At 45.6% G+C, this 210,000-nt stretch overlaps 1 protein-coding gene across 1 annotated transcript; it reads right to left on the minus strand.

The window, feature by feature from the left end:
* Nucleotides 1-2,749: 2,749 nt before the first annotated feature.
* LOC130128460 (glutamate receptor ionotropic, NMDA 2D-like) lies at nt 2,750-183,392 on the minus strand. Its single transcript, XM_056298067.1, has 11 exons — nt 183,384-183,392; nt 182,819-182,956; nt 169,359-169,601; nt 148,655-148,842; nt 146,480-146,617; nt 99,844-99,958; nt 64,062-64,267; nt 54,262-54,430; nt 34,201-34,354; nt 5,541-5,666; nt 2,750-2,871 (listed from the first exon to the last, which is right to left on the minus strand). The coding sequence occupies exons 1-11, from the start codon at nt 183,390-183,392 to the stop codon at nt 2,750-2,752; spliced, it is 1,608 nt and encodes a 535-aa protein (XP_056154042.1).
* Nucleotides 183,393-210,000: the final 26,608 nt, after the last annotated feature.

Raw genomic sequence — 210,000 nt, forward strand, 5'->3', positions numbered from 1 at the left:
GCTAAGGGTGCTTTTGTAAGATCCAGGAAGAGGTGGTCGGAGGAGGGCGAGCAGAATTCATCCTATTTATTCAGACTGGAGAAATACCACTCAGACATAATACTATACACCAGCTGAATTTAGATGTTCTGTTACTGATAATCCAAGAACAATTTCAGACTATTGCTATAGCTTTTACGCTAATTTATATGGGTCCAGATATACCACAGAATCTGAGGCAGTTTTCTTAAATTCCCCTACAAACGTGAAAACGATTAGTATGGATGAGAGTGTTTTGTGTGATGACTCTTCTTATTGACAGTACTGATGCTATAAAACTTCTTAAATGTAATTGTTCTCCAGCGACTGATGGCATCACAGCAGAGTTTTACAGAGCAATTGGCTCCTTTTTTGTTGGAGTTATTCCCTGAATGCATTCAGAAGCAATCTCTTACAGCAAGCATGACTCAAGGGTTAATCACGTTAATCCCAAATCCAAAAAACGGGTTCACTTCTCAATGATAATTGGTGTCCAATCAGTCTTCTAAATAAGGAACACAAAATACTTGCTTTAATTTTTGCCAGAAGACTAAGGAAGGTTTTGGATTCAGTAGTTGATGAGACTCAATATGGCTTTATGTGTAATAGGCACATCTCAAATAATGTTTGGCTTGTCTTAGATTTAACTGATTACTCTGAGCTTAGATCTGATGATAGCTTCCTTCTGTTCTTGGATTTTTATAAAGCTTTTTACACTATAGAACAATTTCATTTTTCACTGTGGATTTGGAGAGTTTTTCTGTAATGTGATTAAAACGTTATATAATAATGGAAACAATTCTATCAAAGTGACGTGTGGTACCTCTGCAAGATTTGATTTAAAAAGAGGAATTTGAAAAGGATGTCTTATCTCTCCTTATCTTTTCATACTTTCTACACAACTCCTTGTAGATTATATAAAACTGAATGATATACATGGGGATTCATATTGTGGAGAGAAATTATTATTAGTCAGCTAGCAGATGACGTTGTCCTGTTTTTAAAAGATATTTTTCAGATTCCGTTTGCTATGCCCTCTATCAGTGGTGTCCCTGTTACAGAACAGGTCACATATCTAGGGATCATTATAACAAAAAACCAACAACTGAGCTGTTCCTTGAACTTTAATCCTATTACTGAGAAGACCAGGAATAAACTGAATCAATTCTCTGTCTTTCTTTGAAAGGCAGAGAGTGTTACTTGCTAAGGTGGAGGGCATCTCCTGACCCTCCTATGCAGCTTTATCTCTTCACCTTGACAATAGGATTTATGAGGCTGTTGAGCAGATGTTTTTTTTAACTTTTGTCTGGAAGAACCATACTCATTACATCAGGAAATCAGTAATCATAAATATTTATGAAAATAGTGGCCTTAATTTTTTTTAGACTTTGTATGTATTTGTTTTACAGTGTTTGTATTACACACATGCATTTAGCACCCACACACACACACACACACACACACACACACACATGTGCACGCACCTGAAGGGAAAGGTAAAACATGAAATTTGCTGCTGTTGTTCCCCAACAGCAATGAAAGGTGGTTCAGCCAAACAAATCTTTCAGAGAGCGACAGAGAGAAAGAAAGAGCAACAAAAATAAGCGACTCTTCTTCTCTTATGACCCTGTTTTTGGAGAGCCTGTTGAGCAGCTAACAAGTACTTCAGATGATTGGAGACAGGCTGAAAAGCTCTCCGGCAGAAGTAAGAGACCAAGCATTTTCCCCCTGAAGCTCTTCACAACCCAACAACAGGAACAGCAGTGTGTGTGTGTGTGTGTGTGGGGGGGGGGGGGCTTGCCTTGGAATTGTTCTTCTTTCTTCTCTGTCAGGTGATTACAGATTGAGAACAGGTGTTTTATAAACCATCACAACCCAGCATTTGTGCGCACATTTTGTCAGAGCGTGTGCCAACGTGAACAAGTTTACTTATTTATTTTTTGCTTGTTTCTGTTTTTATGTGGGAAATGCAGGAATATTTTATCCCGAAATGCAGCAGATATCAAAAGAATTGCTCGAGATTTCAAGGATCAATCACCCAACTCATTACATCAACTGTCAATCATTCAATATTTCGGTCACAAAATCTATCAACCTCCATAGGTCAACTACCAACCAACGAATCAATGAATCAGTCAAGTCAGTGAATTCACCATTTAATTAATACGTCTGTAATGCTGCATTTACATTATGACACCAAACATGGAAAAACATCCGGTTTGCCGGATAAGTAAAGTAAACGGAAGTTCCATGTTTTTCAGTGGGCTGTAAACTGCCAAGCCTGGTGGAAAGTTCCATCAAAAGTTCAATTTTCCCGACTTTTGCCATCACGTGGAGCGGATTTATCCAGTAAATATGGATGCTAATCAACTTGATGTAGGCGCACCTAGAAAAAACTGAGTAGCGCAATGTTAATGAGAGTCATGGTGCTTGGACAGTTATCAGCACCGAACCTATAACTTCCTCCTGCCCTTTTTTATCTCAAGTGTATTAGCACGACTGGCATAGCTCTGCTTTGATCGTCATCCAACTCCGAAGACGAGGTGGTCGCCATGGCAACTTTTACATGGCTGCATGTCACCATCTGCCAAATACTGTCACTGTTGACACCAGTTCCACAATAACGCATGGCATAACGGTTTTTCAATGCCAACATGTAAAACGGGACACATTTGCTCATCATTGACTTCATTTATCAATCAATCACTTCTTCATCCAGTCATTCAGTCACTCAGATCACCATAATCTTGCTGGTGGTTCCTCTGGGGTTCTCCACAGGCACAGAGTTGTTGAAGACCAGCGCCCACAGCAGCCAAATAGACTTCCCAATTGTGAACTTTGAACCTCCCGACTCTGAGAGAGAAAAAGAGAGAGAGCGAGAGAGAGAGAGAGAGAGAGAGTTAATGAGAAAGTGCTCGTATAAAGGCTGAAGAAATAAAAGGTCAGAACTTGAAGCTAGAGTGCAGGACTTCTACATGTAAATAACGTCCGTTACATTCAAGCCCTCGTCAAATGACTTCACACAGTGCGGATTAAGCCTCACCGCCCGGTAAATATCTCCGGTGTACTCCGTACACCGGAGTTTTTACATCTGGTGTCTGTGGCGACATTCCCGCACTGGAGCATCGGTAGTGATGCGTTTTATGTCAACCAGCAAACTCTGTCTCTGATTGGTTAAGGTTAGGGTTCGGGGGGGGGCTAGGGTTAGAGTTAGCCAATCAGAGGCATGCGAACGCTTTAATCACAAACACGTTGAGTCTAAAGTTGTCTGGGAAAACGACAGACGTGATTGCTTTGCCCGAGCTGAAGTAGCAGCAGAGCAGTTTCTGATGCTCCAGAGAACAGCTCTCTTCCAGTGTCCCAAGTCAACAGGATATGTTCAACATGTCCATTAAATATCCAGACAGCCCATTGCCTACCAACACGGGAATCACTGGTTCGAATCCCCCTGTTGCCTCCGGCTTGGTCGGGCGTCCCTACAGACACAATTGGCCGTGTCTGCGGGTGGGAAGCCGAATGTTGGTATGTGTCCTGGTCGCTGCACTAGCGCCTCCTCTGGTCGGTCAGGGCACCTGTTCGGGTGGGAGGGGGACAGGGGAATCGCGTGATCCTCCCACGTGCGCTACGTCCCCCTGGTGAAACTCCTCACTGTCAGATGAAAAGAAGCGGCTGGTGACTCCACATGTATGGGAGGAGGCATGTGGTAGCCTGCAGCCCTCCCCCGGATCAGCAGAGGGGGTGGAGCAGCGACCAGGACGGCTCGGAAGAGTGGGGTGATTGGCCGGACACAATCGGTGAGAAAAAGAAGGGGCAAAAATACCCAGACAGCCTGACTTGGACAACTATGAAGCGTTAGCTTATCTGATGCTAATGTTAACACACAGCAAACACCGTCTTCTCCAGCTGCACACTGAACACCAGTGTGCAGATTAACACACACCAGCAAAACATAATTCCCCACCTAGAAAGCTTGCTAGCAGTGTTTACTAATGCTGCTATTTAAAATGTTTCCTGTTATCAAGTTATTAATGCTGTTTTTGTAGTGTTACAAAGTGTTGATGGACAACTGTTACTAGTTAAGCTAGTTTACAGGCCAGTATGTGCAGCATTTGTTTCCTATTTCTTTTAATGTAACATTGTTAGTACGCTGCAAAAACAATGAAATGAAGAGATGGAAATGGATGATCCGCTGTGGCGACCCCTACCGGGAATAACCAAAATGAGTAGTAGTAGTAGTAGATTGTTAGTACGCTGCAAAGCAACAAGCCACTTGTGTTGGGAACTATTTTTGGTGGGGGTAACTGTAAATATTGAAAGCATATATTTTAAATAATGATTCTGGGTTGCGGCGGCACGGTGGCGCAGTGGTTAGTGCAGTGGCCTCCCAGCAGGAAGGTCCTGGGTTCGAGCCCTGGGGTAGTCCCATCTTGGGGTTTGTCCCGGGTTGTCCTCTGTGTGGAGTTTGCGTGTTCTCCCCGTGTCTGTGTGGGTTTCCTCTGGGTGCTCCGGTCTCCTCCCACAGTCCAAAGACAAGTAGGTCAGGTGACTCGGCCGTACTAAACTGTCCCCAGGTGTGAGTGTGTGTTTGTGTGTGTGTGTTTGTGTGTGTGTGGGCCCTGTGTGATGGCCTGGTGGCCTGTCCAGGGTGTCTCCCTGCCTATTACCTAACGACTGCTGTGATAGGCTCCAGCATCCCCGCGACCCTGAGAGCAGGATAAGCGGTTTGGATAATGGATGGATGGCTGGGTGGATGGATTTTGGGCTGAAAATAACATCATGGCTGTGATGTTACTCATGATAATAGTTTGATTTCTGTGGAGAAATTACAGAAACTAAAATAAACAAAGAAAACAAATTCTCACCCCAAAAATGAAATGACCTGACCCCTGGCCGAGGCCCGCCTGCTTATCGGGTCTGTCCGTTTATCTTACTGACATCTGGCCAAACAGACAAACAAGCGTAGAAACACCAAGTCCTTGGCAGAGGTGAAAAAAAGAAAGGATGTGGGAGAGATGAGATACAGACGGGGGGACGAAAGATGTATGAGGACCGACAGTGAGAGACAGACAGCTGTCCTCCCTAACACCACCCAAATGTATTTCTACCTGTGTCAGTCTGGCAGGAAGTAACACCGCCTCCCAGTAATCATTCAAATGAATGGAGCGGTGCAGAGGTACGGCCGAGTAAACACTTCAGGTAATCACTGGACTGCCTCTGGCAATAGTGTCAGAATGAACAACCCGGGTGCCATCCATGCATGAATCACTGGCTATAACAGCGAGGATTATGGGTAGGGCTCGTGATTGATTTGATAGTTTATAGCTCCCCAAAACATTAAGTTACTTAAAAAGCAGGACGCCTTTGCATAATGAGAGCCCACACCCTCCGCAAATCAGGCGCCCCGCTTATGCAACTGACGAAATGACAAGTCGGTAATGATGCCGTTAAATGAGCGGTTGCGGCGGGTTGATTGGCGGGCTGATGATGGCGGGGGGGCGGCTGGTGGGGGGTATGTGACTTACTCTTGGCGCTCTGCAGGCTGCGGTTATATCCCACGGGGCTGAAGAACTCAAAGATGAAGACGGTGACAGCCACCACCGACAGGCACATCACAAACATCATCACCCACACCGCCGGGCTGTACGGCTCTGCAAAACAAACACACAGCATAACACAGTACAATACAACACATGTCGTTTGCCATTGTTTTGTTGTAACTTTATGTATTCATGTGGTGGGTATTGTACATGTGTTAACTGCTTGTCAACTCCACTGCACGTCTGTCCATCCTGGAGAACAGATCGCTCCTCCGATGCTCTTCCTGAGGTTTCTCCCGTTTCCTTTTCTCAATGTTTGGTTCCCCCCCCCCCCCCCCCCGTGGGGTTTCTGTGACAATCCGTAATGAAATGCACCACCACGGCTATGCGGACGACTGCGACAACACCAGCGCCCTACTGACAAGGAGCGTGACGGATCTCGACATCGGGTCAACAACACTGGGTATTTGTTTGAGAAATGGGGACGCATGAAAGCCTTGAAAGGAATTGTTTTTATTCCCAAGTCGTAAGGCGAGCAGCGTTCCCGACGTGTGACCCAACAGTCAGCAGAAGAGGGGCGGACGGCCGCTGGGTACATCTGTTGCAGATTGTACCCTTTTTTTTGGACCCCCCCCCCCCACCTTTTTCTTCCTATTGTACTTGGCCAATCACCCCACTCTTCCGAGCCGTCCCGGTCGCTGCTCCGCCCCCTCTGCTGATCCGGGGAGGGCTGCAGACTACCACAAGCCTCCTCCCATACATGTGGAGTCACCAGCCGCTTCTTCTCACCTGACAGTGAAGAGTTTCACCAGGGGGACGTAGCACGTGGGAGGATCACACTACCCCCCCCCTCGAACAGGCGCCCCGACTGACCAGAAGAGGCGCTAGTGCAGCGACCAGGACACATAATCACATCCGGCTTCCCACTTGCAGACACAGCCAATTATGTCTGTAGGGATGCCCGACTGAGCCGGAGGCAACACAGGGATTCGAACTGGCGATCCCCGTGTTGGGAGGCAACGGAATACACCGCTACGTTACCCGGACGCCCCTGCAGATTGTACCTTTAACTCAACAGCGTGTCTTCTGGACAGAGGGTGTCGTACGTTGTCATTCATTCTATCTAGCTTTGCTGGAGAACACTGTGATGGTAGAGCCCTCTCACAGGTAACGGTGACTGGCGCTCTACACATACGTACAGCTGACCTGACCTGATGCGACCTGCCACTCACATGTTCAGGGCACATGGGATGTGACCAGCCACTCACATGTTCAGGGCACATGGGATGTGACCAGCCACTCACATGTTCAGGGCACATGGGATGTGACCAGCCACACACAGGGCACATGGGATGTGACCAGCCACTCACATGTTCAGGGCACATGGGATGTGACCAGCCACTCACATGTTCAGGGCACATGGGATGTGACCAGCCACACACAGGGCACATGGGATGTGACCAGCCACTCACATGTTCAGGGCACATGGGATGTGACCAGCCACACACAGGGCACATGGGATGTGACCTGCCACTCACATGTTCAGGGCACATGGGATGCAACCTGCCACTCACATGTTCAGGGCACATGGGATGTGACCTGCCACTCACATGTTCAGGGCAAATGGGATGTGACCTGCCACTCACATGTTCAGGGCACATGGGATGCAACCTGCCACTCACACGTTCAGGGCACATGGGAATTGACCTGCCACTCACATGTTCAGGGCACATGGGATGTGACCAGCCACTCACATGTTCAGGGTACATGGGATGCAACCTGCCACTCACATGTTCAGGGCACATGGGATGTGACCAGCCACACACATGTTCAGGGTACATGGGATGCAACCTGCCACTCACATGTTCAGGGCACATGGGATGTGACCAGCCACTCACATGTTCAGGGCACATGGGATGTGACCTGCCACTCACATGTTCAGGGTACATGGGATGCAACCTGCCACTCACATGTTCAGGGCACATGGGATGTGACCAGCCACACACAGGGCACATGGGATGTGACCAGCCACTCACATGTTCAGGGCACATGGGATGTGACCTGCCACTCACATGTTCAGGGCACATGGGATGTGACCTGCCACTCACATGTTCAGGGCACATGGGATGTGACCTGCCACTCACATGTTCAGGGCACATGGGATGTGACCAGCCACTCACATGTTCAGGGCACATGGGATGTGACCTGCCACTCACATGTTCAGGGCACATGGGATGTGACCTGCCACTCACATGTTCAGGGCACATGGGATGTGACCTGCCACCCCCATGTTCAGGGCACATGGGATGTGACCAGCCACACACATGTTCAGGGCACATGGGGTGGATGTGTTTATTAGGATCAGAGTCTGTTTTATCGGCCGTTTTTAGCTTCTTCTTTTCTTTTATTAGCATTTTTATTGGCATCCCCCTCATCATATTCTTCATAAATTTTACAAGTCCATTATAATTCTGTCATCCTCTTCCAATGTTGTATTGTGTAAATTGGGTAAACACGACATCATTGCACGTTGTGCGTCTTGGGAGAGATCCTCCTCTGCTGCTCTCCCTGAGGTGTCTTCCTGTTTTTTCTCCGTTAAAGGGTTTTAGGGAGTTGTTCCTTATCTGATGCGAGGGTCTCAGGACAGGATGTTGTGTTGCTGTAAAGCCCCTTGAGGCACATTTGCAATTTGTGATATTGGGCTACACAAATAAAACTGATTTGGTTTGATGTACAAGTAAAGGCAGTTTGACTTGAGTTGCTCACTGTAACACTCAAGATATAACACGTAGAGAAGTAATATACTATAAGTAAGAAGTAATATACTATAAGTAAGAAGTAATACAAAAAGTAAGAAGTAATATACTATAAGTAAGAAGTAATATAATATAAGTAAGAAGTAATATACTATAAGTAAAAAGTAATATACTATAAGTATGAAGTAATATACTATAAGTAAGAAGTAATATACTATCAATAAGAAGTAATATAATATAAGTAAGAAGCAATATACTATAAGTAAGAAGTAATATACTATAAGTAAAAAGTAATATACTATAAGTAAGAAGTAATATACTATAAGTAAAAAGTAATATACTATAAGTAAAAAGTAATATACTATAAGTAAGAAGTAATATACTATAAGTAAGAAGTAATACAAAAAGTAAGAAGTAATATACTATAAGTAAGAAGTAATATACTATAAGTAAGAAGTAATATATACTATAAGTAAGAAGTAATACAAAAAGTAATAAGTAATATACTATAAGTAAGAAATAATACAAAAAGTAAGAAGTAATACAAAAAGTAAGAAGTAATATATGCAAACAAGTCGTACAAAAAATCACCAACACACACAAACAAAAATATCAGCTTTATCTTTGTGAGGACCCCACGTTGACAACATTCCTTCCCCAGCCCTCAACCCTAACCATCAGAACTACATGTCTAACCCAAACCTTTACCTCAACCTCATTCCAACCTTCACCCCAAACCCACGTCCCAACCCTAAAATAGACCCTTAAAGAAGTGAGGACCGGGTGTCCAGGTAGCGTGGCGGTCTATCATGTTACCTCCGGCTTGGTCGGGGGGGGGGGGATAATAGCATGATCCTTCCCCATGCGCTATGCCCCCCTGGTGAAACTCCTCACTGTCAGGTGAAAAGAAGCGGCTGGTGACTCCATATGTATGGGAGGAGGCATGTGGTGGTCTGCAGCCCTACCCGGATCAGCAGAGGGGGTGGAGCAGAGACCGGGGCAGCTCGGATGAGTGGGGTAATTGACCAAGTACAATTTGGAGGGAAAGGGGGTGGGGGGTGGGGTGGGGGTGAGGACTAGTCAAAATGTCCTCTCATAGCACAGAATACGTCACCTTCCCCACAAATGTAGGAATGCAAAGTGTACACACACACACACACACACTACATAAATACACCAGATAAAGTTTCAAGCTGTGGCCGAATCAGAGGTGTGATGAAGTCAGAAGTGCTCCTCCTCCACTCAAACCCACTGGACACTCAGTCGACTGGACCAAGAGCCGCCCGGCCCTGCCGGCTGTTGTTCGTGCTGCGGTAGTGCACTATAGGTAGGCTGTTATGTGTACCACTGCATGGTACCGGCTTGACTCAATTCAACTCTACTCGCCTTTTTTGGTTTTCCATTGGGCAAAAGTTAGGGATAGTACCTGTACTTTTGTTGGTACCACCTCTGTCGAGGTTCCAAGTGAGCTGAGCTGATACTAAAAGGTGACATGAAAATACCACTGTGAATAGATAAATAAAATAAAATCTAAACACAAATATATGTATATTTATTTATATTTATTTAAATATAAATAAAATAAAATAAAAACAAAAACAAACAAAAAACTAGTCAACGTGCCCATAAATGACCAGTGAGGCTTCATCGAGAGGGGATACTATCTGCAGTGGAAAACCAAATCCCAAAAAGTAAAGCGAGTAGAGTCAAACAGAGTAAAGTCAAGTAGAGCCAGCACCATGCAGTGGAAAAGGGGCAACACCCACATCCGGCTTCCCACCCACAGACACAGCCAATTGTGTCTGTAGGGACGCCTGACCAAGCCGGAGGTAACACGGGGATTCAAACCAGCGATCCCCGTGTTGGTAGGCAACGGAATAGACCTCTAGGCTACTCAGACACCCCCACAAGACCTCACCGCTAACCACCAGGCCAGCGTGTAGTAATATCACCATCCACTATGTGGCTGGCACCATTTTCATTGATAACAGAGAAGTGAAGAGGTCCGTACATGAACAACGTCGCCATCAGTTACCCATGACCCAAACACACCCACGGTACTCCCTGGTACTGCTTAGAGCAGGAACCAAGATGCTTTTCCGACAAAGAACACTAAAATGCCCGCGTAACCCACCATGTGTTTTTGAAGAATCTGTCTCATAGAAGTATAAATGAAAAGTTCTTTGGGACTTGATTAACGCTGACATTTTGTTCGATTTCCCTTTTCAGACGATATCGAGACTTGCAACGCTGCATGGAAAACAATGTCGTCAGCACAATCTTGCAGGAAAAGCTGAGGAAAATTAACAACAACAAAACAGACAGCGGAAATGATCTCTCCTCATCCCTTCCTCCCACCCCATCTTTCAGAAACGGGTGAGAACGTACCGGTGGCTGAGGAAGCGAGCAAGCGGGGCTTTGGAGATTTACCAAATTGGTGAGGGATTTGCCGTTGACTCCGGTGAAGGGGAGCGGCAGCAGCTGCAGCACTAATCAGACACCGGTGGAGACACCAGCTATCAAACAACTCTGCACTGCAACACCAGCCTGAGGAGTTAAATGAACCTCAACTCTGTGCTGACTTCACCCAAAAAAACAAAAATACAAAAAAACCACCAGTCCTCTCTTCATTATTAGGCTACCCATATACTCAGTGCCCAGGTAGGTATCCAGTATTACCTTGTGTATAAGTACTTCGTGATAAATGAGTCCTGGTCTCTGCTCCACCCCCTCTGCTGATCCGGGGAGGGCTGCAGACTACCACATGCCTCCTCCCATACATGTGGAGTCACCAGCCACTTCTTTTCACCTGATAGTGAGGAGTTTCACCAGGGGTGGGTAGCACATGGGAGGATCATGCTATTCCCCCCAGTTCCCCCTCCCCCCTGAACAGGTGCCCCGACCGACCAGAGGAGGCGCTAGTGCAGCGACCAGGACACATACCCACATCTGGCTTCCCACCCGTAGACACAGCCAATTGTGTCTGTAGGGACGCCCGACCAAGCTGGTGCTAACATTGGGATTCGAACCAGAGATCCCGGTGTTGGTAGGCAACAGAACAGACCACTACGCTACCCGGACACCCTTAAATTGTTTTCTCAAGTACGACTCCAACCCATTAAAGAGGGCCCTTGGTTTCTGAGCCCAAAGCCAAACGTTATGAAAATGGCGGCAGCTCTTGAACACTTTAAGATATGAATAAACATGGTCTCTCTGGAAAGGTAACTCTGCAGTTTGTTCCTGAGGTACCAGAATTATCCTAAATATTACTGAAATTGTGTTGTTGTGGCTCAAAACCCAGTGTAAGTTGAGTTTTATCTTTGTTTATAACAGAAATTGTGATTTGAGTGGGAAAAAAAGCTTCTTTTGGCTTTGTCTCTCGAGCTTATGACTCAGTGGCGCTATTGCTGTAAGTCTTACTAGTTGCCACATCAAATTTGTTTATATGGTACCAAAATATGAGCTTTTCACATTGTGTTTAATATTGCGATGTCGAGGCAGATGTCCAGAATACAAATTTGTGTTCTCCAAATGGCCACTTTGTGTTGAATGATGTTATGAGCCTTTTGCATCATGCAAGGCAACATAGTTTTTACCTTTCATCTATACGGCCTCATAGTGAACCGGTGTGTGTGAGAAGGCTGAAGAGCTGGTAGTCATATTTCAAGTCTCTACGTACGTGTTTCTATGTTTTAACCGAAGTTATGCTGAGATGCAGTTGTACATAATGAAGCAACACACTGGCTGAAAGTTTCTGGTTCAGCTGGTTGGGTCTGAATCCCTTGGGCAGAGCGGGGTTAATTAACACAGATGTAGTGTTCTCCCATCACTGAAGGTTGTATTTCTTTTACTTACATTTTCTTTTGTTGTTTTTGGGGTCCATGTTAAATTGGTGGGGCAGCTGAAGTTTGTAGCATAATGGTGTGTTGTTCAGAAAACGCTGCCGGCGTTGACTGCAGATCTGAAGAGTTTCTGCCGTTCTATTATGCATGTGCTGTCAGTAAAGCTCTTGAGCACCGCAGCAGCTCTTCCACCACGGATTTCAAAGCACCACTTAAAACCTGAAGGGTTTGATCACGGCCCACTGTACATGCAAATTTCACACAATAACAAGTACGATGATAATTCAATACCTTCGCAGCAGTTGTCTCCAATCATGTGCCATCCACGTCCGAGCTGCCTTCTAAATGAAACTCAATATAAAGAATGGAAACAGAACCTAAACGGAATTGAATGATGGCCATTCCACACCGCAGCCCCGCAGAACTACGACCCACCACTAGTATTTATTACTATTTACCCATCATAATGCAATATAGAGAACAATGCTAGTGCAATATACAGTGCAATAGTGAAATATAGGAACTTTTTAATCTTTGTGGCTGGACCGGACCAGTGGGGCAGCCCTACAAACGCACATTTCGCTGACTGGCTGAGTGACTGATTGACTGAGTGACTGATTGAGTGACTGATTGACACGGTTGGGCCGCTTGATCAGGTGACCAACGACATCACTGAAGTTACACGATTGGTCAGCTGAGCACTGAGAGGCACGAGGGAGAGTGCACAGTTAAAACACCCCAAATAACAATCACTGACAAAACACTCACTGGCGAATTCACAAAAGGACCGAGTGGCTTTTGCGGCGACTCAACCTGAACAACCCCTTAACCCCAAACAACCACTTAAACCGTTAACCCTTGGGGTTAGGGGTTAAGTATAGAAGTAGTACCTTTCCTAGATGGCCTTTCGTGGCGTCCTAGACTGGTCTCCATACACCCCAGCATCATGTGAAGTGCAAAATATAGCCTCTCCGTGATGAATGACCATTCGTGCGTGGTGAAGAGCCACACCCTGCTTGTGGTAATCCTGTTAACGTTGTCAGGAGACAATAGAGCAGAACACGGTGGATCTAGAGGAGTAAACCTCAATAATAAATCCCACTGTTCCTATGGGAATAGCTCAGAGTTGGACATTGAAGAAAGCGATGGTAAACAGGATTGAGCTTGCAGAGATATGGCTTTATCGTAGGATGCGTCGAATAAGTTGAACAGAGAAACAAACGAATGTGAGCATCCTTAATGAATTAGGAACAAAAAGAGGGCTAATAGCACATACAATGAAAAGAAAGCTATCATTCTTTGGGCATACCTGTTGTCCAGGTGGAAGTAAATTAAGACAGCGATTTTGGGGACTACATCAGCAAGGCGCAAGAGAGGCCGACCAAAAAGGCAGTATCATGATGACGTCAAAGAATGGCTTAGTCTGAAAATATCGCAGGCAACAAGACCAGCTCAGGACAGAAAGAACTGGAGCAGACTTGTTTGGCAAGCATGTCACCCCGATGGTGCTGGCAACCCTTGCTAACCACGAAGCCTTGAAGAAGAAGATTTCTATGGGTAGCAGTAGTCCTGGTGCATTCATCGGTAGACTGATTTTATGGACTGGGGGACATCGTGGCTTTGCAGATGATCAATGTATCTTGACAATGGAGAGGCACAAAATCTCCAGTTAGCGGAGAACCATAGAACCGCATGTGGAGTAGCGCCCCATGCTTTAAACAAACATGTGCAACCAAAACCCTATAGAGGCGTCCTGATGGACGGCCTAGGTGAGGTGAGGTGAGGTCAACCTGAACAAATAAGACAAAATGAAACCGTGCAATTCTCCAAGCACCTGCAAAGACTGAAATGCACCCCTAACTTTGCTGCCAAGCAAATAGTGTCTCGGTACTCTACTGCTATTTGCCTGTATTTACATGAGGTAATATGCATAAATTTGGAACAAAACTGGCCCCTTTTTATGCAAATGAGCCTCACTGCAAAACACCAGTGCTAATATAAACACGTAGTTACAGTGAAAATTATTGACATCTTGAGCGAATTGGTGGTAACTGATGCCCCGAATTTCCAGCAATCATGGCAGCAGTGATTGCAGCCAGGTGAAGGCCTCGTCATGCCAGAGGTGCTCGTGAGCGGGTATTTCACAGGAGAATATCACTACTTGGGTTAACTGACTCCAAAATCATTCGCAGATACAGGCTGCCAGGTCAAACAATTCTTGCTATACTTGGTTACGTCAAGAGTGACACCGAGCTGTGTTCTTGGTGCAAAGCCACCATTTATACTTCGCCACACGGATAATCGAAATCAGATGCAAAACAAGGGCAAATTGCACTCGGCCGCAAAACTTTATATCGGTGTGTTTGCACTGCAGTATCATTAGCGGAACATGTTTTGTGAACTGGACCTTGAGACGGGGCAGATCGCGGTTGGAAGTGATGCACAATGCATGGTGGTATCAGCGGCCGCAATCCATTCTTTGTGAATTAACCTGTCAGTACGGAGTGAGAATGGAAAAACGAGAGACATCCGCAGATAGAAACAGATGAAAGGAAGAGGAGTTATCAGATAATTAGAGTAGGTATACCTAAAATTAAATTAAGTTCTCTTTCAATATTTTAATATTTTTCTCTGCAACCACCCCCCCCCCCGTTTTCTCCCCAATTGTATCCGGCCAATCACCCCACTCTTCCGAACCGTCCCAGTCGCTGCTCCACCCCTTCTGCTGATCCGGAGCGGGCTGCAGACTACCACGTCTCCTCTGATACATGTGGAGTCACCAGCCGCTTCTTTTCATGTGAAAGTGAGGGGTTTCACCAGGGGGACGTAGCGCGTGGGAGGATCACACTATTCCCCCCAGTTCCCCCTCCCCCCTGAACAGGCGTCCCAACCAACCAGAGGCGGCGCTAGTGCAGTGACTACAACACATACCCACATCCGGCTTCCCACCCACAGACATGGCCAATTGTCTCTTTAGGGCCACCCTACCAAGCCGGAGGTAACACAGGGATTCGTACCACCTTCCCCCGTGTTGGTAGGCAATGGAATAGACCGCTACGCTACCTGCCCCAAATTAAGTTCTCTTCCAAATCGAACATCCCAAGATATGAGTGGAGAGTATTGTTCTTGCATCTGCATTTATAGCGCCTTTTTTATTCTTTTTTATTCGAACGTAGCTTAACCAGGTCATGTGACATGCTATTTCAGTACACTTTTAACAACAAATATTACTGGGACCACTACAGAAAACTGCAGATGAACATTTAACATCCTGGAATTTACATGATAGACACTACCACTGACTATCTCTGTAACAAACTGGCCACAATTTCGAACATTGACCATATACGGTCCAGACAGATACTAGGTTTTGACCTAATCTTGGTTTTATTTTTACCCATTGTCTCTATTTTGTCATTCTGTATGTATTAATGTATTTTCTTTTATATTGTCTCTTTTCATCCTTTGTCTTTTAACAATGCACACTAGCAACCGCTAAACCAAATTCCTCACATGTGCAAATGTACTTGGCCAATAAAAGGATTCTGATTCTCACTGACTCCAGCCAAACGCAACACCATCTACCCGTTTATTGTCTGCTCACTAATCAAAGGTATGCTAATTCATTGAAACAGGCAGGCTTGATCTTTTGTTGGAGTGAGAGGCTGCAGGCTCATGGCCCTTGATGGATCTTGGATGACTGAGTTGAATTTTGTGGACTGCATCTAAAATGTTACACCCTTTTTTCTCAAGGGAGATTCATTTCCTACTGCCATAGATGAATAATACAACCAGAGTCCCACAATCTGAAAGGATTGACTTTCTGGTAGTTTATCAGTTTTTAAGCCTCTTTTCTGAGAAAAGCAAGAGTTAAAGGGAAGGTTTACAAGATGGTTGTGAGACCAGCTATGTTATATGGTTTGGAGACAGTGGCACTGATGAAAAGACAGGAGGTGGAGCTGGAGGTGGCAGAGTTGACGATGCTAAGATTTTCACTGGGAGTAACGAAGAAGGACAGGATTAGGAACGATTATATTAGAGGGAGCGCTCACGTTGGACGGTTTGGAGACAAAGCAAGAGAGGCAAGATTGAGATTGTTTGGACATGTGTGGAGGAGAGATGCTGGGTATATTGGGAGAAGGATGCTGAATATGGAGCTGCCAGGGAAGAGATGAAGAGGAAGGCCAAAGAGGAGGTTTATGGATGTGACTGGTGTGACAGAGGAAGATGTAGAGGACAGGAAGAGATGGAAACAGATGATCCCCTGTGGCGACCCCTAACGGGAGCAGCCGAACGTAGTAGTAGTAGTTCCGAGAAAAGATTCAGAATCAGAAATGTTCTAGATCAACCTCATGAAATGAAAATATCATCAAATCAAATTTTCATAATCAAATGAAAATAAGATGAGAGTTAAACCAGTAAAAGTAGTCGAAAGTAACGGTGCTTAAATAAGTCCAAAGGAGTTGAATCAGGTCGAGCAAGTTGCACTTGATTCAACTCCTTTGGATAACCATGACCTGGATGAATGAGAACATTCACAGACATGCTTAAATAAGTCTTCGTAAGTCTTCTTCTTCTTTCGGCTTGTTCCCTGTTTCCCAGGGGTCGCCACAGCGGATTTGATAGTTTCCATCGGTGGGCTTGTCAATCCGCATAATGATTTGGCAAAACTGTATGTCGGATGCCCTGCCTGACACTACCACAAACCCTATGGACTGGGATACAGGTAAAGCACTGGATGCCACCCCATTATTCATGGACTTGCACCCATGTCTGTCTCCATGAAATGGTGCTTACATACGTATGGGTACAATAATAGCTGCAGCCTGCTCCAATACAATTCTAAAACATCATAGACGGTCAAGGCTCAAGTATGACTGTCCTCCTTCGGGGTCGCCAGTTGTGGATCCTGAGGTGGCTGTGGAAGCCGCCGATCCTCAATCCACAAACTTTGGTGCAGTGTGGGCAGGGGTTGTGTTTGAGCATTTTGCCTCTGTGGCAGGGCGGAATTCAAGTTCATGCTGTGCAGCTCCCTCCTCCATGAACATTTTCCAGGACTGTCTGTCCAGTGCGGTGTCTTCCCAATTGCTGTATGTTATGTGAAACGTCTTGAGACTGGTCTTAATGTTGTCTTTGAAGCACTTCTTTTGCACACCAGGAGCGCGCTGACCCTCCTTCAGCCGTGTGTACAGGAGTTGAATGGGAAGGCGTGTAACATTTGAATGACACAGCCTGTCCATCAATGTTGGTGCTTCATTATTATGTTGGTGGTTCTGTCAAGGTCAGCTTCCTCTAGAATGCTGCAGTTGGTGCGTCTATCTTCCCAGCTAATCCTCAGAATCCTCCATAGGGCTATTTGGTGGTATAGCTCCAGAGTCCTAAGGTGCCTGCTGTAGGTGGCCCATGAGTCGGCACCATAACGCAGGGTGGTGAGAACAACAGCACTGTAGACCAAGAGTTTAACTGGGTCTGTAGATATCAGTCTTCAAAGACTCTTTTATTCTGAGTCTGGTGTAGGCTCCACATGCACAACTCAAGCGATGGTTTATCTCAGAGTCAATGTCAGCCTTTGAGGAGAGAAGACTGCTGAGGTCAGCGAAGTGGTCAACATTTTCCAGGATGGAAAAAGGACCTGGATCTTCTTCATGGACCTGGTCTTCCATACAGTAAATGCAACGATTATAACAGCGATATGATAAATGAATGCTGTTCCTCCTGTAGAAAAACTTGCAGATACAAACCCACAGGCTTGCACACACAGCCTATGGTACAGCATGATTATGATTGCTATCTCTCTCTCTCTAAGACACACACAAACACACACATACACACACACACACACACACACACACACACACACACACACACACTGAATACATGCAGCATTGAAGGCCATGCAACACCCTGCATTATCTATTAGAGATTCTGTGTAGTATCTAGTGAGGAGGTTTTTGATAAATGTGAACTGAGGTTAAAGCTGAGTGGCGCTACCGCATCAGTCTTCCCCGAGGTTCACAAGAGACTACAGTGAGCGCATCATACTTCCCCACACACACACACACACACACACACACACACACACACACACACACATCCAAGATCCAGTCGTACCAGCCCCCTGGCCCCGCAGTCTTCAGCTAAAACGGCCTTGAGAGCCGCAAACTCCATCCAACCATGACATGTTTCAGATTGTCTCTTAAATCTCTGTTGACAGAAAGATAGATGTACTGCTGCAGCCACGTAAGTATGAAATAGATCCCTTAAGAAAGAGGGCGAGAGAGGGGTCGGGTCTGGGGAGGGAGTTTCACATCATGAACGTGGGAGAAAAAAAAACAAAAAAAACCCCACAGAAAGCTCTGTTTTGAATTCTTTCAGGCTATGCTCCTGGTTATCAGGACGGCTATACCTCTCTCTGTGTGTGTGTAGCGTAAACTAAAACTAAAACCTGGCTAAAACTTGGAGAACAGTTACAGCAAACCCAAGTCGTCTCCATAACAGCATGACAGATGTCTAAGATGCTGAAATATTCACCCACGATGACAAACTGTCTGCCGTTTACAGGACAAATCTCCACATCCCACCGATAATTCAGAGTCCTGCACAACAGCATCTGCTCAGAATGTTTAATTTCTAATGTGTAATTCATACTTATAACTTGTGACTCGTAAAATTTGAATGATTTGTAATTGAACTATTCCCAAACGAAATGATCCTGTAAAAGAGCGGAACTTCATATAAAACAAACATTACGAACCACTGACTGTCATCCATTCAATGGGGGGTGGGGGGGCAGAAAACACAGCGACACTCGGCCGTGAAGGAAAGGGATTCGTTTAAATGAACTTTGTTGATTTACAGATTTATTGGTCGCCAGCACCAAATCTGGGCCTTCGCGGTTGCAAAGAGTGGATCTGAGATTAAAAAATCTTCTTCTTTCGGCTTGTTCCTGGTTTCTCAGAGGTTGCCCGGACTAATCTGGTATGGTCTTGTCAATCTGCATACTACTACTACTACTACTACTACTTCCGGCGGCTGCTGTTAGGGGGCGCCACAGCGGATCATCCATTTCCCTGTCTTCCTGTCCTCTGCATCTTCCTCTGTCACACCAGCCACCTGCATGTCCTCCCTCACCACCTCCATAAACCTCCTCTTTGGCCTTCCTCTTCTCCTCTTCCCTGGCAGCTCCATATTCAGCATCCTTCTCCCAGTATACCCAGCATCTCTCCTCCACACATGTCCAAACCATCTCAATCTTGTCTCTCTTACTTTGTCTCCACACCGTCCAACCTGTGCTGTCCCTCTAACTCTTCGTCACTCCTAACGAAAATCTTAACATCTTCAACTCTGCCACCTCCAGCTCTACTTCCTGTCTTTTCGTCAGTGCCACTGTCTCCAGACCATGTAACATAGCTGGTCTCACAACCATCTTGTAAACATTTTATGAGTAACAGCAGCTTGTAATACGGATTATGAGATTTAGAACAAGATAAAATAACTTGATTGGCTTGTCATTTTTTACAGCGTGTGAATCTTGGCTGTTCATGGAAAAGCTGAAGTGAAAGTGTGCATGGTGAGTCGTCTCTGTTGCTAGGGTCGCAGATGGAGGGCTTTGGGGAGGGAGTTGCTCATCGCTAGCTAAAACGGGCTTGTGTGAATTCTGGAGAAAAGAAGGAAAAGAAAAGAAGAGAAAGTCTCTCAGCGCTAACGATGTCAGACACTCCACATTTCACCATTTTATTCTGGGGTTATCGTCTCATCTGGCCCGCAGGATATAGACACAGTGTCGATTCCTCGGATTAAGCCGTCGCAAAAGGTCTGAAAGTATCTGGTACAGAAACTCTCTCACTCGCCCCATCACCCCCCCCCCCATCTGTCATGATGGTGTTCTCTATCCGCTCATTTTCACCTTTTCTTTGTCTTCCTTGCTCCCCCCCCTCCTCACTCTAACTTACTGTCTCTCTCTCTCTCTCTATCTGTCTCTTCCTCTTTATTCAGCACTGGCTCCTTTCTCCTCTCTCTCCTTCACTCCATCCTGTCTTTCTTTTTTTTAACCAACCCCCCCCCCCCACACACACACACACACGCTTCATTTCTTCATCGTTCCATCTGATCAGGGTTGCATTAAGGTTTGTGAAATGAAGAGGTGCTTCCTCCCACAGGGGCCACGTTCGACTCAAAAGTGTACTAGAGGAAAAAGGGAAGAAAGTGAAATATCTTCCCCTGTGGCTGCAGAGGGCTCATTTGAATACTGAGAGCAGATTTTATTTTTTATGGGCAAAAATATGAAAAAAATAAATCTAAGTAAAAGAAAAAAAAACTAGAGGCTAACTGACGAGGTATGAATGTGAATCAAGTGAAGCATCTTTGATTGAGACAAAAGCAAGTGTGTGTGTGTGTATCCAAAGGAATTGAATCGAGTGCAACTGGACTTGGTATATATCCGTGAAGACGTTTCGCCTCTCATCCAAGAGGCTTCTTCAGTTCGTGCCTTTCTGACTAGACCAAGCTAGTCTGACTGGCTGCTGATGAGACTCAGTATTTATCCTTTAGGAGTCGTTGTCAGAGCTATTGATGTCCATGGCTCTTCGTGTTCCAATGTTTAGCAACGCCCGTCGTTATTAGAGGTATTGATATGCGTGCCTCTTTTGTGTTCTGATGTTAAGCCACGCCCGTTGTTATCAGAGCTATGAAATTGCATGGCTCTTTGTGATCCGATGTTCAGCAGCGACGGTGGTTGGGGGTGTTAGTCTCGACGTCATTGTTCAGTGGTCATGAGAGTGGCTGGAGCCGTTAGTGACCGACTGTTGTTCTTGGAGGCTTGGCTTCTTGAGTCTCCTGGGTGGAGATGGAAGGACGGCATTGTAAGTGGGAGATAGGTGGTGTAGCAGACCTCCTCCTCTGTTGAGGGATGGTTTTTCCAGTTTTGCATAGATGGCTTCCTTCACCCCTCTTTCAAACCATCTATCTTCCCTGTCCAAAACGTGTAGGTTGCTGTCCTGGAAGGAGTGTGTCTCCTCCTTGAGGTGGAGACAGACTGCTGAGTCTTGTCCTGAGGAGTGTGGCCTTCTGTGTTGGACCATCCGTTTGTGTAGTGGTTGTTTGGTGTCTCCTATGTATAGGTCAGTGCAGTCCTCATTGCATTGTATGGCATACACCAGATTGCTTTTCCGGGTGTGTGGTACACGGTCTTTGGGATGAACCAGTCTTTGTGGGAGTGTGTTGCTGGGTTTGAAGTATACCGGGATGCGGTGTTTGTTGAAAATTCTCCTGAGTTTCTCGGAGACCCCAGAAACATACGGGATGACTATGTTATTCCTTCTGTTCCTCTTCTCCTCGTCACTCACCTGGTTGGTCTTTTTGGAACGTGTTGCAGTTTTCACAAAGGTCCAACTGGGGTAGCCGCAGGTTTTTAAAGCTCCCCTCAGGTGTTTGTGTTCTTCCCGTTGGGCCTGAGTGCTGCTGGGCACATTGTCAGCTCTGTGTTGCAGAGTTCTGATGATGCTCAGTTTGTGTTCCAGCGGGTGGTGTGAGTCGAAAAGTAGATATTGGTCTGTGTGTGTAGGTTCCCTGTAAACCCCAATGTGGAGGCTCCTGTCTTCCCCCAATGTGGACATCACAGTCCAAGAAGGGCAAACTGTTGTTCTTTACGTCTTCCCTTGTGAACTTAATGTTCTTGTCCACTGAGTTGATGTGTTTGGTAAACGCTTGCGCCTCTTGTGTTTGGATTTTGACCCATGTGTCGTCCACATATCTGAACCAGTGGCTCGGAGGTGTTCCTCTGAAGGAGTTCAGGGCCCTGTGTTCTACCTCTTCCATATATAAGTTGGCCACAATGGGAGATACTGGTGAGCCCATTGCACAGCCGTGTTTCTGTCTGTAAAACTGGCCCCTGAATTGGAAATATGTAGTGTTCAAGCAAAGGTCCAGTAGTTGGCAAATCTGGTCTGGGCTGAGGTTGGTCCTATCATGGAGGGTGTCGTCCCGTAGCAAACGTTGCCTCACAGTTTCCAAAGCCTCCATGGTTGGGATGCAGGTGAATAACAAGGTCACGTCGTAGGATACCATGGTTTCATTCGGTTCCAGTTTTACGCCTTGGACCTTGTTCACAAAGTCAATGGAGTTTTGAATATGGTGAGGTGTTTCGCCCACTAAAGGGGTCAAGATGTTGGCTATATGTTTGGCAATGTTGTACGTGACCGAGTTTATGCTGCTGACGATGGGCCTGAGGGGGGTTCCATCTTTATGGATCTTAGGGAGTCCATATATGCATGGAATGTTATCTTGTGGGTAGAGACGGTGGTAGCTTGGTCTAGTCAGAAAGGCACGAACTGATGAAGCCTCTTGGATGAGAGGCGAAACGTCTTCACGGATATATAACAAGTCCAGTTGCACTCAATTCAGTTCCTTTGGATAACCATGACCTGGATGAATGATAACATTCACAGACTGTGTGTGTGTGTGTGTGTGTTTTTTTGGTGTGTGTGTGTGTGCAACAAGATCTCTACGGCAGAACTGATGGAAGATGTCGCCAGGTCATAACAGCAGTGAAGGTGGATGAAGGCTGCAACAGAGGGTGGTCCCCAATCATCTTGGTCCTCCATGCCATTGGACTCTGACCACCTCCTGCCAAGGACCGTGTGGTGGCTGAAGGTGCATCAACCACTCCACATAAAACGCTGTCATGTGGGATCACTGGATCGAGTCCCCATGTTACCTCTGGCTTGGTCGGGCGTCCCTACAGACACAGTTGGCCGTGTCTGCGGGTGGGAAACCAGATGTGGGTATGTGTCCTGTCGCTGCACTAGCGCCTCCTCTGGTCGGTCGGGGTGCCTGTTCGGGGGGGAGGGGGAACTGAGGGGAAGAGCATGATCCTTCCACGCGCTACGTCCCCCTGGTAAAACTCCTCACTGTCAGGTGAAAAGAAGTGGCTGGTGACTCCACATGTATCGGAGGAGGTATGTGGTAGTCTGCAGCCCTCCCCGGATCAGCAGAGGGGATGGAGCAGAGACCAGGACGGCTTGGAAGAGTGGGGTAATTGGCCAAGTACAATCGGCTCTATGCATAACTGTAGTCCACTGACTTCCGCTTTCTACTGCAGTGGTCATACCAGTTTACTGTTTGTTGGTGTGTGCTATTGACAATGGCATATTTTTCGCGATGCCTGCAAGATTTACCATGGATAAATGTTAATGTTGTCAACGTCAATGTTACGTCCACAGTTATGAGGATGAGGATCCTCATAACTGTGGACCTAACTTGATATGTACAACTTGAAACTTCACCCGTTTGCTGGTAGGTGCAGGTGAAAGTCTGTCGTAAATCTTGCAGGCATCGCGAAAAATATGCCATTGTCAATAGCACACACCAACAAACAGGAAATTGGTATGACTGCTGCAGTAGAAAACGGAAGTCAGGGGATTACAGTTATGCAGAGTTGACTGGAGAGGAAAGGGGGGGAACCCCCCCCCCAAAAAAGCCGTCACATGCACGCGTCCTCCCGCAAGGACACCCACAAGGACCTAGAAGGAGGACAGTCATACACAACCCCGATTGACCACCGTGGGTGTGTCGCGATAGAGAATCCTCTGCCATTGTCCAGCACAGTGAACAGGTTTTCTCAAGTCATCCGAGTTGACGAGCTGCTTCAAAGACGCCCTGGTTTTCTTTCTGATTCATTTAGGTTTTTTATTTAATTTTCTGACGTGACCGTCCTTTGTTGCTCCATAGAGCTCTTTGTGACAAACCTTGTTAAAAATAAAATTCAATTAAAAATGTCTCCACAAATTAATTTGGCCTCAAAAACGATCAATAGCTCCACTTCAAATGGTTCTGGACTCTGACATAATTGATTCCTTGATAGTTCTGTTCTTTTACATATTTACTTGTAATTCTTTGGTTTACTTAAACTTCTCATACAACCCACATTCTGTTTTTTCAAGAGTGACTTCCTGTCAGTGACAATTACGTTTTTTTTAAAAATTTTTTTATTTGTTTTGCTTTTTTAGGTGGAAGGGAGGTTCAGTATCATCACACAGGTTTTTCTCCATAACAAATATGTTTATTACACAAATCTGTTTATTTGTTTAGTTTTATATTCATCAAACAAAGCTCCTTACACTCATTCTAAAGGGACTTTATTGTAGTTGTCCCGATTTCATAGTCAAAACCTTAAGTAAGTGGGATGCACTCTTACATTTTTTTGGGGATGTACATATGTACATACATAGCTTGCATGCATGTATGTATACATTATGTATTGTTCTGTGTGGAGTTTGCATGTTCTCCCAATGTCTGCGTGGGTTTCCTCTGGGTGATACGGTTTCCTCCCATAGTCCAAAGACATGTAATTGGCGATACTAAATTGTCCCTAGGTCAGCCCTGTGATGGCTTGGCAGCCTGTCCAGAGTGTTTCCCCGCCTGCTGCCAAATGACTGCTGGGATAGGCTCCAGCATCCCGTGACCCTAATTAGGATAAGCAACTTGGATAATAGATGGATATATATATATTGTAGTGGACACTTAATCGATTTATGGACATAATTCACCATAGCCTGTTGTCATATTAAGTTGACATGCTCACTTTAAGAGCTCAATGGGTAACCATGGTAATGCAGCGCCATGTTGGTTCAGGGCGGGGTATGATAATGAAATAAATAAATGACACGTGTTGAGTTTTTTGACTCTGTTTTCTCGCAACTTCCACACTGGTGGCTCCCCATCAGGGAATTGAACCCTTGTCTCCCGCGTGACAGGCGGGGATACTCACCACTATACCACATTGGTCATGTCAGCGTCATGGGTGTGCAACAGTGAACTTCAGGAGGAGTCTCCCTTTGGCAACCTGATGAGAAATTGGCTACTGGAACAAGACTTTCATGGACAAGGACCGAGAACCTGGAACTTATGGAATGCTACTATAACAGCAGACCTCTGGAGAGGGGCTATATGAAGCGAATATGGGAACTGTGGACCAGTTGGAGACCTACTTCCACATTGACTCAGAAGCAGCTACTGGCTCACCGTTCGAACATCAACAGAGGGAAGCTACTGTCACCACTTCAGATGGCGCGGCTCCAAAAGGATGTCTATACAGTTCAGCACCCTGAATGGACACTCAGTACACTGGACATATATGAGGACAGACTCAAGCCAGCTGAAAGAATCCCATCATTACATCACATTACATTACAGTCATTTAGCCGACGCTTTTATCCAAAGCAACTAACAATAAGTGCATTTAACGTAGGAAATCAGGAGAACTACTAGTCATCAGAGGTCATAAGTGCATCTTCTCTCTAAACAAGCATCTAAGAGCAAAACCAGTACTAAAGTAAAAGTGCAAGAAAGAGGTTTTTTTTTAAATGAGTGAATACAATAAGTGCTAAGAGCAAGTAACAGGGTAGCAGTTCTTGAAGAAGTGAGTTTTCAACCTGCGCCGAAAGATGGGCAGCGACTCCACTGTCCTGACATCAGTGGGGAGTTCATTCCACCACTATGGGGCCAGGACAGAAAAGAGCTGTGACCGGGTCGATCGGCAGCAGGGGCCTCTGAGCAACGGGGCAACCAGGCGTCCCGAGGCAGCAGAGTGAAGTGGTTGGGCGGGGGTGTAGGGTTTGACCATGGCCTGCAGATAGGAAGGAGCTGTTCCTTTCACTGCCCTGTAGGCTAGCACCAGAGTCTTAAACCAGATGCGAGCAGCTACTGGGAGCCAGTGTAGGGACAGGAGAAGGGGAGTTGTGTGGGAGAACTTAGGGCGGTTGAACACCAGACGAGCTGCAGCTCTCTGAACAAGCTCCAGAGGTCTGATGGCCGACACCGGGGCACCAGCAAGGAGGGAGTTGCCGTAGTTCAGCCGGGAGATGACCAGAGCCTGGATGAGCACCTGTGCCCTCTCGTTGGTGAGGAATGGGCGAATCCCCCTGATATTATAGAGGGGAAATCTGCAGGAGCGAGCAACCGACGCAACGTTTGCAGCAAACGACAGTTGGTCGTCCAGGATCACACCCAGATTCCTGGCCTCACCACGGTGTTGTCAATGGTGATGGCCTGGTCTCGGTGCGGGCAACCTTTCCCCATGAGGAACATCAGCTCTGTCTTGTCCAGACTGAGCTTCAGGTGGTGTGTCGCCATCCACTCCGAGATGCCAGTCAAGCATGCAGCAATGCGTGTCTCTACTTGTGTGTCAGAGGGAGGGAAGGTCAAGATCAGCTGGGTTTCATCGGTATAACAATGGTAAGAGAAGTCATGCGAGCGAATAACAAAACCCAGGGAAGTCATGTACAGGGAGAACAGAAGAGGACCCAGAACCAAACCTTGTGGAACGCTTGTAGTCAGTCTGCGAGGCTCCGACACAGATCCCCTCCATGTCACCTGGTAGGAGTGACCCGTCAGGTAGGATGCAAACACTAAGAGTGGAGAGCCTGTGACATCAGCCCCTCGAGGGTAGAAAGGAGGATCTGGTGGTTCACTGTGTCGAACGGAGCTGACAGGTCCAGGAGTATCAGGACAGAGGAGAGAGAGTTTGCTCTCGCAGAGTTCAGCAATTCTGTCACTGCAAGGAGGGCTGTCTCTGTCGAGTGACCCACCCTGAACCCAGACTGATTGGGGTCCAGGAGGTTGTTCTGGTGGAGGTACAAACAAAGTTGGTTAAAGACAGCACGTTCGAGAATTTCGGATAGGAAGGGTAAAAGGGAAACCGGTCTGTAGTTTTTGACGTCAGAGGGGTTAAGTGATGGTTTCTTGAGAAGGGGGGTGACTCTAGCAGTCTTGAAGGCAGATGGAAAGCATCCTGCCTGGAGGGAGGTGTTGATGAGGTGGGTTAGAAAGGGAAGGAGTTCAGGTGCTATAGACTGAAGAAGAGGGGAGGGGATCGGGTCAAGGGAGCATGTGGTGGGGCAACTGGATGAGATGAGGTTGAGAACCTCGTCAGGGGAAAGGGGAGCGAGGTGGGATAGGGTGGGACGTGGAGAGGTGAGGGAGGGTGCAGAGGGTGGGCAAGTGCAAGGAACGCTAACCGAGGGGTGAGAAAAGGAGGATCTGATGTCGTTTACCTTCTTGTCAAAGAAGTTAGTGAAGTCATCAGGGAGAAGGGAGGAAGTAGGAGGAGGAGGTGGGGGTTGAAGACGTGTAGAGACAGTCATGAAGCTATTGAGGTTCAAATGAGAGTCCTGGCCAGGCTAAAGGCAGCCATCCCCCGGACATGGCTTCCACGACTCAGTGACAGCATCATCACAAAGCCTCTTGCAGATGTGAACATAGCCCTGTGTAACATCTCAACTGCCACCATAACAGAGACCAATGAGCTTGTATATGCCACTGCAACCATAATCCTGGAGATGCTTGGGTACAGGATTAAGAACACAGGTCATCAACAGTACCCTCCATGGAAGGAAACGCTGGAAGCCAAGATCAAAGCAGCATGGAGAGAAGTTAGCCAGTTAACAGAGGTGCAGAAAGGTATGATAAAAGAGAGGCCCTGGTTGAAGAAGTACAGCAAGCTATCCATAAGTGAGGCCCTGGAAATTGCCAAATAAATGCTCACAGCACTGGCTGCCAGGCTGAAGAGATATGCTAGAGAAGTAGAAGCCAAAAGAGTAAATTGTTGTTCCTCAAAGAACCATCTAAAGCATACGCCTTGCTGCAGAGTAACAAGGGAAAAAATTCAGACCCACCCAAAGCAGAGACTGAGCAATACTGGAAGGACACAACACCAATGCCCAGTGGCTGGTGAGCCTAAGAGCACATCACAGCAATTTCCCAGAACAAGAACCAGTTATCATCACAGTGGCCGACATCCAATGATGAGTCTCAAACATGAAGCGCTGGATTGGACCAGGCCCTGACATGATTAACACCTACTGGTTGAAGAAGCTAATGGCACTCCATGAACGTCTGGTGACACAAATGAACCAGCTGCTAACATCAGGCAGGCTCTCACCCTGATTGTCTAACACAGGGGAGAACAATGCTGATCATGAAGGATTCCCACAAGGGTACAATACCTTCAAACTACTGGCTGATAACCTGCCTCTCCACAACATGGAAGATCCTGTCAGGCATCATAGCAGCTAGGCTGAATAGGCACATGAATCAATACATGAGTGAAACTCAGAAAGGAATCGGGAACAACAACAGAGGGCCAGAGCATCAGCTACTGGTTGATAGAGCGGTCACCCAAGATTCTAAGACCAGACAGACCAACCTGAGCACAGCCTGGATTGACATTTGGACTGGACAAGTGCAGTCAAATGGTGGGGAAAAAAGGAAAGGTGGTGAGCAGTGAAGGAGATTAATTGCCAGATGGCAGGATAACAGATATACAGGACAGTTACAGGTTAGCTACAGCCAAACACCTCCAGAGAGTGAGGCAGGTCCTGAAGACCCAGCTCAACGGGAAGAATAAGATCCAAGCCATCAACAAATATGCCCTAACAGTCATCAGATACCCAGCTGGAATATTAAGCTGGCCAAAGGAGGAGATAAAGGCCACAGATACCAGGACATTGAAACTCCTCACAATGCATAGAGGGTTCCACCCAAAGTCTAGCAGCCTGGGACTGTACCATAAGACTGTACCATAAGTGACCACGGCCCCTGCCTGGAGCTGTGCCTGAGGAGGAAACATTTGAGGGTGGTCTGACAGGACAGGCTAAACTAACTGCTAGACCAAGCAGACCAGCAGTTCCGACAGTCATCCTGGCTTGTGTTTGTTCCCTTTGACAGGGATTTTTTTTGTTTAGTTTGGATATATGTGTTAGTTTGGATATTTACGTTAGTTTGGATATGTGTGTTCTTGTAGTTCTTCTTGTAGCTTTTGGATGTGTTTTTGTCTTTGTGTTGCACTGATGTGGCCTGGGGGAAATGGCATGTATGACAAATAAAGAGTTCCTAATTCCTGAAGTGAAAGGATGGGAGCCGAGGGTTAGTGAGTGTCAGGGCCACTGTCCAGGATGAAACGAGGGACATCCATGAGTACATCAGAAAGAGTGCACCCCAGCGTGACCTGCTGAGATAGTACCTCAGGCAGCAGAAGAAAGAGTGCAGAAGAAGAAAAAAAGAAGGTATCAGGGAAGATCAAGCCCTCCGACTGGATGTACCTTTGGCAGATATAAGATGTAGCTGATATCGAGAAATCCTACCAATGGCTAGAAAAGGCTGGACTGAAGAACAGCACAGAGTCTCTAATCTTAGCAGCACGAGAAGAGGCACTCAGGACCAGATAGGCTGAGGCAGAGGTCTACCACACCAGACAAGATCCAAGACGCAGGCTGTCCAAAGATGCCCCTGAGACAGTCCAGAATTTAGTAGCAGGGTGTAAAATGCTAGCTGGGAAAGCATACACTGAAAGGCATAAACAAGTGGCTAGGATAGTGCACAGGAACATCCGTACTGAATACAGACTGGAAGTCCCTAAGTCCAAATGGGAGACATCACCAAAGGTGGTAGAGAATGGCAGAGCTAAGATCCTGTGGGACTTCAAGTTCCAGACTGACAAGCAGGTGTTGGCTAACCAACCAGACATTGTGGTGGTCTACAAGGAACAGAGGACAGCAGTAGTGATCGATGTAGCAATCCTGAGCTACAGCAACATCAGGAAAAAAAGAACATGAGAAGCTAGAGAAATACCAAGGGCTGAGGGAAGAACTAGACTGGATGTGGAAGGTGAAATCCACAGTTGTCCCAGTGGTAATAGGAGCACCAGGGGCTGTGACCCCCAAACTGGGAGAGTGACTCCAGCAGATTACAGGAACAACATCTGAGATCTCTGTCCAGAAGAGTGCAGCCCTAGGAACCGCTAAGATACTGTGCAGAACCCTCAAACTCCCAGACCTCTGGGAGAAGAACCAAGCTTAAGGAAGACACACACCACCTGGAAAAGGGTGAGCGGGAGTTTTTTTTTTTAATTTACACACACACACACACATATATATATACACATACATACATATATATATATATATATACACACACACATATATATATACAAACACATATACACACATATACACACACACACACACACACACATATATATATATATATATATATATATATATATATATATATATATATATAATTCTAATGGTTGTCTTTCACTGTGTACGTGTTGATGTATCTGTGTATATGCCTTCCATGCATAAAGTTCCTAATGGAAAAATAAAATAAAATCTGAATCCGAACCTAATCTCTGTTCCTGCCCATTACTACATCTGATGTCTATTACATGTCTATTACATCAGCCCTCATTGTCGGTGGATACACGGAAATGGATCAGAAAAAGAATAATGCTGCTGTCAATTATTAAAAGCCTTGCTGTCTTCAAAAGCTCATATTTTTCCCCACTGGGGAAAAATACAAAAAAATCACTGATTCACGATATTCAAAAATAAGAATAAAACATTTGGTCAATTTTTGCTACAATAACAGGGATTCGAAACAGCTAATTCAATAAAAACTAGCAAGAACTCTCAGGTACAAAGGCAGTAGAAGTCAATTAATCAACCATTTAACCAAAGTCTTTTAAACATCCCTAATACTAACTCTAAAGCAGGGGAAGCTGCCTTTTGTATGTACACCCCAAGTAGATGGAACGCCCTACCTGAGGACGTGAGAGAGGTCCCCACACTGGACATTTTTAAAAGCAGGTTAAAACCTTACTTTTCACAAAAGCCTATGGCTAAGTTCTTGGTGTGTGTGTGTGTGTGTGTGTGTGTGTGCGCGCGCGCGTGTTGGGATCCCTCATGGCAGCTCTTCACCAATGAGGTGGAGTATGGCAGTAATAAAGATGGCACACAGGGTGGGTGCGATGATGCATCCCTCTTTGAACCGTTTCCACAGTGAACGGCTCTGACTCAGAGCTGCTGTTGCTGAGCACTGTGAGTGACATGCCGTCATGTAGAAGCCTCAATATTCTGATGTATTTGTCAGGGCAGCCATATTTTGATAGCATGCTCCACAGAGTCTGGCAGTCTGTTGAGTTAAAGGCCTTTGAGAGGTCTATGAAAGCCATGTACAAAGACTGTCTTTGTTCACATAATTTTTCCTGGAGTTGGCGTGCTGTGAATATCATGTCTGCTGTACCTCTGGATGGGTGGAAGCCACACTGAGATTTTGGGAATACTTCCTCAACCACTGGTAGCAGTCGGTTTGCGAGGATATAAGCGAGGACTTTGCCTGTTGTTGACAGGAGTGAGATGAACCTTTAGTTTCCACATTCTGCCTTGTCCCCTTTCTTGAATATGGCCACTATTAGAGCATCCCTGAGCTCTGAGGGAAGTTCTTTTTCTCAGACCTTGAGGAGGAGGGCATGGCTGTGGTACAGGAGCTCTGGTCCACCTTCCTTTAAGATCTCAGCTGGGATCCTATCTGGACTGGCGGCCTTGTTGTTCTTAAGGCTCCTGATGGCATCTTGAACCTCTGTCATGGTGGGAGGTTCCCCAATGTCTTCTCTGATGGGACTCTAGGGAATGTGGCTGGCAATATCTGGTTCAGCTGTGCTGTTGTGGTTGAGGAATTCCTGGAAGTGCTGGCGTTAATCAGAATCAGAATACTTTATTCATCCCTGAGGAGAAACTGGGTTCTATTACAGACACCCAAGCTCTAGTAAGAAAAAACTAAAAACTAACAAGATACAAGATAACAAGAAAATAGAAACAATTAGAAACAAGAAAAACAAACACAAACAGAAAGAAAAGATAAAATATGGACTCATTAATGGACTCACTGTCCTTCAGCAGTTCCTGCCTGTCCTTTGAGCGCAGGGGGTTTAAGCCGCAGTTGCTTGGAGCATAGATGGCGTTAGTAGCACTGAAAAAGCCTCTGGTGTCACCCGAGTCTGTCAGTCGCTGGCTTTCCAGAGCCTTTTCTCTTCACCAACAGTTCTTAAGCTCCCTCAACCATCTCTGGACTTCCGCCTTGGTTGTGGAGTGAGCCACTCTTTCAGCCTTGTAGGTTACATCATTTTGCAAGGCACAAAAGGCGTTCCTTTTCTTGGAGATGTGCTGTTCCATTTCTGTAATTCTCATCAAACCAGTCCTTGGTGTTTTCTGGACTTGTACCCAAGGGTAGTTTTGTAGGTGTTGAGGATAGTGGATTTGAGCAGGCTCCAGTGCTTCTCAATGTCATTAGGATATTCTTGTTGGAGGGTTTCCCTAAGAGAGGCCTGAAGTTCTGCTGGGTGGCAGTTTAATTCAGGCTTTCAAAGTTCAGTCTTGGCCAGATCTGCTTCTTTGGAACCCTCCTCTTCTTCTTGAGTTTGATGGACATTGTGGAGCAGATGAGGTGATGACCTGTCCAGCAGTCATCTGCATCGATCATGGCTTTCGTGATGTTCATGTCACAGTGGTCCCTGGTTCGTACAAGGACATAGTCAAGGAGATGCCACTGTTGGGAGCAGGGTTGTCTCCAAGATGCCTTAAATTTGTTTTTCTGGAGAAACAGTGTTAGTGATGGTGGGTGATGGTGAGGTCGTACTGAACACATTTGCTAAGAAGCAGAACTCCATTGGAATTGATGTTCCTGATGCCTTCCTTTCCTATAGTGCCCTTCCAGAGGTGTTGATCCTGGCTGACCCTGGCGTTGGAAGTCACCTAGGAGAATAAGCTTATCTTCCTTGAGGATTCCTGACAGTGTCTCATCTAAGCAGATGTAGAATGTCTCTTTTACTTCCTCTTCAGTGTCTAAAGTTGGGGCATGGGCACTCACAACTGTTTCCATCTGGTTGTTGGCAAGCACCAGACGGATGGTCATGAGATGCTCACTGATCCCCACAGGCTGTTCAGACAGGTGGCTGACGATCTGGTTCCTGATGGCAAATTTAACGCCATGGATCCTGGGCTCATCAGCAGCTTTTCCTCCTTCAGCTGTCCTTTGTCTGCCCGTTGGGTTACAGAAAGTGCAGCTATGTCAATTCAGCATCTCTTCAGTTCTCTAGCGATGATCATGGTTCTCCTCTCCGGTCTGTCACTGGTTGCACTTTCCATCAGTGTGCGCACATTCCAAGCTCCAAAGTTCATGTTTCTATGTTTCTGACTGCATGTGGCGATCCCTCTGGATGCGGTAATCCAGTCAGGAGGTTTGAGACAGGCTATTTTTAGGGCACCTTTTCTAGCCCTTCCCCAATTGGGATGAGCAGAGTGGATCCTAAAGAGGGCTGTTCAGTCATGGGTGCAGCTTCTGAAGGGCTCTTTCTACCTCGTTCCAAGAGCCCGGCGATTGACTCTAGCACCCACCGCCTGATGTGCCGACTCATGACTAGGGACTTCCAGATCTCACAATCCTGCTCCCTTCGCCACTTGCCAGTTGCCATAAGACTTAATCCGGGATGTTAGGGTGGATTCTCCTTGTGGAGGACGCCTGTGCATGACTTTATTTATTGTGGGGAGACTGGTGCACAGACAGCTACCACACGGTCCTTGACAGATCTGGGTCAGGATCCAGTGGCATGGAGTCCAAGATGGGGGCCCATTCTGCTGCAGCTTTCCTTCGCCTTCCCAGCTGTTGGTGATGCTCCCTAAAGTCAGCTATCATCCTCTGCCTGTTCCACCATTGAGGTCTTGGTTGGGTTTCTCTTTGTCAGGGACCTCCCCCTTGACTTTACCACCATGGGTGAGCCTACCAGGAGCACAGCCCCAGATGGCATTGCTTTCGGGATCTCAGGATCATGCAAACTTCTTCACCACGACAAGGTGACAATCCACAGAGAAGTTGATGGTGATGATGTGTGTGTGTGTGTATATTTTGATATTTGTATATTCTGCTCCGATTCCTGTATAACTGCACTAACACCTGTTGATATGCACATTTATTTTCTACATCTGCACTTTTATGTTGTGTTGCGATTGTATTGTCACTTTATGTAAAGCACATTGTGTTGCCCTGTGTATGAAATGTGCTATATAAATAAAGTTTGACTTGACTTAACTATGTGACTTGCTATGACATAAAATACCTCTACGCTGTTTGAGATTGCCCTAGTTTCGCTTCACCAGGGAATACCAAATGGCACAGGGGATACCAAGTGACAGGTAAATTCAACCTGAAGCTCACCAAGGAAAGCAGAGGGTGAGACGGTTCCGTTACTACGGGACACCATGACGCTGATACCGGTCTCCACAAACGGAACTGAAAACTCCACGACCTCCGACCGCTCTTCATTGATGGTGAGAGAGCCGATGGCCATGTCTGCCCTGCTGGACACCACCTGGAAACAGGAAAGACGGGGGTTATTATGTGTATGTGTGCATGTGTTTGCATTTAAGGGAATGTAGGCATGTCCGTTCATTTGTGCATGTTTGCGTTTCTAAAAAATGCATTTGAAGTTGGTTTGTGTTTGTATTTGCATATGTTAGGTGTCTGTGTTTATACAAACAAGTGTACATATACAAGCCCGCTCATGTCCAGATGGTGTGACCATACAGAATTCGCACGAGTAGAACTTAAACGTTACACAAAGCCAAATAAATAAACTAAAATAAACATATGGCAGGAAAATTCATCCAATGAGCACATGTTTGTTTTTTTGTTCCGCTCCCCCATTAAAGAAGCACCAAATATTAAACCTTTCCTGAATAAAGGACACCAGATGATACAGCAGTGATGGTGGTCTTTGAAAAACAAGATTCAAGGCTCTGTTCACGAATACTGTTTAAAAGAGAGAAAGAAAAAAATCATTTTAGTCTTCGGGTTTAATTCGTTGAAATGAATGAAAAGTTAAATGTTTTTTTTAGGGGTCAGTCTTTGTCCGAGAGTGTGATGTATGAAACTGCACAAACTGTGGCAGGTACTTTGTAGAATATAACATAACAGGAGGTCCGTCAGTTATGGACGTCTGTCAACACCAGCTGGTCAGCAGTTCAGTCAAAGGAGGAATGCTCAGCTGTCTGTTAAAGTTGATAAAATTCAGAATAGGGGATCAGGGAAGCTGAATCAAACCTTCTTCATTCTCTATGAGGAGAACTGGGTCGTTACAGTGGCAGACAATCTAGTCTTGAAAGTGCTAAAATCAGGAGGGAAGTTGTCATCTTTTCGGGCCACGGGTTCTCTTTGGCTCTTTCTGTAATGGCAAAAATGAACCTGAGCGGTGTTGAGGAATGTTTTTCATTAAGCGGCACAATGTCTGTGGTGAGTTCAGCCTGACAAGACATTCTGCTGGCTAAGTAATCTCTAATATAAAACATCCAGTCAACTTTCAAGCATTTATGTGGGACAGAAAAGCAGGTTGCAAACAAATGGCTGCCAAACATAAGCAGTCGACCAGTGTTTGCCATATCTAGAGTGTGTGTGTGTGTGTGTGTGTGCAGCTGGACAAAGAGCATGCTTGCTTAGTCAACTGTCCCTGAATAAATAAAGAGCAAATTAAAAAAACCCAAAACAAAACATGACCTTTGCATTTCTGAACTAATGGTTTGCACACGGCACACATAGTTGGACATAATCCTGTCCCGTCCATGTGCTGTGACACAGACAGAGACCACCTCTCTGGACAGGTGCGTAGTCCTTTAAAGTGCACCGATGTACCGGGTCCTACGCTTCTTTTGAGCGAAACCTTCGGTTCCATTTCCTTTGGCAGGGACAATCAAACCCATCCGATAAGTGTGTCCATTCAGCTTGATCCATTCATTTCTCAGACTGGCCTGACGTGGCCCACATCTGAGGACAGCGCCCCAGACCCTCACAAACCAGAAACGCATGACCAGGCCCAGAACCCACGCCAGCAATTTAAAAAAACGTGGCATTAAGACTGACAACAAGGACAAAGACCGAGCAGCTTTCAGCGGGAAGCCTAAAGCGACGGTCTGACGAAGCTCTCAGGCGAGGAGGAGGAGGAGGAAGGACGACGTGAGCGAGGAAAGAAGAATGTGCTGTCTCACCATGTGTTATACTCAGAGGACACATGACAGAAAGAAAGAAAGGGGAGAAGAAAAGTGAAGAGGACCGAGGACGGAGGAGGAGATGGGGAAGACGGATGAAGGTGGTGGGGGGGGGTTTAATTGGGACGGACGTTGTCTGTGTGATCATGAAATGTGCTCTGAACAAAAGAGAGGGGTGTGAACGGAGTTTGGACCTCAGTACTGACTACCCAGGGTTAAGGCAAAATGACTGAGGACATGACTGTAAAATTAAACATATCGGTTTTTCCTACAGACACCGCCGTCCCAGTGTGTGTGTGTGTGTGTGTGTACATGCCAGCGTGTGTCTGTGGCCATAATTAACCAACTTAATGAGTCACTGACAGAAGCTGGGCAGGAGGCAGCTGGGGAAAGAGGAGTGGGGGAGAGGGAGAGGGAGAGAGAGAGAGAGAGAGAGAGAGAGAGAGAGAGAGAGAGAGACCACCTGCATCTTGAAGGCGTTTTTGGGACGATAGCTTTGTAAACAACAGCATCGGTTCCCTTGGGCCATAGCAATGCTGTCACTGTAAGCTTGACACCACACACACACACACACACAAACCCAGACACACAAACCCACAAAATCAAACACACAAACAAGGACACTTTTATTCAATTGCACAGACACATTTCAATGGACACAGACATACAAACGGTTCACACACAACCACACAAACCAACGTTTGTGCAACTGCAAACAAAAGTAGACACACACACACACCCACACGTTAACACACAGAAACAATTGTGCACAAAAACACACATTCACACACATACACACACCCATCTCTGGGCACGTGTGCAGAAGCGAGCACATGCGTACACATAGCAGCACTTGTGATCACAGACCCTGCTGTCTAACTCCATGTTAAACAGAATTCATTAATCTGCCCACCAGAGGGGCACTGGCATCATGCAGACAGAGGAGCATCTGCCAAGGACACACACACACACACACACACACACACACACACACACACACACACACACACACACACACACACACACACACACACACGCTAACCAAATACTTAAACACACATTTACAAGCATAGTTTTCTGTCTATAGAGCCTCTCTCCCTCTCTCTCTCTCTCTCTCTCTGTCTCCCTCTCTCTCTCTCTCTCTCTCTCTCTCTCTCTCTCTCTCTCTCTCTCTCTCTCTGTCTCCCTCTCTCTCTCTCTCTCTCTCTCTCTCTCTCTCTCTCTCTCTCTCTCCCTCTGTCTCTGTCTCTCTCTCTCTCTCCCTCTCTCTCTCTCTCTCTCTCTCTCCCTCTCTCTCTCTCTCTCTCTCTCTCTCTCTCTCTCTCTCTCTCTCTCTCTCTCTCTCTCTCTCTCTCTCTCTCTCTCTCTCTCTCTCAGAGATACTTTATTGATCCCTGTAGGGAAATTCTGCTCTGCATTCAACCCATCCTAGCTGTGTAGCTAGGAGCAGTGGGCAGCCGCCATGCAGCTCCAGTTGGTCTTGCCATGCCTTGCTCAGGGGCACAGACAGGAGTATTAACCCTAACATGCATGTCTTTTTGATGGTGGGGGAAACCGGAGCACCCGGAGAAAACCCACCGCAGGACGACCTGGGACGACCCCCAAGGTTGGACTACCCCAAGGTTCGAACCCAGGACCTTCCTGCTGTGAGGTGACCGCGCTAACCACTGGCCCACCGTGCCGCCGTCTATCTATCTGGATATAACATACAGATCTTCCTAACAGCTTCCTTTCCTGTTTTCCTCTCTCACCCTGTTGCCTTTAAGTGGATGTCAGGAAGGACAGAAGGAATTTCCTGGGAGCCCTCAAATCACACCCTCTCTGTTAATACCAAAAGAGTTGGAACCAGAAGGGACAGGAAAAGAAATGAGTAGAGAAAAGAAAGATCGTTATCCGACTGAAACACAGAAAGGAGACGGTATATCGGCGGTCCGCAGCGCTAACCCCCTGAACGAGTTGCCAGATGTGATGTCTTGAGCAAGCCGGGCCTTTTCTTCCCAGTTATAATGGACGTGTCCCTTGTTTTATATGAACTTGGGGTCAACAGTTCACTAGTTTTCATCCTCATTATGACATGATAGGACTGCTTATGTGTGTGGTCCACTTCCGGTGGGGAAGATGGCTGCACGAATTCGCGTTTGCAGCAGCCTCACCCAGTACCGGTGTTGGAAGATGGCGGCGTAAATTCACATTTGCGGCGGCCTCACCCAGTACCGTCCATGCAGTGTCTTTGTCCATGTCTGCATCTATGTTTTGTCTTCTGGGAGAGCTGGCGCTGGATCGGCTGGTAGGGCGGGGCAGGCTAAGCTAACTGCTAGCCCACGCAGACCGGCAGTTCCGATAACACCGAGGGCGGTCTGGCGGCGGCCTCACCTGGCGTTGACTGTGGTGTTTTTGTGTCGTCGTGAGGCGTGCGGGGAGGTGTGTCGAGGGTGTCTGGCTGGGAGAGCTGGTGCTGGATCAGCTGGGAGAGCTTGGTCTGCTGTGTCCGGTGGGCCCGAGGACCACGGCCCCTGCCTGGAGCTCCACCCGAGGAGGAAATACAGAGGGCGGTCTGACAGGACGCGGCCCATGCAGACCGGCAGTTTCGACAGTCATCCTGGGACAGTTGTTCCCTTGGACAGTGATTTTTGTTTTTTGTTTGGTTTGCATATATGTCTTAGTTTGGGTATGTGTGTTCTTGTAGTTTTTGGATGTGTTTTTGTCTTTGTGATGCACTGCTGTGGGCTGGGGGAAACAGCCTTTTGTTTTATTTCCCAAATTAAGTGTTCCTGATTCCTGATTTTTTGTTTCTTGGGAGTTCAGAACGGTTTCTGAAATTTTGCTCCGAGGCCTTAACCAGCCCTCAAGTCAGTGTAACCAGGTTAAAATTAATGTTTTTATTTTATTTTGTTTGAGTATGAAATATCACCAAATCCTGTCTGTGTGCTGTTATTTGTGTTTACTACATTTTATTTTATGTCATTATTTACTTTTATGTATGTTTTACAACGACCGTCATATACGTGTACTGTCGCTTTAAGAGAGAGGTCTTGTAGGTACACGGAAGAGGGAACGCGGGAGAGGCCATTTTTGTTTTGTGGGAGGAGTCTCAAGCAGCAATCAAGCCGAGCCACACGTGTTTCTTACAGTAGGACAGTTTTGCTGGTTGAGGAGAACGTAACCTTGAGTATCCCTGTAAGAAGATACTGCAAGCTGTGGGATAAAATACTTGTTTATCCTTTCTTACATCGGAGTCCCGTGGACGGTTTCTACTTCTAACGCACACGAGTGGAGTCCGGACGGTGGTTGAACTTCGACCCCCACGTCCGTAAGAAACACCGCTCCCGCTGGAGGACTGGACGGTTGTCGAAGGGTTTGAAACCAAAATAAATGGCAAGGTGGGCCAAATAGAGTCCTGTGTGTCCCCCCTCCTTCCTTGATCATGATGATGATGATGATGATGAGAGACTGAGGGCCCCCCACAACACCTGGGGCCCCACACAACTAGAACACAACGCAGAGCTACTGATGAGAGTGACGGGCATGCAGCAGGCTGACCAGCATAGAACAGCATAGGACTGCCCCCGTTACATCAGACACACAAATCTTCCTTTTAGTTCAGCCGACTGTTTACTGATTTGCTGCTTGTTTCAGCACTTTGTACCTGTGAAGAAAAGTGCTATGAAAATAGTTATTATAGATAGACAGATAGATTATTTTATTAGCCACACGACCAAGGCCAGTGGAATTTGTTTTTGGTACACTTTACACTCTGCAGCACAATACATACATAGACAACAACAGACACTCCACATATTATCACGAACAATACAGTTACACAATAGGAGAAATAAACACAGCAGGCATAACAGGTGAATGGTGTTATTTGGGCCAATGGTGTGTGAGGAGGGGACTATAGGGAGGAATTCAGAGTCCTTATGGCGAGGGGAAAAAACTGTTTGTGAAGCGTTTAGTTTTAGTTGACAGTGACCTGTAGCGCCTCCCTGAGGGAAGGAGCTGGAAGAGGTGATGAGCAGGATGTGAGGGGTCGGAGGTGATCTTCTTTGCTCGCTTCACAGTCCGGTTAGTACGTAGAGATTCAACTGAGAGGTGTGGGTTGCCTATGATTTTGGATGCCTTGTTGACAATCCGCTGCAGTTTTTTCCATGTCTGACTGTCTGTGCCGCCGTACCATATTGTAATACTGTAATACTATAATACTTTAATACTGTAATACTATAATAATTTAATACTGCAATACTATAATATTGTAATAGTGTAATATTATAATACTGTACTACTTTAATACTGTAATACTGTAATACTATAAAACTAATACTGTAATACTATAATACTGTAATACTATAATATTGTAATAGTGCAATACTATAATACTGTAATACTTTAACACTGTAATACTGTGATACTATAAAACTGTAATACTGTAATACTATAATACTGTAATACTTTAATACTGTAATACTATAATATTGTAATAGTGTAATATTATAATACTGTAATACTATAATATTGTAATATTATAATACTGCAATACTATAATATTGTAATAGTGTAATATTATAATACTGTAATACTTTAATACTGTAATACTATAAAACTGTAATACTGTAATACTATAATACTGTAATACTTTAATACTGTAATACTATAATATTGTAATAGTGTAATATTATAATACTGTAATAGTATAATATTGTAATAGTGTAATATTATAATACTGTAATACTATAATATCGTAATATTATAATACTGTAATACTATAATATTGTAATAGTGTAATATTATAATACTGTAATACTTTAATACTGTAATACTATAATATTGTAATAGTGTAATATTATAATACTGTAATACTGTAATAGAAGATGTTATGATGGACTCGATAATGGCTGAGTAAAGCAGAACGAGCAGTTGATGTTTGATTCGGTATTTTTTAAGCTGCTTAAGAAAGTAAAGTTGTTGTTGAGCTTTTGCAGTGATGTGTTCAGTGTTAGTTTTCCACTTCAGGTTATTGCAGATGTTTGTTCCAAGGAATTCAAAAGAGTGGGTGGTGGTGATGAAGTCTCCGTTCATTTGCATGGGTGTTTTAGGATTCGGCATGCATCAGAAGTCAGTAATGAGTTCTTGGGTTTTGGCTGTATTAAGCAGAAGGTCGTTGTTTGTGCACCAAGTGACAGCTTGGTCTATTTCAGTGCGGTACTGGGTTTCATCAGTGTTGGAGATGAGGCCTATATGATGATTATGTATGCTGTTTAAAGTCACACACAACTATTAGCAGCTTTCTAAACCTGGTAACTATGTGAGAGACTCTTACTGAAAAGAAATTTCCGGAAATCGTTAAAAAATCATGAAAGGCCTCACGTTACGGTCCTCTTAAATCAATCAATTCACAGCAAACACTTCAGAAGAAAGTTATACGGTCAGAGATGTTACAGCTACAGCTACATTCAGCGTTATTTTTGACAAATACAGCTGAATCAAATGACTCCCTGTCATAATGTCGACTCTCAAGATGATTTTCAACTCTCCGGTTGCCTCCGGCTTCATCGATAACTGCTGTTTACTGTCTTACTCTCCTGTTCTATACTCTGCTCTGACCTCTTCACTTGTCCCAATGACGACAGTATTTTCTGTGCTTACGTCACTTGTTGCCGGATGCGCTACTTTTCTTTCTTAAACGACTTGTGCTGATGAGCAGCCTTTTGTTCCTAGTCTGTTTACTAGCTTCAAGCTTAGCCTAGCTTAGCAGTTAGTGTTGTGCAATTGCAGTCAAAGCAGCCTCGTTAAAACAATGGTGTGGAGTATCTGGGTAGCATAGTGCTCTCTTCCGTTGCCTTACAACATGGGGATCGCCTGTTCAAATCCCTGTGTTACCTCCGGCTTGGTCGAGTGTCCCTACAGATGCAATTGGAAGTGTCGGCGAGTGGAAACCAGATGTGGGTATGTGTCTTGGTTGTTGCACTAGCGTCTCCTCTGGTCGGTCGGGGTGCCTGTTTGTGGGGGATGGGGAACTGGTGGGAATACCACGAGCCTCCCATGCGCTACGTCCCCCTGGTAAAACTCCTCACTGTCAGGTGAAAAGAAGTGGCTGGCGACTCCACATGTATCGGAGGAGGCATGTGGTAGTCTGCAGCCCTCCCCGGATCAGCAAAGGGGGCCTGGGTGGAGCAGCGACCGGGACGGCTCGGAGAGCGAGGTGAATGGCCAGGTACAATTGGGGGAGAAAAGGGGGGAGGGGGGGGCCCAAAAAAACAAAAACAAAACAATGGTGTGGCGACTTCTGCAGTCACTAGGGGTGTCACAATTTTGATTCTAAACTGAAGAGTGATCAAAATGAGCTTCTGTTATCAAACTTTGAAATCAAAAGCAGGATCTGCGATTCTTCCAATATTTTCTTCTCTTCACCCCTGCCTACTTGCACATGTCCGGCACGTATCCAAATAAGAAAAAAAACAACCCTTTAAAGACGCCACAACATAGCTTACCGGTGGCCTGCAGCTGCACTTCGAGACACCACGTCCACTGCCGGATACTGCAAAATCCTCCTGCTTCCCCGAAGTCACAGGTGGGCAACAGTTTGCATTCCCCACAAGGCATGTCAACAAGGAAGGCATCGCTGACAGAGGAAGTACAGCTTGAAGGCTATGCTACACGCGGGATCCATATGACACCTCAGGGAACACGACCAATATGTCCATGAAATAAGTTAGTTATTACATTTTAAATTACTTAAATTTGACCATATGGCCTTAGTCTTCTTCTTCTTCTTTCAGTTTGTTTCTTGTTTCCCAGAGGGCGCCACAGCAGATTCGACAGTTTCCATTGGTACCCTGTGAGGGCACAGCACTGATGGCGGTCTTGTCAAGCCGCATACTGATTTGGCAAAATTTTACGCTGGATGCCCTTCCTGACACAACCGCTAACCCTGTGGACGGGGGCAGAGGTAAAGCGCTGCACGCAATCCCGGTGTTCATGCCTGTCGACCAAATGGCCTTAGTCTGGTACATAAAAAATGACGGTCATATCACACTTGACAGCATGTAGCCTATCTTTTTAAAGAAGAACTTGAAAATGTAAATGACAGTTGTCAGGGCATAAAACCAATGATCCGCTGATCTTTACAAATCAAGACTCATTAGTGTAGAAGTGGCATCGCTGTCGGTGCTGAAAAAATCTTTTCAATTAAAAATCAGATCGAAACATTAAAATTCGGAGGACTAAGGGAGTAGTGGATTTGGAGAATTGTGATACCCCTAGTAGTTACAGATAAGTTGTCTCTACCAGAGAGACGTGCAGCTTCTTACTGGGAGCTGTTCTGCGCTGCTCTGCCAACGAGATTACAGCGTATAGATTATTGACTATTGCAAACTGTTCTCCTCTCTCACGTGTCTTTTCTCTCTCTCTGAATAACGTCTTCTCCTTTCTCGTCTTGTGGGTGTGAATGGTGTCATGCGAGTCTCCCTTGTGTGCACATGCAGTTGGTCCTCCTCCCAGGTCTCCGTGGTGATGGTGGCCGCCACCTGGATGCTGCCTGGCATCCCCCTCATCACATTTTCTTTTTATATATCATATAAATCCGTATAATCTTGTTATCCTGTTTCAATGTCATATCCTTCTCTGACTAAGATGTGTGACTAATCTTTTTTTTTCTTTAAACATGGTGATGGTGGTTGCTTGGCTCGGGTCCTGGGCTGTCCCGGTGGCATCTGGACACTGCTTGGCATCCTGCTTATCATACATTTTACAATTCCATTGTAATTCTGTTATTGTCTTTCAACGTTGTATTGTGTAAATTGCGTAAACACAACATCATTGCACGTTGTCTGTCTTGGGAGAGAGATCCATCCTCTGTTGCTCTCCCTGAGCTTTCTTCCTATTTTTTTCTACCTGTAAAAGGTTTTTTCTTTTTTCGGGGGGGGGGGGGTTGTTCGTTATCTGATGCGAGGTTCTAAGGACAGGATATTGTGTTGCTGTAAAGCCCCTTGAGGCAAATTTGTAATTTGTGATATTGGGCTATACAAATAAAATTGACTTGACTTGACTTCTTTCGGCTAGGATTACGTTAGACGTGATGGGCACTCCAGATAGCCCTAGCCCCGGGCCTGACAGCGGACCTGCTATTATTAGCACTAGCTCAGCCTCGACGGCAGATACGGTGGTGTTTGTCTCCGTTTACCGGCGTGGGAAGGCTCGCAGGAGCAAGCCACGCCAGCAAATGGACATGTCGCGCCTGTCAACAGAGTAAAGCAATGCACGCTATTGATGGAGACTCCATTACCCACAATATTAGATTAGCTTCGCCAACCTTGGTTCACGTTTACCTGGGGCCAGAGTCTCTGACATAGAGGATAATCACAGGGTGCTGGAATCATGGAGGGAAAATCTGGGAACCCAGGCACACAGCACCACTACTTTCAGCAACATTGATATTCAGATCGGCACCAACAATGCTAGGATGAGGCAATCAGAGATCACAAAAGCCAGCCTAGTCAGGATGCCTGAGGTTGTCAGAAAGATGTGTCAGCATCGATTGTCTCTGGTCCCTTACCCGTGAGGGGTAATGATGAGATGTACAGTAAGCTCACTTCAATGAACGGCCGGCTGGCTTGTTACTGTAATGAGCAGGGATTCAGTTTTTTTGAAACTGGCCTTCTTTCTGGGGTCGCCCTTACCTGCAGGTTGATGATGATTAGAGAGCCTGCTAGGTTTACATCTAGTGCAGATGTGGAGTCAACTAGTTTGACTTAATATGTCTAGTCAGGGAATTTCTCAGTATCAGACTGACAGCTTGGTCTATAATACTGAGACCGTCTCCCTTCCCTGCTGTATTGCTCCCAAGCTCTCCTTTCCAAAATTTCTCCTCTCCAAAAGCTCTCTAACACCTCTCTTCCGGTTCGGGAAGATGGCCGCGCGAACTTACATTTGCAGCAGCCTCACCCAGTACCATCCATGCAGTGTCTTTGTCCACGTCTGCATCTAAGTTTTTTGTGTCTTTGTTTGATTGTGTCTTCGTTTGATGGCTGGGAGAGCTGGCACTGGATCGGCTGGGAGAGCTTGGTGTGCTGGATCCTGTGGGCCCAAGGACAGTAGCCCTGCCCGGAGCTGTGCCTGAAGAGGAAACACCAAGGGCAGTCTGCTAGGACATGGAAACAGGGCAGGCTAAGCTAACTGGTAGCCCATGCAGACCAGCAGTTCCGATAACATTGAGGGCAGTCTATTATCATCCATCCATCCATTATCCAAACCACTTATCCTGCTCTCAGGGTCGCAGGGATGCTGGAGCCTATCCCAGCAGTCATTTGGCGGCAGGTGGGGACACACCCTGGACAGGTCGCCAGTCCATCACAGGGTAGGCTATTCTTATTATTATTATTTTTAACATTATCAATAGTGTTATTATTAGTAATTGCAGATTAAGCTGATTTAGATGAGACATGACTAAACATATGCCCTCACCTTACTGTCACTTAAAAACCTCTGATATTTTTGGGCTTTTTGGCTCCACAGTCTGGATAAAAATGACACAAGCGCACACCCTCTCCAACGCACAGCCCTTGCTCAGCCAGCAAACATCATTATGCAGCAAAAGATCCTTGTGTTCCGCTGACATTTCCTCCAGCAAGGCTCTGAAAAGGCGATGCTGCGGGCTAGAACGCTCACAAACGAAATGTACCAGTCTCGTCACAGTATCCATCGCCTCCTTCATTTCACCACACACTTTAGTGCACAACACTGACTTGTGAATAATGCAATGAAATGCTAAGAGATCTGGGTTAACAGCGGCAAGCCTGCCTACCAAGCCCTTGAGTTGTCCCACCACGGACGGAGCCCCATCGGTGACAATGGACACAATTTTGCCCACATTCCAGCCCTTCTTCTCCAAGAACTGTTAATTCATTAAAGAGGATTTTCTCAGCTGTGCACCCAGAAAGAGGAAGCAAACAAAGCAGCTCTCCCCCAAAGGTCTTCTCGTCAAAAAAATCTAGCAAACACAGATGGCATATCTGTTCGGTCACAGGATGAGTCTATGGCTAGTGATACAGTGGCTTCGGCTTTCTTCAAATCAGTGAGTAGATTGGAAAAACACTCCTCTGCTCAAAGTTCTACTCTTCTTGATGCCGTGTTAGCCGACAATGGCACCTACTTTAACAGCTCCGCAACTGTTTTCTTGTTTTTCTCATCATGACTTAAAACTTCACCAGCCATATATCAGTTGCACACGTTTTAATCAACTCAGCATCAGTGAATGGCTTCTTAGCTTTAGCAAGGCTCCATGAAACATGCGATGGTGCAGCTGTTGCACTCTCTTGTGCCGATGTTGACTTACAGATAGTAGAAACGCAGTGCTTGTCCGATGTTATCATATTTGCTATTTTTTGTTTGCGGTGATCTGATTTTGTAGGGTAGTTGGCATTAAAACTGGCAGCATGCATTGCGCTGAAGTGCTGCTTGAGATGATCTGCTTGCAGACAGCTATGGTCTGCGTGCATATCAAGCATGTCGGTTTGGCATCGGCGTGGTCCGGTAAAATAAAAACAAAAAACAATAAGTCCAGTCAGATTTGAACCAACAGTTTTCCTGGTCGACTTTGCACTTTTTCATGCAGGCCATATTCTTGGTTTAGGACAGTTATTGATTATCTGTGACTTAGCTGGTGAGTGGCTCTGTCTCGTCAAGGACTGCAGGAAGTGCAGAGTACGTGTTACGTCTACACGCGCTCTACGGCATAGGTCAAGTGCTTGGTGTGGGGTGAGGTCCTCCTCTCCAAAAGCTCTCTCACAGCTCTCTTCCAGTTTGGGAAGATGGCAGTGCGAATTCAAGTTTGCAGCGGCCTCACTCAGTACTGGTGTGGGAAGATGGCTGCGCGAACTTACATTTGCAGCAGCCTCACCCAGTACCGTCCATGCAGTGTCTTTGTCCACGTCTGTGTCTAAGTTTTTTGTGCCTTTGATTGTGTCTTCGTTTGATGGCTGGGAGAGCTGGCGCTGGATCGGCTGGGAGAGCTTGGTCTGCTGGATCCTGTGGGCCCAAGGACCATGGCCCTGCCCGGAGCTGTGCCTGAAGAGGAAACACCGAGGGCAGTCTGCTAGGACATGGAAACAGGGCAGGCTAAGCTAACTGGTAGCCCATGCAGACCAGCAGTTCCGATAACATTGAGGGCAGTCTGGCGGCAGCCTCACCTAGTGTTGACCATGTTTTTTGTGTCATTGTGTGGAGTGCGGGGAGGTGTGTCAAAGGCGTCTGGCTGGGAGAGCTGGTGCTGGATCGGCTGGGCTAGCCTAGTGTGCCGCGTCCAGTGGGCCCAGGGACCACGGCTCTACTTAAAGCTTTGCCCAAGGAGGAAACACCAAGGGCGGTCTGACAGGACATGGAAGCGGGGCAGGCTAAGCTAATTGCTAGCCCATGCAGACCGGCAGTTCTGACAGTCATCCTGGCCTTCATTCTCTTGGACAGGGATTTTTTTTTGTACCTTGATAAATGTGTTCTTGTAGTTTTTAGATATGTGTTTTTGTCTTTGTTGCACTGCTGTGGGCTGTTCCTGATTCCCGAAAATGTGTTAATCACAATATTTAATAATAATTCCTAACACTGGTGGTGGTGAAATGTGCAACAAAGCACTTAATAATCTACAGAACCAAACATCCAATGTTATTAAAAGTATGACCACACATCGTCCAAAGCGAGGCGGGTCTTCAAAATTGTCCACTAATAATACAAGGTGTCTAATTCCAATTGATATCTCATCTATTGGTAGCTCTAAAGTTCTGCCTACTACCAATCACTTCAATAAGACGCTTCAACTTTGTTTCATAAATATCAGATCACTGTCTACCAAAGCCTTATTAATAAATGATCCAATTCTTGAACATAGTTTCGATACGAATGGGTTATGTGAAGCATGGCGGAAACCAAATATTTTCCTCCCCTCAAATGAAGCTTCCCCACCTGACTATACTTATGCCCATATAGCTCGAGCAAACAAACAAGGCGGGGGTGTCGCCTTAACATTTAAGTCTATTTTCAATTTAAATTCTAAACTTGACACTGAATTTAAATTTTTTGAGGCTCTTACTCTAAGTCCATCTCCCTCAGCCACAAACAGACTCTGCTTAGTCCAGATTGTGAGACTGTATCGACCTCCTGGCCCTTACTAAGTATTTCTTGAAGAATTTATCTCAGTTCTTGTTACTCATTGTGATGAAATTCTGATTCTTGGTGATTTCAATATTCATCTGAATAAGGCTGGTGATCCTCTAAGTAAAGCCTCTCTGGCGCTTGTTGGGTTCACTCAGTTTGGTCAAGAGTTGACTCATTGCAGTGGTAACACATTTGATTTAGTTTTATACAAAGGAATAGCTGTTTGTGATCTGACTGTCTTGCCAGCCACGTCCACTATGTCAGAACATTTTCTCATTAAAATTGAAGCATCATTGGTCTGTCCTGTTCGCGTTCATTCTTCGTGGACTAGGATGTTTGCGGATGACATTGTGATCTGTCGTGAAACTAGGGTGCAGGCTGAGGAGAGCCTGGAGAGGTGGAGGTATGCAGTGGAGAGAAGAGGAATGGGTGGAGAAGAGTGATTTGCAACAGAAGAGTACCAATAAGAATTAAAGGGAAGGTTTCAAGATGGTAGTGAGACCATCTATGTCATATGGTTTGGAGACAGTGGCACTGACGCAAAGACAGGAGGTGGAGCTGCAGGTGCCAGAGTTGAAAATGATAAGATTTTCATTGGGAGTGATGAAGAAGGACAGGATTAGGAATGAGTAAATTAGAGGGACCGCTCAGGTTGGACGGTTTGGAAACAAAGCAAGAGAGGCAAGATTGAGATGGTTTGGATATGTGTGGAGGAGAGATGCTGGGTATATTGGGAGAAGGATGCTAAATATGGAGCTATCAGGCAAGAGGAAAAGAGGAGGGTCAATGAGGAGGTTTATGGTTGTGGTGAGGGAGGACATGCAGGTGGCTGGTGTGAGAGAGTAAGATGCAGAGGACAGGAAGCGATGGAAACGAATGATCCGCTGAGGCAACCCCTAAAGGGAACAACCGTAAGAAGAGGTAGATGTTAGCAGGCAACTGCATAGCTACACATCCAGAAGAAATACAACAACATCGTATTAACATTTGTATCCTCTGTAAACACTAATCATTTGAAGTAATGGATGGCCATCGTAGACACAGGAAGGGAGGGGTGGGCAGGGATTAAAATTCTCTGTCACTACAATGGATTTCTGCCATTTGGAGTCCATAGAGGTGCCACTCATGAGATCAGTGCCGACCCGAGGTGGGAAAAAAAAACCCAAGTGATGGTGGGGTGGGAGGTGGGGGTTGAGAGAGAGAGAGAGGATGGTAACTCCCCATTCATTTTCTATCTTGTTTGATGGTATAAAAAAAGTAAGCGCTGCATCCAACCAGATGTCGTTCTTGAGTTTCTCACACTCACTAGCCAATGGGATTGTTTACAGCACGCATGTGACACAGACCAGCATGGACTATCTAAAAACAGAGCATCACTCAACTTTAATAGTTCCGAGTGACGGATCAAACATCGGAATTCAACATGACAGATAACGGCAAGATTCGTATTATTGATGTTGAATGTTCAATCAGTAAAAAACTAGTTAAACTATGGACAGATAGATAATGATTTGCTATAGGTGGTAGCTGTCCAGCTAAAGTTAGCTTTGCACTTGGCAAGTTCGCATTTAGCGTACCAACACCAATCGCAAACTAGAAGAGTGCACTAAGTAGAGTGCACAGCCCCGCCAGGTGTACCTCCCCTTCTCTGGTGCTCGGACTTGGCTACAAACCACCCCGTTTTTCACCTATCGGGAGAAGGGACAACAGAGAGGCACTGCCTGTGTATCTCCCCTTCTCCAGGCAAAAAACAGGCTGAGGAGTTAGCATTCAATTGCAGTATGAAACAGGTTTTGCAAAGGTTTTGAATCCTTGCAACCATGAAAGGTCCTTGATCACACAGTCATAACTGTGCACAAAAATTATTATGCTGACAGGTCCAGTAGTACGCAAGATTCACAGCGGACAGATACACGTACATACGGACAGAAAAAACACTTTTTCCTGTCCGTTATAAGACTATTTGTGCAGCACTCAACTCGATTGAACGGGAAATATGGAGGGGGGAAAAAGCTAAAGAAAAATCTACATAATAAAAATGTTTTGCCTGTCAGTCTTTGGATGCGCAGTCTCCTAGGAGGAGCCTCACACGAATGTGACTAAGTTCAGTAGAAACTCGCACTTTCCTTTTCTTTCTTTTTTTTGGGGGGGGGGATTTCCCCCACCTTTTCTCCCCGATTGTACCCTGCCAATTACCCCACTCTTCCAAGCTTTCCTGCTTGCTGCTCCACCCCCTCTGCCAATCCGGGGAGGGCTGCAGGCTACCACATGCCTCCTCTGATACATGTGGCGTCGCCAGCCGCTTCTTTTCACCTGACAGTGAGGAGTTTCGCCAGGGGGACACAGCGCGTGGGAGGATCATGCTAGCCCCCCCCCCCCCCCCCGTGAACAGGTGCCCTGACCGACTAGAGGAGGCGCCAGTGCAGCAACCAGGACACATACCCACATCCAGCTTGCCGTACGGACGCCAGACCAAGCCGGAGGTAACACGGGGATTAGAACCGGCGATCCCCATGTTGGTAGGCGATGGAATAGACTGCTACACTACCTGGACGTAGTTTCCAAAAAGAAAAGGTTTGCTATGCGACCATTTTGGTCTAAACCTAACCCTGTCTTTATTTGCATAATATAATAAAGCTGGGTTAACAGCTTACGCTCACGCATGTGCGACTCACATCTACAGTGCACTCAGATCAGGGGGCGACAAGAATATCAACACTTCCTGTTTTGACTTCAACTGAAAGGAAGTTGTTGCTTTATAATTAATGCATTTTTGGATTGTCAAAATTCTTTCAATAACTTTTGATCATGTCGGCCGATCTGACTCAACCGTAGATGTGAGTCGCACATGACTTAGATCGGGCAGTGACAGACAGCAGCAGCTTTGGTCGAGCGAGCTAGAGAGTGAATGAGGAGAGGGAGCGGCGATAGCGAGAACAAACATTTTTCAAAGGTTTTGAATCCCCACCAGTCATCACCAAGATGTTGTATCATGTTTCAAAATGTCTTAAAAGGCTGTAGTCTCAACTTATTTTAACTACTTCCAGCAGGGGCCCTGCAGGCTCTAGCAGAATGCCCAACCTTGCTGAAATAGCTTTTCTTGTATGTTGTCCTTGAGATTTAAGTACTTTTTTCACACCATGGGCAGTATGAGCATTTAATCATCCCTCTTTCTGGTTTGGTTCATCACATTCTAGTTGTGTACAGTTGGTAAATGATAGAACATCTGTCAGAGCCTGACTTTTGGAGCTGTTTGATGCATAGTGTTTATTAAGTTTATTAGCTTCAGCATTAGACATGGCTGTTGACAACTGTGTGCCAAGGACTCTAGGATGCTAACTAATGTCTTCCTGAATGGCGGGGCATACAGAAACAGCCGTGGTCACTTTGGTTTCATTACACTACAGCTGACTTCTGAAATACATTCAGTAAGGATTTCTTTTTTTCCTGTTGTGAGGCTCATGCTGTTAACGTTGTTTTGTGTCAGTTTGGAGTTATAATAATATAAATACAAATGTATATGTTGAAAAGTTGTGTAACTGTTAGATTATGCAAGGGGTTGATGATGGGAGGGTCTAAGGACAGGATGTCGTATTGCTGTAAAGCCCACTGAGGCAAATTAATTTGTGATAATGGGCTATACAAATAAAACTGACTTGACTTGATATTTGAAAGGGTAAAACTGACACAAGCTTTGCAAAAAAGAAAGTATCAGTTTCACTTCATACATTGAAAACGGCATTGAAATGACAAAAAAGAAAACTGGCAATACACAGTTGATGAAAAGAATCTTCTTAAAAAAAAATTTGTTTTGTTTTTTCATTATTTCTATGTTTGTATATTTTATTGTATTCTTTTTGTGTTGATGTTGTTGTACTGTTCTGTTTATATCTTTCTGAAAACTTAATAAAAACTTAAGTGAGAAAAAAAGAATCTTCTTTACTTAAAAGGTCTTGAGCAGCGTTCCCCAACTAGTTTTCCTCAAGGGCCATGCCAAGGGCAAAAAGGTCTTTTTTTGCCACTGCGCCAGCAAAAGTGGTTTTATGGGCAGATGCTGCTATTATTATCCATCCATCCATTATCCAAACCACTTATCCTGCTCTCAGGGTCACGGGGATGCTGGAGCCTATCCCAGCAGTCATTGCGCAGCAGGCGGGGAGACACCCTGGACAGGTCGCCAGTCCATCACAGGGTAGGCTATTCTTATTCTTATTATTTTTAATATTATCAATAGTATTATTATTAGTAATTGCAGATTAAGGTGATTTAGATGAGACACGATGTCACACCAAAAAAAACAAACATATGCCATCACCTTATTGTCACTTAAAAACCTCTGATATTTTTGAGCTTTTCGGCTCCACAGTCTGGATACAAGCTCATGATGCAGGTTGCACACCCTCTCCAGCACACGGCCCTTGCTCAGCCAGCAAACATCATTATGCAGCAAAAGATCCTTGTGTTCCGCTGACATTTCCTCCAGCAAGGCTCTGAAAAGGCGATGCTGCGGGCTAGAACGCTCACAAACGAAATGTACCAGTCTCGTCACAGTATCCATCGCCTCCTTCATTTCACCACACACTTTAGTGCACAACACTGACTTGTGCATAATGCAATGAAATGCTAAGAGAGCTGGGTTAACAGCGGCAAGCCTGCCTACCAAGCCCTTGAGTTGTCCCACCACGGACGGAGCCCCATCGGTGACAATGGACACAATTTTGCCCACATTCCAGCCCTTCTTCTCCAAGAACTGTTAATTCATTAAAGAGGATTTTCTCAGCTGTGCACCCAGAAAGAGGAAGCAAACAAAGCAGCTCTCCCCCAAAGGTCTTCTCGTCAAAAAAAATCTAGCAAACACAGATGGCATATCTGTTCGGTCACAGGATGAGTCTATGGCTAGTGATACAGTGGCTTCGGCTTTCTTCAAATCAGTGAGTAGATTGGAAAAACACTCCTCTGCTAAAAGTTCTACTCTTCTTGATGCCGTGTTAGCCGACAATGGCACCTACTTTAACAGCTCCGCAACTGTTTTCTTGTTTTTCTCATCATGACTTAAAACTTCACCAGCCATATATCAGTTGCACACGTTTTAATCAACTCAGCATCAGTGAATGGCTTCTTAGCTTTAGCAAGGCTCCATGAAACATGCGATGGTGCAGCTGTTGCACTCTCTTGTGCCGATGTTGATTTACAGATAGTAGAAACGCAGTGCTTGTCCGATGTTATCGTATTTGCTATTTTTTGTTTGCGGTGATCTGATTTTGTAGGGTAGTTGGCATTAAAACTGGCAGCATGCATTGTGCTGAAGTGCTGCTTGAGATGATCTGCTTGCAGACAGCTACGGTCTGCGTGCATATCAAGCATGTCGGTTTGGCATCGGCGTGGTCCGGTAAAATAAAAACAAAAAATGATCAGTCCAGTCAGATTTGAACCAACGGTTTTCCTGGTCGACTTTGCACTTTTTCATGCAGGCCATATTCTTGGTTTAGGACAGTTATTGATTATCTGTGACTTAGCTGGTGAGTGGCTCTGTCTCGTCAAGGACTGCAGGAAGTGCAGAGTACGTGTTACATCTACACGGGCTCTACGGCATAGGTCAAGTGTACGTACGGTGTGGGGTGAGGTCAAAATAAAGTAGAGCTGCACGCACTTTAGTTCACATGTTATGACAGGTGTGTTAGTGCCAATGGGTCAGCGTGGGCCAGACATTTGGCTCTCATGGGCTAGATCTGGCCCGTGGGCCGCTTATTGGGGTTCAGGGGTCTAGTGTATTTAAACTTGATGGCTGGATTAGAGAACAGCAGCAATGCTTATGTGTGGAGTGGTGCTGAAATCTCACAATTTTACATAATTTGTTATTTGTTTAGCAGGCGTCAAATAATACAATCTGTAACATGTTTTACACATTGCATATGGGGAATGTGACTTCGCTGCGGCTTGAAAAAATATTTCAGTCAAGATTTTTTTTTTTGCTTTAATCCCTGGGCGAGGAACGACCGAGCTGTGAGTGTGTGTTTTGAATCTCCGTAGCGCCTCCGTCAGACATCTAGCGGTCAGAAGATCACTTAATGAAGCTTTAATGAGACATGGCCCTTACCTCTCCGACCATGCCGTTCCATTCCCCATCAATGTTCTTCCCATGTCTGCCGTTGGTCACCAGGTAGAGGTCATAGGTGAAGCCTACTATTTTGGCTAGCCGCTTGAGGACGTCGATACAGAAGCCTTTGCAGCAGTGTTTCATTGGTCCAGCACCATCCACGACCAAACTGTGGAGGAGGAGAGAGAGACAAAGGGGTGGTATAATTTTCATATTTAAATCAAATTTCATGAAGCATTTTTAAAATCCAAAACTGCAACATTAATATCTTCTAACATCACTTATTATTTTCATCATCAAGCATTTTGCACTCTTTCTACAGAAGAAACATAAAAAGAAGAAAGCCATTTTATTTGAAATTGTATTTTTTCAACGAATTTGTTCTCTGCACGTAACCCATCCTGTTGTATAGGAGCAGTGGGCAGCTGCAGCACCCGGGGACCAACTCCAGTTCTTCCTTCCATTGCCTTGCTCAGGGGCACAGACAGGAGTATTAACCCTATAACATGCATGTTTTTTTGATGGTGGGAGGAAACTGGAGCACCCGGAGGAAACCCACACAGACATGGGGAGAACATGCAAACTCCAAACGGAAAGGACCTGGGATGGCCCTGGGGTTCGAACCCAGGACCTTCTAGCTGTGAGGCAACAGTGGTAACCACTGGGCCACCGTGCTGTCCCAGTAATAAAAGGCAAAATTCAGTTTTTCTATTTGTCTCTTTTTAACAGAGCTCCCCCAGTTCACCTTCTCTCAGCAGATCTTTTTTGCTGGTACTCATGATGTCATCACACTCATTTACATACAGCCAATCAGAACAAATCATCAAAGTATGAAGCTCACCTCAACTTTATCAACAACCGTTTCTTGTACCTGTCACTCAAAGGTCAGCTCATGAGTATTAACAAGGGCTAGCCCACTGCCTCACAGTTCTTTGGGCTATTAAGAGCAGTTATGGATACAGCTATAAAATAATACACAATATTAGTCATTTACAAATAAAATACTGTTGTTGAGTGCTTTATTTTGCCATTTCAATGATCTTAGACATGAAGTTATTTCTGATTACTGAATTTGGTCCAAACTGACAGACAGTCACGTTAAGTTTGAGTAGGAATTTGAAGAGGAGTTGGTTTGAAGAATCATTCAGGCTTTTAGCATCTTTATTAAATATACTTTAACAAGCAGCGGCCTATGCTACGGGTCCACATTTCACACAAATCGTAAGCAAACTTTTGAAAAGTCAGAAAATTTTTGAAAAGCAATTCGGACGCAGTTCCTGCTGCTCGTTTTAGAAAATAAAACAGTCTTACTCTGCAGAAGGCAAAAACATCATAAAATCCAGAAAAAAAAAGATTTGACCTTGGAGAAATTTAGAAAATCTTGTTTCTATTGGCCTCTATTGAAAAATGTCTTCATTAACAAGTCTGTTTAGGCCAGCTTCTGGCAAACTTGAAAGTATTTTTACAAAATCTTGGAGTTTTATGTATTTACAACATACTGTAGAGATCACAGATGACAAGACTCGCTAGCCCGTTGGCTAACGGGTTGGATCCTTTAGTTGACTGGTTAGCGCAGCTATTCGTGGAGCGGGCAACCCGGGTTCGCTTCCCGGCTGCCCCCTGAATTCACTACAATACTATATACAGTTTAACTCGGAAATACCAGACAATCAGAGATCTCCGCCTACCAATGTCTGGGGACTTCTAAATGCAAGATAGTCCTACAATGGTGGTGAGAACAGCCGCTAACAAACCTTCCCCTACTGCTTTGGGAATACTGGACGCACCTTACTGGAAATGACGCCTTCCCCATCCTCCTCTGTAGTGAAACAAACTGGACATAGAGCAAAACACTTCGTTTGTTTGGAAAGTACTTTTTAAAACACTGAAAATTGATGTCCCGAGCTATGTTAGATCATTTGATGGTGTTTGTTTTTAACCAATTAATATATTTTGCCACAAATGTGACAAACAACAAACTTCGAAGGAGTTTTCTTCGCTGACTGCGGCTAAGCCACGTGTTGATGGTACGACAGTCTACAAGCACAAGACTTCTGCACGTCACCGCCCCAATATGAAAGGCTGGCCTGAAGACTCTGGATTGGTTTTGCAATGTAGTTTTTTTTGTTTGTTTACACATATGAAGAAAAAAAATGATCCATCCATCCATCCATCCATTATCCAAACCGATTATCCTGCTCTCAGGGTCGTGGGGATGCTGGAGCCTATATAAATCGAAAGGGAATGTGAAGGAGAATTGCCCCATTAACCCTCCAAGGGCTCAAAAAGTGGTTTTCTCCAGGCATCAAACTACAGGCAACAACTATAGCAATGCAGTATGCACAATTTGTATGTATCTATCAATAATTCCAGACATAGCAAAAGCTGGAGGCACAGTTCAGCACAGCACCTGACAACACTGCATCCCGTAAACACCCATGTTACACAAGTACAGTGGTGCTTGAAAGTTTGTGAACCCTTTAGAATTTTCTATATTTCTGCATAAATATGACCTAAAACATAATCAGATTTTCACACAAGTCCTAAAAGTATATAAAGAGAACCCAATCAAACAAATGAGGCAAAAATATTATACCTCGTCATTTATTTATTGAGGAAAATGATCCAATATTACATATCTGTGAGTGGCAAAAGTATGTGAACCTGTAGGATTAGCAGTTAATTTGAAGGTGAAATTAGAGTCTGGTGTTTTCAATCAGTGGGATGACAATCAGGTGTGAGTGGGCACCGTGTTTTATTTAAAGAACAGGGATCTGGGGTCCGCGGTGGTGTAGCGGTCGAAGCATCGGCTTTGTGTCGATGCAGTTGCCCACTGGGGACCGGGGTTCGCGCCCTGGGCTCGTCAGATCCGACTATGAGGGGACTCAATGAAGCAGCAATAATTGGCAACGCTGTCTTCGGGAGGGGGCGGAGTCGGCTTGTGTTCGTCACATGAATGTGTCTGTGTTTGTCGGAAAAAGCAGTGGTTCGGCCAGGAGTCGCCTTGTCATGGAAGTGGCGAGGCGACTCCTTCCAGACTGCCGGCCGGAGAGATGCAGTTGGCGAACACATACAGTACGAGGATGGGTGTTTGAATTAAAATAGGGATCCACTGGCCACTAAATTGGGAGAAAAAGGGAAAAATCAGAAATGAATTTACAAAGAAAAAAAAAGAAAAAAGAACGGGGATCTATCGAAGTCTGATCTTCACAACACATGTTTGTGGAAGTGTATCATGGCAAGAACAAAGGAGATTTCTGAGGACCTCAGAAAAAGCGTTGTTGATGCTCATCAGGCTGGAAAGGGTTACAGAACCATCTCTAAAGAGTTTGGACTCCACCAATCCAGTCAGACAGATTGTGTACAAATGGAGGAAATTCAAGACCACTGTTACCCTCCGCAGGAGTGGTCGACCATCAAAGATCACTCCAAGAGCGAGGCGTGTAATAGTCGGCCAAGTCACAAAGGAACCCAGGGTAACTTATAAGCAGCTAAAGGCCTCTCTCACATTGGCTAATGGTAATGTTCATGAGTCCACCATCAGGAGAACACTGCACAACAATGGTGTGCATGGCAGGGTTGCAAGAAGAAAGCCACTGCTCTGCAAAAAGAACATTGCTGCCCGTCTGCAGTTTGCTAAAGATCACGTGGACAAGCCAGAAGGCTACTGGAAACATGTTTAGTGGACAGATGAGACCAAAATAGAGCTTTTTGGTTTAAATGAGAAGCGTTGTGTTTGGAGGAAGGAAAACACTGCATTCCAGCATAAGAACCTTATCCCATCTGTGAAACATGGTGGTGGTAGTGTCATGGTTTGGGCCTGTTTTGCTGCATCTGGGCCAGGACGGCTTGCCATTATTGATGGAAAAATGAATTTTGAATTACACCAGCGAATTCTTAAGGAAAATGCCGGGACATCTGCCCGTGAACTGAATCTCAAGAGAACGTGGGTCATGCAGCAAGACAACGACCCTAAGCACACAAGTCGTTCTAGGACCTGAAGCGAGCAGTTCATGTGAGGAAACCCACCAACATCCCAGAGTTGAAGCTGTTCTGTACGGAGGAATGGGCTAAAATTCCTCCAAGCTGATGTGCAGGACGGGGGGGACCAGATACTGAAAGCAAAGGTTCACATACTTTTGCTACTCACAGATATGTAATATTGGATAATTTTCCTCAATAAATAAATGACTGCGGATAATATTTTTGGCTCATTTGTTTAATTGGGTTCTCTTTTCCCTACTTTTAGAACTTGTGTGAAAATCTGATGATGTTTTAGATCATATTTATGCAGAAATATAGAAAATTCTGAAGGGTTCACAAACTTTCAAGCACCACGGTACAATGAATCAATCAGTCACAAGAAACACACAAACACACATCAAGAACACTCATTCATGATACATGCAAGTATATAGAAACACTACCATTAACAGACTAAGAACATACACTCGTGTGATATGGTTTAAAGTTTTCATAAGACAAGAAAGATAGAGAAAATAAACACAAAAAATATATATCCATCCATCCATCCATTATCCAAGCCACTTATCCTGCTCTCAGGGTTGTGGGAATGCTGGAGTCTATCCCAGCAGTCATTGGGTTGCAGGCGAGGAGACACTCTGGACAGGCCACCAGGCCATCACAGGGCCAACACACACACATTCACACCTAGGGACAATTTAGTATGGCCGATTCACCTGACCTACTGTCAGGTGAATTCACCTTTGGACTGTGGGAGGAAACCGGGGCATATATTACTAAAAAAAATCATATATATATATATATATAGTATATACACTACCGTTCAAAAGTTTGGGATCACCCAAACAATTTCGTGTTTTCCATGAAAAGTCACACTTATTTACCACCATATGTTGTGAAATGAATAGAAAATAGAGTCAAGACATTGACAAGGTTAGAAATAATGATTTGTATTTGAAATAAGATTTTTTTTACATCAAACTTTGCTTTCGTCAAAGAATCCTCCATTTGCAGCAATTACAGCATTGCAGACCTTTGGCATTCTAGCTGTTAATTTGTTAAGGTAATCTGGAGAAATTGCACCCCACGCTTCCAGAAGCAGCTCCCACAAGTTGGATTGGTTGGATGGGCACTTCTTTGAGCAGATTGAGTTTCTGGAGCATCACATTTGTGGGGTCAATTAAACGCTCAAAATGGCCAGAAAAAGAGAACTTTCATCTGAAACTCGACAGTCTATTCTTGTTCTTAGAAATGAAGGCTATTCCATGCGAGAAATTGCTAAGAAATTGAAGATTTCCTACACCGGTGTGTACTACTCCCTTCAGAGGACAGCACAAACAGGCTCTAACAGGTACTATTTAATGAAGATGCCAGTTGGGGACCTGTGAGGCGTCTGTTTCTCAAACTAGAGACTCTAATGTACTTATCTTCTTGCTCAGTTGTGCAACGCGGCCTCCCACTTCTTTTTCTACTCTGGTTAGAGCCTGTTTGTGCTGTCCTCTGAAGGGAGTAGTACACACCGGTGTAGGAAATCTTCAATTTCTTAGCAATTTCTCGCATGGAATAGCCTTCATTTCTAAGAACAAGAATAGACTGTCGAGTTTCAGATGAAAGTTCTCTTTTTCTGGCCATTTTGAGCGTTTAATTGACCCCACAAATGTGATGCTCCAGAAACTCAATCTGCTCAAAGAAGTGCCCATCCAACCAATCCAACTTGTGGGAGCTGCTTCTGGAAGCGTGGGGTGCAATTTCTCCAGATTACCTCAACAAATTAACAGCTAGAATGCCAAAGGTCTGCAATGCTGTAATTGCTGCAAATGGAGGATTCTTTGACGAAAGCAAAGTTTGATGTAAAAAAAATCTTATTTCAAATACAAATCATTATTTCTAACCTTGTCAATGTCTTGACTCTATTTTCTATTCATTTCACAACATATGGTGGTGAATAAGTGTGACTTTTCATGGAAAACACAAAATTGTTTGGGTGATCCCAAACTTTTGAACGGTAGTGTATATACTAAAAAAAATCATATATATATATATATATGATTTTTTTTAGTATATATATATATATATATATATATATATATATATATATATATATATATATATATATATATATATCTCCATCCATCCATCCATCCATCCATCATCTGAACCGCTTATCCTGCTCTCAGGGTATATCAAAAGAAAAACAAGCAATATTTGTAATAGGCCTTTAGACTTATGACAAAGGAAAATGTTGTTTGGACTCAGCTTATATAGGCAGACCATATGGAAAATATTGGTTGGTTAGGAGCCTATCCCAATGACTGCTGGGATAGGCTCCAGCATCCGCGTGACCCTGAGAGCAGGATAAGCGGCTTGGATCATGGATGGAATGGAATGGATGGTTGGTTAGGAGAAGTTATTTCAGGGCTCTTAAACTGCTGTGAAGAAAAAATTCAAAAAATATAAAGCCAGAGAAGTCCATATTTTGGACCCTCGATAGAATATACTAAACTGGGACTGGGAAGAATGGGAATGGGGGGGGGGACTAAGGGGAGAAGAACTGTGTGGAGTAAGTATGAAATCGATAACTGTATGCAAATATATCATGAAAAAAAGGGGGGGGGGTTCTTTTGAAGGAACTAAGTACAAAAAAGCCAATGTGGAGATGGTCCACTTGATAAACTTGATGATCACTTTTTAAACTGTCTGACTGTTTCCAGTCGGTTTTAGCAACAAAAGCTGGGAGATCGTCCTCAGGCTCTCGTTCACCGAAGCGTTTAGAGACGGACTTGTGGGTCTAACAGTTTACAGACAGTTATATACAGAAATATCAGGATGGAGATGTAGGTATCTTTCTTTTTTGATGGCATCTCTTTCCCTTGAATCACAACTCAATCCTACCAGTGGATGACAAACAAATCTGTTTTCCCCTCAAACAATTTATTCAAACGGCTGTCTGGGATAACAGGTAGATATCAGTACAGTAAGAAATACAGTATTCAGGGTTGTGGTTAAAAGTTCACCCACCTCTGGATTTGTCAGATGTTAACCTGCCTAAATATTATTTAATTTAGTTTGATTTGATTTAATTACTGTGGTATAAATGGGAAAAGGTGTGCCTGGAAAAGAAGGAGGCGTTTTCCATTAAATCAAACAGGAAGTTGTGAACATGCAAATGTGTTTTGTGTTGGCGTTTGTTTGTCTCTTGATGACTGATGAGTTTGGAGTGGAGCGAGGTTGCTCGTGTACTGCTGAGCCGCAGGAGAGTAAGACGAGGAGTTGAAAGGTGGGTTTAGGAAGAGCGAGCGAGAGGAGTGAGCTTAGAAAGTAAGCAAGGAGACGCGAGGGAGGGTGAGAATAGAGAGGGAGAGAGAGCAAGTTAACAGAGACTGTGAACAACAGAGAAGACAGACAGACAGAGAGACAGAGACAGAGACAGACATAGATAGATAGCTGGATAGCTGGATAGCTACACAGTGCAATACATGGAAAACTGCGCTTGGACACTTACTATAAGTGTGCAAGTGTGTGTGTGTGTGTGTGTGTGCGTATGCTGTGTGTACATGTGAGTGTGAGTTTGACAGAGAAGGAGAAGACACGGGACAGGGAAGGGCGAGGAGTGTATGAATTATTGGCGAGGGGTTGGCTGCTGGATCGATACTGACAGTCGGTTTGGTCTGTTGTGTTTGGACACGAGAGGGGAGGTTTGGTCTGTTGTGTTTGGACACGAGAGGGGAGGTTTGGCAGGTCAGACAGCAGAGGACGGCAGATGGAAATAAACTCCCATTTGTTATTTCAGGAAAAAGGGGAGCGAGCGTCCCACTCACCTATTGACATTATCTGGACAAGATGAAGGCGGGGAGGGGGATGCAGGAAAGAGATGAGTTACTTGCCGGGTCCGATTCTTTACAAGCAAGATTTGATTCTTAAAAGACGGGGAGGGGGGGGGAAGGGGGATGTCATGTGACAACGGAGGCCAAAATCCCATTTCTGTGCTTTCAGAACTTATCTGTGGTGTGACACGAAACATCTGGACTGCCCCCCCCCCACCCCCCCGAGGTTTTTACATCCCTTTAATGCTTCCACTTCACAACGCCATCGTCGGCGTTCCCGTCGCACGAGGAGCTGCGGGTGGATCCGGCGGCCCGCTTTGCAGAAGACCGCCAGGGGCCACACAGTCGCAGGCTGGGCCCTCTCATCAGCTGCGGTTTCCTGGGGCCGATTCGATGGCCTCTTCATCGCTTCGCTAGCAACCTCTCGGCTCTGTTACCTAGCAACGGTACGTTTGAGAGCCACTTTTTTTCTTTTTGTTTAGTGAGTGACGCATGCAGTTTTTTGCATCTGCATGGGTGACAGTGAGAAATGGGAGTGAGTTGACTCTCCTCTGTAACATGCATACGTATACGTATATATACATTATGCGTTACTGTAGTACTGTGTGACATCTGATTTACTAGTTTATGTCTCTCTTCTTTCATATGGATTTCTGTAGTACAATTTAATGTAACTTACTAGGTGTCTGTCTATTTGTATGTATTATTGTCGTACTTGCACCAATTAGAAAAAGCATTTCCTGTCTGGGGACAATAAACTATCGATTTTTGTTATCATGTATATATATCATTAGGTATTCATACATCATATATAGGTTTCAGTGCTTAAATAAGTGCTATGTTAAGATGCCATTTTGGATTCTGAGTATGTCCTTGTCTTGCAGTTTATATCGTATTACAAGCTAAACATTATGTAAATCATTCATAGGCTACAGAGTACAGTACATGGTCCTGCACCAACAGTTAAATAGCCAACATTTTATTTTCCTACATGTCTGATAGAAACCTGAGTATAGACAAAAATGGAAAAAGCCCGCGCACAATGTCCGACCAAAAGGTGCTGGCAAATGGCAAAAATGTAAACATAAATAGAGAAAATACCACACACTTCAGACTCAGGACAAGGATACTTACTGAGGAAAGTTCTCACTACTTATTTCACTGTCAAAGCTCCATCATGAGCCTGATGATTTTGTGAAAGCGAAATGCTAAGCTCAGTGATGGACACAGTGTGATGGTGGTCATTTTGAAAATTAATTTTCTATGAGGACGATATTAAGGATTAAAAAAGTGGCGGGGCGTCGGCGGTCTACTCCGTTGCCTACCAACACGGAGATCACCAATTTGAATCCCCGTATTATCTCCAGCTTGGTCGGGCGTCCCTACAGACACAATTGACTATGTCTGCGGGTGGGAAGCTGGATGTGGGTATGTGTCCTGGTCGCTGCACTAGCGCTTCCCCTGGTTAGTCGGGGCACCTGTTCGGGGGGAGGGGGAACTGGGGGGAACAGCGTGATTCTCCTGCGCGCTAGGTCCCCCTGGTGAAACTCCTCACTGTCAGGTGAAAAAAAGTGGCTGGTGACGTCACATGGATCGGAGGAGGCATGTGGTAGTCTGCAGCCCTCCCCGGATCGGCAGAGGGGCTGGAGCAACGAGGCAGGACGGCTCAGAAGAGTGGGGAGATCGACCAAGTACAATGGGGGGGGGGGTCCAAAAGAAAAAGGTGGCACGTTGAGGGTATGTCTGGCTTGATTGACAGGTCTGTCAACCTGTCTGTCACCACTGTGGTTCCACCCCAGCTCCACCCATGCTTCGCCTCGATGCACAAATTTAGTTTTTCAGGCTCCAGTAATTGACAAGATAGTGGTGAGCATAAAGCCAAACTCCAGCCTTCAAACTGCCTCTTCAGAAACCAGTGGGTGACATCACAGGCCCTACGCCCACAGCGAATACCAGCAGGAGAAATAGCCATGCCTCACAAAAGCTTATTACCTGGTGTTGATGGGCATGCGGCAGGGGACGGAGTCACGGATGCAGGAGCTGGTGCCAGGGTCGGCGGGCTCCACGATGACAAAGGGCCGCTCCTCCAGGGTGACCACCCTCAGATGTTGGGTGTCATCCAGCGGCTTCAGGAAGGATCCATAGCGTGACCACGGGTGGTAACGCAGCCTCAGCTGGCCGTTCTCCCACCAGCCCACCTGGTAGGGAGGGGTGAAGAGACACACACACACACAGACACAAGGCAAATCTGTCAGTTGTGATAATGGGCAATACAGAAATAAATAAATACGTTGACTTGACATACACATGTAGAGAGAGAAAGATGTTGCCTGGGAATCCATCCGAGGGTTTATGCAAATTCAGATAAATCAGATTAGAAAAGCTGAGCAAGAGAGTCAACGATGATGCCAGCTCCCCAATTAGACAAAAATATTTTTACAGAAAAGGTTTTTAGTCAATAAGGAAATTAGGCACCATGGAGCAAGAACAACACATTTCTTGAACAACTAATTTAAGGACTTTGTGTTTGAGATACGAGTGCAATATTCATCATCGCCAGACTCTAGAAAACAGGATACGCACTGCAGCTTTCCCGTGTAAGACACCTGATGGTGTTTATTTGGTAATTTACCTTGGAATACTCCCATGACTCAGACTTCTGCCCACATGACACGTGTTGTTTTAGTTTAAGGATTGTGTAATAATTAGTCCAGGTCCTTTGTCAAGGTGAGTTAAACTTAACTGATGTGTTTCCTAAGAGTAAATGTGTCATTTTGCTGCTCGGTGCCTTGCCCAAGGACACAATGAACAACTGACATGACTGGTTGTCTTACTCAGCTACTACTACTACTACTACTACTTTCGGCTGCTCCCGTTAGGGGGCGCCACAGCGGATCATCCGTTTCCATCCCTTCCTATCCTCTGCATCTTCCTCTGTCACACCAGCCACCTGCATGTCTTCCCTCACCACATCCATGAACCTCCTCTTTGGCCTTCCTCTTCTCTTCCCTGGCAGCTCCATCTTCAATACTGGAATTCACACCAGTGACTTTTTCAGCTACCTGCTAGCTTCTCTGACCGCTAGGTTATCTGCCGACAGTCTGTTGTACTCCCACCCCTCTCTTTCTACACGTTGTTTTTCCTTTTTCTCTCTCCAATCCTATCTGACAACAGGAAAACTACCCGAAAAAGAATATGTTCAGGTAAATTCCTTTGTTTGTTTGTTGTCCTTCGGACAGCATTAGTTATGGTCAATATGAGCATGATATAGAAGATAACAGCACGCCAAACATGGTTTCTAATACAGATCCTTTTCAAATACTGCAAGCGAGTTTATTTACTTTTGACCGACCTGATGCAAATACACCTGATTTGAATTTTGTTTTTGTTTTTTGGCAACCCTTTGGAAGCAAATTGCCGCTTGTAGGTCAACATAGCTAAATAGAAATTCAGATGGGCACAAAACACGACTTGTTATTCATACATACCGAAACATGCACACACACACACACACACAAATATCAACTTCCGCCTTCGTGAGATTCAGCTTGGTGAAATCGATAACTGCTGTTTATTCTCTTACTCACTCTTTTCCTCTGTGTATTCTCTTACTCTTCTCCTCTATATTCTGCTCTAACCTCTTCATTTGTCCTACTGATTTCTCTATTTTCTGTGCTTAGTTCACTTATCGCTACAATGGCTAGCTTCCTTTCGCTAACGACTTGTGTTAGTGGGCCGCCTTTCATTCCTAGTCTGTTTACTAGCGTCGAGCTTAGCCTAACTTAGCAGTTAGCTTTATTGCATTTGCAGTCAAAGAAGCCTCGTTAAAATGATGGTGTGTGGGGCATCCGGATAGCGTAGGGGTCTATTCCGTTGCTTTCCAACATGAGAACTGCCAGTTTGAATCCCCGTGTTGGTAGGATGCCCGACCAAGCCACATCCCTACAGACACAACTGGCTGCGTCTGCGGGTGGGAAGCCGTATGTAGGTATGTGTCTTGGTCGCTGCACTAGCGCCTCCTTTGGTCGGTCAGGGCCTCTGTTTGGGGGAAGGGGGGGAATAGTGTGATCCTCCCACGCACTACGTCTCCTTGGTGAAACTCCTCACTGTCAGGTGAAAAGAAGTGGCTGGCGACTCCACATGTATCGGAGGAGGCATGTGGAAGTCTGCAGCCCTCCCCGGCTTGGCAGAGGGGGAGGAGCAGAGACCAGGACGGCTCGGAAGAGTGGGGTAATTGGGCAAGTACAATTTGAGAGAAAAAAGGGGAAAATAAAAAAAAAATGGTATGTGGTGACTTTGCAGTTATAGATAGGTTGTCTCTACTTGAAAGACGTGTCCATGAGTTAGAGCAGCTTTCATTGGCTAGGATTACGTTAGACGTGATGGGCACTCCAGATCGTCTTGGGCTTGACAGCAGACCTGTTATTGTTAGCACTAGCTCAGCTTCATTGGCAGATGTGGCAGCGTTTGTCTCTGTTTACCGGCGTGGGAAGGCCCACAAGACCAAGCGACTGGTCGTGTGGCCTGGTCTGTAGTCACCTCTCCACACTACAAACCGGTTTTCGCCCCTCACACCCCTGTTGGTAGTCCTACCAACCAGCATGCCTCTCCCACTACTGTCGAAAGAATAAAGCAATGCATGCTAGTGATAGGAAGACTCCATTACCCGCAGTATCAGATTCGCTTCACCAGCCTTGGTTGGTGACAACGTCTCCGACATAGAGGATAATCTTAGGGTGCCGGCATTAGGCAGGGAGAATCAAGGAACTCAGACACACAACACCACTACTTTCAGCAACACTGTTATTCATGTCGGCACCAATAATGCTAGGTTACGGCAATGAGAGATCAAAAACACTAGCCTAGCCAGGACACTTAATTGTCTCTGGTCTCTTACCCGTGAGGGGTAATGATGAGATGTACAGTAGGCTTACCTCAATGAACCCCTGGCTGGCTAATTACTGTAATGAGCAGGGAATCAGTTTTGTTGATAAATGGCCTTTTTTCTGGGGCCACCCTTCCCTGCTGAAAGCAGATGGCATTCACCCTACTGGGCACGGTGCCACTCTTTTGTCTAGCAATATAGATAGCTGTCTACGTCTAGTTTGACACAATGGACTTATCATTCAGCTATCGCAGGTGATAAGAGAGCCTGCTAGGTTTAAATCTAGTACAGATGTGGAGTCAACTGGTTTAGTTAATATGTCTAGTCAGGGAATTTCTCATAGTATAGATTATCAGACTGACAGCTTGGTCTATAACAGTGATACCGTCTCCCTTCCCAGCTGTATTGCTCACAAGCTCCCCTCTCCTAAATGTGTGAATCACAATCTAATAACCATTCCTACCACTGGTTGTGGTGAACTGTGCAACAGAGCACATAATAATCTACAGAACCAAACATAATGTTATCACAAGTATGACCACACGGTGTCCGGGTAGCGTAGCGGTCTATTCCGTTGCCTACCAACACGGGGATAGCTGGTTCAAATCCCCGTGTTACTTCCGGCTTGGTGGGGCGTCCCTACAGACACAATTGGCCGTGACTGCAGGTGGGAAGCCAGACGTGGGTATGTGTCCTGGTCGCTGCACTAACGCCTCCTCTGGTCGGTTGGGGTGCCTGTTCGGGGGGGAGGGGGAACTGGGGGGAATAGCGTGATCCTCCCACACACTACGTCCCTCTGGTGAAACTCCTCACTGTCAGGTGAAAAGAAGCAGCTGGTGACTTCACATATATCGGAGGAGGCGTGTGGTAGTGTGCAGCCTGCTCCGGATCAGCAGAAGGGGTGGAGCAGCGACTGGGACGGATCGGAAAGTAGGGTAATTAGTCAAGGACAATTAGGGACAAAAAGTATGACCACACACCGTATACAGCGTAGGTCTTCAAAATTGTCAATAACGCAAGGTGTCTAATTCCAATTAATCTTTCATGTAGTGGTAGCTCTAACTGTTCTGCCCACCACTGACAACTTCAACATGACACGTAAACTCGGATTCATAAATATCAGATCACTGTCTGCCAAAGACTTATTAATAAATGATTTGACTTATGCCCATGTAGCTCGGGCAAATAAACAAGGTGAGGTGTTGCCTTAATATTTGAGTCTATTTTCAATTTAACTTCTAAACTTGGAACTAAATTCAAATCTTTATTCTAAGTCCATCTCCCACAGTCACAAACAGACTCTACATTGTGATACTCTATCAACCTCTTGGCCCTTACTCAGTATTTCTTGAAGAGTTTGTCTCAGGCCTTGTTACTCATTGTGAGGAGATTCTAATTCTTGGTAATTTCAATATTCATCTGAGTAAGGCTGCTGATGCTCTAAGTAAAGCCTCTCTGGTGCTTGTTGATACTTTTTGATTCGCTCAGTTTGTTCAAGAGTCGACTCATTGATTTGGTTTTATCTGAAGGGATAGCCGTTTCGGATCTGAATGTCTTGTGAGCCACATCTGCTGTGTCAGATCATTTTCTCATTAAATTTGAAGCATTATTGGCCTGTCCTCTTTATGTACACACAGATGTATTTGCCACTCGCCACATTGGTCCGTCCACTGCAGCTGCATTTGGCCAGCAGCTGCCTGAAGCATTGGCTTCTTTCACTGTAGAGACTGATTGTGTTGAAAATCTCATTAGTGACTTAAATATGGACCTCTCCAGTCTGCTCGATTCAGTTGCACCTCTCACTACCAGAGCTAGGCGATTTAAGAGCTCTATACCTTGATGCAATGATGATACACTTGGTCTTAAGGGGCCTTCAGGAGCCTGGAACATAAATGGCGAAAATCAACATTGGAAGTTTTTTTTTTTTAACCTATCTTGGCATGAGTATTCATTGAAATACAAGGGTGCGTGAGTCATTGATAGCCTCTTTTGAGACTAAATTTGGACTTTCTCACTCACAGACCACAAAATGTCAGGATAGGTAACCATACATCTTCAACCTTCTACTCTGAGCTCCTTCCAGATGTCCGAGCTCCTCACCCTATCTCTAAGGCTGAGCCCAGACACCCTATGGAGGAAACTAATTTCAGCTGCTTGTATCCGCGGTCTCACCCTTTTGGTCACTACCCAAAGCTCATGACCATAGGTGAGGGTTGGAACGAAGATTGACTGGTAAATTGAGAGCTTTGCCTTCCGGCTCAGCTCCCTCTTCACCACAATGGCCCAGTACAACGTCCACATTACTGCTGATGCTGCACCAATCTGCCTGTCAATCTCCCGCTCCATCCTACCCTCACTCATGAACAAGACCCTGAGATACTGGAACTCCTTCACTTGAGACAACAACTTGTCCCCAACCCGGAGGGAGCAATCCACCATTTTCTGGTATGGAACCATGGCCTCAGACTTGGAGGTGCTGACTCATCCCAGCCAATTCACAATCAGCTGCAAACTGTCCCATTGCGCGTTGGGGGTCGCATTCTGATGAAGCCAACAAAACTACATCATCTGCAAAGAGCAGAGATGCAATTCTGAGGTTCCTAAAATGGACACACCCTTCACCTTGGCTACGCCTTGAGATCCTGTCCATGAATATCACAAACAGAATCAGAGACGAGGGACAACCTTGGCGGAATCCAACACCCACCGAAAACATGTTTGATTTTGTACTGAGAATGCGGACACAGCTCTTTGGTTATACAATGACTGGATGGCTTGTAGCAACTATCCCGGTACCCCATACTCCTGCAGTACCTCCCAGAGTGCCCCGGGGTACACGGTCGTAAGCCTTCTCCAAGTCCACAAAACACATGTAGACTGGCTGGTCAAACTCCCATGCCTCCCTCAGCACTTCCGCAAGGGTAAAGAGTTGGTCCGTTGTTCCACGGCCAGGACGGAATCCGCATTGTTCCTCCTGGATCGGAGGTTCGACAGTCGGCCAGAGCCTCCTTTCAAGCACCCTAGAGTAGACTTTCCCAGGGAGGCTGAGCAGTGTGATGCCCCGATAATTGGAGCACACCCTTCGGTCCCCTTTTGATTTTGACCATTTTAAAAATGTACCAAATTTGACCATATTACACCAATTTTTGCCTCCCTTCATTGGCTTCCTATCCATGTTAGACCAGACTTCAAGGTGCTTCTGCTGACTTATAAAATCTTAAATGGGCTTCGCTCCTGTATCTGTCTTATCTCCTTAACCCATTCATTCCATCTCAAGCTTGTCAATCTCAAAATACAGGACTCCCGTGTTTACCCAAAGTTAAAAAGAAGTCAGCAGGTGTCAGGGCCTTTTCTTATCGGGGCCTGTTCTTGTCAAATAACCTGCCTGCTGCCGTCAGACAATCAGACTCTGTTGAGTCATTTGAATCCAAAACTCAAAACTCGTCTTGTTGGAGGAAAATACATTCCATGGAAAAACTGACCCATTACCTAAGGCTTAAGGCACGGACCCACAACAGCGCTGGGGAAAACGGAGGGTGTACAATGGAATAGATAGGTTGAGTTCCCAGCTGGTATGAACAGTCTGGACCAAAGGTTGTATATTGAGAGTCGTACCCCCCCCACTCCCCTCCGTGCTTTTGTGTGTTTTTTTTTAAAATATTTTTGTTTACATTTACTTTGTTGTACATGTGTTATGTTACTGAAAAATAATTAAATAATAAAATCATCTTTTTGCCTTAACCAAGAATTAGTTGCCTTTAAAAAAAATAAATTGAGTAGTTCATGACCTGCACTATATGGCGGGTCGGTTTCCATCTCAATGAATTTACCAAGCACTGTTCTGCCGATGAGATGATAGGGAATAGATTATTGACTATTGCAACTGCTCTCTCTTCGCTCACATCTTTTCTCTCTCTCTGAATGATGTCTTCTCCTTACTCTTCTCCTGTGTACGTGAATGGTATCATGTTAGTCTGTCCTCTTCCAATGTCTCCATGGTGATAGTGGTCGCCATCTGGATGCTGCTTGCATCCTCATCACATTTTTTATAGATCTGTTTCAATGTTACATCCTTCTCTCACTAAGATGGGTGACAAATGTCCTTTTTTGTCTTTTCTCCCCTGTACGTGAATGGTGCGATGTGACTCTCCCGTGTCCTTATGTAGTCTATCCTCCTGCTAGGTAACGGTGGTCATGTGGCTCAGGTCCCACAGGTTCAAGTGGCATCTGGACACTGCTTTGCGTCCTCCTCACTGTGTTCTTCATATATCTTATAATTCCATTGTAATTCTCTTATCCTCTTTCAATGCTGCATTCTGTAAATTGTGTTTTAGTCTGTACAAACCACATCCATCCGTCCGTCCATCTCAGAGGAGCGATCTCTCCTCTGTTGCTCTCCCTGAGATTTCTTCCTGTTTTTTCTCCCTGTTAAAGGGTTTTTTAGGGAGTTGTTCCTTATCCATGTTGAATGTTGCCCATTTCTGCTGCAGCATTCATCCGCTTTCCCAGCCGTTGTGATGCTTCCCTGAAGTCAGCCATCATCCTCTGCCTGTTCCACCACTGAGGTCTTGGTTGGATTGTTTTTTTTCAGGGACCTCCCCCTTGACCTTACCACTATGGGTGACCCCACCAGCAGCAGAGCTCCAGATGACATTGCTCTCGGGATCTCAGGACCATGCAAGCTTCTCCAACACAACAAGGTGACAATCCACGGAGAACAGACACACACACACACACTTGGGATTTCACAGAATAGTCGACCAGTCTTGTTAGTTTTTTCTTACTAGAGTGTGAGTGTCTGTAATATAACCCAATTTCCCCCCGGCATGAATAAAATATTCTGATTCTGATTCAGGCTATCAAAACCACTAGACAACACTGAGCTTAGTTGTAGACTAATGGTTCATCTGTGGTTTTAGCACTATGCATTAATAAAGCAGTGGCAATGTATTTACAGCAAATATGGAGCTGGGGGCGCTGTGGTTTCAATATAGATTTGTTGGAACAATCATTTTCTATGTTATGCCATGTTAGATAAACAGAATTTAAGGTATTTAGAGAAGGAAAGACTCCCGCTATCCCTGTGTTTCGGTTTACCATGTTAACTGAGGACTTTAGTGATGGCAGCTGTTGAAAGCACGAACAGAACACGTGGTGTCCTCCTAAAAGCCTTTAATTTAATTTAATCATTTTTAAATAACACACTTATCCGTGTTTAATATCTGCATTAACCATTCACGTAAGTTAAATTGTGCTTGGCAGGAATCATCCACCTCTCGTAACATTTCTTATAATGTGGGAAACGAACCACAGCTGGCAGTGCAGCTGTATTTTATACCATTATCCTCAATCAGAAAGTGGCCCGGGCTAACAAAGACCGCCATTGGTGCTGCGCCCTCACTGGTGGAAACTACAAAACCCGCTGTGGCGCCCCCTGAGAAACAGGGAACAAGCCAAAAGAAGAAGATCCTCAATCAGTACGTGACCCATATTCACTCATTTAACCTGTAACGTAAGTCCTCATTAGACGCTAGCTGCTCTGCTAATCGGGTTTTCCCCACACTGAAAAGTAACTTCAAGACATGTGTGTGCTCATTGTTGGCGACACCGTTTAATTTACATAATGCAGGACAAAAAGGACCAGATGACTATATACTGTACTGAACATGCAAGTTAAGAGCATTTAAGGCTTGTCAACAGCTGCTGTCACCACAACAACCACGGACCCACTCGGCTGAGAGTCACCAGTTAACACGGTCACTGGTTAAACTGCAACACCTGCACCAAAGCAGCCGTGTCGCGTCGCTACTGCAGGCAAACGGCGGTATCCCCAGCTCAGACCAACCTGCTGGGGTTAGTCCAATCAGACCGACCTGCTGGGGTTAGTCCACTCAGACCGACCTGCTGGGGTTAGTCCACTCAGACCGACCTGCTGGGGTTAGTCCACTCAGACCGACCTGCTGGGGTTAGTCCACTCAGATCAACCTGCTGGGGTTAGTCCACTCAGATCAACCTGCTGGGGTTAGTCCACTCAGACCGACCTGCTGGGGTTAGTCCACTCAGACCAACCTGCTGGGGTTAGTCCACTCAGACCAACCTGCTGGGGTTAGTCCACTCAGACCGAGGCTCATTTGTAAACAGTCTCTCAGAGCCAACCGAGGACTCTGCTATCTCATCTACACCCAGGCTGGTCCCACCTACATGCGTTAACCCTTTACTGGTTGTGTCTGAGAGCTTGTTGACGAGAAGCGAGCTTTGTTACTGGGTGAAAGAAACACATCTCCTGTGATTAACGGCCTACTCGGCCACTTTTTGGGAGTAGTTGATGACTACTAAAATGCAGTAGTTGTTAATGCCCTGACACACACACACACACACACACATACACATACACACACAGCAACACACACAAAAAAATACAAACACATTGTCAGTTTAAATAGACAGATAAAACACACACACACTCTTTCAGATCATCAGTCATTGTTGCTCACAGCCTCATTAAGAAAGACAGAAACAACAAAGACACTGATGTAAATACAAACTTCACAACACCCGACAGTTACAACACTCATTCTGTCTAACATCATTTTACTACCCCTGCCAATCTCTGTCTCTCTCTCTTTGTCTCTGTCTCTCTATCTCACTCTGTCTCGCTCTCTATAGCCTTCTCTCTCTATGTAAATGTAACTAAAACATGTAAATGTGACTAAAATGTGTAAATGTAACTAAAACACGTAAATGTAACTAAAACATGTAAATGTAACTAAAACATGTAAATGTTGACTAAAACATGTAACTGTAACTAAAACAGGTAAATGTAACTAAAACGTATAAATGTGACTAAAACATGTAACTAAAACATGTAAATGTGACTAAAACATGTAACTAAAACATGTAAATGTGAATAAAACAGATAAATGTAACTAAAACGTGTAAATGTGACTAAAACATGTAACTAAAACATGTAAATGTGACTAAAACATTTAAATGTGACTACAAAATTTAAATGTGACTAAAACGTGTAAATGTAACTAAAACAGGTAAATGTAACTAAAACGTGTAAATGTGACTACAATGTGACTACAATGTAACTTAAACATGTAAATGTGACAAAAACATGTAAATGTGACTAAAACGTAAATGTAACTAAAACATGTAAATGTAACTAAAATGTGTAAATGTGACTAAAACATGTAACTACAACATGTAAATGTGACTAAAACATGTAAATGTAACTAAAACATGTAAATGTAACTACAACATGTTAATGTAACTAAAACATGTAAATGTAACTAAAAAAGGTAAATGTGAGTCATTTACATGTTCTCACTGAGCTCATGTTTTTATCTAAAAATACTTAAAACCAAATCCAAGTGTGAAAAGATGTTGGCACTTTTCCACAAAGCAAAATTAACACGGACATATTCATACCATCATCCTCACATTTGACAACGGCACATAAACGTGAGTAATACTACAGGTCATCAGATGAGAGCTGCCCGGTAAGGTGTGCTGCGTGGAGAACACCTGCTGTTGGCCCCCGGCTACGACACGCCGACACCTACTGGCAGTAATACTGGCACATCTTCCTTTGTACTTGAAGGTATGAATGTGTTTAATCTGTGATGAGTGTCTAAAAGATCTTACATACTGACTGAAATACATTTTGGCAGGGAGGTCCGGGTGGCGTGGCAGTCTATTTCATTGCCTACCAACACAGGGCTCGTTGGTTCGAATCCCCGTGTTGCCTCCGGCTTGGTCGGACGTCCCTACAGGCACAATTGGCCGTGTCTGCGGATGGGAAACTGGATGTGGGTGTGTGTCCTGGTCACTGCACTAGCGCCTCCTCTGGTTGGTTGGGGCACCTGATCAAGGGGGAGGGGGGAATTGGGGGGAATGGCGTGATCCTCCCACACGCTACGTCCCCCTGGTGAAAAGAAGCGGCTGGTGACTCCACAGGTATGGGAGGAGTAATGTGGTAGTCTGCAGCCCTCCCCGGATCAGCAGAGGGGGTGGAGCAGAGACCGGGACAGCTCAGAGAGCAGGGTGATTGGTCAGGTACAATTAAGGAGAAAATTTGGGGTGAAATTTTGGCAAATTTCTCTCACTCATAAACTGTTCATAGCTGCTCTCTCTCTCGCTCTCCGTCTCTCTCTGTCTCTTGCTCGCTCTCTTCTTCATATGCAATAGTTCTTCATATGCAATAGTTGCAGCCATTAATTTATTCAGAAGAAGAACAAACAAAGAATTTAAGGCGCTGCTGTGAGTTAATTCATCCTTCAACCATAATTTACCTTAACCCAGAAAAATGCTTTCAGCAACACTTAATGAATGCACACAAATACACAACCAAACACACACCAGTGTGGACACTTTAATCTTCCTGTCATAAACACACACACACACACACACACACACACACACACACACACACACACACACACACACACACACACACAGTCTTTTCTGTCTGCCTTCACACACACAAACACAGACAAACACACACACAATCAGCAGGCACACACACTCCTACAAACACCATGCGGCCCCTACAGTCATTTTTCTACATCAGTGGTTCTCAATCAGGTCCTCAGGTACCACCAGTACTGCTGGTTTCCACCAGGTAGGTCAATACATCCACCTGCTGTTCGGGGATGTGAATAAAGCTGGAATAACTGGAACAACTGGTGAATGTAACGCACTAACTGGTAGAAACCAGCAGTACTCGGCGGTACCTGAGGACCTGATTGAGAACCACCAGCTCTCCTTCTCCATCTATACAGTGATGAGGATTCTGCAGCGTAGACGTGAAGGTGTGAAGAGGAATGAGATGTTTTCTGGTAGAGGAGAGGAAAAAGGTCAGATCTCAGCAAAACAACATCTCTGGGGACGCCTGGGTAGCGTAGCGGTCTATTCTGCTGCCTACCGACACGGAGATCGGCGGTTCGAATCCCCATGGTACCTCCGGCTTGGTCAGGCATCCCTACAGACACAACTGGCTGTGTCTATAGGTGGGAAGCTGATGTGGGTATGTGTCCTGGTCGCTGCACTAGCATCTCCTCTGGTTAGGCAGGACGCCTGTTGGGGGGGGGGGGACTGGGGGGAATAGTGTGATCCTCCCACACGCTACGTCCCCCTGGTGAAACTCCTCACTGTCAGGTGAAAAGAAGTGGCTGGTGACTCCACAGGTATGGGAGGAGGCAGGTGGTAGTCTGCAGCCCTCCCCGGATCAGCAGAGGGGGTGGAGCAGAGACCGGGACGGCTTGGAAGAGTGGGGCAATTGGCCGGATACAATTGGGGAGAAAAAGGGGGGAACAAATAAAAAAACAAAAAACAAAACACGTCTGTCATCCTGGATCGCACTGTCACGGGGAAAAAAAGTTCATAAACTACATGACAAAGGCGCCATGAAGGAAAACCGGCTCAGTAAAATCTGTAAAATGACGAGGCAATGAAAAAGGCCCTGCTTCCAGTAATCCACGACGTCTTGAACAAGTGCTGAAATGAATGTGAAACACAACGGAGAGCAGGAAACACACATTTTAGATGCACGACGTTCGTCGTTAATCGCCAAGCTCTCGGTATCAGCGGCCTTCCTCGGAGAAGACGTGGCGGAAAATAAAAACCGTGCCGATGCAGTTCCATATCACCCCCCGTTTCTGCTGTTTGGGTCTTTTCCGGAAACCTCCTGGCATCTGCCTTTGACGAGTCTGTCACAATCCATCATTTGGAGAGCGCTGCTTCCATAAATCTTTAATCTGACACGCGCCGCTCCGAGGAATCGAGGATCCGCCGGTGAAGAAGCCCGCGGCCATCACTCCGGTAAGGTCAACACTTCTGAGACCACTTGTTACGAAGGCACCAACAACTTGGTGAACTGCAGATTAGAAACGCCACCAAATTTAAATCTAACCACCTCTAATCCAAAACCTAAACATAATTACCAAGTTAGCAGCTTCACAGTGTATTCTGGGCCCTACGTACAGCTTTATGTTCAGTCAGCCTACACACGACTGCGGGTTACTGCCTGACCATCTAACTGCACTTTCTGTATTACTTTCTGTCTGTTGTGTGATGATGTTAGAGAGAGCAGGCTGCTCAACATCTGTTCTGCTGGTTTCTACTGGATCAGGAATCAGGAACACTCTATTTGTCCGTTCCCCCAACCCCCAGCAGGACAACACAAAGACAAGAACACATCCAAAAACTACAGGAACACACATATCCTAACTAACACATCCACACTAAACAAAAACAAATCACCGTCCAATGGAACGAACGCCGGCCAGGGTGACTGTCGGAACCGCCGGTCTGCATGGGCTAGCAGTTAGCTTAGCCCGCCCCGCTTCCATGCCCTGTCAGACCGCCCTCGACATTTCCTCCTCGGGTGCAGCTCCATGCAGGGGCCGTGGTCCCCGGGCCCACCGGACAAAACAGACCAAGCTCTCCCAGCCGATCCAGCACCAGCTCTCCCAGCCAGACACCCTCAACACGCCTCCCCGCACTCCTCACGACGACATCAAAAACACCACAGTCAACGCCAGGTGAAGCCGCCGCCGGATCGCCCTCGGTGTTATCGGACTCACCGGACTGCACGGGTTAGCCGTTACCTTAGCATACCCCGCCCTCCCAGCCGATCCAGCGCCAGCTCTCCCAGCCATCGAATGAAGACAAAAATTAGACGCAGATGTGGACAAAGACACCGCATGGACGGTACTGGGTGAGGCCGCCGCAAATGTGAATTCACACCGCCATGTTCCGACACCATTACCGGGTGAGGCCGCTGCAAATGCGAATTCGCACCACCGTCTTCCCCACCGGAAGCTGACGCCCATGTGTGTTGTGTTCCATTGGGTCTGCTCTTACGACTGTTCCCATGACTTCTTACTCCTTTCTGTACTGATGTGTCATGTTCCATCTGCTTCTCTTCTATTTAGTTCTGTTCTGTTCTGTCACAGGTACATAACGCTTTTCAGTGCAGCACACTAACACACTGCCACTGTTTTATTTTCAAGCCTTTTCTTTAATTGCTGTTGTTTTATGTTGTTGTTTGACATGTTTATGCATCTTACTGCTGTTAGTACGAGCCTGAGAGCGGGATGTGGGGAAACAGACGCCGTCCATATACCATGTGTGTTCTCACCGAGATGACTAAGTTTCGTTCTCTTTTGTTCGGCTTTTCTCTTCCGTTCAAAGCCAACTGATGTCTGACCTCAGCTGGATGCCCAAAAAATGAACGTAAAAAGTGAACACACTCAGCTCTGATATTCAAATCTCAAAGTCGAAACTGGTGCCGCGGCTGAAAAACCAGCCCGGCAGAAAGAAAAGAAAAGAAAAGGAAACTCGCCGTTGCACACCAGTAAAAATGATCCCTCTACTGGCAGCCATTTTGTGGACGGCCAAGCTTCAGCGGGCATTCACTCATCCATGAGTTTCCTGCAAGCGCTGGGATTTATCATCACTTTCGAATGATTTCTCCCCCTGTTGTCACGCTTTGAGGGGGAACAGCGGCTCTAAATTACAGCGAACAACTGAAGTGCTAACTTGGACTGGAAGAGATATAGTTCAATTTGTGATATCAAGCTAAATCCATAAAACCATGAAAACGAATAGAAAATAAAAATAAAAAGCTTGACAAACGACGCAGCGAACGGATTCATTTCGGGATGTAGTACATATACATGCATCATATATAAATGCTGATTCCAAAAACTTAATTCTCTATCACGTCTATTTAGGAAGTGTTTTTCAGACTCGAACAAAAACACAAATGGGGGCATCCGGGTGGCGTAGCGGTCTATTCCATTGCCTACCAGAATGGGGATCGCTGGTTTGAATCCCCGTGTTACCTCCGGCTTGGTCAGGTGTTCCTACAGACACAACTGGCCGTGTCTGCAGGTGGGGAGGAACCCCCCCCCCCTCCCAAAAAAAAAAATACCCAAACTTACAGAAAACACAAACAAAAACATGAACTAAAAGAGTAAACAGCATGTAGCTTACAGCAAAGGCAGAATAAAAACAAGCGGCAGCCACTGGGGCTGAAAGCTGAAACCAATTCAGAAGTGTCTTAAATTGCAGTTCCACCATGGCCACTAGTTGGCTGGCTCCGAAAAAATCCCAGTCCATTATCTTTACGCATGCTCAATAATCCAGGTAAGAAAATCTAAGAAAGTTGAATCAGTTCACCCGGACACATTTATTGAGAGAAGCGTTTCATCATCATCTCAGTGACCTCTTCAGTCTCAGCTGACTGCAGGTTCCCATATTATCCCACATTAAACAGGCCCTGGTTAAGTGTGGTTATCCTAACAGGGTGTTTGTCAAGCCAGGTAGACGCACAAACAGTGCACCAGCCCATCGAAGAGAGGAGAAGGACAACAGCTGCCTAAGCGTAAACCAGTGGTGATTCTGTATGTGGTGGGAGTGTTGGGACAGTTGAGACACGTATTTTCCAAATACCGTGTCTCAGTTGCTTTCACACCCCAAAACACGCTGTGCCAGAAACTGGTCCGCCCCAAGGATCGGGTCCCCTGCCAGAGCAATATGGTGTACGCTGTTAAATGCCAAGAGGTTTGCCGTGACTTGTACATCAGAGAAAGCTAACAGATGCTGGCCAAGAGAATAGCACAACACAGGAGAGCTAAAGGCCGTGACACACCAAACCGACTAGTGGTGACGAAGGCCGACTGTTGCATCGCCTCACGTCGCCAACTGCCTGGGCGAAAAAGTAGCACTTGAACACGCCGCAAAGACTAGACCACCCCTTCAACAAAGTGGTCTCAGTCTGGTTGTTTTGGTCTCCACCAGAGTGTGATTGCTGTGTGCACACAGGCCCAAATGAACCGCACCAAGGGGGTAAATGCTCAATTAAAACGGACCAAACACCTTAGGTGTGAAAGCACCCTTAGTTTTCCATTAAGAAGATATTAAGGATAAAAAACAGAGACATGTTGAGGGTGTGTCTGCCTTGATTGACAGGTCTGTCAACCTGTCTGGCACCGAGGTCCCACCAACCTCCATCCAAGGTCCACCCTGTTGCACAAATTTGGATTTTCTTGCTCCAACAACTGGCAAGATGGCGGTTAGCATAAAGCCAAACTACAGGCTGACGTCTCAGGCACTACGTCCGTCTTTTTTACAGAGTTTATGAGTCCCAAAATCCCCCATTTTAAGTTTGCAGGGGACCCCATCCTCCACCCCACCCCCAACCCCAGCTGGACACACAGCCCACAACACAAGTTTACTGTCAGGTGTATTTGACTACAATGAAATTCTTATGCTCTGGCTCTCTCTGCCTTAACACAAGGACACCCCCCTGCCCAAAAAAAACAAACAAAACACTACAAACCTACATAGACTATGCACAGAATAATTATATTATATGCACACTACAGAAAAGTACATTATAACACAACAATGTGAGGTGCATATGGGTGTCAGGCTGTTCAGCAACCTGACTGCCTGTGGAAAGAAACTATTACTGAGACGGGTGGTGTGTGATCTGATGCTCCGTAAATGTTTTTAGATGGAAGGAGCGAGAATAGAACATGAGCGGGGTGGCTGGTGTCCTTGATGATGTTTTGTGCTTTCTGTTTGCAGCGAGTGGTATAAATATTATGAAGTTGTGGTTGTTCCATGCCAGTGATTTTTGCTGCTGTCTTTGCAGTCCTTTGCAGCAGTCTGCAGTTCTGAGCAGTACAGTTGCCAGACCACACTGTGATATAGCCTGTCAAGACACTCTCCATGGTACTGCAATAAAAATTCATAAGCGTTTTGGTGCCCATTCTCACTATTGGCCTCTGTCACCTGTAGATCGACTTCATCAGGTGTGCACTATGCTACTGTCACTGGGTCCAAGTTGTGAGCTTAATAGCGGGCATAAAAGTTGTTAAGCTCACCCGGGAGAGAGGCAGAGGTGTTGGTAGCCACACTGGATTTAGATGTATAGTCTATAATCACCTGCAGCCCCCTCCACATGCACCGTGAGTCACAGCCACTGCAGCCATTTTCCAGTTTGCCCCTACATTCTCTTTTAGCAACTTCGATGGCTCTCCTTAAGTCATAGCTGGATTTTTTGTAGCATTCCTTGCCCCCAATTTAAAAGCAGTGGTATGCCCCCTCAACCTTAGGCAAATGCCGCTGTTAATCCAGGGCCTCTGCCCTGGGGTGGGAGCGAACAGTCTGTACTGGGATCCAGTTATCCACACAGAATAACAGAGCCAGTGACTGATTCAGCATACTCATCCAAATTCGAAGCTGAATCCTTTACGATTGACCAGTCTGTTGATTCAAATCATCCCTGAAGTTTGGATTCGTGTTCTGTAGTCCAGCACTGTACTGTCCTCACAGTGGGCTGCACGCACTTCACTTTCTGCTTGTAGGCAGGAAGCAAGAGCACTGACAGGTGGTCAAATTTCCCAAAGTGAGGTCGTGGGATAGACCTGTGAGCTGCCTTGACTGTGGAGTAACGGCGGTCGAGTCTTATTGCCTCAGGTTGGGCAGGTGACATGTTGGTAAAATTTTGGTAGCAGAGTTAAGGTTACAGTGGTTTAAGTCCACCACCACAATTGAAATGGCCTCAGGGCGCAGGTCCTCTTGCCTGCTAATGGCTTCATACAGTTTAACCGGTGCTGCTGCAGCAGCAGCTTGCGGTGGTATGTAGACAGCAATTAACAACATGCAGGGAAATTCTCTTGGGGGATAGAATGGTCTGCACCTTATTGTTACTTGTTCCAACACAAGCGAACAGGACTGAGGCTATTTCCACATCAGTGCACCATGAATTGTTAACAAAGAAGCATACAACACCTCCCTTTACCTTGCCAGTAATGATGATGGAACGGCCCATGCAGTGCACAGGAAAACCCTCTGGTTGTATAGCCCTATCGAGTGTATTAGGACCCAGCCAGTCTCTGTAAACCAGAACACACAACAATCCTTCATTTCCCCTTGAGAGCTGATTCTGCAGTGAAGATCATCCAGCTTGTTGTCAAGGGACTGAAAGTTAGAAAGCAGTATGCTGGGAATCAGGGCCAGGTAGGACACGGTCGTAGCCTCACCAGGGCGCTGCCTCATTTACCTCGTCTGTGGCCATTACTCCATGGTGGTACCTGTTTATTGTAGGTAATCTCTCTCAGCAAGTCCTGTGGCTTCCAACTGTTGGGAATGTCTAATCTTATGTCCGGTAAAGTCTGGCGATCATAGGTAACCATGCAAGTGACATAACATGAAAACAAACAACAAGCTGAGCACAGCTTGTAGCGAGTCACCATAACGCGGCGCCATCTTTGATCTCATCACGTGCCACAATGCATTCAACCACTCCAACACCGTTCATTGTTATGGAAATTTACAGTTTCCATTTGACCAAGCATCCATGTCTCTGGACTATGGGAGGACATCGGAGTACCTGGAGGAAACCCACATTAATGCAGAGACAACATGCAAACTCCACTAAGATGGTTTTGGGAGGAAACTCAGAGTTCTCCAACAACTGAGCCAAATGTAGTTTTTATTTCGTTCAAGTTGACGTAGACCAATGAAATCTTGTTCTAACAGGAGATATTTCTGCACTTCGAGGGGGAACAGTAGTTGGTTTAGGGGAGAAGGATAAAAGCTTTTTTGTTTATTCTGTAGTACATTTTGAAAACACGAGATAATTTTTGATAGCTCAGGAGAACCATGAGAATGAGACTGAACTTCTATATAGGAAAGTTGATGATTGATCCACCAGATGCTTTACTTCCACGACTAGAGGAGTGTAGTGTCTGCACTCCCCTTTTAAGCAGCTGAAAACAAAATGTGTGCCAACTGTAACATGAAGCCTTCGGGTAAACATCATACTGACAGTGATATATAATATAAATACACAACTGAAAATTAACAATGAGCAACTCTAAAAGTAGTGGCATATAGCCCTTCAATAGTTAAAGGTACAATCCATAATGTCATGCGCCACCACAGCTATGTGGCGTACTGCGACAACATGACTGCTCTACTGAAAACAAGAAACATGATGTGTATCTCACTATCAGCTCAACATTGTGACATTTATTTGAAAAATGGAAACAACTGAAAGCCTCAAAAGGAACTGAAAGTGATGCGGCATTGGCTGGTTTTCTCATTCAAAAGTAATAAGCCAAATAACTTTTATGAAGTCTGACCAAAACAACGGCATAAGTGGAGCAGGCAGATGCTGCATGCGGCGTGAATCAACTTCCTTTTCGCAAAGATTGACATTCAACCTCTGTGGTGGTTTTGAAAAATCTACAGCAGCCGGTCATATCACATTTTGCGTTTGCAGCAGCCTCACTCAGTGCCGGTGTCGAAAGATGGCGGCGCGAATTCCCATTCGCGGCGGCCTCACCCAGTACCGTCCATGCAGTGTCTTTGTCCACGTCTAAGTTTTGTCTTCGTTTGATGGCTGGAAGAGCTGGCGCTGGATTGGCTGGGGCAGGCTAAGCTAAATGCTAGTCCATGCAGACCGGCAGTTCCAATAACACCGAGGGCGGTCTGGCGACGGCCTCACCTGGCGTTGACTGTGGTGTTTTTGATGTCGTCGTGAGGAGTACAGGGAGGTGTGTCGAGGGTGTCTGGCTGGGAGCGCTGGCGCTGGATCAACTGGGAGAGCATGATCTGCTTCTTCCGGTGGGCCCAGGGACCATGGCCCCTGCTTGGAGCAGCGCCCGAGAAGGAAACACCGAGGGCGGTCCGACAGGATGCAGAAGTGGGGCAGGTTGAGCTAACTGCTAGCCCATGCAGACCGGCAGTTCTGACCGTCATCCTGGCTGGTGTTCATTCCCTTGGACAGTGATTTTTTTTGTTTAGTTTGGATATATGTGTTAGTTAGTTTGGGTATTGTGTTCTTGTAGTTTTTGGATGTGTTTTTGTCTTTGTGTTGTGCTGCTGTGGGACACGGCATTTCGTTTCATTTCATGTACACAAGTACATGAAGCGAAATGACAAACAAAGTGTTCCTGATTCCTGGTATAGAGGCAGTTCAAGATAAATTGAGACTTGAAGCACGTTTGAGTAAATAATGAATAAAAATAATTGAGTCAAACATATATTAGACTGCCACTAACATAAATTACACCAAGAACACCATCTTTAAAGTATAATGCAGACTCTGCCTTCTGCATTCAGACCACAACAGCCTAACTAACAGGGCTATAACTCCCATGACTTGGTGGGTACTGCAGAGTAATGGACATAAAGGTGTCTGCAGACCTGTTGGTCCTTAGATCTGCTGCGTGGACATAAAACGGCTTTTCTCTGAGTTGCCAGGTTAAGATTTCCCATGTTTCAGTGTAGCATTTGTGGATCTCTCGGTTAAGTGAAATAATTTCAGGGGTTGCTGATACCTGGGATTCAAGTGCTCATGCATTTGCCCGAAACCATGTTTTTCAACAGCACATACAGGAACTAGACTAATGCAGATAGATTCTGGTACTGCCCTGTCCGGTGTCCTTGCTTTATTGGACCTTCTCATTTTTCCTTTTGCTTCTGCAAAGTTGTTATGTCAGCCAGCTGTGTCTGCTCCGAGGCCTGCTGCCCCTCTCTAATACCACGAGAGATAAACATGAGGAGATTTTAGGAGTGCAACACAACACTTTTTTCCCCTTTTCTATAATGACTATAACTCAGACTGTAAGGAAACAAAAAGGAGGCTTTCACACTAGCCTCCAACACAAACACCTTACTGAGCTACTTACAGTAAAGCGGTAAACTGAAGTCCGCAATTATCTTGAATAACTTCTGCTCAATTGATATAAACTGAGGGTTATTTTTGAGCAAAGATCCTCTCACAATTAACAGCATGCAGATGAATGATAGCAGGACAGCCAATCACACAGCTAATGAGTTGTGCGACTTAAAGAGAAATGTGGCTGCTAATAATCTGTATGTCCAAGAAGTGCTGGTGGTTTATCTGCTCTTTATAAAACTTTAACTGCTTCCACACAATTCTTTCCTTTTTTTGTGTGGATTTTCTCCCCATTTATATGCGGCCAATTACCCGACTCTTCCGAGCCATCCCAATCTCTGGTCCACTCCCTCTGCCGATCCGGGGAGGGCTGCAGACTACCACATGCCTTCTCCGGTACATCCGGAGTCGCCACCAGCTTCTTTTCACCTGACAGTGAGGAGTTTCACCAAGGGGACGTAGTGAGTGGGAGGATCACGTCATTCCCCCCAGTTCCCCCTCCCCCCTGAACAGGCACCCCAACCGACCAGAGGAGGCGCTGGTGCAGCGACCAGGACACATATCCACATCCGACTTCCCACCCGCAGACGGGGCAAATTGTGTCTGTAGGGATGCCCGACCAAGCCAGAGGTAACACGGGGATTCGAACCAGCAATTCCCGTGTTGGTAGGCAACGGAATAGACCACTACACTACCTGGACACCTGACACAATTCATTTTGACAGGGAGTCGACATTCTCCTGCCAAGACAGCTGTTCTACACTGCCTACATGTACCAGAATGCAGTGCGCTTGAGGTTCACAGTGGCAGAGATGAGAAGCCAGTGGATGAGTGAAGTTAGCCAGCTGACTATAGCATGCCATAGCAAACACAGACAACATTGGCAGTACCATGAAGTATCGTGTGTGTTACAGAGATGCCACCGCAATGATTAACACATGGACGCAAGGGTGAAAATTGGGTGAAATTTCCATCTAAATGTAAAATCCTCAATTTAAATGTAAACCAAAGAGTTGTCCCATGACCAAATTACAAAACACAGGATCGGAAGCTGCTGTCACTCCCAAATTTATTGGAAGGTCTCTCAATACAACAGCTAAATCTGAGTTTCTAGTGTTTTCTGATGCAGTAAAAGGTTTGCCCACATCAGTAGTAGATGCCATCAACGGAGTAAAACAGCCCCATATTTTTAATTAAGATCAGTTGAGAAAGACACAAAATTCTAATTTTCCAAATATAATTCAAACTTTCCAATTATGTAACTAAATATTCCTCAATTACACACACGCACACACACACACACACATTATAAATATATGAATGATCAAATAAACAACAGATTGGGCCTTTAATGTAAGACGCCTCATTTCGGAGTGCATCTGGGTGCCTAGGGGCACAGGGGTTTGCATCTGGGTGCCTAGGGGCACAGGGGTTCGGGGAGGACTGTTAAAGAGTTCATCAGCTGCTGATTATACACTTTAAACTTTTATTTTCAGAATTAGCCTTCTGCAAACTCGGCAGGCTTTGTGTTTGGGCCTCGGTGCTCAGATCATCTGCGGAGTTTCGACTAAGCAGGTGAAAGCAGAGCAGCGCTCATGCCCTGGCTTTCTTGCTCTGGGTATTTGGGACCATGGTTATTGTAGTTGAAAGCCACTTCATTTGACATTGCGTTCTTACAACGGCTGTGTTGTGTGCCTGTAAACCACCCCGTTGTGCAGGAGCAGCGGACAGGCTGCAGTTGAAGCACGCCGCCCACTACACGTTTCTCGGGTGCATCATTTTGGCTTCTCTCCACATCTCTTCCAGAAGGGGAATGAGCTCAGTCACATCAGGTGTAGTGTTGTCAGCACAGTACGGGAGCTTTAAGAGACATTTTATCTCGCTGGTCATCTGACAGAGACACGAACAGTGCTGCACGAGTCATCTAATCCCAGGCGCCATGTCAGCCTGTGCAGTTGTGTAACCGCGAAAGCCTGCAATTTAACTAAATAGTAAACGTGTGTGTTTAACGTCTGTGTGTGTGCAGTCTGCATATCTGTGTGTGTGTGTGTACATACACACAGGGTGTTGTGATGCGTCTAGTGCAGCAGTGTGTAGTTGGAGGGAAGGTGCATGTGTTCTTCCAACCCGCTTGTGTCCTTCCTGCCCTTAGCTTGCTGCCGCTGGCTAGCCTTTGTGGCGAATAGGGCAGCATCCTAGCGTGTAAGCCTTCCCTTGCCAGTACATAGCCTCCCCTTCACCAAGACTCCTGCCAGGCCTCCCCGTGGCCACACGTGGTAACTGGGGTCTTGCGGCCCCAGGCTAACTGGGCAGGGGATCTCGGAGCATCAGTGGGCCCCAGAGATATGGTGTGCAGGCCCACCCTGGTGGACACGCCCTGGCACCTATCAACCACTGCCCCGCTGCCTTGTGGGTGAGTCTGGGAAGACATAAGGCTAAGGGAGCTTACCCCAACAGAAAAGCTTTGAGGCGGTTTCCGAAAAACAGGATTTCCGGCAGCCCCCTGCAGTTGTGTGGAGGTGCCAGTCGTCTAGGGATCCCCCTTGCCACCGGAACCATCTGCTCTACAATCAAGTCATGTGGCATTGGGAGAAGCGCCCCACCCCCCATGCCACTTTAAAAACCATCTCTGCTGCGCAGGTATCTTCTGCTATCTGAGTCCTCAAAGGACCCACAAATAGAAGAAGATGGTCATCATCGGGCACCATGGACAACCAGCAAGCTGCATATCTACGCCCATGATTAAGAGACGACCGGCCGGTGTCGATTTAGGCAGTGAAGCGTGTGCAGTCTACGGTCACATGACTATCCGCTGTGTTGTTTGCAGACCAGAAAGAAGGAAAAAAGGATACCGATGACAACGAGCAGGTTAACGCTGATGAACTGGTGGCAAAAAAAAAATTTGATTCAATGGATTCAAGCTCAGCGATGTTGCGCAGGAAGAGGTGCTGTGTAAAACATGCAGAATAAAAGTCACTACATGTCACGGCAACATGACACATTTGTATTATTTGTATATGTATACATGTTTATTATATCGCCATCATGTTATTGTCCACAACGATCGCAATGTGACTTTTTCACCAAATCGTGCAGCGCTACTAGCTAAGCTAACGATCGGTAGCTTACCCGAGACAAAATGCTGGTCTCATACATACATAGCTGTGTGTCTCCATCGTGCCTCCATCTCTCCTTTGGCCTTACTCCACATCTTCCCTTGTTGTCACTGCAAGCACTAGAACGTTTAATTCCGGCTCTTAACATTTATTGGGTGTTCGCGGCACAACAGCACACATTTGTGGACGGTCAAATAGGTCCAGGTTGTGAATTCAGTCATGCCAAGTAAACAGAAGTCTGTGTTTTCTTCCTCAACGCGAGTGGCTTTCAAAGTGAAACAGCCTCCGCAGTGACGTAATAAACATCACTTCCTGTTCGACCATTCAGCAGGAAGAAACACATCCACAGGTTGCTGGTCCAATTTAAACAAAAAGTTGTTGGCTGCTTTTAAGATTAAATTTAAGATTGAGACGTCCCAGGTAGCATAGTGGTCTATTCTGTTGCCTACCAACACGGGGATCGCCGGTTCGAATCCCCGTGTTGGTCCGGATTGGTCGGGCGTCCCTACAGACACAATTGGCCGTGTCTGCAGGTGGGAAGCCAGATGTGGGTGTGTGTCCTGGTCGCTGCACGAGCGCCTCCTCTGGTCGGTCAGGGCACCTGTTCGGGGGGGGGACTGGGGGGAATAGCATGATCCTCCCACGTGCTACGTCCCCCTGGTGAAACTCCTCACTGTCAGGTGAAAAGAAGCGGCTGGTGACTCCACATGTATGGGAGGAGGCATGTGGTAGTCTGCAGCCCTCCCCGGATCAGCAGAGGGGGTGGAGCAGAAACCGGGACGGCTCGGAAGAGTGGGGTAATTGGCCGGGTGCAAATAGGGATAAAAAATCCCCCCCCCCCCCAAAAAAAAAGAAGACTGAGATTAAGACAGATTATTTTTCTTAGGGAAATTCATCTTGGACACACAGTGCTGCTTAAAAACACACAACAATACCAAACACACATGCAGCACACATACATAAACCCCCTGGACATACTACACAATACATGAACCCCCTGGACATACTACACAATACATAAACCCCCTGGACATACTACACAATACATAAACCCCCTGGACATACTACACAATACATACACCCCCTGGACATACTACACAATACATAAACCCTCTGGACATACTACACAATACATAAACCCCCTGGACATACTACACAATACATAACCCCCCTGGACATACTACACAATACATGAACCCTCTGGACATACTACACAATCTGTCCAAATAACCAAATACCAAGTCGGACGCTGCGTGCAGTTTGCTTTGAGACTTGAACAAAAAGAAGGAACAGAATTTTTGAAGCACTTTGTGCCTTTGAAACTGCATCACACACACACACACACACACACACACACACACACACACACACACACACACACACACACACACACATACAGCTCAATGAAGGTTTTCTGCCACCACGGAGGAAGCGTTTGGAAGCAGGGTGAGTGGGCAGGCCGAAGCAGAAGTCAAACGCAGACAGACAGCATCCTCGTCACATCCAGTACGACATCTTGAGGGATGACGCACACATACATGCATCAACAACACACTCTTATACACCACAACACTTCCCTAGTTGGACAACTACAAGGGACCTCTGACACTACGTAAACGAGACCAAACTCGCGATGTTTCACCTACGACTGATGCTGGAGCCCTGCTGTGTTGGTCTGTTGGTGTTTGTTGGTCTGTTGGTGTTGGTGGTCAGAGGCGGCTCCGCATGCCGGCGTCTCGGGGGGACTGATCTCTACTTCCACCACAGAGTCTGAGACACACAACACCAGTCCACGTACCGAGCCGGGACGTCTTCAGCTGTCTCAGTGGCTATTCAGCTCTGCAGCTCAAGAGATTCAGACACCTACAACTTCCACCTGTCAACCAAACACAGCTCGGGCGGGGCGTACCATCTGATGTCTGTTAGATGCTGAGTCAATGGTAAGTTGCATCCTGGGTAAATAAGAGTATTGTACTCTGAAGCTTATCAGTGAGATGTCATTTACGAGTCAAAACATTTATACTGCATACAATCCAACAGACGGACCACACTCTGAATGTACACTAAAGAAACAATATTAAAAGCACTACTGTACAGGGCGTCCAGGTCTATTCCGCTGCCTACCAACACGGGGATCGCCAGTTCGAATCCCTGTGTTACCTCCAGCTTGGTCAAGCGTCCCTACAGACACAACTGGTCGTGTCTGCGGGTGGGAAGCCAGATGTGGGTATGTGTCCTGGTCGCTTCACTAGCGCCTCCTCTGGTCGGTCGGGGCGCCTGTTCAAGGGGGAAGGGGAACTGGGGGGAATAGCTTGATCCTCCCACGCGCTACGTCCCCCTGGTGAAACTCCTCACTGTCAGGTGAAAAGAAGTGACTGGTGGCTCCACATGTATGGGAGGAGGCATGTGGTAGTCTGCAGCCCTCCCCGGATCAGCAGGGGGGGTGGAGCAGAGACCGGGATGGCTCGGAAGAGTCGGGTAATTGGACGAGTACAATAGGGGAGAAAAAGGAGGGAAAAAAAGGCATATTGTACATGATCTTTCTTCCAGGGACCCCAGTCTCCTACCACACTCTCATCAAACATGACTGATGGCTCAACTGGAGACTCTTAATCGTCCATGATCAAGAATAACTGTGCATGTGTCCCCTGAAATGGACTGGTGACCTTCATAATGTGAGCTCATGAACATAGCAGGGATGGACAATGAACAAATGGTGATGTGACTTTTGGAAAAGAAAAGGTCATCTTGTGGCGGACACGAGGGGCTATGTCTCTCACCCAGCAGGGCTGTGAGCTGGGGGCGTGGTTTACATTCCTGGGCTTGCTGGTGCAGGGTTGGTCCTGTTTCAGTTTGGTTTTGGAGCTGAGGAATAAAGTTCAAACTCGCCTTCGTCTCCTGTCTTTTTCCTCATCCTGCCACATTGGTGACCCCGAATTGAACATGTTTGGAGCAGAAGAAGAGTGCGAATCCACTTGGGCCACGCCGCCCCAACTCTCACAGCCGGCCGTCCTCGACGCGGCTGTGAAGCTCCCAGAGTTCTGGCAGAGCGACCCGGCTTCATGGTTCCAGCATGTTGAGGCGCTGTTCCACCTGCGGGGAATCTCCGCGGACGACTCCAGATACTATTTGGTCGTCGCTGTGCTGGACCAGCAGTCCAAACGCCGGGCCATGCAGCTGTTGCCCCCCCACCCCGCAACACGGTACATACTTCGCCCTCAAACATCTTCTGCTCCGGAGGTACAGCCTATCTGCCGCAGAGAGGGCAGATAGGATCATTTCCCTATCTGGTTTGGGTGACGGGACGGCTGTGGATCTCATGGACAATATGCTGTCGCTGCTAGGCTCGGACGAAGGTGGGTTCCTTTTCCCGCACGTTTTTCTGCGCCAGCTCCCGTCTGCTGTGCGCGCAGCTTTGGCTAACTCCCCGTGTCTGGCCGCTGGTGACTGCCGAGGTTTGGCTGAGGAGGCCGATCGGGTACTGCTGGCTACCAGACGGTTCTCTGTGCAGAGTGTAGCATCGGAGCCTCTGCAGCCGGCGTCGGAGGACGCGGACCCGGCAGTGGTGGCTGGCTTGACTGCCCGGAGACGGCGCGGGAGCGGCCTCTGTTTCTTCCACCAGCGGTTCGGCGGCAAGGCTAGGCGCTGTGTCCCTCCGTGCACGTTTGAGATCGGACCACCAGGTGGCCAGAGGCTGTCCCTCTGTCCTCCACAACATCCTCGGACGTTGCACGCACGTTTCTTTCCTCCTGGGTTGCCCGTTTCAGCACTCCATCAGATATCACCTCAGACAGGGGCCCCCAGTTCGTGTCAGAGCTCTGGTCGGCACTTGCGCGATCCTTGGGTGTGCAGGTACACCGCACTACCGCGTACCACCCTCAGGCTAACGGCTTGTGTGAACGTTTTCACTGGTCGCTCAAGGCAGCGCTGCGCTCTCTTATGGTAACTGGGTGGACCGTTTACCTTGGGTTATGCTCGGGTTGCGTTCGGCTCCTAAGGAGGACCTCGACGCTTCGCCCGCTGAGCTGGTGCTCGGTCAGCCGCTCCGTGTCCCTGGGGAGTTTTTGCCTGGGAGTTCTGCTCCTCGACCCCGTCCGGCCGTTTATCCTTTTTTGTCCGACAGCACTCGGGTTCCAGGCCCCGTTCACCACTGTTTTCCGCGGTCGTTCGTGCCTGCGGAGCTCATGTCGGCTCGTTTTGTTTTTGGACGGCATGATGCTCACCGCTCGCCCCTCCAACCCCCATACGATGGCCCATTTCGGGTTCTTGAGACGGGCACTAAGGGTTTTGTGCTGGATATGGGTGGGCGTAGGGAGCGTGTCATGCTTGATAGGCTTAAACCGGCGCACAGGGTGGCAGGTGAAGTTGTGTTTCCGACCCAGGTTCCCCGTCGGGGTCGCCCTCCTTCCAGGACCCCGGCAGTGTCTTCACAGGTTCAGCGTTCTGCTTCTCAGCCGGCTTTGGACTGTGTTTCACCTACTGTTTCGGCTGAGGGACGGCGCAGCCGTTATGGCAGGCTGCTTAAGCCTCCAGTGAGAAACTGTTTTTGTTTCCAGGAGTCCCTCCTGGGTGTTCGGGGGGAGGCTGTGTGGCAGACACCAGGGGCTATGTCTCTCACCCAGCAGGGCTGTGAGCTGGGGACGTGGTTTACGTTCCCGGGCTCTCTGGTGCAGGGTTGTTCCTGTTTAAGTTTGGTTTTGGAGCTGAGAAACAAAGTTCAAACTCACCTTTGTCTCCTGTGTTTTTCCTCATCCTGCCACAATCTGAAAAGGTGAAACTGGAACATGTGTGATGGTAAACTGCTAAGTTCAGCACAAACCTCTATGACACACCTACAGAATGTAGCCAACGCTACTGTTAATGCTAACACTTAATGAAAGGGTAATGTTAATGCTAACGCTTAATGAAAGGCTAATGCTAAAGCTTAATGAAAGGCTCATGTTAATGCTAACACTTAATGAAAGACAAATGTTAATGCTAACGCTTAATGAAAGGCTCATGTTAATGCTAACACTTAATGAAAAGCTAATGTTAATGCCAACGCTTACTGAAAGGCTCATGTTAATGCTAATGCTTTATGAAAGGCTAACACTTAATGAAAGGCTAATGTTAATGCTAACATTTATTGAAAGGCTAATGTTAATGCTAACACTTAATGAAAGGCTAATGGTAATGCTAACACGTAATGCTTATGCATAATGGAAGGCCTTTGCTCACAGGGAACATGTCAAACTCTTCCTGAATTGAGACTTACCCCCCCCCCTTTTTTAATCCGTAGTTGTACTTGGCCAATTACCCCTCTCTTCTGAGCCGAGACTACCATGTCTCCTCCGATACATGTGGAGTAACAAGCCGCTTCTTTTCACCTGACTGTGAGGAGTCTCACCAGGGGGACGGAGCACATGAGACGATCATGCTATTCTCCCCCAGTTCCCCCTCCCCCCTGAACAGGTGCCCCAACTGACCAGAGGAGGCGCTAGTGCAGCGACCAGGACACATACCCACATCCGACTTCCCACCCGCCGACACGGCCAAATGTGTCTGTAGGGACGCCCGACCAAGCCGGAGGCAACACGGGGATTCAAACCTCTGATCCTCGTGTTGGTAGGCAAAGGAACAGAGCACCTCACCACCTGGACAACCCCCTGATTTGAGACTTAGCTGAATCTATTTTCATTTAAAAAACACCAATCACTAAAGCAGAGGGATCTTTCTCCTGAAAAATAACATGGCTGCCAATTCATCTGGTACCGGGCAAAAGAACAGAGTGTCCAGCAGATAAAAAAAAAGAGAAGGTGCGTGAGCAGGACACTTGCACACATCTGTCAGTCTTGATGTGCCGTGGTCTTTTCATTTTATCTATCTTTGCCAACACCACTATGCACGCGAGTGGCCCCCGAACTTATCGATCAGTGTCTATAGCCGCTTTCCATCAGCTGAAAAATCAATACAGGAAGTAGAGAGCGGACGAGGCTATAGCCATTTTCCAGTGATGGAATACTGGTTTACTGTTCTGCCTTTAGCACCATGAAGTAGGTGTTCCCAAAGGTCAAAGGTTGACTTATTAACATTAAAGCTGAAAGTGCATCAGAATCTAATGGTCATTTCTGAGGTTCAGACCATTGTGAAATAAAGATGTTAGGATGACTGGAAGCAAGAAATAACAGACACTATGAGTAACAGACGAGGAAGACATTTGGCAGCGGGCCAGCTGACACCGAGCCCTTCAAAGGAAACAGGTTTCTATGATTATTCTGTCTGACTTTCTACTGATTATGACTAAACATAAGGTGTGTCAGCCCTGTGATGGCCTGGCGGCCTGTCCAGGGTGTCTCCCCGCCTGCCGCCCAATGACTGCTGGGATAGGCTCCAGCATCCCCGTGACCCTGAGAGCAGGATAAGCGGTTTGGATAATGGATGGATGGAATTACTGGAGTAAAGTGTTGCCAATCCTTCTTCATTACGTCCCAACGGTGGTAAACGTCCTGCCTTGTAATGAAGATCAGCTCCATGACCTTTATTTTAAAAGGGGAATTCAAGAACTGAGATCATTTCAGAATCTCGGGCCTGTATGTCCACAGAAATGTGGGACATTTTTTTTGGTTTTTTTACTTTTATGGATTCTTTATTTCCATCAAACAGTCATTGTCATACCCCTTCAGTTCTGAATCCTGACCCATGTGACCACTTAAGAGAGAATAGAGACGTTGGCTGTGCTCAGATGAACACACATTTACTGTGGGTTTGATGAATCATAGGAAATCACCAAAACAAAAGGAAAAAGAAGACTCAAAAGAGAGCTACTGTAAAGTTCAAAAATAAAAAGCTATTTATTCCATAGAGCGCAACTGAAACTTGGAGGTCAGAGAGAAGAAAAAAAAAAAAACTATTTCAAAAATGGACCAGAGACCAATGATTTCAGCCAGACTATGGCTGCATCTGAAATCACATACGAGCATGCTGCTTCGTTAACCAAAATAGTTTACGCAGTGTTTTTGTCCTAAACTATAGTATGAATCAAATAGTAGAAGAAAGAAAAGAAAGCCACTTTATTTGTCATTGTGTTCTTACGACGACTGTTCTCTGCATGTAACCCATCCTGTGGGCAGCTGCAGCGCCCGGGGACCACCTCCGGTTCTTCTTTCCACTGCCTGTTTTCCATGTGTGAAAACTACCCAGCCATCACACTACATCCAGAGAAATACCATAGTATGCAAACACTGGACACTACGCTGTCATGAGTATCCCACAATGCATCGCAATGCACATGACGATGACAATGGGTGACACAAAACCTAACTGGCAGAATGGCACTTTTCACGAGTTAAAACGATTTTTTATTTTTACGTTTAAAAAAAAAGACGTGGGTCACCACACTGGTACAAGTTCATACGCAGCGTGTCATCATTAACCCACAGAGAGCTGAAAGAGTGGCGCGGCTCTGTGATGAAGTAGTACACCTGTAGTCATTATACTTTTTACTCACATACTAATCAGAATCATATTTATTGCCAAGTACAAGAAAATACAAGGAATTTATCTTGGTATGTTGGTGCACAATGGAAAAAAATTAACTGTTAATAGTGAAGATAAAAGTCATAATCAAGAATAAGGGTGATGTGCAGAACTGTAGTAGCTAGAGGTATAAAGTTGATCAGCCACAGCATGAAGATACGGGAAAGAGTAATAGAAGCTAGGTTAAGAGGAGGAGAGGTGATGATCAGCAGCAGCAGTATGGTTACGTGCCATGAAAGAGCACCACAGATGTGATGTTTGCTTTGGGAATGTTGATGGAGAAGTATAGAGAAGGTCAGAAGGAGTTACATTGTGTCTTTGTGGATTTAGAGAAAGCATACGACAGGGTGCCGAGAGAGGAGGTGTGGTATTGTATGAGGAAGTCGGGATTGGCAGAGAAGTATGTAGGAGTGGTGCAGGATATGTATGAGGGAAGTGTGACACTGGTGAAGCGTGCGGTTGGAATGACGGATGGGTTCAAGGTGGATGTGGGATTACATCAAGGATCGGCTCTGAGCCTTGTTTGTAATGGTGATGGACAGGTTGACGGACGAGATCAGGCAGGAGTCTCCGTGGACTATGATGTTCATGGATGACATTGTCATCTGTAGCGAGAGTAGGTTGTAGGTTGAGGAGAGCCTGGAGAGGTGGAGGTATGCACTGGAGAGAAGAGGAATGAAAGTCAGTAGGAGCAAGATGGAATACATATGCAGGTACCAACAAGAAGGATATCAGCAAGAGTTAAAGAAGTTTTCCAAGGTGGTAGTGAGACCAGCTATGTTGTATGGTTTGGAGACAGTGGCACTGACGGAAAGACAGGAGGCGGAGCTGGAGGTGGCAGAGTTGAAGACGCTAAGATTTTCATTGGGAGTGACGAAGAAGGACAGGATTAGGAAGGAGTATATTAGAGGGACAGCTCAGGTTGGACGGTTTGGAGACAAAGCAAGAGAGGCAAGATTGAGATGGCTTGGACATGTGTGGAGGAGAGATGCTGGGTATATTGGGAGAAGGATGCTGAATATGGAGCTGCCAGGGAAGAGAAGAGGAAGGCCAAAGAGGAGGTTTAGAGCAGGTGGCTGGCGTGCCAGAAGAAGATGCAGAGGACAGGCAGAGATGGAAACGGAGGATCCGCTGTGGCGCCCCCTAACGGGAGCAGCTGAAAGTTGTAGTAGTAGTAAAGATAAAAGTCAAAAAGAATAATAAATAAAATATATACATGATCAAATACAAATAAAAGTAAGGTGCAATGAAGTGCAATCAACAGTGGTTCAGAGTTGAACATGAGATCACGTGGCAGCCCCTGATGCCCGGCACTGGATGGCAGGAGCTGTATTTACAAAACGCTTAATAAGAATTTTAAGAAGCTATTTACAGAATAAGAGATACTTACAGGGTAGTGCATGTCACAGAAAGTTAAATCACTTCATCTGGACACAATGTTCATTGAGAGAGAAAAAGTAAGGTAGTGCATGTTTTATGCAAGGTGTCCATATACAGAGAGCACAGTGGGGAAGATAAAAGGGGTGGGAGTTTGTGGGTGTCTGGGGGCTTGTTAGGAAGGTCTACTGTTGTAGGGAAGAAGCTGTTCTTGTGGCTCGAGGTTCTGTTTTTTATAGACCTTAGCCTCTTGTCAGAGGGGAAGTATTTAAAGACACAATGGCGTAGGTGGGAAGGGTCGGCCATGATCTTTCCTGCTTGCCTCAGTGTCTTGAAAGTGTACAGGTCCTGGAGGGATGGCAGATTGTAGGCAATCACCCTCTCAGCAGAGCAAATGATATGCTGCCGTCTGCCCTAGTTCTTGGCAGTGGCAGCAGCGTACCAGATCGTGATGGAGGAGGTGAGGATGGGCTCAATGATGGCAGTGTAAAAGTGCACCATCATTGGCTTTGGCAGGTTCAACTTTTTCAGCAACGGAAGGACGTCCTCTGCTGTGCCTTCTTGGCGAGGGAGCTGATGTTCAGCTCACACTTGAGGTCCTGAGTGATGATGGTGCCCAGGAAGTAGAAGGATTCCATAGTGTCAACTGGGGAGCCACAGGGTGATGGGGTCGTGTGGGGATGGGTACTCTCTGAGGTATACCACCATCTCAACGGTCTTTAGAGTGTTGAGCTCCAAGTTGTTTTGGCCACACCAGGACATGAGAGGGTCAATCTCCCACCTGTAGGTGAACTCATTCCCACCAGAGATGAGCCCAATAAGACCATAAGTCATGGAACTGGTACACTGGGGAGCAGATCGGGTCGGCAACACTATCTGGTGTCAGTGTGGCTGTTACCCACCGTATTGGAGTCCACCTGTTGTCAGGAGGCTGGTCTGGATCATGTATTGCGTGGTCACACATCACCATGCGCACATTCAGCATAATATGCCGGGAGGGGGACATGCTGGAAGTAACAATGCTTTAGATGTCCGAGCTGAAACACTGGAGCATCCTGTCAATAGCTGGTAAGTCAAGGTAGCTGTAACCACCGGCAAATAAACTAATAATGTTAACCTTATGCAGTAAATTAAACAAATACATGCTACATGGTGTTGGCCAGACAGGAATATTATATTAGATTAGATTGTTTTATAGGCCACACGACCAAGGCCGGTGGAATTTGTTTTCGGTACAATGGCATACAGTTTGAAGAATGTTTCCAAGTGCAGAGTTTGTTTACAGATAGTTGTTGTCTGACTGACACGTTTTTGTTAATGTCACTTCGCCGAAACCCTAGTGTTAGCTAGTTGATGCTAGCCGCCATTAGCCTACAATGATGGTACCTAACATTTGTTGTTGTTTGCTGATTCAAACAGCCGACTAAGCCACAAGCTTCTGGTGAACAAGCCAGTGTGACACCAAACATGTGTGAGAGGTCTGACATGACAATATGATGCCACATGGATGCTTTCTGTGCGTAGTTTGTTTACATCACGCTGCACAGCACATTATGTAACCAACATTTGGGATATTACATCAAAACACCGTGGTGTCAAGTCTGATGTTGGATATATGGATATTCAGCCGAATTCACCCTCAATAGCTTTGGAGTGAGATCATCAGTATACAGCAGGCGTACTCTGGAATCTGACAGAATGAAGAAGTCTGACGGTGCAGAAATGATTCAGTACTCTTCTCCATTTCAGCAGCAGTTTATGAATACAGACTTTTGTCCTTTGCTGTAACCCTGTAAAACTTATCTTTCCATTCAGAAGCAATGCAATAGTGGCCTCCCTTTTGTCTTCTTCTGTCCTGTGGCTCCTCAGTCTCCAACTATCACTGTCTCTATCTTTCACTGCCTCTACTGTTGTGTCTATTGAACACAGCGAAGCCAACCAACCCCATGACGTCAAAGGTTACTGTAATGCAAGATGGTGGTGCCCTTGCCACGAAAGTTGTGACAGGACTTCATTTTTTCTTTTATATGTTTAGATTTTTTTTGTTATCATTTTTTCGGCATTTTCTGCTTTATTTAAGTGACAGTGGAGCAAGACAGGAAAGGCGGGGGAGAGAGAGGGGATGTCATGCAGCAAAGGTCCCGGGCCGGATTCAAACCCAGGCGGCTGCAGGAAGGCCTCAGCCTTCTGTGGTACGCGCTCTACCAGGTGAGCCACTGGGGCAGCCCCTATATGTTTAAATTTGTCATGTTTGTTATATAATTGTTGATTCGAGTGGAAACACATTTAGTAAATCATGATAACTTGAGTGACTACTTCATGTCCATGTTAACGCATGAGAACTGCAAGTTACCTTGTTCCGTAGGAAACCGTTCATTTAAAAGACGACAGTGGTCTAGATAGCAGGGTTATTAGCCTCCTTTGTGAAATGTCTAGCTTGTATTCGACATCTGTGTTTCATCTACGCTGCTTTATTTCCAATGTGACCGTTACCCCTTTTTAGGAGGAGACACACAACCCTTAAAACAAACTAACAAAAATCAAACAGGAAGTATAACCTCAACGAGAACTTCAAAAACTAGAGTCATCTCAAGATCCAAGGGCATGGAATCTCACTGTCAGAGCAACACCTTTAATTGTTTATGTGTCCTTTTTTGAAAGATCTTTCTTTCTTTCTTTCCTTCTCTCTCTCTCTCTGGGGTGGAGGGGGTGTTGAAGAAGCCGAGTGGTAAATATATTGAGTTGTAAAAAGGTCAGCGGCAAACAGAAAGGCAGCAGGACAGGAGAAGGAGGTTTACTTGTTTTGCTCAGGTCAGAAGGACCGGAGGGGAATTGAGTGAGCCCTCGGAGGGCAAAGCTTGGAGTGATGTGATCACTGTACAGCTGCTACACTGGGCCTCTGACAGACAGGATATTGGACTATGAATTAGCATTGGTTAACCAGGCTGGGGAAAGAAGCTAAGATGAAAGGAGAGCTATAAAGCGAGACGGAGTACGAAGGCTTTAGTGGAGATGTGATGGGAAGTGGGAGCGCTGATGAGTCGGCATACGGCGGGTCAGCGAAAATGAAGGGCGATGAGTTAGCATGTTTGATGGGGCATGAAATTGTGGTTATCCAGGCGAGCTGCCGTGTCGCTGTAATTAAGTGTGGAGTTGAACAGCTGTGGCACTGACCTCCTCCCAGCCTCTCCCATTGGTGTAGGAGATGACGTCCAGCAGCGGATTGGACAGGTAGCCATCACTGTTGAAGGAATAGTCCCGCCCACCGATGGATATGTTGGTAAAGTACCTGGGAGAGGATAAAGAGAGAGGGGGGGAGAAGAAAGAAGAAAATGAATCCCTTTCATCACCCATGTGCTGTTAAACAAGTCTCAGCACCACTGGACAAATCTGGGTTGGATGTTAGATGAAATGTGGGCAGGTCAAAGCAGAAGTGTCATAATGATTATACAACAGGCTCCGCCCATCGCAGATGTTTAGCAAGGTTCCATCTATGACACCTGCAAAAGATGACAGAGGAACAGACAGATCAGACATACTGTCTGACACCACACAGGGCATATAGTACACTTAAGTAAAAAAATAATGTACTGAACTCCCAGAGCTCCTGATGTTCACAATATCTCTCTCTCTCTCTCTCTCTCTCTCTCTCTCTCTCTCTCTCTCTCTCTCTCTCTCTCTCTCTCTCTCTCTCTCTCTCTCTCTCTCTCTCTCTCTCTCTCTCTCTCTCTCTCTCACACACACACACACACACACACACACTTATCACAGCCGTTTATCAGGTAAATGGCTCAAGTAATTCATCTCACATAATTTATAAAAGAAAGAAAGAGAGAACAAAAGAGAGAAAGAAAGAAAAAAATGCAACCAAATGTAACAAATATAATGGAATAAGGAGAAGCGAGGAGCAGTGAAAAGTGGAAATGTGAATTTAGATGATCTATTTAAGGTAAAGTTGTGCTTCAACTGGATAGTGTTTGAAAATCAACTAAAAAGAGAAAAAAACATCATTCAGTCTCCATCTCCTCTAACAATGGAACAAAAAATGAAACTAAACACAACTGAATATAAAAAAGAGGCATCAGAAAGATGGAAAAATAAGAGAGATGAGAGAACAGAAAACATGGACAAAAAACAGAAGACTAAAGGGTTGAAAATAGAGAATGATAAACTTTAGTCGACACCCTAGAAGTTACAGAAGAACCACAAAGCTCATTTTCCTGAAGACAGGAAATCACAGTGCAGAGGTATAACAAGACAAAACAGGTGACATGGACAGATACAGAGAGCGAGACAGAGAGCGAGAAAGAGAGAGAAACAGACAGACAGACAGACAGACAGACAGACAGACAGACAGACAGACAGACAGACAGACAGACAGACAGACAGAGAGCGAGAAAGAGAGAGACAGGCAGACAGACAGACAGACAGACAGACAGACAGACAGACAGACAGACAGACAGACAGAGAGCGAGAAAGAGAGAGAGACAGACAGACAGACAGACAGACAGACAGAGAGAGAGCGAGAAAGAGAGACAGAGAGAGACCTTGACCTTTAACCAGGTCTTTAATTGTCCAATTTTTCATTCACAGTAAGACAACAGTATTAACACAGATACTCATATAGTACATAATGAAAACACAACAATCCACACACACAGTAACAACAGAAGATACACACCTCCCCCTTTTTTTCAGAAATTCAGAAGCAGCTGGTTTTCTACAGTGCACAGAACATCCCCATGTCCCCAAACAGAAACACATTCCTCCAAGTTTGAAATTATTTTCAAAAACGTGAACTCAGGTTTTCAGCCGAGCAGCCACTAGACCCCTGAACATGAGTGTAGCATCTTTGGACCCTGTGCCTTTCATTTTGTTTCTTCTGCTGAGCCAAACGCTCTTTTTTGCCTGACCTATCAGAAAATTAACCAAGGTGACACGTCTGCACTGTGCTGCCGTGTACCTTGGACCAAAGACAAACAGGCTGTCTTCGACAAACTCTCCTAAACCTCTGAGCCATCGCTGCAGTACAGAGAAAAGAGGGCTCAGCCTGGGACATCTGAGCCAGAAATGCTGTAGAGTTCCCTCATCAGTACAGAAAGAGCAGTGGCTCCCTGCCCTAGGATCAATGTGCACCACATGTCTGTTCATAGTCACAGCCCCATGTACCACCCTCTACTGTAGATCCAGTGTGTTTCTCAATGGGGGGTTTGTACAGGGACCTCCAGCTGCCCTTGGGGGATGAGCCTGGTACCAACACACTCAACCACCTCAACTCCTGTACACCAGCTAGTGATGTTCTGTGGAGAAACTTTACAGTGACTGCATACAAGGCCTTCTGTGATGTACTCGAGAAGCCATGACAGAATGGCCCTTCACTTCCTCCTGCTCCTCCACTGCTGCACAGATGGACAAAGATGGAAAAAACAGGCCGCACAGCTGGCTGATCCTCTCCAAACTCTGCTCCTAGTCTCTCTGAAGAAGCCAGGAAGTGCAGTGATCAAGTCCTCCAACAACCTCTCCATTAGACGAAGAGATTTAAAGCCAGTCTCTTGGCTCAAAATGTCAGCTGTCTTCCAACGTCCTCCTGATCTGAGAAACGCTAACGTGGTCAATCCAGCTCCTGTGAGGGATCTCCGTACACGTACAGTTACAGACCAGTGGTTCCTCCCCTACACTGCCATAGAGCTGGGAGTAGTCTCTTCTGGTTCTTAAGACTGTTCCCCAAGCTTGGAGAACAGACTGATAGAAGGGTGTCTTAATGAACTCCATGCCAGCTAGGTCCGAAGGAACAAGTGTATGTCATAGTTCAAGTTCATAACCCTATGAAGCAAGACATATGCTGCTTCACTCCAAAGTTGTTATGGTATAAAAGTTGCTGCACATTAATATTCAAACTTCCTACCCGCAAACTTTCCATTAAAAAAAGAAAGAAAAGGAAGGAGAAGACAGTGAAACCCTTCCAAGAGAAAAACACCTTTTGTGTATCACCAATTTTCTAATTTTGTACATTTAAAGGAACATTTCCTCGCCTTTCTTTCCTAAGTTTAGTCAGATTCTTCTTTAGACGAAACCTCTTCTGTTTACTGAGCTCTTCATATCCAGACATATTTCTAATCTTCATAACCGAGTAATCAAACCTGTCCACATCAGAGAAGAACTCTGCTATTTCCACAGACTGTCTGCCATAAGTTTCATCAAGGAAATCAATCATCTCCTTTAAAGAATATGACTCCTGATCACCTTGTGACATAATATCAGTAAACTGTGATTGGCTGCCCTCCTCTAACATTTCCTCATCTTCATTTCTAGCGTTTTCAGTGTGACTCACCTGTTGCAGAGATCTGACTCGGCCTCTGCTGGGTGACTGTCTCTCATTTGTTCTGTCTGTCCTCAATCTCTGCATGCATCCATAACCTGTGCTTCAGTATCACTTAAATGACCATCACTTTCATTATTGCTGCCTTGCCCCGTTTTCTTCTTCTTCTCCATTTCCCTTCATATCAGGTTGCGGATCACTGGTTGCGGCATCTCCCGCTGCCTGCTGCGCTGTTTGAGGGCTACCGCTCTTAGCGGCACCTCCAGGCCGTGGCTCGCCTGAACTACTGCCCGCCGTGGGCTCCCTGTGCGGGCAGGATGAACATTTGTGGCCGACATCGCCACACTCGAAACATTTCATCCTGCCAGAACTTGCATACAGAATGTAGAAACCGCATTCATATTTGACTCTAAATGACACTTGTAGATGTTGTGAAGAATCATTTACATACATGAAGGTCTGTCTCCACAGGGAGTCAACATGCTGCAGTCTAGCGTCGTCACAGCTCAGATTAACTGTTCTGAACCCACTAGCAACTTTCCGAAACGACTCAGTTCTCTTTCAGTGAGCTCGTTCGGGATAAACGGAGGTATGCCTGACACTGTAACACGTGTCGATGGCACAAACAATGGCGACACGGCTACAAACAGATCGTCCAGCACCAGGCCTCTCTCAACCAGTCAGTGGCGCCCCCAGAAATGTTTCATAGGGGGGGCCAAATGGGGCCACTGAAAATCTTGGGGTGGCACACCAAAACCAAAAGCCATGACTGAATTTCGGGAATTCTATGATGCTGTTGTAGTATACTGTATAGGCTAGTTGAAAACTGTCAATATGAGAGTTAAGAAAAATATACATTATTGATTTAAATGAACAGCACCTAATATAAAATATCAGATAGAAGCATATTATGCATAATCGGAAGCATATTCTGCATATGCGACTCGTGGCTGGGGGGGCCAGTGGGGGGGCCAGGGATAGTATCAGGGTGGCCGTGGCCACCCCTGGCCACCCCTTGGGGGCGCCACTGCAACCAGTAGGTGGACCAAACGCTCCTCTCGGAGCAAAGCCACAACGGCTTTCTTCATCCAAGAGCTGTACGTGATAGTCTCACAGCCAAACGGTACCTGTTCGACAGTGTATCACGTGTCAGCCATGACTCTAACCTGGTGTCTGATAGACAGGGGAGGCGAACCCTCACCAGGGAGGGGCGCCGTACTGCACACCACCAAACTGCAACCAGCTACTCCAGTCACTTCCCAACAAGTAGCAACGAAGTAAAAGTAAATTCCTCTTACCTGACCATGTAGAAAGAAAAGGGAAACCAGTAGAAAAACAGTAAATTAAGCCAAAAAACACTCAAGCTCGTTCCAACACCCTCACTCATGCGGACACACCCAACCTCCCAGCATGCAGTGCAGAGAGAGAGAGAGAGTTTTTTTTTAATTTTCAAAAGTCAAGTCAATTTTATTCGTATAGCCCAATATCACAAAAGCACATTTATTTAGTTTACATTCTAGTCCAACAGCTGATATTCAGACTGGTGTGTCTTTTTGTAATCCAGCTGATAAAATGAAGAAGTTTCAGAAAATGTTCAAACACAGTATTTATTACAAGAAATAGGTTTTCAAACCGTCCACACCGTGAAACGATGACAAACTGTTTCTATTGTCCTGCAGAAAGGACATTGGGGGGGGGGGGGGCAGAGCGAGAGACAGAGAGAGACAGAGAGAGGAGACAGAGAGAGAGAGAGAGACAAAGAGAGGGTGATTAAGTGTGAGCCTCTACAATGATCATCATCTCATAGCGCAATTCTTATGTCACAGAGAGAAGAAGGAAAGGTATCACTAATTATTGTCTCTATACCTGAAAAGACAAAGGTAAAGACAAAAACCTGAGACAGACAGACAGACAGATAGATAGAAACACAGACAGATAGACAGACAGACAGACAGACAGACAGAAACAGATAGATAAAAACATAAGACAGTGACAGACAGACAGGTAGACAGAAACACAGACAGACAGACAGGTAGATAGAAACATAGACAGACAGACGGACAGATTGACAGATAGAAACATAGACAGACAGGCAGACAAACAGACAGACAGGCAGACAGAGAGAGATAAACAGATTTGACTTGTGGTGTTTGTTCAGGAAACATCAACCTTAAAAGCATTTGGGGAAAAATACATCAAAGCAACTCCATATAAGAGTACCTACTCTCAAAATCACACACACACCCACACACCCACACACACACACACACACAGAGGCGACCAAAACACACAAAAAAAAACAACAACATCCATTTCACTCCAAAACAATGTTGTGTCTGTGGTGCTGAGGCCGACACAGCTTGGGGAAATGACAGTGAGCAACATGAAACACGTCTCCCTTAATGTGTCTGCAACACTTCCCCTCATTCAGGCTCCCACAAGACAAGCCCACAGCATCCCTGCACAACACAGCACTCCGAATCTATTCAGCCCAGAAGATGACACATTACTCCCTCCTCTTTATGGCTGCGAGATGCTAATGCAAGGTCCAGTGTGTGTGACTGCCGATGTTACTGACCAGTCTCTCCCAGTTACACACCAGTACCACCGAGGCAACGTTCTCGAGACAGTCACTGTCTTGTCATGCAAATGAATTATCATTTTAAACTACCAGCATGGCCATCATTGGCACCGTGGTTAGCGCGGTCGCCTCACAGCAAGAAGGTCCTGGGTTCGAGCCCCGGGGTAGCACAACCTTGGGGGTCATCCCGGGTCGTCCTCTGTGTGGAATTTGCATGTTCTCCCCATGTCTGCGTGGGTTTCCTCTGGGGGCTCCGGTTTCCTCCCACAGTCCAAAGACATGTAGGTCAGGTGGATCAGCCGCACTAAATCACCCCTAGGTATGTGTGTGTGTGTGTGTGTGTGTGTGTGTGTGTGTGTGTGTGTGTGTGTGTGTGTGTGTGTGTGTGTGTGTGTGTGATGGCCTGGAGGCCCGTCCGGGGTGTCTCCCCACCTGCCGCCCAATGACTGCTGGGATAGGCTCCAGTGACCCTGAGAGCAGGGTAAGCGGTCTGGATAATGGCTGGAACTGCCAGCACTGAGAGTAAATGACACTCTCCTCCCCAACATTAGACTTGTCCAACTCGTGAACAAATCATTTGAACTGCTTCTTTTCAACGAATCGTCACATCAACTCCCATGTCCAACTGAGATGAACCAATGACCATTTCAGACCTCATCGTTTTCAACCTTAACCTCAACCCTCACATTAATCCTCAACTCAACCTAACCTTGACCCTTATTATTGACCTAATGTTAACCCCGGGTGAAATGGCATACAAATAGTGTGCCCCTATGCATGACACATTGTTTACCTCCATGTTACGTATGAATATCCAAAGGAATTGAATCAAGTGCAACTGGACTTGGTATATATCCGTGAAGACGTGTCGCCTCTCATCCAAGAGGCTTCCTCAGTTCGTGCCTTTCTGACTAGACCAAGCTAGTCTGACTGGCTGCTGATGAGACTCAGAATTTATCCTCTAGGAGTCGTTGTCAGCTATTGATATGCGTGACTCTTTGTGATCTGATGTTTACCAACGCCCGTCGCTAACACAGCCATAGATATGAGTGGCTCTTTTGTGTACCGATGTTATGGCAGCGCCCATCTGAGGAAGCCTCTTGGATGAGAGGCGAAACGTCTTCACGGATATATACCAAGTCCAGTTGCACTTGATTCAACTCCTTTGGATAACCATGACCTGGTTGAATGAGAACATTCACGGACATGTTACATATGAAGTTTTCCAATAATAAATAACGATGATGATGAATAATGACGTTTAATAATGATAATAATCTTTCAACTCATAATGACAATATGGAATACCACAATGCATCATCTTCTTTCGGCTTGTTTCCTGGTTCTCAGGGGTCGCCACAGCGGATTTTATAGTTTCCATCTGTACCCGGTGAGGGCACAGCACCAATGGTGGCTGTTGTTAACCCGGCCCTCGACTGATCCGGTATGGTCTTGTCAATCCACATAATGATTTGGCCAAATTATCCGTCGGATGCCCTTCCTGACACAAGCACTAACCCTACGAACGGGGCACAGGTAAAGCGCTGGATGCCACCCAGTATTCATGGACTTGCGCACATGCCTGTCGCCAACATCATGTTATCATGTTAAGATAAATCTCTTTGAATTGATTTCACTTTCTCTCTCTGTTATGTGTTTGTGCTGTGTGCATGCCCCAACACATGGAAAGTCTAGGAAATCATGACCTAATCGAACCTTAGCCCTAAACCCAAGGCCTAATCATAAAATCAACCCTGAAGAAGTGAGGACCAGCCAAAATGGCCCTTAGCATTTTGAATTTGCACATAAGAAAACCTGAATGGAAATGCCAGATATTCAAAAACACACCTAAATGATACAACCAAAAAAGCTTTAACGCTGGGCTGAGGTGGAAAAGACAGCATGTCGACAAAGAGAAAATGCGATAAAAAGCAATGGAAACAGATTTTTGTGTAACTGATGTAAAGCTTCCCATGCTTCATAAAGCTGGTTAATGAAATGTGTCTCAGAACTGTTTCCAGATGTATGATGGACTTGGTTGTGGGTCAATCACCATTTCAGTCCTTACTAAACAAACCATGTCATGTCCTCTGTGATAGAGTGATGGACAACTGACAGAGTTGTTATGACCACCCTGACAACAGCAACTCATGCTACATCACATCTCTCCATTTCCACTGGCCGGTGCTCTTCTGATGATGTCATCATGTTGCACCTTATTCTCACAACAGTAGCTCATGGAAATGCACATTGATTCACACTTTCTTTGGCAGCCTTTTTGGAAAATGCGCTGGAAATTTGTGCAGCATTTGGACGGAGACTCAGATCAGCCCAACCAAAAGGTACGCTCTCCCAACACCTCCCCGTCTCTGTTGTCTTGACTCTAAAGTCTTGTGAAGTGTTTGTTGCTGACTTGCTAACCTCCAACCCCAAACAAATAAATAGGCTCGGGGACAAGAAGCTTATTAAAACAAGTCATCCATCTTTTCACCTGCAAACTCTCTCTCTCTCTCTCTCTCTCTGAGCGGAAGTGCGGGTGAATGAACAGAGTTGTAGCGTGTTGCTTCGGTGTGAGTGAGTTGCTAAAACGTTTTTCTACCCGTCTTGACATTTACATGTGCTTTTTGTTGTTTCTTTTTTTGCTTCAGCTATGGCTTCAGTGGTGGTGTTAAGTGGAGTTGTTTTTTGTTTAGTGTTGTAGCAGTGCTACCAGCCCAGCGGGGCTGTATGCCTGCTGTGGGAGGTGGAGGAATGGCGTTCCACAATTTGACACGCCAGCATGCAATTAAACTGGGCCCGGTGGTCAAGTGCTCGGTGGAGGAGTGCTGAATAGCGGTAGGGGAACTTGTGGGATATGGAAGTATATGATCTGCATCCAGAATGAACAGTGCTGTAGTTTTTTGTTTTTTTTGACAGTGTTGCCAACCAGGTTGTGGAACGTGGTGTGGTGATTAAGGACATGTTTACTCCCGTTCTGCTGCTGGTTAATCCAGCCAAGAGAATCACCATTTCTAATGCTCCCCCATTTGTGAGAAGGAGCTTGCAAGATACGAACAGCTAGTGTCCCCAATTAAATTGGTTTCTTCAGGTTGCAAGTCTCCTCTCTTGAAACATGTAGCATCTCATAGTACACAAGTTTTTATGATTCTGAAAAATAATACGGAGGATTTGGATCTAGCCCTTAAATTCAGAATGGACGAGTTTGATAACATTGAATTTGTAACATCCAGTATGATGAAATGTTTTGGATGTGGATCAGAGGGGGATTTAATAAGGTCTTGTCCCAAAAGGAGTGTGGGAAGGTCTGATCCTCAAGGGCTGCCGCCTTCCCCCCGATGCCACCATGAGCGGTGCATCTCCGGCTGGACACAGCACTGCTGGGTCGGCACAGGGCAGACAAGAGGTGGGGGAGCGAGGGACAGTAGAAAATGATCAAGCTGTGTGAAACAGAAAGAGACCAAGGCTGGAAAAGATAAGGAAGGTGGACAGACTGAGCAGGTAGGAGAAGGCGGTGTGCACAATGAGCAGGTCGAAAAGGCGATCAGAATGAGAAGGTAACAGAATTTGAACCATTAGGAGGCGTTGGTGGCCAGGATAAGCAGGTAGGGAGGATAATAATAATAATAATAATAATCATTACATTTATATAGGATGAATAGAGTAAAAAAATGAACAGTGGGAAAAAGGAGCATAGCAAATTGGCTCGGCGAGATATGAATAGTGGTCTGAAAGAGCAAATAGGGCAGACTGCTATTAGAGTGGCAGAGTCTGTATTGCAGAAAGAGAAAGATATGCTGTTGCATGATGAAATGACGAAAATATCTATTAAAAGGACGCCCACAGAGGGTGGACAGAACAATTCAAATGCAAAGAGGGTTTCAAAAGGAAAAAGGCTTCCAAAAAAGCTTCCTCTTTACCAGAGGAGAATACAGAGGGAAGGGACTGTGGATTGAGTTCCACACCACACACACACATGCAGGTGGACACAGGGGGGAGCTATGCTTTCCTGAAGATCAGGAAGTTTTTACAGGCAAAGGGCCTGAGGTCAGTCAAGATGGAACACTTCTTTCCAGACTTGCAGCTTTTTATTGACTCAATTAAATGTTTTATGAAAAACACAGGGGATTTGGAGGAAAACACACTTACTGAACAGAAAATCTTCAGACTGAAAAAATTGTACAGAAAGCAAAAATGCAACTTTGTGATGATAACTAAGGCAAGTTTGCTTATTCTTATCTTTTTGGCTACTGTAGGTTTGATGTTGGCACAGCTCAGCTCTATTTTCCTCATGTTTAATATAGAATTAGGCACTTTAAATCTAAATTGAGCAAGAGATGACATGAAAAGAGCTGCTGTGTTTAAACTGGTTGATTTTAAGAAAAAAAATACATAGTTCCCTAGATAACAACATTCGGTGGAAGAGGGAATGAAGTGGAGAAATTATTCTCAGTCATAAATCAAATATCAGTGGTGGGGTTGGAATTATTTTTTTATGCCATGTTCCCTTGAAGTAGAGGAGGTAGTCAAAGACTGATTAAGTAAGAGCACAATATTAAAATACAAAAATAGTTTTTATAAATGTTTACGTTCCAACCCTTGGCCCCGAAAGACTACATTTTAAGGATGTGCTATTTGAAGTAATCAGTAAATGTGACAGTGAGGACTATTTATTTCTGGGAGGGGATTTCAACTGTACAGAGAATTACAAGCTAGACAGAAATCATCAGGAACCACATCCTGCATCTCTTAGTCGGTTCACACATTTAATTAAATCATACGAACTGAAAGACGTTCGGAGAGCTTTTTATGGAAACCAGAGGCAGTATGTGGACACATTCAAAAGATAATTTGATATCCATGGCAAGGCTTAATTGGTTTTATTGTTTTAAACATCATTTTAAGGTGTTGAAACAATGTAACATAATTCCAGTTGGTTTTCTCTGATCATTCTCTTGTACAGTGTTCGGTTTCTGTAAGGAATGTTAAAACAAATAGTGCTTTCTAGCATTTTAATACAGCCCTTTTACATAACGACAACTTTAGAGATGCTTTTAAGTTTTTCTAGGGTCAAGACAGAAACAGAAGGTCTGATTTCAGTTCTTTACAGCAATGGTGGGACATTAGGAAGTGCCAGATAAAGCAGTTTTGCCAGCAGTACACTCACAATGTCACCAGAGACATAGCCAGATCAATGAGAGATCTAAAGACTGAAATGGTGGAACTACAGAATTTAGCAGATTCCACAGGAGATTAGGCCATATAGAGGATCTCAAATCCAAAAAGTCTGCTTTGGCTAACCTGCTGGGTATTACAGGACAGGGAGCACTGGTTCACTCACGCTTTCGTAACGTCACACATATGGATGCTCCTTCTCACTTTTTCTTTATTTTAGAGTACAAGATTGGGCATAGAAAGACCATACACTCTACATGCTAACACTAGTGTACAGCTTTCAGAGTCTTCTGAGATTCAGAAATATGCAGCAGGGTTTTACTGTGATCCCTATAAGAGTGAATTCAAACAGGATGTGCTGGGGCTGAATCATTCTATGATGGCCTAAGAAAGATTGAGGAGACACATAATACAGAGCTCGAGGCACAACTGTCCCCTGAAGAAATCCACGATGCCCTACAAAGTCTGGAGAGTGTCAAGGCACCCGGCATAGATGGTTGACCAGTTGAAATTTTTAAGTCCTTTTGGCCAGTGCTTGGAGAGGATTTGTTGACTGTTCTGTGGGACAGTGCAACTGAGGGGCAGTTGCTTCAGTTGCAGGAGGGCCGTCATTACTCTATTGCTGAAAAGGGGGGATTTGCAAGACATAAAGAACTGGCAGCCGGTGTCCCTGCTCTGCACTGATTACAAGACCTTTTCCAAGGCGTTAGCGAAAAGACTGAGAAAAGGGAAGAAGGAGGTTATCTATGTTGACCAGACCTACTGTGTCCCACGCAGGCTGATCACTGACAACATTACCTAAATTAGGGATGTTTGGACATCTCTAGTTCATTGGGAGTTGAAACTGGTCTTATTTCCATAGATCAGGAAAAGGCTTTTCACTGGGTTGAACACCAGCACTTGTGCCTTTATGCATGCTCAATAATCCAGGTAAGAAAATCAAAGAAAATCCAATCGTTTCATCTGGACACAATGTTTATTGAGAGAGAAACGTTTCATCACTCATCTAAGTGACCTCTTCAATCTCAACTGACTGCAGGTATCCCCATCCTTATAAACAATACCGTGGCATAATGACCAAAAACAATGATCAGTTTCACAGCAAACTGCCATGAGCATTAACTAGAGTTTCAATGGTGATGTGTACTATTCACAGAGGACTTTGGAATGGTTGTAATCACAGCATTGTAAGACGGCGACAGATGTACTCTTAGTCCCCCAGGTTTCGGAATGGCCGTTCCCTCTTCACATAGATGACGTCTTTGACTCCCCATTCAAACAAGCATTCCTCCCTGTCAAGGATGTGCACATCCTCATCTTTGAACGAGTGGCCATTGGCCTGTAGATGGGTGTAGACTGTGGAGTCCTGGCCTGACATGTTAGCTCTTCTGTGTTGTGCCATCCTCTTGGCCAGCGTCTGTTTGGTTTCCCCAGTGTATAAGTTATGTCAGTCCTCCCAGCACTTAACAGTGTATATTATATTGCCCTGCTTGTGCCAGAGGACTCAATCCTTGGGGTGCACCAATTTCTGGTGCAGCGTGTTTCGGGTTTGAAAGCAACTGAGATATGATGTTTGGAAAATATGCATCTCAACTGTTCCAACACTCCTGCCACATATGGAATCACCACTGGTTTATGCTTAGGCATTTGTTGTCCTTCTCCTCTCTTCGATCGGCTGGTGCACTGTTTGTGTGTCTTCCTGGCTTTGACAAATACCCAGTTAGGATAATCACACTTAACCAGGGCCTGTTTAATATGCGATAATATGAGAACCTGCAGTCAGTTGAGACTGAAGAGGTCACTTAGATGAGTGATGAGACCTTTCTCTCAATAAACATTGTGTCCAGGTGAACTGATTCACCTTCCTGTGATTTTCTACCTGGATTATTGAGCAAGTCAGTTCTAGTGTTCCATCTTTGAGGCCTTCACCGCTCTTTTACATTTCCCACTTGAACCTTTTCCTCTGAGTGCCATCTTTGGGGTCGTTCCAGCTGGTGCGCATTTAAATGCTACTCGGGCAAATCTGTTAGCCTACACCACTCACTTAGCTAGGAGATTGATACTGTTCAAAAAGAAGGAGGCTTCCCCTCCTACTTTCACATGTTGAATTGCAAAGGGTTATGCAGTCATTGTAATTAGAAAGGATTAGATATACCATGAGAGGATCTATATCCAAATTCCACTCGACATGGAAGCCCTTTTTAGACTTTATGGAGGAGTTAGATGCTCGGTTGGTGGCTGGGTTTGATGGGCTTGCAATCTAATCCCTCCAACCCTTTCTCTTCTATTCTTTTCCCTTTTGCTTATTCATTTACTTTTTGTTGTTAATTTTCCCCTTTTATTTTATTTAATTTATGCTTGTTACTTGTTTACTTTGTTAGTTTTTGTTGTGGTTTAATTTAATTCATGTTATTTTGGGTGACATGCCAGGCAGGGTGGCATGAGACACATTGAGAATTGAAAATAAACTTTGTTTAAAAAAACTGAATAAAGACAAACTGAGTGGTCAGACTGATACACCCTGGAAAGCCCGGCCGGGCTTGGAAGAGAACATGAAGCCAGTGTGGAGGGTTTTATACAAACCACCATTCATGAAAAAAGTTGGTAAACCGAAGTAGAGGGTTTTGCATGGCATAGCAGCTGTCAACACTTTTATGTATGTGTTTTTAGAAACAGACTTTTATTCTTGGTTTTAAAAACGTAAACCCTTGAATTTCCTCGTGGGACAGGCAAAATGGCTATTTATGTGACCTGGACAAAAAGAAAGGAAGAATCTGTAGACTGTGATGTTGAACTCTTGTTTACTAGGATGGTCAAGGCCAGGTTAAGGGTAGATTTTAATTATTATAGATCAATGAAGGATCTTGACAAATTGTCTGGTGTTACAGAGGGGTGGTGCTATGTTCAGCCATGGAGGACGAGCTGATTTTTGCTGCAGAGCTGGGTTAAAAGGGGGTCTTATAAAAGGCAGGTCTGTTTTCTGTCTGTTGTTTTATGTTTTTGAGCTGCTGCTGAATGATTATTTTGGGTATGTTAGACATGTATGTTTAGCACTTGTTTGTAAGTTGACAATTTAAATAAAGAGCTGTTTAAAATTCAAAAGAATTCTCTCTCTCAGCTTTTTTTTTTGTAATTTATTTCTGATTTTTCCTTTTTTCTCCCAATTTAGTGGCCAATCGCTCCCTATTTGAATTCAAACACCCACCCTCGTACTGCATGCGTTCGCCAGTCTCGAAAGAGACGCCTCGCCACTTCCGTGACAAGGCGAATCCAGGCCGAACCACTGCTTTTTCCCCACACACAGACACATCCATGTGAGGAACACAAGCCGACTCTGCCCCCCTCCCAAAGACAGCGTTGCCAATTATTGCCGCTTCATTGAGTCTGGCCATAGTCGGATCTGACGAGACCGAGGCGCAAATCCCGGTCCCCAGTGGGCAACTGCATCGACACAGAGCCGATACTTAGACCAGCACACCACCGCGGACTTAGTTTTTTGGTTTTGAATTTGGAAAATATAAAACAATGTGCCTTGAAGATTGAAGCTGCATCAGTGAATGAAAAATTTGATTTTTTCTAAGATTTCATATCAATGGAAACTTTTATCCAGGTCGTTTATTTCAATTTACACGTGTGGATTAGTTCAACTAAAACGTGCCGCGGGACGATGCACACATTTAGTACAGAAACCAGTGATCACGACCCCGACCTCTCTCTCTCTTCACAGAAACTCCCGCCCGCTGATGCTTCCTGACATCCAGGAGGCGCCTAGAGGAGTTGGGTATACACGGCACATGTCTCATTTTACCTCACTTTAACTTCACACACACACACACACATACACACAGCTTTAGCTGGCGAAAGTCAAAACTTTCTCTTTTGCCGAGTTTCAGCTCAAACCAAAATGGATTCGTTAGCCGACACGCCAACTCGCACAGGAAAATGTAGGAACCCGCCGGGCCTTCAATTCCCCTCCTATCTCTCCTGTCTACCCACTCTTTTTCACTCTTCACCCCCTCTCTTCACCTCTGTCTGCCCTCGTCTCATCTCCCGCCATCATTCGCCGCCTCACCACCTCCCCTGAGGATGATACAGCGGAAAGGGAGCAACACGCCAAGGGAAAAATAGGCCACGGAGAGGGGGGGTGTGAGAGAGAGAGGATGAAGAATGTAAGAGAGAAAAGGAAGCAAGAGAGAGATAAGGAGGGAGGATGGGTAGACAGATGGACAGTAAGAGGGAGAAGAAGAGAAACAATAATAAAGAGAAATGGAACGATGGAGAGAAAAAGAACGATGAATAGAGAGAGATTGAGAGAAAGAGGGCAAAGGAGGTAGGCTCGGGAGTTTTTTTTGGGGGGGGGGCATGGTCGTGATCACAGGTTTCTGTACTAAATGTGCGGATCGTCCCACGGCAGATTTCAGCTGAAGTAATCCAGACATGTAATATTAAAACGAGCAACCGTTTCCTAAATGGGCCTGGCCTGTCCCTGTAGCTCTTCTATTGCAAAACCACTTTACCTGTAACCTTGCTATTTGTTTACAATTCCCATCCTATATTTGTATTTATACAAGGACTTTTTTATATTTCGAGCTGCATTGAATTGAAACAGCTGTTCCCTCCAAAAAAAACCCTCTCACACCCACAGAGCCAAAGTGGGATGTTGTGACCCCCTTACCTTTTATCTATCCATATTTTTACTATCGGAACAAAGACCCTAATATTATATTTGAATGTCCCGTGTGTAATTCCCATGGCTTCAAATTTTGTGTGTGCTATCTGGATATGTGACAGAGCTTGTGTGTGCTATCTTGACATGTGACGGAGCTATCTTCAGACACGTTTCTCCAGTTCATTTGATATGTGACGGTTTATTTAGTATCACAATACAGTGAATTAGCAAACATGGTACTGTCTTTTAGCATTTCTTTTAAATGCTTTCCCCCATCAAAATCAAGGAGGGGAACTGTAAACAAAGGGGAGGGGCCAAGCCTGTCCAGGGTGTCGCCCCGCCTGCCGCCCAATGACTGCTGGGATAGACTCCAGCATCCCCACGACCCTGAGAGCAGGATAAGCGGCTTGGATAATGGATCGATGATGCTGTTGTAGGAGGTGGTGAGAGTTGGGGATGGAGATAATACCCACAATTTTTTATTTTTACTTCTTACTCTTACTCACTCATTTTGTCGTGTGGTGTCTGAGCTGTTGTGTTCTGTGTTGTTGTATATGAAAATGTTATAAAGATATTCATAAAAAAATGAGCAATGTGGACACAAGTTTCCATTGATATGAAATCTTGGAAAATACCACATTGTTCAATTCACCAATGCATCTTCAATCTACCTGGCATGCTGCTTCATATTTTCTAAATTCAAAACCAAAAAGTTGACCCTGTGAGAGAGAGAGAGAGAGAGAGAGAGAGAGAGAGAGAGAGAGAGAGAGAGAGAGAGAGAGAGAGAGAGAGAGAGAGAGATTAACAGACAGAGAGAAGGAAGGTGTTGAAGAATAACATAATGTGAGAAAAAGAGAAAAGGGGGACAGACAGACACAGATAACAGATACATAGACAATAATATAGATTGATAAATAGATGACAGATGGGTGCTCAATCAGACAGACATAGACAGATAGATGGCTAGACAAACAGATACAGACAAATGGAGAGACGAAGGAGAGAGGAAGATGACAGACTAAAAAGGGGAAGAATACCTGCATTCCTCTTGGAGATCAAACCCCGGTTGGGATGATCCTCCAGTAAGAGTCGGTGGCTTAGATTTCTAATGTTATACAAGCCAACTACCTCAGACATGACTGACAGTTAACAAGAATATGGTGGTGTGGATTCACGTTTCCAGTGGCCTCATCCGGCACTGGTCTAAGTTTGTTTTGTCTTCGTTTGATGGCTGGGAGAGCTGGCGCTGGATCGGCTGGGAGAGCTTGGTCTGCTGCGTCCTGTGGGCCCAGGGACCATGGCCCTGACTGGAGCTGCGCCTGAAGAGGTAACACCAAGGGTGGTCTGACAAGACGCAGAAGTGGGGCAAGCTAAGCTAACTGCTAGCCCATGCAGACCGCCAGTTCCAGTAAAACCAAGGGCAGTCTGGTGGCAGTCTCGCCTAGCATCGACTGTGTTTTAGTGTCGTCATGTGGAGTGCAGGGAGGTGTGTCGAAGGTGTCTGGCTGGGACAGCTGGCGATGTAGCGGTTGAGGGAGCCTGGTCTGCTGCTTCCGGTGGGCCCAGGAACCACAGCCCTGCCAGAGCTGGATCCAAGGAGGAAACACTGAGAGCGGTCTGACAGGATGCGGAAGTGGGGCAGGCTAAGCTAACTGCTAGTCAATGCAGACTGGCAGTTCTGACGGTAATCTTGGCTTGTGTTTGTTCTCTGGACAGTGGAATTTCTTGGACTGTGTTGTTAACGGTTTGTGTTTTTTATTTATTTATTTATTTATTTTGCTATGTTCGCTCTGTTTTTGTATGTTCTTGGTGGTGTCATTTTTGGGAAATTTGGGATATGTGTCTTTGTCTTTTGTGTCACACTGCTGTGGGCTGGGGGAAACAGAATTTCATATATTTTGTGTACGCAAGCACATGAAAGAAATGACAATAGATCATTCCTGATTTCTGAATAGAGTCATACCAGCTTGGCCACTACCCAGGTAACAAGGTCCATGTCGGGTGTTAGGGAACCAGCACAACATAATAAGAAATGGGCTACTGGAACAAGACATTCACGGAAAAGGGCCGAGAACCTGGAACTGATGAAATGCTACTATAATAGCAAACTCCAGGGGAGGGGCTATATGATGCATATTTTCCAGCGTATTTGGCCCAGTAGGAGACCTACTACCACACTGACTCATAAGCAGGTAGTGACTAAGTGCTCCAACATCAACAGAAAGAAGCTACTGTCACAACTTGAGATGGAGAGGCTCCAACAGAATGACCATACAAGTCAGCACCATGAAGGGCTGCACAGTAGGCAGGAGATACATGAGGACAGACTCCAACCAGCTGAAACAATCCTCCTAGCCATGACAGCTGAAGCTACTGAGGTTCAAATGAAAATCATGACCAAACTAAAGAGTCATTAAAGCCATTTGAATTGAACTGAGTCAACCCCCGGGTCTACCACACCAGACAAGACCCACAATGCAAAGAAGCCCCTGAGACAATCCAGCATTAGTAGCAGAGTGCAAAACGCTAGCTGGGAAAGTGTACACTGAAAGGCAAAAGCAAATGGCTGGGACAGTGTACAGGAACATCGATACTGAATACAGACTAGAAGGTCTTACGTCCAAATTGGAAAAACCGCCAAAGGTGGTTGAGAATGGCAGAGCTAAGATCCTGTGGGACTTCAAGTTCCAGACTGACAAGCAGCTGTTGACTCACCAACCAGACATTGTGGTCATCTCACCAACCAGACATTGTGGTGGTCGACAAGGAACACAAGACATCAGTAGTGATTGCTGTAGCAATCCCAAATGACAGCAAAATCAGAAAGAAAGAGCATGAGAAGCTAGAGAATTACCAAGGGCTGAGGGAAGAACTAGATTGAATGTTCATTCATTCATCTTCAGCTGCTTTTACGGGGTAGGGTCACGGCAGCAAGCTAAATAGGGCACTCCGGATGTCCCTCTCCCCAGCAACGCCCTCTAGCTCCTCCTGGGGATCCCAGGGCATTCCCAGGCCAGATTGGATGTGTAGTCCCTCCAGCAAGTTCTGGGTCTACTCCGGGGTCTCCTCCCAGTTGGCCGTGCCCGGTAAACCTCCAAAGGAAGGTGCCCAGGAGGCATCCTGATCAGATGCCCGAACCACCTCAACTGGACCCTTTCGACACGGAGGAGCAACGGCTAAGCTCCCTCCGGATGTCCAAGCTCCTCACCCTATCTCTAAGGCTGAGCCCAGACACCCTACGGAGGAAACTCATTTTAGCCACTTGTATCCACGATCTCACCCTTTTGGTCACTACCCAAAGCCCATGACCATAGGTGAGGGTTGGAACAACGATTGACTGGTAAGTTGAGATCTTTGCCTTCCTGCTCAGCTCCCTCTTCACCACAACGGTCTGGTACAACGTCCGCATTACTACTGATGCTGCACCAATCCGCCTGTCAATCTCCTGCTCCATCCTACTCTCACTAGTGAACAAGACCCCCAGATACTTGAACTCCTTCACTTGAGGCAACAACTTATCCCCAACCCAGAGGGAGCAATCCACCATTTTCCAGTAGAGAACCATGGCCTAAGACTTGGAGGTGCTGACTCTCATCCCAGCCATTTCACACTCAGCTGCAAACCGCAACACCAGATTGGATGCGGTGAAATCCACCGTAGTCCCAGTGGTAACAGGAGCACTAGGGGCTGTGACCCCCAAACTGGGAGACTGGTTCCAGCAGATTCCAGGAACAACATCTCAGGGTTCTGCCCATAAGAGTGCAGTCCTAGGAAGAGCTAAGATAATGCATACTGATTACCATGACTTGTATGGTAGGGAAACCAAACAGACACTGGCCAAGAGGATGGCACAACGCAGAAGAGCTAACGCGTCAGGCCAGGACTCCGCGGTCCCCACCCATCTACAGGCCAGTGGCCACTCTTTCAAGGATGAGGATACGCACATCCTTGATAGGGAGGAATGCTGGTTTGAACGGGGAGTCAAAGAGGCCATCTATGTGAAGCAGGAATAACCATCCATGAACTGGGGGGGGGGGGGGCTAAGAGTACATCTGTCATCATCTTACAATGCTGTAATTGCAACCACTCCCAAATCCTCTGTGAATAGTACACATGGCCATTGTAACTCTATTTAATGCTCATGGCAATTTGCATATGAAACCGATCATTTTCGGTCGTTTATAAGGGTGGGGATACCTGAAGTCAGTTGAGTCTGAAGAGGTTTCTCAAAAAGTGTCCAGTTGAATGGATTCAACTTTCTGTGCTAAGATACTGCATAGAACCCTCAAACTCCCAGGCCTCTGACTGAAGACCCGAGCTGGAGAAAGACACACAACACCCGAAAAAGGGTCAGAGGTAGATTTTTTTTTAATATATACTTACATTGGACTAACTTTTAAAATTAGGTTTAACGCCCATATGAGTAGCTTCAAAAACGAGCATGCAAGAAATGCAACGGCCTTGAGCTGCCACATTTGGTCATTGGTAGACAAGAATATCGGTTACTCTATTTCATGGAAAATCCTTGCAAAGAGTAGTGCATATTCAGTTAGAGGTAAAAGATGTAACCTGTGCTTGACAGAAAAGTGTTTTATTATTTGCAGACCTGATATGTCCACCTTGAATAATAGAACCGAATTGGCCATCAGCTGTAGACACCAAAAACATATCTGCTTTGTAACTATAAGTAAAATGTCTTTATTATTCTCCCCCCACTTGATGATACACGTGACATTTATTAGATGTTGTATTTTTTAATATTTTAACTCCCCAACACCACCCCACTATATGATATACATAAATTACCCCATCTGACGTTAACTTGTTTATATTCTAAATGTAGGCTATTTCAACAGTGCCCTGGCCCTTTAAATGCTTTTTCAAAACAAGCCCCAGTCCCTTACCCCATTGGTTGTAATGTTTTCTACCCCACCATTGGTTGCTGTGCATCGTTAACGACCTACCCCATTGGTTATAATAGTTCAAATGTTTTCTTCTGATTGGTTGCTGTTAAAAGAAACACTCAAAGGTAGGAAAAGTGCTCAACAAATTAGGAGCAAAATAATCCAGTGATTCAAGTAAATTATTTCAATAATTTACTTGAATCACTGATATATATACATATATATATAAATAGCTTTATACATACGTATATATACATACATACATCTCGGAAACAGACAGCAACCCTGCAAGCTTAATTTCCATAATCTGTTATCCATGTGTGCCTTGCTGCCTGTCTAACATGGAGTATGTGTACTAATGATTTTCAGTCTTGCTCTAATAAGCACTGCTAAAGATCACACCAGCTGTTGTGTGTGTGTGTGTGTGTGTGTGTGTATGTGTGTGTGCGCGCGGTCGTGTGCTCGTGTGTCTTTTTGTTGTTTGAGACATTCAGCCTCTTGCCGGCTGTTGCGGGGAAGCTTTCCGTGTCACCATGACAACAACCGTGCACTCCAAAAGTACCTATTCACACGGAAACACAGAGAAATAGAAAGCGAGCAAGAAAGAGAGACAGACAGAGAGAAAACCAGATGATCGACTTAGATAAACTGAGGAAGAGTCCGTACCCTCCTCATCTTCTCTGCTCATGTAAGTGAAAGTCTAGATTTTGTCAGCATTTTCTCACTAAAAAGCCATCTTTTTCCCATTCTCTCTCTCTCTCTCTTCATGATGCAGCAGATATATGGATGATGGAGAATCCTGCTGTCTGCCTCCATTTCTCAGCCCCCCCCCCCCAAATTCATCCCTCTCACTCCCATCATTCACATGTAGCCGTCAAGTTAGAAAGAATAAAAAATTAAGAACAAATCCCCAGCAGACACAGTGGACTGCACATCAACATCAACATCTCTCTCTCTCTCTCTCATCGACTACACCAGACCAGGCCATTTGGTGAAAAAAATAAAAATTTCCAATCCACAACTTTCTCCCCTACAGCACATGATGGAGGCAGTACAAGTCTCCTGGGGTGTGTGTGTGTGTGTGTGTGTGTGTGTGTGTGTGTGTGCGCTGGGTGGGGGTCGTGCTTCTCAATCTCTAGAAGTGTACGCTACAGAGGAGCCGTCGTTGGTCTCCCACCAGAGAGAATAACGTTATAGAATAACGAGCTAACATGCAGCGAGACAGGAGTGAGCGAGAGACAGAGAGAGAGAGAGAGAGAGAGAGAGAGAGAGATGGGGGGGGGGGCGTCAAACAAATGAGATGGATGGTGCTCTGCACATCGGGGGGGGGCACTTGAAAGGGAAGTGGAGGCTGTCATTAGTCCGTTGTGACCCATAGAGAACAGGACGACAGAGGACGACTGAATTCCTCTGTCACAGGGATTCACACGGAAGAAACCCGCCATGTTTTGGTTGTTTTTAAAACAAATTCTTCTCTCGCAGACTTCCTGCTTTAACAAAGGGCTAAAAAATGGAGGCTGTTTCTCCGTAGCAGATAGAGGGCACGGTGTCTTGTGGACAAAAGAAAAACACTTTTACTGAACAGAACTCTGCCGGTCCATTTCAAGGTGACTGAAGGATGAGGCGGTCTACCATCAGTTTCAACAGAAAACACTATTAGAGCACCGTGAGAATGAACAACTCATCATAAAACCAATTCATGCCAACACACAAACACGAGTCATCCCCGACACCCTCGCTGGCAGAGGTAAGCCTGTTGCTAATCCCTGCTAATCCACTTTGTAGCTGTTTATTTTAATGGCTCCTGTTGGATGGGGCTCCCCTGCAAAGTCCCCCTCCCCACCCCCCACTTTTCTCCTGCTTGTATTCGGCCAATTACCCCACTCTTCCGAGCCGTCCCGGTCTCTGCTCCACCCCCTCTGCTGATCCGGAGAGGGCTGCAGACTACCACATGCCTCCTCCCATACATGTGGAGTCGCCAGCCGCTTCTTTTCCCCTGACAGTGAGGAGTTTCACCAGGGGGACGTAGCGCATGGGAGGATCACGCCACCCCCCCCCCCGAACAGGCGCCCTGACCGACCAGGGGAGGCGGGTAGTGCAGTGACCAGCACACATACCCACATCCAGCCTCCCACCCGCTGAGACGGCCAGCTGCGCCTGTAGGGACGCCCGACCAAGCCGGAGGTAACACGGGGATTCGAACTGGTGATCCCTGTGTTGGTAGGCAACGGAATAGACTGCCACGCCACCTAGACACCCCGTGAGCAAAGTTTTAACGTCTTCACCATGAATATGAAATGCCAGGTTACGGAAGTCAAAATGCCGTCCGTATTCCATTGCCTACACAGGGATCGCCTGTTCAAATCCCTGTTACCTCCGGCTTGGTTGGGAGTCCCTACAGACACAACTGGCTGTCTCTGTGGGTGGGCAGTTGGATGTGGGTGTGTGCCCTGGTGGCTGAACTAGCGTCTTCTCTGGTCAGTCGGGGTGCCTGTTCAGGGGGGAGGGGGAACTGGGGGGAATAGCATGATCCTCCCATGCGCTACGTCCCCCTGGTGAAACTCCTCACTGTCAGGTGAAAAGAAGCGGCTGGTGATTCCACATGTATCAGAGGAGGCATGTGGTAGTCTGCAGCCCTCCCCGGATCAGCAGAGAGGGTGGAGCAGAGACCGGGATGGCTCGGAAGAGAGGGGTAATTGGTCGGGTACAGTTGGGGAGAAAAAGGGGGGGGGGGATACTATCCATAGTGACTATATAGAGAATGTGATTACTACTACTACTTTTGGCTGCTCCTGTTAGGGGTGAGCCGCCACAGCGGATCATTTCTTCCTGTCTTCTGCGTCTTCCTCTGTCACACTATAATGTGATTATTAAGTGAGGATAGCGTAAAAGTGAAGCGTAAAGCGCTACGCAAAACATCCACCAAACCCACGACAAATGCGATTTTCCATCTTCAGACGCAACAGACGAGAAGGTACAAAGGAGAGCTGCTGTTCCTTCCTCACTTGACGCATCTGGTACGAATTAGGTGTAAATGTTAGACAGGTGTAAATAGTGGGGTGTGTGTGTGTGTGAGTTAGGGGTTGAAACTTCATATGGCCAAATGTGCAATAAAACTTGTGGATCAAGAATTGGACTCTACAGTCATCAAAGAACACACCGGTAACGAGGAGGGATGTCATCATCGCACTGGATGGACTACCAGCAAGCAAGTGTGTGTGTGTTAGGGGTTGCACGAGTGCATACTTTTATAAAGAGTACTCCTTTTCTGAATATCTCGAGTAGTCACGCGGGGTTGGAGGGCGGGGGGGTGTGTGTGTGTGCATCAATGAAGTGACAATTCAACTATAACTGTGTTGCTCTCAGCACACTGGGCAAAAGACAAGATGAAGTGATATGAGAGGACACTTGGTGAGGTGTGGATGATACCGACGACGACATGCTGACGTTACTGTGACCAACATTCTACAGTGTCCCAAGACACAAAGTCCAGTCAACAAAGTGGCTTTTCCACTAAGTGTGTTTAAATATAGCGGCTGGGTTTTTTTTTTTTGTAATTTTGGTGAAACTTGGTTATCATTAGCAAGCCTACCCGACTTCAAAATGAAACAAGTCATGTTTATTGGCATCCATCCATCCATTATCCAAACCACTTCTCCTGCTCTCAGAGTCGCAGGGGATGCTGGAGCCTATCCCAGCAGTCATTGGGCGGCAGGCGAGGAGACACCCTGGACAGACCGCCAGGCCATCACACAGGGCCAACACACACACACACACACTGAGGGACATTTTAGTATGGTGGAGTCCCCTGACCTACACGTCTTTGGACTGTGGGAGGAAACCGGAGCACCCGGAGGAAACCCACACAGACACGGGGAAAACATGCAAACTCCACACAGAGGACGACCCGGGACGACTCCCAAGGTTGGACTACCCCGGGGCTCGAACCCAGAACCCCTGCTGTGAGGCGACCGCACTAACCACTGTGTCACCGTGCTGCAGCCATTCTTAAACAACATTAACGTGTTTAGCCGCGTTAGCGTAGTAGCCTGGTCTACCATACGACAGACTCGGTGTTAGAGCCATCCTTGATTAACCCTTTTAAACAACTGATTTACTCTTTTCTGCTGTCGCCATCCTTCCTCTGGTTTACCAAGGACTCTGCCTGGACACTGAACACTCGCCAGATCGAGCATCACGTGATCAACAAGTATACCATGTTAATGTAGAAACCTGAGAACTGATGTAGCTGTATGAAAACTCAAATGCTCGAGTACTCAACCCCTAGTGTGTTTGTGTGTGTGTGTGCGCGTGTGTTTGTGTGTGATTTGGGTTGTGATCCTGAATATAAATACGTGGATATGGACAATTAATGAATGGCTGTATGATGGATATTGTTAATCGCAGTTGTAACGATTCTTGCTCGCCAACAGAAGGGGGCAGCCTGTGTGAGTGAACAGTCTGGGCGGGTTGACCCTCTGCTGTGTTATTCTTGCCCTCAGCTGTTGTTGTTCGGCGGAGGAAAAAAATAAAAAAATCTTGTTGACCAATCTGAACTCATTGATCCGGTCATGGGTTTGGTTCCACTGTAAGACCAGATCCCGAACACTGTCTGAGAGACGAAAACACACCGTGTGTCTGTGGAAGTATTCACTACACTGGACTGCTTTGCCTCTGATGCCCGCCCGACTGACACTCTCTCTCTCTCTCTCTCTCTCTCTCTCTCTCTCTCTCTCTCTCTCTCTCTCTCTCTCTCTCTCTCTCTCTCTCTCTCTCTCTCTCTCTCTCTCCTTTTCTCCACATGCCTGCCTTCATTTTCTCATCCCTGCCTTCTTCATTTTACATTCCTATCCTCACACGGACATCGCTGTTCTTTCTCAGCCTCTCTCAATCACCCTCTCTCTCTTGCCCTCCACACCCCTCTTCTCTAAATATGTATCTATCTATCTATACATCTATCTATCTATGCATCGTCTATCTATCTATCTATCTATCTATGCATCTGTCTATACATCTATCTATCTATGCATCGTCTATCTATCTATCTATCTATCTATCTATCTATCTATCTATCTATCTATCTATCTATCTATCTATCTATCTATCTATGCATCTGTCTATACATCTATCTATCGGTCCTCCCTATCTTCTTCACTCATCATCTCTCTATTTCGCCATCCCCTCGGCTTTTCACCTATCTCCCCTCTCACCATTACTCTCTCAGTTGTCATGGTGACCTACACATTGGCGTTACGTGTGTTTTTAATCCTGTACATTGTTGGGGCTGAACAGCCTCAGCGTGGGGGGCAGAATGTTTGAATACAGATCAGCTCGAACTGGGACTGGAACTCATATCCGCTAACCCACTCAGGCGGTGGGTGGCCAAGATAGCAGAAGAAGAAGAAGAACCCACTCAGATGGCCGGCAACCAAGATAGCGGAAGAAGAAGAAGAAGAAGAACCCACTCAGGTGGCCGGCAACCAAGACAGCAGAAGAAGAAGAAGAAGAACTCACTCAGGTGGCGGGTGGCCAAGATAGCAGCAGCAGCAGCAGCAGCAGAAGAAGAAGAGGAAGAAGAAGGAGGAGGAGGAGGAAGAGAAGGAGAGAGAGAGAAACGTCAGAGAGGGAAGTATAGCAATGGGGCATGGGAGGAAGAAAGGAAACAGAGATGAGAGAGGCAGTGTCTAAAGGGGATAGAAAGAGGGAAAGACAAAGAGCCATCAACAAATGATGAGGTAAAATCGCTGTGTGGCCGGATGAGCGGTTGTTTTCCAACGCAGCGGGCAGTGCCGCCCAGCCTAGTGGCGTCGTGATCTAGGAGATTGCAAACCCCTCAGATTGTCCACCATGGCCGCAAGGCTCAAACAATTTGAACTTCACCCCAATTTGCTGCTGACCTTTCAAAGTGCATTTAATCAGATTACGCATCTGTGTGACATAGTGCTAAGTACCAGCAGCTCCAGCTCAAACATGGAGGAGAAGCTCATGTTGAGTGCCTCCGAGTTTCATGAGCTATATAGCATTAACTGGAACTCGTACCGCGACCTAACACATAATCAAGTGTAGCATGGCAACGTGTGAGCCCTCGGACAGGGCCCCCAATTCACCTGTTAACAGCACTGCTAAGTACATCTAGCAATTCAGGCTACTATACTTTTTAAGCTAACGTTCTGCTGTTGGTGCTAGCTGCTCTGCACCAAACCAAGCAGCGAGCACAAATCAGAATGCTCACCTTGTGTTACCGACTTGATGGAGAGAGACAGAGACAGAGACAGAGAAAACAATTGAAGGAGAGAAAAAATTTACTAGTGGAGTGGATGATTAGATGGGAGGGAAGGGAAGACAGGAGAGAGGAGAAGATGAGAAGATGAGGAGGAGGAAAAGAAAGTGAGAGGTGAGGTGGAGTTTGGCAGCAGAGAAGGACAGAGCAGTAGAAAAAAGGGGGAGACCAGGATGACAGGAAGGTTATACCAGGAACAAAATGATGGATGACGGGAGAGAGAAAGCAAAGATAGCAGAGCAAAGGAAAGGGGAAAGAAGGGGAGAGGAAGTTAATGAAGGGAGAGTCGGGGAGGAGGGGAAGAGGAGGGGGGAGGTATGTTAACATCAGACAACAGTGGGAGGAATCTGATGTTCTTTAATGAACACACACACACACACACACACACACACACACACCTATCTTCCTTCACTGATCCCCTACCCTGTCCCGTGGGTACTAATGAGGACAGTCTAATCAGTGTCATTATGAAAGCGCTAATATCCAGGACTGTGTGTGTGTGTGTGTGTGTGTGTGATGGGTTTGACAGAGCCTTAACAGTGCCAGCTGGGGAAATACCCGAGGCTGGAGGAGCTCTGCTTTGGTGCTCACTGACAACGGGTCCTAGACGTGCAGCACCCGGGACCAGCTCCATTCTTCTCGCCACGCCTCAGTCAGCAGTACAGACACACACGTCTTTGTGTGTTAACTCAGAAAGCTCTGATCGCTTTCAATAAATCCACTTGAGTCGGCGTCCGGGTAGTGTGGTGGTCTGTTCCATTGCCTACCAACACGGGGATCGCCGGTTCGAATCCCCGTGTTACCTCCGGCTTGGTCAGGCGTCCCTACAGACACAATTGACCGTGTCTGCGGGTGGGAAGCCGGATGTGGGTATGTGTCCTGGTCGCTGCACTAGCACCTCCTCTGGTTGGTCAGAGCGCCTGTTGGGGGGGGGGGGACTAGGGGGAATAGTGGGATCCTCCCAAATGCTACGTCCCCGTGGCGAACTTCCTCACTGTCAGGTGAAAAGAAGCGGCTGGCGACTCCACATGTATCGGAGAAGGCATGTGGTAGTCTGCAGCCCTGCCCGGATTAGCAGAGGGGGTGGAGCAGAGACCGGGACGGCTCGGCAGAGTGGTGTAATTGGCCAGGTACAATTGGAGAGAAAAAAAAGGGGGGGGGGGAAATCAGGAAAAAAAAAATCCACTTGAGTCATGAAAGGGGAGATGCAGACGAAGAAGAGTCACAACAGGAAGCGAGGTGAAAGAGGACTGGCTCTTTAAAGATCGGAGGAAACTGAGACACAGATGTTGGTAAAATAGGGTGCAAGTCAATATTCCATTTAGTGTTTTTGTGTGTCTTTTGTGTGTATGTGCTTCTGTGCGTGCACATGTCTATGCTTGTGTAAGATGTATCTGAGCTTACACAAGTGTATGACTTTCTCTGTGGGATGTGTGTGTGTGTGTGTGTGTGTGTTCCTGTGTGATAGAGGGCACCTGTGTCCATTAGTGCCTTGATGTACGCATGCGTGTGCCCTTGCATGTGCAGTCTTTCATATGCTTGCCCCCCCCCCATCATGGCAATATACATCAACGTAGGCCATTTACTGTCTCCATCGACTCCTCCATCTCAGCCCCCTTCCACACCTCCTCCTCCCTCCCTTCTCCCCTCCCTTGCTGTGCACTTCCATGCCACCTTGCATTATGTGTCTGTACTCAAATTATGCAATTTACATGCAACGCAATGCATCGGACGCCGTTGTGACCGCGGTCCCCGGAAGATCAGAGGGGCAACGGAGGAGATGGATGGAGAAAGATATGGAGGGAGAAAAAGAGAGAAGGGTGGAAGAGTGATGATTGAACAAGTGAATCGGAGGAAAGTGGGGGGATGAAAATGACAGAGAGGTGCGAGGATAGAGTCAGTGACTGACTGGTTGACTGACTGGATGGTTGACTGGACTGGATGGTTGATTGACAGAGAGATTAACTGACTGACAGACAAGCAATCTGACTGACTAACTGACTGGTCTACCTGAACGGCTGTATTGCTGGCTGAACGACAGACAAGACTGAATGACTGAATAATACACTGACTGACTTGAATGGATAAATGAAAATGAAATGATAAATGAAAGAATGAATGAAGAAATTAAATTCTATAATGGAGGAGATCGGCATAGGAATGAAAAGAGCTGAGACGAGAGAAGGTTAAGCGACTCACTACATAAGGAGCAAATGAGCAAGACAGCACAAAAGGGAAAGGAACGGGGCACAGCGAGTGAGAGAGAGAGAGAGAGAGAGAGAGGGAGTGAGAGCGAGAGAGCAAGTGAGAGAGAGCGAGAGAGAGAGAGGCCAGAGAGAGAGAGAGACAGAGAGAGAGAGAGAGGGAGTGACAGAGAGAGAGAGGGCAGACAGAGAGGGCACAGAGAGCGAGAGAGGGCCTACAGAGGGAGAGAGAGAGAGCGAGAGGGAGAGAGAGAGGGCAATGTGTGCATTAAGAACCAAACAATTAAACATTAAGATTCCAGTTAGAATCTGGACAAAGATATCTGATGATGTTATTTTACCCACAGCTTTGTATGGAAGTGAGGTCTGGGGCCGCTCAGTGGATTGGAGCAAGGCTCATGGGACAAACACCCAATAGAGGCCCTCCACACTGAATTCTGCAGAAAATTTTAAGTGTTCAAAGGAAGACACCAAATAACGCCTGCCGAGCAGAACTGGGGCGTTTCCCACTACTGTTAAACATGCAAAAACGGGCCATAACATTTTGGACGCATCTAAATTCAAGCCGAAAAGACACCCTTCCATTCAAGGCATTAAAAACCCAAGAGCTGAACCCTGAAAACAGTCCCCTCAGTCAGCTGATGGTGCAGCTAACCAACCAGGCTCCCATCAGCACCGCCTCAAAACACAGCAGAATAACACAAATCATGAATCAGTCAAAAGATCCATATTTGGAACATTGGAGAAATGAAACTAAAACCCAGAGCAGACTAAACTGTTATTTGACCCTAAACAGAGAATATAGACTGGCCGAGTATCTCCACTCTGTCAGAGATGCGAAGCAGAGACGGATCCTGACCACATACAGGCTCAGTGACCACCAATTGGCTATAGAAACAGGAAGACACACAAACATGGCTACCCAGAGAGGACGATAACAATCGACAACTCTGTGGTTTCACCAAGTGTGGCAGCCAAAAATCTTGGCATTACGTTTGATCCCAGCCTTTCCTTTGATAAGCACATTAAAGAAATCACCAAGACTGCCTTTTTTCCACTTACGTAACATAGCTAAAATTCGGTCTTTTCTCTCCATGGCTGACGCAGAGACTCTAATACATGCATCTGTTTCATCCAGACTTGATTACTGTAATGTTCTGTTCTCAGGTCTGCCACATTCTGGTACTAAAAGTCTTCAGATGGTTCAGAATGCTGCTGCTAGAATCCTAACTAAATCCAGGAAATTTGACCATATTCCACCAATTCTTGCCTCCCTTCATTGCCTCCCTATCCATGTTAGATCAGAACACAAGGTGCTTCTGCTGACTTATAAAATCCTAAATGGGCTCGCCCCATCCTACCTGTCTGATCTCCTTAAACCTTACATGCCATCTCGAGCTCTTCCTTCTCAAAATACAGGGCTCCTGTGTGCACCCAAAGTTAAAAAGAGGTCAGCTGGTGGCAGCAGGGCCTTTTCCTCTCGGGCTCCATTGTTGTGGAATAACCTGCCTGCTGCCATCAGACAATCAGAGTCTGTTGAGTCCTTTAAATCCAAACTTAAAACTCATCTTTTTGCCTTAGTTTACAATTAGTTGCCTTTAAGTTGAGTGCTTCACAACCTGTACTGGATGGCGGGTTGGTTTTCTGTCTCAATAAATTTACCAACCACTGTTCTGCCAACCAGATTATCGAGTATAGATTACAGAGTATAGATTATGACTAGTTGATGATGTAATTGATTATGACTAATGCGCATTGCAAACTGTTCTCTTCTCTCACATGTCTTTTCTCTTTCTCTGAATGATGTCTTCTCCTTTCTCTTTTTCTGTGTTTGAATGGTGTCATGTGAGTCTCTCTTGCGTGCACGTGCAGTCGGTTCTCCTCCCAGGTCTCCGTGGTGATGGTGGTTGCCACTTGGACGCTGCCTGCCATCCCCTCTCCTCACATAATTTTTTTTACATGATGATGCTGGTCGCGTGGCTTGGGTCCTGGACTGCTCCGTTGGTGTCTGGACCACTGCTTGGCATCCTGCGCATCAGGTTCTTCATAAATTTTATAAGTCCATTATAATTCTGTTATCCTCTTTCAATGTTGTATTGTTAATTGTGTAAACACAACATCTATTGCACGCTGTCTGTCTTGGAGAGAGATCCTCCTCTGTTGCTCTCCCTGAGGTTTCTTCCTATTTTTTCTCCCTGTTAAAGGTTTTTTTTAGGGAGTTGTTCCTTATCCAATGAGAGGGTCTAAGGACAGGACGTTGTGTTGCTGTTAAGCCCACTGAGGCAAATTTGTAATTTGTGATATTGGGCTATACAAATAAAATTGATTTGATTTGAAATCGATTTAGAGGAGCGTATATGTGGTCACTGCTCGACAGGGAAGGTAGAAACAGAGATGCACTTCTTCCTCCACTGTGAGAAGTTCTCTTCCATAAGACACTTCCACTTCAGGGAAATAGCCAAGAAAGTCCCAAACTTCCTCTGTTAAGCCCAGAGGAGAACCTGGCAGTTCTCCTGGGTTAAATAACAACAGCTCCTCTGGCAGCTAAATACGTATCTGCTGCCACAGCCTGCAGGACTCAACCACTGTAAGATCCCCAAATTATATGGTATTAAGTCATTGCATTAACTGTTCAACATTTGTTGCACTGTACTGTATGGCAATAAAAAAAACTGATTGCTTCAGTAGGCAAACATATGGAACCTGCTTATGTGACACCTATGTATTTAATATGTGATGTAATGTGAATTTAATGTGCATTTAATATGTGATGAAATGTGAATATTCTGCAAACTGCTTTGGCAACAACATATTTTTTGTTCATGCCAATAAGGCTATTTGAATTTGAGAGAGAGAGACCGAGAGAGAGAGAGAGAGAGAGAGAGAGAGAGAGAGAGAGAGAGAGAGAGAGAGAGAGCGGGGGGGCACAGAGAGAGAGAGAGAGAGAGCGGGGGGGCACAGAGAGAGAGAGAGAGAGAGTCAGGGCAACAGAGAGAGAGTGAGGGCACAGAGAGAGAGAGAGAGAGAGAGAGAGAGAGAGAGAGAGAGAGAGAGAGAGAGAGAGAGAGAGAGAGAGAGAGAGAGAGAGAGAGAGAGAGAGAGGAGCGAGGGCACAGAGAGAGAGAGAGAGAGAGAGAGAGAGAGAGAGAGCGAGGGCACAGAGAGAGAGCAAGAGAGAGTGAGGGCACAGAGAGAGAGCGAGGGGGCACAGAGAGAGAGCGAGGGGGCACAGAGAGAGCGAGAGAGAGGGCACAGAGAGAGAGAGCACAGCGAGAGCAAGAGATAGCTGAGAAAGAGAGAGAGAGAGGGCAGTAAGAGAGAGCGAGAGAGAGAGAGAGAGCGAGAGAGAGACAGGTGAAGGCAGAGAATGAGACTACATTAGACTGTGGATGAGGTTGAACAGTGAACACACAACACATAAGGGAAAACCTGGGCAGGGGAAAGGGGGAGAGAAAGTAAATTGTGAAACAAAGTGCAGCAATGTGTTCTTGTGTGTGCGTGGCATGTGTGTGTAGACATGCTCATGCGTGCAAATGCGTACATTTGTGCTTACTTGCACATATGAACTATATATATGTGTGTGTGTGTGTGTGTGTGTGTGTGTGGTGTATGAATGATATATATTAGTGTGTCTGACTATCTGCCTGTCTGCAACAGTGTACATTTCAGCATGCATGTGCTTGCTTTTTGTGTGTGCAAGTATGTATATGTATGTATGTATGTATTTAAGTGTTATTCCTTAAAAATGGTATCTCTAAGTATGCAAGAATGTTTATATCTGAGTGAAATGTGTGTGTGTGTGTGTGTGTGTGTGTGTGTGTGTGTGTGTGTGTGTGTTGTGTGTGTGTGTGTGTATGACTACTGTCTGCACAGGCAGACACCTGCATACAAGCTTTTTCGCATGTGAGGGTTGTTGCATTGCGTTGCTGCGTCCGTGCATCAGCATGCTGAGGTCGTGTGTCTCCGTCTCTGTGTGTGGCAGGCAGAATGGGTGAGCGAGCGTCTGACAGAGAGAGAGGAGGGCAGGGAGAGGGGGGAATGTTTGACATAATATCAGGCCGGTTTGTATTTGCAAAAACTAATGACATAATTGTTCAGCCTGGACAAGGAGAAAAGCATTTGAGAGCCCATTACCCTCGGTGCTGACATTAACAAAGGCCTGGCGTAATTGCGCAATAAAACCTTTAAAACCTCCTGGCTCTCAGCTAGGACTCACTGCATCAAGCACTCCCATTAGCCATCGCCGCACTACTTTTATCAATAAATTACTCTGATTGGTGAGGACAAGAGTCGTGGAATTTCAACATGACTGCCAGGGACATGCCTCTTGTATCTTTAAGATGGGCTCTGCTGACACGAGGAGGAAACAAAGGAGGACAGAGCTAGATAAAGAGAGTAAAAAAAAAAAAGGGGATGGATGGAGAGAGAAGATGAGGACAATGTAAAGAATGCAGGAGTAAGTGTCCGGGTAGCGTGGCGGTCTATTCCGCTGTCTACCAACATGGAGATCACCGATTCGAATCCCTGTTACCTCCGGCTTGGCCGGGCGTCCCTACAGACACAATTGGCCGTGTCTGCAGGTGGGAAGCCAGACGTGGGTATGTGTCCTGGTCGCTGAACTAGCACCTCCTCTGGTACGTCGGGGTGTCTGTTGAGGGGGGAGGAGGAGCTGGGGGGAATAGCGTGATCCTGCCATGCGCTACGTCCCCATGGTGAAACTCCTCACTGTCAGGTGAAAAGAAGCGGCTGGTGACTCCACATGTATGGGAGGAGGCATGTGGTAGTCTGCAGCCCTCCTCGGATTGGCAGAGGAGGTGGAGCAGCGACCGGGATGGATTGGAAAATAGGGTAATTAGTAAAGTACATTTGGGGAGAAAAGGGGGGGTCCCCCCCCAAAAAGTATGACCACATATCGTCCAAAGCGGAGGTCTTCAAAATTGTCAACTAATAATAACACAAGGTGTCTAATTCCAATTAATCTTTCATGTAGTGGTAGCTCTAACTGTTCTGCCCACCACTGACAACTTCAACATGACACATAAACTCGGTTTCATAAATATCAGATCACTGTCTGCCAAAGACTTATTAATAAATGATCTGATTCTTGAACCGAGTCATGATTGGGTTATATGAAACATGGCTGAAACCAAATGTTTTCCTTTCCTTAAATGAAGCTTCCCCACCTGACTATACTTATGCCTATGTAGCTCGGGCAAATAAACAAGGCGGGGGTGTCGCCTTCATATTTGCCTATTTTCAATTTAACTTCTAAACTTGAAACTAAATTTAAAATTTCCGAGGCTCTTATTCTAAGCCCATCTCCCTCAGTCACAAACAGACTCTACACTGTGATACTCTATCAACCTCCTGGCCCTTACTCAGTATTTCTTGAAGAGTGTGTCTCAGGCCTTGTTACTCATTGTGAGGAGATTCTAATTCCTGGTGATTTCAATCTTCGTCCGAGTAAGGCTGCTGATGCTCTAAGTAAAGCCTCTCTGGTGCTTGTTGACACTTTTTGATTCACTCAGTTTGTTCAAGAGTCGACTCATTGCAGTGGTCACACCCCTGATCTGATTTTATCTAATCTATCAGTGACTGGGACGGCTCAGAGAGCAGGGTGATTGCCCAGGTACAACTGGGGAGAAAAGGAGGCGGATCGAAAAAAAATGCAGGAGTGAGTGAGAGTGTGTGTGTGTGTGTGTGTGTCATACAGCCCAATGGCTAGTTGCCAACAACTGAGCATTTAAATTACCAATCTAGTGTATAGAGGGAGTGACAGTGAGTGAGCAAGCAAGAGAGAGAGAGAGAGAGAGAGAGAGAGAGAGAGAGAGAGAGAGAGAGAGAGAGAGAGAGAGAGAGAGTCAACGTTACTGTCACATCGTCTGATCACAGGAGGACGAGCCCGCTTGTAAGTTTATCTCAGTGGACTCAGTGTGACATTCACGCTCCTCAACAAAGACCACAACTTCAAAACGGCTTCCAGCTTAAATCCTGTTGGATGCCAACTTTAAAGGCGGCTTAACTCTTTACCTCCAAACGTCCCCGTTGTCCCACACGACTCTAAACGCTGTCAATGATTTTCTTTTAATCTAATTATGAACTAGCCGCTTGAGAGGAACTCCACTGACTTTTTTTTTTTAGCCTCCATTCACAAAGGCAAGGCAAGTGAGCGAGTGCAATAGATGCATACATGACCAAGTGTTTTATTACTTCAATTATTCACTGGAGAATGAGCGAGCCATGACTGACAGTAAGACAGAGGGTCCCTTCTCTGAGAAAAGAGAGAGAGAGAGAGAGAGAGAGGGGAGGGAGAGAGAGAGAGAGAGAGAGAGAGAGAGAGAGAGAGAGAGAGAGAGAGAGAGAGAGAGAGAGAGAGAGAGAGAGAGAGAGAGAGAGAGAGAGAGAACAGATGTGACGCAATGGCTGTGCCTGAATACTCTGTTATGTACTACATACTAATAGAATATATTGCATACTAAGAGTACTACTGTTTAGTTTACTATACATTAAAACATGTTTGGTATACATCCTTAATCGATTATTATACCCTCAGTCAACCAGCGAAAGTGACAGGAAGTGGATATGGCTCGTGCAACCTATCTCCATGGTAACCATGCAAAGACGCCGGTTTCTTGTGGGATAGCGTCCAGTCGAATCAAATGAGATTTTTTAGTGAGAAGTGTGAACATCCTGGAATTTTATGCACACTACATTTTGTTACACCAACATTTTCATGAAGTACGCTGAAAATGGGTACTATATAGTTTGGACTACAGCTGTAGCATGAGTATTCAGACACAACCAATGTGCAAAAAGGAGGCGTGGCCAGATAGAATGCTGCATCATGCAATGGGCAGGCAGAAAGCAGGTGGACGAGCGAGAGAGAGAGAGAGAGGGAGAGGAAGAGAGAGAGAGAGAGAGAGAGAGAGAGAGAGGAAGAGAGAGAGAGAGAGAGAGGGAGAGAGAGAGGGAGAGAGAGAGAGAGAGAGAGAGAGGAGAGAGAGAGAGAGAGAGAGAGAGAGAGAGAGAGAGAGAGAGAGAGAGAGAGAGAGAGAGAGAGAGAGAGAGAGAGAGAGAGAGAGAGAGAGAGAGAGAGAGAGAGAGAGAGAGAGAGAGAGCAGGTGGTGTGACACTCCTCCGCTCCAGATGAGCAGTCAGTTCCCCCTGAGGGTTGTGGTGACTGGCTGGGTGACAAAGCTAGTGTCCTCCTCTTCTCTCCCTCTCTCTTTCATCCGTCTGTCATCTTCCACCTCTCCCTCCACCATCGTCTTATTCTGTCTGGCCTCGTCCCCTGCTTGCCCTTCCCTCCATCTCACCATGTTTTACAATAACAGATTTGCAATAAACTTGAACTCAATAAGCCCAAACAGAGAAAGCATTTCATGCAGTCTCCTGCAGCTTTCAGTCTTCTCTCTTTTAGTCTCAACCACTCGCCTGTCTCTCCATTTTCTGCTAAAAGCATTTTCAACTTGACTGTTACCCGGGGTAAATTAACATAGATATGTTTGGGTATTAGCTTAGAGGTGGTTATATTTGGGTTTGGGTTTGGTGCGGTTAAGGTCAGGGTAAGGTTCTGTGTCTGTGTCGAGGTCAAATCGAGGTCAAACGTAGAGCTCAGCCATGTCTTCAATCACATCCTCATTCAACGATTCGTTGACATGCGTAAACAAGTTTTGGGCGGCACGGCGGCGCAGCGGTTAATGCGGTCGCCTCACAGCAAGAAGGTCCTGGGTTCGAGCCCTGGGGTAGTCCAACCTTGGGGGATGTACCAGCTTGTCCTCTGTGAAGAGTTTGCATGTTCTCCCCGTGTCTGCATAAGTTTCCTCCGGGTGCTCCGGTTTCTTTCCACAGTCCAAAAACATGTAGGTCAGGTGACTCGGCCGCACTAAATTGCCCCCGTGTGTATGTGTGTGTGTGTGTGTGTGTGTGTGTGTGTCTGTGTGTGGGTGTGGGTGGGTCCTGTGATGGTCTGGCGGCCTGTCCAGGCTGTCTCCCGTCTGCCGCCCAGTGACTGCTGGGATAGGCTCCAGCATCCTCGTGACCCTGAGAGCAGAATAAGCGGTTTGGATGATGGATGGATGGATGAAGAAAGTTCTGTATGAACCTTGTGTGTGAGACTGGCTCAAACGTGCATAATTAATTTACTGAGAGCGCCATTTTCGAAACGGAAATGTAACATGGTTTAACACGTTTAACAATTTTCCCACTGGACTGTGTTAAATACTGTGTAGTGTGGCACTTAACAGTTTAAACAAGTTCTTTCCATCCGACTTCTTACTCTCTTCTTCTGCCACAGCTGTCAATCATTTCAACACTTTATGTATTACAACCGATTCCATCATCGCCGTGCTAAACTCACGGACAACCTTTCTGACATTCAGTTGAAACACGCTAGACATACCAGGCATATTCTGGCTGTCTTAAAAATCTGTCTGAAGAGCCGTCTTCTCCACTTCAACTGCATCCTCCACCTCTTGCGTGCATAAAACAAGAGCAATCTTGCAGCTCATCCACCTCTGATTAAGTGAAACCAGGTGGATGAGCGTGTTGTCTAATCAGCGTTCTCCCCATTACTCCACAAGTCCTCGTGGAGAACATGTTTGCCAAGTTTTCTTATTGGGAATCGGACTCACAACCTCATAAAGACACGGGAACACCAACAGCACAGAAACAAGCTAGTTGTAGGTATGCCATGCGTTGCACTCAATTGTATCAAGTGGTTACCTGGATGTTTACAACTGCTTCCACTGCTAATGCACACCTGAGTCCAGAAAAGGTGAATCAGTACATCTGGATATGTTGACTGAGAAAAACATCCCATCATCATCATCTACGTAACCTCTTCAGTCTGAGCTGACTGCAGGTATCCCACCATTAACCGGACAGTGGCATAATGACCCAAACCAACGATCAGTTTCATGTGCAAATAGGTGTGACCATTAACTAGAGTTTCAATGGCCATGTGAACTATTCACAGAGGGTTGGGGAACTTTTACCATCACAGCATTGTAAGATGTTGACAGATGTACTCGTAGCCCCCCCCTCAATTCAGGGATGGTCATTCCCTCTTCACATAGATGGCCTCTGACTCCCAGGCGATCAGAGTAATGAACAGTAGGCGCCTTATGCGCCTTACATAATTTCAGGGATTTATTATTTTGTGGGATTTCTAATTTCTTATTTATCCATCCATCCATCATCCAAACCGCTTATCTTGCTCTCAGGGTCGTGGGGACGCTGGAGCCTATCCCAGCAGTCATTAGGCAGCAGGCAGAGAAACACCCTGGACAAGCCACCAGTCCATCACAGGGCCAACACATTCAAACCTAGGGGCAATTTAGTATGGTCGATTCACCTGACCTACATGTCTTTGGCCTGTGGGAGGAAAGCGGAGCACCTGGAAGAAACCCACACAGACACAGGGAGAACATGCAGACTCCACACAGAGGACGACCCGGGATGACCCCCAAGGTTGGACAACTCTGGGGTTTCTTATGTATTATTATTATGTATTATATTATTGTTTTTGTTATTATTTATCATTTCCTAATATATATAGTTTTAAGGGCAGAGAGCACCAGGGCACATGTATTTCATTGCATTTGAAGGTACGTGGCACTTTTTATATGTATATGATAAAGTGAAACTTGAACTTGAACTTTACTCCCCATTCAAACCAGTGTCCCTCCCCATCAAGGATGTGCACATCCTCATCCTTGAAAAAGTGGCTACTGGTCTGTAGATGGTGTAGACTGTGGAGTCCTGGCCTGACGTGTTAGCTCTCCTGTGTTGTGCCGTCCTCGTTGTAACTGTACTGTGTTTCAGGGTGGGGATACCTGCTGAGACTGACGGGAGTTGCTTAGATGAGCGATGAGACGTTCCTCCCGTTAAACTTTGTGTCCAGATGAACTGACTCAGCTTTTCTGGGATTCTACACCTGGATTACTGATCATGCATCAAGACAACTGAGTCCAGGGTCGGCCGGCTTAAGTGGACTAACAGGGCTAAACCCTGTCTTTTGGAGAAAACAACACAAAACCAAGTTGGGGAAAAAAACCTTTTAGGGGACCTCTGATAACTTCTTTCATGTCACTGAGCACCTTAAAACTATTTTTAAATTCGTTTTTGAAAATAAAACGCAACCGCGGTGTGATCCTTGATCCCACCTTCTCCCTTGAGCCATATATCCGCCACATGGTCAAATCCTCCTTCTACCACCTTCGCAATGTTGCAAAAATAAGACCCTCTCTCACTCGCCCTGCTGCTGAGATGCTGATCCATGCCTTCATCTCCTCCCGCCTTAATTACTGCAACTCACTCCTCTATGGCATCAGTGCTAGCTCTATCAAGAGACTCCAATTGGTCCAGAATGCATCCGGCCGACTTTTAACTTTCACCAAATAATGGCACCACATCACCCCAGTCCTAAAAGACCTCCACTGGCTACCCATCTCCCACCGGATCAATTACAAAATTCTGGTTCTTACTTATAAAGCCCTTCACAAACTGGCTCCTCCATACCTCACCAGCCTCCTCTCCCCCTACCAACCCTCTCAGTCCCTCAGATCCACCTCAGCCTCCCTTCTCTCTACCCCAGGTCCAACCTCCGTGGCTCTGGTGACCGAGCCTTCTCCAGGGCAGCTCCCAGGCTCTGGAACTCACTTCCCCAAATCATTAGAGACTCAGAATCCCTCCCACTCTTCCAATCCCGTCTCAAGACACACCTTTTCTCCATTGCCTTCTCGTGCCCTCCCGTCCGCTCATCCACCCCTGGTCTGGGGCAGGCTGGGGACTGAGCGCTAGACCTGCCCCCTCCCTCAACTCCCCATGTGCATCGGACACTGCTGCGGGCTGTCTACATTCAGGTCATTGGTCGGGACTCATCTCTTCAGACTTCATCTGTGATTTATGATGTTTGTTTTTCTTTCCCTTTTGTATCTGTCCAAGTGGGAGAGTACTGCTGGCGTCGTGTGTGGCTGCTGCTTCTCCCTCTCGTAGCCCACCTTCCCATCCACCCCTGTATGTCTGTGTTATGTTTATCTGGCGTCTTGTTTCACCCCATTTATTGTAAAGCAACTTTGAGTATTAGAAAAGCGCTATATAAGTTTAATTTATTATTATTATTATTATTAAATTTGTTGAAAATGAGGGCAATAGTACCACCGCAAGAAAAAGCAGGATATGATCAATGACAAAATAATGTGCTACTTGTTTTCAGCCCAATGACTGTATATTCAGTGCCTCAGTCAACTTCATATAAACAGAGTCAAGTGTGTGACGTGATCTGACACAGTCACTCAGTTTGTTATCCTTATGATAAATCTATCCAGCCCATACTGACCAACACAAAGGGGCACTGGGGGAAACGTGATAGGTACTTTATCTCTCATAACGTGTCACATAGTTTCACTGTCCGCCTTAAGTGTCTTCGGTCGACATGTAATTGTCTATGCTCTACATCATCCATCCATCCATTATCCAAATCGCTTATTCTGCTCTCAGGGTTGTGGGGATGCTGGAGCCTATCCCAGCAGTCATTCGGCAGCAAGTGGGGAGACCCCCTGGACAGGCTGCCAGTCTATCACAGCCCCCCCCCCCCCCCCACATACCGAGGGACAATTTAGTACAGCCGATTCACCTGAGTACGGCCGATTCACCCGGAGGAAACCCACGCAGACACGGGGACAACATGCAAACTCCACACAGCGGACGACTCGGGACGACCCCCAAAGTTGGACTACCCCAGGGCTCGAACCCAGGACCGTCTTGCTGTGGGGCGACCGCGCCAACCACTGTACCATCGTGCTGCCCTATTAACAATATATCGAATAAAACAGTTAAATGTAGGGGTAAAATAATGGATAAAAGTAACACATAAAAGTAACAGATGAAATAATAAGAAAAAGCCATATGGGCAAAGTAAGCCTTAAGAGACGCTTTAAAAGAAGGCAGTGATTTTTCTACAATCCTCAGGTAAGCTATTCCAAAGGGTTGGGGCCCGAACAGCGAATGCCCTGCCATCCTGGGTCTTCAGCCGAGCCAGGGGAAGAGGCTGACAGGGCCTTATTAGAGGATCTCATGTTACGGGCTGGTGAGTAATGATTCAGAAGTTCAGCGATGGCGTTTCCATTCAAGCTTTCTATTGCACCGTTTACAAATGTTACATAAAAACACGTTGATGGAAACATACCTACCGTGAACGCCTCTTCCAACAACGTACGCCTGAAGAGCCTTTTTGTCCTTTAACTTTACCACAGCAGCGACAGCAGGCCAAACCTATTTTTTCATGCCTCCCATCCAGACTCACCACCAGCCACCACTGACCGAGTCTACAGGTATCAAACACAGCGCTGTTTACTTGTGGCTGTCGGTTACCACAACAGACCGTGGGGTTTCCCGTTTCTTCTCAATGGTCAAGTTACCATCGAATGCATTGCTTGATGTTTGGGGGTATAAAAGTAAATTTTCCAGAATCTTTATCCATCTTTATGTACCCACTGTTTTTCCATCTCAATCCTCATATTTTAGTAACCGTTGCTCTGTCCTGTTTTGTTCTAGCTTGGTGTGTTTGTCCCTGTTGTCCAAACTAGTTGACACCTGTCAATCAGGACAGTTTTACCATTTGTGAAATTGTTGGTTTTTGCTTATGGTTCTACGTCCAACAGGATCTCTACTACTCCCTACCTTCCTTTTCTCAGTTTTTAGATAGTCCTAAGACCCCATGTTGGGATCTTTTTGCAAGCATCCTTCCAAGTTGCAAAAACTTCATCAGCTGAGAAATCTGTTTAAAAGTAAGTTTTGGGGACTGACTTCTGAGATTGGTGCTGTCTTTTCCATTTGGGAAATAGGGACATTAATCAAACATTTGGAATATTTGCTAAATGTATTTCTGGGGAGTTTATCTCTGTGGAACAGACAGAAATGTTCTCCTATAACTCTCTACTTCCTGGTATTGTACTGACATCCCATGATTATGTATTTATCTCTGGGCTACATGCAATCATGGTTATTCATTCATTTTGCTCTTATCCCGTTTGCAATCATTGAAATGCATGCTCCACGAGCGCTTCGGCTAATTGTATCACAAGCACCCTGGCGATAAGGAGATGCTAGACACAGCACATCTTGCTACATCCGATATGGGTTGATGGCATTGGATGGGTGTGTCGACACCCATAGAAAGCAGCCAGGCTTGAACAGGAGATAATTTATTTCTGCTAGTGTGGCATCACAGAGACTACTGAGTCCCTGAGTGCATTTACATGCACCCACTCCGTTTCTTCTGCAGGAGACCAACCTGCAGAGATGCACCGGCGGTGACACTCATTCTTAAGTATCCAGTCTAATGGCTTTAACTCAGTCACTCCAGTTTTATTGTGTGATATAATGTTAACAGTCTTCTTCTCAGCTTCAGAAGTATCATTTGATTTGTTATAACCGAACACAGCCAGTTCTCAGGAAGTTGAGTTCACGGGAGCGTATCTATGTTCCCTCAACCCTATTTTATTGAACTTACCTAAACTTAACCTAACCTACCTTAACCTGACTTAACCTCTACCTCTACCTAACCCTAACCTGAACCCAACACTTACCTTAACCTAGCCTTAGCCAATAGCTAACCTATTTGATAGCTGACCCACGGAGCTAAGGGAACATAGGGCTGACCCCGAGCTCCCAAGACGACGACGACTACTACTACTACTACTACTACTACTACTACTTTCGGCTGCTCCCGTCAGGAGTGGCCACAGTGGATCATCCGTTTCTATCTCCTCCTGTCCTCTGTGTCTTCCTCTGTCACACCAGCCACCTGCATGTCCTCCCTCACATCCATAAACCTCCTCTTTGGCCTTCCTCTTCTCCTCTTCCCTGGCAGCTCCATATTCAGCATCATTCTCCCAATATACCCAGCGTCTCTCCTCCACACATGTCCACACCATCTCAATCTTGTCTCTCTTGCTTTGTCTCCAAAGCGTCTAACCTGAGCAGTCCCTCTAATATACTTGTTCGAGCTCACAAGACCCTTTATCGAAAAAATGTTACGATATTGGAAAACATGATTTTCATTGGACTGGATGTTTAATACCTGTTTCATTCACCTCAGGCTAGCAGAGGCCTCTCCCAGCATCCAATAGGCAGAAGGAAGGCTAGCTGATCTGAGCCCACCTGTTCACACACACACACACACACACACACACGCGCGCACACACACCACACACACACAAATGCACCAAGTACGCCTATAGGCAACATAAGCCAGGAAACCCAAGCAAACATGGGGAGAGCATGCAAACCAACGGCACACAGAAAGACGGCCATTAAACCTACGAATACCTGTGATGTTTCTGTTTTTGAGTTTATCTCGTGATTGCGACTTTTATGTTTTTGCTTTTCATCAACGCTGTATGACATTGAGAAGAATTTCAACCCCGTCATCACCAGCAGTCGTCTGTGCCTCCCTCTCTCCCATCTTCCTTTTCCTTTCTCTCCCATCCCTCCATGCACTGCATCCTCCTCCATTTCCTCTGCCTTTCAAACCACCTTTCCAATCGTTTGCCACATCCCGTACTCCTCTATCATCCAGATTCCCTGGCCTTCCATCCCTCTGAACCGCTGCCCTCCTCCATCGCTCACTCCGCTCCGGTCTTCCGCCGTCCTGACACTACCGATGTTTCAGTCTGCCTGTCTGAGCAGCTTTGGCGTCTTTGTTGAGCACCACATACGCCTTCCACATTTTTCTTGTTTAAGCCTGTATGCCCGTATTACAAGTTTGGTTTTAAAAATATATACAGCAAATCTCATTTGTTTAATCTCAAAACATACGGTCGGCAAGTTACAGACTGACGGAGATCACTGAGCAACAAAACAGCTGCAAAGCTGTTCTACTGTCCTTTGACTGTACCTGGACCTAACCTAACAGGTACATCTGATTATTTGGCCGATTCAAATAGATTCGGGTTCAGATTCAGAATAAAAAAGGATTTGCTTGGGGATCGCCAGTTGGAATCCCCGTGTCTGCGGGTGGGAAGCCAGATGTGGGTATGTGTGCTAATCGCTGCACTTGCACCTCCTCTGGTCAGTCAGGGAGCCTGTTTGGGGGGGGGGGGACTGGGGGGAATAAGGTGATCCTCCCACGCGCTATGTTCCCCTGGTGAAACTCTTCACTGTCAGGTGAAAAGAAGCGGCTGGCAACTCCACATGTATGGGAGGAGGCATATGGTAGTCTGCAGCCCTCCCCGGATCGGCAGAGGGGGTGGAGCAGAGACCGGGACGGCTCGGAAGAGTGGGGTAATTGGCCGGATACAACTGGGGGGGAAACGGAGAACTACCCCCCACACACACAAAAAAAGGATTTGCTTCACAATGTTGCACAGAGTAGCTTTTTTTGGGGGGGGGGGCCCATATCACATATTAAACCTCAGTATTTCAAAAACCAGCGTAGCCCCACATACAGCTGAGGATATTAATGTCTGTTAATGTTTAATCATTGGGGGAAAGATTTGCTGAGCATGCAGGTTATGTTAGCAGCATCCGGCCATATTCTTACATTCATTCTCTGACATTCACTGCTGCCTGGTCGCTGCCCTTGTTTTCTTCTCACCCATCCTTCTGTGCCTTTAAAAACAATGTACATGTTTGTAGTCATAACTCGGGGTGCTCAGAGAGGCCGCCAATTTTATTTATATCTCTATTAATTCTTAGGAAGCAGTGTTCGGGTAGTGTAGCAGGCTATTCCGTTGCCTACCAGCACGGGGATTGCCGGATCGAATCCCCGTGTTACCTACAGCTTGGTCGGGTGTCCCTACAGACACAATTGGCCTTGTCTGCGGGTGGGAAGCCAGATATGAGTATGTGTCCTGGTCGCTGCACTAGCGCCTCCTCTGGTCAGTGAGGGCACCTGTTCAAGGGGGAGGGGGAACTGGGGGGAATAGCATGGTCCTACCACACACTACATCCCCCTGGTGAAACTCCTCACTGTCAGGTGAAAAGAAGCAGCTGGCGACTCCACATGTATCAGAGGAGGCATGTGGTAGTCTGCAGCCCTCCCGGATCGGCAGAGGGGGTGGAGCAGTGACCGGGGCGGCTCGAAAGAGTGGGGTAATTGGCCGGGCACAATTGGGGAGAAAGGGGGGGTAAAAAAAAAACTTCTTGGGAAGCAAAATGATTTGCATTTGTATTCGGGTAAAACCAGAAGTGGGTGTGACTTATGTATCAATCTTGTCATTGACTGTTGTTAGGATAATTTTCCTGCAACCATCTATTACAGATTTAGGTTGATAGCTTTTTGTATACTAGCTTAACTATCTGACAGCACCCTGGCAAATGAGCTCTTTATGGTCCCATGCGACAAAAGGAAATACCTAACACAAAACACAACCCAACAATTTCCTTGCAAATCATTATATACCCCTACAATTTGAAATAATTGGTCTATTCATGTGGCAAAACAAGCACAGCTAAGTACGGTCCCAAAATCAGCAGCTAACAATACAGCACTAAAATTAAGCCCCACTTCAAGTGTCAGCGTCATCTAGATGAGCAGAGCCAAGGGGGGAAGAAATGGCACCTATTTCAGCTGCCCTCTATAATTACTATGGATGGTAAATACATTTGTAATCCAAATAATGAGGCTTTTGGTGTAGCAGTGCACAACACATAGCTTCTCTCTCTATTGTCCACCATGGCTGCAAGTGTGACGAGACCCTTCCCCTCCCATCTGATGTCTGAAGTTAGACTATGTTGTCCTCATGACTGCAGCAAAAGACTCTTGAATACAAATAATGTTTTTATAAAGACTCAGGATCATCCCGTGTCATAACTCGGTGTGTTTCCAGTGCAGTAGGTCTCGTGTCTATGCATTCTGAAAAGCAAAACCCTCACAGTAACCATCACGACTGAATATTTGCCCCAATTTATGGGTTTTGGCTGTGAGAGGGCGTCATCTTTTTTTTCCAAAAGCATGTGTCATTTAGGAATGAAATTTGTCCAAACTCCTTTCATTCTCTGTTCATGTGTAATCCTGTTCAAAGACTAAAATGGGGTCTGAGGCCTTTCCCAGCAGGTAGCAAGTGCAAGGTCGGAAGATATCTGGGCATGGTGCCAGTCCATCACAGAATAAACACATTTTCACCCCGTGTGGATGCCTATGGCTGGGTTAGACTCCCCAGTTCACCTAACAAGAATGTGTTTAGCCTGGTTACTGGGGCAGAAACCAGAGCGCTCAGAAGAAAGCACATGAACACAGGAATAACACGTAAAGACAGAGAAGGGCTGGGTTCAAACACTCTTGCTGCGAAGCAACAATGCTAACCAGTTCTGTGAAGTCTGAGACGAGACCGAAACCCTCAAAATGTGGACTCGAGACCGCGTCCATACTCGACAATTCAAACCAGTTTCCATACCATTCAACACCAACTATTTACCAGTCTAAAACTGTAACCCCTTCACAACGGGAAAAGCCCAGGAAACTAGCAAGCCCCTCTCAGGAACAGAGACAAAGTAAAGTGTGCCGTCTACCACTTCATCATGGAGCCTGTTTGAAATCCCCCCACTAAGAAAAGAAGGGCAAGGGGGCCATTGTATAAAGGATAAATCTGGAACTGTGTCTGCTGAACACAGACAATAAATGACATCCATTGTTACCCCACCAAACACCACCACCACCTCCTCCCTCCCCTTACTTGATTCTGTCGGGCACCCGGTGTGTCTGGTTGCCGTCTGTCTGGCAGTTGCCGGTGTACTGAGACCTGGTAGCCCCCTGGTCCCTTCGCAGAGCCATGGCCCCGTGGGTCAGCACCAGAACCCCCTTGGCAATACGCCTGTGGGAGAAGAGCGAGAGTGAGAGGGGGTGGGGGTGGGGGGTTGGAGCGATGAGATTTTGGACATTTCAAAAGGTTTTCTGTGACACCGCTGGTGCCGGGAGGAGACCCAGAAAAGTCAGACGTGAAGAGGAGAGGGAGACGAGAAAGAGTAAGGAGAGAGGGAGGACAGCGATAAAAGAAAAACAGAAATCGAATGAGAGAGAGAGAGAGAGAGAGAGAGAGAGAGAGAGAGAGAGAGAGAGAGAGAGAGAGAGAGAGAGAGGGAGAGAGAGGGAGAGAGGGAGAGAGAGAGAGAGGTAAGGTGTGTATAGGTTTTCAGAAAGCTGTGTCTGAGTCGTATTCATATCATCAGTCCAGGCCAGCTCAGTAATTGAAGCAATGGATTTGTCAGGGGAATGATTTGTCTCTAGTACAGGCCAGCAGCAGAGTCTGAGGAGCCACACCTGCATGGATACATGAATAATTAATCCTCTGAGAGTCCCAATGGGCTACAAACGCTCCTGTATCATGGCTATAGCCATGTGGGGAATATTCCATCAGTCCCCTGTGAGGAGACTCTCTGTACACACATTGGTCGGGGCCGGAGGAGGAAGAACCAAGGGCTGGTTGCACCAGCCGTGTGTTAAATCCTTAATGTCAAGTTGTCACAAAATTATTAACTAGATCAAAATTTAGACCACACTGCATAAAACGAGTTGTACAACTTCGAGTATTTATTACTAAGAACTTCGTTGTTACTAAATTCTTACACATAGCAGCCAGGAGATGTAATCTTTGCAGTTTGCTAGCTAACAGAGAACTGAAATGTTTCATCAACACGACTGTAATTACACCAACAGACCTAATTACATACTAAAACAAACATAAAACTAACACCTGTGCTCTGTGCCTGCACAAAAACCATTCACTCCTGTTTTGTCTCACTATGCCCTGAAGAAAGCCCGAGCCGCTACGCGTGGGCATTTTTAGGTCCTTTTTGGATATGTCTAAGTTTCAATAAAGACATTTTAATTACACGGAGTGCCTTGGTCAGAGAGATTTGTTCTCTTTTTCTCATCATAAAACTGGCTGGTTTACACCTTCTGGACTTATGTTAAAAGGAGGACATTTTGCTGTCAGCGCATTCTACATGATGGCTTGATTTACATGATGATTTTGAGATTTTGAGATACTTTATTGATCCCCGTGGGGAAATTACACTCTGCATTTAACCCATCCTAGTTGTGTAGCTAGGAGCACTGGGCAGCCGCCATGCAGCGCCTGGGGACCAACTCCAGTTCATCTTGCCATGCCTTGCTCGGGGGCACAGAGAGGAGTATTGACCCTAACAAGCACGTCTTTTTGATGGTGGGGGAAACTGCAACACCCGGAGAAAACCCACCGCAGACACAGAGAGAACATACAAACTCCACACAGAGGACGACCTGGGATGACCCCGAAGGTTGGACAACCCCAGGGTTCGAACCCAGGACCTTCTTGCTGGGAGGCAACAGCGCTAATTACTGCTGTACCGTGCCGCCCTTTTTTCCCTTTTTTGGATGATGTGGACATATTTGTATGGCAGGTGTGCACTTCCATATTTCCATGTGTGAATGGTTTCTGATTCGCTGGCTGCTGTGCTCTCTGCCCAGCAACAGATTTAATTACACATTTTAAAAACCCAGTAGTTAATACAAAGAACTTCGTAAGAACTTTAAACACAAACTGAGTAATAAACGTATGAATGATGGGTGCAATCCTGTCCACGTCCAGAACCGTGCTAACTGTGTATTAACTCCACTCATGCACTAAACACCAGCGGACTGTAATTAACACCACTCTTCAGCTAGGCCGAAGAAACTCATTTCTGAAATCAGTTGGTGTAGTACATGGGTGTACAATCCATGAATGTGAAAATTTGCTTCTTGGTTGGCCAATAGGCTGTATTGCACAAGAACATGCAAAGTGCGTGCAAAACATCACATTACATATTTTATGAATAAATGTGCAATCTTCATAAAAAAAGCAGAGGGGTTGATCCACTTGCTGTTGTACCTGCGCGGCTCATCCCTCCAACCCTGGGGCCTGATGGAGAACAGAGCCTTGGGGAGGCCCTCCAGGCCCAGTCCGGACAGGGCTGGCCCCACAGCGAACCACATGTGGCTAGGCCCGGCCTGACCCGCTGCCCAGGCCGCCCGGAAAACCAGCTCAGCCTCCTCCTGGGAGCAGTACAGCAGACGGACCTACAGGGGTGAGGAAGGAAAGAGACAGCAAGAGAGAGAGCGAGGGAGAGCGAGGGAGAGCTTATTCATACATGCTGACTAATCCATAAAACTTCCCTCTATCTTCCATGTGGGCTCGTGTGTGAACGCGAGACGAAGTTGATATCACGTAAAAGTTGTACGGACAATTTGCCGACTCGAGACCTGAGTAACATTTATAGAAACGTTTCCATTTGCTTCAATGGAAGTACTCAGATGGCCATAGTAAGACGCTTTCACAGGACCGCGTGAACCAATCACAAGGGACGTATCAGCGACTTGTTCACGACAAGCATTTGTCTGAAGAGAGAGGTTTATTTGTAAACCAGTAATAGAAAAGAGTATATTCAAAAATGTCTGGTAAATGCCGGCTAGCGTGGAAGTCTAATCCATTGCCTCCCAACACCGGTTCGAATCCGTGTTACCTCCGGCTTGGTCGGGCCTCCCTACAGACACAATTGACCGTGTCTGTGGGTGGGAAGCCAGCTGTGGGTATGTGTATTGGTCACTGCATTCGCACCTCCTCTGGTCGGTCTGGGCACCTGTTCAGGGGAGGAGGAGCAGCATGATCCTCCAACGTGCTATGTCCCCCTGGTGAAACTCCTCACTGTCAGGTGAAAAGAAGCAGCTGGTGACTCCACATGTATGGGAGGAGGCATGTAGTAGTCTGCAGCCCTCCCCGGATTGGTAAATGGACCGACCCAGAATTAACAGGGCTTAGTTCAGTCCACGAGAATGATTTCAATAGTTAGCTGTGTGGTACAGTTAGCTCAAAAACAGGAATACAAGAATTATAAATAAATCAATTAATTACTAAACAATAAAAGTACCATTATAATTACACCTGCTACAGTCACAATTAGGGATTCAGCAGTATCACCTTTTAAACTGCCGATACTGAATTTTTAAGTATGAGTTGATACCAAGTACTGATCCGATCCATTACTTTCACTGGACAGGGCAGATTGAGACCATTAATTTGGGGTCAAAGGGAAAATAACTGAGACAGAATCAGTTTTTTCTACCATTAAATAAATCCAGGCTTCCATGCACCAACAATGCAGTAAATCAAACCAGTTTGCTTTTATTTATGATGTTTCAGTCTTGGGTAAAATCTCTGATACCGATACTTGATTCTGGCCCGATATCTGATACCAGTATCTGTGAAACGAGAGAGGGGGGGGGGTGATGGAGAGATGGAAGGCATGGGACGAGGAGACAAGGGGGGGGGCATAATGACCTCTCCTGGTTTTAGACCTGTGTGTTTTATTCAGAGACACATCAGTGTGTGCACTTTACACATGAGCGCTGTTCTTATACTTCACCCTTCATGTCCGTCCACACTGCTGAGACAGAAAACAAAGAGCGTCTCCCTCTGTGACTGTCCTGCATCCATTATGAATGGAAGATGTTCAAATTAATTGAGATGGAGAAGAGAGAGAGAGAGAGAGAGAGAGAGAGAGAGAGAGAGAGAGAGAGAGAGAGAGAGAGAGCGATGGAGAAAAAAGAAAGATGAGAGCGAGAGAGAGGGGGAAACATGGCAAGAGGGAGGAGCAGACAGTAGCAGCAAGATGGAAAGAGAGAGAGAAAAGATGAAAGAGATGGCAAAACTGAAAGGGTGGTGAGAGAGACAGAGACGAGTGTGGCAACAGAGAGAGAGAGAGAGAGTTAGAGATGTTGGAGAAAAACAGAGACTGGGGTGAGACAAAGAGAGAGACATAACAAAAGAGGAGACAGCAACATTAGGAGGAGAGAGAGCGAGAGAGATAAGACAACAGAGGAGGAGATGGCAAAAGTGAGGCAACAAGAGAAATGGAGACAGAGAAAAGGGCAAGACAGTTAGACAGAGAGAGAGACAGAGAGAGAGAGAGCGATAAGAGAGAGAGAGATGGAGATGGAGATAAGTAGAGGGAAGTGGAAAAGTTGAAGTGCGGCAGATAGACGAGAGAGGCCGACATGGCAATAGAGAGAGAAGGGAGGTAGAGACAGATGGAGCAGGATGGGAGGGAGAGAGAGAGATGGGGGAGGAGGTGAGCGAGGTAAAGACTCATGGTACTTCAGATGATTACTAACAGGAAAACACTAGAGATGATTTCCAACAGATTTTCAACAAAACTGATGACGCTTAAACCAAATCAACTCAAACTGACCGACATATTCATCTATTCATACTGAGTGTGTGTGTGTGTGTGTGTGTGTGTGGTACAGCTGGGTGATACAATAAGATATTGATGTAGAGATATAAGACTACATATCATATGGGTTGTTGGTTATGTTAATATTGTGATGCAGCTCTTCGCTACACTTCTTCATGTGGGTTCAGAATCATGGTAACACACTTGTGCTGCAAGACAAACACTTTTTCAAACATTTTCACTTGCAGTAAGCTTTTATCTTTCTTTTTTTTCCAATTCATATACCTTCACTTAAATTGTGTCTTTGCTGTGTTTCACCCCAGGAGGGAAAAAAATATACAACGCAAAACTTGTTTCCGCCGCATGCTGTGTACTTACTGGTTAAAACAAATCTTTTGTGATCTTTTTCTTTTTTAAAACCTCATAAAATGTGATCCAGAATTCTTTTTTGCCTTGTATGTTGTCATGTTTTCTCCCCAATTGTGCTTGGCCATTACCCCACTCTCCCGAGCCGTCCCGGTCGCTGCTCCACCTCCTCTGCCGATCCGGGGAGGGCTGCAGACTACCACATGCCTCCTCCCATACATGTGGAGTCGCCAGCTTCTTCTTTTCACCTGACAGTGAGGAGTTTCACCAGGGGGATGTAAGCGCATGGGAGGATCACACTATTCCCCCCCTCCCCGACCAGAGGAAGTGCTAGTGCAGCAACCAGGACACATACCCACATCCGGCTTCCCGCCCACAGACACAGCCAATTGTGTCTGTAGGGACGCCTCACCGAGCCAGAGGTAACACGGGGATTCGAACCGGTGATCCCCGTGTTGGTAGGCAACGGAATAGACCGCTACGCTACCCGGACGCCCGTGTATGTTATCATATTGTATCAATATTGTCCAGACAGAGGAAAATATCAAATTATAAGTTGTAGTTCATATCATCCATCACGAGTGTGAAACATGGTTTTATCCAAAGAAATCACTGTAGAGGAGTTCTTTAAATCCCACAATTATGTAACGTGTGTGTGTGTGTGTGTGCGATATCTCCATGTTGCACTGCTGTCTGCTGGCATGCTCGGTCTCATCTTACTGCTTTACTGAGACACTCATACCAGACGGCATCTGTTGTGTGCGTCCTCAGATATATCCATCACCGGTACATGCGTCATTGAGTAAAGCAAGCTGACACCAGTCCTTCCCACTCACTTGGCACAGTGCATGGAAGCAAAGTCTGCATCGGTCCACTTCACGCTCAGCCCCTGTCAGTAGCCACCAAAAACAGCCAAAAGGATATTCAACCCAACAACTCGGCCCAATCCGCCTCAAAATGTTTCTGGTTGGGACGAGTCGTTCTGCACACCTGTGAGGAAGGCTAGCGACAGGTGAGTAGGAGAACACGCAACAGCAATCTGGAAGGGAATGTAACCCTCTGTGATACTGCTTTTGTTAAAACAAGTAACAATAAAGTCCCCTTGCTTCACAAATTTTCTAGGCTCTTGGTATTTTAGGCGGCATGGTGGTGTAGTGGTTAGCGCAGTCACCTCATGGCAAGAAGGTCCTGGGTTCAAACCCCGGGGTAGTCCAACCTTGGGGATGGTCCCGGGTCGTCCTCTGTGTGGAGTTTGCATGTTCTCCCCGTGTCTGCGTGGGTTTCCTCCGGGGGCTCCGGTTTCCTCCCACAGTCCAAAGACATGTAGGTCAGGTGAATCGGCCGTACTAAATTGTCCCTAGGTGTGAATGTGTCAGCCCTGTGATGGACTGGGATAGGCTCCAGCATCCTGCGACCCTGATTGGGATAAGCGGCTTGGATAATGGATCGCTGGTATTTTAATAGTAACTCTGAATCTCTCTCAAAATAACAGCTCATGTTTCTGGAAAGCAAGAGCTAGATTTTGTGTTTGAGGTTTTGTGTTTGAGGTGTTCACGTTTTGCAGTTTACTTTCAAAATCCATTCACGCTCTGAATAATCACGCATGCAGGCCAATCAGTCTGCAGCCTCACTGGTCTTACCATGAAAGTCCGGCCTTTAAGTTAACAGTTCGTTTTCCTTCATGCATAAAAAAACAACCTTTTCTTTGAGCGCATCATTCAGCGATTGGCTTTATTAGCAAGCTTACAGTTCACCAACTAGAAACTTGAGCTAAAGTAGTTCACCATAATTGGCTTAACTTGGTTCCATCAGTCATTCTGTGAGAAATAATTTCACAATTTCCCATCCACTGATCTCTCAAAACCCAAACTAACACCTTACTGCAGGGGTCCCCAACCTTTTCTGCACCGCGGACCGCTTTAATATTGACAATATTCTGGTGGACCGGGGGAGGGCGGTGGTGGGTTAATAACGACTGGAATATAGGTTAGGCTTATAGGTCAGTAGTATCATAACATTTAAAGTAACGTCTGGATATTAAACACACAGCGCATATTTTCCTCGCATTAACATAACATATAACAATATTGCAACTCACCAGTATCACTGAATCAGTGGGAGTCGTGGGCTCGTTTCCCTGCACCAAGACGGTCCAATCGAGGAGTGATGGGAGACAGCGACACCCGAAGGGTGCTTCTTATGTCCAGTCTATTCCGCAATTTAGTTTTCGTTGCATTCATTGCGGAAAACCCCGCGTCACTGACATATGATGTTGGAAATGGAAGCAAAGTTTTCAGTGCTTTCGTGGCCATCTCAGGATATTCAGCCTTGACTTCTATCCAGAATGTCGGCAGATATGTTACGTCAAACATACTTCTCAGCCCACCGTCATCTGCAAGCTCAAGGAGTTGATCTTCCACCCGCGCTGACATGGACGATTCGCCGGGGTCTTTCACAAATGGGTCAAGGATCCGTTCCTTTACATCTCTTGGGTCATCTGCGGTTGGGAAGGAACGCTCAAATTCTGTCGACAGTGAAGCCAGGTGATTGCGCACCAGCTGGGAGAAGGACGGCACAGCCTCAGTCTCTCTTAAAATCCCAGCTAATGTTTGAAAAATGTCAAATATGCCCCTGTCCACTTGCTGTCCCCACGGTTCCAGTTTGGCTTTACTTTCTTAGGCAGCTTAAAAATATCGGATCAAACATCAACTGCTCATTCTGTTATACTCCGGCATTATCGAGTCCATCATAACATCTATTACAGTTTTAAAGTATTACAGTATGGTACAGTGGGACAGACAGGCAAACACGGAAAAAACTGCTGCGGATTGTCAACAAGGCATCCAAAATCATAGGCAACCCACTCCCTTCAGTTGAATCTCTACATACTGACCGGACTGTAAAGCGAGCAATGAATATAATCTCCGACACCTACATCCTGCTCATCACCTCTTCCAGCTCCTTCCCTCAGGGAGGTGCTACAGGTCACTATCAACTAAGACTAAACGGTTCACAAAGTTTTTTCCCGCTAGCCATCAGGACTCTGAATTCCTCCCTATAATCCCCTCCTCACACACCATTGGCATAAATACCACCATTCACCTAACTGTTATGCGTGACATGTTTCTTTCTCTTATTGTGTAACTGTATTGTTCGTGATAATATGTGGAGTGTCTGTTGTTGTCCATGTATGTATTGTGCTGCAGAGTTTCAAGTGTACAAAAAACAAATTCCACCAGCCTTGGTCATGTGGCTAATAAAACGATCTATCTATCTATCTATCTAAGTGACAAATTGAGTTCATTGAGGAGGTTGAAGCTGTCACACAGATAAGCGAGTTTTGTTGTCCACTCCTCATCACTGAAGTGTGCTGCCAATGAGGACTTATTTTTGCAAAGAAATCTCTGTAGCGGCTCTCTTGACTCAAAAACGCTGGCCAGGGATCTCTCTCTTGATAACCACCTGACTTCAGTGTGTAAGAGAAGGCATCTGTTCTGTGCTCATTTCCTCACAAAGCTGCTCAAACAGATGTGAGTTAAGGGCGTGTGCTTTGATGTGACTGATCATTTTAATAGCGTCACTCAATATGCTGTTCAGATCAGGTGACATTTTTCGGCTTGCCAGCATTTCTCTGTGTATCACACTGTGCAGACTGGCATTCAGGAGCAACCTCTTTGACTCGGGTAGTGAAACCAGACAGCCGTCCGGTCATAGCTGCGGCCCTATCTGTGCATATTCCAACACAGAATGATCAGTCCAGTTTGCCTGGCATGTAGTCACCCAAAGACTTGAACAGTTCTGCCCCAGTTGTGTTAGTTGGCAGCGACAGACCACACAACATATCCCCATGCACATCGGCTTGAAACATATATCGCACATAAACCAGCAGTATTGCCTTGTTGTCGACATTGGTAGACCCATCGACCTAGATAGCATACCATGGTGAATCATTAAGCCGCTCCAACAACTGTGCTTCTGTGTCCTCAGCTATTTCATCAATTCTCCTTCAAACTGGGGTAGCTGAAACAGAAACCTTTGCCACTTTGTTAGCTGCAGCTTCCCCCAACAGTTCACGGCACATGTCCTTGAAAGCAGGCAGAATAAATTCTTCGCCGTCAGTGAAAGGCTTCTTAGCCTTAGCAATACGACTAGCCACTAAGTACTACGCTCTCAGAGCAGCAGCGTTTGTAGAGGTGGTGGCTCTCAGCACGCGCTTCTGTCCCACTTGCTCACGTTGTTTTCTCTCGAAGAACTCCACGGGTTTGTCTTTAAGTGCACGGTGCTTGGACTCAAGGTGCCGAAGCAGTTTTGAGGGCTTCATTCCCTCATTAAACAGATTGTCTCCAAATATCACACACAGGGGGATCGGAGCATGCGAGTCACCAGTCACAATAAAGCCGTATTTTAGGTACGACTCGTCGTATTTCCTACTGAAGGAAGCTTTCTTTCTTTCTTTCTTTCTTTTTGGCTGTATCGACCTCTGCTGTCTCTGCGTCATCATCATACCTCTTCTGAAGAAACTCTCAAGCGACGTTAGTTTTTTACCGGTACTCATGGCAGCTAACTAGCTGCTAGTAGTGAGTTGACTTGAGTGTGTCTTTGAGTTATGAAGTTAGTTACCATTGGTCTGCTGAATGCCACATGAACGAATGATAAAATTACATCATTGTACACACTTCAAGTATCCGTTTCAAATTAAAAGCCCTCTAGCATTACACGGCTGGGCCGGGCTTTTACGTGAATATTGAGTATATATTGCTTCTTTGCGCCCGGTAGCAAATGCTTTGCGGCCCGGTGCCGGTCCGTGGCCCGGTGGTTGGGGACCCCTGCCTTACTGCGATTCCCATTAGACAACACATATCTGGACCCTTCAGATGAGGCCCGCATGGAGATGGGCACAGTAAAAATCCAAATTTACAAGTACTCAGGATGCTTTGAGGATGAATTAGACCTGATTAGACTATATCAGATCAGATCAGATCAGAGAGCATCACATTACTCTAAATCAGAGTCTTTTTTTGAGAATGTAATCTTACCAACCCTTAATGACTCCCAGAAAGGCGATCTCGGTAGCCCCTTGACATTGGAGGAGGTATCAGAAGCCATCAAAAGTATGCAGTCTGGTAAATCCCCAGAACCAGATGGATTCCCAGTGGAATTTTTCAAGAAATTTATAAAGGAGTTATCGCCATTATTATTGTCTATGTTTACTGAATCCTTTTTAAATGGGAACCTCCCCGAAACCCTGAATCAGGCCTCTATTTGTCTGCTGCATAAAAAGGGCAAGGACGCTCTGCTGTGTCAATCATATAGACCAATTTCTCTTCTAAATGTGGATTATAAAGTCCTTGCAAAATCCCTTGCTAGGCAGCTCGAGAATGTTCTTCCTGATCTGGTACTGCCTGACCAAACTGGCTTTATTAGAAACAGGCATTCCTACTTTAATATTTGTAGGCTCTTTGATATTATCAACACCAACACTCAGTCGAATGTTCCTGAGCTTGTGATATCCTTAGACGCCGATAAGGCTTTAGACCAGGTGGAGTGGGAACATTTATTTAGGACTATGAGACATTTTTGATTTGGTAATGACGATATATCACGGGTTAAACTATTATACGCATCCCCCTTAGCTTCTGTCCATACGAATGACTTACATTCAACATATTTCCCATTACATAGATCCACCAGACAGGGTTGCCCTATGAGTCCCCTGCTCTTCGAGCTCACCATTGAACAACTTGCTGGGTCTTTACGTCAGTGCCAGGCCTTAGAAGGGATAAACTGAGGAGATGCCGCTCATAAATTATCTCTTTATGCCGATGACCTCCTTTTATATATTGCCAACCCATCATCTTCACTACCACATGCCCTGTCTATTTTGGAACAATTTGGAAGGTTCTCAGGCTAGAAGTTGAACTTAGAAAAAAGTGAACTTTATCCTGTAAACTCAGTGGCCCTCAATATCCCAGCTACAGCATTTCCATTCAAGAGAGTGACATCCCACTTTAAATATCTCAAGGTGGTGGTACCTCGCTCCTTTCACATTTTATTTAAATCAAATTTCATACCTCTGATCGAGCAGTGCAAGCAGGACATACACCGCTGGCGTTCCTTACCTCTATCACTAGCTGGCCGGATTAACCTAACTAAGATGAATATTTTCCCTAGATTTCTCTATTTGTTCCAAAGTATTCCGATTTTTATTCCTAAAAAAGTTTTTATCACTGGAACAAATCCTCACTGGATTTATATGGGATAGTAAAACCCCACGTATTTGTAAGTCATTTCTACAAAGGCCGAAAACCTTAGGAGGTATGGCCATGCCTCATTTTCTTCACTATTATTGGGCTAGCAATATCAAAAACATTATAATGTGGGTCAGGGATGATGCAGAAGCCCCAGTCTGGGTAAAATTGGAATCTTTTAAATTAAAACTCTCGTCCTTAATCTCGGTCCCTTTACCACTTAGCGCTGGCTCCTTTGAAAATCCTGTAGTTACCCATACATTAAAGACCTGGGTACAGTTCCGCAAACATTTTGGGTTGCAAAACGCTTCACTTAGGGTTCCTATTTTTGCAAATCATCTTTTCACCCCCTCTATGTCAGACCTGGCTTTTCAGGCCTGGCATGGGAATGACAATAGAGTTGTTAAAGATTTATATATAAACGTAGTATTTGCATTATTTGAACATTTGTCAGAAAATTATGCCCTGCCACACTCCCATTTTTTTCAATACCTTCAGGTTAGGCACTTTGTACAAAAAGGCTATCACCCTTTCCCAGGGCAACCTCCAAGCACCCCCTTAGATGCCCTTTTAGGATCTAATTCTAGTCTCAAAGTGGCCATCTCCTGGATATATGATGTAATTAACACTATTAACCCACAATATCTAAACAACCTAAGGACAATTTGGGAACAAGACCTAGGCCTGTCTTTTGCAGAGGACCAGTGGACTTCAATTCTCGACCCAGTACACTCCTCATCTCCTTGTACTGGACACGGTCTAATAAAATTCAAGATAGTTCACTCTCTTCATCTCACTAAGGAGAAACTGGGAAGGATATACCCAAACATTGATCCCACCTGTGATCGATGTACTACCACTGCAAACTGGTTGCATATGTTTTGGTCAGGTTCAAGCCTTCAGACTTTTTGGGAAAGGTCTTTGAATCCCTTAGTGACATGTATAGTATGACAATTGTATCTCAGCCCATTATTGCCCTGTTTGGATTGACGCTAGAGGATGCAGTGTGGTCGACTGAAATGTGCAATGTGGCTGCCTTTACTACTCAGTTAGCTCGATGTCTCATCCTGCTCAATTGGAAGAGAGCGGTGCCACCATCCCATACCAGATGGCTTAAAGAGATTATGTTTTACCTGAAGCTTGAAAAAATCAAATTTACATTGAAGGGGAATGCAAATAAATTTGAAAGACACTGGATGCCCTTTCTTATCTACTATGATAACCTAACCCAAATAACAGACTGGGATAGTTCATAACCTAATCATTTCTTGGTTGGAGCAGAACTGTAGCAGTATAATTAAGAATAAGTTTAAAAAGCTAAAAATAAGTGTAATTTTTTAAAATTATTATTATTAATTTTATTTTTTTTCTTTTCCCCCCTTGTCTGTGTTTATGTGAATGAGGTCATTGTATATCTGTCACACATCTATTTTTACTTGATGTCATTTCGGAAGATGGTGTGGGGGGGCATGTTAGGGAGCAGGGGAGGGATGGGAATTATACTGGATTTATTTCATGATTGATTCTGTGATTTGTAAAATGCAAAATCCAATACATATAAGTAAAAAAAAAAGAGAGAGAGAGATAGCATCACATTACACCAGACAAGAGGATATCAGATTAGTCACTCCGGATTAGAATGAACTGATCCCCACGGGCTATTTGAGGTCATCAAAGGCGCAGAGAATTACACGTGGGTTTCCACCACTTAACAACATTCAGACTATCACAGCAAACACATACAGATATACCCTAATCCTACACTGACACAAATAGAAGTGACGGTGTCGATTATACTGTGGTTATGCACCCCTGCAACATTAACAAAACCAACTAACGTGAGTGCATTCGGGTGTGAAGTGATCAAGGAGATGCCTTCATTTCCTGATGTTCTGTCATTCACTAGTTGGACTAACAAAACTGGATGTATTTTTCCACTTCTGGTGTGGGAAGATGGCAGCACGAATTCACGTTTGCAGCGGCCTCACCCAGTACCATCCATGCAGTGTCTTTGTCCATGTCTGTGTTTAAGTTTGCCTTCGTTTGATGGCTGGGAGAGCAGGCACTGGATCGGCTGGGAGAGCTTGGTCTGCTGTGTCCTGTGGGCCCAGGGACCATGGCCCTGACTGGAGCTGTGCCCGAAGAGGTATCACCGAGGGTGGTCTGACAGGAAGTGGAAGCGGGGCAGGCTAAGCTAACTGCTAGCCCATGCAGACTGGCAGTTCTGATAACACCAAGGGCAGTCTGGCGGCGGCCTCGCCTAGCCTTGACTGTGTTTTTAGTGTCGTCGTGTGGAGTGCGGGGAGGTGTGTCGAAAGTGTCTGGCTGGGAGAGCTGGTGTTGGATCGGCTGAGGGAGCTTGGTCTGCTGTGTCCTGTGGGCCCAAGGACCACAGCCCTGATCAGAGCTGCGACCGAAGAGGTCAGAAGGCAGTCTGACAGGGTGCAGAAGCGGGGCAGGCTAAGCTAACTGCTAGCCCACGCAGACTGGCAGTTCCGACAGTCATCCTGGCTGGCGTTCATTCTCCTGGACAGTGATTTTTTTTTTTAGTTTAGATATATGTGTTAGTTTGGATATATGTACTCTTGTAGTTTTCAGGTGTGTTTTTGTCTTTGTGTTGCACTGCTGTGGGCTGGGGGAAACCATGTTTCATTTCATTATATGTGTGCAAGTGCATGAAATGAAATGACAAATAAAAGTTTCTGATTCTGATGTAGGTACCTACAACAATGTATTCTTTAAATACCCATTTGAACCCTCTCTCAGTAGACTCTACACAGCCCGGCAGCACCAAGCAAAGGCCTACATGACTAATATCCATCTAAAATCCACCTGGGGATCCAGAACCATTTCACTTATTCAATAACACCTCCCCAACATCAACCCAACACCCACCCAACATCAGTACACATCAAGCCAACATCCACCCAATACCAGCCCAATATTCACGTAACATCTACCAAATATCAACCCAATGTCAACTCAGCATTAGTCCAAACTCAAACCAACACCCACCCAACATCCAGTAAACATTCTGCCAAAATATGTCCAACATCCACCCATCATTAGTCAGCATTCATCCAACATCTAACCAATACCAACCCAATGTCAACCCAGCATCTAACATCAACATAACCTCCAACCACCATCCAACAAACATTCAACTATTATCCAACAAACATCAGTCCAACAACCAATGGACATCCACCCAAAATCAGTCCAACATCAACATAACATCCACTCAACATCAGTCAACATTCATCCAACATCTACCCAATATTAACCGAGCATCAGTGCGACATGAACATAACCTCCACCCAACATCAGTCCAATATCCAACCAGTATAAACCAATATTCAACTCAACATTCACCCTGACCAGCCCAACATTCAAACGACATTTAGTGAACATTCAACTACCATCAACTCAACAGCCAACCAACATCCACCAATCATTCAGCCAACATCCCACCAAAATCAATCTAACAACCACCCAACATCAGTTAACATTCATCCAACATCTACCCAGCATCAACTAAATGTCAATGTAGCATCAATCCAACATCAACATAACATCCAACCAACACCTCCCCGGACAATGCAATAATACAGCCACCCGGGGGGGGGGGGGAGACAGAGAGAGAGCGAGAGAGAAGATAGAGAGGGGAGTGTGAGGGGTGCTTACATGTGTGAGCACATCTCTACACACATACTGACAAATCACAGACCGTTCCCTGGAAAAACGCCCTGACCAAATGATTTAAAACACCTGAACGACTAAAGAAATCACTGGCCTCCCACACTACAAAGTGTGGAACAGAATCAAAGTGTGTTAACAAGGTCTATGAGCGGTCTGTAACAAAAAAACAAAAAACAAAAGAAAAAACAACAAAAAAACTCACTTTTCTTTAGGAGTGGTACTTCCTGTCATGTACTTCTCTGTATCATATTTTTATTTGTCTTATCATACACTAAAGTGATTCAGATAAAAAGCACAGTAAAAAACAAACATGTCTGATATCCTGATTAATGCTAATAGCACTGAATCCCGAGGAGCAGCTGATGTCAGCGGTATGCTAATTGGCAAAGGCGGCGCTTTGAAGTTAAAAAGGTGGTGCAGGTGGAACTACAGCTTCCCCGGCGCTGTGCCAGATTAATCTTAAAAGACACATGAGATTAATAACTTCTACATTAACTGCAGGAGCAAGTTAGTCAGCTCAGGGAGACTTATGTACATTTCTGTGTGTGCATGTGTGTGTGTGTGCATGTGTGTGTGTCTGTGCGCGTGCACACGCGTGGGGGGTCCAGGAGATCTGGGAAGTATTTTGAATTTCATGTGTAAATGAAATGAAAACAATTCGTAGCTTACACACCATCCTGTTATGAAACACATTTCTGGAGTGAAAACGAGAAGAGGAGAGAGAGAGAGAGAGAGAGAGAGAGAGAGAGAGAGAGAGAGAGAGAGAGAGAGAGAGAGAGAGAGAGAGAGAGAGAGAGAGAGAGAGAGAGAGAGAGAGAGAGAGAGAGAGAGAGAGAGAGAGAGAGAGAGAGAGAGAGAGATGGTGCATGCTTTGGCAATATGTACAAAAACGTATGTCATGCCAATAAAGCAAATATTGAATTGAATTGAGAGAGGGAGAGAGGAAGAGGGAGAGGGAGGGGGACAGAAAGACGAGAGGCAGAGAGAGAAATCGAGAGATCGAGAGAGGAGGAGGGAGAGGGGGATAGAGAGAGCGAGAGAGACAAGAGAACTAGAGAGAGAGCGAGAGAGAGCAGTGAAGAGCTGCCTCAGAGGGAAACGGTCCTCTGAGCATGAATTATGCCCCCATCACAGCACAGTGCAGATGAGATGGAGCTGAATTTAATCAATGATTTCAAAATGAAGAATGTCACTGTTTTTGTGCACGCACGTGTGTGTGTGTGCCCTGTGATGTACTGGTGACCTATCAAGGGTGTCTCAGTGCCTTCTGCCCAATGCATGCTGGGATACACTCCAACCCCACATGCAACATTAGATTGGATTAAGCGGGTATACAGCGTATCCGGAAAGTATTCATTAATGAAAACCTGCTCCAGAGCGCTCAGGACCTCGGACTGAGGCGAAGGTTTACCTTTCAACACGACAACGACCCTAAGCACACAGCCAAGACAATGAAGGAGTGGCTTCGGGACAAGTCTGTGAATGTCCTTGAGTGGCCCAGCCAGAGCCCAGACTTGAACCCCACTGAACATCTCTGGAAAGACCTGAAAATAGCTGTGCAGCGACGCTCCCCATCTAACCTTACAGAGCTGGAGAGGATCTGCAGAGAAGAATGGGAGAAATACCCCAAATATAGGTGGGCCAAGCTTGTAGCTTCATACCCAAGAAGACTTGAGGCTGTAATCACTGCCAAGGGTGCCTCAACCAAGTACTGAGTAAAGGCTGTGAATACTTATGTACATGCAATATTTCAGTTTTTTATTTTTAATACATTTGCAAAAATTTCTACAAAACCTTTTTCGCTTTGTCATTATGGGGTATTGTGTGTAGATTGATGAGAAAAAAAGGAATTTAATCCATTTTGGAATAAGGCTGTAACATAACACAATGTGGGGAAAGTGAAGGGGTGTGAATACTTTCCGGGTGCACTGTAGATAATGGATGGATGGATGGATGGATGGATGGATGGATGGATGGATGGATGGATGGAGGGAGAGATGGATGGATGGATGGATGGAGAGATGGCTGGATGGCTGGAGGGAGAGATGGATGGATGGATGGATGGATGGATGGATGGATGGATGGATGGATGGATGGATGGATGGGTGGATGGATGGAGAGATGGATGGATGGGTGGATGGATGGAGAGATGGATGGATGGAGGGAGAGACGGATGGATGGATGGATGGATGGATGGATGGATGGATGGATGGATGGATGGAGGAACTGTGTGCTGTGATAGCCGGTATATGTAATTTATAAAGTGTGGGATTAGCTTGTGTAGTCATGATGGCGTAGCCTGACGGTGCCTGACATGCTGTGCAGTAGCACATCGGTTCAGAACATGGACTAACATGTGAGCTTGTTTTCTGAATTGTCTTCTGTGCGCATGCTCACACTCAGGTGCAGCATAAGGATTGCTACACCCTATATTGTTAACAATATTGATATTAAGTAATAATTAATGATTAATTATAATGCTAAGCATCTCTGTAGTTTTATTAATATTTTTCACTGTTTGACATCATTAATAACGTTTTTGGTCACCCTATAATTTATGGGCTGTTCGCTAGGTAGTAACTGCGAAGAAATCGCTAAGAAATAACAGTAAAGTAAAACCAGTTACATCAATGTAATGACAAGTTGTAGTTGTAGAATTACTGGGAAGTACTGGGTAATTGTACTATTAAAGCAGAATGAAGAGGTTTAATCGGCAATTATATGGGAATTAATTGTTATGGTGAGTGGTATAGGCCACATACTGGACACGACGGGCAGCACGGTACCCCAGTGGTTAGCGCTGTCGCCTCACAGCAAGAAGGTCCTGGGTTCAAACCCTGGGGTTGTCCAACCTTGGGGGTCATCCCAGGCCCCCCTCTGTGTGGAGTTTGCATGTTCTCCCCGTGTCCGTGGTGGGTTTTCTCCGGGTGCTCCGGTTTCCCCCGCCATCAAAAAGACATGCATGTTAGGGTTACTACGCCTGTCTGTGCCCCTGACCGAGGCATGGCGAGACCAACTGGAGTCGGTCCCCGGGGGCTGCACGGCGGCTGCCCACTGCTCCTAGCTACACAGCTAGGATGGGTTAAATGCTGAGCATAAATTTCCCTGTGGGGATCGGGTCGTTTCTTCACAATTACTACATAATTGCGCCTGCAAATTACTGCGCCTGTAAATTATAGGGTTACTGGCTTTTTTAATGATTTGTGTACAGTATTTTGCTTCTTGTAGCCAATTTGTGGAAAAGACAGCACTAAATAAAAGCATACGTGACATCTTGTTGCTTGAAAATAAATCTGTGGCATGAATCCCTGAGCCACCGTGTCGCCTGATTTCCAGTTCCATGTATTAATTCCCAACATTATTCCCAAATAACACAGTGTTACCCAAATCCCAAAACCTGTTTACTCTCAAAAGGCTTGTGGACACCACTTAAGTTTTTTATCCAGGAAATATTCACCGAGTCCAGATCAACCTGCACACACTCCGCCAACAACAACCACATCCCCTTCAGTGATTCAGCTTCTCTAAGACAGAACTCGTTCATTCCTTCAGATAGTCAACATTTCATATCAGTTTCATTATATTTCATCATATCCGTCTCAGGCCCCTCTGTCTTTGTGCCGTTCTCAATCCCCTTTCACTTTTTTCCTTTTCCTTTTTTTTTCTTTTCTTTCTCCTTCAGTTTCATTTCCACAATGGTCGTTTGAGCTGACAAACGGTGAAATACCAACAGCAAAGAATGAAAGTGAAAATGAGAGCAGGACATGAAAAAAAAGGGAGGGAGGATGACAGGATAAGAAAGTCTTTCGCTCCGACAAAAAGAGGGTGCAGAGAGAAAAAGAGAGCAAGAGAGAGAGACCCCAGGAGGATGTCCGGAGGTTTGCTGCTCTTTCTTACCAGGAGCGTCAGACTATGGACGAGTTCACCTCACGAGATACCCACCATCTGTTTTCACCACCCTGAAAACTTCCTGAGGACAGGACACTTCGTGAACTAAGACCACATTTAGCCTCCCAGGTACAAGTGTCCCAATTCCGTCTTTTTGCAAACGTGTCATAGATGGGACATGTATTATGACCGTGTAAACACGGAAAACACACATGGAATCAGATATTTTCAGATCTGATTTGTACCACATTCATATGTGGAGGGCAGCACGGTGGGGCAGTGGTTAGCGCAGTCGCCTCACAGCAAGAAGGTCCTTGGTTCGGGTGTCCAGGTGGCGTAGTGGTCTATTCTGTTGCCTACCAACACAGGGATCTTCGGTTTGAATCCCCGTGTTACCTCCGGCTTGGTCGGGCATCTCTACAGACACAATTGGCCGTGTCTGCGGGTGGGAAGCTGGGTGTGGGTATGTGTCCTGGTTGCTGCACTAGTGCCTCCTCTGGTTGGTCAGGGCGCCTACTCAGGGGGGAGGGGGAACTGGGGGTAATAGTGTGATCCTCCCACATGCGACACCCCCCTGGTGAAATTCCTCACTGTCAGGTGAAAAGAAGCGGTTGGCGACTCCACATGTATGGGAGGAGACATGTGGTAGTCTGCAGCCCTCCCCGGATCAGCAGAGGGGGTGGAGCAGCGACCGGGACGGCTCGGAAGAGAGGGGTAATTGGCCAGGTACAATTAGGGAGAGAGAAAAAAAAAAGGGGGGGGGTCAACAAAAAGAAAAAAAAGAAGGTCCTGGGTTCGATCCCCGGGGTAGTCCAACCTTGAGGGTTGTCCCAGGTCGTCGTCTATGTGGAGTTTGCATGTTCTCCCCATGTCTGCGTGGGTTTCCTCCAAAGACATGTAGGTCAGGTGAACTGGCTGTACTAAATTGTCTAGGGATGTGTGTGTGTGTGTGTATGTGTGTGTGTGTGTGTGTGTGTGTGTGTGGGCCCTGTGATGGCCTATCCAGGGTGTCTCCCCGCCTGCCGCCCAATGACTGCTGGGATAGGCTCCAGCATCCTGTGACCCTGAGTCAGGATAAGCAGTTTGGATAATGGATGAATCATATGTGGAACTAAATCTGATAGGAATCTGATATCTGCCAATGCGACTCTCGTGTAACCACACACATCGGATTTTTCCAGTCATTGTGAATCGCGCATCCGTCCAAACGTGACAGTCTCAAACACTCTCGTGGTGTACTGAATGATGCATGTTCATGTTCGGTTGTTTACTTCCTCAGCAGTGTCCAAACTCTGGCGTACGCTGACACATGCAGGGTGTTTCAAGGTCAAAGCAAAGAGTCATGGTGGAGGCACAGGAATCAGACGTGTCACTTTGAAACAGATGTAAATAGCTGGTCAAAAAAAATTGAAAATAGGTGAAAAATCAGATGTTGGCATCAAGATCTGCTGTGTGAATGTAGCATTAGTGAACTGAGTACAGTGAATCTGAACTTAATCTTGTATCTAATTTTGACTGAATTTCACTCGTGTGCACCCCCCACTTACCTGCTAGCAGCACGCATGTGCAACATGTGACTTTTATTGATCTTATGTGCTCTGAAATGGTTTTTAATTTTCATTCACACTTGATTCTAAAGCACATTAAAATTTAAAAAAATTGCTTTGTTTTTTTTCTGCTAGGGATTGTTTTAATTGGTTTCTTTCTAAAGTAAAGCACTTTGGGGAAGTCTCGTTTTTTTCCAGTGTAAATTCAGCTCTTCACAGATTAACGTACCTCAAAACAAGGCAACCCACCACCCTTTTTAATGACACTCGTAAATCTCGTCCCATAGGTCAAAATCAACTTATCGTGACAGAAAAAGGTGATGGATTGTCTGAAGCTGTTAGAACAGGACAATGCTGTTGACAGAATGTTGTACCACAGATTATACCCAGGGGGCGCTACACCTAGTCTGTATGGTTTACCTAAGATACAAACAGGATGTGCCTTTACAGCCTACTGTTTGTATGATTAAGTCAGTGACTAATAACATCTCTAAGATTCTGGCATCTATTCTTAACCCGTTGGTAGGCAGTAATGAACATCACATTCAGAACACTGGATGTTGTGGATAAGGTGAGGGACATCATTATGGAGGAGGATGAAACAATGGTCTCTTATGATGTTACGTCTTTCTTCACGTGCATTTCCTGTTGATGAAGCAGTGGCGGTAGTCTGTATGAAATTACCAAAAAACCCCACCCTTAGAAATAGGACCACTATTAACACTGACCAAGTGTGTCTGCTCCTGAAGCTGTGTCTTCAGTCCACGTACTTCACATACAGGGGGCAGTACTATAGTCAGAAGCATGGGTGTGCCTCTGCCTATAGTATAGGCAAAGGCCACTATACTATATGGAGGAAGTTGAAAGGAGACTCTGATGTCCTATCCGAGACACCACCTAGCCATTGGTTCAGATTTGTGGACGACACCTGGGGTAAAATTAACTCTCAGGATGTACCACATTTCACCGACCACATTAACTCTGTGGACAGCCACATCAAGTTCACCAGGGAGGATGTGGAACACGACACGTTAGCCTTCTTAGACCTAAATTACAACTGGTGATGTGGGACATTTGATTGTTGATGTTTACTGTAATCCAACACATACTGATAAGTACTTAAGGTTTGACTCTCATCATCCACTGGAGCACAAACTAGGAGTCATCAGCACGCTGCACCACTGAGCTGACAACGTCCCCACCGACACAGCAGCCGGGGAAGGGGAGAAATCCCATATTAAACAGGCCCTGGTTAAGTGTGGTTATCCTAACTGGGCGTTTGTCAGAGCCAGAAAGATGCCCAAACAGTGCACCAGCTGATCGAAGAGAGGAGAGGGACAACAGCTGCCCAAGTGTAAACCAGTGGTGACTCTGTATGTGGTGAGGATGTCACAACAGTTAAGACGCGTATTTTCTAAACACCGTGTGTCAGTTGCTTTCAAACCCCAAAACACGCTGCACCAGAAATTGGTCCACCCCAAAGATCGGGACCCCCGACACAAACAGAGCAACATGGTGTACGCTGTTAAGTGCCAGGAGGATTGCCATGACTTATACATTGGGGAAACTAAACAGACGCTGGCCAAGAGGATGGCACAACACAGGAGAGCTGACACGTCAGGCCAGGACTCCACAGTCTACACCATCTACAGACCAGGACTCCACAGTCTACACCATCTACAGGCCAGTGGCCACTCTTTCAAGGATGAGGATGTGCACATCCTTGATAGGGAGGAACACTGGTTTGAACGGGGAGTCAAAGAGGCCATCTAGTATGTGAAGAGGGAACGACCATCCCTGAACTGGCGGGGGGGGGGTAAGAGTACCTCTATCACCATCTTACAATGCTGTGATTGCAACTATTCCCCAACCCTCTGTGAACAGTACACATGGCCATTGTAACTCTAGTTAATGGTCACGCCCATATTTGCATATGAAACCGATCGTTGGTTTGGGTCGTTATGTCTCTGTATTGTTTATAAGGGTGGGGTACCTGCAGTCAGCTGAGACTGAAGAGGTCACTTATGCCCCTTTTCCACTGCATGGTACTGGCTCAACTCAACTCTACTCTATTCGACTCTACTCGCTTTACTTTTTGGGATTTAATTTTCCACTGTAGTATCCCCTCACGGCAAAGCCCTGCTGGTCATTTGACTAGTTCTTTTTTTAAGATTTTAATATAAATAAATATATCACATATGTATTTATATTTATAATTAATTTTGTTTAATAGTGGTATTTTCATGTCACCTTTTAGTATCGGCTCAGCTCACTTGGAACCTCGACCAAGGTGGTACCAAAAAAAGTACCTGGTAACAGGTACTATTCCTAACTTTTGCCCAATGGAAAACCAAAAAAAGTGAGTAGAGTTGAGTTCAATTGAGCTGGTACTGTGCAGTGGAAAAGGGGCATTTGATGAGTGATGAAATTTTTCTCCCACTAAACCTTGTGTCCAGATAAACTGATTCAACTTTCTAGGAAAGTCGTGAAAGAAATTTGAGTATAAGAGTCAACAATACATAGATCACATGACTTATCACAACCAGCATCTTTGGGGGTGAATAGAGTCAAAATCAAGCCAAAAACCATTCTAGTAAATTTCAACCTTAACTCACCTGTGCTTCGTTGTCCTTGAGCAGCCGTTTGGTTCGCGCCCCACCGGGGTCGTCGGTCACGTTGAGCACCACCACGCTCTTCTTCTCCCAGCCAATAAACGAGCCATCCGTCAAGCCCTCCACCATAGCCAGAAAGTCCTCATAACCATGGTGACGTGTGGTCACCACAGAGAAGGAGGTCCAGTCGTACTCCTCCAGCACCTCAAAGATGACCTCCAGCTGCAGCGAGGTGGAGCAGGTGAACTGGAGGTAGATTGAACCACTCTCCTGAAAAAAAACCCAGATAGATAGATAGAGAGAGAGAGAGAGAGAGAGAGAGAGAGAGAGAGAGAGAGAGAGAGAGAGAGATTTCATAAAACCATGAAGAAATGAATAATCTCAACCTGGATCGGGCCAAAACCAAAACTTGACATGACAACATAGCAACCAAACACTCGGTCAAATATATTTTCTGCTGCTTAATAATAAAACATTTTCCCCAAGTGCTCCACACATAAGAAAACAAATCGTTACAGAAAACAGGTAGAAACAAGGCAGGAAACACTGGTGCATTTCTCAGCACCACACACAAATGAAACCCTTAGAATCCCAACATTTGCCAAATGCTCTCTGAATTAATGCGACAACTTTACTCTTAACACTGACAGCAACTGTGAACAATTCAATTGAGTTTTGTCCTTCAGTTTACTGAAATCCTGCTGCCTAACTCAGGAAGACATGTCTTTACTTGCTCTGGAGCAGGATGCACAGCACACATGCATCACAGACAACTTTTATGACAGCTGATGTAGCATATCATGGGTAAATGTGTTTCACAACAGCTTTTTACACCACACGGGTGCAGAATAGATGAAGGACGAACGAATGGAGGGCGACTCAAAGGCAAAAGGAACATTTTGATGCTAATAATCTTTAACCGCTTTGGTACAATTCATTTTGATGGAGGAACCAACATGTGGGCTGGTGTACTTTGCCTACATGTACCAGCATGCATTGTGAGTGTTGCTCAATGGTGGAAATGAAAAAACTAGCATCTCAGCCAACCTGTCTTCAAGATCTTTCAACATCTACAGATGTTAAGTGGATGACTAAAGAAAGCTAGTTTGCTAGAGCAAGCTACAGCGATACAGACAACACTGACAAGTATTATGTACATCATAGAGATGCACTGCTTGGAAATTGCTGCATGGAAATGAGGTTGAAAATCGGCAGAATTTCCCTTTAAACAAGGCACTGTTCGGTGCTGGTCCCTGATTTTTTTCACGATGTCAAATCAATTTTATTTGTATAGCCCATTATCGCAAATTATAAATTTGCTTCAGGGGGCTTTACAGCAACACAACATCCTGTCCTTAGACCCTCGCATCGGATAAGGAACAACTCCCTAAAAACCCTTTGACAGAGATATCCAAAGGAGTTGAATCAAGTGCAACTGGACTTGGTATATATCCTTCAACAGGGAGAAAACATAGCAAGAAACCCCAGGGAGAGCAACAGAGGAGGATCTCTCTCCCAAGACGGACAACGTGCAATGGATGTAGTTGTTTGAGGGATGTTCCATTAGACTTTGGTTGTACATTAAACATTGTGCATAAAGTAATCCCACTATTGCTGTGAACTAATGTGACACCCACACAGATATAGTATATATCTAAGTATACAGTGCATCCAGAAAGTATTCACACCCCTTCACTTTCCCCACATTTTGTTATGTTACAGCCTTATTCCAAAATGGATTAAATTCCTTTTTTTCTCATCAATCTACATACAATACCCCATAATGACAAAGTGAAAAAGGTTTTGTAGAAATTTTTGCAAATTTATTAAAAATAAAAAACTGAAATATTGCATGTACATAAGTATTCACACCCTTTACTACGACACTCAAAATTGAGCTCAGGTTCATCCTGTTTCCACTGATCATCCTTGAGATCTTTCTACATCTTGATTGGAGTCCACCTGTAGTAAATTCAATGGATTGGACATGATTTGGAAAGGCACATACCTGTCTATATAAGGTCCTACTGTTGACAGTGCATGTCAGAGCAGAAACCAAGCCATGAAGTCAAACGAATTGTCTGTGGACCTCCGAGACAGGATTGTATCGAGGCACAGATCTGGGGAAGGGTACAATAAAAATTCTACAGCTTTGAAGGTCCCGAAGAGCACAGTGGTCTCCATCATTCGTAAATGGAAGAAGTTTGGATCCACCAGGACTCTTCCTAGAGCTGGCCGCCCAGCCAAACTGAGCAATCGGGGGAGAAGGGCCTTGGTCAGGGAGTTGACCAAGAACCTGATGGTCACTCTGACAGAGCTCCAGCGTTCCTCTATGGAGATGGAAAAACCTTCCAGAAGGACAACCATCTCTGCAGCACTCCACCAATGTGGAGTGCTACCTTTATGGTAGAGTGGCCGGATGGAAGCCTCTGCTCAGTAAAAGGCACATGACAGCCCGCTTGGAGTTTGCCAGAAAGCACCTAAAGGACTCTCAGACCATGAGAAACAAGATTCTCTGGTCTGACGACACCAAGATTGAACTCTTTGGCCTGAATGCCAAACGTCACGTCTGGAGGAAACCAGGCACCTCTCATCACCTTGCTAATACCATCCCTACAGTGAAGCATGGTGGTGGCAGCGTCCCGCTGCAGGGATATTTTTCAGCGGCAGGAACTGGGAGACTAGTCAGGATTGAGTGAAAGATGAATGGAGCAAAGTACAGAGAGATCCTTGATGAAAACCTGCTCCAGAGCGCTCAGGACCTCAGACTGGGTGAAGGTTTACCTTTCAACATGACAATGACCCTAAGCAAACAACCAAGACAACGTAGGAGTGGCTTCGGGACAAGTCTGTGAATGTCCCCGAGTGGCCCAGCCAGAGCCCAAACTTGAACCCCATTGAACATCTCTGGAAAGACCTGAAAATAGCTGTGCAGCGACGCTCCCCATCTAACCTTACAGAGCTCGAGAGGATCTGCAGAGAAGAATGGGAGCAATACCCCAAATATAGATGTGCCAAGCTTGTAGCTTCATACCCAAGAAGACTTGAGGCTGTAATCGCTGCCAAGGGTGCCTCAACCAAGTACTGAGTAAAGTGTGTCAGTTTTTTATTTTTAATAAATTAGCAAAAATTTCTACAAAACCTTTTTCGCTTTGTCATTATGGGGTATTGTATGTGGATTGATGAGAAAAAAAGGAATTTAATCCATTTTGGAATAAGGCTGTAACATAACAAAATGTGGGGAAAGTGAAGGGGTGTGAATACTTTCCGGATGCACTGTGTGTGTGTATATGTATATATATGTATATATGTATATATATATATATATATATATATATATATATATATATATATATATAGTATATATCATTCACACAGATATAGTGTATATAGAGACAAGTCTACACCACTAGCATAAGTGTTGAAGAGACTGTTTGAAGAGAAAAGAAAGTGGAAAAAAGAGAAAGGTAGAGTATAATCCTTAGCGTGGGAAGGGGGGCCGCAGCGCCCAATAGTGGTGGGCGCAGCCCCCCAATAGTGGCAGGTGGCTGTGTAACATCTTGGACCCAACAGTATGCCTAACTTTACCTAACGTACAAATGCAAAAAAATAAAACATACATTTATTTTAAACAGTGGGCGGGGCTGTGTGGAATGTACATGCTTAATGATAAAGTGAGTAAACACTCCATTCCAATTCTGCTACACACACACACCTTACAAAAAAAACAATGACATCATACTTTAGCGACCGGGGGTAGCGGTCGCTCTGACTGTCAGTTCTGCGCTGGGGGAGCACAATGGCTGATAGGACTGTTAATGTTAGATTTGAAATGAATGACTGCTGGGATAGGCTCCAGCATCCCCGCGACACTGAGAGTAGGACAAGCGGTCCAGATAACGGATGGATGGATGATGTGGTGTTCATGTTGTGGTTATGTCGTTCGACACAGTGAACCACCAGATCCTCCTCTCTACCCTTGAGGGGCTGGGTGTCACAGGCTCTGCACTCTCAATGTTTGCAACCTACCTGACGGTTGCTCCTACCAGGTGACATGGAGGGGATCTGTGTCGGAGCCTCGCAGACTGACTACAGGCATTCCACAGGGTTTGGTTCTGGGTTCTCTCCCTTTCTCCTTGTACACAACATCCCTGGGTTCTGTTATTCGCTCGCATGACTTGTCTTACCATTGTTATGCCGTTTCCTCCCTCTGACACACAAGTAGAGACACGCATTACTGTGTGCTTGACTGACATCTCGGAGATGATGGCGACACACCACCTGAAGCTCAATCTGGACAAGACAGAGCTGATGTTTCTCCCGGGGAAAGGTCGCCCGCACCAAGACCTGGCCAACACCATTGCCAACACCGTGGTGATGCCAACTCGGACTGCGAGGAATCTGGGTGTGATCCTGGTTGACCAACTGTCGTTTGCTGAAAACGTTGCATCGGTTGCTCGCTCCTGCAGATTTCTCCTCTATAACATCAAGAGGATTTGCCCATTCCTCACTGACGCGACGGCACAGGTGCTCATCCAGGCTCTGGTCATCTCCCGGCTGGACTACGGCAGCTCCCTCCTTGCTGGCGCCCCGGCATCGGCCATCAGACCTCTGGAGCTTGTTCAGAAAGCTGCAGCTCGTCTGGTGTTCAACCACCCTAAGTTCTCTCACACAACTCCCCTTCTCATGTCCCTACACTGGCTCCCAGTAGCTGCTCACATCCAGTTTTAGACTCTGGTGCCAGCCTACAGGGCAGTGAAAGGGACAGCTCCTTCCTATCTCAGGGCCATGGTCAAGCCCTACACCACCGCCCGACCACTTCACTCTGCTGCCTCGGGACGCCTGGTTGCCCCATCGCTCAGAGGCCCTTGTTGCCAATCGACCCGGTCACGGCTCTTTTCTGTCCTGGCCTCAGTGGTGGAATGAACTCCCCACTGATATCAGGAAAGCGGAGTCGCTGCCCATCTTTCGGCGCAGGTTGAAAACTCACCTCTTTAAGAACTACTACCCTGTTAGTTGTTCTTAGCACTTATTGTATTCACTCATTTAAAAAAAAACCTCTTTCTTGCACTTTTACTTTAGCACTGGTTTTGCTCTTTGATGCTTGTTTAGATGTACTTATGACCTCTGATGATTAGTAGTTCTCCTGATTTCCTACGGTAAATGATGCACTTATTGTAAGTCGCTTTGGATAAAAGCGTCGGCTAAATCAGCGTTTCTCAAACCTCTCCTGGCGGACCACTTGTCCTGCATGTTTTAGATCTCTCCCTGCTCCAACACAGCTGATTCAAATGATCAACTCGTTATGAGCTCCCGAAGCTGCCTAATAACAAAACTGATCATTTAAATCAGCTGTGTTGGAGCAGGGAGAGATCTAAAACATGCAGGACAAGTGGTCCGCCAGGAGAGGTTTGAGAAACGCTGGGCTAAATGACTGTAATGTAATGTAATGTAATGTAATGTTATATAATGTAATATGGTTATTCTTGTGTTGTTTTGGGGTTCGACTCAGACTAAGTAGGGGACCGTTTACTGACTGACTGACTGTAGGACTATGACTGGGACTGATAGCGGCACTTTGGACATTGGTGGGGGAGGAGAGAGAGAGAGAGAGAGAGAGAGAGAGAGAGAGAGAGAGAGAGAGAGAGACCCGTTACATTGTTGTCAGTTCTAGTCCGTTCTAGCCAGTGTAAATAAAAGAGCACTCCTGGGGTCGTGCGGTGTATGGGGCACTTCTGGGGTCATGCGGTGTATGGGGCACTTTCAGGGTCGTGCAGTGTATGGGGCACTTTCAGGGTTGTGCGGTGTATGGGGCACGGGAGTTGTGATTAAAAAGATATCTCCACCTTTCGACTCATTCTTCCACACCAGCTCGCCACAACACTTTTTGTTTTAGTTGGCAGCCCGTCTACCGCGTCGCCGCGCGCCTGAGTATAATGTGTTTTTGTACAGGTGTGTAGCGAGAGAGGGATCACATCTCTGAACATGGTTGGTTGTAGCAGGTGAAATGGCGTTTGACAGACCCAAGCGAGAGAGAGAGCGACAACGAGAGAAGTGTGTGTGTGTGTGTGTGTGTGTGTGTGTGTGTGTGTGTGTGTGTGTGTGTGAAAGGCCCTGATTGCCTTAGCTGAGGGTTCCTCAGACAAATTATTCCATCTGTCAAAAAAATAAACCAAACGTCCTGTGATTCTGAATGAGGCTTTCAGTGTCAAAAAGGAAACAATGATAGCCTCTGTCTCCATTCACATTTAATCTGGAAAGACGAGGAAATCCACACAATACCCGAGAAGTGGAACTCATTTCCCTTTGGCCGTTTTAAGTCCCCCCCCCCCATTTCCTTTTTTTTTTTTTTTGCTAAAACTAGAAAAAAATTAAGGATGGAGGGAGAAAACCTTACATGTTGAGAGCTGGGACGGACATGAGCTGAAATGTTGTAAAGACTTTCCAGGAACTGACTAACTAACTAACTCTCTCTCTCTCTCTCTCTCACCTGAAGGTTTCTTGGTATTACAGTACCAATAGACTTTTTTGACATCATCAGTGTTGGATGTAAATAAAACTGTGTTCTAATTGAACATCTATTATCATGAGGTCTTAAATTATTCAAACTATCAAGAATTCCTTTAAGTTTATACTGCCTAACTGACTGAGTGATAGAAGTGCAGGGACAAATAAGGAGTTCTGGGGCGTGTCTCACTGCCTTATCGATTTTAAAGAGTTTGCCTTTTAAAAAGAGATGGGCCAAATATCAAACCTGGGCTAAAGACAGAGCTTGACATATCGTCACTGTCGGGCAAAAAATTCTGCAGATCTGGCGACTTTCTTGTTATCAAGTTCACTTTGCCATATACATATAAAAAGTACCGTGTACCTTCCAATGCAATGAAATGCATGTGCCTGGGCTCTCTCGGCCCTTAAAATATATATACAAAAACAAAAAATAATAACAAAAACGTTAAATAAAAAATCAGAAATCCCACAAAATAATAAATCAATAAAAGTTGTGTAAGCCACCCACTGTTCATTATTCTGACGGCCTGGGGGTAAAAACTGTCTGGGGCAGCTGGTCTGAGCTCTGATGCTCTGTTAGCATTGTCCTGAGGGAAGCAGGAGAACAGACCATGTTCTGGTGGATGGTGTCCTCCATGATACTTTAGGCCTTACTTCTGCAGCGGTGGGGTACATGTCCTGAAGCTGTGGCAGTGCTGCTCCTATGATGTCTGAAGCCGTTTGTACTCTCCATCTCAGTTGTTTGTGGTCCTGTTCAGTCAGGTTGCCAAACCACACCAGTATGCTTCCAGCAAGGATGCTCTCTATGGTAGTTTGGTAGAAACTGACCAGGGTTTCTGTGGACATCCTGAATTTTTTAAGACATCTCAGAAACTATAGTCTCTGTTACGCCTTCTTAATGATACGACTGGTGTTTAGAGACCGGGAGAGGGAGTCAGATCTGAATGCCTAAAAATCTGAAGTTCTTCACAATTTCAACAGGGACACCGGTGATGTAAACTGGTGTCTGAAATGTTTTGGGCTTCCTAAAATCAACAGTTTTCTCCTTTGTTTTCTCAACATTTAGGGAGAGGTTGTTAGCTTGACACCATATGGATAGGTCCCTCACCTCCCTCCTACAGGCATCTTCATTGTTGTCATTTATCAGTCCAATTACTGTGGTGTCATCTGCGAATGTCACTATGCTGTTATGATGTCTGGCAACACAGTCGTGTGTGGACAGACTGCAGAGTAAGGGACTAAGACAACAACCCTGCGGTGCTCCTGTGTTGAGAACTATGGTAGATGAGCAGCTGGTACCTGCCCTCACTGTGTGAGGTCCTCCTGTCAGAAAGTCATGATGAAATTACAAAGACCAAATTCTCCTTTAACACCAGTTTAGATGGTACAATGGTATTAAATGCAGCGTTATAGTCAATAAACAACATTCTGACATAGGTTTTTTTTTTCCTTCAAGGTGTTTTATCACTAGAACGACCAGGACTTCGCTCCTACCTAAAATGACCATGGGCGGTCAACATGACCGCCGGGTTTTAAACTCTATATTGTGTCAAGATAAATACCCAATTGAGATGTTAATGCATTGGATATGTTAGTATGTCTGTTAGGAAATGATTGACACCAAAATGAACATTTTGACAACTATAATACTATTTTTAAACTATTTAAACTTCAGAGAGACATGGTCGAACTTGAATAACAAAATTGAAAAAGTGAAAATACTACCTGAAAAACAAAACGGAAAACACATATTGCTAATCTAACAAACGTAACAAGGCCTATAACACTTGAAATGTAAAAAGAACTGAAAATAAACATTTAAACAGTCCCAAACAACGACCATGGACTAGAATGCACACTACATCATAGTATGCAGAGCTAATGATACAGCATCTTCCACCCATCTATCTGACCGTTAAGCAAACTGTAGCGGATCAAGGTGGGCAGGGATGTTGAGATCTACGTATGTACTTTATTACATAAAGTGAATGCATATTTCTACGCTGTTTAAATGCGTCAATGTTCCTAGACAAAAGACAAGAGTTTACAAAGCCTGTGAGGATGTAATGGCTGATTGCAAAGGGGTGAAATAGTAATGATTTTTATTACTTATGGTAAAATTATTTCTTTTGCAGATATGTGTTTTTTGCCCAAAAGCACTGATATGTTCTAACTCAGAGAATGTGACGGCACCATATCCAAAAGAAAAGAGGACAATCTGTCTTCTCGATGCTCTCTCGGAGGTCTGCTTTTCCTCAGAAGTTATTCTCGGTGGATTTCCTCATCTGAACTGAATGGACTAATAAGAATATGTAGAGAGTGTATTTACCGTCATTTTAATCTACCTGCTTCTCACTGTGTGGATGTAAAGCTTCCGAGACTGTAACAGTGATTTTGAGCGAGCCACATAAACTAGAACTGAACTTGTGGGACTGAAATAGGGTGAAGCACGAAAACCTTAACCGGTAAGTGAGCGCTCGTTTTTAGTCTGTCTCTGTCTCCTGATGTGTGTAAAGGATATAAAGGGGTGTAGATGTAGAAGACAGTGATGGTGTTCTAATGGTCTGATACACTGGCATATGTCACCTACATCACATGGTGTCACTGTCTTTGATGCCCCAATATGATGTAGGGCAATCAGAGGTTGATGGTAATGTGGATGTAAGAAATAGCAGATTTTTCCCTGAAAGCGGTCGTGTCTTGATGTGTCTCGTTTTTATGTTGAATTTGAAGGAAAGAAAAAAAAAAGCCACTTTATTTCATGACTTCACAGGTTACACATTTAACCCATCCTATTGTATAGGAGCAGCGGACAGCTGGAGCGCCCGGAGACCAACTCCAGTTCTTCTTTCCATGTCTTTTTGATGGTGGGAGGAAACTGGAGCACCCGGAAGAGACCCACGCAGACACGGGGAGAACATGCAAACTCCACACAGAAAGGACATGGGATGGCCTGGGGTTCAAACCCAGCACCTTCTTGCTGTGAGGCAGTGCTAAACACTGGACCACCGTGCCGCCCTTATCATAAGGATGATTAGTTCTACCATCCTAGACCCTACTTCCTTTCAATCAGCAGCCCATCATTCAGCAGCCTCTGCGGATATTTTCTAGTCATTTTATGCTTCAAGAAGGCCCAAATACTGCAAAAGCACTTTAAATAGACTTTCCCATTCAACTTGGGAGCCAGGTCATTAAATCACACTGTGCTGGAGCTCTTCAACATGTCAGCTTTGAAAAGAATTGACCACTGTGACTGATTTGAATCCCAAGAGTCCGGTTCAGAGAAGACTTGTTGACACAAGGTTGACTGACTCTTGCGATGTTGCAGGACATCCTAGAGGCAATTAAGCCCCAAATCCAAGCACTCATGTTCTGCAAGCTTATTTTGTCTTATGAGTCAAATGTTAAACTAAACTCACCAGAAAACTAACAGCTCCTATTGACATGCAGTGGCAAGAGAACAATGAGTTGACTCTGAAAGAACAGGCCTCAGAAACCTCCGTCCCGCCAGCAAACAATGGTTTCAGTTCAGTTTGGTTTCATGTTTGGTTTTTAAAACAGGGCCCAATATACTATCACGATAAATAAATTAAATAAAAAACATCTTTTATGACCAAAGGCACACTGAACGACTGTACTGTAAGACTTTCTATTTTCTGTCATTGCTATGTCCAAACTAAAACCTGAGCTAAAAACATACATTTTAATAATTGTGTTATTCTGTTAACATTTAACACTTTGACATTTTCATTGCTGGTAAGTTCACGTGGGGTCCCCCCCTCATTCTAAAATTGTTATGGCCCTGTGATGGCCTGGCGGTCTGTCCAGGGCGTCTCCCCGCCTGCCACCCAATGACTGCTGGGATAGGCTCCAGCATCCCCGCGACCCTGACAGCAGGATAAGCGGTTTGGATAATGGATGGATGAATAATATTGTTATGGTTAATGTCTTACCCCCCATCTTCACACTGATCTCCAACAGACCTCTGGAGCTGTGTGAAGTCCCCTCCTGCTTCAAAAGCTCCACTATCATCCTGGCACCCAAGAATACATAATACACTTTATTTGTCATTTGTATATACATACCATGAAATTCACTCTCTGCGTTTAACCCATCCTAGCTGTGTAGCTAGGAGCAGTGGGCAGCCGCCGTGCAGCGCCTGGGGAATGGTTTACCCTTTCCGGGTACTGACAGTTGGGTAGACTGTGCCCGGGGATTTGAGTTCAGAGTTACCTTCTCCTTGCCTTTGCCTAAACAGGCATCAACCCACAAGGCAGCAGGTGGATTTGAAATCAGAGTTCCCTTCTCGTATCCAATGTGTTGGCTGGACTGGGCACCATGGGAAATACCATACAGGCATGCATGAGGACCAGATCTATCAGTAGGGACGTCATCCTTAGCCAGGGACATCATCCTTGCTGCTACCCCTCTACAGCCCGCAGTTGCAGTTTAGCATCTTACCCAGGACAAATAAATCTACTAAGAAACCCTGTATCTCAGCATTAAATGACTTCAGGCCCATCACTCTGACATCTGTGGTCATGAAATCCTTTGAGAGACTGGTGTTGGCCCACCTGAAGGATATCACAGGTCCCCTGCTGGATCCCATGCAGTTTGCCTCCCAGGCAAACAGGTCAGTGGATGACGCAGTCAACGTGGGCCTGCACTACATCTTGCAACACCTTGACCACACCTAGGGCCATATGCATGCAAGGGTCCTATTTGTGGACTTCAGCTCAGCATTCAACACCATCGTCCCAGACATCCTCCACTCTAAACTCACCAAGGTCACTGTACCACCCCTCCACCTGCCAGTGGATCAAAAACTTCCAGACAGACAGGAGGAAGCAGGTGAGGCTGGGGAAAGTCATAACCAGCACCTGGACAATAAGCACTGGTGCCCCCCAGGGATATGTGCTCTCCCCTCTGCTCTTCTCCCTCTGCATAAATGACTGAATCTCAGGAGACCAGTCTGTTAAAATGCTGAAGTTTGCAGACGACAACTGTCATTGGCATCATCCAGGATGGTGACATGACAAGGAGGTTGAACAGCTGACCCTCTGGTGCAGTCATAAGAACCTGGAGCTGAATATACTCAAAACTGTAGAGATGACATTGGACTTCAGGAGGAGCTCCCCTGACACTGCCCCCCCCCCCACCACCACCATATTCAACAGCAGTGTGTCTGCTGTGGAAACCGTCAGATTTCTGGGATCCACAATCTCCCAGAACCTAAGGTGAGCATCCAATATAGACACAATCATCAAAAAGGCCAAGCAGAGGATGTTCTTTTCCCGTCAGCTCAGGGAGTTCAACCTGCCCCAGGAACTACTGATTCAATTCTACTCTGCAGTAATCCAGTCTGTTCTCTGCACATTCATCACTGTCTGATTTGGATCGGCCACCAAACAGGACAGGAACAGAGTACAACGTACAGTCAGGACTACAGAGAAAATCACTGGTGCCAAACTGTCCTCCATTCAGGACTCCATGACATTTCCAGAGTCAGGAAACGGACAGGCAACATCACTGCAAACCATCACACCCTGGTCACAACCTGTTCCAACTCCTCCCCTCTGGTAGGCGCTAGCTAAAGAGCACTGTACACCAAAACAACCAAACAAAAGAACAGTTTTTTTTCTGCAGGCTGTCACTCTGATGAACACGTAACATTGTCATAATAAATCTAAGCACACTTTAAAAACTGCATATTGTATGTATATATGTATATATGCATATTGTCATGTCCACCTACCTCATGTATATAAGTAACCGGACATATTTGTTCCAGCATCTTTGCACTCAGCAACATTGCAGTATTGCCATCCTATTTCACCTGTATATAGTCACTCCTTGTACACCTCCTGAAGAATTGTTGTGTCGGTATTCTATGTAAGAATATTGAGAGCAGAGCCACTAAAATAAGAGTCAAATCCAATATATGTGTAAACATACATGGCCAAATAAAGATGATTCTGATTCTGTTTGATCCTCCTCGAAAAAACAGACAAAAGTGGAGCAATTTTGAAAGAAACTATTCCAAACTCTGACCTTCGCTTGGACACGAAGTCCAACTTTATTGCCTGATATAAGACAGAAGCACTAGACCAAGCTTGGTCTAGTCATAAAGGCACGAACTGATGAAGCCTCTTGGATGAGAGGCGAAATGTCTTCACGGATATATAACCAAGTCCAGTTGCACTTGATTCAATTCCTTTGGACAACTGAAGAACCAACATGACGCCAAGTTCAAGGCATTTGCTAATAGCAGCGGGAAACAGCAACAACCAACTTTGCAGCAAATGCTGGAGAAGCGAGAGAAAATGTCCAGAGACAACCCGCGGGCAGTGAACATAACAGCTGAAACATGCAGTTGAGTGTTAAAATGTCAGTAATGACAATTTGTTACACTAAAAAGTGTGGTTATATTTTAGTGAAATGTGTGGCAATGCCATGTTTAAGAAAAGTATTGAATGTTAAAATGTCAGTATGACAGTTTTGTTACACTTAAGTGTGGTTATATTATACTGAAATGTGTGGCAACGCCATGTTTAAGAAAAACTTATAGCTGAATGTTCAAATGTCACTAACAACAGTTTGTTACAATCAGAGAATGAACAATGTCTGATGAAAATAAAACACATTTTCAAAGTAATTGTAAGAATGTAATGGCCTTATTAAGTACTCATATCGGTACTCGGTATTGGCAAGTACTCAAATGTAAGTACTTGTACTTGGTCGGAAAAAAGTGGTATCGGTGCATATTAATTTAATATTATTATGATGCCAGACCAGAAGAATCAGTCAATTCCGTGGAGTGGGCGGATTCATCTGGACCCAGGTAACCAACTTGCTGCTAATCTGAAAGGTTTTGTCAACATTTTCATCCCGAGTCTCATCATTTAAAATCAAGGCTGGTGAGTGGTATCATGGCATCATCCGGTCCATTTTACCTGTGGTTCTCTTCCCAGGCTGGCTCCTCCCCCTACAGCAACCACAGGCACCCCCGTCTGAGCAGAGACGAACTCCAGCATAGGCGCCAGCGGAGCGCGGTTGGGGGGAGGGGGTCTTTCCTCCTCAAACACCAATCCCTGGAAAGAAAAACAAATGCACACAGAACTTAGACAAGAGCAAGCTTAAATGTGAAAAAAAAAGTACCTTAAGTAGACTCAAACTCATTTTCATGGATTTGAAGACCCCCGAGCAATAGCTGACTTCAACTTCTCCCACTCTATTTCTGCCCCTTTTTTTTTCTTTTCTGGTGCTCAGTGACGTTTATATCTCCGACACCCTGTGACCAGCGAGGATTGCCAATTCATATTCTCAGCAAGCGGCATACAAACAGCATGACCTGAAAATGTCGAGCAATGCATTCACAAAATTGCTTTTCACTCAGTAGTGACGGCAGCTATAGCTACTGTGGACAATTTTGGGGTTAAAGGATAATTCTTTTTTTTTTTTACAAACTAGATTTTAATTTCCCATCACACACATCAATTATGATGTAATTTTACTCACCGGCTTCATTTTGTAAATTTTGGACATGGTACTACTGCTGGACTCAGCCTTACAACGTTGTCTTATGGATCAACTGAACAGGAATGTCAGACATGTTTCAACAAGTCCAATTTAACCCAATTATCTAAACCACACATTTGGAAGTCAAAGTTAAAAGTTATTATCAGAAATGTCCAGTATGATCAACGGTGGATGACATTGCTGATGTACTTCCTGGTTCACCCTGCAGGAAGTAGCAGCCTATACTTACCGTAGGTAGTAGTTACCATCCATAAACTAGCCAGCCAGCACAATAGAGAAGTCATAGATAATGGACAGTCATGGACACAGTCTGACTGAGACACTAGTGGGGTTTGTTGTCTAAAGGACACGTTTAACACTCCTGTTCACTTGTCCCATAAGACACCATTGTACAGCTGAGTCCAGCAGTGATCCCCTGTCCAAAATCTACAAAATGAAGCTGGTGAGTTATAATGACATCATAACTGGTATACATCCATTCATCCATTATCCAAACCCCTTATCCTGCTCTCAGGGTCGTGGGAATGCTGGAACCTATCCCAGCAGTCACTGGACGGCAGGCGGGGAGACACCGTAGACAGGCCATCACAGGGCCATGTGGTATGGCCCTGGAAAGATTCAGAATTATCCTGTGAAGTGGCAGCATTGCCATAAAATATCTACTATTCGATATTCGGTGGCCAAGGCATTTAGAATTATATTTTTCTCATTTGTCCCTACTTCAAACTACTCTGCACACTACACACTGAGAATAAAAGCATGAATAAAGTTGATATAGCTATTGTAAAAGTGAAGTAAATGTATTGTACATTAAGACAATGTGTGTGTGAATAGGTGGCACCCAGAAGTCAAATTCAAGTTGAGCATCCGGGTGGCGTAGCGGTCTATTCCGTTGCCTACCAACATGGGGATCGCCAGTTCAAATCCCCGTTACATCCGGCTTGGTTGAATGTCCCTACAGACACAATTGGCTGTGTCTGCGGGTGGGAAGCTGGATGTGGGTATGTGTCCTGGTCGCTGCACTAGCGCCTCCTCTGGTCGGTCGGGGTGCCTGTTGGGGGGGGGGAGGAACTGGGGGGAATAGCGTGAACCTCCCACGCGCTACATCCCCCTGATGAAACTCCTCACTGTCAGGTGAAAAGAAGTGGCTGGTGACTCCACATGTATCGGAGGAGACATGTGGTAGTCTGCAGCCCTCCCCGGATCAGCAGAGGGGGTGGAGCAGCGACTTGGACGGCTCGGAGGAGTGGAGTAATTGGCAAGATATAATTGGGGAGAAAAAAGGGGGGGAGAAAAAAAGTCAAGTTTATATTCCTGTAAATGTCTTAATTGGGGGAAGCTGTTCGAGGTATATCTTACATTTCTCACAAATATCTCTACCAACCTGAACTGAATGAGGGGACTCCGCTGAATGGAAGGAACAATGAGGGTGAGTGGAAATGGGAGGCCCTTGAAAATGTGATGATATCTTTTGCCTCCCTGCATCAGCTGCAGAAAAGAGATCAAATCAGCGCTAGGTCTGCACTGGACTGCCATCCTGTTTTAGGGGCATACACCTGGACAGTTAAGCTGCTTCACGCCACGTAAACAGCAGAAACACCTCGCCAGCACGCCACCTTAGCTCAAACATGGCTTACCTCCCCATGTAGTATTTACAGAACCCCCATATTTTACAGCATACTTGCTGATACTACCGCCAAGCCCCGACACGACATGTCCTCCAAATAGAAATTATTTCAACGTATTTTTCGCTCTTCTTAAAGTTTCAGAGGTAAAACTAACGGAAAACTAAACATGGAACTATTTTCTTTTTAACATTCAAGAAATCCTTGGGATAATGCATGGACGGACATGCAAGCTTTGAGGCCAGTTTAATATCTTGGAACACTTGTTTTCATGTCGTGAACCAGCGAAGTAATTTGAAGTTAAGTATCGTTGACAGCTTGGTTTTGCATGGGATGCATTTGATATGCAAATGGAGTGGAGAAAGCCCCTAAGACTAAGATGTCAAGCATGACATAAGGCAGTTTTTACTAGTTGATAATACTTGATGTCAACACTTTCACATCAAGATTTTTCAGCAGTTCAGCTGTTCGAGTCTAAATATAGAGATAAAAGCAGACGGGGCATGTACAGTACAAGGATGGAGAGAGATAAAAGAGGTGGAGACAGATATGGAGAGACAGACAAGCTAGATGAAAAAAAGATGAAGTGAAAGAGGGAGGAACAGAGATAAAGACTGATAGACACACGAACAGAAAGACAGACAGACGAACAGCAAAAGAGGGGCAGATAAAAGGAAACAGACAAAAGAAAAAGACAGATGGGGCATCCGGGTAGCGTAGCGCGCTATGCAGTTGACTACCAATACGGGGATCGCCAGTTCGAATCCCTGTGTTACCTACGGCTTGGTCAGGCGTCCCTATAGACACAATTGGCTGTGTCTGCAGGTGAGAAGCCAGATGTGGGTATGTGTCCTGGTCGCTGCACTAGCGCCTCCTCTGGTCGGTCGGGGCGTCTGTTCAGGGGGGAGGGGGAACTGGGGGGAATAGCGTGATCCTCCCATGTGCTACGTCCCCCTGGTGAAACTCTTCACTGTCAGGTGAAAAGAAGCGGCTGGTGACTCCACGTGTATGGGAGGAGGCATGCGGTAGTCTGCAGCCCTCCCGAGACCAGCAGAGGGGGTGGAGCAGAGACCGGGACGGCTCGGAAGAGTGGGGTAATTGGCCGGATACAATTGGGGAGAAAAGGGGGGAAAATTCCAAAAAAAGACAGACAAGACAAATAGAATGATAGAACGACAGACAGACAGATAGATAGATAGATAGATAGATAGATAGATAGATAGATAGATAGATAGATAGATAGATAGATAGATAGATAGATAGATAGTGTTATTTCCATCAGCAGCCATAAACTCCTTTGGGCTGTTTTCATCTCATTGTAAATACACTGTGAGTGAACAGATGAATGAATGAACAAATAACCGAATGAAGGAATGAACAAGGGAAGAAAGAAGAGAGGAACGATGGAAGGATGGATTTGTTGGTTTCCTGCACAGGTGAGCTGGCCTCTCAGGTGGTTCCCTCTGAGACCCAAGTCTCGCCTGTGAGAAAAACACCTCACAAAGTGTCCAGAAAACCACCGAGGTCACTGAGAGAAGCCTGACAGTTCCCAACTTTTTCTGGAGAGCTCCCCGACGCTGTGGCGATGACACGGCTTCTGCAGCAAAACTTGACAACACGGCGGGGAGCTGAAAGTGTGACCACCTACCTGTGGTGGAGCGACGCCCCACAGCTAACACACCTGACCGAACCGATTAATGAAGGAAAGGGGAAGAGGACTGAGGAAGGATGGAAGGACAGCGGGAGGAGGAAATGTATGTGTATGTTTGTGTGTATGGATATGTACATTCAAATGTGTATAGATGAAAAGTGTATTGTCATTCTTGTTACCTCTTTATCTGCATTTGATTTAATTATTTATTATACTTAAAGGGTTTTTTCCCTTTTCCACCCAATTGTACTTGGCCAATTAACCCATTCTCCCGAGCCGTCCCGGTCTCTGCTCCACCCCCACTTCTGATCCGGGGAGGGCTGCAGACTACCACATGCCTCCTCCCATACATGTGGAGTCGCCAGCCGCTTCTTTTCACCTGACGGTGAGGAGTTTCACCAGGGGGGACGTAGCACACCGGAGGATCACGCTATTCCCCCCAGTCCCCCCCCCAACAGTTGCCCCGACCAACCAGAGGAGGTGCTAGTGCAGCGACCAGGACACATACCCACATCCGGCTTCCCACCCACAGACACAGCCAATTGTGTCTGTAGGGACGCCCGACCAAGCCGGAGGTAACACGGGGATTCAAACCGGTGATCCCCATGTTGGTAGGTTAACATAATAGACCGCTATGATACCAGGACGCCCCCATATTTAAAGTTGAACTGAAGTTGAACCACTAATATTTTCTAGCATTTCTTTTGTTTTGTTTTTAATTGTCATGCTTTTATTTTTTATTTCTTTATACTGAATAGAAACATATTGATTGGTATAAAAAAGTAAAATTTACTTTTTCTGTTTTTCTCTCTTTAAAAGAGCTCCCCCGTTCAGCTTCTCTCAGCCAATCTATTTGTTGTCATACACATGATGTCATCAGACACTCATTTACATACAGCCAATCAGATCAAATCATCAAAACACGAAACCCCACCCACCCTAATGTACAGCCAACCCTGGCTTATACTTATCACGGGGTGACAGTTGAATAGAAGCTTCATTCAGGCCGGCAATGAAAGGCCACCGGGCAGGTGTGACTGAACCCAATTTTAATCCACGCAGTAAACCACAGTGTGAAAAATTTACATGTCATTACACTCCATTTTATTTATAATGGTGAGTTTTAATTTGATGACTCTATCAAATGCTGTTAATCTTGTTCTGGAAAAGGACTGTGTACATCCTGAATTAGCTGAGCTGACAGCTGCTAGCACCTGTAACTCCCTCAGGACTCCTCTTTTCAGCTGATGGTGTTTTTTTTAGCGGCTTGCTTTTACATGTTGTCTATTTCTTAGCGCACTGTCGGTACATGTTTGAGTAGACTTGTTTAAGAATACCTACACCTTTGACCATTTTGGTGAGTTTGCTGTGATCTACAGGTTAAAACCCATTTAAAGGTTAAAAACCTGGCAGGCTGGTCTTGGTACTCTGTGACATTAGAGGGCTTGGGGAGTAACAGAATAGTCATGGGTGCAGCACTGCCGCCGCGTACATGCACATCATGCACTGGATGTAGGGCACCAACACAGCCTAATGATCGTTATCGAAATCATAATAATCATGATGAATTATTTAAATTCAAGATGAAGCACGACTACAACAGGCAGCATTTCACCATTACAGGCAATACAAGACGTCAACACTGCCGTGACAATTTCAGAAAAACTGGTGCGATGGTCAAAACCAGCTCGTGCCTGCGTACTTCTCTCTTCTCTGGTCACCTGAAAATTGCGGTGGTTTACCAGGTTTCCCTGGGGTACCATGGCCCCTGGTACCCCGTAAGTCCTAAAAATGTATTTATTATTTAATCAAATATAATTTTGTTAAGAAATAAAAAAGAGTGTATTGTACATTTGCATACAATACATCTAAGTGACTTCTTCAGTCTCACCTGACTGCAGGGATCCCCGATCCTTATAAACAGAACCGCGGTGGTTATGTAACTGTGCTGTTTATAAGGGTGGGGATACCTGCAGTCAGTTGAGACTGAAGAGGTCACAGATTAGTGATGACACCTTTCTCTTACTAAACGTTGTGTCCGGATGAACTTTCTGGGGGCTATGGCTATAAGAAGCATTTTCAAAAAGAAAAAGGATGAATGCAACGAGGCACAGGTGAGGCTAGAGGAGGCGGAGGATGAGTAATCCCCTGTTGCTGTAGCAGCAGGTGAGTCAGGATGTGAGAGTGCCACTGCCTCATCTACAAGCTCAGGTTGATGAAGAGGAGCGCTCTTTAGCTTGCTAGCTAGTCTAGCTCTGTGGTTCTTCAATGTTTTTGTCACAAGGAACAGCATTTATGAAAACGAGTATTTCCAAGGCACACATTCACATGTAGGCAGCACGGTGGTGCAGTGGTTAGCATGGCTGCCTCACAGCAAGAAGGTCCTGGGTTTGAGCCCTGGGGTAGTCTAACCTAGGGGGTCGTCCCGGGTCGTCCTCTGTGTGGAGTTTGCATGTTATCCCCGTGTCTGCGTGGGTTTCCTCCGGGAGCTCCGGTTTCCTCCCAGAGTCCAAAGACATGGAAGTCAGGTGAATTGGTGCAACTAAATTGTCCCTAGGAATGAATGTGTGTGTGTGTGTGTGTCGGCCCTGTGATGGTCTGGCGGCCTGTCCAGGGTGTCTCCCCGCCTGCCAATCAATGACTGCTGGAATAGGCTCCAGCATCCCAGCGACCCTGAGAGCAGGATAAGCGGTTAAGACAATGGATGGATGGATGGACATTTACATGTAATTTTGTTACCCTGTTTCAATGTCACATCCTTCTCTCACTAAGATGTGTGACTAATTTTTTCAACATGGTGATGCTGGTCGCGTGGCTCGGGTCCTGGGCTGTTCCGGTGGCGTCCGGACACTGTTTGGCATCCTGCGCATCATATTCTTCATAAATTTTACAATTCCATTATAATTCTCTTATCCTCTTTCAATGTTGGTATTGTGTAAATTGTGCAAACACAACATCCATTGCACGTTGTCCGTCTTGGGAGAGAGATCTCTCCTATGTTGCTCTCCCTGAGGTTTCTTCCTATTTTTTCTCTCTGTTAAAGGTTTTTTTTACGGAGTTGTTCCTTTTCCGATGCGAGGGTCTGTTGTGTTGCTGTAAAGCCCACTGATGCAAATTTGTAATTTGTGATATTGGGCTACACAAATAAAACTGACTTGACATATGATTATAGCCATCACCAGAGCAGACATAGACCAACAATGTTAAAGGATACAATGAGAGACAGTGTGTGAGTGAGTGTGTGTGAGAGAGAGAGAGAGAGAGAGAGAGAGAGAGAGAGAGAGAGAGAGAGAGAGAGAGAGAGAGAGAGAGAGAGAGAGAGAGAGAGAGAGAGAGAGAGATAGAGAGAGAGCAATAAGCACAACAGAGGAAGGGATGAGGCCGTGAAGATAGACATCAAGGCATTAAGACATTAACTAATAAACAGCAATAGAATGCTGATTGATGCACATGTGCTGCTGGATTGAACACTGGCCTGTGGCTGGCATGCAGTAGCGTTGCTGTGTTGTGTGACTGTCAGCCCATATGGAATATTGAGCATCAATGACTATTTAGCCCCTGTGGGGTGGAATAGTGCATTAATGGTTTGCGTTTGTATAATCTGATATTGGTTGTTGTGTTCAAATAATTGGTTAAGTCTACGTATGAAATAAATTGATAAATAATGTGTTGATGATCTAATCATCACATTAAAACAGGAGATTTTCTTAGAATTTGGTTGGCATATGCTGACTTCATCCTTTTTGTGACCGGAGGAGAAGAGAACAGGAGGAGTGAGCAGAGGAGATGAGGAGTGCTACAGACAGACGAGACACCAAAAGAGCTACTGGAGAGGTGAAGAAGAGTAGGGTATCAGATGGACAGATAAGACACGAGTTAACAGTTTTTCACAGTTCAAATTTGTCACCGTTCAGAAGGAGCCCTTGTCACACACTAGAAGCAGAAGCTATGAGACCAGGGTTGGTCCATTTTCAAAATGCAACAAAGCACTGGCAACATACAACCCAGCATACGACTGCTTCATCCACGTCAAGGCTCTTATTGTTTTCTGAGGGTTTTACTCCTGCTTCGGAAAGTAAAAATGATAACGAAGTTGAATGAGAATTCAGATCGAACTCATTTTGTTTATTTTGACTTCATGTTGTGAACGCCAGCCTACACACCTGACCAGAACCTTTCGGTCGGGCACAGTGTCTTACATCTTATATTCATTTTACTTTGGAACAACTTGAAACTTGTGCAATTATCAGGCGACAATCTAAAGATTTCTAGGCTGGGCTAAGCCCCCCATGTTTCAAGATCCTAACAACGCCTCTGGTTCAGGTGTGCCAGAACCTGCACTGACGGTGCTATTGACAATGGTTAGTGTTTGTTCTGTTCGTCTGTCTGTCAGTGCTGATAGGTGTGCAGTCACACCTACATCTAAAGAACCATTTATAATGTTACTAGCTGCAGCTGTATTTATCCTGCTATGCTAACGTCACAGAGAACCAAGAACAGCCTGCCAGTGGTTTTAACCTGGTTTTTGACCAGTAGATGTCATCAAACTCACTAAAATGGTCTAGGATTTAGTTACTCTTTAAACGCCGATGTGGTTTTACAACAAATGGCCATAAATTGACTTTTGAGTTTTTGTCTTTTGATTTTGTTCAGGAAAACAGAAGGTCAATGGTGAACAGGTTTTTTGGACATTAGCAACCCACCCTCTGCCATTATTTACCTGCAGCGGCGTGGTGGCCAGCAGCTCGCACAGCTGAAGCAGCAGACTACCAGGGCTGCTCTCGTTCACAGCCAGGTAGATAACGTTGGCCTGCCCCGACGGCGTCATCACCGTCTCCCCGACCAGCGCGTCCAGCGACAGGGACGCTGAGGCCAGGGAGGACACCAACCCGGCCGCTCCCGCCAATGATGCCACCGACTCTGGAACCGTCACCCCCCGTCCTCCTCCTCCTCCTCCACCTCCCGGACCGTTCCCCGGACCGGGCCCCAACCCCGGGCCCGGCTCGCCGCCCCCTGCACCTCCCACCACGACCGTCTCCGGGAGCAGGGAGGAGCCCGAGTGGATCACAGCGATGTTGACGCCACCTGAGTCCCTCTCTCTCTCCTGGGGCCGGAGCAGCAGGGGGGGCGAGGGACGGGCGGGCCCCGTGCAGGCCAGGACAGCCAACAGCAGCGAGACAGCGGGCCGTGGGGCCACCATGGGGTAAGGGAAGGGCCAGTAGCGGCTATCGGTTGGGGGTTGGCAGGCGAGGCAGGGGTGAGGGTGTGGGGGTATCAGGGCGGTTGGGGTGGGTGGGCAGGGTGGCAGGAGAGTGGTGTATGAGGGAGGGTGTAAGACGACAGCTCACAGTGATTCAGTTGATGAGAGGAGACCCTGAAGTGGAGGACACAGAAAGAGAAAAACAAGTTCTGAATACAGTTTTATCCTCTGTATTATCAATTTGTGTTTTTATGCATTGTGTCCTTAGGCTTGTTTGTATGCCACATAACCTGTGGTAAAACCGCTAACTATGGGTGCCTTTACATGCAACATTAATACGCCATCTTACAACAATTGTGGTAATACTATGATTATTGAAATGGTCACATGAATGCCTTTATCTGATTTCAGAAACTGGGTTATGGTCTTACTTGACATATTCATAACCCAATTCAGACCCCTGGATTTTTTGTCAAATCTTTTGCTCTTTTGACTCATGTTAACATCATACTCTTGATTTCTTTTGGTTTTTGAATGTCAGAGGGAGGTGGCAGATCCTGATTGAAACCAAACATAGCTGCCTGGGCACCGAGGACGTCTCAGCATTATTGGTCTGAGCATTTTCGTATTTACGACTTTCAGTTGTTCTAAATGCGAAAATGAATTCAGCTGTTAGCTAAATTTGTACAAACACCAAAAAATGTATATTGAAATGATGGAAATCCAATGCACAGGTTAAAGGGCCGATAGAGGGAAGCAATAAATACAAAATTTCTGTGCAGCGTACAGCAATTATGCAAAGAATCGTGCAGGTGTGGCTATTACAGTACTTGTATTACCAATATTCATATGTACGCAATCATAGAAATATTGGCATAAACTGATCCTACTACTTCTGCTCTTGGCTGCACCCGTTAGGGGTCGCCACAGCAGACAATCTGTTTTATTATTATTATTATAACTCCTAAGAATCAGATCTCTCATGTACAAATCTTTATGCGTGTTCAATAATCCAGGTATGGAAATCATAGGAAGTTGAATCAGTTCATTTGGACACAACGTGTATTGAAAGAAACATTTCATCATGTAAGTGACCTCTTCAGTCTCAGCTGACTGCAGGAATCCCCACTCTTATACACAATAGAGTGGCATAATAACCAAAAACCATGTTCAGTTTCATATACAAATTACCGCGACCACTAACTAGAGTGAGTGGTCAGTGAGTGACCAAAACACTCTCAATTACTGTCAGTTGCTGTTCAAGTGCTGTTCTATGTTTCTGCCAGTTCTATCCATTCCTTTTTCCATTTGTTTTTGTTTTTTGTTTTGTTTGGTTCTCTGTTGACCTGTTTTGCTGTCACCTGGCAACATTGTAATTAAAGCGGTCATGCCAATAAAGCATCAGTGAATTGAACTGAACTGGACTAGAGGAACAGTGGCGATGTGTACGATTCACAGAGGATTAGGGTACTGTCTCCAGGCGGAGAAAGACATCCTTACTAAGGGGCTGAATTTTGCTGTCATGCCGAGGAAAATCCCGATGATCACAGCCACGGAATCAGCGATCTGTAAAAACAACATCATGGACCCGGAAGCAGAAAGACTGCGGACGAAAGTTTCAGCATGCCTCAGCAACGTGAAGCCGCCTCTGACCAACATTAGCAGAGTTAAGAGGAAAGCACTCATGACTCTCAGTAAAAACAATATCGTCATCCTTCCGGCAGACAAAGATAGATGCACAGTTGTATTAAACCAGACAGACTGTCGTGAGAAAGTTATGACGGTACTTAGTGACATAAATACTGATGAGCCCCTGAAACGAGATCCAGGCAGGGGTTACAAGAAAAAGGTGACAGATTGTCTGAAGCTGTTAGAACAGGACAATGCTGTTGACAGAATTTTGTACCACTGATTATACCCAGGGGAAACTACACCTAGTCTGTATGGGTTACCTAAGATACATAAACAGCCTATTGCCATCCATTACAGCCTATTGTTTGTATGATTAACTCAGTGATCAGTAACATATCTAAGTTTCTGGCATCTGTTCTTAACCTGTTGGTAGGCAGTAATGAACATCACATTCAGATCACTATGGCTGTTGTGGATAAGGTGAGGGACATCATTATGGAGGAGGATGAAACAACGGTCTCTTATGATGCTACGTCTCTCTTGACGTGCGTTCCTGTTGATGAAGCAATGGAGATAGTTTGTATGAAATTAAAAAAACAAACCCACCCTTTGCAATAGCACCAACATTAACACTGACCAAGTGTGTCTGCTCCTGAAGCTGTGTCTTCAGTCCATGTACTTCACATACAGGGGGCAGCACTATAGGCAGAAGCATGAGTGTGCTATGGGTTCCCCAGTTTCACCTGTAGTAGCCAACTTGTATAGGGAGGAAGTGGAAAAGTGGGCTCTGATGTCCTATCCAAGGACACCACCTACTCATTGGTTCAGATTTGTGGACAACACCGGGGTTGAAATTAAATCTCAAGATGTACCACATTTCACATGATCAGCTTCTGGTGTGGGAAGAAGGCTGCGCAGTGGCCATGTTTGCAGTGGCCTCACCCACACCAGTGTGGGAAGATGGCAGTGCGAACTTGTGTTTGTGACGGTCCCACCCAGTACGGTCCATGAAATGTCTTTGTACACATCTGTGTCTAAGTTTGTGTCTTTGTTTGATGGCCGGGAGAGCTGGCGCTGGATCGGCTGGGAGAGCCTGGTCTGCTGCGTTCTGTGGGCCCAGGGACCAGGGCCCTGCCTGGAGCTGCACCCAAAGAGGAAACACTAAGGACGGTCTGACAGGATGCGGAAGCAGGGCAGGCAAAGTTAACTGCTAGCCCATGCAGACCGACAGTTCCGATAACACCGAGGGTGGTCTGGCAGCAGCCTCACCTAGCGTTGACTGTGTTTTTGCTGTCATTGTGCGGAGAGCGGGGAGGTGAGTTGAAGGTGTCTGGCAGGGAGAGCTGGCGCTGGATCGGCTGGGGAAGCCTGGTCTGCTGCGTCTGGTGGGCCCAGGGACCACGGCCCTGCCCGGAGCTGTGCCCGAGAAGGAAACACTGAGGGTGGTCTGACAGGATGCGGAAGTGGGGCAGGCTAAGCTAACTGCTAGCACATGCAGACCGGCATTTCTGACAGTCATCCTGGCGTTCACTCTCTTGGACAGTGATTTTTTTTTTGGGGGGGGGGGCGGGATATTTTGGATATATGTATTTTTGTAGTCTTTTTTTTTGTAGTTTGGATATATGTGTTCTTGTAGTTTGGATATGTGTTTTTGTCTTTGTGTTGCGCTGCTGTGGGCTGGGGTAAAATTGGGGATATTTCGTTCCATTTCATGTGCGTAGGTGCATGGAATGAAATGACAAATAAATGTTCCTGATTCATGGATTCCACCATGATTTGATGATGATGACCATGATAACGATTTCACCGACCACATTAACTCTGTGGACAACCACATCTCACTTCACCAAGGAGGATGTGAAACATGACAGGTTAGCCTTCCTTGACTGTGAAATTACAACTGGTGATGGGGGACATTTGATTGTTGATGTTTACCGTAAACCAACACGTCCTGATCAGTACTTAAGGTTTACCTCTCATCCAACGGAGCACAAAATAGAAGTCATCAGGACGCTGTACCACCAAGAGTACATATTAGTACATATTAGGTCATTTTTATCAATTACCGATCCGCAAAAAGTTGTACATGCTTTTATCTATTCTCGGCTTGACTAATGTAATGCACTTTACTCTGGTATCAGCAAGGGCTCCCTCCACTGTCTGCAGTTGGTACTCATTACCAGGACAAAGAGGCATGACCAGGTCACTCCTGTGCTTGCCTCCCGACACTGGCTCCCTGTTATATTTCAAATTGATTTAAAAATGTTATTGCTTACTTTTAAGCCTTTAAATGGTTCTGCTCCTACATACATTGGTGATTTATTGACCCGGTATACGCCCTCTTGACCATTAAGATCCGCAGATGGAGCCCTGCTGGTTATTCCCAGGTCTGGGATTGTCACAAAGGGTGATCGGGCTTTTGCTGTTTGACACTGTGGACCTCTCTTCCTGTTGAACTAAGACAAACTAAGCAGCTAGTTTCTTTTAAATCTCATCTTAAAACTTTTGTTTTTATGAAAGCTTTTACAAATGTTTGATATTTGTTTTTATTCAGATTTTATTTTTACTCTTATTTATTTGGCCTTACACTTTATTTTTGCCTTGTCTCGTTTTATTTCTTTGTAAAGCACTTTGTACCATTGTTTTAGAAAATTGTTATACAAATTAAGTTTTTATTATCTGTCACCATCTTACAATGCTGTGATTGCAACTACATCCAAGTCCTCTGAATAGCACACATGGACATTGAGACTCTAGTTAATGGTCACGGTAATTTGCATATGAAATTGATTGTTGGTCTCGGTTGTTATGCCACTGTATTGTTTATAAGGGTGGGATACCTGCAGTCAGCTGAGACTGAAGAGGTCACTTATGCCCCTTTTCCACTACATGGTACCGGCTCAACTCCACTCGACTCGCCCTTTTTTCGTTTTCCATTACTGGAAAGTACCGGCATTTTTGCAACTGTTACCACTTCTCTGGTACCACCTAAAATCCACGTCATGGTCTGTCGAGCAACGGAAAACAACACAGAAGCAAGTCGAGTCGAGTCGATTCGAGTCGAGCCGGTACCATGTCGTGGAAAAGGGGCATTAGATGAGTGAAGAAACGTTTCCCTCAATAAACGTTGTGTCCAGATGAACTAATTCAACTTTCTGTGATCTCATTTACATGTAAACATTCTCAAGGACATCAAAATAAATGTAAATTGACTCCATTCATTCATTCATTCGTTCGTTCGTTCGTTCATTCATCTGTCTATGCAGCTGGAGCCCCAACAGAGCTCATGGTGCGGTCCCCATGTGACCAGAGAATGTCCAACGCTTCTGAAGAAGCCTGCTGTTCCCATGTGTTAGGTGGATGCACTAATGCATGGAGGAAAAGCTGCAGGTGACGGAGAGCTGGAGAGAGGAGGGAGGGATGGACGGTAGGAGGGGTGATGGGAAACAGGAGCAGCTACATAGGAATGGATATTCAGATGTGGTGTGAGGAAATATGGCAGTAAACAAAACAATAGAAAAAAACAGAAAGTAAGGTGTACAAGAGAAAGCAAAGAGGTATAAGATGAAACATATGCATGCGTATATTTATGTTTGTTTGTAACAGTGATGGTGTGTGTGTGTGTTTTCAAATGTGAAAAAAAGGTATAAGGTGTCATATGTGGATGTATGTGTTTGCATGTTTGAGACAGTGTAAGGGTTTTGTGTGTGTGTATGTGTGTGTGTGCGTGTGTGTGAAAGAGAGAGAGAGTGTGTGTAAGCCAGGGAAAGGGTGTTCAAAAAGCAAGATGTATCTGCATGTATTTGTGTGAGACATTGTATGGTAATGGTTCTGCATGTGTGTGTGTGTGCGCGCACGCACAGGGCGATGACAGATTTTGTGCTCGGGAAGGAAAAACACAAGATGCTTTGAGTATCCAAACAGCTACAAAACGATGCACACTCTGAAAGTGTGTTGCTGTGGTGTTACACTGCACAGCAGCTGCTGGATGTTAAAAACGGACAAACTGACCATTTAAAAACCTCTGAGAGTCCCTCATCTCCCACTTCCTGTTTTTATTTCCAAAAACATTCAGGATAAGACTGTAGTGTGAGCTTGCCATTTGTGAAAAGGATGTGCATAATGAAGTTCAGAGGTTTAAATGGCTGCCTTGTTGGACTGAGTTGAAGTCCGGTGTTTCGCAATACAGACGCCATCAGAAGTTTCTGTCCGTACCATCTAAATGATGCCCGACAATATTTTACTGATGTCTCGGTTCAGAAAGAGCGAAGCTGCCCTTTAACATGGCAACTTCATCCAAGGTTTACAACATTCAGCCACTTCAGCGGGTGTGTGGGTGGATTAAACTTCCGGAAACGGTTTACCTTTTAAAACTTCTACTCAACTTTGTGCAATACAGATAGTAATGAACGGTGGAATGAAGTCTTACAAGAGGGATTGTTGTATCATCAATACTTGTGATTTTGTTTACTTATTACCTTTAATATTTAGATTTCCTCTTCAAATCTGTGTTAAGTCGACATATCACAGCAAGCCAGCCGTTGTGTAATGCGACAGCTTACTTGGAAAATAAAAAGATTCTGGTTCTGGCTCTGATTGGTTCGTCTTTGTACATTTCAACTCCATTACCCGGCACGCCAGTCATGCCTGTTCAGTGCAAATAGCAGCCCATTAGTCACACACACTCTGAGACTCCAACGTTCACGCCGGCTTAGGGTGCTCGTATTATCAGCCTTGGGTGGATTCATGAACTGGCTGTGAATGGCCTGAGGACTGCAGGCCTGCCAGACAGCTACAGACAGACTGCCGGCAAAACGAGGGTGTCGAGCTAATAACTAACACGCCTATCTATTCAGCGAGACCCATTCAGCACATGAACGCACACAGATATGTGCTTGTGGTTGCTGACGTACACGTCTTCGGTACTTTTGGGAATCGTACGCGCTTCTTTACCGCTCCATGATGCTCTGTCATGTCTCCAGTCTCAACATGAAGCACATCGTGGATTAGCATGTCATTTTTAGAGAGCACGGTATTCTCCTCAGGATCAATTCAGATTAATAACAAGTACTGCTGCTGCTGCTGCTGCTGCTGTGTGTGTGTGTATCATTTCTCCATTAGCAGAAATATGTTTTCCACATCCATAAGTGTCTAAAATGGGACCCTTAAGCCGCAGGACACTTAAAGTAAACACACATTTCAGAGTTGTGTTCAGGCTGTACTTGTAAAGCTTAAAGCAGGAGTGTGTGAGGAAGTGTTCTTGTGGTACGCTGACAAACATCATCTACACAGCACAGGTGTTATACGGACAAAGGCGGGACAGGAGGTTAGGTGACCGTATGTGATCTGTAGAAGCGGGCTTATGATTGGTGGGTACCTGTGGTTGAAACACACAAATCCAATTTGGAAAAAGTGGGTAGAGAAGTAAGAGAAGTATAAGTAAATGAAGCGCACTGAAGTGTGTGCTCCAGTTATCGGGGCATCACACTGCTCAGTCTCCCTGGGAAAGTCTACTCTAGGGTGCTGGAAAGGAGGCTCCGACCGATTGTCGAACCTCGGATACAGGAGGAACAATGCGGATTCCGTCCTGGCCGTGGAACAACGGACCAACTCTTTACCCTTGTGGAAGTGCTGAGGGAGGCATGGGAGTTTGACCAACCAGTCTACATGTGTTTTGTGAACTTGGAGAAGGCTTACAACCGTGCACCCTGGGGCACTCTGTGGGTTACTAAGGGAGTATGGGGTACCGGGGCAGTTGCTACAAGCCATCCACTCCTTGTATAACCAAAGGAGAGCTGTGTCCACATTCTTGGCACAAAGTCAAACACGTTTTCTGTGGGTGTCGGACTCCGCCAAGGCTGTCCCTCGTCTCCGATTTTGTTTGTGATATTCATGGACAGGGTCTCAAGGCGCAGCCAAGGTGAAGAGTGTGTCCATTTTGGGAACCTCAGAATTGGATCTCTGGTCTTCGCAGATGATGTGATTTTGTTGGCTTCATCAGAATGCGAACTCCTGCGTACAGTGGGGCGGTTTGCAGCTGAGTGTGAAATGGCCAGGATGAGAGTCAGCACCTCCAAGTCTGAGGCCATGGTTCCCTACCGGAAAATGGTGGATTGCTCCCTCCGGGTTCGGGATAAGTTATTGCCTCAAGTGAAGGAGTTCAAGTATCTCGGGGTCTTGTTCACGAGTGAGAATAGGATGGAGTGGGAGACTGACAGGCGGATTGGTGCAGCATTAGCAGTAATGCGGACGTTGTACTGGTAGTGACCAAAAGGGTGAGATCACGGATACAAGCGACTGAAATGAGTTTCCTCCGTAGGGTGTGTGGGCTCAGCCTTAGAGATAGGGTGAGGAGCTGGGACATCCAGAGGGAGCTCGGAGTAGAGCCGCTGCTCCTTTGCATCGAAAAGAGCCAGTTGAGGTGGTTCGGGCATCTGAATAGGATGCCCCCTGGGCACCTTCCTTTGAAGATTTTCCACGCACCCTGGAGGACCCAGAACTCGCTGGAAGGACTACATGTCCAATTTGGCCTGGGAACGCCTTGGGATCCCCCAGGAGGAGCTGGAGGGCGTTGCTGGGTAGAGGGACGTCTGGAGTGCCCTACTTGGCTTGCTGCCACCACGATCCGACCCTGGAGAAGCGGCTGGTGATGAGATGAGATGAGATGAGATGAGATGAGATGAGATGAGATGAGATGAGATGAGATGAGATGAGATGAGATGAGATGAGATGAGATGAGATGAGATGAGATGAGATGGGTAGAGAAATCCAGCAGAGCTACCGGGTGGTTGTGGGAAGTGGAGTGTGATTGGAAAGCAGACAGAAAGATGAGCAGCAAAATCCTTTTTTTGGGGGGGGGGCATTTTCCGCCTTTATTTGACAGCGGTAGTGGAGACGGAGAGGACAGGCAGGGGAGAGAGAGCAGATGACATGCAACAAAGGGCCCAGGCTGGATTCAAACCCAGCCCACTGCGGTAAGGACTCACGAGTTATTTGGTACGTGCTCGACCAGGTTAGCCACCGGGGCGCCCCTATGAGCGGCCAAATCTCTCCATACGTCACACCTGAGCCTAATTACAGTAGAGGCAGGAGCCGAATTTGGAGTTACACTAACAGATGAACCCCGAGCTTCGATTAAATAGAAACTTCAACTCGGGTACCAGCCTCACGAGTCACCAGTTTATGTTGGATGATAAAATACGCTGTTCCTCCAAATCAGGGATGGCTGGTATAAATCGGCTAACAGGGTAATCCCTCCCTATCTTTCACAATAAAGATGAGAAAATTATGGTTAACAAAATTTAGAACAGATCGTTTTAAATTTTGGTGGAACCTAGAGCAGCAATAGCACCGAATAGTCACAAGAAAAACACAGGATATATCTAAACGGGCTTATCTTTACAGCCCAAACACAGTAGCATCCACTTCCATTCATCTTCATATTAAATGAGTGACAGGTGTTGTGACACGCCCCCTTGATTTGCTGATCAATTTGTGTTAAATTAATTCCGCACTCAGGCCGCTGACATTTGACCAATGACAGTGGACGTACAGAGGAACGCTACGTACAGTGAGGCGCACTGGCGTAACATGTTTATTATGGGCCCTGGTGCAAGCAACCCTCGTAGACCCCCCGTCTCTCTCTCACTCACACACACACCACCACCACCACCATAGGTGGGTTCAGTAAGTAATTTATTTTAGTAATTTATTTGTATAGCACCTTTCACAGATATACAATCACAAAGTGCTTCACAGCATAAAATATAACAAATAAAATAGAAATATCAAAGTAACAGACACAGTTGACACAGATGAGTTATTGTAAAGGTCGGTACGTCAAAGATCGGCTCCACTTCAGAACCACGGAGAGCGGACGCACCACGGACAGAGTTGGGGAACCTAAACAGACGGTCTCTAAACCACATCAGTCGACAAGGCAATGAAGCAAGTCAACAAAGCAACTAGGCTGTAATATAGCTAACAGCCTCGTCATTCGACAGTAACAGGGGAGCACACATCACACTCAGAACCTGCTAGATTGCATGGTTTGGCACGCACGCAGCACACAATGCAGCTTTCCTTTTTTTCCTTGCTCTCCTTCCTCTTTTTACATCCACTTTTATGTGTGCAACTCACGCTTGCTTGCTTGATTTTATTTTTCTAACGTTACTTAGGTAGGCTAGATAGGTAAAGGATATTGCGCGCGTGCTAAACAAGCTATCATCACATGCTCAAAACAGACACGTAACATTGGACTAGGACAATGCATGCAGAAATATTGACGGGCCCCCCCTAGCGACGGGCCCTGGTGCTACTTGTGTGAGGGTGGGGAGGGGAAGGTGAGCGTGGGTGCTAGCATGAACGAGGTGGATTATTTACTTTGTCATCCATTTTCTTTAAAAACCGGAAGTGAAGAGATGGGACAAATCTTCCTAACAATGTTCAAACCACACAACAGGGGGAAAAAAAAAACCGACAAAATGTAAGTTTGTGTTACTTGGTTTCAACAAAAAGACTGGCTATCGGCAAGTGTATCTAAGATTTCACTTTTCTGTTTCCCACGCTAGCTTTTTGGAGGAGACATGGCTTAGATCCAACAAGGATTTGTGGATGTGAAACATTTATTCGACAAAATTAGGAAACGTGTGTGTGTGTGTGTGTGTGTGTGTGTGTGTGTGTGTGTGTGAGAGAGAGAGCGAGAGAGAGAGAAAGACAGATACATTGTTTTTTGGCATCACAGGCCATTCTTGTGGGTACTTCTCTATAGTGTTGTTGTAGAGCACTTGCTATATAACAAGGTATATAGTGTCGTTGCTGTAACTTGGTATCTCGGATGTGATGCTGTTGTTGCTGCAGCGAGAACTATTGATGGGTATAATGCATTTGTTAGCCCACCCACCCAATACCACCAGCAGCCATCACTGGTCCAAAACACTCGCCTTCGCCAAGACTCCCTCCCATTTTAACTCTGGGCATCAGTCCGACATGTTGTATAATGTGTAGATGAACATGTGTGTGGTGCAAACCGATGGGCATCAGTATGCATAAGGACCGCATGTGAAAGGATGTGGGGAAACAAGAAAAGGAAAAGACAACACAAGCCCATGTCCTCATCCATCTAACTTCCCCCTAGAAAAAGGGCAGCTGAGAAAACTTGTCTAAGGTGGAGGGAGCGCCTGCATCCGACACACAGGCCGGTCATCATGGGGTTTGGAGGCAGAGTGTAACTGTGCCAGAGGTTTGCATGTTGCAACACTGGCGAGATGGATTTCTTTTTCTTTACTGCTAGTGCTCGGCTGGTGGAGCCGCTAATGCATGATTGATCATCAATCAGCACGCTGCTCCCCGTGACATGTGGGAGTGCATCATACCTACAGCGTTTTAAAGGTCTGCTGCTGTGAAGGCACATAATGTGAGACGCGACTGCGAACGCCACAGAAATACATATTATTGACTCATTTTCCTCTGCGAACATTGCGTTAGAAATGCAGGCGCATTTCGATCTGTGTCACCAACGTGTGTGTGTGTGTATTTTGTGTGTTCGTTTGTACATGAGGACATGCGCATGCACGTATGACTACAGTGCATTAACAAGCCATGGAACAACCCAGGGTGCTGCTGCAGTATGTTGGCTGTGTGCAAGGACGCCTGTCTGTCTCTTGTGTTTCTTTGTATGTATGTATGTATGTATGTATGTCCATATGTATTTTCATGTGTGTTACATGTGTAGTGTTTGGATGAATGCGTTTGCATCTATGGGCTGGATGAGTATAAATAAGTGCGTGTTTTTCAGGAGCATGCATGTTTTTGGTTGGTGGGTGCGAAAGTGTGTTTGACTATTCATGAATGTGCGTTTGAAACGATGTGTTTGGGTGAGTGTGTGTGTTTCTACGCTTGAGAACGTATGTGTGCATGTCTGTGTGAGGGTAATAGAAAATAATGCCCACCATCAGCTCTCTCGCAGTTGCAAAGAAAAGAGTAATAGATGTGAAGAGAGACAGCGGCGAGTGGGGAGGCATAAGGGAATAAGGAGTAAGAGGGAGAGCGAGAGAGCAAAAAGAAGGAGACCTGGACAAAAGAGAAAGAAAGGAACAGAGATGGATATAGTTGACAGCAAGACTGGCAGAGACTGAGATCAAGGGAGAAAAACAGGAAGTGAGAGAGAAAAAGGTATTTCTCAAGCTATACCGCTCTCTCACGTCCTGGAGGGATATAGTAGCAGAGATATGGCACTAGATGGGGGGTAGATGAAAAAGGAGTGGGGAGAGGCAGTACGGGTGTACGAACACTACAGCCATGCCTTGCCTTGCCTACCAGTATTATCAGTCAGCATCAATTTAGGTCATAAAGTGAGTATAGTACGGGTCCATGGGGGGGCAAAAGAGGAGAACGCTCCCCAGTGGATTAATTACATGTGCGCTGTGCAGACTTCTGTTGCTACACCATTATAATGACCCCCCCCCCCCCCATTTGCTCTCTTCTCCTCCCTCATCCACCACGCTCCGCAAAGGAACTACAAACCAGCCCGGTTAGTTGTTTTTGGGATTTTTTTTTCCCACTAGGACGCTCTTTTAACAGAAAATAAATAAATGAATAAATACAAGTCATTTAAAGCTGAAATCCACAACTGTTCCTCATTACTGAATGGTTATTTCACTCATTTCATTCAAACGGGGGGGGGGGTATTTGTCTCATGGTAAATCAGCGCTGGTGTAACAACTCAACAATCCTTCATCACTACTGCTCTTATGATCTTGAATTCATCAGTTGGATTATTTCTTTTAATATACACTCTATTAATCCCATTGGGGACTTTATGCTGTACATTTAACCGATCCTAGCTCTGTAGCTAGCAGCAGTGGGAAGCTGCAGTGCATCGCCCGGGGACCAACTCCAGCTCGTCTTGCCATGCCTCAGTCAGGGGCACAGACAGGAGTATTAACCCTAACATGCATGTCTTTTTGATGGTGGGAGAAACCAGAGAACCCAGAGAAAACCCACCGCAGACACGGGGAGAACATGCAAACTGCACAGAGGACGACCTGGGATGACCCCCAAGGTTAGACAACCCCGGGGTTCGAACCCAACCTTCTTGCTGTGAGGCGACAGCACTAACCACTGGGCCACCATGCCAAATGCACAGTGCATTTGGCAATGCACCGTGAAATGCAAACCATATGACCTTCCGAGAGAATCTGCAATTGTATTAGTTGGTGTTTATATTCCACCACAAGTTAATGCCCGCACAGCCATTAGCAAACTCCTGCAACACATTTCCTGTTGAAAACTCCAACCCTGATACGTCTGTCACCGTGTCAGGTGATTTCCACCATACGAACCGGTTCCTCAAACTCCTGAACTATGGGGTCCGCGGTGGCGTAGCGGTCTAAGCATCGGCTTGGTGTCGATGCAGTTGCCCACTGGGGACCGGGGTTCGCGCCCCGGTCTCGTCAGATCCGACTATGGCCGGACTCGATGAAGCAGCAATCATTGGCAACGCTGTCTTCGGGAGGGGGGCGGAGTCGGCTTGTGTTCGTCATGTGAATGCGTCTCTGTGTGTGTCGGAAAAACAGTGGTTCGGCTTGGATTCGCCTTGTCACGAAAGTGGGGAGGCGCTTTCCTTCGAGACTGCCGGCCGGAGAGATGCAGTTGGCGAACGCATGCAATACGAGGGTGGGTGTTTGAATTAAAATAGGGATCAATTGGCCACTAAATTGGGAGAAAAAAGGGAAAAATCAGAAATAAATTTTAAAAAAAAAACTCCTGAACTATAAGCAACAAGTCACTTGCCACAGCACAGAAAATGACACAATGGATCACTGCTACATCTCAATTTCGAATGCTTCCCGTGCATTCCCAAGGGCTCCACTGGGGAAGTCTGACCACGCTGTGTTACTCCTCATACAGAAAAAAGCTTAAATTCATCAAGAAAACATCCAAATCTGTCAGTTCCTGGTCAATGGATGCCATTTAAACGGTTCAAGGGTGCTTCGACTGTATTAATTGGAATATATTTAATGCAGCTTGCAACTCCCTCGATGAACTCACTGACACAGTGACGTCATATGTAAGTTCTGCGGGGAATGTGCATCCCTACCAAAACAGTGACATTGTATGGCAATAAAAAAAACCTGGTTCTCCAAAGAATTACACCTCTTACACAAAGAAAAGAACTGGGCATGCAACAACGGAAACACGGATAAGTACAGAGCAGCCAAGTATAAGTTGCGTGGTGCAATAAGAAAAGCAAAGTCCAGCTACGCAACAAAACTTGAACAACAATTCTCTTCCAGTAACTCTAGTCAATATGGAAACATCTTAAAAGAAATGAGATTACCCACAAAAAAAAGCCCTTGCTCCCCTCCAGATACTGATCATAACCTCTCCGATAAATTAAATAGGTTTTATGCAACGTTTGAAAATAACCATTCCACCAGCCATCCCCCCCCATACTCCCACTCCAATGCCACCCTTCTGCATCCACGAGGATGATGTGAGAGCTACATTCAAGAAGCTGAACATTAGCAAAGCAGCAGGCCAGACGGCATCAGTCCTGCTTTGTTGAGCCACTGTGCAGCACAATTGGCCCCAATATTTTTCACCATATTTAATGGGAGCAGGAATCCATGTTAGTTCTAATTAGATACAAACAAAAGCTGCGGAGTTACTCTACAACTTGTAAAGAGCCAAACCACAAGTACAGCTGAAAAAGACGAAAGCCCGTAAGTAATATTTTTGACAAGAAGTGTGTCGGCCCTGTGATGGCCTAGCGGCCTGTCCAGGATGTCTCCCTGCCTGCCACCCAATGACTGCTGGGATAGGCTCCAGCATCCCCGCGACCCTGACAGCAGGATAAGCGGTTGGGATAATGGATGGATATTTAACACCTCTCTAAGCCAATGTACAGTCCCACAGTGCTTCAAACTCTCTAAAGTCCTCAAAGATCTCCTGCCTCAATGACTTCACACCAGTTGCCCTAACATCTGTGGCCATGAAAGCATTTGAGCGTATCATTCTGTCACACTTGAAATTTTGCACCTCCCCAATGATGGACCCATATCAATTTGCCTATCAAGTCAACCGGTCTGTGGAGGATGCAGTTAACATAGCCCTCCACCATGCCCTGCAACACCTGGAATCACCAAACACCTACGCACGCATCCTGTTCAGAGACTTTAGTTCTGCCTTCAACTCCATCAGCCCACTCAAACTCTTTACCATACTATTGGATATAGACACTGACCCAGCCATATGCCACTGGATTTGGAGCTTCCTGTGGAACAGGCCACAGAGGGTGAACATTAATAACCAAACCTCACACCCTCTTACCCTCAGTACAGGTGCTCCTCAGGGCTGTGTTCTCTCCTCCTGGCTCTTCTCACTTAACACCACCCACTTTACATCCACAGACAGTTCTGTGAAAATAATAAAATATGCAGACGTCATAACCATTGTAGGCCTCATCTCCAACAATGATGAAACCCAGTACCGCACTGAAGTAGACCAAGCTGTCACTTTGTGTGCAAACAAACACTTTCTACTTAATCCGGCCAAAACCCAAGAACTCATAACTGACTTCTGATGCATGCCAAATCCCAAAACACTCATAGAAATGAACGGAGACCCCATCCCCACCACGACTCCGAAATTCCTTGGAACATCCATCAGCCATAACCTGAAGTGGAAAATAGCACTGAAAGCAAAAGCTCAACAGCAACTTTACTTTCTTAGGCAGCTTAAAAAATACCAGCTCAAACATCAACTTCTCGTTGATTTACTCAGCCATTATCGAGTCCATCATAACTGTCACCAAGGCATCAAAATCATAGGCAACCCACTCCCCTCAACTGAATCTCTACATACTCACATAACTGTAAAGCAAGTGAAGATCATCTCCGACCCCTCACATCCTACTCATCACCTTTTCCAGCTCCTTCCCTCAGGGAGGTGCTACAGGTCACTGTCCACTAAGACTAAACCCTTCACAAACAGTTTTTCCCCCCTAGCTGAATTCCTCCCTACAGTCCCATCCTCACACGCCATTGGCATGCATACTATCATTCCGCTAACTGTGCATAATGTTTCTGTTATTGTGCAACTGTATTGCTCGTGATAATATGTGGAGTGTCTTCTGTTGTCCATGTATGTATTGTGCTGCAGAGTTCAATGTGTACCAAAAACAAATTCCACCCGCCTTGGTTGAGTGGCTAATAAAACAATCCATCGATCTATTTGGAGCAAGCAGTACCAACATGTTCCTATTCAAACAGGAAAAAAAGATTGAAACGTGATGCCATGTGGCTATGACAATCAATATGATTGTACAACAGTATTCCCGTATAGTCTGATGTAGTTTGTAATACATTAGAGTGTCTGTGTTAGTTTTGGTCCCAGGATCCATTTTTACAAGGGTGGGAACTGTTTACTGCTGAGCTGACAGTACACCAGCTACAATGGCTGCTGCACCTTGTTTGTGGTCTTAGAAAATCAGTGTCAACAGGTCTATTTCTCTCTGCTTCCTACATCCAACTATATCACAACATTGTTCTACGAGAATACTCTGTCCAACACAACAACCCTATCGACACTACCTTTAAAATTGATAAAATAAATACTTTTTAATGGAGAGAAATTGCAGATTTTAGCTTTAATTGAGGGAGGTGTCTAAAAGATTCTTGCAATTTTCAGTGCTGATTACGTCAAAAATGGAAAACATTGATCAATGACTGTTTTTTTTTCTTTAATGCTGTATCTTCTTCTTTCAGCTTGTTCCCCGTTTCTCAGAGGTCGTCACAGCAGATTTACAGTTTCCATCGGTAACCTGTGTGGGCACAGCACCAATGGTGGCCACTGTTAATCCGGGCCTTGACCGATCCGTTATTGAGCCTCGACTGATCCGGTATGGTCTTGTCACTCCGCATACTGATTTGGCAAAATTTTATGTCAAATGCCCTTCCTGACACTATCACTAATCCTATGGACTGAATATCTGAATATTTTATAAACTGAACTGAATCTTATATAAATATTATAACATTATATTATACATTATATACAATATATATTATATATAGAATATTATGAACAGAATATTATATAAAGATCTGAATACTAAACTGTCCTGTGTAAACTACACTGAGTTAGTCGACATGTTAGATATTTTTGACAGTGTAATATTTTAGAGAATGGGTGCTATATCGTGGTCTCATGCTGATATCGGTCACAGTAACCGAGAACAGACTTTGGGTACAGACACTGTATGTTCATTTTTGTGTATAGACTTTCTGTATTGTACTTTTTGTATTCGACTGTGTATATACTTTGTGTATTACATTTTGTGTATTGGATTTTTTGAATAGACAGTATATATTAGTGTGCATTTTCTTTTGAAATAGTGAATCAATAAAACTCCTTTTTCAGAAATGTACTGGCACGTTGCCCAAGTCCGCTCCCAATTTTCCTCTTGTTCTAACTTTCTCTCCTACTCCACCTCCTTCCATTCCCTTTCTCCCCACTACCTCACTGTAGACAAGGTTTCTCTTCCCATGTCTCCTGTTCTTTCCTCTCCACTTTATTCAATTCTGCTCCTGTCCTCTCCCCACTATCTCTCCTTTACCGTCCTCTTCCTTTCTTCTCCTCTTGCCCCAACACATCTCACCTTTTTCTTCTTCTCTTCCCTCCGCTCCATTCGTCTCACCAACCTTTCCTCCCCTCCCCCCCTTCTCGTCACTGTGTGGTCGACTATCAGAATTCATTACTGCCACACTCACATAACAAGCATGTACCCATACTATGTCCGACCGCAAAAACACACAACCATCAAACCCACACACAAACACGCCTATACCATATATGCAAACACACACACACGTGCGCAACACCAAAACACAAGACTCAAACACTGAAGTCACACACAGAATAGTTTTAACACACACACACACACACACACACACACACACACACACTCACGCAGACAAATGCCATCTTATAAAGACTTATACAGTCTCAGAGGATCTGTATAAGCAAAAAGTCGGAGCCAAAAACAACCGCACGTGCACACCTGTGCATGCGCACATCCATGTGTATGTGCATTTGTGCGTGCATGTACATGTACAACCATGTATATGTAGTATGCATACATATATGTAGTCTTTCTTACATTTGCTACATAGTACTCATATCATAATAGTACAATATGAAGCAGTAGCATGTTAGCCACAAAGTAATCATATCACTGCAGTACATGATACGAAGTAGTAGTAGTCGTAGCAGTAGTTGTAAGTGGTAGTAATCGTAATGATATTAGCAGTAGTAGTAATAGTAGTAGTAATGGTAGTAGTAGTAATAGTAAAAGTAGTGGTAGTGGCTGTAGTAGTAATAGTAGTAGTACAAGTAGTGGTAGTGGTAGTAGTAGTAATCTTAGTGGTAGCGGTAGTAGTAGTAATAGTGGTCCATAGGTGTCACAGAGACACTAAGAAACAAAAA

Source organism: Lampris incognitus, chromosome 18 (genome assembly GCF_029633865.1).
Source record: "Lampris incognitus isolate fLamInc1 chromosome 18, fLamInc1.hap2, whole genome shotgun sequence".
NCBI classification, from domain to species: Eukaryota; Metazoa; Chordata; class Actinopteri; order Lampriformes; family Lampridae; genus Lampris; species Lampris incognitus.

What these genes read in the sequence shown, in the direction of transcription:
- LOC130128460 (XM_056298067.1), bottom strand. An exon ending in TCAAGGACAACGAAGCACAG is followed by an intron (nt 148,843 to 169,358) that starts GTGAGTTAAGGT and finishes TCACCCCTGTAG; the next exon opens with GTCCGTCTGCTGTACTGCTC. An exon ending in CAGCCTGCAGAGCGCCAAGA is followed by an intron (nt 2,872 to 5,540) that starts GTAAGTCACATA and finishes TTTCTCTCTCAG; the next exon opens with AGTCGGGAGGTTCAAAGTTC.